The sequence below is a fragment of the Calonectris borealis genome, chromosome 2 (assembly GCF_964195595.1).
Source record: "Calonectris borealis chromosome 2, bCalBor7.hap1.2, whole genome shotgun sequence".
Taxonomy (NCBI): Eukaryota; Metazoa; Chordata; class Aves; order Procellariiformes; family Procellariidae; genus Calonectris; species Calonectris borealis.
The window spans coordinates 112,769,581-113,057,938 of NC_134313.1; the positions used below are offsets into that span (position 1 = coordinate 112,769,581).

Here is a 288,358-nt window from a genome sequence, read left to right on the forward strand (position 1 = left end):
CTGTTGGTCTGCATTTGACTGAAAGTGTTTAATCTTGACTGGGAAGCCCTATTAATATTGCTATGGAGACAGGGCAAATAATTATTATTTCAACAGAAATTAAACAAATCTCCAGTCAAAGTCATCCTTCTGGAATTCCATGGACTGTCACAGGATTAATAGCAAAGGATGAGTTTAAGTCATCCTTCGTGCGTGTGTATTTTAGCTTATTTCTTACTCGATTTTCATGTCCAAATTCAGTATCCTACTGTTTTCAACTAGAGGTATATCAACTATTTGTTACAGTGAAACTAGAACAACAAAACACAAACCCAACAAACACCCCCCCATCCCACAGGCTGTCTCTCAGGCTAGGCTACGAACTCAAACCTTAGCTACAGTTCATTGAAAAGTTCACGGGCACTTGAGCAAACAGGGTGAAAAAACTCCTCTGTGTCAGATCTGTACAAAACTCGTAATTTCTCCATTAGATGTTAGATGTAGTTTGGATCTCTCACTTCTTGCCTTGTGATAGCCACGGATCTCCCTAGAATATAAAAGTCAAGTTCTGAATATGCACAGCCACATGACTGAAACCGAACACTCATGTAACTGCAGACTGAAGTGACAGCATTTGTAAGATTTAGACCTGATGAAATTAACAGTAAGGTACGGTTGTTTGTACTGGATCAAATCCTGCATAGTTTACATGGTTAAACAGTCGGTAAGACTACTTCAAGGTGGAAGACCTACTGATGATTTAAAATACCTATTTTCATTCTCATATCTTCAGCTTAACGCTAGTATGGCAACAGGGTTTCATAAACAGAAATATCCCTTTCCCTCCCTCTACCATTAATACCATCACCACAGTTATTTTGAGAAAGGTATGGGCTCTCTGAAACCAAACGTACAAATTACCAATATTCATTGCTCCTATTGAAAACTGCAACTCACAAAAGCTGTCAGATTGCCTATTCCATTTCTCAGTTGCATTTTAAAATCTATTGATGTTGATGTCATATCTTAATCTAGCCACCACCATGTTTAAAGGGAACTGAGGTGAAGGAGCTGAACAGATTGCTTCACTGTAAATCTGCCCTATGGAATATCTTCTAGTCTTTCCTGTGGGAAAACAATGAAACCAGAAATTCTGTAATTAACAGTCAGTGTTTTACAAATGAAAATGCAGACCTGGGGAGAGCACAGATGATTATATGAGTGAGTAACAGCATTTGAATCAAAAGGTGAACAAGGAAGGGTATATTCCTTGCATATGCATAACTACAACAACAAAGTCAATTAATTGCATAATGGGCAGGTTAAATAACAGGGCACAGGAGATGGGTTCCTCCTTCTCTCCTGTTAGCACCATTCACTGCCTCACTTACTCTAGCATTGCGGTGCCACTTAGATGCATGGCTTCCCCTTCACTCCAGACTGGGACCGGATTCAGCCCATGGTATGATGCAATGAATGGAGAAAAGCACCGTGAAGCGTCGATCCAGATATCCTAGAGATGATGTCAGTGTTTGAAAACCTATTGGGGTAGGACATTTGGGAAGAGAGAGGGATAGGACTGGAATGATAGAATGCAAGAAAAGCAGAGTATGGCATTTTCGTTCTCTTTGTTTTATGAAAATAGTCAACTGTCTTCCTCTATTCCTGGCTTTAGATCCAAAAAAACTTGCAAGGAAATCTGCACGACCTTGTTACTTTGATGTCATCACAGCCACCTAAGAAAGCAACCTTTTAAAAATACTAGGCTGTGCGCTTGAAAGACAGCTTGGACCAAGGAGTTTGATGGGAAGTAGCTGGCCATGCTGTATGTTTCCCAGAGCAGGAACACACAAGGTGTTTGAGATAGCATCTGCCAAACATGGAGATGCGTAACACCTGATTAGCTTAGTGTGTGGCGAGTGCCAGAACATGTCGTGAAGAAGAATTTCAGGAAAAAGCCTTCCCTGTTTCAATCAGTGGGGTTTGATGCTGTCTCTGAAATACAAACATCTTTTGCTACAAAAAATAGTTTCACTTTTTCTTAATAAAATATAGTTTTTTAAATACTTTTAAAAAATTAACTATACAGTATTGTAAGGATTGGATTTTTTTTTTTTTTTTTACTTTTTTACTATGTTAATGAGACAGCTCTTGATGCACTATTTTCCTTGGCCAAACATGGACCAACCAGTTGGATACTTCTCTTTCTTTTCTTCTATTGTTAGAAGACATCCAACATTTGACATAGTGCAGGTAACTTTGCAACATCACCAGGAATAAAATAGGAACCATAGAGGAATCACTGGATTTTGAGGCCCAGTGGTGAAGAGGCAGAAATTACATACATTGGAAGATTTCGTTGTTCAGTCTCTCCTGGTGACTCGCTCTGATGTAATTCATGTGCACATGACAGACGTTCTCAGAAAAAAGTGAAGATTTCCGTCTCTATTGTGCAGTGGGGCTGGTCATGTGGAACAGATGCCTGAGCACTCGTTTGTGGAAATACTAAGCATCATTTTCGGTGTCTGGTACAATGAAGCTGGCCTATAGCTGCAGCCTCTGTATGCAACTGTGATATGAGTACTGTACTCATGTATGTACTATAAAATAGATTCTCAGTAAAAGCCATACAGTTAATTACTATAAAAGTGGCTGAAATGTCACAGAAATTGAATGAATGGGGCAATATAAATATCCCAAATATTTTATATATTATTAGCAAAAGCCACTATTTCTACTTAGAAACATGTTTTTGGGTCCATCACCTTTCAAATACCTATTGACCTAAGAATCAAAACAGGAAAATGATCTCTCAGAATGCAGTTTTTCAAGTGTGATGAGTTTCTGTATAGCCACCATAAAAATACGTGGGAAAGCAGGGTCCAATCCTTTTCTCTGGAGAAGAAAATTTACGGGAATTAGATGTGTCAGACATCGAACTGATCTCCTGATTTTCCATTTTTCTGAAGCAAAACTACCAGTAACAAGCCCTCAAGGGGGTGTGGTATTTCATGTGAGCTGCTAGACACTATGATGTTACCTTCTCACTTACCTTCACTCACCCTTCACAAGTCTCTCATTTCGTATTTCATGTATCCTTTAACATATTTAGTGTCAGAAGTAAAGATACTTCGCATTTCCTTTTCCCAGTTAAGACAAACACTTTCAATCTGATCTTGGAAAACAAGGGCAGCGAAGATTAATAAATAGGAAACAATCAGAGCAGTGTGGTTGATTGTAACAGCCTCAGCAAAATCCATCCGAAGACAAGCCTACTGCTGTTTTCCTTTCGTTCCCTGGCTTCAGAGTTGGAATGCAAAGTACACCAAACTGAAGAGGGTTATGTCTGCAGTAACAAGAGCTAGATCTTTAGTTTAGTGGTACCTAACATGATTGGAGGGCCTTCGGGCTTACTCCAAGAGGAAGTACAACAAATTCTTAACCCAAAGAGACTTACAATCCCCTTCATCCCTGACAAGCACCCTCATTCACTGCAGCTTCTCATTTAACAGACCCTAGACTAAAACCTTCTGTCTACAACCACTCTTGAGGTTATGGAGATTTTCACTGAACAAGAAAAGAAAAACGACAGAACTGAAAACCGCCCCCAGCAACCATAGATTAGCCCAGCCTGACAGAAAATAAATGGCTTCTGACACAGGGGATGGGATTGTCTAGACTTCTCATTTGGAATGGAGCATTTTAAACATCAGAAAACAAAGATCTGGTAAACAGAACCCAAGGGTATTCATAAGAGTAGAACATTCTTCTTATTTCCCCTTTTCCTTGTCATTTACAATACTAAGGTAAGGGAGCCTTGTCCTTTATGCTACGTAAGACGGCCTTCTTGAGTGTGCACAACCTTGTGCTTCTTGTGTGGTAAACATTGCAATGGAGATGCCCCTCCCAATATCTCTGAAGTGCAAGTTCTCTCCAGTACTGGCAAGTAACAATCATAACAATCGCTGTTATGCTTTGCATTGCATTACAGGTTGGTTTTTTAGTTTTTGAAGGTCTTATCTGCACCATGTATCTGGGCCAGTTCCAGCTGATGCAACTGATGTGGATCATGAGTTCGTATATAAAAATTTCAGTTTTGCTCATAGGTGTCTCTCAGATGGACAATACATACAGGGAAAGCAAGGATGGATGAAGATATATTTGACCAGCTCCTAGTACTGTATTCAACGGTTAAGGAGTAAGATGGGCTGTGAATTGACTTAGAAGATGTGGGCATATAAAAGCTTGGAATGCTTGATGAGGTTTTTTTATTTTTTAATCAACGTAGGTGGAAGTAAACATTTATTAACATTTGGTCAAGTGTAGTGTAACTTGCATTTGTATTTTCATTGTTATTAATGGAGGTATGTAGAGATATACAGAAACCTTGAGACAGTTGTTTTTCTATTGCATACAGACTAGCAGTCCATTGGAAACAGAGGATGAAAGCATGAAGGTTAGATCTTAGAGGGCGGCAGTTCTTCATGCACAGCTTTTGTCAATCTTGATTTTTTTGTTTGTTTGTTTTGTTTTCAAAAATAAAAATATGGGAAACCAAGATCAAATGATGGTGGACAGGAAAGGTGACATCATCAGCCAAAAAAACACCAGAAGTGCCTGAACCCTCTCATTCAAGTCCAAAGGTGCTAGTTTCTTCAACAGCTGTCAGCAGCTTTTCATACAGCATAGAATATGAGGGGTAAGGTGGAAGATCCAAACGGTTGAAACATGTGTGTGCCCTGCAAAAGGAAAATATGCTACATGTTAAGTTTAATCTAAATAACTTGAGAAAATAAGAATTGAGAAAACAAGTTCCTACTGAGACTCATGATATTCAAGTTCACTCAAAACAAAGAAAAAGAAATTATATTAAAGTAAAACTCTCAAATTCTGCCAAAATCTGAGGTACTGAAATGTATATGCACATACATATGAATATTTCAAATAGAAGACACAAGCTAAGTATCAACATAACATCATTCTCTGCTATCCCTGCATTAGATGTTGCAGGGGTCTTCATGGAGAAGAACGCTGGAGGTCACTGAGGAGCTGGGGTCTAGGCCCTGATAGAGAGAAAAATCCACTACTATAATTTTGGTTGCTTTGAGTTTTTCCAAAAAAATGCAACTCAGCTGTACATCCAACATAAGCAGCTAGTAAGTTTTGCACCAGTGGACAAGCATAATGTGAAGAACTATACTGACAGAATGGGCTTAGCATGCGTTTATAATGAGGCAGGGCTGACTGGTGAAAGACCATTCAGGGATCTGCTAACTGAAGAAGGAAGGTTGCTGAAAATGTTCCTGTATGTCAGCTGTTGGCCATCTGCTGCAAGTCTCGCCTTTAAATGTTATTTATTTGTAGTAGCCAAGGCAAAAGCAAAATATTTTGTGCAGAGCAAGCTGCCAAGTTGATGACCCTCTCTTCCCCCAGTTCTATCATTATATTTACCCCCAGCGGGCAGCATCTTCAAAAGAAGCTGAGGAACGGGTTCCATGCATGCCTCCACCTTGTTGCAGCTTTCCTGGTAGCAGCAATTAGACCCAGATGTGGACTGCACTTCACTGTGTGAGGTGCTATACAAATGTGGAGCGAAGAAACAGTCCCTGCCCCAAGAGTTCATCCATTTCAACTGACTAAAAAATGTAGAGTTCATTCAACAAACAGGGGGGGCACATTTTCATTAAAATGGTTTCATTTTTTTCAGTCAGCTTGGAGTTTTACATGATGCTAGAAATATTTCTGTTTCCTCTTGCTCCCTCCGGTAAATGTGAATTGACAAAACCCTACAGAAGGAAATGTAGCCTCAATGGCTAACAACATCTAAGCTCCTGGCCCCCAGTATTTTTATAAGTCGAGCAGTTGTTTTACTTCTAGCTTTTCTATCTCATACTTTAATTCAATGTTATTTCTTCAAAACTGAAGCAGAAGAGCTATCTTGGAGAAACTATTTGAAACCGTGCTAGTCATCTCTTAGGCCACCCACAAAGTGAGAAAAACATGATACTGGTAGATGGGCTGGCCTGAGACTTGCAGATTCAGAGGGAGAGTTTTATCAAGCAGCAATGGTGAATCATTAAAAGCAATCAGGCAACCGAAATAGCCAGAGGCACGTAATCTTCACTGCATCACACAATTTCAATTAGGAGAGCTTTTACCATCCTTTTTTCCCTTCTGAATGAAGATTTGTTAGCTGGTCACTCTCAGAGAGAGTGCACAATAAACACAGAATTTGCGGAAACGAGCTGGGAACACATGTGAGTTAGTGAAAAAGGAACACTAATAAAGCCATTATTTAATACATCTCTTGAAATTAAACGTGGCAGCTCATGTGTATTATCCATGAGTAGCCCTGCACTGTTTATTGTTATCTCAGCAATCTTTGGCAGCGTAAGTTGTTTCTACTATCTGTTGCCAATACGTATCAACCACTGGAAGTTAATGAACTGAAGGATTCTTGTAGTCCATTCAGAACGTGTTTATCATAGGCAAGAGAGACCATTCAGAGACAGCTGGTCTTGAGAAGCTCGGCTGCCTGGCTCCAGAACTGGAAGCAGCGTAGTCATGGTGGCTCAGCTGTGGATTCTGCTAATATAACTTTGCTGAACCTAAAGTAATATCTCTGTATGGTACTTAACCGTGGCACATTTAACTGTATGAGACCATAGCATCTCAGACATCACTGTCATGCATCCTATTGTGCGATGCAGACGTATCCACAGCCACTGACTCTGTTGTTTACTTTCTTGCAAACGTTCATCTTGACTGATCATCATCCATCTCATTTCATACTGGTTATGAAGCAACCTTGCAATACTGTTGACTTTTAGTCATTCTTGACCTAGCCAAACTCAGAAAAAAGATCCATTCCTTTTCCTATTATGAGGTTTACGGAAGTGGACTCTTCTGTAGAAGGTCTCAAGGAATTTATTGTGGGGAGAAACTAGTACAGGAAGAAAGGAAGAAAAAGATAACATGTCTAGAAACACTGAAGCATTTTGCCAAGCTCTCGTGTTCTCCAGTTCAACAACTTTATAGAAGAAAGATCCTTTCACTCCAAAAACCGCCATCAAATAAAAAATGAAAACTAATTTTCAGGAGTCCTATGCTGGTTAGGTTTACACTTCTACCTACTTAAGGTGCAAAACACAATATATTGCTAAGGGCAAAATCTGAGTTCAACTTCTGGTCTGTGAAACTAATGTGGATCTACTGCAACTTCGATGATGCCAGTGAAGCCCGCTCAATCTTACAACAAAATAATTATGTGCAAAATTGTCTGGCATACATTCAGCAATGGGTCTAATTGGTTCTTTGCTGCAAAGGTCAGACATGATGTCTACTTGTGTAACTGAACAACATACTCTGCCTCACCTGAAATAAGAGGCAGGGTTGATTGGGACTCCTTCTCACTCAGTGTTCCCTCTCTCCTCAGTATTGCTGTGCATAGTGCCTTTGCCTCTTGCAACTGAAAGCTGAAATCTTTATTTTCCAAACCAGACTAAAGACAAATTGCTTAGCCTCTAGTCTGTTACATCATATTGCTGTGTGATACTGCAGTACACAGGGAAATTAAGAGGCAGGGATATTTTCCGTAACAGCCACTGTTGCCTAACTCTGTGCCTTGTCCTCCAAAGGGGTAAGTTCCTCCCGAATGGTGTTGACCTCCTACTACTGATCCCAGTGAGAGTGAGTAAGCATAATCCAGCGGACACTTGCTATTTTGTAGTACTGGGCTTGCTGCACATATTGGGGTGAAAACATTACATCAGCAGCGCAAGTCATTGCAATAAGAAAAGTCGTTCTTCCCTTGATTAAGCCTCCTACCACATAAGCCTGCTGACATTTGAGAGGGTGTTCAGGGAGTGAGAGGTCTGGAATAAGAATTAGATTGGTAAGAGCTTTTATGGAAGAGATTCTGGCTTCTCTAGAAGAAAATGCAAGATAAAGTCGTGTAAACCAACTCTGACCCTCATGTGCCCTCATCCTCCAGTAAGTAAAGCAGTAAACGGACCACTTAAAATTTCATTCTTCTTGGCAGTCTGTCTTTATTGCTCAAAGTAGTTTTGGTGGGTCTGAACCTTTAATCTTGCTCACTGTTCACAGTGCTGTGCTATTTCTTTTCTTTTAAGAATTCTCTCTAAAAATGGTAAGTATAAGCTTTTAAGATTTTTGCATTCTTCTCTTCTTTGTCACTTCCTTTAATCCCCATAACGATGACACTCCAAAGGCAGTAAGTGTGCACAGAACCCCCTCCTATCTTATTTATAGCTTGAACCGATGAACTAAAATAGGACTTGCATTCTAACACAACCATTCCTATCAGGGAGAAACTGGGCATTTCTCCTTTTCAACTTGCTTCCTGTAGATGAACCCACAAACCCCTCTTTGATCAACCTCAGGACACACAGGTATCAACTTTTGTTCCTTTTGTCTGTAAGAAGGACCATTTATATGCTGTCTGGGGACCACTGCTTAATAGATGAATGTAGATTTGTAGATGGTATTTCTGTTGTATGTGAGAAAAGAGGAAAGAGAAGAGGGATGGGAGATAAGGAATGATAAAAGACAGCAAAGCACACACACTCAGTCCACTGGGAAAGAAGGAAATGATGAGAACAAAGTTCTTTGTTGTCATACACAATCTTTTTTTAATTGCTATATGGGATTCTAGGGCGATTAAATACTTGATCATCTAACAGAGAGGGACAGAATTCTCTTACAAAAGATCAGATATTTACTAGCACTGGTAATCTTTATCATACATAAACCACAGACAGTATGGTGGTAATCACAAATACTACTCTGCTGAATGAAAATCTCTTTTGATGAAAGGGTGGTTGCAGCTCAGCACAGATGGGGGAAGTGACCTCATTGCATCAAATGTGATTATTTGAATCACTGGGATACATGCTGAGGTCCTTACTTAATTGATACTCAAACAGAAATAACCTTGGAGCTGACAGGAGTTTTGGCCAGGTGAGGAGCGCAACCAGAAGATGGGGCAGTGGCATTTGTAGGCACTGAACACTTTTGCAGGCTGAGGTTTTAAGAAGCGGGAACTGTTGCCTGCTATGGCTATAGTAGAAAACACTGTTAGTTCTTTGCACAGGTTTGTTTTGGGCCAGGAGTTCTGCACCCACAATATCAGATGAAGCTATGTTATTCCCTCTAGAAAGCCAGTGTCTGTTCATTAACGTTTGGTGGGGAACAAAGAATAAGTTCTTGTGAAACTACTGCTAAAACTGCTTCCGTGTTAAATATCTGCATGACCCAGGAAAGGTGAAGAGAGGCTTCCTGCTTCAGAAGAGGCTATAGCTGGAAGAATTCTCCATCCATTCCTACTCAGGCAACCAGTTACCAGAAGTAAAATATGTAACTCTTTTATTTTGGGAGAAAGTTCTGCATATTAGATAGGGAGAGTAAAACTCAACCTTGATGGAAAAGTGGTTGAACCTATTTAGTGTTATTTCATACAACAAGCTACATCAGTTTGGAAGAAACCATGCTGCAGATTTACACTGATAGATCTGTAAATCTGGCAGTCTCTTTGGAACCTGCTTTAGGGTCATCATCTAGAGATCTGGTATTAAAGCAGCTTCTCCAAGCTGTATAGTATTTTGACTTTCTAATGTGTGTGGACTCAAAGTAAATATAGATAGGAATAATGCGTCTGGTACACACGCACACTCCAGAAATAAACCACTGGTGTAATCTAACTCTTATTTGTCTTACATGAACATATTACACCACCATTACGCTGTTCATGTAGAGGAACTGGTACGGACGAACAAGTGCTCATTCTCAACCTTCCTGAAGAGTCTTGCTTATCCTCAGTGCTTTCAAGCAGCACTCTGGGCATTATGTATTAGTGGTTATTCTTCGAAAAGTATTGCATTTTACAAATTTGCACCATGCTTCTTTTCTGGGGCTGTCGCAAGTGCAAAAGCATGATTGGATTAGGTATTACCACATCTTTGCTCACTATAGGCAAATGGCAGTTGCATGCTCCATTGCCAAAGTGTAAGGACAAGATATAAGGGAGAGTCACCTAACTACCATCTGGAGCAGGAGTGACAGAATACAGAAAGAGTCCTGGACTCTCTTGATAGAGCTAAAAGTTATCTCAATACTTTGTAAAGCAGCTGAAAATCCAAAGGGCAGACTAACCTATCCCCAGTGACCCACCATCTACCTGGTTGTCAGGAAAGCCAAATGCATCAGCTTTATGCAAGCTTCCATAACACCTCTCACAGCATCGTGTTTATTGGGTCAGGGCCTAAGAACTAAGGCCAGTAATTAAGAGGTGCAATCCACACCTAAGCACATAAATGACTAAATCTGATGATTGCTAAGATATAAGAAAGCTGTTGTTTTTTTTTTCCTAGGACTTTGAAAATGTGGAGCAAGGGTAACTCTCACTGTGAAATTGTAGGAATTGTTAGAAGGACAAGGGAATTTGTTGTGGTTTATTTTAAACAGCTAAAGTTAGTTAAACTCGTATTATAACACAGGGGCCAAAAGGCCTACAGGATATGACATATGACTTTTTTTTAGCCTCTTAAGTCTAAGTAAATATGTAAGTAAATCTAAATAAACACAAGCAATCCATAATCAGGCATTTAAAAAAAGTTTAAAACAACATTTATTTAGTTGCTTAACCAAGGACTTAGGGAGCCTCCAGGTTTTGCCTGTGTGTTTTATGTATTTCTTAACACTGTGTATACTTGGCAGCACCCCATAATTTTACAAAAATGCAGGTAATAATTCACGGTGATCAAGCTGTGTTTATTCCCCATGAGCAAGTGTTGTTTCTCTTTCCCCTGGCTAAAATGAATGCAGAGCTCTAAGACTTCTAAAAGGTGCTAACAACTTTCACCTGGAAAAGAGGCCTCTTTCAGGGAGAGCAGCAAGTTAGGTGATCAGCAGACAAACATAAAGTCGTTAATGTGAATATCTCGGGGCTAACTGAATCTAGGTCATAAGTAATGCCTAGGTTCACAAAGAAAGTTAAGCAGAGCAGAAAGAGGCCAATTACTTTTTCAGAACTTGATGGGTCAGCCCAGGGCATTTTCAGTGCACACGCCAAGGTCCACCCTCTGCTCTCGCCCCTTTCCATCCCAGAAGGAGTGCAAAGAGAACTCTGCAGAAATGCTGCACAAGTCTGTGACTTCCATTTGCTGCCTGTCTACAGGCAGGAATGCCTTTGGTCAGCCCTGAAACCCTTACATAGAATCAGACTATATATATGCTGCAAAAGGAGGATCAGGCCTACGCATAGCAAACTGTAGCTCTCAGGCTTTCTTTCCATATTGCTGGCTGAAGCTCAGAAAGCATGAGTCATCTCACTGACCTTACATGTTTTCATCTGTTTTTAAATCTCAGTGCCTACATCTAGCTTTCATGTAGGCTCTAGTTCTCCATATAGTCTCTGTAGAGTCTTTATGGTCGATGGACATAAATCAGAATGTACCAGGTGCGATTCAACTGAGCTATTTTAAAAGTCTGTGTTCAGGTGAGACTAATTGTGCCTTAAAAACACTTCCCTCTTCCTGACTTTAGAGGGAGTCAATGTAAGATGTCAGCTCAGAATGTCTGCTGATACAGTGCCCTGGTCCACCTCCTGTGTCTCCCCACTGCATAAGCATGGATTTGAGCAGGCTAGAGGGTGACCATATTTGGACTTTCCCTCTCCAGAGGACTCTGGAGGTCTGCTCAAGTCCATGTCTTATAGTATGCTTCTGGGTAAACAACATGGATGGCAAGTAACTAGAAAGTTACCCATTGTTAATTGATTGTCTGAATATATCTGCAAGGTCTGCGAGAAGACTTTTTTTCTCTGTGCCATGAAAGTAGCCTCCTTTGGATTGCAGCTGAAAGCAAATGATAAGAGCAGGAAGAAAGCATCCTTTGGAGGGCAAATGTTATGTAAAAGGGTCAAGTAGCAAAAGTATCTCAGAGGTGCCAAGATGTGGGTCCATGAAAAATGTTCTGTAATCTCAATGGGGCAGAGCCTCAGGCAACTGTAAGGACATTCAAGAAAAGGTGACTTACTTCAGTGAGGAAGGATGAGTGCTGGCCATGGATAAAGTGCTGGAGCAGAACTCAAAGCTGAATGTATCACTGGCTGTGCCACGGCTCTCTTGGGTGGCCTTAGGCAAGTCAGACCACCCCTCTGTGCCTCAGTCCCTTTGTTCTGAAAAGGAAGATGACCCCTCCTTTGGGAAGCACTGTAAAGTCTGTTGACTCTGTATGGCATTATGGCTCATTTGCTCCCGGCTGGCTGACTGAACTAGATGTAACAAATTGGGTATTATCACCACATGGTCCGAAGTCCCTTCACCATGCTTCCTCGTGATCAGAGCGAATGAAGGGATTATACACAGGTCTCTGGCCAAAACTCAGAGACAGATTCTGGCTTTTATGGCTCTGTAAACTCACAAGAATTTTTACTAGTATTTTGGAAGTAAAGGGAACAGAATCAACTGACAGGCTCCTGCTGGTCTGGATCTGTTCCAGAATCAAAAGAAGAGAATTAGGTTTGGACCTATGGAAATCCTTATCTTAACCATTTACCAGGATTCAAAGTGGCTTAAATTGAGCCTGCAAATCAAAAAGGCAGCAAAAGAAAACACTTTTCTCTGAATGTAATTACAGAACAAATGATAATTGTTTCTTTGCTGTTTTAAGATGTCCTTACTGTATTCATTATCTTTCCCTGGCAGAGAGATGCAAAAAAGTACCAGGCTCACCTTTCTCACAGCACTTCTGGTTTTGTATCCTAGTTGGGACATACCTTGGGAGGGAGGTTATTTTCCCCCATTTCTCTATACAGAAGCGCCGTAGCCCATTGCTGCCTCGGAGAGCTGCAAAGCCCTCGTATGGCACGCTTGATGTTCCAGTGACGAATTGCAACAACCGGAGTCTCTGCTCGTTGTTAAATCTCTCCACTGCTGCCCAGAACCACCGTATTACTATGTGTCCATCATGGTAACCTAAACCAAGAAGCAAGAGAGAGAAATTAAAATCACCCCCTCTAAGTGGGAAGTGTAACATTGAAATATGTTCCCACTAGCATGGGGCATAGAAAAGATCCTGACCTAACCATATATCTTGTTCTTCATGAGCAGTAGGTTCCAGCCCCCATCTTGTCCTGGCTGTGGATACTATAATATTACTAACTCATTTGAAACCCTGAAACTCAAATATATATATTTGAGGTACATTGGCCTCCCACAAATCCCTTGGCAAGAACTGGGGTTACCTGCATGAGATATAAAAGACCAATTGCGATACGCCACACAGTGCGAGTCCTAATGACTTAACAATTTCTAGTTCCCAAGTAAATTCTCTTTTGGATTGCAATAGTGTTCAACGTATGGAGAGGAGTTTGCTGCCGCAAGCCCTTCCCTGGCAAACTTCCCACCTGAGGGGCTCTGTGCCTTGGTTTGTGCTAGTGAAAGCCAGCATAAACCCAGGCTGAATCTGTTTCAATAGCTAAACAGAAAAAAGGAGAAGAATAACTTGGGGGACCAGCTGTGCTTGTGGTAAGCTGCGTATTTCAAGGTAACACAAAAGCTGGGCAGTAAGCAGCGAAGACTTAAACCTTGTATTTCAGAGGAGGATATGTGAACCTCAGGGACTTTCCTTTTGTAGTGCAGAACTGGTGGATTTCACATTTATCTGTCATCCAAGACAGCCTGGATAAATCATGCTCCGCATTTAAAGCAAAACCAGGCCAAGCATTAGAGGAGAAGGGGAAAAATCCAACTTGACATAGTTTAGGCTGAGGGAATGGTTAAACAAGATCTGTATTTTGTTGAAGTGTAATTGGGAACCATGAAATTCATCTCCCTGCTGAAGCCAAGAGGACTTGTGATATTACTTTCAGTGAGGCCAGGAGTTCATTCACAGTCATCTGAGTAAGTAACTTTTAGATCTAATACTGCAAATCCTTTTCAGTCCTTAATAGTCAAAACTCCCGTTAAGTCGGTAGGAATTGAGTGGGTAGAATCTGAATTGAAGTAGCAGAAGCAATTTCAGTATTATTACATCTATTGATCCAAACCTGAGATCTTACTTATTTTATTTTATGAGTTATTCTTCACAAAAACTTCCTGAACAAAATAGGGCATCTCCCTCAGGAAAGACAGAAGAAAAAGATGGACGAAGTCTTTCATGTTTTAGACTGAAAACAGTCAAGATATTAGTAAGCATCAGCAGGCAGTTTACCTCCACGATATTCTGTGTTGTTACGCCAGTCATTGAGATCTATTTCTGCAGTGCCAGCTATAACCAGCTCCAGTTCTCTGGCATCAAAAACAGAGACAAGCCTGGAGTCTACAACCTGGAACAAAAAACACTTGTAAGCACAGTTTCAGACTGGAAATAAAGCAGATGCAATGTTTCATAAACCTATGGCTCTGATGGCCAGCTCTTTATTCTGACGAAGTCTGCATGCTGACAGCTAACTTCCACTCCTCTGCTGATATATCTGTGCTGTTCTTCAGGGAGTCTGCTGATGTTTTGAGCTGCAAACAGCGATGACACAAGATTTGACCAGAATGAAACAACACAAGTGACATGACATAATCTGTGCAGAACATTCTTCACTGTTACATTCATTCTGACAAGTGATTTTGATACTCAAAGACTGGATTTGTAATATGGACAATTTATTTTATATTTGTTTCGCACTGGAATTTGATTACAATTGTGTAGGAATGCCCTCAGGTCTTCATCCACTGAAGACAGAGCTGAGGTTCACTTTCTTCATTATGTGAAACCAAAAGCTTTAACAGCCTGCAGTATTCATAGGGAGAAAAAGCTAGCAAACCATATGCACACTTTAGTAAACCATATGGAGTCACTTAGCCAACCCTTTTCTACAGGAAAGGGATGACCAAGTCTATTCAGCTACAAAGTCACCCTCAGTGGCTTCCATCCCCAGTAAATGTCAGTGCACGACTGCTTGGAGCCACTAGTTACCAGTACTATTCTGCGTGTCCATTATCTGTTTCATTTTCTAGGGTTGCCATTCTTTCCGTTTATTCCCCTCTGCGAGATAGCCCTCAACTTCTACTTATATTATACAGCTGCCAGGGCAAGATACATGTCTGAAGATGATTAGTAAGGGGGGCAAGAATAAGTGACTACATGGGTTGGTCAGCAAAGCCACAGGTTTTCATCCAGTCTTTGGCAGTTCTTGTAGCAGCTCTGCCAGAAGGATGTTCTCAGATCCAGGACTTCAGCAAAGACAAATTAGCAAAATCCAGGGACAACAGTGGAGCAGCATCCATGAATACCAGTAAGATAATAGCTGACTGCATCCCAGGGCCAACTTTACTGGAATGAGTCCCTAAAGATACAGTGTGTCACACCACTGAAGTGTGCAATTCTTCACAATCTTCCTTTGTATCACAGCAGGGTAAAACAAAATTTGCAAATGCCTACTTCTCTTACTATGTGAATGGAAAGCAGTATCTTTCTTAATTCTTGATCGTTATGCTTTATCATATTCAGAATACATATTTCTTTCCTTTCTCCCTTAATGCTAAACATGCCATATCTAAGGTCCCTGTCTCTACAGATCCAGGCGCTCCAATTCCTTGCCATCTGTGTCTGTTTGGCTATTTCCTAGGGTACCGATGAAGCATGGCTTAACCATGGGGACATCTCATTCAGATGAGGAATGGAAGACTCTGGGAGCATCGTTTTGTTACTTACTTCGTAGAAGCCACGGACCAGGGCCTCCGTCTGCTGAACCACTCCTCGTTCCACTCGCCACTTAACCATTCTCTCAATGTACTCTTTTTTGTTCTTTTCTGTCACTGCTGTATTTGCCCCTCCAGATTTCAACTCTCTCTCTGTCACCTACAGAACAAAGATAAATAGTGCCGTAGCAATGTATGGATCACATTGTGTTTCAAATTTAAGTTGTACTTTGAAAATGTAAGTGAAAAATGTAACAGCCATATTTCTAGTTCTGGACTTTTGGCCTCTTGCCTGTTTGCAGTAGAAACAAAAAGGGTAATGAGGGACACCCCTGCAGCCCTAGCCCTAGCCCCAGATGAAGCTGGACTGACCTTTAGGTTAGTCCAAACTATACCAGCAAAGATTGATTCGGAGAGCACCATCTGTAAGGCATGTACCATGTGCCACTCTGGCCCATCTTTTCATTCTTCTCCTCTCCTTTCCCCCCCTAGGAGAGGGTGACAACCATACCAGCTTGCTACTGGCTGAAGTATCCGAGAAACGGTACGGGAAACAACAGGATGGAGAGGCAATCACAGTATTGGAATAAGCAGACTGTTTCGCCAACTGGAAGGGATCTCTACTTGTCTCTTAGACAACAAGTGTTACCCTTCCCCAAGTGCTAATAAAAGTGTTTACTCAGAAATGCCAATAGCCAAAGAAATTATCACAAAATGAATATTCCCAATACACAACCTAAACAAGACCTGTATAGCACCCTGCACAGATGACAAATATAGTCCCTGTGGGATTCAGAGTTTTGTATCCTCCATCCAAACCTGAGAAGTGTTTGTACTGTAAATAACTTTTTTTTTTTAAACCAAGAGCTACAGCACTTCGTTGCATTTTAATGGTTAATTTAGTTGGCTTGGGTTACTAAGGCTTAAGATTGAGAAGGGATTTAAGGAATCAATCTAGATTCTACTCAGCAAGCACATACTCTTCACATGTGACAGAAAATAATATTTATCTTGCAATTATTTTCACATTCAATGTAGTGGATTTAAAAGGAAGAATGTTTTGCTCTCTTCTTCAGTTTTCTGCTGCTATAACAATGATGTCTAGCACAGATAGTAAATGAGCTGCATGAATACATATTCATTATTTGTATTATTTACATATTATTTATATTATTATCTATTTATTAGCCCAACAACAGCACACAGCATATATAGTATTTAGGTCACTTTGCTTGAGGGACCTGTTGTAACATTATGAATTATGGAAACACTCAATGAGTCATGTAATCTGTAGCTTTGTTGAGAAACAGCAAGAACTAGTAAGGTTGGATGTAATGAGTTAGGAATTCTTAGCTGGTCCAGGTTAAATTCCCAAATGTAAATCACTGTATCACCATTATACAAGCAACGCTGCATCATCCAGAGGGTAAGACCCTGGCCCAGCTGCCATGCTATATTCTTCAAGATTGTGAGGCATTAAGATACATCTGTCAAAACCAACGACTAAACATTGTCTAGCTTTAAGCACGACCGTAAGTCCAGATGTTCTAAATCTCCTGAAAGACTTCCCACTAACACCTAGACATGCTGGCGATTTCTTCAACTTCTCATTATCCATATAATTTCAAATACAATTAGTTATCTAGAATTGGAGGCAGGCAATCAATAACAATGTGTCCCTATTTTTTCTTTCTTGTTCATAAAGACATTAACCACGGCTGTGAGCTAGAATTCAGAATCAGGTTTCAGAGTAGCAAGGAGACATTTTAACCAGTCTAGCCCATTCCTTTTACCTGACTAGAGCAATTGCCAGGGCTCAGGAGATACAGAGCTCGGAGACAGGCCTGGGAGAACACTTTCTACTGGGTAAAAGCATGAGAAAGTATTTAGGGTCACAAGCAACTGACACTTCTCTCAGCCTTGTAAGTGAAATTCTCAAATTGGCATCCAGTCCCCAGCAGTAAAAATGTGTGACACTTGGTTTTACTTAGTATCTTTGCTATTACAGTAGGCTCCAGTATGCAAGAAGGCTAGAGCTCTTCAGTAGTAAATTCTAATAAAAAATGTACCAAGAAAGAGATTTGGCCCGAAAGGTTTAAAAGCTAAATACATGACAGAGAGGAGACAAGAAAGAAAAAATGAAAGTAGTAGTGACTGGTCCATGATAAAGTCATTGTGGAAGCAGGACAAAAAGGCTGTAACCCATCTACCGCACAGCTTCTCAAAAGCCACTATTTCTTGTTTCCCTTACCCAACCCTTGAAATCCAGCTTCCCAAATATTAGCAGAGCTCCCACTGTTATCTACACTTGCACATGTATCCAGCAAAGCAATGTTCAGATGGCATAGAAGTGGTCGGATACTCTTGGCATGCAAGAATTTCCAACTGGGATCCATCTGTGAGCATAAAATGTGATTGCGATTTCTTCGTTACTTTGCTGTCAGCACTTAGCAAATTTCAGAAGGAGGAAAATCTCACTTTCACTTAGGACTCTTGGATTCTGACTCATAATTCACAGTGAGAATCATTTTTTCCCCCCGTCACTAGATCTAGCAAGGTTACATATGAAAAAAGGTACTAGACAACATCTGAACTGGCATAAAAATCTGGCTTTTAGCGTACTTTTGCTTTCATATCACAGTATCTACAACAGATTGTGATTTTTTTCTGTTCTCTTTGGAACCATCTCTTATCTTCCACAACAGACTCCTATGTAATTGTCTAGCTCTTTTCTTTGGCAAGAGCATAACAAGTAATTAGTGTGCCAAACGTTACCTTCAGATGCATCAGGGCAATTCAGGCTGAGATTCTTATTCATCTTTGTAGTTTTCCAATGTAAATACAAACATGTCTCATCTGTCTTTGTGAATACGTCTGTATGTTTCTGTCTGTCTTTGTGTATTAGTCTTATATAGCCATACCTTCCAGAGATGTGTCAATTGAATGTCATGCAAACTCTCAGCTCAAAGCCGTGAAAAGCCCCTGCATTTAAGTCTATGGAAAAACAGTGTTACCTTTCCTACAGAGGCTTCTTACTTCGATTCTTCTGCCTTTTCATTTCGTCCACTCTTGATTCTGCTCATCCATCATGACCTTGTACTATAAGCAGACTAAATTCAGTTTTGAAAATAACCCCTGAAGTCTTGCTTCTTTCTGTTACTTTCAGCTTATAACGGAGCAGCCCTTTTACTCTCGGCCAGAATTCCTCCCCTCAGAAGCTAGTCTAACTCTCCCCTAGCTTGCAGAGCTACCCTAGCTCTGTGCAAACTCCTCCTGTCAACTTTATTTTCAAGGACTCAGCCACTCTCTGTATATTCCACCTGATCTCTCTGCCCCCGTTGACACTGTGTGTCCGCTCCTTACACAAGCTAACTTCCATCCCTTCAGCTTCTGCAGCACTTGGTGAGCTTGGTTCTTCAGTCTCTCTAGTTTTCAGTATCTCCTTGGAGGTCCTTAATCTTGGTCTGAATATTGCTTTGGGTCCCTTCAAGGCTTTCCAGAGACAGTTATAATCTAGCATGGGTTACAACACCAGGGCTTCAGTGCAAGACAAAGAATCCCAACAGGAGACACTTGTTCTGGTTGCCAGTCTGCACTTAAGCCAAGGTTGTACCCTATTTAAGGCTATAGTTATCCAGATCAGCTAGGTTAAAGAGAATTGTCTGACTAAGGTACAGTTGAGTGCTAGAAGGCATAAAAAATGGATGTACACACCATGTTGTTAAGTAGGTGCAAGGTAAATATGAGACACAGAATCTAACAGGGAGATATCAGACAAAATAATGGTGAGAGTTGCCAGGTCTTAAACCACCTGCCAAATGTTTTTATTCCCTCCTAACCCCCAAACCTTTCAGTCACATCAGCTTTAAGTTACATTGCTTGCATTCACTGAATGCCACATCTGTGTGAACTACACCCTGGAGAGAAGAGCTGCACTCCACTTCAGAGAATTCCTCATGCTCATCAGTGTGTGGCTCAATAGGCCTGTAGGGGGGCTGGTATTTTATATGATACACCCTAAGAATAAACATCTGCATTGAAACAGGTGGCTTGAAAGAAACAGAAGGCAGGAGAAGAAAACGCTATTGAAACGCTAAAGGATCTCTTCTGACAGAAAGATGTTCATCATGCTCAACTTTGTCAGCTTCAAATTTGCTTTTCAGATGTTTTGCATAGCTGTGCTCACCTGTCCAAACACCTCCTCGTTCACTGTGAAGGTGAGATCCAGAATATCTGTGATGTTATTATCCTTCATCCACTGCAAGCTCTGATGGAACTCTTCATCCAGATACTCTAAGTCACTTAAATCACATGGCCTGATTGCGAAGCAAGAAAAAAGATGTAGCTGAATATATGACCCCATGACTATTGGCAGGATGACTTACTACTAAGAACGTGAACAAATTTATGCTGAAGGTCCAACATAAAGCTGGTGTTCATTTGGTTTTGTGTGCTGGTTTTGGCTGGGGTAGAGTTAATTTTCTTCACAGTAGCTGGTATGGGGCTGTGTTTTGGATTTGTGCTGGAAACAGTGTTGATAACCCAGGGATGTTTTAGTTACTGCTGAGCAGAGCTTACACAGAGCCAAGGCCTTTGCTGCTTCTCACCCCACCCCACCAGCGAGTGGGCTGGGGGTGCACAAGAAGCTGGGAGGGGACACAGCTGGGACAGCTGACCCCAACTGACCAAAGGGATGTTCCATACCATATGATGTCATGCTCAGCATATAAAGCTGGGGGAAGAAGAAGGAAGGGGGGAACGTTTGAAGTGATGGTGTTTGTCTTCCCAAGTAACCGTTACGCGTGATGGAGCCCTGCTTTCCTGGAGATGGCTGAACACCTGCCTGCCGACGGGAAGTAGTGAATGAATTCCTTGTTTTGCTTTGCTTGCATGTGCGGCTTTTGCTTTCCCTATTAAACTGTCTTTATCTCAATGCACCAGTTTTCTCACTTTTACTCTTCCAATTCTCTCCCCCATCCTGCTGCAGGGGGAGTGAGCGAGCGGCTGTGTGGTGCTTAGTTGCAGGCTGGGGTTAAACCACGACGTTTTGTTAACATCAAAGCCTGTCACACAGACCCTCTTGAAGCAGTTCTGCAACTGTCTGCTTTGCATGGCTGGGCTCAAGGCCAAATCTGTTGGCTGTCTGCACTATCTGCTGTCGGAAGGCACCCCTGGGGCTCCATTTTATGTGAATCTTCAGGATGCCATGCACTTCAGAGCACATGCTTACCTTCAGTCCGGATGGGCCCCACCATGTTGTGCCTGGCTGCTTCCATGTATCTATCATCCTCAAGGTGAGCACATAATACTGACAAAAGGCAGACCAGGTAGCCTAAATTTCTGCTAATAAGGAGTTGGCCTTGTTTGCTGAAAGGGCAGGTGGATGTTACGAGCAGTCTGGTAATCCCCTAAAGGGGCAATAAGGATGCAGGGAGCATTCTAGGTTTCAGGCTATTTCCAGACTAGCTCGGACACAATATAGATATGAGTGCTTAGACCCCAGCAATACTCATTGTTAAAAAATAAAATTAAATATAGTTAAAGAACTCGAAGGACTGTTGAGACAAATATTGTTGCTGATTTGGAATCATCCTAAATGTTAAACTATGTCAGCTAAGCTTTATTCTGCTCTTTGTCATTTAATTGCAGTTTTGACTTACTGCTTATGGCTTTTCTTATTGCTGCAAATTTTATGTACCTTGTCTTATTACAGTCTATTAATTAAAGGGGGACAGATTGTCCATTAAACTTAACCTTATAAACTTGACATTGAAAGTAATATATTACTGGTAGCTTCTGCTTACTAGTGTAAAAAACAGTAGAAGACCAACAAGAAACATTCACTGTTTATATCTACATTAGCATTCCTAATTAACCTGAGTTGTGTTCAAAATGAAAACCTACTCTGCCAGTGAGGCACGAGAAATTATGTATTTTTCTTAATATGACCCTCCTCCTTTTTTGTTCTTGCTTTGTTTTGTTTTGTTCCATCAAAGAGGCTTTTCAGTGTTCCACGTAGTTGAAGTCTGATAACTTTTCATCAGTAGCAAACTCTGGAATTACAGGTCACACACTTTCAAATATGTGTTCCTAAATGTCATACTTATTATGCACTTTTATCAACATAGTCAATATTTATGAAGGGCAAGTTCTTGGAGAAAGTAAAGAAAAATTAAAATGTGTTTCTTTTCTATCATAGACCAACCAACAAACAGTGGAAAAGACTTGAAGGTCAGAGCGCTCGAAGCAACTCTGCAAGGGTCTGTGTCTCTGTAGGACTCACTGCGGGATCACTGTTTCTGCATGGTTGCATGCTTATACTTACAGCCTTAGTAGTGCTTTGTAGAATGGCCTTGTGAAGAAAGCATCAAGAAGGTACTGATGAATGAGAGCAAGGCCAAGAATACGACCACTGAACCTGAACCTGGGATATAAAAACACAGAGTAAATGAAGTGTAACTCAAGACATTCAGCATAGAAACTTACACAGGTAGCAACTGTTACTCATTTCTGACTTAGTTTCTTACATCTATTCATTTATTTCTTTTTTTCTGAGCAGATACCTAACACCACCCCTCACATCTCTGATCAATAATGGATCTCTTCTTGATCCACCTCCTACAGTACACATAGGTGCAGCTGGCATGTTATATACTCTCTTGTGCCAAACCAATGAACGCTCTGAAGACTCACCTTCCGTGATCTTTAGTTGAATGTTCTGATATAGACAGACTCCATCAAACACAATACTTAGCTAGTGACATACTGTAATACTCCACCTTACCTCAGCAGCAAACATACTATCAAAACAGCTGCAAAGGATATTTGATGAATCAGTATATCCAGTTTCTGACTGGTTACAACCCTTTCAAAGGTGGACCTTTAAATTACTTTAAAAGGTTAACGAGTTGACTTCATATGGGGGAAACTGAAGTTTAAGTAAGTTAACTGTTGTGACCAAGGACACAGATTAAAATCAGTATCTAAAGCTCAGGCAAGCTGTCCCCAGACCACTTTCTTAATGGTGATGCTCAGCTGTCTTCATTACTTACATACTCTTGTGTTTGTTTCTGTTTTCTAAGAACAACAACCCCTAGTCCTGCTCCAAGTACGCACAAATAGTGCCCTGCCCATTATAATCTATGACCTGTGATGATAAGCTGTTAAATTTTTCTTTCTATGATTTGTTCTATGATATTAGATATTCTTCCATCAAATATGGTTTTAAATCAGTAATCTCAGACAGAAAAATACAGAACTGGTGTGAGTCCAGGTGAGTTTGTTTTTTGTAAAAACAACCCCCATCACACATCCAAAACTTGCTTATTTGTAAAAAAGGAAAAGAAAAAAACCCAAACATCCCAAGTGTGAGCACTCCAAGCCTGGGCTGACTGACATCATAGTAAAGTTTTATTGCACAAAAGATGAGAAACAGATCAAAAAGCCAAGAAACCATTCCTTCCACTACAGGAACCAGTGCAAAGACCCCTCCTACATAAGAATGAAACACGAGTCCCCTTGTAATAAAAGCGGCACAGAGTATCTGTTCAGTCAACTTTATCCTCATGGGAGAGGGCAACAAGTGCTTAGTATATCAAATGGGGCACAAAATAGCATGCTGTGGGCCCAATTAGCATTTACATCACCACAGGAGCTGCCTCCGGGTCTCCTGCATCCAAGAAAGGTGCTTATGATACGCAGCTGACTGGTAACAGAAGAGTGATTATATTGCCCCCTTACAGCTGTTTCCACAGCAGCAACAAAAGGCAGCTGTTGGGTCTAGTTAGGACCTGCTTCACTTCTCTTGTGCTCCGGTGCAATGTTTCCAGCAATGAAAAGAGAGGGAGCTGACACAATGAAAGCACAGTGGAAGCCAGACAGCTCAAATCCCAGAAATGCTGAGCCTGTAATCCATCAGTTTTATAGCACCTTCAGGATCTATAATCAAGTCCATTTGTCCTAAATAATGCATGTCGGCTTTTTTGGTTTTGTTCTTCACCACCCCGCTCCCCCATCCATCCCTATACATTTTGAAAGCTAACGCTGAATGAAAATACTACGAGCACTGGGTGTTCCTCACCACGACGCTCACCCCATGGCTACTTGACTGTGCAGAGCTGGGCAGGCCATTTGGAATAAAGTAAAGCTGAAAGTAAATTGCCAAGAAAAGTCTCACGGATTTGGGAATGCTGTTTCTGCTAAGAAATTGCTTGAATGTGTGAACAGCATCAGTTTTCTCCTTGCTGCTTGTGTCACTTCTGTACCTCTACATGGCTTTGAAGCCGTTAATGCAAAGCTGACATGAAAGGGTAGTGCACCTAGGTCAAGGTGTTTACAATCACGAGCACACGTTATGGTAGCTGTTAATAGTGAGTTTAATTTGAATCAGTGCCTTATGGCAGAACTGCATCAAACCATCCAAAGGCCATGGGCAGCGCTTCTGTGTGAAAGGACTAAGTCCGGTGGGTCAGCCTAAGCAAACGTGGGCAGAGCAACTCTAGGTTGTGTGGTCTGTCAGTCTGGCCTTGCACTTGCAGCCCTCTGGGACACATCAGGGCTGGCTCAAGCTGGGGGCTTGACTGTGGTTCCACATTCCCAGCCCTTGCAATGGTACTGTGTAGGAAAACAAGTCCAGTACTAACTGGTCTGGATAAAGGAGATGAAATAATTAAGATATTGCCACTCCTGGTGCCTGTCGATACAATGGATAAAAAAGCTGTGTTGCAGACTGTATTTCTTGGCAGCTCTGTATCACCCCAGCAGAAACAGTGCTTCCTGGTGTCTCATTATTTTCATCCTAATCCAAAACACAGCACTATACCAGCTACTAGGAAGAAAATTAACTCTATCCCTGCCGAAACCAGGACACATGGCCAAAGCGTGTGAGCTCTCCAGCCCACAAACCCTTCCTCCCCTGCACCCAGCTTCGGTATCTCTGCAGAGGCTTACAATACCTGACTCTCTGATCTGAAGAGTGCTGTAAGAGAAGGTCCTGTCCATTCTGGACAGGGCCTAGGACCACAGGCGACGCTTCTGTGGTCCAGCAGTGCACTGAGAAACACGGACTGTGGTAAGTCAATGGATACCTATCAAAAGGGAGGTGTTTGCTACTGTCCTCACAGGGCACAAGCTGCCACCATGATCAGCTAAGCTAACAGTCCCACTTAAAATATATCAAAACTTAGAAAAAGCAACAAGAAACAAATTGCCCTCCTTACAAAAGCCAGTTAAAACAAAACCAGACTTTTGTGTTTATTTCTTCCTGAAAGATTTAGAGCGTGGGTGAGACAGTCCCTTCAGAAAAAAACAAGTTTTCTTGACAGAATAAGGAGCACGAAGGTAAATCCTGGCTGGAGGGCACATACCTTCCTTAAACCTGACTTAGATTTATCTTTCCGAGGAAGTGTAAAATGCTTGTTCGATTTCTTTCTGGCAGGAAAGATAGCTTGGGAGAGGTGGGGAATGCGAGGTCTTGCTCTGGCCCTTTCTTTCAACACCCTCCCCTTTCGGAGACAATGATTGAGTCTGAGTAATGTGCTCTGGCAGAGAGGGGAAATGCGGGAGGGAGTTAATGAACAGGAAATGGTGGAATGAGAGACAGAATTAATGAGCAGGAGAGTTGCTCTGGTTTGCCTGCCTATTGACACCGTTCGTCCACTCAAAAAGGACATTGTGTGCACCTGCTTTCTGGCTTTTAAAAACACTACTCTTTGACCCATTTGCAGAAGTTTCCACACTACCCAGCTAACTCCCTTTCCTTCTGGAGGCTGCAGGTGCCCCTGAAAGAGCCTGTTTTCACAACAGCCTGTTGCAAAATAACAGGCTCGTTCTCCTCAGTGGGACTCTCTGCATACTTACTGCATGTCTATGTACACAGGGAGAGACAAATCCATATGCTGTAGCAGCGACTAAGCAATAAATTTTCCTCCAATTGCAGGTGAGTCACAGGAAATTTAATTTACTCTGGTCCTTTATCTGGACCCATAATGACCCTTTGTCACAGGGCTCTCTCTCAACTGGTTGAACTAACGCAGCTCTACTTTATATGACAGTCCTTCCTTGGATTCAGGTGGAGAATGATATACCTCGACAAAATTGTAATCTATGCGTACTGGGGAAGAATGGTTTTTATCATTCTATAGGGGATGCTTTGGTAACCATGCCCTGTGGGCTAAATTGGCTATGATATGAGAAACTTTAAATCCTAAATAGAGGAAGCACCTGATGGGATTAAAAAGATTGAAAATCTTGCAAACCTTATCTCACTCAAACACATCAGCTGGGTTTAAATGTGCCCTTCTTGATGCAGTAGCTTGTGAAAAAATATTCAAAGAAGGGCTCAAGAGAGATTAATATAATATGGTTCACATCAAATTTGAAAATGTCATTTTCCTTTCACGAGGCTACTGAAAACTTGCTTTCATCTGTAAGACAAATTTACACATTCTGTTGCACCAGTTTTAAAGCTTCTGGCTGTTTAATCGTGCAGATGAACTTTTGGCCACCTGAAAGACAAGCTGAACAAATGAGGCTGCACTGCGGTACAGGATTTCTGCCCTTGGCAGCTCTTCTAAGGGAGAATGATATTTGGCAGGTGGATGCAGCTGGAGAGCCTGTTAGTCCTTCCACAGTGGGATAGATTGGACCTAATCTCAACCATTATTAGATACCAGAGAATCTAAAAAGGGGAAGGTATTTAGAAGGGCCCAGTCATGGGAAAGGCTTCACTCTGAACATGCATCTTATTAGAAAACAGAGAATTCAGTTATGAAACCCAAATTTGTAAGAAAGAAACCAAGCATCATGGGTTCCAGAGGTTGTGGTACAGCTTGTTTTAAAGGACAGTTAAAACCTCTCTTGTTATGAAGACACTCATGAGCATCCTGAAAGCCAGAAACTACTGATTAAAGGAACTAAAAATCCATTCTTATAGCCTAAAATATTGTGATTTGCAATCTTGTGATTTGGAGTGGGGGACAACGCGCAGAGGAAAATGTACTGATTCATGATTTCTGAATTTTGGTGTAATCACCAGCCCTAGCACTTTTTAAACAAAGAACAATTTTTTTTTTTTAATGCAAGAAAGTTCTAAGAACGTGTATTTTGCAAAAAAGCTGACCAGATGGTTACAGCAACTCTGCCTGGCCTCATACACTGTGAATTTTAAGCAAAACTGGCAGCGTATCAGGCATATGCACCAGAGGTGTGTGGCTACATGCTAGTAGCACATATCCTTGTGTTGGCTCAGTGCAGGACATGATCAACATGTCCTGTAATGAGCTACATCTACAGAGCAATAACCTAGCAGTAGATCAGATCATCTTCACAAAACCTTGGCAGTGAATCAAATCCACACCTCTATCAGCCTTCATTAACAAATGCCTCTCTTTAGTTTGGTGTGTATATTTAACCCCTACTCACATAAATGACAGAACATTTGAACGGACTAATGTGATGACGTGAAGTGATCTATTGTCAGAAAGGTTAGCCATGCAGGCTGGGGTAGCTAACGCCGTTCTGTTTATCCGACTTGCATCTGCGAACTTTGCAGACCGCCTCTTTGCCACCGTGTCATTTGGTGTTGTGGCAAATTTGCTCTGCATATCTGCAGGCTCAGAGGTGGACGCTGCGGCATTCCAGCACGATGCCTCTTCAGTTCAGGAATCTGATGAGCTCATGTGTCATTAATATGAAAGGAATGGCTCTTACAAAGGCCAGGAGACAAAAGTCCGCAAAGTCTCAGCACATTAAAGAGAAAAGGTAAAATAATTCCTAAATTAGTCCTGGAGGCAAATTCCAATATGAGTAATAAGATTATTGTTGGCTCGTTTTCTTTTCTTATATCCATCTCTAATATGAAGAATTCTCAGAGAGATACAGACACAATATTGGGTCACCTATACATGGCATCCTCCAATGTTGCGCTGAGGACTTATCCCACCTCTTCTGATATCTAACCACACTGGCATCTCACCTGAGAACCTACTCTGGATCCCCACACACTTCTGAAGGAACGGTAATGACCCACCTAACCACATTTTGTTGTTGTTTTCTTTTCTTTTTAATCTCCGTTGAGTTATGTTTAGCCTGGAGAAGAGGAGGCTGAGGGGAGACCTCATCGCGCTCTACAACTACCTGAAAGGAGGTTGTAGCGAGGTGGGTGTTGGTCTCTTCTCCCAAGTAACTAGCGATAGGACAAGAGGAAATGGTCTCAAGTTGCGCCAAGGGAGGTTTAGATTGGACATTAGGAAAAATTTCTTTACTGAAAGAGTGGTCAGGCCTTGGAACAGGCTGCCCAGGGAAGTGGTGGAGTCACCATCCCTGGAGGTATTTAAAAGACGTGTAGATGAGGCGCTTAGGGACATGGTGTAGTGGGCATGGTGGTGTTGGGTTGACGGTTGGACTTGATGATCTTAGAGGTCTTTTCCAACCTGTATGATTCTATGATTCTATGATTCTATGTTCTGCATACTGAAATGCATCCTATCTCATATATGGTGAAAATTCATTCCAGGTTTTCAGACAGTTACTGAGTTTTTAAGGGGAATCTCCATACTTCCTCACTATGAAACCATAGAAAATTCTGTCCGATAAGCTTCATTTTCAGGCCATTTTCCAAATTAAAACTGAAAGAAAACATTTAGAGGGCTGACATGGAGCAACTGTTTGTGCAGATTTCCAGCCTGGAAACTGATGGATGTTAAATAGTTATAGACTACAGGGATTTACCCCTGCAGCCCCTGCAAATGTTACTGGGACTTAAGAGAGGATACATTCTACTCAGAGCCAAGGCATTTCGTTCAGGCATTGAAAGATGAAGGAACATATTCCACGAGTCCCTCTTTGATAATACTCTGCTTACTTTTCCTGTAAAACTTATGAGATTTAATTATATTTTAAAGGAAATTTGTAACACACATTTAAGAAAGCACTGGCCTTTCTTAAGTAGCCCCGATTGTATGGGAAGTGGAACAGTCCAGCAGGCCTACTTGCTGATTGTCGTAAAACACAAAGAGGCTGTTCAGAGATGTGTGAAATATTTGCGCATCACCCAAGAACTGAAATTAAGCAAGGAAAAAAAAAAAAGGATGAAAATTGATTTTCAGAGAGAAAAGCAACCTGGCACAAATAAACTTCCATTAGACTTCAAATCCTGAACTGGTAATTCTCTTCAGGTGAAGATCTACAGGAGTAAGCCTTCTCTTGCCAGCCTGCCTTTAGGTATTTTTACTTTTGCCGGGCACCTGAGTTTCATATGATGAAGGTGTTTATGTGAGTCAACCTCTCAGTTTATTGCTAAATTGTGCATAAATTTTCTGCTGCAAAAGGCCAGTGCAATACTGACACTCCAGTAAGTGCTTCCCCTACTTTTATTTTCTGGATCTATCTGCAAATGGAACACAACATTTCTGTTTCTCAGTACTAAAGAGTAACCAAATGAAAAAGAGCTATTGCTTAGACATGATAGAAACGTGAGCTATCCATGTCCTTCTAAATCTCTGGAGCTCCTGTAACCTGAATTAGCAACTAAACCTCAAACCATTCCTGAAGCTTAATTTACCAGTAACTGAAAAACAATGAGATAATGCAAACCTTATTGCTTCTTTATTTAACCTAATCAAATCCTTCAAGTCTTTTCCCTGTCTCTCTAACCTAGCTATGTTGCATTTTCTCTCAAAATGTCTCTTCATCTTCCTTATATCCTGGCTATACCCACCACAAAAGAACCATCAGGAAAGGTTAAAGGACTAATTGTGCTACAGAGAAAAAAGCATGCTTTTACCAGGAAAGCTGCAGGCTGTTCTGCTTTATCCAGAAAAATGAGGGGCAAAGAGAATGTAGAAAAGGGAAATTCACAGCATCGCCTCAGGTTTCTCTAAACACTATCGAACAGCTACTTTCAGGAGGACTCCTTAGTTTAAGCACACAGTGGCTCCAGGTAGATGCTCACACAGAGAAACAATTGCAGCTGCATTTGCACAGCACTGCATCCAAGTTAATAAGGCCCATGCCGAGGTAGCTGCATTGGCTCCTTGCACATCAGCTGAACTGAACAGAGGTTATTACTGCAGATACAGCACTGAGAAAATCTGGCTCTGGGACTTCCACTGCGTGGAGTCATCGCAAGCAGGCCAGCCTCAGTGTCACGGGTTGTCTAAGCACCAGAGACTTCAGGCATAGGAAATGGTGAATTGATTTCCAGTTCTGTCTTTAAACTATTAAGGATATGAATAAAGTAGATGGTCTCTCTATAACAAGAAATCTGTGCTATGTGTCATTTTACCAATAACAAAGAAGTTCCGTGAATGTAGTGTTTTGGAGGAGGAGAGGAGGAGCGTGGCCGAGTGCTGGAGTGGCCGTTTCTGCTTGCAGAGCTATCAAGCTCATGGACCATAACGTACAATCATCCTCCTCTGGGAGAACCCCTGGCAAAACACGGCAGCACAAACATGACTAATCTTCATCAGAAACCGGGCTGCTTACAGGGTTTAGCTTCTCTTGCTGGTACAATGGATAAAACACACTGGCCTGCAAGACTGTTGGCAAACTCTCCTCCAATTATGCCCAGTAACTACAGAGGTATGAACTACTGGCTAGAAGACTACAGACCTCTACATTTTGTGATTCCCAGATCCTAGGCTGTATTTTTGACCGGCAGATCTCAAAGCAGCTTACAGAGAAGATCAGTGCCAATATTTCATTTGACAAATGAGAAAACTTAAGTACAAAAATAAAATGACTTATCTGATGTTGTCCAGAAAACAAGTAGTAGAGACAGCAATGGAATCACACTCCTCTGAGTCCCAGCTCTATTTTAGTTGTTTAGTATATTTAACATTTTTTACATTCTTACCTTCTATGTAATTTTGTGAATCAGCTCTAGTTTATGATTAGCTCCTTATGGATCAACTCAGTCTGATACATATGGGTTGTTTTTTTTAAGCCAGCAAAAGAGCATTTATCAAGAGATTTTGATTTCTCAGTCAAACCTTTTGGAAAAGTGTGTGTGGGGGGGCACTTTGTAAACCTATGCATTGCTAAAGTTTTATACATTGTATGATTTATGTTTGCTTTCCACAGCTTTGCCATGTGTTGAAACAAACTAGTCAAGCTACAGGGGAAAATCCATAGATTGAGTCATCTGCCAGACAAGCGGGCCATAAAAGCACAAGCCAAATGACTGCACATTTTCCTTCAGTGGCTAACTACAAACACTGAAGCCACAGTAACTGACTTACTCTCAGTCAAAGGAGGCACATTCCTAGGGTTTTGGAGTCGGGGATACAGAAGATCCGAGGCCCGCTACACTCCAACTGAGAAGGAGATATTGGCAGCACATGAAGGGGTTCGAGCTGCTTCGGAAGTGGTTGGCACTGAAGCACAGCTCCTCCTGGCACCCCGACTGCCGGTGCTGGGCTGGATGTTCAAAGGGAGGGTCCCCTCTACACATCATGCAACCGACGCTACGTGGAGTAAATGGGTCGCACTGATCACACAGCGGGCCCGAATAGGAAACCCCAGTCGCCCAGGAATCTTGGAAGTGATCACGAACTGGCCAGAAGGCAAAGATTTCATACAATGGCTAAAATATAAATACGGGGAGGCCTGGCAGATTGATTATAGCACACTCCCACAAACCCACCAAGGCAAGCACCATGTGCTTACAGTGGTGGAAGCAACCACCAGATGGCTGGAAACATACCCTGTGCCCCATGCCACCGCCCGGAACACCATCCTGGGCCTTGAAAAGCAAGTCCTATGGCGACATGGCACCCCAGAAAGAATTGAGTCAGACAACGGGACTCATTTCCGAAACAACCTCATAGACACCTGGGCCAAAGAGCATGGCATTGAGTGGGTCTATCACATCCCCTACCATGCACCAGCCTCCGGGAAAATCAAACGATACAACGGGCTGCTAAATACTACGCTGAGGGCAATGGGTGGTGGGACATTCAAGCATTGGGATACACATTTAGCAAAAGCCACCTGGTTAGTCAACACTAGGAGATCTGCCAATCAAGCTGGTCCTGCCCAATCAAAACCCTTACGTACTGTAGATGGGGATAAAGTCCCTGTCGTGCACATAAAAAAATATGCTGGGGAAGACGGTCTGGGTTACTCCTGCCTCAGGCAAAGGCAAACCCATCTGTGGGATTGCTTTTGCTCAAGGAACCTGGGTGCACTTGGTGGGTAAGGCGGAAGGATGGGGAAGTCCAGTGTGTACCTCAAGAGGATTTGATTTTGCATGAGAATAAGCAATAATTTGAATTCTATGATGTTAATTGCTATATAACACTATATGTCATTACTACTATGGTTGCTATAGTATTGCTTAATTCAGCCCCCAGAGGTGATAAACGGCACAAGAGGGAACATAGACAGCAAGTAAGGTGTTACATAACACAATTCTGAGAACAAGCACAACAACTCTGAGAGCAAATAAATCAACATATTGCAGTAAGAATCACCCAAATTAATGAAGAATGAACTCCGATGAAACTGAGCAAAGTGCAGCAATGACAGAACTGGACAAGCGCAGCAGTGATGGAACCAGAACTGGCTTCAGCATGCAACAGTCCAACACCACACACCATCTCTCCCGCCCCGAAGGACTGTTATGACAGATGGCACCCAAAGTCATGGACTAAATGAACTCAACAGACATTTTAGAGGGATGGCCCATAGACTTAGGGAATGATATCTGTGTGTATATATCAAAAGACAGGAAAGGTGGTGATGATTAATTGGGATGTATTGGAAAGTGTGGGACCTGGGCATGACATAGATGGTATAGAATAAGGGGTGGACATTGTCCTGGTTTCAGCTGAGATAGATGCTTTCTTCCTAGTAGCTGATATAGTGCTGTGTTTTGCATTTAGGATAATAATGTTGGTAACACAGTGATGTTTTAGTTGTTGCTGAGCAGTGCTTACACTAAGTCAAGGACTTTTCAGCTTCTCATACTGCCCTGCCAGCGAGGAGGCTGGAGGTGCACAAGAAGCTGGAAGGGGACACAGCCAGGACAGCTGACCCAAACTGGCCAAAAGGATATTCCATATCGTATGACATCAGGCTGAACAAAAAACTGGGGGGAATTGGCCAGGGGGGTGGGGCCACTGCTCAGGAACTGGCTGGGCATCGGTCAGCAGGTGGTGAGCAATTACATTGTGCCTCACTTGTTTTGCGTATTCTTTTATCATTATTATTATTTTCCCTTCTTTTTCTGCCCTATTAAGTTGTCTTTATCTCAACCCATGAGTTTTACTTTTTTTCTGATTCTCTCCCCCATCCCACTGCGGGGGGCAGAGCAAGCAGCTGTGTGGTGTTTAGCTGCCTGCCGAGTTAAACCACAACAGTCCTTTTTGGCACCCAACGTGGGGCTCAAAGGGCTGAGATAACGACAGATCTGACCAGAGCATGTTAAAACAAATTTATTATAAGCATTCATTATTAGGTTGGTAGTCGCTGGTCACAATGTTGATTTATTTGCTCTCAGAGTTGTTGTGCTTGTTCTCAGAGTTGCGTTATGTAACACCTTACTTGCTGTCTATGTTCCCTGGGGGCTGAATTAATGTTATCATTTTGCTGTACTGTGTAACACTGGCTTATCATATGATAAAATCACTGGTTGTGAGACTAATCTGGTATTTATACTCAGCATCGCCATCATCTCTGTACTTTGGGAACCATCTCTCGGAAACTATTAATAATTACACTCTTTACCTTTTCTCCTCGGATAGCCAATTTATGGGGGAGACAAGGAGGACACACTTTCCCCCGCTCCTTCCCCTTCCCTTTCTCCTCCAGGCTAGTTACAATAGCTCTTGAGAATTTTGAATATCCGTGGGATGTTCAAACCAGCATGTTCCTATTGCTATGCCCCCTGAATGTGTTTCAGGTCTTCTTTAAGGTTAAACAACCATTTAAGAATACCACCCAGAGATCTGCCCCGAGGCTGGATAGTTATGAGTGGCAGTGTGTGTGGGATAGTATGGGCAAGTACCTAGGACACCTTGCCACACCTAGTGGGCACCTTCAATGTTTTGGAACTTCACCTCTGAACAAGTGCAGAATCCTGAAAAACTAGTAAAATATTTGGAAAAAGTATGCTGTCACCCTGGCAATTCGAGAGAGACACAAATCACTGCAACATGCTGGGGCCTGGCCCATGCCAGCCGAGTCCTGTTCAACATTATTCAGTACCCTCAAGGGGAAGGGAAGGTCTCTGAATCTGACAACAAAACAACAGGCATTGTGGCTACTCCAACCCTGGCGACAGGCACTGCCGTTACTCCAACTCCCGCGACAGACACTACAGCTACTCCAACCCCAGAGACAGGCACTGCAGCTGAACCAGAGAACCAACCCGTGCCGATATCAGTGCCCCTATACACAAGAAGAAATATTGGGTGCAAAAGTCAGCTCGTTCAGTAAGGGAAGAAACTCCTACTAAAAAGGGGAAGGAGGAAGAAGTGGACAAGGCAGGCCACTCCAAAGCAGGGCCATCACGAGAAGAAGAGGAGGAAGAGGCAGAACTCATAAACAAGGTGGTAACCACCCGATCCCTATCCCTGAGTGAGCTGCGAGATATGCGAAAAGATTTCAGCCATCATCCAGGTGAGCACATTGTCACCTGGCTGGTCCAATGCTGGGATAACGGGGCCAGTAGCCTGGACTTAGAGGGTAGGGAAGCCAAGCAGCTGGGATCCCTTTCTAGGGAAGGGGGCATTGACAAAGCGATTGGAAAAAGGGCACAAGCCCTCAGCCTCTGGAGGCGACTCCTGTCAGGCATGAAGGAAAGGTATCCCTTCAAGGAAGATGTTATATGCCACCCAGGCAAGTGGACCACCATGGAGAGAGGTATCCAGTACCTGAGGGAATTAGCCGTGCTGGAGGTGATTTATGATGACCTGAACAACAAGCAGTTACCCAAAGATCCAGATGAAGCCAAGTGCACCCAACCCATGTGGCAGAAGTTTGTACTCAGCACACCATCATCACATGGAAACTCATTGGCAGTAGTGACCTGGAAGGACGGAGAGGGACAAACGGTGGATGAATTGGCTGGCCAACTGCGGCAATATGAAGAAAGTCTCTCTTCCTCCCTATGGGCCTGCGTCTCTGCTGTGGAGAAACTGTCTCGGGAGGTCCAGTAACTCAAAGAGGATATGTCCTGCTCCCCGCCTGCATGGGCCAGTGTCTCAGCCATCGGGAGTAAGCATCCCTCTGCTCAAGAGAAAGGATATAGTGTGTACACACCATGGGGCACCCTGTGGTTTTACCTGCATGACCACAGAGAGGACATGAGGAAGTCGGATGGAAAACCTACCTCAACCCTAGAGGCACGGGTATGTGAGTTGCAAGGAAAAACAATCACACAAGGGGGCTCCCCCAGAAAAAATGCTGCTCCAGTCTCCAGTGAGCAGTTCCCCAGACAGAGAAGAAGAGGTGATCTTACTTTCGATTTTAATAAAGGGACTTCTGATTCGTATTTACAAGAAGTGAGTAACAAATACAATGACCAGGACTAGAGGGGCCCTGCCTCCAGCCAGGTGGAGGAAAGGGACAACCGGGTTTACTGGACTGTGTGGATTCGATGGCCTGGCACATCAGACCCACAGGAGTATAAGGCTCTCATAGACACTGGTGCACAGTGCACCCTGATGCCATCAGGCTATAAAGGGGCAGAACCCATTTGTATTTCTGGAGTGACAGGGGGATCCCAAGAGTTAACTGTATTGGAGGCCGAAGTGAGCCTAACCGGGAATGAGTGGCAGAAGCACCCCATTGTGACTGGCCCAGGGGCTCCGTGCATCCTTGGCATAGACTACCTCAGGAGAGGGTATTTTAAGGACCCAAAAGGGTATCGGTGGGCTTTTGGTATAGCTGCCCTGGAGACGGAGGAAATTAAACAGCTGTCCACCTTGCCCGGTCTCTCAGAGGACTCTTCTGTTGTGGGGTTGCTGAGGGTCGAAGAACAACAGGTGCCGATCGCCACCACAACGGTGCACCAGCGGCAATATCGCACCAACTGGGATTCCCATCCATAAGCTGATTTGTCGACTGGAGAGCCAAGGAGTGATCAGCAAGACTCGCTCATCCTTTAACAGCCCCATATGGCCAGTGTGAACATCTAATGGAGAGTGGAGACTAACAGTAGACTATCGTGGCCTGAACGAAGTCACGCCGCCACTGAGTGCTGCCGTGCCGGACATGCTAGAACTACAATACAAACTGGAATCAAAGGCAGCCAAGTGGTACGCCACAATTGATATCGTTAATGCGTTCTTCTCAATCCCTTTGGCAGCAGAGTGCAGGCCACAGTTTGCTTTCACTTGGAGGGGCGTCCAGTACACCTGGAACCGACTGCCCCAGGGGTGGAAACACAGCCCTACCATTTGCCATGGACTGATCCACACCGCACTGGAACAGGGTGAGGCTCTGGAACACCTGCAGTACGTTGATGACATCATTGTGTGGGGCAACACAGCAGAAGAAGTTTTTGAGAAAGGGGAGAGAATAGTCCAAATCCTTCTGAAGGCCGGTTTTGCCATAAAACCCAGTAAGGTCAAGGAACCTTCACAGGAGATCCAGTTTTTAGGAATAAAATGGCAAGATGGATGCCGTCAGATCCCAATGGATGTGATCAACAAAACAACAGCCATGTCTCCACCAACTAGCGAAAAGGAAACACAAGCTTTCTTAGGCATTGTGAGTTTTTGGAGAATGCGTATTTCCAAATTACAGTCTGATCATAAGCCCTCTCTATCAAGTGACCCAGAAGAAGAACGATTTCAAATGGGGCCCTGAGCAATGACAAGCCTTTGAGCAAATTAAACGGGAGATAGTTCATGCAGTAGCCCTTGGGCAGTCCGGGCAGGACAAGATGTAAAATACGTGCTCCACGCTGCAGCTGGGGAGAATGGCCCTTTCTGGCAGAAAGCACCAGGGGAGACTTGAGGTCTGGGGTATTTAAGCACGAGAGAGACTGCTCATCATAAACTCACTGGTAAGCACCCAGGAATGTTTACACCATGTGATGAACTATGATGCAGATATCCTTGAGCTAACTGCAAACAGGTTGTCTGCAGTGCAGAGCCATGTGGACTTACCACCCCCGGTCCAGAAGCCATACACTTGGGTTTGCACTGTGCTGCAATTCAGCTAACGATCCTTGCCTCTCGGGATGAGGTTCCTCAACTGAGTAAACTCAGAAATCTGTGTGCTAAAATTCAGGCATGCTATTAATTGTTTGACAGTCTATTTTAGGTCTTGTTTTGCAAACCACTGAACACCTCCAACTTTTATTATTATCACTGCAAACTGACAGCTCTGCTTCTCTCCTGGGAACATGCAGAATGCAGCAGATCTGGACCTTCGCGTTGCTGTTCTGAAGTCCAAGAAAATTTTTGACTTTTCGTTTACAAATCTTTCCAACACAATTAAATAATTCCAGTTTATAGTCCATCTTTTCCAGAATGAAAGTCCTAAGTCACAATGTAAAACGCTTTCTTCAATCAGACACAAGATACTGAACATACAGTTCAGTATTCCTGTTATTAAATACAATTTTTTTCATAGAGGGTGGACAGGTCAGGATTTTTCTCATCCTCCTTAATTTTACTGAGATTTTGAAAAATATTCCTGACCCAAGTTAGGGCAAACTGACAAACCTGACATTGCCTTTTTCACTTTAAATACATTCAGATCAGATCAATTTAAATCTTTAATGTTCCCTTTTTCTGCATTTTAATATAATACTAAGGTAACATACCGAAATGAAGAATAATTTTCAATGGACAAATGAAACTTCTAACTTTCAAAATATCCCAGGGAGAGACCTACACAAAGAGAAATGCCTTTTCTACTCAAAAATACCCAAAAGGAATTTGGGTGATTTACTGAAAACAATTCTGCTCTGCAAGCAGTCTTTCTTTTGATGTATGAATTGCATTTACTAATAAAAAAGGTTAACTTGGGAATTTCTGCACCTGCTCTAATTGACTTTTCTTTACCTTACTAAAGTGTGAATAAAATGTAGTGAGAAATAAGGAGGGGCAAAGACGACGAGCAATACTTCATAGTGACAGCTCAGCCTTGCCATTCCAGTGTGACTGGAACAAGAGATATGAGGACATTCATCACTCCCTGGGAGTTTTTCGCCACTACAAATAAACACACAATCACTGCCCACCCTGATGCTTCCCTGCAGGCTCACATGCTCAGAGACAGTGTGGATTTTACCCTTTTCTCCTCTACCACATGCAAGGTGGAGGCACTATAGAGATTTTCATGTGAAGCCTCCCATCTCTGGGCAAATTTAATCCGCAATGTTGCAAAAGACTAAATGGCCTTAAGCAAGGGAAATAAAATATAGATGACTTTTGTAAAAACACAAAAAACCAGAACACCCGCCTTTCCCTCAAACCAAACTCTAATTATGGAAGCAGTGCTAGACAATATGAGATTCAGAGAAGGGAAAAGGAGGAGAGACTGAGAGACATCTCTTCTTTCAACCTGTGTTATATCGCCATTCAGATCCTCAAAAGAACTTGAAAAAAATCCTCCAGTAAGAGGCAGAAAGTCAAAGATAAGGTTAATATAAAGCAGAAACTTTTTTTTTAAAAAATGGTTGCTGTAGAAGCTCTGTTAGGGATAATGTTTTTTTTCTCATTCACTTTGGTTTGCCTTTAATCTTCCAATTCCTCCTGACCCTTAATAAATAATTAACCAGCTGTTGAGGCAGGCTCTATGTGATATAGTCATACCTCAAACTTCATAGGAAAACCAAAGTTTACTTAAGTACAGAAGGCATTGAGAGAGATCACAGTGCAGCAGCAAGAAGGCATTTCAGTAACATACCCATTTCACATAGTGAAAAGGTCTTATAAAATTATTTCAGCTGCATATTTATTTTAATATCATACTTGTCCAGAAGATTTACAATAGTGCTTAAAAATTTCTCATGCAAACATAATTTATTTAAAATAAGATATTGCTAGTAATTAAAATTTATAGTGTAATGTAACATTAAATGCTTTGGTTTTCTATGGTGCCTTTCATCTGAGAATTTCAAAGCAGTTCAGAGCATTAGTGCACATCAAATGGATTTCAAGTTGATTACATACTAGGAAATCTCTTCAGATGGAAACTAAGGCAAAGAGGTAATCATCTAATTTCAAGAACAACTGGATGTTGCTGGATGTCCACTCTGGGGTGCTATATCTGATCTGATTTTCAAGAGGATGATTTTTCAGCATTTAGCATAAACAGGCCCCTTCAAGATGGCTGCAAAATTGGTCTTCTAAATTCATTCCTCTCCCAAATGCAGACCCACACAACTGGCCCATTGGAGCCCAAAACCAAACTCAGTGTTTCTGTCTCCCTTAATAAAACAGGTATTGGGCCATACGTAGGTTGCCTGCCACAACAGTTGAAACATGAAAGTTAAAGAGATAAATGAGTAATTTGGGCCACATATTCCCCAGAGCTGCTTTCAGTCAGTGGAGAGGAGTAATGGCTGTTTACAGACCTCCTGCTTAGACGCTGTGACTACATTTCTCCACTGTTTCTATAAAGAGCCACGGAATGTGCCTAAATCCATCCTATGAGCTGGTCAGCACCGGAATACAACCCATTAGGTCATGAGGCAATTTGTCACTTTCTTTAAAAAGACTTTAACTGAAATAAGTCATTCCCCATGTACCAGGATTAATGGAGCTTTGTTTCCTATAGATCTGTCTCTGATGGCCCTACATTACCACACTGCTTCAGTTCCTCCTACACATCTCTGCTAGCACTTCCCACACTTTGGAGTGCCTCCAGTTCCTCCCTTTTGCCTCTCCTGAGCTTTCACAGCTCTCCCTCACATCCTCAAGCTACTGAGCAAGATGATATAGCTGGTTCGCAGCCTGCGCATGTGATGGACCCGTCAGCTTGCTCGTGCTAACTGGCCAGTCAAGAGGCCAAACAGAACAGATAACTGTTGAGCTCACCAGCCTGCCCTCACTGAGGCACTCTTCTGCATATCTATCCTTTACCCAGCCACAAGTTTCGCAAAGCTTTTAGGAAATTAGTATCTTCGAGATGTTTACCTTCCTGTCAGATAGGTCTCAAACTGATTAGGAAGCTGTCTGACAGAAAGGCGGGGCAATTGCACAAGGCACAACTCCTAAGGAAATCGGGTTAATAAAACCAACCAAGCTCTCTAAGGAGAAAGGACAGCTGAGGTTGCAACATTCCTGGTTCTTCTTGGGTTTATTAAAACAAAAAAATGGGAAAAACAACACCCTGCATTCTTTGGCATGCCTGAGATGGATAGTGATGGCTATGTGGTTTCTCATTTACACGAAATAAATAAAAGGGAAGGTCAGGGTTTGGCTGGGGGTATACCCACACAGCATTGTGCAGGCAAAGGGAGTTTGCTTTACCCATTTGCCAAGCTTGCCAGAGCACGTAAAAGCAATCAAGGCAGTGCCAAGCCTGAAGTAATCAGTCCTGATGGGAGGCAGCATAGATTTTCTCCGCTCAGTGTTGCAGTAACCACGTCAGTTGGCTTGGAGCACAGGGAAAGCAAGTTCATGTCTGCATGGAGAGTGGGCGCAACAGGCTTGCATCTGCCTGCAGAATACGATGTAGAAATACATGAAAGTTTTCTGGCTGACTCCGTTCAGCAGCACAGACAAGAATACAAGGGGTATTGGAGGGGAGAAAGAAAGGTTAACTATGGGAACTGAATGAAGAAACTCCTGCCCCAAAGCAGTTCTAAATGAGCATTAAGTTAATGAAGTTCATTAGAACGTTGCAGCCAGGAACCAATCTATGGCTTCTGGGGACCTTGGCCATTGGGTCTGACTACATCATCATCTTTGTGGTCTTCAGCAGGGTTCTGCACAAAAACATTTTACTCAGAAATCTTCAAATTTGTAATAAGGTTCGGCTGAATAAATGCATTAAATTTCACTTAAAGGAAAACAAACAAACAAAACACAACAGGACTTTTCTGAGATGGATACAGAATGCTAAGTCTGATTAGCAAGCTGTAAATACCTCTAAGATAACTGTAACACTGGGGTACTGCTCTCTGGCTGCGTAAATGTCACAGCAAGGTCCACAAATGCCTAATTGTTAAAAAAAACATGTTGTCATTAATTCGCTATGAAAACACAGGAAAAGATGTTTCAAGTTAGCATCCCTCAGATCTCCAAATGAATGTCTGTGAATGATTTTATCTGTCTAGGCCATCTGGTCTTCTATGCAGAGACTGGGCTTCTTTTCACATTTCTGGCTGTGATTCTACATTTACAAACATGCAATGAACGAAAAATTCAAAAGTAGATGATGTGAAAAGGATTGCTGGGGTGAGTCAGATAAAAGACCAGGCAAGTGATCTGGGGACAAAAAGCCTGGTGTAGATGACCGTGCCATGAGTACAGTGCTGCCTCTCGAAGAAGGGTGCATTACATTATCTTACTGGATTACTCCTGGGGGCAGGACTGCTGTGAGGGAAAACTCTGGCCCACTCAGAAGACGTGAAGAAGAAAGACTGCATTTCCACCTGACAGCGGTTCATGAACACAGTGTTTTGTGAACTGAAAAGGCAACAGTACTTTTGTTGTCACTGTCAGATGAAGTACTCGCAGCAGGGAGGGAAAATTCACAAAAAGCCACTGAGAATTGCTTTATTCTAAGAAGTAGGACTTCTCACGTGATATTACGATGACAGCCAAATCACAAACATCTGAAATTGGTAGCCACATGAACAATGAAACAGCACAGAGATAATACTCTTCAGGTTTGGTAAAAATGATACAGAAATCATCACAGAAACAAACATTCAGTTTACCATTTTGCTCAGCGAGAGCTCAGTAGAGAAATACTATGGAAAATGATAGACAAAATAAAGACCTGAGGAAACCCACAGTGTATCACAGCATGATTAGACAAATCATTTTGTTACAATACAGAGTGAATGAGATGCAGTGAAAAGATGCCAGCCTTTTCTAGACTTCTTGAAAGTGCACCGTGAAGAAGACAGGGAGAGTCAACCAGTGACCCACACGAGGATTTGAGACTATGCAAACTCTGGAACGAGATATTTTGTTGCCAGAATTTAGAAACACATTTCCTCCATCTATTACGCGTCAGGATTTTTTTCTCTCAGGGTTGATTTACCCATCCAACCTTTTATTATTTACTTATTTTTGGTGAAAAGGAAAACTACAATATTCAATCAAACCTTAGTCATTCAAATCAGAGACAGAAACCCCAGTGAAAAATTATATTTGTATACCCTCTAATATTGGGCATCCTGGACCCCAGTTCTTCAATGCTGCAAGGAACTGAAAGTCAGTCTAAAATCTTTCGAAGGACTGTTAGCAGGGAGGAAAGTGAGAAGCTAATATGGCAAGCTATTGGGAGCCATTTATTAGCACGTAAGAACTCAGCATTATGGAGCTGTACTGAATATTACACCTCTAACTTTGTGCAAGGTTGTGATAGAAACATTTAATATTTCCCCCTACTCTGTCTCCCAGCATATTGAGCAAAACCTGAGGAGGATTCTTCAGTGACTCACCCTACTTCAGTTGCCCAAAACACCTGACCAAGAGCAAAGACAAGAATATTCTTTCTGGGCTAAACCATATTCTTTCCACTGAAATAATACATAGCAGCTGCCACCACGTTTTGCCCACTTATTTGGAGAAGGGCGAACTACTTTAAGTGGGGATGTAAACAGTATTTTAGAAGATGTTTTCAAATATCCAGGCAAAGGGCTAGACATATTACCTAGATCAGATAGAATGGCTCATTACTGGCACGGATTAAAAGCAGCTCCTTCTGGCTATGAGCTTCAGGTACATCCTGTAGCATGCAGATAAAAATGTGTATCATCGAACTTCTTAGGTCTAGAGAGATATAACTGCGTCCTTTCAGATACAGGGGGATTTAAAATAATTTTTTTAAGTTTAAAAATGTGTGGTATCTTGTATTTTGTGTGTTCAGCAGGCACATATGTTAACTGAAGGAAAAAGTCTTATTCAATGGAAGCTTGCAGGAAAGGTGTTAAATCTCAGTTTCTCCATAAATGAGAAATATTTTCCAGTCATTATGTCTCTTTCTTAACTTGGCATACATACAACTACTCTGTGCTTTGATGTGCTCATTTTGGACTCAGAATGCTGTTTATACAAAGAGCAAGGCATGAAATAAGCCATTAACAGGGGCAGAACTGTAACTTTTAGGCCAGGGGAAAAAGAGCAGTGTATTTCTCAATTCTGCCAATATGAACAAAACTTCACATCTTTGCATTTTGTCGTATTTATCTCAAACTCGCCACTGTTCACTTAAGGAAGAGAAAATGTAAAGTAATTTTGAGGGAATTTTTTTGCTAGCCCTGTTTCTTAATATAGCCATATCTGGATAGGTCTTGCAGAATTACTATACAGAAAAACATGTCAAGGGTAGATTCCACATAAATGATAAGCCCCACAGCACCAAAAGGCATACAGTTCAAGAAATCTCAAATCTAAACCAATTGTGGTTGTGTGGTTTTCATGACTGACATCAAACTTCGAGCTTTGAAAAGACTATGAATATTAATTATCTGTGACCCTGGGACTCTCAAAACTGATTCATCCATCTATGCTAACTGATGTCTCACAACAGATTTGGGAACAGGAAAATAATCTTTATTTCTGGCATGTTAGAGGGAGGAGTTGGAATCATGTTGGAATCATATCAACAAGTAAATCTGAGAAACAGAAGTTTTAGCACTGACTTTGTTGAGAACAAAGTTGGAGAAAGATTGAGAACTTCAGAAAACCCCATTCCTCATGAACAAATAAGGACAAGCAAGTTAGTACAGTGCCCTCAGAGAAGTTAGCCTATAAAGCCTTTATGGGAGAATCGTACTCTCTGAGTTTTAAAAAGCCTAGTCCAAATCCTATCTTAGCTGGCTGCACAGACTTCTGAATACAGTACTCTGTAACCCTGTAACAGTACAGGGTCACACATGAATAGCTGAGATCAGTCAACACAGACAGCATAAAAACATTTAGAATGCCTAGATATCTACAAGCCAATCATGAAACCTATCAGACTAATTATAAACTGCTGGTCGCAGCCAGTTATTTCCATAACAGGTTCAAGAAGTATTTCCAAGCACCTACTGGATTGCTTATCTTTCCCTTGGGTTCTGCAATCTTGCCCTATTTACACCACTTTATGTACAAACCTCTTCGTTCATAGCATTTATTTCCTTCTGCAGGCCGAGAGACTTCATTTCTCTTTCCTAAAAACAGAAAATCAAAAATGCCCAAAGCCCAAATAACATTTTGTACACAAGAAGCCTGTATAGATACATGTAGTTGGAGAAATATATCCTAAGTGTCTAACTGCTACTGATTTCTGAGTTAAATGCTAACTGCTATAGAAAATCCTATCAGATGTCTTTCTGCTGTTCTATATGCCCAGGATACTTTTAAAAATCTGTCTCTTCCATGCTGAAATCTCTCAATGAACAGAAGAACAAAATGAGGGGATCAAACAAAGTATATACTTTTTGCAGCAGAATTTATTACTTAAGAAAACTGCAGCTGAACTCTTTGCAACGACAGTATTTATAACAGATAAGAGTTAGGGCTTATTTCAAATACTACTGAGATAATATGGCAACGCCATTCCTGGAGAAGAGGCCTGTGTCCAGTTTGCTCACAGTGTGAGCAGAATGATCTTGGGTTTGCACCTGCCTAAGTAGTCCTGTGCCCTGAAATCAAAATGCATCTTCACAAAGACAGCCTCCTAAATCAAGTTTATCCATGCTGCCTGTTAAGCCGAACAAAGGACAGACTGTATTTCTTCTTGAAAACTAGGAAGCCATTCCATAATGTCTAATGAACAGGATTGCAGTGGGAGACGGACAAGCTGTAAGAACGAAGCTGCTCTTTTCCTGCTAACGTTAGCAGAGAAACAGTCTAATGCAAAGATCATTGTTAGCATAATGCTCCACTGCTGGAAGTGATAATGGGAAGGGGAAAAAAAAAAAAATCAGACACCATGCTAGGTTGCAGCAACATCCCTTTTTTTCCACTGCAACCTTAACAGAGGTACAACCATTTAGTTGTTCTTGATCTCCTGCCCACAGTAAGCCAAAGCAAAGGAGGACCTGCTTACAAGAATAGAAGGGCATGTTCTATTTGCAATTTAAAAGGAGCGTGAACTGCCTATCATTTTTAAAAAGGACCTCTGAGAGGAGCCAGTGATATTGGTTAGGCAAAGAAAAATGTCATAGGAACAAACCCATGTGGCAGTATTTCTTCGACACAATGAAATCCTACAAGGGATCAAACGATGCCCAGGGCTGGCAGCCCATGCTCCACTGAACCACATCTGAAACCATCAAAGGGAAAACAACTCCCAAAGACAGACAGATCTGGAGGCAGATAGAAGAATAAGGAGATCACAATAAGCATTCAGAATTTTTGATAAAGAAACAAGATCAGCAATTTGTCTGTTTGCACACATACTTGGTAAGGTGAAGTACCTTCTCGCTCTGCTGGCCTTGCCACACACAAGCGGGGACACTCTGTCAGTGGAGAAAAGGGAAACTGCTTTCACTGGGCCTTTTTTAAGGCCTGTAGTAGCTACAGAGCAGCAATGTGGCTCTTGGAGAATGCTGTATAGCTTCCACGCACAATGCTGCTTGATGTACAGAAAGACCACACTCGCTATTCTTAGAAAGGGACCAAGGAGAGGAGGCCTGGATTAAGCAGAGCTCTTCTCCCTGTCCCTTTCCCATTCACACAGAAGTACACAAACATCAAGTCCCAAGTAATGCGAGCAGGACATTTTAATAGTAGTACCTCATCACAAGTCCTTTTTCAGAGCCTGCAGTTGTACCTACAACTTAACTCCCTCTCTTCCTTCTCCCAAGCTACTTCCCACTTCTTCCCAGCAGAAGCAACGATATTTGTATGTAGTCTAGTCTAAACTGGCAGCTTTTGTGTTTTGCATTTCCATTTCTATACTGCTCTAAAAGGATTGTTCAATTCTGCATAAAATGTCCTTACCATTCTAGGTGATTTTCAACAAAGGCAGACATGGGGCTGATCTGTACGGTGTAAGTGTCATTGGCTGAATACTCAAACAGCCCATAATAGGGATTGAAGAGCTCCTGAGAGAGAAGGAAGAAGAATTCTCGGGAGGGGCCACTGTAGTCCAACCTGGAAAGGAAAATGTAAAAAAGATAAAATGAGGCTCATTCCCATTTGAGTGAATTTCCTGGGTTTTGCCTACATTGGCTGCTGTCTAACACCAAGCCCTGTGCAATCAAGCATTTCTAACATGGTGTATCTCCCCTCTCAAAACTTGATTCTGAGCCCTGAACAAGTCACGATGGTGAAACTTCACCAGCATCCAGGCTGATCTGGGAGGAATCATAACTCGGACGCATCCCTTACGTAGTTTCTTTTCCTTTGTTCCAAATGCTTAGTAAACCAGAGATACAAAGCTCAGCCTTTCCTTAGCTGCTGGCTAACAGAGGGCTAGCTTTTTAGTAAGTGGGTTTGAACTGCCTACAAACACCTGGGTTCACAGCCCAGACTGAAGTAGAAATTGCTCTTACACTGTCCTACACTGAGATGTAACCAAAGATACAATCTGGCCCCAAGGATGCTTTCTTAGCTATAGGTATAACCTAAAGGTCAATGCTGAACAAGACCAAGTCCCAACAGAACAGTGTCTCTTAAGATAGAATGGTGATCCATCAGTTGTTCCACGCAAGCTCTTCTACTTTTCTGATTGTTCCAAATACATGTGGTACACCTTAAGCCGTGCTTTGCTGTTGCATGATTTTGCTCTGTAGAGAGTCACCTCTTTTCCTTGTTGTTTTTTTTTTTTTAAACTCAACTTTTAAATCAAGCTGTTTCCAATTATCTCAACTTGAGGAGGGGGGAAGCTTTATGAATACATTAAACCCAACTGTGATGGATTTATTAAAAACAGATCATCCTCTAATAATGGTAGGTAGTTTTTTTTTCAATCTAAAATAAATCTACACATAGCAATATGAACAAATGATTTGTAGCCATATATCATGTGTGCCGAAAGATTTTCTGAGGTGGGCACTATTCCTTCTACTTAACAAATGCAAAGTAAGTGGAAAACTCTGCAGCCGGATCAGAATGCTCTGTATTATGTTTGAAGTTACGGAAACATAACCACAAGGGGTTGAATGATTGATTTGTGCAACCAGAAAGATGATAAAGGGAGGCTGGCCCATCCTCCTCTGTTTTACATCCGGAGATTCAGTACTTTTCTCTTTGAGCAGCTTTAGCTCTAGGATCATATGGTGAGACTAAAGCCACAACAGCAAAAGGAGATGGTAATAAGGCCACATGAACGACTAGTGCTAACCATTTAACAGATCTGGTTCAATGGACATTAAAGTACTGGGCTAAGCCTGATGATGGCTGGAGTAAAGAACTACAAACAATACCTCTCTATATTTAAAAACCTCCAAGGAGAGCCTAGGTATTGCATTTCTAGGCAACACATTAACTCATCATAAAGCCTTCATAGTTCATTTTCAATGTCATTTTAGCTTTGAAACACATGGGAAGCTGTGCCCATACAGCATCACATGGCCATACAGCATCAACTCTTCTTTTCAGTAGGGAATTGGAATCTTGGAGTCCCTCCAGCAGAACCTTTATTAGCATTAAACAGCAGAAACCCTGGGGGAATGTATCTTCAGATGTAAATGAGCCAGTGAAGAATGAATGAATTTGCAAATCAAATTGGTTTGTAATTTCTCCTGAGGATACCGTGCCACACACAGTAAAAGTTACTAGAGATGTGGGGAAAACAACTTGACTTTGGCCAGTGTTAGCATACTAGAACACTACTCCAAAAATGCAAACTGAGGTATGCTGCATGTTTATGCTTTACTTGCAAGCCAGAGGCAAAACCAGCTGTGAAAGACGACCTCTGTTAAATAATACTGAATCCTTGGAGTATAAAAAGTAAGAGTTAAGAAAACCCCTGATACTGAGGTCACTGAGTGACTCTCTTCGAGATGGGTGACTTCTGTTTTCCACTGGACCTAACATGTCCCAGACAAGCTCAGCTCAGCAGAAGCTCTTCACTTGACATGCCACCTCAGAGATGACAGTGTCAGCAGTTGCTGGACATGCCGAGAGCTGCCCCAGAGCCTTACTGTTCTGGTACCTTTGGAGCTGAAATCCTATCCATGTGGTTTTTTTTTTAAAAGAAGCTTTATATACAAAGCTATTGAAATATGATTTCAAGCCTTTGTTATATGGAACACTGGAAATACGCACAATGGTCTTTCCATTATAAAAGCATGTGGATTAAACCTCAATTACAACATAGCTCTTGAGGTGGGCCAGGGTGGCTTTGAAAGGTTCTGTTTAGATTTGGAAACAAAAGTTCAGGGGCTGGCTTTAATCGTACAAGAATGGCTCATGCATTTGTAAGGCTGGCAGAAAGTCTCCTGAGAAAAGGCCTTCTCAAGAGACTTCTATTACTTTCAGCTTCCAACTGCGTGAATTAAACTGTAAGGACTGAACAGCATTCATGTTTCTCACTTCAGCCAGAAACAAGAAGTCCACATATGGATAACAAATGATCATTAGATGGCACGCAAAGCAAAAATTTTTGAAGCAAAACCAGATCCATTTTAAAGAGTTAGAGTAACAAAAGGGATAAAGGTCTGGAGTCTAATTATAGCCCTGAGACTGATTCAGTGTGTAAACATGGGCCTGTAGTTCAGTTTTGCCTTCCAGCCAGTCAAAATACCTATGGCAACAAGATGACATTAGATTTAACCACTTAAATTGTCACTTTGAGGCATCTAGATGGAAGGTGCTACACGAAAATGAAGCATTATTGCTATTGTTATTTTTAACAAATGTTTGAGCTGATTAAGATGAATCACTTACTCAGAGGTAAAACAAAACCAAACATTATATTACAAGAGAGGCTCAGCCTTACTCAATTCTGTAAGTGTTTTGCAACATAACAGCTACTTCAAAACTGATAGCATTTAGTGGTTCCCTACCCTTCCTCGCCAACAAACGTGACGTAGAGTTTGTTCCGCTGGAGCTCCTTGCGTGAATATGCCATTACCTGGTTGAACGTGCCTTCCAGCAAGTGGTCACGTCGTATAATTAACCTGCAAAGGGAGGCAGAAATAGAGATCTAATGATTGAGTCTTGTGTGAGCCTGTGAGGCTGAAGGTAAACAAGAGCTGGTAAAGAGAGACATTCATTCTCAGATAAGTTAATAAAGTTGCATCCACTGGTGCACGTGCTACTTGACCATTATGGGTTTTGAGTGAGTTGTTTCAATTAGGCTTTTCTATAGGCCTCAAAGATTAATTTCTTCACAATGCTGTGATTAGGTTCAAAGTGTTGCTCTCCTTAAGACTCTCTGTAACACCCTCTATGTACAAATTTGTATGGTAGAGCGGGCTGTGAGTTTCCTGCGTACATGAAGTCACAGCCTTCTGGGATTGGCCCCAAACTCTTCCTGGATTTAATCCAGTGAACGTCCATGGAATTACTGCTTCTGTAGCAGGGTAAGCAAAGGGAGTATCAGCCTCTGTTTATGTAACACACCTCTCACTCCCCTGCCAACCTCTAAAACAACTTAATGGATAGTACATTTCAACACCATCTGTGCAAGAAATCGTTCTTGTTCATATGTTCATGCACATTTTAAGACAGACCTTCTAAAATGTATTTCGTGTCTGCCTTGGACCCACTTAGCAGGACACCAAAAGGGATAACCAACTGCTAGGACTTCCCAGCTCTGTAAGAATATTTTGATGATGACGTTTGCCTGGAATAAATTGCTTGGCTTCATACTTTTTTTTTTTCCCCACAACAGATGTGATTTGGTAGGAAGCCAACCTGATGCATAAATTCAACCAGATGCCCAGGAAATACCTTAGAAACATACAGTCCTTTGGCCAAGTTGGATAACTAGATCGAGCACAAGTAGGTACAGACTCAAAAGCCAAATAAAAAGACGTCTGGAAAGCAAACTCTACAACCAAGTGACAGAGATCACCAAAATACATGAAGGGAGGCAGAAATCTCTCTAGTTCAAATCTAGGAGGGCTATCAACACAAAGAACTACTGAAAGTTAAACCTGCACGTACAGGCTAACTTATGTCGGGTCATACTCTGGTCCTGAGTTATACTGATATGTAGATGCAAAGGATTTGGAGTCACTCCATCATTACAATGACACAGCTGTTAATAATCTCTGGTGGACGTTTGCGTGAACGGATGATTTTCTGACTAGCAAATTATAGGTAGGAATACCAACATCTCTGTTAAATAGGTAGGGAATGGGAGTGTAAGAGAATATGAATCTATAAGAAATAAAACTTGCACACAAAAGCCTCTTGAAGGTCACTCTTTTGCAGGATATACTATGATCTTATCTCGCCCTGATGGTTCATGTACAAAATGCAATCTCTGGTGTGTTTCCCACTCCCTATCAAGTGTCTTCATTCATGGATAATGATAAAAGACAAAGCTACACCATGTTAGACTATTTGAGTGACTTGTCATAATACTCACTTAATTTTACCTGGACCTTGCCCATACCCTTTGGCTTCAAGTTTTCGATAGAAATTGCGCAGTTTGGCTTCAAAGTCCCTCCTGTATGGAGAAGGTGCTCTTGCACTTGCTCGCTGCAGTCCTGGTGGGAAAATGAACAGCATCCTAAAGTGTAAGGGGCTTTAAATTTTTCCAAATCATGCAGCTGATGTTTCCAGACAGAACTAGCTAACAAATGTGTTAGGAACTTTTTACAGGTATACAGTGCACTCAGTATTATTTTTGTTCTACCTGGCATTAATGGAGTTGTAAGTTCCTATAATTCAGTGATTGCAATATCTTCTTCACTAAAAGAATTGTTAAACTCGCCTTGTGTGTGCCTTTGTGTTGTCTTAGCCTTTAACTTGATTGATTTGAATGGAAATTCAAGGATCAGAAAGGCATGAGAAAGACTGACGTGCATAACTCCCACTCACGGTCACTGATATTTAGGTTTTCTTTTCCTTTTGCACTTTTAAGAGATCTTTCTCCTCTGCATTGTATGGGAGATCTCCTTACTTGGCAGGATTAAACCTCTGGAGCTCAAAGCAATGCTTCTCACTGGAGCCTAGCACCCTAGCCAAGCTGGGAATCAGGTTTCCCTGCGTTAATCTGACTGTATATTAAACACTTCCAGCTATCAACACAAAACCCCTTTGTGGCATCAAGAGGGATTTCTGTCAGCAAGAAATGCTAAATTTTCCTATTATGATTCACACATACAGCAGATTTTTAGCAATTTGGGACCTGCTTTGTTTTGAAGTCTGCATTCCCAAAGTAGCTGATTAGTCCTTTTGTATAAACAAGTGCCATGCCATAAAGGGTCAAAGAATGGATCTGTGAAATCCCATTTCCCTATATCATTACAGAAGACAATAAAAACAAGCCCTTCTATGAGAAATCTGGCAGAAAATCCTCCACAGGGAGGCAAAAAAAAAAAAAATCATATTTAGTGGGAGCACAAAGTATCGTGGTTGCCAGGAAGGAAGGACGTTACTAATTGTCTCTGCTGATAAAACAGAAAGGCATATTTAGACGCAGGGCAAAGAGAATCCCTTGCAACGCTTTTCTTCTGTTAGACTTTTTTTCCCCCAGGACATAAAAGAATGGGTGTTCTCATGGGCTATGTAACCAGTGGGAGAAATAAGCAAGCAGACAGTATGTTGCTGGAAATGAGCGTTTGCCTTTTTTGTGTTTTCACCAGAATAGGTAACGACCAGTGCAGTTCTTCTAACATTCTCCTAAGTCATGTTCTCGCCAAATACTTAGATTTTTGTCTTGCAGGAGACTTGTTTATGACCTGTCCTGATGTAGAGGAGGTGAACTGTATTAACAATGGTGTTAAAACTCATTAATGAAAATAGGACATTCTGACAAAACACTGTCCTCCTATAGACAAGGGTTCAGCATTTAACTTCTTCACAGCAAAAAACCTTCATTTTCCACAGCCATCTCTGAGATTTGAACGTCTCTTGTCCATTAATTTTGTTTGAAACCAGATAATTTAAATGAATGTTTAAAAAGCTCAGCCAAAAATGGATTTCTTCAGATCACATTTCTGTCGATTCTTTCAAAATGGCCACTGGACACAGCCATGCAGTGAGACTGAGGTGGAGGTTGTATATCTTGGCAAAAGGGAGACATTAGCTCCTCAAATTTCTATAGCATAAACAATAACTACAGAGACATACCACAGCTGGAAAGAACCTTCTCAGACAGCATGTCTTTCTGGAAAATATGTTTCCTGTCAAACCTAAGTTAATGGGCTCAACACGGGAGGTCAGACTAGATGATCAAGATGATCCCCTCAGGTCTTAAAATAGACGAGTCTTGGGAAGAAGAGAACTCTTTGGAACACCGAGTGGAGAAGACTGAACTTTACAGGAGTACTGGAAGTATTGCAACGCAGCTTTGATTTGTAAGTGGCTCTTTGCTCCCATCACATAACATGAATGTACTTCCATGTCAGTGAGTTATGTTTGGAGTGCACCATTCTCTTATTCTAATCCTTTCCAACTATATAAAAAGCAGGAATACCTTCTTCCATATGGGCAATTTCTGATCTCTGTGCTTCATTTACTGTTAACGTTTCAACGGATACATAATAGCAATGGCAACTGAGCCAGCAAAAAAAGCAGCTGGGGTCAGATTGGGAGTGGGCACTGGAATTAGCAGGCTGACAACTGATGCTGGCTCTGAATCTGCCCCTTTGTATTTATTAGGAGAATACCACAAATGGAAGATTTTTTATTTTTTTCTCCATCCCCTTACCTGGAGAATTTTGGGGTGATGAACAGGGTGAGCAGCGAGGAGAGAAACTGTAACCAGGATGGAAGGCAGCCTGCAGTGGTATGTAGGACATAATATCCTCTTCAAAAAGGCTGCATGGAAAAAGTGATAGGGAGAGGTGTGGTTCACATTAATCACATGAAGGAATGTAAATACGCAGTATGGTGCAAGTCTGCTGTGGTCACAAGTTTGGGTACATCTCTGAACTCATGGATTCACAAAATCTACAAGTTTCCCAACTCAGGCATGGTCGCCAGTAACAAAGAAGAACAAAATGAATTTTATTAGACATTTCATGCTAACACAGTGCCTCAATCTACTGATGGAGACTAAAGATCTGAGGCTATGTAGTAAACAGGGACAACTTCAACACGTTAGAAGTGAGAAGCAAAGATACACACATCAGTCTCCCAGGTTGTTTTTCTTCGGTCATACATTTTCGTATAGCTCAGCTCTTTGACCATTTGGATTAAGTTGATAGGAATAAATTGTAAACTTCTTGCATTAGGCAGTGCTATATACCATACCAAAACCACCTGGGTAATGCAACGTTTTCCGTGTAAGACCAAGACAATAAAATAAGTCCTTATCTGCGCTAAACAAAAGTAGCTAGGACCTAAAGACCAAGCTCCCTGGTCCCAGTAAAAATCAAAGCCTTATCTACATTTAAAAAAAAAAAAAGGAAATAAGAATTTTTCCATTAAAAGGAAGCATTTTGACCTGATTCTTTTTTATCTGCTACTTAATGGTAACAGCTGCAGGGGGATGGAGCTTACTGCGCTGATGGAGGCTGCCTTCCAGGAAGTAAGAGTTGACAGATATACTCTGTCTGAGTTATTTTGGGTGACTATCAGTAACAATGAATCCTATTCTAATTACAAATGACCTGGAAGATTTAACAAAATCTTTTCAATTATGCTGAGAAAGAGCCAGCCAGCTTCTCTGGTACCATAAGTAATGACATTATGCTTCTGATCAAATTGATTACCTCAGCAGAATTACTAAATCTGCATCACAGGACAACTTTTCAAGCCCATGTGTACCCTCTGTCCGAATGTAATGGATCTTCTCCCTAAAACATAAATGATGTTATTGAGAAGAGAAGAAAGAAAAAGAAGAAGAAAACATGCCGTTATCAAGGCATGAACTATGCATAGAGTTGTTATTCTTTGGTATTTTGCCAGTTCCTGTTTCTCTCCTTACAAAAATGGCAAACACCTTAACTTCCTGATTCATTTTCTAATCTCACTAACAAACTTGCAAAAAAGAATCTATTTCTGATGCAAAAGCAAGAGATTTTATACCGTATTTTAGAACACAGAATGATTCTTAGTCCTCCAAGCTCATGTGCAGCGCTATAGGTAAGGTCACTGACAGACAGATTTTTTTGCTCAAGGCTACAACTAATATACCACCTTTCGTTAACAGAATTTCACATAATACCACTTCCTTTACCTCTGTCAATTCCATCTGGCAAATAACACTCTAACATATACTTGATATTAATTGATCACACAGAGGTTATACAGTACATGTGTAAAATCATGCATTTTGTTGTTTAAATGAATGCTAATAAGGAGTGGGAAACATAGGATAGGATCCTGTCAGCAGATTAGGACCATGGAAGATAGAAATCTACACCCCAATCTGTCAGTGTGTTTCTAAAGCATTGCAGTGTCCACGAATATTTACTCTAGTATCAAGTCAAAGGATTTTGCCTCAAGTCAAGGATATGCTTTAGTACCTTGCTGGGTGGGACTGCAATGTATTGCAGAATCAAGCCCTGGAAAAGATGGACATTTGTCTCCTAGGAGTTTGCTTAATACCTGCTGTATGAGCATTAGACAGTAGCTTGGGATCACTCCTGACCTAAGGTATAATCAAAGCAATGATCTGGAGGCGAAGGGCTCAATATCCTGTTACAAATCCCATTACGCACTGGCTAAGCTGTCTAGTCCCTATCACTAGTCAATTTTGTTCTCTGCTCAAGAGGAGATAAAAGCATCATCTGTTCTCTGAGAAATGAGAATTCAAATTACAGCTGAGAAAAAAAAATAGTCTGGAATAATTTGATAGTGAAGATAAAAATTTCTCAGTTACAGAAATGTACATCTTGAATACTGGGAGCATTTTTCAGTCTGTCTCCCTCATTTTATTTGAATGTATTAATTCCTCCAGGAAGGAAGTCTAATCCTTACACCCAAAGAACTCTTTGTCTGGGCCTCACAGGTAAACAACGAGTCAGTAAGGCTATCAGCAGAAACTGCACTGCAGGAACTTGAAGGTCTTTCCCTTCTTTCCCTTGCTCTTCCTTCCCTCCTTTGCCAGTCCTGCAGACACACTTTTTACTGCACAGTACAAACTAAATTCTTGGTTAAACTCTTAGCTGGTGCACACTGGCATTGCTGAGACAGACTATTGCCAGCTTAGGTTCTTGGCCAAAACAATTAATTTAACCTTTGGAATTAAAATGAGTTAAAATTGTACTGGCTTTTGGTTCTGTTTTTTTCCTTTTTTTTTTTTTTTTTTTTTTTTAAACCTAATAGGAAAGGAATGGCATAAGAAAAAAAGATACAATTTAATTACTTTGGAAAGGACTACCATTAAGTCATAAGTGAGAAAGATTAAAGACAGGAGTACAATCTACTTCATAATGTTCCTATTTCTTTATAAAATCTAGGGTGACTATGTCCATGGCATGGGTGTAAATCCAACCATGAGGTAAAATACTGGTTCTGCCGAAGTTTCTGAGGTTTTGCTGCTGACTTCCATCCAAACACAACTTTAACCCTATCTTCTGAAAAGCAAAGTGATAATTGTAGGTGAAGACAGAGTTTCTGCTATTCAGTATTAACTAACTCTAATACTTAGAATGGAAATTAAATATGTCACTATTTGCCCATAGTTATTTTGGCTCTTCTTACTTCTTGGGTGTCTGTGGAAAATAACTATAGTAACTACATAGATTCTGGTGGTCCACACCTACTCTTTAATGGTGACAGTTCCATATAGGGCCCAAGTTAATCTTTTGTACTACAGTTACTAGAATTTGTTTTCCCCAACTACAAGAAGCTCTTCCTGGAACTTTGTTTCAGCAGTCTGGAAAGAAGCGGTACCTGAGTGCATGGTTTCTGGCCAAGCTGGGCTGACGCTCCTGCAGCATCTCAAAAATGTTGGGTTGGCGTAGAAATGCGACAATCTTGTCATTGTAAGCTGGGAAAGGAAAAAAAAAATACAGAGGCTTTATTTACCATTGAGGGGGCCTGGTCACGTCACCGTGACTGTGCAGGGGCACACTGACTGCACACTGCTAGTGGGACACAGGGCAATATCGATGCAGTGCATGCGGTTGATGAGAAGTGCTAAAAAGCATCTTTGTGAGCACTGCTTTGAAAAGAAAAGAGAAACTTGGCTTACCCAGAGGTAACGTCTCGTGATGGTGCTGGTTTCGAATAGCCGTTACGAGACTATTGCCTGGTCTGGTCAACAGAGTAACTCCTCTGTTTCGAGAGACTTCAGAGGCCTACAACATCAGAGGAAAGGGAAAGAATGATCAAAACTGACCATCAGTACCATATCAGTCAGTAAAAAGGTTTCTCATCTTTACTTCTCTGACCTTTAGAAGAGTCTATGACACTGACTGAAGGACAGAAAGCCTGCATGAAAATTATAGCTTTATACTTCAGCCAACTTAAAAAAGGCAGGTAATTCTGTGCTTCCAAATGGAGGGACACCATTATCCACAGCTATCTCACCTCTTCGATGCTGCAGTGAAGGCACCAGAACCCAGAAGTAAATGCAAATTAATAAAGGTATTGCAGTGATGGAGTTCTCTGGTTCAATGAAAATAAAATCCCTGTAATATCATAGTCTCTTGTACTAGCATAACTGCATTTATTTCAAGTTTTTTACAGCAACGTTAATTTGAAAAAAGAAAAAAGCCCACAACGCTGCAACATGTTCACTCAGCGTTGCTGAAGCAAAATTTAATATTGGAAATAACATGAGGAAGGTATATCTATGTAGATGACAGGACAGAAAAGGGTTACATCATCGCAAAAGGGGGTTGCCTAACTTGCATAACCAGAAATAGAAGTTGAATTGTATACATTGAAAAAAGAACATAATGCAAATAGCTGATAAAAAGAGTAGTAAGATGGAAATTTATCACTACTACTTAACTGAGGCACTTAAAGAATACCACTGTCCTAAACGCAGTATCTAGTGAAGGGAATCATGTCAGGAAGGCAGATACATTAAAAGGTGGGAAAACACTTAGGTATGAGGATATTAAAGGCCATACAATGAGGTCTGGCAATCTGTCTTCAGTAAGACATTACTTGCTGGGTAACTTTTTGGGGACTTGTGCAAGCTGAGGGGAATCCGTCTCTCTCACATGTGTTCCTCCAGAATATGGCCACAGTGAAGCCAACAGAGGACCACTGCTACAAAATCAGTGTGAGGACACCCTGTATCAGGACAAGATGCATTAGGAATTCCAATTGCCATTCTACTGGGCTAGTAACTGCCCCTTTCTCACTGCACAAATTGTAGTACTTGGCAACTACTTCAGGAAGAATTTGCCCCTACTCCAAAATTTTAAATGCTTAGCTCTGCATCTAAGCAAATGGTGCCAACCCATTTTCAGTGGTACGGCCAAATGCCAGGTCTTCCAACTGGATATAAATGAAAACCGAGAAGCTAAATGTGACTGGCAAGTTGCCTTTGGAGTACATAAAGCATAAAACATTTATATGTAACAAGATACCAGGCAATGCACTTGATACGTGTCAATATATAGGTTAACCAATGAAAAATCTTAATGAGTCTAGTTAAACATACTGTAACTGAAAACACAAAACTGCTATGAAAGTGCACAGTGAACGTTTTGCTCCATCATTCAGTTATGATTTCACTTGCACCCATTTTATATTGGTATGCATCTGCTGATTACAAGAGACTTATCCCAGTGTCAGGGAGAACAGTCAAGCCCACAGTATTTAATGGACTGATGTGCTAACCTTGGTCCAACCCTTCTCACCTTTAAAGACAGGAAGAACTTTCAAGCAGATAATACACAATTCACTAAGTCCCTCTGTGCTGTGCTAAATCTTCTGCCTTTGTCTCCTTCTCCCACACCCCTGGGCCAACTGACACTGCAAGTTTAGCTCAGGCTCAGGCAGCTTTCGCCCTGTGACCCAGGCATCCACCATGTGGCCTTTATGGCATTCGCTCTATGCTATGGAAGAAGGAGGAAGCTTAGGTGCAAGAGGTGCCCTATAATTCATTGGTACAGTGGGCATGAAGCCTTTCTGGGAACAGCCGTATCTTGGGCTGTCTGTGGGCAGCACAGTCAAGATGACACACTGGCCTGCGATCGGCTGCATCAGCGAGGGTGTGTGGGACGGTGCTAAGGCATTGTGTTGTGCTCAGCTTCTCCACTTCCAGGGAGCTCTGGATATCAGGTGAGGATGCCTCTTCCCCAGCTCCTTGTAGAACGGACTTGCATGGGAGCGCGGATGGTGAGTGAGCCTGTTTTTAAGGGTGGTCTCTGACTCATCCTTGACAAAGACAAATCCTACACCCTTGTTGCTACACACAGATTTACTGACCAGAAGACAGGAAGGGGGAAAGGGAGGAGTAATAGAGAAATTAAACACCCGTTTAACTCCCACAAAAATTAGCACCAGTTGGTATTTGCTCTTCGCTTGGGAACTGCATGGTACTTCTGCCCAGCCTTCTCCCCTTGCTTATGTCACCTGATTTTTTTTTTTTCTTTTGGCTAGCTTTCCAGTGCTGCTGAGTTGTGTGCCTGAACATATTTCTCCTGAAGCAAGAATTCTGAAAGGAAATGTGTCTAGAGCCTGTGAAGAGAAACCTTCACTCCCTCCTTCCCTTCTTCCCAATTCTGGTTTAACAGCTAAAGCCATCTAGATTGTAAGAATCCAGTTCTGTACACACCTTAACATAATAAATTGCACACACTGTGGTGCTGTACCTATCTTCATCACCATCATTAGGCATCACTAATGCTGTGTTTGGACCACGGTCTTTACATGTTTACACCTCTACACAATTTTTCTCTGGCAACACAACAGCAAAATTCCCAGCCGTATAATTAACTTCCATTTTGCTAACCCTCCTCTTTCCAATCTTTTAGCTAATATAGTACAATTGATTGCTCCAATTCAGTGTCTAATCACAATCGCCTTATCTACTTTAACTTTCTAATTGAATAATTTAATTTAGATTAGCACATTATTCTCTAATTAAAAAAACAAGAGTGACCCCTCTAATGATTTAGTGACCTGGTTCATCTAGTGCAGGGTAATCTGACAGATCTATGGCAGGGTTTAACTGCTTTGCAATTGATACTGGGATGTTGCAACCAGAGTACAGAGTCCAAACTATCAAGGAGCCTTTCAATGATATAATACCCTTTTCCTGGGTTTTATATCACTGCTGGATTTGAGAGGCTCCTGCCTGTTTGAATCCTGCTACTCGCTTGTTGCGGTTTGGGTCAGTAAGGAGATTTATATACTGCTATATTCCAGTACCTCCTCTGCTTTTCTTGCTAACCAGAAACTCTTGCCTCTCCATTATGGATGCCTGCTTCTTTCTTCTTTGTCTGTAAAATGTCTACCCTATAATCATACATGTTGATTTCCACTGCAGACGGAAAGCCCCTTAGAGGGAATGGAAAGTGCTTCTAACCTGTTCTGTTTATAGCAGTGGCAGAAGTAAATGAAGCACTTAGTGACCTATGTTCTTTTAGTTACTGATGGCCAGTACAGCCACCTGAACTTTTCTTTCAAAAATCAGGTAACCCAGAGTAGCATCAACCACCTTTTTCCTGTAAAAGATTGATATCCTTAAAGAAGTGCATACTAAAGAATCTGTAGCATTTTTGTCAAATTTACATATAATACCATTTAATACCAAGAATCTACTCAGGTGGACGTCAAAAGTTTTTACAGAGGTCCTTCATTTAGGAGAATGCTTCAACATGAAGAAAAGCATAAGTATTACAGATTAATTTATGAAATGGATGCTTTCTTTCTTGGAAGAGGGAAATGGAGTACTATTATATGCACAGGTAATTTTTTTTAAAAACACAGCCCACCATATAGAAATTAAGGGAAAAAGGGCAGTTTTAATCTCCGTTTGGCCTGTTAATAGTTGGGGTAAGCCTTGAATAAAAGTTCTTGGAAGCAACAGCCAGCCTTCTATAGAAACTGTGCAATTGCTATTTCTATTCTCTACTGAGAATGAATTTTAAATGTCATAAAGCAAAGAAAACTGCCATACTTGAGAAAGCGTATTTTTATGTTCTAATTTCATGAGGGAGTTTTAAAAGTATATTTGAAATACTAAAAATCAATTCTTTGTTAGTATTGCAAGGTATTCTGTTCAACACCACAGATTATTAGGCAGGAATCAAGGCCACATTTTGATGAGCCAAAAGGAGTTAGAAGATTCATGGATCTTATGGAAGGGAGGGCAGGAGATCACCGTTTTTACTTCAACACCATAGGCTATTCATTGCACTGCCCTGGCCAGGGAGCTCGGAAACTTGTTGGTGACTAAGACAAAACTGGCTTTTGCACTACGTTTTGGCCTGAAAGTAAGAAGAAATGGAGACCCAATGCCCACGTAATCATTAGTTCCTCTGGTTAACTATTCTCACTGAATTTCAACCCTGCCTTATTTTGATTGAATTGGTTTGGCTTTTACTACCAAAACTACCAAAATTCCATTAATTCTCTAACAATTCCAGACATTACATTTGCTTTTTTGTCTGCTGTTGAGTACTGAGATCACAATTTCTTAGAACCATAATCATTTCTTTATGGTGACTCAGCTAAGAGCCATCGCTGAGTGTGTGAAGATGGGGTACTACTTTTTTCCCCACTTTGGGCTCATCTGTCTCTGATTTTTGTCTGCTCTTTCCTCAACTGATCACTCAGTGTCACAAAGTCCCTGGGAAGTCCACATGACCCTCCGGCAACTCGTTTTGGCACTTGGGCAGGATGTCAGGTGTGTGCGCCAAGGCAGGGGGTAGTTTTTCCTCTCATTACCCTGGCTCTTTTCTATACCCTCTCTGGCACCCACAAGCAATCATGATTGAAGCTGCACTGTTCTGCTCTCCTTCAGGCTTGTTTGACATCTGTACGTAATGTTCAAAACTGGTGGTTGTCTTTCTTGGTCCTTCATACTGTCCTGGTGACAGATTCCAGAGGCCACACCACCTGCTCAGCAAAGAAACCAACCAGACCGCAGACAGCTGACACACGGCCAGGACAAAGCCTCAAGTGTGTCCCTACAGACATGATTTATAGGACAAAACCACATCGAAATATACTTGGAAGAAATGGCATGGAACATGCGGCTCTTAATAAATGGGCTGAATCTTTTCTTGTAAATGGTGGGCTTTTAGGCAGCGATCCAAAATCCTTGGAAATCAATGGGAGTCCTTCCAGTGGAACAGCAGATACTTCCAGAGGGGAAGCTACTGACTGCGACAAGGGTCCAAGAAGCACTGTGGGACCCGGGCCACCAAGACTGTGAGATGAAGGTGCCAGCACTGATGGCTCCCAAGACAGAACGCCCCATTTCATTAGCTGATCATGCCAAATCAGTGGCCTTAATGAACAGTTTACAATTTCCCCAGAGAATCATTACTCAAAAGTATTCAGTGCTTTTCACTCCCTTCCCTGTACTTGATATTTTGTGTTTATCGCAAATTGTTCTTTGACAGCCTTGCCAGCACTTGCAAAACGAAATGTATTTTTGGGCTAGGTCAGTGGTGTTTCTGTCCCTGAGCTGGTGAATTTGTAAGCAAGCCCCAGGCATGCATGGGCCCAAATGTGAATCATCATGCAGGTGACTTTCAGATTCACGTCAATAATTCAGTCACAATAGCAACACTAAACTGCAGGCTGCTGGCAGAGGGATGTTGCTAAGTTGGTGGGAAAATATGATTGAAACAGATGCATAGATACACTTCTGTCTTCAGAAAATACATTGCCGTATTCACCCAAGATGGGGAAAACCTACCCAAGCTACTCATGCCCGGTCTGCCTTTGGTCCTGAAGTACTGACCTCACACCCTAGTCAGCTCCTGATCCCAACCCCATTTGGCAGTGGGAGGTGTTCAGACTGGTCCTGCTGCAATACATTTTAATGTTAATTTCACAAGCATTTTTCCGGATGTTTTTCTGGAAGAGGAAGATCCTTTGGCCATAATTCACCTCTACTCCTTCAATCTTTACAAATCTTCACCTTCAATCTTTACAAATCTTCAACTGTATGGATTTGCTATATGAAGAATGTGATTGCTGGTACTTTTTCCTCCTTAAATCCACAATACAAACCCAGGATTCATGCTTCTATCAATCCTACCCATGGCCCTCAGCGATAAAAATCATCCCCATGAAACTTAGGAAAGATGTTTAACGTGATTGAAAGCTAGGGAAGCAAACCTCAACACACATCACTACACTACTGCTAGGGAGTATATCTTTTCAGTGGAGTGTCACAGTGGGGAATGAAGAAACACGTGAGGCTGCTGAAGTATCAGGTTATAAAAATAATGAATGACTTGACTTTACTAAAGCAAGACTAGGATGTCAAATATGGATTCTTCTTTGAAAATCTATTTTGCCATCATTTCACTTTGGTTAGTTTTACTTGTTTATTACTTTATTCTGAAAACTGTCAAAATATAAACCTTTATTACCAGCAAGCTCTGAGACAAACCCTTCAGAAAGAAGAAAAAACCCTTATTTCCTTTGGAAGATATAAATCCACAACACAGTCTGTTTAAATGCATTGCAAAGATAAGAAGCAGTTTTAATTCTACAGAAGATTGCTGTCAAAAGTAACTATTGATACTAGCACAGTTACCTCTCCAGCACTGTAGCTACGAAGTCGCTGAAGATGTTGCCTGTGAGTCAGGTGATTAGGCAGACGACCATTCTGCAGTGGGATCCTGGGATCTATGAAAGTGGTAGCACGGCTATTGTGGTCAACGAAGAAAGACTAAAACAAAAAGGAACAATGTTTTTTTTGTAAGAAGACTGCCGACACTGTGATGGTATTGTGGGATCATAAAGTGAAAACCACTGGCAATTATGTGTCAGAAATACCCTGTTTAGGTACAGTCCATGGAAGATATCTGCAAACGACAGGACTTTCTTAGTTGAAGCTAGAATAGCTCTTAGAAAATACCTGAAACTATGTAGGTCAAAATCATGTGTAATGGCCATGAAGTAAAAAAGATAGAAGAGAATAAAATTACTGGGGAACACTGCTTTAGCGTATTTGGTGGTTCGAGAAGTCACCCAGCAAAGCTTCACTGGAGACAGAGACACTAAGCCAAATTTTGCAGTCATGACAGATCCAAACTCTGGCTTAAACTTTTTTGTTAGTCCAATGTTGCCTTGGCTATGGTGTGATATTCCACAGAAAGCTAGAGGGTCACCACTATGCTTCAAAACATTTGTTCTTGAAGCTCTTTTCTGCTTCTAAAATAACTCTGCTTGCTGCTTGTGTTGTTTAAACCAAACCTTCACCAATTTTGAGTCAAGAAGGAAGGAACCTTTAGTAATCGTGTAGCCTGATGTGCTGCGTTAAACAACTGATTAGTTTTGTTGGCACTCTTACCTTGCCCTGCTGGTCAGTTTTTATCTCCCAGCCACGAGGAAGCTCCAGACGGGTATCAGCAAACATGTTGATAAAATTTACCAGGTCTCTGTTGTGCTGATAGCGCTCAAAATTACGAGCATCTCTACGGATCTTCAGAATCATATGCTTCAAGCAGGTACTGTTAGTGAAGACTCGATAGGCACTCTATGAGATGGAAAACAGAAATGAGGAAAACCAGTTCTGATGTCAAAAGAAGGTATCTGGGTTATTTCATGGGACATATGCCCAAAGGACTGAAATAAATCCTGTTAGAGTCAAGAATCATTTCCATCTCGTTGTTTTGATTTGAATGACTACTTTACATGAACACCTAGAATTAAGAAATACAATCTGGAAAGTGAAACATCCCACACATTATGCACAATTAGCTTGTGCATAAACTGCCTTTCTAATGCACTTCAAAAAGCTAAAATACCACACACTCAAGATGCATGTAGTTGTGCCTATTTCATTGCTTTCGTTGGTCAACAGAAACACTACTTGTGTGACTGGATGATGTCAGAGAGATGCAAAGACAGCTGTGAACATGTATTTATGCTATAATTCAAATTAAGATGGATGTGATAGGATTCACGAACTTAAGAGGCCTGTAGTGCAGATGTCTACATTTAAGCTTGCTACCTTATTTAGGGTCACTTTATAGCCAGAGGACAGCAACAGACACTTTCAATTGCCTATTTTTGGAAGATATGAATTGTTTCCTGGAACTGAATATGTGTTTCTGCAATGACTACAAAGATGTCAGATGGAGACACTTTCATGAGTCAGATGAACGCCACCCCTCAGGCAGCTAGTTGTATCTCACAATGGGCATTAAATACACCTCTTAGAGGAATATGCCGTGATGCAGTTCTGAGTGAGTTAGTGCTGACCTGTTTGCAGAATCGGCCAAAGTGAACTGTATTTGTTGCCACAGGATATTCAATGATAGAGCACCACAAAATACACTTGTGGTGACAACACTTTTTCTCATCCACAGGCTACTCTTGGGATCTTTTACTTCAGGGAAAAAGCTTCTCAGGACAGGGTAGGAAACTTTACAAAAAAGTCTGCAACCCTTCTGAGCATTTCACTAGAGAGAAAATGAGTGCATTAGTTCTGCTGGTCAGCCCAAAGGATTTAATTACTCACTAGAGTAATAAAGGATCACTGGAGGACTTGCGTCTCTAGTGAAGTGAGCCCTAGTGTGCGCACCTGTAATCTGTCCGGAGAATCTGACCCAACAGCTTTGAATTCTCAATTTCTGTGTACTTTTAATGCATTTTAACCACTATAATGCAATAAAACACTTAAAAGTATTATCTTTTTTATGTAAGGATTTATCGTGGTGGTAGCTCTGAGAAAAGAATACTCCCTGCAGCACAGGGTCCCTAATTATGGCAAGGGTTGGTAAATGTTATGAAATCACAGAGATATGATCTCTGCCCTGAAGATATGACCTGGTTATAACCCAGAAAAGCTTCATGGTCACAAATTGCTAAGATCCCAGCCTACTCCATGACAGATGTTGCATTCTGATCTAATGTGTGATCAATGATTGTCTGAGTATCTCTCAGATGCACTAGGGAAACAAAAAATGTAATGTAGTTTTATCCCTGCATGGAAATAAAATATCTGAAAAATGAGAACCTTTCCCTTTTAATTCTAACTCCTGGATAATATTTTCCAATCGCAACTTCATTGGCATAATTAATAGCTTGAAATTTTAATAGGGGCTTGTGGTTACAATATTACAACCGTGTTAAGCCAAAAGTTATGTGGGCCATTATTTCCGTACAAGTGGAATCTGTATGACCATTTGACAGATGTTTCAATAGATTATTCTGCCTCTCATATCAGAAACAACTTTATAAACTCAAACTGAAGGCCTCTCTTGGCTTTTTTTATTTCAGTGAGAAATAAAACTGGGATTCAGTTTCTTGTGAGCTGTTCCTTACACCACTATGCAATCGGTTGCTCATTTTGCAAACAACTATGCCGAATGAAAACGATATTGCTCCAAGCTATAAATTGTCATATATCACCCTGACAATGGAAGAAGTTATGTGCACTCCATAACCTACTTCAGGTAATGTCAGATGAGTTAATATATCTCTTCCTCTGCAGAATTTCATGGGCAATAATCTCTGGCAGATGCTTGGAGATGGACAGCTGGCTTCAACCCGCAAAGCGCCACAGCCAAAACTTGATGTCTCTAGTTAGCTAAAGACCTGTGCTGAGGCAGCTCCTGAAGTGTTTTAATTTCTTTTCCTTTCAAAAAGGAACGTCATCCCTACCCAGAAATGGATGACTTTCCAGATATTCAGAAGTCATGTGCAGATGCCTAGCTGAACTACATTCAAGATACGGAAAACCAGGACTGCATCTCCTTGTGAGGTTTCCCTATCTGCTTCCTCCTGGTTGACATATCATTAACTTTTTTCCACTCTACACCAGGTTTGCAAGAAAACATGCAGATTTATTGCACTAATGGAAAAAAAAAAGTTATCTGAATTTTGAATATTCATTTTCATTCTTGTTTTTTTCCAAAATAGCTACACTGACTCAAGTAAGTATTTCTTTCACTACATTATGCCTCCCTGCTTCTTGGGAGTGCAAACCGCATGAGTTAATAATTTTTTCCCTCTATTTCCCTGAGACTTGGTGGTATCTAAGTAAGATTTCTCAGGAACATGGCTTGAAAGGCAACAAAGTCACTCCCTGCAGCAACAGACAACAGAATCAACCAAGCCGAAACCAAGGGTTCCTGCTTATTCTGGAAGGGTAACATTAATGAGCTTCTCTGCACCAGGGAGTTCCTCATGTAAGGCGAAATCCCAGCAAGAGTCTCCTTGGAGCAGCCTGCCTGTACTGTCCCCAACCTGGTCTGCTGCTCAGAAAGACAACTGAGCCACGAGTCATGCAATTCAAATTCACTATGCATTCTCCTCGAAGGCCTGGAGTGCAGCATTTAGATTCAGAAATCAGTAGAGTGAAAGCGCAAATCATAATTACTCACATAGTTTGCATGCAGCACAGTGAAGAACTCGGGATTGGTGATGAACTTCACAGCTGGAGACTGCAGCAACAAGGTGATTTTTTGAGAATTCACAGGAGAAAGGGAACCTTCCCTTCTAATCTCTGGACAAAAAAAAGGCAGCAAAATCTTATTAATGTAGTGGCAAGCGCAGTCTATTATTTAACCTTTAATGCAAAAGTGACAGTATAAAAAAGTCACCATCCTGCCCAATGCACCTATCTTCTTTGCGTTTCCAAGACAAGCCTGCTAGCAAACTGGTAGATGTTCTCCTTACTGTTAGTGGTGCAGTGCTTACAGTAGCAGGGCAGGAGCTGGATGGTTTTCTGTACTGTATATTATAAAACTCTGTGTCATATCTACTGCTGTCTCTAAATATCAATGTGACTGCAACAGTCTTTACCAGCTGATGGTTTGGTTCAATACTGTCACCCAGGTCCTGACTGGTTCCCCCCACTGCTGATTTTAGGGAGATCTGATTTCCCAATCCGGCCCGAGGGGTTCACCAGCAGAAAGCATTTGGTAGCAAGACTGGGTTAAGGAAGCCCCCTGCTCAGCCACTCACATCCATGTTGGTGCTGCAAAGTATCGTCCTTTACTTATAATTGCATTATTTTTGGTAAGTCCATGGTTTTGGGGACTTGCATGGTAAAGAAAACAAAAACAGACACAAAGGGCTTATTTTCAATCTGTATCAACTCATGAAGCACAGGAGCAGAACCAAGCATTTAAGAATGTAAACTCTGTAGAGGTGGGGAACTCCTTGACCTTCTACAGCCACCAGAAAAGTGCTTCCTACCATGGAATTATGGTTTGAGTGTGCTGTTCTGGCGTTTTCAAATACAAGCCAACTTCTATTTGCAGTCCAAGGAAATTGGATGCAGACATCATCAGAATAAATATAGATTCCCATTTTTTTCTTATCAACTATCACTTTTTTTTTTCTTCCTGCTAGACACATCATATTATTCTATCCACTTAAAACTGTAGACTGGATCCATTGCTGGAGCTAAATTGATTTATACTGGCTTAGAATCTGGATTAATGTGCCTAAATTGTATTCCTTCTGACATTTTTAATTTAAATTAAATGGCAAAATAGAAAATGTATCATACTGCAGCTTTCTCTTATTCTGGTGCAGTTTACATCACCTTTGATCTTTTAATTCTTGGCATTTTATACAATATTGACTTTTTCTCCTAAAAGCAAAGCAATTATCTATAGCAGAAACCATTTCCTAATCACTTAAGACGACATATATTATACTCACTAGCTCTTCGGGGTTAAAACAAAAAAGTAAATGTTACATAATAAACTGACCTAAATACTTACTGGTAGCAATTCCTATTAAATTACTATTTTATTACGTAGGCTATGATAGTAAATGATTATACATATTACAAGTAATGACTACATTACTTATAATTTAAATACTAATAATACAATGTGTACCTCATTTCCATTTCAGCTGCTAACAGAGAGGACTGGGTTCTCCCTATAACATCCAGTGTAGGTAAAAGGATCCCATAAATTGCAATACAAAGGATTGCAAAGAAGCTTTGAATATCAAACATTAAACATTCTTGGTCAAAATTGATTTTCAAGCTAAACACACCTAATGGATCAGGAAAAGAGACAGGCAAAATTGAGTATTTTTCTAAACTTAAAAAAAAAAAAATTAAGTTCACTGTTTCTCTGTGTAATTTTTCCTATTCAACATGGAACATCAAGAAAATTCAAGCAGGCATTCTGTTGGCAGCAGGGTTCTTCCCCTTTGCCAATGCTATTTACAGAGGCATGGCAAAAGGATGGCAAGAAGTCAGATTTACTTCCAGTAGACAGCACAGAACATAACGTTAGGTGGAGGTGAGAATGATCCAAAGAAAGAGAACTGGCTGTTCATTTTGGTGGTGCAAGTTCTCAAACAAAGCAGATAGCTATTTTTTGCGCAGTGGGCACAAGCCTGATTACTGGTGTTTCTTACCTGAAAAAAACACTTAGGCTATGGTTTCAGAAATGTTTTAAGAAAATATGACTATGACTACCACCAAAAAGAGCAGAACAGCTCCCTGCCCATCCCATCCTGCCCTGGGTACACATTCTCCTCCTCTTTGTATTCACACTCATTCTTGTCATCTAATGAGCCAGATGAAAGAACCAATCTGGCTGTAAACAACATTAAGTACAAGAAACAAGGTTATTTTTCAGACAGATGAGTTCTCTGCTCTGGTGTGGGGTGCTGTCACATGAGTTAGTAATGAGCAAAAAGACAGCTGTGCCTCCTTCAGCGCAGCCCACACTTAGATCAGCTCATAGCTATCTGCAGCTTTAAAAACAGAAGTATTTCATACTTGATGCCAGGGCCACTGCAGGTGTGACCACACAGGCAAATGTGGCAGCACAGAAGCCATGCCCAGAGAGAATAAACTGCAATGCCCCAAGATCAAAAACACACTGCAGCAAAAATAAGACAGCGTCATTTTTGCAACTACTGAGCTGAATAAAAACCAGATGCCTTTTCCATTTTAAATTTCAAATAGCCTTTTACCAAAGTAAAAATGCTTTGTCTGTCTTAGTAGTTGTTAAAAAAGAACTGAGGCCCTTTTTATCTAGCTTTGTACCTGTAACTTCAAGTCTAAACCTCTTTTCTTTTAATTAGTTTTTGCACCCTGGTATAATGAAGTTCCAGTCCCCCATGAAAATGTAGATTTCCCCAGAACTGAATGCCATCAGTGAGTGGCACGTTCAGTGCCACTCAGTAGCTTTTTTCCCCATACCTGAGCTTGGCTGGGAAGGCTCTGGCTCAGAGTCACTTCCTCCTCCAGTAGGAACTCTCTCCACCCTGTTGTTTACGACAGCATCGTCTTCAGTCCGCTCTGTTGCAATAGTTCGCTGGATATTTTGGTATCTACATACATTCAGAGAAAGGAACAACATGCTTTAGTTAACAGAAGAGCTTTCTGGTGCTTTCTACCTTAACAATCAGTACTGGTTTTGAATTATTCCAATACTCCTATCTTCAGCATATGACAGAGTAAGAGCACACCCGACTCTTCTCCTTCAACTGATGCAGCTACTCACACTTGGGCCAACCACTACTCTGCAAATATGGCATTTTGCACTGACTAACAAATAGCTACAGAGGGTGCAAAGCAAGGAAGACTCAAAGGTCAAATTTAGACAGGTATTTAGGCTACAGGTTGCTACTAGGCTTCCCTTTAAAATATCTGGACATCTGGAACCTAAAACTACTGGTGGATCATGGTTCCCCCTCTCACTTAGTTTTATGGTAGCATAACCAACAAAGTAAGGATCAATCCTGTGATGCACTAAGTAGCCTTCAGTCTTTCTTATTACAATATTGGATGCACATGCTCAACTCTAAAAAGGTAAAGGCTATCAAGAGTGTTCACAAAATGTTTATTACGATACTGCATGGCCAGCAGTTCAGAACACTTCCATTTTGTTAGGCAGTATGGAATGTAAACTAGTAGGTAGTGTGACCTCAAAGGGCTACAATCTAATTGATATGACAGAAAAATAGAACAGGATGTAACACATGAGCTGAGTGAACAGTGTGAGGACACAAGCGTTACATCCATTTTTGGAAATCAGTGGGATTGGGCATTTAGCTTGGGTGGTGACTACTTGTAGAACAAGGAAAAGGAAACAATATAGAGATAAGCAAACAACAGTGAGGAGGATGACAGAAGAAAATTCTGAATAAAAACCTGAAAATGCCTTAAAAAAACCTATAATGTCATTTCTGTACTAATCATGGAACTAATTGCCGCATTAGTTGATGTCGATGGGACTGATCTCGGTCTTAGGGCTGAGCCCAATCCTAAATACTTTACCATGTCAGGAACAAAGTATATACCTGGCTGTGGGAATAACCTGGAGTGTTTTGAATTCGCACTACACAAACCAAATTCTAGTTAAGTTGTTCACTCACATAGATGAATAAGATGAGAGATCAAGATGTCTTTGATTCTTCTGGCAAGCTATGAACATGTCATATATTGAATAAGAAAATATATTTTATATACAGAGAGAGAAAGAAAAGAAAAAGAAAGCATAAGGAGAAAGAGAAAGAAGGAAGCAGAAAGAGAAAGAAAAAGAAAGAAAACAGGCTCTCTTAATTATTTTAATTCACTTTTACTCCACCCCAATATTTTTAATCCTTATTTCTGGATTGCATTTCCATATGTATATAAAACAGGATGGCTTTACTGCCTGCATTTAATCTGATCCAGCATTGTTTGTCTCTCATTTTCCTGACTTACACTCTTTTTTCTTTCCTCAGCTCAAGTTCTGACTTACAAATTTTACTTACTTTCTCTCTCTTTATTTGTTAATGCACACTTTATTCCAAATTAGAATTTAGTCAGGAGTTAGTTCTTCAAAGTGACATAGGATCATTAAAGACACGCAGTTAGGATTTGGCTTTTACATCTCTCAACAGACATCACCTTCAGTAGCTCACTGCAACTCAATCTTGGGCAGAAGGGCTGGAGATAATTAAGAAAAATAATTGAAGTTTTAATAGATTTATGCTAAACGTTCACAGTACTATGTGTGTCCCCCAGTACTCAAAGTCATTTCAAGCTACATTAAGTGTATATTTTGACAGCTCAATAAATAGCATCTCCAGAAGTTTTTTAAAAAATTGGGGATTCTATGTTTAAGTAAACATCCATCGTTAAAAGGAAACTCTGATAGCAGGTTTCGCAACAGCACGAATTTACTGCAGTTTGAAACCTTCTATTTTAGACCCACATTTTACATTTTTATTCACTTGACTGCAGGCAATTGAATGAACTTTCCATTCCAGTACAGAAAGAGTTTTACAACACCCACATGCAACAGAAAGGGGAAAAAAAGAGAAGTTGTTCATATAATCAAGGGATATAAGCACACATATAAAAAAACCTTGTAGCTTCAATTTAATTAGATGGTAGAAAATCCCTGTTGGCAAACCTTAAAGAGTAACACTAGCTGTATGCCAACAAAAGGCTACGCTTTTCTTTTGGGTTTCAATACTATAAAATCATCTTATATAAATACCAGAAAATGCCAAAGTAATTGGAGAAAACATTGAAAGTGCAAAAGTTATGGGAATGCCTCTGGAAATTTCAGTCTTCTTTCAAAGTGATTTGTAAAAGAAACGGAGGTTTAGAAATACCACACTGTGGCTGTCTTAACTATTACGGTTATAATTTCTTATGTTACTTACTATCTTTTAAACTGGTGCAAAGACAAGTCTAGATATACATATGCTGCAAAGCACCTTTCCAACAGAGCTTGAAAAACAAGGGCTGTTATTGGCTTTGCTAACAAAGCAGGTCAGGTAGTGTTGTAGAAAATGAGCTTTAAAATAAGAAGTATGGATGTGTCTGTGGAGTTTGCCCAGCACCTGGATTCCAGTTTTGCATTCCCTGTATCCTCAAGTGGCTAGTACAGCTAATGGGAAGCTTGGAGCACAGAAGGAAAGCAGGACTAGGCTCAATCACAACTAAGGGGTTTTTTTCAAGCTGAATTTCCAAAGCTTTGTGGTTTTGGCTGGGCTGGAAATACCAAGCTTCCTTGTAATATTTTGGTCTTTCCATTCCCTTTCACAAATGAAACCAGGAAGCTGAAAAGTGAGTAGATTGGTTTAAAAAGAAAAGTCGCCAAGTTTTTTCAAACTGCTAAGTGATTTTGAGTCCAAATTTTGTTTGAGGTTAGAGCAAAAGTTCAGGCTGCTGCTAATTCTATCAGCAAGGTCTATATTTGCTGATGCCTCACCTAAAATGATTCTCAGGTGTGTTTGCTGAAGAACATTTCAAATAATGAAGTTTGAAATACAACAAAACAGTATTTCTAAAACGAGTGCTTAAAACAAAGCCCGATCCTCCACAGTGCTGATAATAACCATTTAATGAAAAGTGGTTTTCCTCACTAACCTGAAATCTGGAGACATGAAATATTTGAAATTAGCTTTAGGACAACAATAATTTTAAAAATTGTAACAGCCAGGTTGAAAATACAGAAATGACTTGCCACTGGACAAACGCTCAGAGATTCAGTATGAATCTCTTTTACTGGAATCTTAGGAAATGTTCCCAAACATTCAACTTCTCAAATCAACAGAGATCTTTGGCAGAGAGTAGAGAATCATCAGCTTTTTTCCTCTGTCCCAAGAAGCCATGACAGTTCATGTTTAATAAGTTGCAAAGTGCTTAGTCTCCAGTGGGACTCAGGTAAGGAGAGATATGCCACTGCTGAAAACCCTCTATACTTCTCACTTTGTAATTGGATATGTGAATACTAAAAATAGAGAGATTCAAAGAATGTCAGTCCTATTGACTGTCAATTCCCAACCCAAACCAGTGATAATCAAGTCATAACCAAGAAAGCCAGGCAGCCTACATGAAAACATGGAATAATAAATTTTGAAGCAAGGAGGTCACAAAGACAATGCCTACCCTTCAGTTTCTACTGAGATAGCTGGTTTAATGATTAACCTGAATTAACTAACAGAATGGTAAATTCCTACGCAGACTTTCACAAGCACTTACTCCTTTCCTGCTTGTGCTGCACCTCCATGAGTTCAACCTCAAAAAAACCAAACCAAAACAAAACTGATGTATGTCCACAATAGATAACTTGCTTAAGTGGCAGCCAAATAGTCTGAGCTTTGACATGGCCCAAATCCCTCTTAAAGACAAACGCTAAATGGCAGAGAAGTCATGTAAATCCCTTGAAAGAATCTATATTAAATATTCACTTTCTTTAGGGTTTTTTTTTAATATTAACATGGTAGCCCCACACATTCTGAGGAAAGCTATAATGAAACCTAAAAATACTGAGCAGGTTTTTTCACCTCTGCAAGATATAACACATGTTGTGAAGTGCCATCCAACAATGAATTTTGGTGAAAAAAAGGAGAAATTCTTCACGAGTGTGTTGATGGTGTCAACTTACGTTGCAAAACAACCACTTTAAGAAGGCTAGTTTTCTCTTCATAAGTGACATTAACTTTCTAGTTGTCATTCAGGGCTCAGTTCTCTTTACACACAGTAACTTCCAAACTATCCTGCACTCTGAAAAGAGTACTTTGAAACTCTGCATCCTTCTCTCAGCTGCAGATCTTTCTCTTAGCACAGAAAAAACCCAAAAAACTTTTGTGGCATTTTGCATGCTATGATTAGAATATAATTTCAGTTTTGCTTGTCTTTTTCTAGAAACCATACCATTACAGTAAGCAGGGAATTAAAAAAAACACTTTTCTGAAGTAAAAGGGGAGGATTTTTGACCAACTGTATATTTTTTCTCTTAAATTCAGTCCGAAAAGCAAGCATGAGAAGGAAATGATACACAAATATATGTGCGGACTAGTCAAACAAAGGGAAAATGTGCACCATGTTAGGAGATATCTCAGCCAGCTCAGAATGAGCTGACAGATTTACAGGGCCCAATGCAAAACTAAACAGATCTGTCTACGTCTAGAAACGTGTACAGTCCTATTAGAGCAGTGCTCTGTCCTGGAAAAGGAGACAGACCTTTCAGCAGGCCTAATTAGCTTGAGCAGAAATGCCACACTGATATGGCATCACTATTTCAATAACAGTCAGCTCAGAAACCTCTGCAGCGTAGCACTAGATGCTGACCCATCGATACCACTCTTACAGTTAAACAGCAAAAGTGACTCCATCTTTTGGAAGAACACTCCCTTCTCTTCTGGCAGTCATTTCAAAGAAGTTTTCCAAAAGCCTCTTCTTGCTGTTTGAAACGTTTTGCAACATCTTTCACTCAACAGCACGTCTCATGTGGGCCAGTTTGGGTACCCAACACCCACAGCAGGCACACCAGCAGGCTGAAAGACATCAGCAGCAGGGACAGGAACGTGTACATTGGACTTGGACAAGGAGGAAAGAGAAATCCTTAGGGAGCCAATGCGATGCACTGGGGAAGGAAGGAAGCCACTGGAGCAGTGTGGAAAAAAGGGAGTGCAGACCTCAAGGGAATATAGGTGCAAGTGCTCACCTCCGGTTCAGCTGCTCCATTTGCTGGATGGAGCCAGACCTGTGGATCCCATCTGGTGTTGCTGCGGCTGTGGGGCGCTGCCACGTAGTGGTTCGGTTGACATGATCAACGTAGAATACCCTCCCGTGGCTGTCTATCCGAGCTTCCCAATCTAGGGTTGGAAAAAAAGGAAGGGGTGATGCTGTCAGTGTGATGCCTTCCAGAAAACCTAAATGCAGGAAATAGATATACACACACACATATACACAGACAGGGTATGTACACACAAGAGATACTATATATATCCTACATTCGTGCAATATATATTATGTGGATATATTCAAAGTATACATTCAAAATGTGTATATATACTATGTGCTTGTCTATATATATGTATATGCAGTATATGCATAGACATAAACATTTCACACAGAGCACATAAGTAGCCTATGGAACTCACTACCATAGCTTATGAAAAACAAGTGACATACTGGCTACATTTTTTAAAGGGCTGGATAATTTTACTATTAGTAATATTAATTGGCTGGATTCATTGCAGGTCAGAATAGCCACATAGAACCGACCCTTAGTAGAAAAGGATTACATCTGAAATAATATCCCATGTTTTCTTTTTTGTTATGTTTCAGAACAAACATGTTTCATTTCTCTCTTTTTTATAAAGTGGCTTTGAAGGATACCATACAGCAATTAAAAGCTCCCCTGAAAACCGATCACAGCCTGGTTGGACAAATCCTTAGAAATCTCTGTAAACAGATGAGTATCATAAATCTATTGCTCTGATGAATGCTAAGTAGATGGAAAGTTTGCAGCATAATATCGAGCCTTCCATCACTACTGTTTCCTACTAATGTTTAAGTTGTCCCATGATTGAAAACTAAAAGTTATTTGGTATATGATGGCTTGTGGAAAATGGTAATGTTGATAAAAAAAGTGTTTGGAACAGGAGAAACACAGAAGTGAGTTAGCTAGCAAAGCCACATATCAAATTGGTTGGAATGTATGGAGTGGTCGATATAAATTAGACTTGCTAGCTTCATAGTTCTACATGATCCATCAGCTGATGACATATCTATGTAAATATATGCACATACTTTCTAAACGTGTTTATATACAAACCACTCACATTCACACACAAATCCACATACGGTGATTAACTTGGGGGGCAAACACTTCCTCTTATTCCCATACTCTTACTATGATACCCTCCTCCCTGATGAGTCCACTCCTTCTTCTATGGTTTTCTATGATCAAATTCAGGATCAGATGGGTTTCATACTTTATGTATTTTATCTCCTACTCTTTAAGAGTAGGACTGAAATTGTACCTCTTCCTGCTGTGTCTGGAAACCTATCCTTCATGACCAGTTCCCATCCCCTGAATGCTAGCCCTGGCTAAACTCAGTTTCCCATACCTGGGCTGGTCCCAGACAAGTGTAGGCTGTCTTAAGTCTACGGCTGGCTGCCCCTGACATGTTAATCCCACAAAACTTAAAAGATGGGCACTGGGAGTCCTTGGAGGAATCTTCTATAAGACTCCAAAACAACAAGAGCCATATGCACATGCATTATCTCTTTCAAAGCTGACTGTAAGTACCTCAGTCCTTATTAACACAAAACCTATAGTCACACTACAGGTACACACACAGTGTCTCACTGTGAACACCACTATATATTTTTAAGGAGAGAACTCTCTCTTCCTCCGACCAGGTAAAGTTTCCCAAGGATATTGTAGCTGTTTCAAGAACAAGATCACAGCTTTGTGAAAACAATGTCTAAAACATAAGACAGTGAAAAACAGCATATCAAGTACAACAGATGCACATTGAAGGAAATCAGACTGACACATACGGCAGGCCGAAGGCCAGAGCCTTGCTGAGCGTGCTGTTACTGGTGGCAGGTGTACCACCGTGGGTGGGGAATGGTCCTTCTGGAGCTATGCATTATCTGCAATATCCTCAAGGAAATAATCTTGGCCAGATCAAAGGTGACATGATGTACCTTAACATCATGAAGATCTTCGTTTTCCTTGCTGTTGTCTGGCAAAGGACAAATCCTGGCCCTCACCCCACACTATTCTAGTATACATGTAACGTGTTGAGAATAATAAAGGTCAATGGATAATTAGAAGCTTGTAGGCAATGCTGTAGATCCATGCTCTAGACAGCCTACAGAAGACACCAACTGGTCATATTGGTCTGAAGCCTGCTGATGGACACTTAGTAAGAATAATACTACCCAGTTACGCAGTCAAATAAGGGTTTCTCATAATCTCATAACCCCTGTGCACTACCGGCTCTAGAGGCTACGTTGCAGTGTCTCTCTAATTAAATGCAGCTCAGAGTTCCTAAGCTCCTAAGCGTAATACTTAGAAATCTAGGACCAACAAAACTTGTCCAGAGCTTGGAGGTCACAGTGAAAACACCAGGTCAGGATCATGCAGACTGGATTACAACTTCAGGAAGGCTCTCTCTCTTGGATGTATCAGACATCCAGCAGCAGTATGTACAGATATGAACTACACCTGTATTCATTGCTTTATGGGTTTATATACCTGAAACCATACGCTGATACTTGCATTGGCATGCTAAAATATTAGGAACTGTGTGTCCCATGGCTTTTGAGAAACCTGTAGCAGTACTGTTCCTTGCAACAGCATTTCTAATCAGCTGAATAACTCTTCTTTTCGTCACCCAGGAAGGCTGTCAGAGGGTGGCAGGTGCTGATACTTTTGTTGTACACAGCTGGCAGGTGCACTTTCTACCTTCCCACAAGACAACGTGTAAGTCACACAAGTCACTGAAGCTGCATATGATACCAGATTTATGGACAGATGGACGGATACCTGCACAGAGAGACGAACAGGCTGACAGGTGAACCGACAGACAGAACTCTGCTTATGAGCTATGCTCAAGTCCCTTCATGCTACTTCAGGGGCACAGGTAATCTAGAAAGCAGCCAAATCTCCTAAGGGTCTTCTGTTAGTTTTTCAGGCAAAATAAGAGTGTGACTACAACAGAGAATAACCTCCATCTAACCTTCACAGTAAGAGCATGCTGGAGCACAGGCTGGGGACGGGACAGTACTGGTTCTGTTCTAGAGCGATCCCCCTCCATCAGGCGAGTCATATTTCACAGCAGCCTCTGAAACTGCTTTGATTTATACCAGAAGACGCAACTTTTTCTGGCAGGACCATAATCCTGGCGGGGCAAAGTAAATATGCTGTCTTTTTCTTTCCGAGCCCAGCCACACCTTCAGCAAAGAGCAGCTCTGAACTGGGCACATATATTTTTCTTGGCTTCAGTTCTGTGGGGTTTCCAGCAGTACTAGCAAACACTCGCATAATAAGGGGTGACTATTAACGCCGTCATGAGGCCGTACAAACTCTGCAAATCTTCTGTCAATCTTGTATAAGCCTTAACATTCAGACGGGTCATTATGACATTCCTACATAAATAATGAATCTGTTCTACCTTACTTTCCTAAATAAAACTGCCTGAAATTAAATTTCCTCTTTGAGACCAACTGTTGTGGGGATATGATGAAACAAAGTTATTCAGAAAACTATTCAAAAGAGAAAGAAGATGTCCAGAAGATTCTCCATGACCGAAGTAAAACCAGTCAATGCTGAACTTGCAGCATTGGCAAATTATCTTCAACTCTACTTATGGAGAGAAGCTAATGCTGCATGGGAGAAGTAAGCCAGGTTTGATCATATAACTCAGGTTTAAAATATAAAGTTTCTTCCTTTCACGTGATTGCAGAACTATTTATCTAGGATTAAGAGGCATTAAAGGCACTGAGATAGTGATACTGAAAGCTAGAAGAAGAAACATTTCTAGATTAAGGCTATAGTTTTCATTTTGCAATTATCTTAAAATTTCATGGAGAGTTTTTGGAAACAGGCTTCCTAGGTGATGTTATCCAATTCAACTTTTTTCCCCCCCAAAATTAACTTAGTACAGTCTGTTCCTATTAAGATCAAGTCCACAGTGTCAGCCTTCATTGTAAAAATGATGTTATATGAAAATGCTAAAATAAAATCCTACAAAGGGTTATCACTTCTGTACTGTATCGTCACACATTGCATCTCATGTCCTTAAACTCTGTTGTGAAAGCACTTGTGAAAACCAGTGGTAGAAATACTTGCCTTTTGAGGATAATTATGAGAAAGAGGAAAAATGTATTAAATTGGTGACGGAAGAATATGGAACAGATTCATAGTATGTTTTGTTTACCTGAGCTGGTGTCAGTGTCCTATCATTAAGTCATCTAATGGGGAATGTGCTCTATTCACAAAGTGTTGAGGTAAGAGTGGGAGGAAGAGAAATATTTGCCTGTTACAGAGGTAACCGTTCCCATTTCATCATTCACTGGCAAGCCACAGTGGGACTCTAATAAGACTTCATTGGGCTAAAGGCATTTGAATCATTCATGCTACTGTGCAGCTGACGCCAGCATCGGGGCTATTTTCAGCTTAGGGAATACTGACAGCATGGTTGGTAAATGATGAATTATTTGACAAGGGCACCATAGGCCAAATAAGTGTGTTCCCTACTTGGGCTTTGAAAAAAGAGAGTGCTTTGTTCATACGCCTGGTTGTTTTTCTGAGGCACTACACGTTGCAGGTGGTTAAATCATGTGCTGAAGTTGAAAGGTGATCAGCAGCACGTTGCAGGGCATAGAGTGCGCTCTGCTGGGCACTTAAAGCCAATGCAAAGAGCGGGGTAATCCTCCAGGAATACACAGGGGAAAGGCTACAGAGACAAGTGAAAACATCTCCAGCAGTTGATTCGGTGGTAAAAAAATCCCGTATTATCAGCATGCTAATCAATCACGCTACTTAAGACCCTCTCATTTTTATCCAGTGCAACTGCAGACATCATTACAGTCCATAATGAACATAAAATTCACCAATTATCAAATCCAAAGACGGTACAACAAGACCACTCTACGTGAGCTGCCTTTTCGCAGCTTCTGCTGGTTTTGCTGAGATTTGGACCTGTCTGTCCCAGGAGCATCCTAACTGTGAAAAGGTTCCTGCTGGACCTCCAAGCAGAGCTGACAAACCACACGGACTGCCATCCCAAACCATCTTTGAAGTTGGTTATGGAAAACCTGAAGACAAATGTTCTAGAAAAATCAGAGTACTTTGCTGATACACCACCCAGAAAGCTTTACAGTAAAGCTCTGGAACACCTGACAGATACCCACTCATTCTAGTTTAAACACACTGATGGGAAACAGGGAAATATTATTATTTTCCTTTCACAGTAGCTAAGGAAGAAGACGGACCAAGGCAGAGGGAGGTTATGGAGCTTGTCCAAAATAACATGACAACACTTGAAGTCAAGATCAAATAAGGGAAACAAAAGGGCATATTGCTTGGGTTCTGAGAATGTATATACAGAACAGATGGGGTTATTTAGAAAGACATACTGACCTCTACACTGTTTGAGTTAACAGGAAAAGCTGAAAAATGCAATAAATTAAAAAACTAAAGCTTACTTGGTGGAAGAGGCTCATCGATAGTTGGGTAGTGATGATGGTCAGGCCTCAGAGAAGGAAGCTGGCTGACTGGCTGAGAATTATGGAGTAAAGGACAATCACCTACGGACAAGATATTCAAGACATTGACAGTCATACACTGTTTTCACAATGTGGTTCAAAAAATGTGCTACTGTAAAACAAGTGATTATTTTTTAAATAGGTTAGCCTGGTGTACTAGCAGCTCTGGTTATTCCTATTTTCAGGCACTATTTTAAAAACAACTCATATGCCAAAGAATTATTAAAATAATGCAGTCAAGGCTCTGATCTCAGGTTTGAGTCAATGCTAAACTATTATGGGCCAGATTCTGGACTCATAGACACACAAGTGTAAGCGAGAGAAGAATCAGGCTTGATCTCTGAGAAATACTGTGCATGTACAACCAAACTCAAGCTTCTGCAGAAATTGGCAGGAACATGCAAAATCCTGGTTCCAACTTTTAATTCATCCCATCAGTGGAATAAGAGGCTAAAAGCTGCCTTGGATCTTTCTCTGCTTTTCCAAAAGATCAATGGCTGTGTATAAGTGGATCAGAATGTCAGGATTTTGCAGTCCCCACAAAGCAGAAGATCATCCCCTTCTATAGGTATTTTTCAAAATTCAAAGAGTCCATCTTGGGTGGAAGGAGGGAGAATGAGCAGAAACAGGTAGGAGACAGGTGGTAGAAGAGGAGGACAAAAGATAGTGAGACACAGTCAGGATCCGAGATAAAGAAGGAAGACCTGAGATAAAGAAGAGGGAAAGAAGAAGAAGAAGAGAGAGACACAGTAAACAGTGCGGAGGAAGTTTTTAAACACTAACATTGTATATATGTCTATATATCCAAATATGAAATAAATGAAACCTAAGCAAAAGTCCAAACTCATGTTCTGTTGAAAGGAACAAGTAACTTAAGATCTAGTCAATGTTTATAGAATCCTTTAAGAAACCAAGAAGTTATAGTAGGGATGAAAAAGCATTCCTAATCTTAGACTTAACTGTGAGAACAAGGAACCTGTACGTTAAAACTTCACAGGTTCCAGAAATACGATTCCTTCTTGGTCTATCCTTAAAACCTTAGAAAGCAGGACTATTTATCCTACTAACGGACACATTTTCATATTGCGTGATAACAGTTTTTCACTATAACCTCCAGCTCCAGGTGGGCCTGGTAATACAGATACAATCTGAATTGCATAAATATAACATTTACATGCATCAGAAAGATGCAGCTTAGGGAAAAAAAATATTCAGCATTTCCAACATCACCATAAAATTACACAAAGATACTTTAAAATTAAAAACCAGACCATTCAGCTAAGCTAAACTCACTGTGTGGTGGCTGATTTAGTTGTCTTTAATGTCAGAATTTTAATAGCCTAAGAATGAACATTTTGTAAAAAACCCAAACATATAGGTATCAAATATAAAAAAACATTTACCAACAAATATGTTTTTTCTTTAAACAACCAACAGCTAGAAGGCAGAAGCCAATTTTGTATGAAACTGTAAAAAAATCTCACACCATCCAGAAGTGAGAAAAATCACTTAGACAAAAATACTCCCTCTTCTAGGTGCTCTCATGATAGCGTATGGCCTGTTAAATGTCTTCATTAAACCACTTGTGTATAGGCGTATCTCACAGTTGCATCTGCTGCATGTTTTGAACAGACAGCAGAGTTATGTAAGTTATTACTCAGTGCTAAAACTCCATCTCTCATAGCATTAAAAACTGTGCTGTTACTACAGGTGTTGTAGCACCTACTACCAGATCATCCATCTTTTTTTCTTTACTTACCTCACCATAATTGATTCTCCCCTAGTCAAGATAGTTAGGCCAAGCCAGCGGAAGCATGGTAGTATCAGTCACCAGGAGTGGATGGAGGTGACCACATCTACTGTATTTGTAACAGCTGCCAAGTCATGAAACAACGTGCACATTTACTGAAGCGCCCCCGGTGATATCAAGAGTGCTAAGAAGGGGGTGCCCTTCAGACACACTCACTCTCAGCTAATCAAAGCAAAGCCACCGTGAACACTGCAGCGCCCTTTATACAGGCTCAAGGGGCACAATCTTGGAGCTGTACTGAATCCATATGCAGAAGACACCCTCTCCCCGCACATCCCCTCTTCAAAAGTACACACAGTCCAAAATAACCATCAAATCTGTAAGCATGGTCTCACACACACATGCTCGTGCCCCCTTAGGTATACTTGCACATAAATGCTGTCCACACGCAAAGACCCTTGCCTACAAGGAAGGAAACTGTGGGTTTCTATACCTCTGTGTACTTCTGAGAATTTAATTCTTTGGGCTAGATTCTGCTCTGCAGAGTGAATACTTGCCTAGGCCCAGCTGTCTAGAAAGTCTTTACACAGTCCAGCATGTAAGGTCACCCTTACACCTTTCTTTCTGCTGGCACAGGGTCTGTGGCAGTGGGAAGGTGGGGGTAAATAAATTGGGAATAGAGACGGAAAAGATAGAAGGATGCTTTGTTTGGGGTTTCTCAGTGATCCCCAAATAGGTTATCCTTTTGGTGCCATTGTAATTTCGTGTCACTTACAGTAGGAGACAGATGACTCAGGATTTGGGAATGCAAAGACTACTTCTTGACCTTGCTGCATACTCCTTAACTGATGCTGAGGCCTTTACTTCTTCAGCTGGAGAAAAATGATACACTAGCTGAAGAAAAGATGAGTGATAAATCCACCCTTCCTATAACTCCATATGACAAAAAATGAGTTACCAAAGGGAGGAATTTAATGTAACGGTTTGGAAGGATTGGTAAAAACAGTACCTAAATTACAAAGACAAAAAGTTACCTTCTTAAGTATGTTTTATCTCTAGAGAAGGATAAGGAGATGAGAATTTTGTTCAATATAATTCGATTTTCAAAGCATCTAAGAAAAAAAAAAATCTCTGTTGAGTTGCCCTATGGTCTGTGAAATCAGGGCTAGAAAATTGGGTTCTTAAGAGAGAAATATTTGCATTTCTCCATGCTTATGACTGTGCATGGCTACCAATCATATACAGACACTGGCCCCGATCTTTAACTGGTGTAAATCTGCGTATCCGCCCCTTGACAAGCACAAGCTAGTCCTCTCACTGACTATCAGAGACATGGCAGCACATCAGATATGTGATATGGAACAATCCCAGGAAATAAGGAATGAGTTGGTGGATATGATAATGCTGATCTGCCATATAACTACAGTAGCTAATCTTGATTTTACAATGATGCACGTATATCTACAGGAATCCATATATACAGATCCCCATCTGATTTATTTGGTTTTGCTGGGATTTTTAAGGACAGGCTCAATTATCCAACCCTCCCTGATATCTGGCCCAGCTCACAGCCCCCAAATTTGTATGAAATAAACCATGAGCTATCTGAAACCTCGATTATCTGATGCCTACTGTGACATCCAGATAATCAGGGTTGCTCAGCGCATCGATTCTCAGGATCTAACCTTCTCTTCTGCTGCTTGGACCTGCTATTGGGGTGTCTAGACTCTCTGTGGCTCTTTGTGGATTCCCACCATGAGCTACTAGTTCATCTGGCCACTGGGAGGAGCCATCCACTTGCTCCCTGTCCAGCTCAGGGCTCTGTACTGAATCTGGCACTGACTCAAAAGCACTGTTCTCCTCCTCCTCCTCATCCTGTGAGGAAAAGACCGTGCTCTCAGAAATCTTCGCACTGTCGACAGAGGAGAAGCGCGTATGGCTGGAGAAGCGATTGTTACTGTCGTAACAGGAGGTGCTGTAGCAAGAAGTGCTGTAGCAGGAGGTACTGTAGCAGGAAGTACTGTAGCAAGAGGGGCTGTAGCAAGAGGTGTCGCACGCCTCGCATTCGTTGTCACCATTGGGCCTTGAGCTCGACTCGCTCTCACTTCCTGTCCTGGGGGGTTCCCCATCCAATAGCCCATCATTTAGGTCAGAGAGTTGCTCATCCAAGGTCCCAGGAGGCACAGTTATCTGGCTGAAGTTCTCTTCAGCCTCATTTTCCAGAGGAGGCTCTGCTGCCACTGTCTCACTCTCACTGACCACCTCCTTCTCCAGTGCCTCCCTGACTGTAGACTCCTCATCGTTCTCCCCACCGTTGCCACCATCTTGCTCTTCTTCCCCATCGCTGCTCATCTGTGCCGAGGGCAGGCTGTGGAGCAGGTTGTGGATCCGTATGTAGTGCGTGCGAGGGGTCTCTGGCTCACCGCAAGCTGAAGCTATGACTGTCTCAAGTTCAGACACAGGCAGGGAGCACGGCCTGTTTTTCCTCTTTGCTGTGGTCCTCAGTTGTAGCTTGTTGTCTCCTTCCTCCTGGGCTGAAGCCCCTTCTTCTTCCTGACTCTTCTCTAGGTTCTTGCCAGCATGCACATCTGCACTCACCTCATCAATATCTAATGTTTCTACGCTGGTCAAGACTCCACCATCTCCCTGAGCACCAGAATTGACTTTGTTATTTTCCCTAACTTCAGTCTCAGGAGGAGACATGCAAGCCAGCAGAGCCAGCTGCTCCGTGAGGTCCGTAGCACTTAAAGAAGGCAGCACTTCTCCTGGGATGGATTCCGAGGGCTCAGGAAATGGCACCGCATCAACCTCCCCATCTCCTGCTAGCTCTTCATTTAAGCTGTTCTGGTTGACTTCCCCAGGAGGTTTGACAGCCCCTGGGCTATCGACACTGTTCACACTGTATCCATTTAGCTGTTCTGGAGCTGTACTTTCTGAGGTCACTGTGTTGATGCATGGAGGCTCACCGAGGCTTTCCTCTGTGGGGTTGTTCACAGGGCTTTCCTGGAGGTCAGCTGGCTCAGGATCTGCACTAATGGAGACCTCTTCATCATCTGTATGAGACAGGAAAAGAAAATGCTCCTTTAACAAGAAGTGTTGACTGAACCAGAAGCTTGGCTGTGGGGGCACAGGCATCCACATTAACCTGAGAAAATTAAAAGCATAAGTTACATTGTGAAATGAGTGGGCAACTGAGCAACTATCAAGAAATGCTGATTTTTTTTTTGCTAGGCAGTCTTTGTACAGTGGATTTAACAATCACGGGGCTTACTCATGGTTGTAATCTGTATGCAGCACCCTACCTCCTAGCAACATAACTTGAAGGTACACCTTCTTGAAACTCCTTTTTGAGCCAACTGGCATTGGAGGGAATATCATGGGAATGACAAGGAAGCCTTCCCTCAGGTTTTAATGACGTTTTTCTTGTCATGCTGAAGCTGACAGGACTCCACAACAGAGAACTTAAAAACTTGTTTTTCACACCCCTGAAAGGTGGTTACTTTCCCCAAAACATCCTTTGATGTGATCCTCATCTGTACCACCTCCTCCCAGATGTCAGACAACCCAGGTTCTTTCACACCATCCAAATAGTCGAAAGACAGAAGTCAGGGTTTTCCAGCAAGGGGCAGGTCACGATTTCCAACCACTAATGTAGCTGCTGTTGGCTTGACAAAGCGTACCTGAGAGGGCACTACCACAGAGAGGCAAAAAGTCCCTGAGCAATGCTATTGAGACTTTGACATTAAAACCAAGGTTCAAACTTACACCATCATGACAGTGACTTCCTAATAACAAGAGAATGTGAACCAAAACCAAACAAAAAGGGAGGGAGGGAGGAAGGGAGAGAGAGAGGAACATCTTTTGTTTTACTTTTTTCATTAAAAATAATCAAAATGAGAAAGTTTCTAATAATCTCTACTATTACATTCTCAATTTTTACTTATAAAGTGCTCAAATGCAGATGACTTTACAGATAACTTTACAGATTTGAGAAGTTGTGGCAGTATGGTGAAATTCTTGCTGACTGGAAAAGGGGAAACATAACACCCCATTTTTAAAAAGGGAAAAAAGGAAGACCCAGGGAACTACAGGCTGGTCAGTCTCACCTCTGTGCCCGGCAAGATCATGGAGCAGATCCTCCTGGAAACTATGCTAAAGCACATGGAAAATAAGGAGGTGATTGGTGACAGCCAACATGGCTTCACTGAGGGCAAATCGTGCCTGACAAATTTGGTGGCCTTCTACGATGGGGTTACAGTGTTGGTGGATAAGGGAAGAGCAACTGACATCATCTACCTGGCCTTGTGCAAAGCATCTGACACTGTCCTGCATGACATCCTTGTCTCTAAATTGGAGAGACATGGATTTGACAGATGGACCACTCGGTGGATAAGGAATTGGCTGGATGGTCACACTCAAACAGTTGCGGTCAACAGCTCGATGTCCAAGTGGAAACCAGTGACGAGTGGCGTTCCTCAGGGGTCAGTATGGCGCTGTTTAACATCTTTGTTGGGGACATGGACAGTGGGATTGAGTGCACCCTCAGCAAGTTTGCAGACGACACCAAGCTGTGTGGTGCAGTCGACACACTGGAGGGAAGGGATACCATCAGAGGGATCTTGACAGGCTTGAGAGGTGGGTCCATGCGAACCTCATGAAGTTCAACAAGGCCAAGGGCAAGGTCCTGCACATGGGTCGGGGCACTCCCAAGCATAAATACAGGCTGGATGGAGAACGGATTGAGAGCAGTCCTGAGGAGAAGGACTTGGGGGTGTTGATTGATGAGAAGCTCAACACAACGTGGCAATGTGCGCTTGCAGCCCAGAAAGCCAACCCCACCCAGAGTACTGTGTTCAGCTCTGGGGCCCCCAACATATGAAGGACATGGACCTGTTGCAGTGAGAGCCCAGAGGAGGGCCATGAAGATGATCAGAGGGCCGGAGCACCTCTCCTAAGACGGCAGGCTGAGAGAGTTGGGATTGTTCACCCTGTAGAAGAGAAGGCTCCGGGGAGACGTTACAGCAGCCTTCCAATACCTAAAGGGAGCCTACAAGAAAGCTAGAGGGAGACTTTTTACAAGGGCATGTAGTGATAGGACAAGGGGTAATGGCTTTAAACTGAAAGAGGGTAGATTTAGATTAGATACAAGGAAGAAATTCTTCACTATGAAGGTGGTGAGGCACTGGAACATGTTGCCCAGAAAAGTTGTGGATGCCCCATCCCTGGAAGTGTTCAAGGCCAGGTTGGATGGGGCTTTGAGCAACCTGGTCTAGTGGAAGGTGTCCCTGACCATGGCAGGGTGGTTGGAACTAGATCACTTTTAAGGTCCCTTCCAACCCAGCTGACTCTATGATTCAATAACAGCCCATCTAGCACTTCCCCAGGACAGGTGATAGAGAATCAGATAAGCCTTTCGTTTTCTACCCTCTTCTCTCCCAGTGATGTGGCAAAATAGTTGAAGCAGCCAAGAACAGGGGGATATGAGACACCAGTAGCTCTAAGCTAAGGGCAAACAGGGAAGAAGTTGTGACTCACGATGCAAAAAAAGTCCCTGTGACGGGGGACTTCATGCACTTTCCTTTGCTCATGACTGTACCTAAAGTCCCAGAGCAGCCAGGAATGAATTCAGATTTCTGAGGAGAAAGAATGCAAAGCAAAAAAAAAAAAAAAAGATCTAGATAAATGATGGGTTAAGACTGAGAATTACCTGGATGGATGGAAGAAGTTATCTCAAATCGGAACTGCAGCTGGCCACTGACATGATCTGTAGGAAGCCTGCGACCCAGAGTGTAGCTTACAACCCTGTCCCTGAAAGAAAACAAATATTGTCACTATAGACTATAACCTACCCAATGTCTACCGTGCATAGATAAAGCTGCTGTGTCCTACAAAAATACATAATGGTTTTCAAAGGCTATTCAACCCAGCCATGAGGGCATGTTGACTTGCATACGAGAGAACGAATGGCAGAGAAGGAGAGGACAATGTCTTCAATTACAATGGAACAGCTGAGTCAGTGAATAAGACAGGCTTCTGGGGTACAAAAGCACGTATGTATATAGAGAGAGAACGGTGGGAATGGAACTTCTGCAGTATGAGTATGAAAATATCGACATGGGAAGCAAACAACTCCCACTTCAGCTATTGTAACAAGACTTCACTTCCCTGCTGATCTGACCATATCTACCCTTCTGTAGAACCTTGCATTTCTCTATTTCCTTCCCTTCACCACCTGCATAAAATTCAGCTTTCCTGTCCTTTCTTTAAAAATCCTTTACAGGCCAGTCCCCGCTTACCACCTTTCTCTTTTCAAACTGGCTGAATGACTGCTCTTCATCTCTTTCCACCCCTCTTACCTCTATGAAGCTGAAATATCAGGAGAACACCTTCCTGACAAGGTTGATCAATGACTCCATTCTGTCCTTGTGCAGGTCCCTCCCTTTGCCACACTCCATCCACCCCTCAGAACAGAATGAAACTATAGAAGAGATTAACTTCCCAGCTGCCCAAAATGAGGTTGAATCAATGTTTGCAAAGCATTTTTTGAGTGTAAAGGGTTCACTAAATAGCAATATTTATACATCTTTTGAAGAAACATAGTTCACTTCCAGTTGGGCCCAATATATTTGCTAGGATAGTTTCACATGCATCAGAAACTCATATAAATGAGACGATCTCAAGATTTTTGTATGATCTTTCTGATCTTGTTTGTATACTTCTCATTGAGCTTGTCTGAGATTTAAAAGCCACTATGGTATTAAAACTAAGGCAGATCTAGGTGCAGGTTGGAGGCACTGCTCTTGGCAAAGTATATCCTTAGATAGACAGTGTTTACAATAAGGAAGTAAAATAGGAAGATACAATCAGAAGATGGTGAGAAATCTTCTCATACAGAGGGAAGCCAATGATATCAGTTATAGGGCTCTACCTTCCCCAAGCTGTTCTCTTCCATCTGGTGTCTAAAAAGCTACTCAATCTTCCCTACTTGAGAAACAAGGAGGTAGCTTAGTCCCTTCTGGTAGATTCAGCTGTCAATATCACAGCCAGTTTCTGAACCAGCTGTTCAAAACCACTTCCAACAACCTCAGCTTCCTGCTGTTCTGCTGAATTGAGATCCAATTTTCAGAAATGCCTTCTTCGAAACTGCATTGCATATGCTCTCCTCAGGAGATAACTCTTTCTCTCCCTGCTCCTCAATGTCTGAACCTTAAAGTTTAGAGCCAACTTTTTGGCTTTGTCTCAGTACTATCAATCTTCCTCAAATTGTGTTCCTTTGGCAGCATACACCTTCCCAGGATTTTCATGCAAAGGGGAAGCAGGGCAGGGCTGGTGAGCTCAAGTGAACTGGTTATTCCTTGGCAGCAGGGTAGGGTCAGAAAGATTTAGTTACAACATGTGACATATTTTTTTTTATAATATTTCCACTGTCCAGGAATTAAAGGGAGGAGGAACAGATCATAGGTAATTCCCTGAAACATGAAAACAGCCTGTTGATAACAATAAAAGAATATTCAAATTGAAAATATTGCACTCTCCAGATTTGCAGCCATGATACACAAAACAGTTTTCTTTCCTAAATGCCAGCTCTCACTTTTCAAAATGCAATGGATAGGGTTATAGAGGGAATTCTTTGTCTGGCCCGTAGTCCTATAAATTCTAATTAAGACCAACATCATTCGTCAGACAACTGTCAGTTTAGTAACTCCCCCTCAACATCATTATATCACTATAATGATAATATCACCAGGGACTTCAAAACAGCAACACACTCGTTAAACAACGGGAAGTAGCATAAGCAGCAAATTTACCCTATGGCATGTCTTTCCAATAGGCGTTGAACGGGCATAGAGAGTTTTCCCAGGAAACGCTTGATGATCGGTCGGCTCTTTGCAAATTTGTCTTTAACTTCTATTTCCAGGACATCCGTGGGCAGGGAGACAAAGCTGAATTGCTGCAATAAAGGAAGAGCACAGAACATGAAGCTGGTGGCCGGGCCACAACAACACACAGCTGCTAGCAGCTTATCGACTTCTGTAAGTCTCTGGATTGTTCACAGCACAGAAGCAGTCCTTGGACTCCAAGGCACAGGCCTGCAAAATAAAAAGAGCTTGGCCTCAAAGCAGGCAGGTGAAAGCACCCTACAGGTATTGTGCAGTGCTGCAGAATCAGGCTTGGGGAATGCAGGAATTTCATTTATTCAAGTCATGGTAGCATCCAAACACTCTAAACATGGCTTGCTGATGGTAAGGACAATACACCTGCATAAATGTAACGAACTCTGCCCTAGCAATGATTATGGATCTAAATGTAATTGCACAGATTATGGTTTTTTTCTTTCCCCCCCACCCCCAAGTTCTAAAAAATTTAAATAGCTGCTTGTAAGTACAACTGAACTAGCAGCCTGGAGAGATGTTGAGTCAGCATTTCCCTCCAAGTGAAATTAGTCCTCTCTGCATTTGACTGGCTATTTGTGGTACTTCAGCTGTGAGGCACACCTCAGCTATTAAGAAGTGAGGATCTAATGAGGTGAAGGACACATGATCAGAGTTTTCAGATACATCTTGAAATCTCTCCCTCTCTTGCTCACCCCTGCCACACCTTAAAAAGGAAAAAGTCTGAATAGATTGTTTATTTGGATCAATCTCCTAACCTGGTTCACAGCACGATCTCACAGAGAGCTAAGCCAGAAGGTAAGCCACGGCACAGGCTACCGGAACAAATGATACTGGGGAAGATAGGAATGGCACCATCTAAAACCGTTGTTGTCACCAAGTGCTTTGAAACATGTGACTGCCACCTCAGCTGATCTGGTTTTAAGAACATCTATTTTTATTTGTAAGTAATGTTTCAATAAGCTTTTAGAGACTGTGTGCATGCAAACCCGAGGTAGGAACAAGGAGGGTGATATTTTAGGTTGCAGGAGCAAGGAAGTCCATGTGTACAGCTTCCAAGCATGGGAGCATTAGGGCACCTGGAGATGTCAGGATCTCCCCATAGGGAAAGAAAAGCTCTGTTTAGGAATAATAGTGAAAAGCAAATGTATTAGATAACTTGGCCTTGCTTGCTCCTAGATTGGCTAAATTCAGTGCAGACTGGGAGCTGCTGACACAGGTCACTGAATCCTTTTTCCAAACAGATCTGCTACTGTATCACCAATCAAAAAAAGCACATCTCTGCTGTGGTGCGCCATAGTAGAAAAACTGTTAAGACTGCTGTTCACCTAACTGAAAGGTCAGTATTGAACTGGAAGACAACTTCTGTAGGAAGTCAATACTGAGATGGATGAAAGGATTTTCTAGCTTTCCTGCCGCCAGAAACAATCTTCACAACAGAATCATGCTCTGGGTTATCGAGGCCTGGAGTTAAGCCCTAAATTGCTTGCTCTATTGAATCATGATTTAATTTTCAGAAATACTTAGTTCAAACAGCTTCAAGTGAAACCAATGACAGTGGGATATTTGTTAATCAGGCCCTGCAAAAATGCAAATAATCAGAGAAATACAATTCAAATAACAGCTAAAGTGTTATTTTCTTTTCATTTTCTTCTACATCTCTGCAACAAGTTACCAAAGAGGCTAAACTTAACAAAGGGGAGAATATTAATTCCACATGTATATTGAAAGTTGCCTTATAAAAATAAGTTGTATTACCATTACTGTTTCACCTGCGAAAAACCTTGAGTAACTGCCACTTCATGACACTTACAAGGAAAGCAGAAGAAGGGAATTAACTTTTAACTGAGTGAGGTTATTGTAAAGTACAGCAATTTGCCATTTAATGAATCCTCCATTATTATGCTGTTGACACCTATATTGTAAAAAAAGTCTCCGTGAGGTAGAGCATGCACACACACAGGTAAAGACTGAACTGTTCATAAGTGGAAAGTAAAACTAGGTTAATGATCTGCACCTTCCTAATGTTATTAATATTTTGTCTTATGGTACAACTCTGAAGCAAATCAGAATCCGCATGGACATTTGCTTCCATAATATCAGGTGGAACCAAGCCTGACAGTTCCTTTTCTTGCACAAGAACACATTGACGTTTTCCAGAGCAATTATCAGCACCTGAGCAGAGAGTATGGATGGAGCAAGGTGTGTTGGAAACAACCAAAGGAAAAGTCCTTTTTCCCTTGAACAGCAGTGCCTCTCAGATATGCAAATGCAGGGATAATGATGTAAAATCAAATTGTGTTCTGATTTCATCACCTGCCAACCACATTACATCTGGGGATACACAAGACTGCCCTGGGACCAGCCCCTGGTCTATGGTCACAGTTGCCAAATGCTTCTGCTAGAATGTTCTGACATGTAAAAACAGCAGCCTCTTGGAAATGCAATTAAGCCTTTAAGACCAGAAGAGTCCTGTGGCAGAGCTCAAAGGTTTTGCCATTTGGCAACAACTGCAGTTTGAGATCAAAAGTGAACTCAGTGAAATGGGTTTGGAGACAGCTTGTAAAATAGCGATAATTTTACATAATTCAGTTTTCCATTATCCAAGCACTTGTTCCTGCTGTTGCTCTCATCTAGTTTAATCCTTAATGGGCAAGATTTTTCTAAGGCAATCCCTGACTGTGGAAGCCTCAGGCTCAGGCCATCCACACGAAAAGCCCAAAGGAATCCTTGTTTGCGGAACACACGGGCCTCTGGCCCTTTGAAAAATGGATCCCAGCAAAACACCTAGGTTTGAGAACTCAAAAACTTATAAACTCATTTTCAAAAATCACCAAGCACTTTTGAAAACATGTAGGTTCTTGTGATATTTAAAGATGGGACTGTCGTCTTTGGATGTGGAAGCAAATCACCATCAAATCCTAGTTTCTCTCTCTTCCTTCACCTTCTTTCCTGACAAGTGCCAACCCCTGTACCTTAGCCGCAAAACATCGGCTGCATTTACACTGTTCAAAGCTTTGGCCTTTACTATCTTATCTATCTGGAAGAGAAAGGACCCTGTGTTTCATGGTCTTCTCCAATATAACTAATATAACACAGTAGTAATATATTACTACTAGAATAAATTACATCCTTTCCTTGCCTGATACTTGCTAATTGTCACACAGCAATGGCCAGTTTGTGAAAATGACAGCGTAAGCTTCATATCTAACTAAAAAAAACACCCAAAAAACCAAAAAACCCCCCAAAAACCACCGATTATAAATTCTGCAGTACCCCTGGGTTCGTGCTCAGTGATGTTGTGATTAATAATTCATCCAAAGGAGAGGTGAGAAAAGGAGGCTATAAGATCACAACAGAGAAAAAAATCAACTCTTTCCAGGATGAGGGAAGTTTGATGTGGCTTCTTACACGTGCCCACAAACTACACCATTGATAACCAAAAGTGCTGCATTTTAAGAGTAAGTCTGCTGCCATTTTTTCATGTTACTATTAAAATTTTTACTCTAAGTCTTCCGTTATTTGGAACTTTTCTTATTATCACAACTCTTACTGTTATAGAATGAACTCAGAAATTAAGCTTTCACATTAAAAAGAAGTATAACATTCATGGTTGCAGAAAAAAACAACAATACAAAAACTTTAGTACAATAAGCCTAAATATATTACTTTAAAAAGACTTCTGATTTTTCTGATCGTCACTACTGGAAGCCAGATTCTTTCATGTTTTGCAGCTGGCATTGGCTACTATGCACTTTCTTCCACAATCTAAGACAGCAATCTTTAAGCCGTATATTTTCATTGGGGCCACAGCTCATTTTGTGGGCTTATTTATTGGTTGGGTTTTTCCCCACAAAAATTTAAGTTCCTTGAATCTCAACCGTCAGTGCAAACTCTGCAAGACTGGTCAAGAACTTCATAGAACCTGCTGGAATCCTAGACACTAAAGTTTACACTCTGACTAACTGTAGAAGGGTATACTGGAGTTTACAGAAATGGGCTTTTTTCACTGTCAAAGAACAAAGTGAAAATATAATTTCTGGCAGTTTTGAAATTCTGATGTTCTGACTTAACTTTTTCAAAAGGTTTAGCCTCTCCAGCTGTCCAGAGGTCCACCAAACTTGACAATGGCTGCAAGGATGTGGTTTGTGACTTCATCTGAGGCTTTGTTTGTACTTGAATACAAAACCTCTCAAAGGAAGTCATGGATTTCAACACAGGTGCAAACTCATCTACCAAAACAGCTATAGTTCAAGGCTAAAGCCCCACCCAAGGAAAAGACTTTGTCTAATAACTGATCATATATTTATTTGGATAACAGCAGAAAACAGGACACTTGGGAAGAACAATCCACAAAAATGGTAAGTGATGGCTAGAACTTGATGTTTTTACTTGATCCCTGACTAAAATTCAAGTAAAATGCATTATATAAAATGTGGGGGAAAAAACTCTTACAAGGTATCACTGGACCCAAAATTTGTAGTTGATCTACAGCAGTCCGTGGATGAATGGATAACAAACAAGAAGTTAAATCTCTATTCTCTGATTAGCCCAAACCCGTAATTACCTATAAAGTTGCATTAGTCACAGCGCATTACCCTGCATATCACATCAACTGTTGCTTCGTACAAAATGACTCTTAGAACTTGAGATGATACGTGACACAGTACGCTCCACAGAGGATATGGCAGATTGCCTCAACAAAACTGCCAAGAAATTACCATTAGGAACAACCTGTTTCTCACAGGGTGCCTGGCCCTAGAAACAGTCTCAGACCCCATCTCATCCATGTAGTGTATCAGCTCTCCCCTTGCCTGATCCTTACCAGCTAGGGATGAGAGTGCTCCTGTTTATAGGTTATCTGTCAGGTGTATTCCTAAAAGGAAGCTACGCGCAGAAAGTCTGAACACAAGGCATGATTGAAGATCCCTGGCATACAGAGGAAAAAATGGCACCTGTCATGAGCAGTGGTAAGGAGGCCTTGTGGAGACTGATGTTTCCTGATCCCTGGAATACACTGGCCATGTCTGCATTAGGAAGACATGTGGTACAATAAGAGCGGATCTGGAGAGCAAAGCAGCTGGTGTTGTGCACCTGATGATCAAATCCAGACATGTTGCAAGGGTTTTACCATGAAGAAACTCCAGGCTGGTGCCCTGGATTGAACTCCCTTTATCATCTGAAAAGTGTTAGGTGCACTCCTGAAGCACATCTCTTGGCTTACTTTATGCTGAGAGTAATTCAGTTCATGCACTTTAAGACTGTCAAGCAGTGTCTTTAGTGCGGATATCAGGAGATTTGCTTTGAAACTGCTCTTTTGAACAGAACGAAAATACTACTGTAGATGGACCCATTGAATCATTAAGAACCATGATCTATAGAACAAGTTAGTAATTGTATTATTTTCTCAGTGTCTTCTTCAATTATTTCCTTTTTAGGATGTTCTTGCATCCCTCTGGAATTATGATGGCTAGGAGGAAACAGGCTTGCTCTAGAAACAAAGCCATTGCATCTCTACTTTCCACACTTCTTTAGCCATTTGTCAATGCTTGTCCCACTTGTTAGAGTGGCAGGAGATCCAATGATTGCTTTGTTCCTACATGTTTAATGAAAAGAGGCAGTAGGATAGGAGAAAGAGACCCTATTACTTCCTCACTAAGAGAAAAGCTGCAGCATTATAGCACATCTTACTAGACACTAGAGAATCTCTACCAGGCACAGCCTTAAAATGCCCCGGCCAAAGGAAAAGCTTTAGTTGATATTTTCACAGGCACCAAATATCAACAAGCCATAATTATTTCCATAGAAATACAGAGAAGGGAGGGAAAGGGAAGAGCAAAAGGGACATGATGGAGAGAACCACATCAAAATATTAAGTCTTTTTGGGCTAAGCAGTGTATCATCAGTTTTGGCTCTGGTCAGTAGTAAGTCATTAGGATTCTCCTCTCATTTACATGGATTTTACACAGCCGCCTCCTGCAGATTCACAAATCACAATCAAAGCTACCTAGGATCAGCTGACACACTCATACTCTGACACCATCTCAATGACCTAAATATAAATCTAATTTTACATTATTGCTGCCATCTTCAAGCAAGATCTGAAAACACTGTAGTAAACACCATTGAAGGAGTTTCAGACAGTAATCTACTTTTCAGTGCCTATTTGCTTCCAGACCCAACAATGGTTTTACATACACAGATGATTAATTTTCTTAATGTGAACAGATCTTGTGGGGGTTTAATGCATGACTTACATATAGTAAAGAATGAAGGTACATGCTAATGCTGACCTGGCAGAATACATCTGTATCCATTTATAAGATAACAGAACCATTTCCAGAGCTTGAGAAGAGTTTTCATAGAAAGCCAACTAAAGATGATGATTAATTCCCATGTTTTATTTTTACCAATATTATTTGCATCCCTGAATATAGAAAGATCACAGTGATCAGCTCTCAATAATGCTATCAAGGAAGTTGTTGAAATGAACAGAATATGTCCATTAGTACCAATTAGACAAGTTAAGTGCAAGTCAAGTTCTTTAAAAACAGTCAGTATAATAACTGGTGAAAGATAGGTAAATTAATGCATTGGTGACAGGAAGAATTAGGCTCTTGATTTGGAGTTGAATAAGAAATATAATTAAAAAGAAAATGTATTTGCGATATCCATCATTCCACAGGGACGATACAAGCAGAAGTAAATCTTAAAAGGTTGTAAATTACATTTGATGGATGAAGACAGATTCAGTCTTTCAGCTGAATATTTCATTAGTGGCTTTTTCATTTCAAATACTCCAGTGAAACAATTACACTCTTAATGCACTCGCCACTCTCCATCTGTATTATTCTGCTCCCCATTCAAAAACTTCCTCTATGTATCACTACTGTCCCATACAACACTACTCATACGAACAACTGAATAAGCTCGTGGGGAATTCCGGTTTCTTAAACTTACTACAGTACTCCTCAATGACAATATAAAATATTGCAGAGTCAGTAGTGTCAAGCACAGAGCTCCGCTGCTGCCAAAGGCTGGGACGTGCCCACACGTACTCCGAGAGAGTCCTGGAATTCAGCAGTGACCGCAAGGTGCCAGATCCAATGCGGTACCTTATTCTGGCATGGCACGATGTTTTTTTTTTCCTACAGTAAAAAGAGTGCACATAAAAATGTGTTGCTGTTCTAAGGTCTGATTCAATCCTTTCTACTGAACTCCTTCAAAGTTAGATAGGGCCTTCAGCAAATTGGCTTCCTAGATTCCTCCCTCAGATTCACTCCCTCTCTGTACTGGAAACAAGGAATTAAAAAAAAGTCCTTCCTGTCTATTTCAAGTATTCTACAACATTCAGAGTTACTACTTAATAGGCTCATCATGAATTCTCTCTGATGGCTTAGATCGTTTTGCAAGATATCTCTTACTTTATTAATGGTAAATTTCAGCCCTAAGACACTAGAAATTTAAAAGAACTTCTGGATAAATCAAGTGCAAACACTGCTTAAAGAGTCAGGGTTTTTCTTCATCCCTCACACAGTGTCTACAAATTTCTTAGCACAGCATAGACTGAAAATATTTGAGGACTCTCACGAGCACTAATATGCAAGATTAGAAAGACTGATAGTCTTCTAGATGCAGAAGTTGCAATTAAAATGCATTTCTAGAAGAATAACATATTAAAAAAAAAAATCTAGACAATTTTTTCACACCGTAACCCATTCGTGAAGAAACTGAAGTTGTCTTAGGTTTTCACATTTCAGTCATCAGCAGATATTCAAAAAACTGCAGCTGTAAAATCACAGCTTTTCTCTGCAGTCAAACTATGTTTTACACTTTACCTGGCCATGTGTGCAAAAATGTTATACAGTGAAGCTACCACCCACAAGGCTTTACTCAGTCCCAATGACACCTTTGGCAAAACTCATACTGAATTCAGGATTTGGATTTCACCGCACCTATATTGGATTTACGCTTAGGTGTAAAGGCCTCCAAGTTTCTGCAGCAGATTCTTTTGTATTTGCCAGTAAAAGGGGGGAAAAAAGTTATCTAAGTGAAACAATAAATAAGTAGTTAAATCAGTGTGATGTTCCTGTTGCTTTTTTTTATTTTGGACTTCTGGTGAAATCATGCAATGATTCTGTGAGGCCATGGTAGGACTATCAGCATCTAGCACTCTAAATACTAGATCAAAATCAGATCAAATGTAACCTGCTTTAATTTAAATTCATACTGTTCATTCAAATATATTACAGCATCTTTAATGGTTTAACTTTGTTCTGGAAAGATTCACTTTTGATCAAGTATGCCCTGCTTGCATCACTCTAGGTTTGTGCTACATCAGGTAGCGCCCATCATATCAGCCAGCATAAAGCCTCAAGAGAAAAGCAGAGCGCTAACATCAACCCCGTATTGCACGATCTTGCTACTTTGACAAAGCATCTTTCAGTCCCAGTACTGCTGGGTGGTTCATCCTACACCAGTCCAGCATTCACGACCACAGAATCAGTGCCCGAGTTATAAATCTGCACCATAAAAAAAAGCAGTTACAAACCAGCACTCAGACAGTCAGTTGCATTCGTGTCATCTCAGCATTCTTGCAGGCAGCATCCAAACCCAATGTTTCTATCACTGATGACGGTCTGCACTACAGAAGCCCTCTCTCCCCAAACCACATCCCTCTGGCATTTGAACCCCTGACTCTTTCCTTCTTCTGATTTTGTGTTAGTAATCTGAAGAGACAGGTTACGTGAGAGTTTATTCAAGCGCAGTATTTTTGAAAGGTTGTGGGCTGAGGTGCAGAGTACAAGCTACACATGTGAAAATAGTGTAATTCTGTTTATCAGATCTGACACATTAACTACTATTTGTTAAGTGCTCTTGCAACAGAGTACTGAACACCTCTTCATACATATCAATTAATTCACCAGTAAAGTGCAGCTATCTTCAGAGTGATAAAGCAGCCACCCAAAACACTATTTTCTGCCTCAGCTATAATTTAACAATATTTGTAACGGCTGAGGCAAAGAAACAAACAGCGAAGCTGCAGGGAGTTGAGAGAGTTTTCATCCTAGTACGAGGCTCCCACTTTAAGACAATCTATTCTTCCAGAGCTAGAATTATCAGACTTGAAATTCAATGTGTCATTTAACAGATGACACTTCCTACTACTTTAAATATGCTGGATGGTTGCAACAGCCAATTTTTATAGTCATCTCGCTGCCCATTCCTTGAGGCTCTCCAACCACTCATTAATAAATGAACAACTGAAGAAGCAGTTAGCTCAAACTGCCACAGTTAAGAAAGAAATACCATAAATATGTCTAAGGGAAAGTCCAGCGGTCTGAAGTACTTTGTCTGCAAAACCATTGAGAAGATCTGCTAACCAGCTGGAGGTATGTGAACTACTTTTTTAACCACTTTGCTTTGTTGCTTATGAGCCCAAATGATCTCTATTGCTTGTCTGAATTATCTATCACTTTACTGCTTGCTGACAAATTAAATCTTCTTAAAGGAGCTTTTTCCAAAGAATGTGGCAGCAGACACATTGTCTCCATATGAAACTATGGGAATAGTGTCATTATTTTTATAATGTCAATATTAGAAGAGATACGATCAACATTCACCCTTCTCAATTCTACTAGATGTACAGAAGATCTGGGAAGTGGGCACTTCCTTCTGAGATTTCCTTTGCATTTTACCTCAAATCAGCATGGTACGACAACTCACCCACTATGCTCTTGCAACTGTGTGGACTTCCAGCACAATGTCTGCTTAACCTAGGAGTTTAGAGTCAAGCTGCCTAGTGGCATGTGGTTCCCAGGAACTCATTTATTTCATTTAACAGTACAGATGTTGCTGAAGAATGCACCAGTTTGAAAGTAAAGCCACGAGTAAGAAAATAAGCAGGACCATTAACCCTGATTCAATAACAAGTTCCTTGTCTGAAGACACTTGTTATTGTTTTTATTTTCTGCAGCTGCCTACTTCTCTTCATTGACCTTGTAGAGGCCTAGGCACCATCAGTAGCTCGTTTAGATCTTCCTGAAGTATTTATCATTTGTCATTATTACACACGGCAATATTCAGCACTTTGGCTTAGCAGAATCCGATCTTATGCATGCAAAAACATATAGAAACATCACAAAATGATCCCTCTCTACCAGCAGAGGATACCACCTGGGCTTTAACCTGTCTCAGTGAACAATTCTCAGTGTGAGGGCTCTTTCACCTCACACAGAGCCCTGCTGCAAGTGTCAAAATGTCACATGCTACTCTTCTCTCTTAGTAAGACATTTCCATTTCCTTATGTTCTCTTGTACAAAGTACTGCAAAACAGAGCAATAGAGGAATACCTTTAAGTCAGGATAACTTGTGCTGAACATTATTTGAACAGTCTGTGAAATTAAGATGATCATCAATATGATGAGATATAGGACCCGCGGGTCCTGAAGGAACTGGCGGATGAAGTTGCTAAGCCACTAACCATCATATTCGGGAAGTCGTGGCAGTCCGGTGAAGTTCCCGCTGACTGGAAAAGGGGAAACATAACACCCATTTTCAAAAAGGGAAAAAAGGAAGACCCGGGGAACTACAGGCCAGTCAGTCTCACCTCTGTGCCTGGGAAGATCATGGAACAGATCCTCCTGGAAGCTATCCTAAGGCACATAAGAGGACAGGGAGGTGATTTGAGAGAGCCAGCATGGCTTCACCAAGGGCAAGTCCTGCCTGACCAACCTAGTGGCCTTCTATGACGGAGTGACTACATCAGTGGACATGGGAAGGGTTACCGATGTCGATGTCGTCTATCTGGACCTCTGTAAGGCCTTCGACACGGTCCCCACAACATCCTTCTCTCTAAACTGAAGAGGTATGGATTTGATGGGTGGACTGCCTGGTGCGTGAGGAATTGGTTGGATGGTCGCATCCAGAAGGTAGTGTTCAATGGCTCAATGTCCAGATGGAGATCGGTGATGAGTGGTGTCCCACAGGGGTCCATATTGGGACCAGTACTGTTTAATGTCCTCATCAATGACATAGACAGTGGGATTGAGTGCACCCTCAGCAAGTTTGCAGACAACACCAAGCTGAGTGGTGCAGTTGACACACCTGAAGGACGGGATGCCATTCAGAGGGACCTGGACAAGCTTGAGAAGTGGGCCTGTGTGAACCTCATGAGGTCCAACAAGGCCAAGTGGAAGGTCCTGCACCTGGGTCCGGGCAACCCCCAGTATCAATACAGGCTGGGGGAGGAAGGGATTGAGAGCAGCCCTGCCGAGAAGGACTTGGGGGTACTGGTGGATGAAAAGCTGCACATGAGCCAACAATGTGTGCTCACAGCCCAGAAGGCCAACCGTATCCTGGGCTGCATCAAAAGAAGCATGGCCAGCAGGTCAAGGGAGGTGATTCTGCCCCTCTGCTCTGCTCTGGTGAGACTCCACCTGGAGTACTGCGTCCAGCTCTGGAGCCCTCAGCACAAGACAGACATGGACCTGTTGGAGCGGGTCCAGAGCAGGGCCACAAAAATGATCAGGGGGATGGAACGCCTCTCCTATGAAGAAAGGCTGAGAGAGTTGGGGTTATTCAGCCTGGAGAAGAGAAGGTTTTGGGGACACCTTATTGTGGCCTATCAGTACTTAAAGGGGGCTTATAAAAAAGATGGCGGCAAACTTTTTAGCAGGGCCTGTTGCAACAGGACAAGGGGGAATGGTTTTAAACTAAAAGAGGATAGATTTAGACTAGATGTAAGGAAGAAATTTTTCACAGTGAGGGCGGTGAAACACTGGAACAGGTTGCCCAGAGAGGTGGTAGATGCCCCATCCCTGGGAATATTCAAGGTCAGGTTGGACGGGGCTCTGAGCAACCTGATCTAGTTGAAGATGTCCCTGCTCACTGCACAGGGGGTTGGACTAGAGGACCTTTAAAAGTCTGTTCCAACCCAAACTATTCTATGATTCTACAAATATTACATAACACAGATGAAAAACTGCCTGAGGTATCATGGTGCTCCCAGACTGTTCTTATAATGCAAGTGGGTACTATGCAAATAGAACCACCTGTTAAGTATATGAGGGGAATACCAGAATGAATTAATATAAGTAAATGAATCATCTCTCAGTCTGTAGGACTTTATTTTAGTGTTGAGGCCCTACAAAACTGAGTCAACTCTTTCACTTCTGAATTTGCTCAAGAGTAATCAATATATAAAGATCCCAGTCTGCAGCTATTTCCATATTCCAGATTTTTTCAAGTTCAGCAGCCAAGACAAATTAGATATGTCATTCAACTGGGGAAGAAAAAAAGAAAAAAAAAAGAACATTTGGCTTCTGTAGTGACATGTAGTGACAGAGAACCTTAGGAAAGAATCACCCTTCTGAAATAATATATTGCCTCAAGTATTTTTTTGGGAAAACAACTAGTAACTGATCCATTTAATGAAATGGCTATGATTCCTCAATATTTTTCATTTCATATATTCACATCCATGAATGAAAAGGGTGAACAGAAGAATGGCTACCACTATGATTCAGCAACGGTTTGCAGTCTTCCTTCTCCCCTTGTCCCATAAAGGGAAAAAGTTGAAGAAAATCAGGCCTAGGGTCTTCTGTGCAATAGAAGCCAACACGGGTTTTCAGTACCAAAACGAAGACTTCAGACCAGCTGATGTGCATAGACTGCCACACAAATGCATGCAGTTAAACATCTCAATATCAGCTGAAGAGAATGCAGAAGGAGAACATGTTGAATGACAGCTCTGCTGTTTTAGACTCCTTAGCCACTAACAAGCTAACAACAGAAAGGGAAAAGTAGTGTGCTTGCATGCAATCAAGAAAACCAGGGAGCTGAACAGAGAAGTTGGAAGCCAGCTGTGCTCTTTTGCTTTCCGATGTCCATAATTAGGCCATTTCATTGTTTCTCCTTTTCTCACTGCCGAACTCCACTGGAAAAGAAATGTCAGCCCACAAACTCAGCTATCCCACATGGCCTGAGAAGACACCCTTGACATTTTATCAGGGCCACATTCTTACTCTTTGGTTATTTTATCCTCCAGCAGTGCAAAAGAATCTTGAAGTGAGAACAAATTACACTGGCTGGGGGTTGCCTTTGTTGAGAGAAGACTTCTGACCGGTATTGAGTGCTTCTAAAAAGCCTATTTTCAGCCTCCATCAGCACAGCTGCTACATCCTCTTTGGATAAGGACAGCCTGTGTGCGACCTCAGCAGATAACTGGCTGATACAGAATGGTGGGACCACATTCATATCCCATCTCCTCCTTTGAGTGTCAGCTCCTGGCATCCACACTTGCTGCCAGCTCCCACAATCACACATACTGTGCCACACATACAGCAAGTTTCCCCTTCATGCCTGCCTGCCTCTAGGCCTATGTGTTATGCGCTTTACTGAAAGATCTCTGCCAACTCCCTGATCCTCCATGTCAGGTTCCAGTTCCTCAGCTTGACCTGGGACCCCTCAGCCAGCTACATCTGATGCTTGGAGCCACAGAGAAGTTACGGCTTGGCGGATGCCTCATGACAGGGCCTTCCACTTAATTAAATCCTATTAGAAGGCATTTTTCTCAGACTAGTTTCGAGATCGTCCCCCCTGCCCCTGCCACATAATCTCCCCCACGTAGGCTGACCTGTCGCATAATCTGATGTGGTACCTAGTTTCTTGACTATCCCGCTCCAGGTAGGAGTATTCAGTGACATTTCTGCTGCCTTTTTACCCCACCCACACTTTCACATCTATAGAGTTTGACCTAATTATCCCTAAACTACTTTACAATTTGCATTTTAATTTGAATAAATCTATTTAGTCTATTTACTTCTACTCTTTCCTGTAGTGGAGATATTGGTCTGACAGGGAACACCAGTAAATCACACCCATTATGTTAGATTGCTTTAAATCCAAAGAGATCCCTTATTCTTTGCTGTCTGTTGCCACTTCAGGCGTACTTTAAAAACAGCAGGCACCAACTGAACTCTTAGATCTCATTAATACTTACTAAGCCCTTCCAACAAGAAGCAGCAGACTAGAGTTTTTCTTCAAGGTGATGGGCAAATGTGCCAAAATTGCCTTTTATTTATATTGCCATTGACACTTTTCAATCACATAGACTCTTTTTATTTGCATGCTATACTTGTTCTGCTTTATATAATGTCTCCTCTTTATGTAAGAACACTATGACAATTTAGCAGCAGCCTTTCATGCTATCCAAGTTTATTTTTCAATTCTGGGTTATGCCTGCCTTCAATAATTAACAACTTCATAAATTACATCCACAAAGTACAACCCATACTTTTTTTTTAATGTATCATTCATCTTTGTAGCTAATTAAGCCTTTTGCATTAAGACAAGAAGTCATGAAATACATCAAGCACAGTTAGGTCAACAACTATTCAGCCAAGAAAGGAATTTAAAAAAAAAAAAAAGGAGGGATATTGCTAGAGTTATTTCCATGTTTTAAGAAAAGTGTCAGCTCAACACTCAAACTGCTTACCTCTCCTTGCCAGATTGGGTTAACAGTATTACACATGATCTTGGATCTCTTCTCCTGTCCATGATGAGGAAGCGCTGGGAAGATGCTATGTTTTCCAGGCTGGATGGAAATCTTCAGATAAGGATCTGGATTGAAGAACATTCCTTTCTTCAGACCAAAAGCCTGGAAATCTGGAAGAAGGTAAATAACCTGATTATTTTTCACATTCCAGGTAGCTCTCTGGAATGTTAGGAGAAACATTGAGGAATTAAAGGAAGGAATTTAAAGGAATTAAAATAATATGGCAGGAATATGAAAAAACTCACTATGTTTCTTGTGAGGTAATATAAAGCCAAACCATCATGATCTCATGATTTAGGATTTACAAATGATTATATAATGAAATTACAAATTTTAGAACCTGATTGTGCAGAGTGATCCGGTTTCTAAATCGATATTTAAACAACTTAATTTAAGTGATCTGCTGATTTTTCTAAGGAGCTAAGCACTTCCTCAGCCTGATCCCAGTGGCAGGACTACTCTGAAAAAAAGATCCATTCATTTAATGACATAGACATGGCATTCAGTACCTAACCTATGTCACTTCTCCTAGGTATCAATTTTATCTTTCTATGAATCTTAGCTTTTAGACCACTTTTTTCTACACAAGAAGTCAGTTTACATTTTTTCTACTTTAAAACGTTTCCTTCCCTGCATGGGTTATCTTTACCTGTAGTAACTTAGGAAAACTTGTATATAATGTCCAAACTTTAAGCCAGGCTTTCTAGCTGCAGAACTTGCAGGAAGCGTAATATGAGTCATGCGGACAAAAAATCCTTAGGCACCTCTTTCAAAATTTACTCATAACGTTCTCAAGAAAGACACAAAGTCCATTACAATTTGTCCCTGTGAAGCCAATGAAATGCAAATCAATCTACAGGTATATCATTAATTTTGGCTCAACAGCTACAAACTAAAGCCTCTGGCCTTCTCTTTTTCCAGATGCATTTCTAAGCTTTCTTTGGAATATATAAGCACTTATTCCTATTAGTGAGTTCAGTAGCTAATTTATTTTCCACCACTCTTTGCATGGAGATTCTCCTCCTCTGTTTAAAGCTTTATTTCACATAGGGATATAAGCACTGAACTGCACTCTGGCTACTTTCTCTTGCTGTATTGAAGAGATACAAAGTATTAGTCAAGATAGTTTCCGAAACTGCTTAGATGTATACCTAAACATTTAATTTAAACACATATTTTTTCTTTTAGGCAGGTTTTGAAAACGTTATTTTTCACAGTCTTTTAATTCTCTTCTGATTAAAACCCTAATTATTCTGGCAGGTTGCGGGAGATCATGTAAAACCCTCCAGGCAGATATTTTTGATGAATCTGAAAATCATACACATTCCACACCAACATCAGGATTTTTTCTAGAAAACAGATATATCAAGAACAGGGATAAGATTCACCCAGTTGTATTTTGCTTCCTTAACATATGGTAATAGCCAACACAATAAAATGTGCAAGTCAAAAAGAACCGGTTTTGTTCAGGTTGGTTTTAATCATCTATTCCAGCACACAATTCATATTGCAGATACTCAAAAGCTGTTGGACAGATGGTCCTAAAACAGATTGTATTTTAAGAATCTCATTCTTGTGATGTTCTCTAACAATTAACAGAAAATAGAGGATATCACTGCTAATAGTCTATCTGAAAGTACTTTGCTGGCAGTATGCACTGCCATGGTCCTAGCAACACTATTGTCCAAAGAAAATTATCTGGTTCAAAACTGATAACACTAATTTTTTTCGCGAGTATACAATCTCTGTGTGACCAACACGTATCTCATCTATCAGCCCTGCTGAAATCCTGTATGGCAAACTCTTTTGCTTTGGAAGTTGTACTGTTAGAAATACATTCCAGAAATAGAGACCAAGATTGCAAAAGCACTATGAATGACAACACCCAGCAGTGTAATAGTGTCAGGCTACTAACATATGAGAGGAGAGAAAGACCTCTGGGATCTTATTTTCTTTCTCTCTGATGTTTCCTCAAAAGATTCTGAAATGGAAATATTTATTGCTGTATATGTTTCTGATTTTTTTTTCCTTCAAAGAGAGACCGCAGTATCTTTGGATATCACTGTGCAAAGGAAATGGTCTATTGATAGACAGAAAAGAAAATAACTAGCCATCAATTATATATACTTATATATTATGTATCATAAAGAACATACATATTATGATGACCTACTAGCCTCTTTCCAGTTATGGGAATTAAGCAGAGTCATGAAGGTGAAGGTACTCCTAACCTTAGATAGTAGTCTAATTATTGTATTTGGATGAGAAAAAATAATTTAGCTAAGCACACAATATTGTGTTATTTTCTTGCTTAAATTGCATAATACGAGTTTTGTAAAAATGTTAGTTAGAAACTTCAATTTTTAATGTCCAAAGCACACATATGGATAGCAGAAATAGATTTCTCAAGGACAGATATCCCAGTTATACTTAAATATCTCACCACAAATTCTCAGCACCGTGAAAAACAGAGCATCAAAAATAAAAAATACAAAAGCTCTGAATAAAGCTACATGGGCATCTGTAGATATCCGGAAGAAGTCCATTTAATTTGAAGTGGAACCTATGGATGCTGTAACTTGTTGTAACCAAAGGCTCAGGTACTCTTACGACTGCTGTGTAACATCCCAACAGAAGAATCCCAGCTATTCTGCTTCCCCAAACGAAAGTATTTCTCTCTTATCTGTATTGTCTTCAGAAAAAGGTTCTGAAGATACTAAATATTTAAGTGATGGTTTAAGGTTAACTGAATTTAAATCTTTGGTGAAACCAATGAATTCCAGAAGGCTTGGACATGTACACTGTAGTTTTATAGTGTATTTCTTGGAGGCATACGAGGAAATTCTACCAAGATAACTCATCTATGCTTTGCAAAGGTGTATTTTCATCCAGTCTCTTTAAAAAAGTTATTAATATACCATATGTCACAACAATCCCATGCAACACTACAGGCTTGGGGAAGAGTGGCTGGAAAGCTGCCTGGTAGAAAAGGACCTGGGGTGCTGATTGACAGCCGGCTGAACATGAGCCAGCAGTGTGCCCAGGTGGCCAAGAAGGCCAACGGCATCCTGGCCTGTATCAGAAATAGTGTGGCCAGCAGGAGTAGGGAGGTGATCGTGCCCCTGTACTCGGCACTGGTGAGGCTGCACCTGGAATACTGTGTTCAGTTTTGGGCCCCTCACTACAAGAAGGACATGGAGGTGCTGGAGCGTGTCCAGAGAAGGGCAGCGAAGCTGGTGAAGGGCCTGGAGCACAAGTCTTATGAGGAGCGGCTGAGGGAACTGGGACTGTTTAGCCTGGAGAAGAGGAGGCTCAGGGGAGACCTCATCGCACTCTACAACTACCTGAAAGGAGGTTGTAGCGAGGTGGATGTTGGTCTCTTCTCCCAAGTAACCAGCGATAGGACAAGAGGAAATGGCCTCAAGTTGCACCAAGGGAGGCTGAGATTGGACATCAGGAAAAATTTCTTTACTGAAGGAGTGGTCAGGCCTTGGAACAGGCTGCCCAGGGAAGTGGTTGAGTCACCATCCCTGGAAGTAGTTAAAAGACGTGTAGACGAGGCGCTTAGCGACATGGTTTAGTGGGCATGGTGGTGTTGGGTTGACGATGATCTTAGAGGTCTTTTCCAACCTTAATGATTCTATGATTCTATGTCAGTTTCCCATTTGCTCATAAATCACACTTTAGCATGAAACCAGTTATATACATCTATCAGTTTAATAATGTCAGGCCATCTCTCATGAAAGATGACAGAAGGAAGGAATCCAGGTGGAGACACAGCAACCACAGATTCTTTCACTGCTGCAGACTTTCAGTAATTGCAAGTACATGCATCCCAGTCCAGCTAGGCTCACTTCGTTGTACAAAAATGGCTTATACTAACTGCTGCCTGCTGCTGCCCCGACGTGAATTATGAATTTTTTCCAACTTCAGAGCTTCCCTCCATATATGCTGGGTGTCTGGATGAGACCTAAGGAAGTTTTGCTCTAGGTCACTTGCGTGCATGTAGCCTCTGTCCCTAAGGTGGGCCATAGAATTCCCTTTCTGCCTAGGAAAGGATCATTCCGCAAATCCATTTTCCATGCAGCATCACAAATTTTGGGGCACTGATGACTGGATAGTGATGGAGACTCTATTTTTGTGGCAATTTGGAAACTAGCATGTATTATTTATTGGCAAAACGTGGAACCAGGCGGGGATATCAATTCTGACTGACACAGCTCGAATACATCTGTGTTTTACCGTGTTTGATTTTGCCTCAATACAAGTAACTAAGCTTTCAAAAGGTCAGGGGAGAGGTATGATTTGGGTTTGTGAGTCACATTTTGTCATGTTCAGCAAGGAGATTCTCTGACGGTAATGATCAGCAAAACTATTGTGAAGATGGTATTTCAGTTTCCTGAAGACATAGTGAGGTACTAGTCCAGACCCATGCTTGCAGAAGCATGACAGAAAAGGATGGAGAATCAGAGTGAGAACCAGAGTCTGGAGCAGTCTGGTTTCTAAATTAGTTACTTTTAGTCTGGTCATCAATCTATCAGTTCTAAATTAAAGATTTTAAAAGCTGTTCTCCCCAAGGGATGAGAAGCTTTCACCAACAGCTTTGGAAGAACTTTCCTACAAATAACACACAAGCATATTCTGTGCAGTTTATAAATGTGTCCCAAAAAGACTGAGTCCACCTAGTCTCTTCATGGTGCATAGTTTACTTCACTGAAGTAGACAGTCTACCAACCAGCAGAAGGGTCAAAGACCAATGAGTAGCGGATCTACTAGTTTTGAGAAACTGATATTGATATTCTAATACAGTTGGCAAATTCCTTCCAACAAAGGACAAAGAGTACTTAACATCCATGTTTCCAAGCACCATCCAACAGATTTCAATAGATGACTTGCAGCTAGCTATATTGACACTTGTGGGAGAGATCATTAAGCCCCAGCAATTCTATGGTCAACTCAATGAATTCACATTTTTCCTATTTAGTGTACTAGCCATGTGTTTTCAGAACCAGGAAATGATAAATATTCCTCATGAGTCATCCGACCCTCTGAGAAGATGAAGACATCTTGAGTTAGGCCTAACTTACCCAGAACATATCTAAAAGCATAATCAATGAGGGGTAACAGTTTTAAACTGAGAGAGGGTTGATTTAGATTAGATACTAGGAAAAAATTCTTTACTGTGAGGGTGGTGAGACACTGGAACAGGTTGCCCAGAGAAGCCGCGGATGCTCCCTCCCTGGACATGTTCAAGGCCAGGTTGGATGAGGCTTTCAGCAACCTGATCTAGTGGAAGGTGTCCCTGCCCATGGGAGGGGGGCTGGAACAAGATGATCTTTAAGGTCCCTTCCAACCCAAACCATTCTGTGGGTCTATGATTCTCTTGCAAATTACCAGGACACTGGAAAGACCAAAGGGTCACTGGAAAGACCACAGTGAATTTAGATCGTGATTTAGCTTGATGAATACCAAAATGGAATATATTCTCTCTATGATCTGCTTATTAATGGCAGAAAGTAAAGATACTGTCATCTTACTGAGATCTTGATAGCTCACATATCAAGGCACAATAAACCATCTTCATGATCCATCACCACAAGAGAGTTGCTAATTAGGATGTCAGTGGACAACTCGAACATTTCCCTTCAGTTTTGCTTTTCAAATTCCCAAAGAGCTGTCAACTCGAGCTCTGACACTGAATAAATGTTCTTTGACAGGATTGGTATCTGGGTTGACTACCAACAAGGTAAGGTAATTGCCAGGGTGCTAATACGTCAGCGTTTCTTTTGTAGAGTGCACTTTGCAGACCGTAACCAGAACAAGTAGGACCTATCTTAGAGGGCAGCAGTTGATATACTGAGCTGAGTTACCTAAGACATAGTGGTGGCTTCAAAAGAAGGAACAATAAAATGCTATGCTTGCTCAAGATTCAACAGGAGGCACACAGGAGCTGCCTCTCAGCTATGTGCTTTTAAAGCAATAGAAATTATTTTAGCTACTAGTAGTGTAATAACCTTTCAACAGTAAGAGCATAGCAATATTGCATTGGCTTGGAAATGCCTATTTGATTCATGCAGCAGTACGTGATACTAAAATTTATCCTAAGGAAAGTGAGCACAGATTCACAGAAGTATTGCATCTGGTGTTAGATTTCAAGAACCAAATATTAAGGAATTTTAGAAATCAAACAGTAATGTGCAGTGATAGGAAGTCTTAAAATCCAACACAGCAAAATAATGCAGGGGAAGCAAGAAAGATACTACATAATGTACAATAGATTACTGACTTGATCAGCTACTAAATGGGGTTCTGCAACTGGTGATATGCAAGAGGTTAAATCAGATAATTAAAGTGGTTCCTTCTGCTCTCAGAAATCTACAGATCTATAGACAGACTCCATTTTCCTTTTAAAAAAGAATGTAAGAAAAAGAATTGGCTGGTGTAGTTGCACAAAGAGGTGTTTAAAGCTCTGAGATTTTAAAAAAACATCTAGGTGGAGCAGATAAGCCAAAACATTTCTGTCACATGAGGCTCCCAGGCAAAATATTAAAGACAGTGGAAAAGAGGAGAAAAGCATTTTTCTAGCTGGAAATGCTACAAGGGAAAATGAAAGGGATTCTCATTTCTGTAAGGAAGGGGCAGCAGAAATGTCAGGAATAAAATAGGTCTTTTAATAAATGAAAAGGAGTGGAGAAATTAATTACTAAAAAATGGCTGAAAGACAGGCTACTTTTTTAATTGTCTTCATCAAGAAGGAAAACACAGAAAAAGTCTGAACAGCTAATGTGAACAGCTTGACACAGCCAGGGGGAGTTTTTATCACTGCAAGCAATTAAACACTGGAGCAAAGTACCATCTCTTGGTATCCTCAGATCCAGACTACGCGTCTGTCTGTAAGATACGTCCGAGCCAAACTCACACAAAGCTCCACACCATGGAGCAAAGTGGCCTGTGTTATATAAGATAATGGAGTAGTTGAATTCAAAGTCTTCTGAAGGCTTTAAATCTGTTAGTCTAGAGCACCGCAGTACTTCATAGGCACAGGTGTACCGGAGTGGGGTAAAAAGTCACCTCACCTTCGCACAAGCTCTGACAGGTAAGAAAAAGTCGAGTGATTAGTAACTCAGTTTTATAAAGAATACATCTGGGCAAGTTAGCTTGAGTTGGGGAGGGCAGAAGAAGAGGCAGGTTAAAGCAATATTAAATAAACAAAATTTAGTGGCTAGAACTCCTGTTATAAAGTCAGTCACTAGGACTTCAAAAAATGGTTGGAAATAAAGTGTATTATATATCTGTGTTCTGATCAAGCATTTCATGGTAACTACTATTGTCAAAATGACCCATAGCAGACCTAATACTATTTTCAATTGTGATTTATACTCTCACTTTCATAAACTGATAACTGATGTTACCTTAATGTCTGGTCTGAAAGCCACACAAAAATAACTAACAACGTTTCTCAGAGAGGTGTGATGAGGATAAACGCCTGAATTTTTGGGAAGCATTTAGGTCTCCTGGTCATTTGTTCCACAAGAACACTTGTAAATAAAGAGTGTGCAAACACATGAGATACGTGAAATATTAAAGCTTGAAAAAAGTTATTTGATGCAACATATAGCTAGGAGACATACCATGCAAACCTCATGGTAACACTTTCTAAATATACCAGCCAAAAGAATGGTTTCAAGGGCTTTCAGCGAATGTGTTATACTGCTGCTAAACCATGAACCTTCAGTGAAGTGACTGGTACATCTTGGGAGGCTTAGCACATTTCTTCTTTCTGTACTTCATGCGAGAGAGCCCTGATGCTTTCAGCTGCCTTATCAGAAGTGTGACATTCACTGGTAACAGCAGAAAAGTCATATCAGAAAGTAAATGCAAAGTGGCTGTATAGCTTTCCTTAAAGACTGAATTTAATCTAGCTAAATTAGGCTTACAATATTTCTTTTAGTATTTTAAATAATGAAAGCCATAATAATATAGTCATCATATAAACGATTAAGAAGCTTAATCTCAGGAAATTATCTTCGAGATCAGTGTTGCTAATGAATCTATTAATCTGAACTAACTTTTCACAGGACCAACTTCCAGTCTCCGAAGAAGCAAACACAAAGAAAAAAAACCTCCTACTGACGTAATGCAAACTCTCAGCTATTTCTATTCTCAAGAAGCTAGTGATCTCCTTTTGACCTGAAGCATCAGTTTATACTTTTTTCTTTGTTTGACATTTTTATTCAATCCAGAAATCTTTTCTCAGGCAAAACTTCCAGTGAAACCAGTTGGATTTTGCCCAAACAAATATTCAATAAAACTACAGAAATAAAGCACTTTGTCACCAAGTTTTAGAAAGAAACTCTTTCTGCACAGTTCATTTTAACATAGGGTCTCACTGGAGTGTCGAGGCAGTACAGCAAGCAATACAAGTCAGCTGAAATGGACTAATGTTGTTCAGCATTTCTAGGGATTTGGCCTACTTTGAGATTTTTCTCTCTCATTCTAATAATTTTTTCTTTTTAAAAATTGATATGGTAGAAAGCATAGCTCTTCTCGCATTCTTTAGATGATAAACTGCTTAGGGCTCAATGGCTCTGTTGGTGCAGCGCCTAACACAATGGTCCCCAGTCAGACTAATGGTCTTTTTTTTTTTTTTTTTAATTGCAACTAAATCAACCATAATTTGGAAACCTAACTTTTAAGTAATGACACTGAAGGTGACAGTATATCAAAATACAGATATTGAAAAGGAGACGTCTATATGAGCTGAAAGGGCTCGTGACAATAGAGAAGTTATTGCTGCAATAGTAGTGCAAACAGAAAGGAATCCCAGTTCCTTCCGATGCCTCTGGAAGGCCTGGCTTGATTTGCATTTTATCAGCTAGCATAACATATATAGGAATAGCAATAATTTTACTTTGAGAGACAACAACATTTTTTTGTTATTCTTGACTAAATAACTAGGTAATAAATAAATCCTTGTGATGTGTTAATCTGTTAATTTCAGAATGACTGAAATTGAGCTATTTTGATACCAAAGATTTTTGATAAAATAATTGTGAGCTCAAAGCCTTTCAAATACCTGGCTGTGATGATGCTGTTAATATGGATGTGATATAAATGTAAATGAATTGTTTGTGAACCACTAGAATAAGATATCCCAAATGTATTAGATGGTATGGTCTTTGTATACTTTGAATAAAGCTGTAAATTAGATAGTTTAGTTCATAAAAGGGCCCACTGAGACAACATTATTTAGCAGTCTCACAAATTATTACTCTTGACATCTCTTGGTCTACTAGGCCAAAGAATCTGAGAGAATGAAAAAATGTTACTAATTCTGGGCAACATTTTCTGTGTAAGATTATTTAAGAGCATTAAAAAATATTAACTCTACTTCTTTATTTCAGTTGAGCTAAACCCGTGATTTTATCAAATTAATGTGACTGCGTGGGTGCCCGGTGTCCAGCCCGGCAAAAATAAGTGATGTGTTAAAAGAGCCCCATCTAATGTCAGTCTAACCTGCCATATAGCATATATAACCTGTCAAGAACCACACTGGCCACCTAACTTGGAAAAGCACTGACTTGCATGCTTACTATTAAAGAGATATGGCAGTCCTAGCTGACTTTAACATGACTTAGAGGGAAGCTTGAAATAAATCATACAGCCAAAGCAATCATGTAATACGATGCTTGTCCAATTATAGCACTTTATACAGAAAGGCTTACGCTTGTAAAAATTTTGAACTAGGGTAACTCTTTTTTCTCTGTACTACTTCCTCAAAGAATTTCCAAGTCAAGTTCAGCACCTTTCTCTTTGTCTTCCAAAGAGCTAAAAACCATGGAAACCAAGTAGCAAGCTTAAAAGTCCAAAATGACAACCTTGCTCACAACTACTCTCTTTTGACAAACTGATTTTTTTCTACAGGAGTGATTTACAGATTGTTTTTACCAAAGCCAGATCAAATGGTCCGTAGCTGCTTCATGGAACCATATTAAGCCCTTAAAACCTGCAGAGACATGTCAAGTAACGAGGCTGAACATTCTTCAGAAAATTTAGAGGAGTGAGAGCAGTCTTCTGGCTCAAGAAGTCCGAGAGTCACTGTTAAGCAACACAGACAAGCTTGTGCACCATGCACATGGATCTGCCTCAGGTGCAGACCAAAACTGTGGAGTGTGCTCTCCAAGAAACAGAGAACTACCACAAATCATATTTTGCTCTGTAAGTAAAGTGCATACCTTTGATCTTGCTTTCCCTGACCTACATATTTAGCACCACATTTAATCGTGAACAGAAAAACCTAATGTGGCCCCAAAACTCTACTTGAACAAGACACTTCAGCACATAACTCTCACTGAAGGAAGAGAGTGTGGCAATAACCTTAGACACTAATTCTCTGTCTCAGCGTCACTTCTAGAGCAACAGGCAAAAAAACATGCGTAAATATATACATGTGTACATATACATACATACACATGTACATGAAAGGTTTTAGTAAATTCAGTTTCTCACTCTCTGGGCTTAACACTTTCCCATCAGCAGTGACTTACCTGACAATGAAAAACTTATCAGTCTCCGACTTCCTTGTCCCTGGATTGAATCTTCATTGGTGATGCTTTTAAAAATCTGCTGGAAGAAAAATAATGGTGAGAAAGAGTAGTATCCAATAACTCTTGAACAGACAGATTGCTTAGTAACTGTCTTTTTTACACATTCTTAGTTTTACAACTAAGAATCAATTAGATGACCATTAATCAAAACAATGTTTTTATCCACGTAATAATTTAACCACTAGCGGCCCAAGTGATCCCTTCCCAGAAGGTTTTCCTTAAGAAAACAGAATGATACAAAAATACTACTGTAATTTTAATATAGCAGTTCCTCACCCAAAAAGGAACTGCTTATTAAACAGGAGATAAAAGTAGCACATAAAGATGGGGATGCGGTCTCACTTCTAAAAACAACTTCTGTCTTTATAACATCTTATTACTAGCGTAGAAAATCTTGTTCCAGAAAGTTTATTGCATACACATGAAAAAGACTTCCGAGAGCTTACTAATATCCTGTGTAAAAACCAACTGTGAATTAATATAACAATAAGCATTGAGGGTGATCTGGAAAAAAAAAATTAAAACAAACAAACAATAAATGACCCTTTGTACTCCACAGTTTAGGTTTTAATGTCAGCCTTTGGTTCAGCAAGTTTATTGGTGGGCTGCTGTTACGCAAATTACAGCCGGATCGGAACTAGGAAGCAAGAACACCTTCGAGCCAGTGTCTGGGGCATCAACAGGAACCCACCATCAGCAGTTTTCACCGCTGTTTCCCTGAACAGAGCAGAGGAGATGCCATCAGGAGTCAGGCTCCGAGTTCAGCAGGGAGGTGGTGCTACTATTACTACCTCCCACCGACCTTGGAGTCAAACCAAGTGCTGGTCTGCGCCCGGGAAGCCGCAGCTCCTCACCACTCTTGCCATTCGGCTTTCAGGCAAAAAAGAAAAAGAGCATTTATGCAATAAAGTTCCAATTTCTGCCAGGAAACAGTAACTGAAGTCCTACTCAGCTGTGACTCATTGCTCAGTATATTAAATATTGTGTATTCAAGCTTAACTTAGAAAACAAGCTGCTCTTTGCCCCCAGAGAGTTCAAAACCTGGGCAAGAGGGCACTGCAGCCCAGCTAGCAGGGATTAAACAACAAGCACAGCCGGCAGGTCAAGACACAGATGAGACCTAGATCATAAATATACAGTTGAATTTAGACACTATTATAAAAAAAAAAGGGCTCTGTCGGACTTGACTTTTTGTCATAATCATTTTGTTTCTTACAGACTATTTAAATGGGAAAAAGGGTACTGAGTAGAGCTGGACTACGAGCAAATTCCAGTAGAAATATCCCTGTTGGAACACAGCTAAGCAGTTACAATTGCACTTTTGGACTTCTCAGCTAAGCAGGTTTCAATTTATTTATTAAAGCCACCGCTGATTTCTGGATAGACACATGTTTATATCAGAGTATTTTATGTAACTATGAGAACTTTATGACAAGAACTCAGAAACCTCTACCAGCCAAAGTTGTGATCCCACCAAGAAACAACGACATTTCCTTGTCGAGATGTATTTTTCATACGACTTCACTGCCTGGCATTTATTACACATTATCCTTTAATGCTTACTACTTATGGTCTTGTTCGTGATTTTGTCCAGGATAGTAACTGGGCCAACTGACCTAGATATGTGCACATTTGCAAAACACGTGCTTTTTTCCAGTACTTAAAACATTTCTCTGGGGTTTTTAGATCTGCCGTGAATCAGTATGAATAGTTTAACAGTCTATGCTTTGAACAGACTGGGGTGGATCTGCTGGGGTCCTGCAAATACCGGCCTGTTCAAAACTTAAAAATACATTGCTATTAAATGACTCTTTTGGGGCCATGTCTACATTAGTGAAATTGTATCAAGACAGTTATATTAGAGTATTACACTGGCAAAGCATCCTCACCATGGCCAAACCTGCATTGGCAAAGCTTCACATTATATGAAGAGAGTAATAATATATCCAGCCCCATAAGTAAAACAACAACAAAAACAATTTATTTGCTCCTAAAGGATCCATCTATTCTGGGAAGCAGGTGTACCCCACGCTGTATTGTCGAGTGCTCACCCCTCAGTCATGCAATCATGGGGCTGCTCCCCCAATTTCTATTTGCCCCATGCTTTCCCATGGAAATCAAGGCAGAGGGAGGCTGGAGTGGGGTGAAAAAGCAGAGTACATCCCAGATCTCAGCCCAGCGATAAACTGAGAGGAGGTTGTCTGATTTTCTGAACATTGTCTGATTTTCTGAAAAGAAAAAAAGCTATTTGCTGCAGGTTGGATTCACCATTTTTTATGCAATACCAGACCGTCCCCAGTAGTGAGGACAAGGCCAAGAGCCTTGTGCAGGGCAGGACAAAGGAGGGCGCATGGTCACCAACGCTCACCAGCCACCACGCTGACTGGGGTTCACTGTGTCTTGAGGCCTGGGATGGGGAAGTGCACGAGTCATACTATTCCTGCTTGCCATTTATCATGAAAGAAATCCAGACTGATTTTAGTGGCTACAACGTAATTATGTTGGGAGTTTTATCACTGTAAGTAAACCTTGAATTTAGTCATTGGGACGTAAAAAGCCCTCTATCTTCTCAAATGCCACTTAAAACATAGTTAGTTGGCAGAAAGATAACATTCATCTCGTCACTTGACATCCTATGGACTTGAAGTTCTTGCTATGAAAAGGAACAAATGTGATTTTCCCTCAATAACTTCGGTGCTCTTTTATGCCCTTGAAGTGAGAGCTCAGTCTGAATTAGTTTAATATTTTTAGTTTATAATGTCGTGTTTGCACATTGTGAAGCCCAGCCTAATTATTTTACAAGTCCTACTGATACAAAAGAGGATGAATATGCTTTTATTACATGCTTCTGTCATATCTTGACATGAAGAGGTGGGACATGAGCTGCAACCTGAAGCCTAGCTGAATCTCTCAGAAAACCGAAGGCTTCCTGAACCAGATTCAAATCTCCTTTCGCTTTCCTTTCACTTGTCTACCTACATACATGGAAGAGTAACAAGGACAACACTTTTGCTCCTAAAAGTAAAGTGGCCTACAGGGCACACCTCGGGTGCCCCTATTCAATTCAGCCTCCCTGTACCTCTAGGTTACGATGAGGCAAATACTTTTGGACACATGTACAGCGTGAACACAGGCCTGGAAGAAGCTGTAACCATGTTTGCCTAGTGCTGCACTAGAAAATCTGCTTTTGCACACCACAATGACCAATAATAGTGGAGCGTGCTGGTAAAGTGTACTTTGCATCACTAAGTCACTTTTATAGAATCCCAGAATCATTAAGGTTGGAAAAGACCTCTAAGATCATCGAGTCCAACCGTCAACCCAACACCACCATGCCCACTAAATCATGCCCCTAAGCGCCACATCTACACGTCTTTTAAATACTTCCAGGGATGGTGACTCAACCACTTCCCTGGGCAGCCTGTTCCAAGGCCTGACCACTCTTTCAGAAAAGAAATTTTTCCTGATGTCCAATCTAAACCTCCCTTGGTGCAACTTGAGGCCATTTCCTCTCGTCCTATCGCTGGTTACTTGGGAGAAGAGACCAACACCCACCTCGCTACAACCTCCTTTCAGGTAGTTGTAGAGCGCGATGAGGTCTCCCCTCAGCCTCCTCTTCTCCAGGCTAAACAGTCCCAGTTCCCTCAGCCGCTCCTCATAAGACTTGTGCTCCAGGCCCTTCATCAGCTTCATTGCCTTTCCCTCATCCACTTCTGCTCATAGAAGGAGATCAGATTGGTCAAGCAGGACCTGCCTTCCATGAACCCCTGCTGGCTGGGCCTGATCCCCTGGTTGTCCCGCACATGGTTCGTGAGCACCCTCAAAGCAAATCGCTCCATAATCTTCCCTGGCACCGAGGTCAGGCTGACTGGCCTGTAGTTCCCCGGATCCTTCTTCCGGCCCTTCTTGTAGATGGGCGTCACATTGGCAAGCCTCCAGTCATCCAGGACCTCCCCTGTTAACCAGGACTGCTGGTAAATGATGGAGAGTGGCTTGGCAAGCTCCTCTGCCAGCTCCCTCGGGTGGATCCCGTCCAGCCCCATAGACTTGTGAGCGTCCAGGTGGCATAGCAGGTCGTTACCTGCTTCCTCTTGGATTATGGGGGGTTTATCCTGCTCGCCGTCCCTATCTTCCTGCTCAGGGGGCTGAATACCCTGAGGATAACTGGTCTGGCTATTAAAGACTGAGGCAAAGAAGGCATTAAGTACCTCAGCCTTATCCTCATCCTTGGTGGCAATGTTCGCCCCTCCGCATCCAATAAAGGATGGAGATTCTCCTTGGCTCTCTTTTTGTCATTAATATATTCGTAAAAACATTTTTTGTTGTCTCTCTACGACAGTGGCCAGATTGCGTTCTAGCTGGGCTTTTGCCTTTCGAATTTTCTCTCTGCATGACCTAACAAGATCCCTGTGCTCTTCTTGAGTTGCCTGCCCCTTCTTCCAAAACTGGTAAATTCTCCTTTTTTCTCCTGAGTCCCAGCCAGAGCTCCCTGTTCAGCCAGGCCGGTCATCTTCCCCGCCCGTTCTTCTTACAGCACGTGGGGACAGCCTGCTCCTGCGCCTTTAAGACTTCCTTCTTGAAGAACATTCCACCTTCTAGGACCCCTTTGCCCTTCAGGACTGTCTCCCAAGGGACTCTCTCGACCAGTGTCCTGAACAGGCCAAAGTCCGCCCTCCAGAAGTCCATGGTTGCGGTTTTGCTGGCCCCCCTCCTTACTTCACCAAGAATTGAGAATTCTATCATTTCATGGTCACTAAGCCCAAGACGGCCTCCGACCACCACATCTCCCACCAGTCCTTCTCTGTTTGTAAACAGCAGGTCAAGCGAGGCACCTCCCCTGGTAGGCTCACTTACCAGCTGCGTCAGGAAGTTATCTTCCACGCACTCCAGGAACCTCCTTGACTGTTTCCTCTCTGCCGTGTTGTATTTCCAGCAGACATCCGGAAAATTGAAGTCCCCCACGAGAACAAGGGCTAGCGATTGTGAGACTTCTGCCAGCCACTTGTAGAATGCTTCATCTGCCTCTTCATCCTTCTTGGGTGGTCTATAACAGACTCCCAGCAGGATATCTGGCCTTCTCCCTCATCCTTACCCATAAGCACTCGACCTTATCATCACAATTGTTGAGCTCTAGACAATTGAAATGCTCCCTAACATACAGGGCTACCCCACTGCCTCTCTCCTTCCTTGCCTGTCCCTTCTGAAGAGCTTATAGCCATCCATTGCAGCACTCCAATCGTGGGAGTCATCCCACCATGTTTCCATGATGGCGACTAAGTCATAGCTATCCTGCTGCACAATGGCTTCCAGTTCCTCTTGTTTGCCGCCCACGCTGTGTGCATTGGTGTAGATGCACTTGAGCTGGGCTACCGATTCCACCCCCAACACTGGTGTGCCACCCCTAGGCTCATCTCTAGTGAGCCTGGTTTTATCCCCTTCCCCCCTTCAAACCTAGTTTAAAGTCCTCTCGATGAGCCCCACCAACTCATGAGCGAGAATCCTTTTCCCCGTGTGAGACAGCTGAACTCCATCTGTCGCCAGCAGGCCCCCTGCCGTGTAAACCTCCCCATGATCAAAAAAGCCAAAATTCTGCCAATGGCACCAGCCGCTGAGCCACGTGTTGATCCGGTGTGTTTTCCTGCTCCTTTTAGTACTCTTCCCTGCCACTGAAGGGATTGAGGAAAAGACTACCTGTGCTTCTGATCCTTCCACCAGTCGCCCCAGTGCCCTGAAGTCCCTTTTGATCCCTTTGGGACTTCTCTCTGCAACCTCCTCACTGCCAGCCTGTATAACCAGTAGCGGGCAGTAATTGGAGGGCCGCAGCAGATCAGGGAGTTTCCTAGTAATGTCTCTAACCCGGGCCCCAGGGAGGCAGCAGACTTCCCTGTGGGACGGGTCTGGCCGGCATATTGGGCCCTCTGTCCCCCTCAGAAGGGAATCGCCTACGACAGTTACCTCCTTTTTTTCTTAGCGGGGGCAGTCGTAATAGGTGGGGCTGACTGACTTGCCCTGGGCAACCCCCTGGACAGACCTTCATCTACATCCTCATTTGCCTGGCCCTCAAGTGCCAGGGCCCCATATCTGTTGCGTAAGGGCAACTGGGAAGGTGAGGGAGGCTGGGAGGGGATTCGCCTGGCACTCCGTGCAGGGACCTGTTTCCATTCCCCCCCTGTCTCTTAGGTCCCCTCCTTCTGCCTGGTGGCAAGAGGGTAAGGGATCCTCTGCTTCTTGTGCATCTCTGCTTCTTTAGCATGTTTGTATATTGTGCAGCCTAACTTAATTATTTTAAAAGTCCTGCTGATATAAAACAGGATTAATATGATTTTATTACATGCTTCTACCACAGCTAGACATGCCCAGCTGACAAATACAAGCACATACCCCTTTTCCCACACACAGCACAGAAAAACACTGTAATGCCTTAGACTTATCATTCTGTGGCACACTTTCCCTTCCAGAAGGGCATTTTTGGCCCCTGCGGCCACATGAAGAGATTCAACAAAGCTAAGCAAATTTCCTTTTCGCATAAGTAGAAGAACATCCGCTTTAAGAAACCTTACTCTTCACTGACAGCCAAAGCACTTCTGTAACAGTAGCTTCTGCTGCAAAAGAATGGTAACATTTAATGATCATAACTGACAAATTATCTCACATAGGCCAGTATTTCTTACATTTAAAACAGAGGAAACTGCAGTGACATTAGAAACAATGCTGCACTAGCTGTTTGTATTTGTTGACTTTTTATATGGTGAACATTATGGACATGACCTAATACTCAATCCAATCAAGTTCCAATTTTAAAAGGTGCTAATTAAAACCTAGAATATTTTACACTGACAGCACAGATTGTAACTACAGTAAAATTTAATGCAGATTAATAGTCAGGTACGGTAAACTGGCGAAGCTCTAGCCTGGACCAAACTATCTATTCACAACAGCTTCTCTTTAAAAAAGCAGATCTAAGAACTTATCAAAGTATTCAGAGAGGCTCATTCTTCCAAGCAGTACTAAACCTGTATGGAAGATGGAAGTCTACAACGAAAGAAAACTAGAAATTACAAAAGTAAAGCAGCAAAGTATTTTCTGTTTGTATACACCGGCTCTGAGGATGAAAAGCAGTAGACGAGACATTGCAAAAAGGGAAGGCTGTAACCTGTGCTTTATTCAAATCATAAGTGAAAGATAGCCTCAACTCAGTACCAAATTGTGCATCAGCAAACAGAGAAAATATTGCTAGATGTGTCAGAGCTAAAGACATACTGTTGCAGAGCTGGGAGAAAAGACAGGCTGTCCAGTAACTGCCTGCACTATGCTTGCTTCAAGCTCCAATTCTCTGTTCTCTGCTTTTTGAGAGCACTAAACTTGCCTGCAGACTTAAAGCAAAATAAATAAGATTAATAGTCTGAATTCAACAGTCAGGAGCAAAAGAAGCAGCTGATGCTTTGTCCCCTGTCCCCTTCCATTTGTTTGTATCCCTTAGTTCATCTGAGATGTAAGATGGGTTCAAATCTCCCCAGTCCAGTACAGGGGGCAGAGTACGTTTCCACTCTGCACAGCTTTGCTGATGTCAGTTTAAATCAGCTTGGAGCTATTGTTTTAACGGACTTGTGTGTACACGGCACAGGTGTCAAGAAGAGTTCCTCAAAAAATTATTCTCCCCTAACCTAGTTCTGTTGGCTTTTACTGCTGCCCTCCTGATTTCACTGAACTCTTAATATTAGAACAGCTCAGCAGGGAAGGGTCTTTCCCCAGTAAAAGAACATAAGATATCATCCCAAGTTCATGCTTCATATTCTACCATCCTCTTTAGAGAGGAGATCTGCAAATGGGTGAATACTCCCATTTTCTCCCAAGTCTGAATTTAAAAATAAATCATTTGGGGAAAAAAATTTACTAAATAAACACAGACTGAATAAATGCCTCCTTTCTCCCCATCACTTGACTTCTTACACATCTTGGGAACACAGAGCGCACGGGGACATAAAGGGCGAATTGTGAAAGGAGCAAATGGAGACCTGAGCTCCATGACTGTCACTGACAGAATTACAGCTATAATCCCAGGCATTTTGAAAAATCTAGCCCTAATTAGTGGCAGTGCTTCTGTTAACAGAATTATCCAGCTCTTGAATGCAATATATTCCACCTATCCTGTTAGCTAGTTAAGCCACTGTGCTGCCATTATAGTCTTTTTCTATCAGGTGCTTCCAAACAGCAGCCAGTTTCTCCGGCAGCAGCCAGTTTCTCCGGCAGCAGCCAGTTTCTCCGGCAGCAGCCTAACTCCCTGCTGGGCTCTCTCAAGCCAGCTTGCATCCCTGAAGGACTGTGACCACACACATGCAGAGTCTTCCCCATGTGTCACCGTCAGTGCCATTCTAGCCTTGTAATACACCACCTTCTCAATGCCATTCCCTAATTCAGGGGAGAATTTGCCTTTTGCGGGCATATGGCAATTGCCTTCTGTCTGCAGAAAGCTCCTTTTGCCTCATTTTGCAGCAGTGTTTATCGATTACTTAATTTATTCCCAGGAGACAGAAGTTTTTCATTCCAAAAACTTCTCATCTAGAAACACTCTAAAAAGGTAGCAAGGAAGCAAGTAAACATTTTTTTTTCCATTGAAAATGTTACAAATTCTTTCAGCAGATTCTACGTAATGAACCCTGGAAGCCAAACTAAATTACCTGAAAAAATTACTGCTTAGTATCATCAGTAAAGTCCTCTAGAAGGCAACTATCAACAGGGTTATGACAAAAGGACATTCAATGACAGCACGTACCAAGTGTATGAGGTCTCCACATTGGCATGAAGATATTTCGTATTCCCCAATCTACACTATGTGGGTAGAATGCTGTTTCAGCATAACCAGCAGCTAGAATAGGGATGTTAAGAGCAACCATTTTCAATTAAAACAAAATCAAGGATTGAGGCAACAAATCAGTGCCTCCCACAGAGTCCAGTATCTTTTTCTTCCAAAATTTTATTAGATTCAGCTTTTTCATTGTTTCAACAGTTCTGCCTAATAAACTTCAGCTATCCTTTTGCAGCAGAGGAAAAGCTTTGATTAGAGATTCTGATCTGATCTTCCTTCACTCTTTGAAACTTCATTTAAATAAACTCTTAGATTTTCAGATACTTGAACATAATCATGCATGCATGTGGATAGTGCTTTGGGTTGTGCTTTCTGGGTCGATGGCTGGACTACATCTAAGCAGCAGCCGTTTTTGCTTTATACGTAGCAAACTTCTGGGAGGACTGCTTTCTGCAGCGTCTCTCACCAGCCGCTCACGCATTGGCTCTGAGGCTGCATGCTGTTTGATGCCAGTGAGCCCTTGAGCGCTAAGAAGCCCTCAGCAAATTTAAAGTGGTCCAAAGGATGACAGTAGTCTACAACTCCAAAGTGCAAAACAAACTCTGGTCGAGTTAGCAGGGAAGAAGGCTCCTTGCAGCTGCTAAACAGCTTCGTGCTTCCCAGAGCTACCATCATCCAGAAAAAAGCCTCTAAGAAAATCTGGGTTTATGATCAGATTTACATCACGCAGCTGCCTAATGCTGGACAGGATCAGCCCTGTAAACCTGACAGGTCCATACACAGAGTATTAATGTGCTTAAGCACTCTGACAGCAAGAACTGCTTGTAAATATTATCCTCTCAGGAACAGCTAAGCAAGACCCTAAAACCCACTGAATTTACTGGGAGGTTCGCCAGTGACAGGTGGGATAGGCCCATTGGGCACTGTTTGGATCCTGTAATTCTGCATAAAATATACCCCTGTAGACTCCAAATTAAAACTTTTCAAGAAAATGCTTTGTTTGTATGGAAAACTAAAAAATTGCTGCTAACATCTTTTCTCTTTGCACTATGAAATGATGAGAGTGATCAAAACATAGGGCATATACAGTGGAAATACTCTAAACTCTGGCACATCCACGATGTCTTTGGAAGGCAGGAAATCGTGTTAGACAGCAGTTTGTGCTACCAGGCAGCCTTTGTTAGAGCTTCAGAAACTCCTCACTCTTCTAATGTAGTTTGGTTGGGACAAGTACATAGATGAGTAATGCTCACATGTGTGAGAGACAACCATATCCTTCAGCTAAGCTGTATTTGAAGAACGGCTCAATGCATTAGTCTTGCTGTCAGAGTCTGGACAAGGGAATTGAGTCAATGACCCTTTACGCCATAAAAGCAGCAGCAAGGCAGTGAACAATGCCCATTCTTCTAGATGAATGCCCCAAATATCAATTCACTATGAATACCATTATTTCCAGAAGTGAGTTACAGACCCTTTATTTTCAACCTTGGATCCTACTTTAAGCAGAAATGAGGCGACTGCAGAGATTTATAGTCTGATTTAAAAAATAGAGAAATATCTCTGCTACTTCCAATGACCCTCAATCTTGCTGAATTACTAATGAAACATTTGCACTCCACAGAGCATTTTTCTAGTTATGATGGCACAGAAAGGGTCAAGCTGAGAAAAAAACCCAAAACCTTTCTCCTTTTACAGTATCTACAGTCACTTAGTTAATGCAGCCTCATTCATATTCACTGTTTTTCCTGTGTATCTTTTGGGAGATCCATCAGACCCAGCAGAAACTGCTTATCCTACCTCAGTAAACCCATGAGGGTTTTTTTGTTTGCTTGTGTGGTTGGGTTTTTTTGATTTTTCTTTTTTAGAATTGCCTTCATCTTCGTATTTGGCTACTGCTGGCTACAGCATTGACAGTTTTGTTTTTCTTAGTTTGCTGCTTTCTAGAGCAGCAGGCTTTAAAAAGTCAACAACCTCCTCCAATGAAGTGGGCTTGTGGGAATACTGATTGTAATCAAACTGAATAGAATAATCAAACATAGAATAACCAGCGTTGGAAGAGATCTCCTGAAGTCATCTGACCCTTCAGCCAAAGCAGGATCAACATAAAGCAGGCTACTCAGGGCACTGTCCAGTTGAGCTCTGAGTATCTCCAAGGATGGAGATCCCACAAGCTCTCTGGGCAACCTGTTCTAATGTTTGACTACTGCCTCAAGAAAAAAAAAATATTCCTGAGGTCTAATCAGAATGTCCCTCGTTGCAACTTGTGTCTATGGCCTGCTGTCATTTCACCATGCACTGTGAGAAGAGTCTGCCTCCTTCTTCCCTACAACCTCTTATTAGGTAAAAGCAACAGTAACATCCCACCTAAGACTCCTCTTAAGACTGAAGAAATCTGCTACTCCTCATACATAACGTCAACGACCGATCTGAAGGATGAAGAAAACAGGGGCCAGACTCATCCTGAAAATGACAGTGGTGGAGTGTTACAGCAAACTTGAGGTATGGCAAAAACTTCTGGGGGGAAGCAGCGTCTATGAAATCTGTACAATAACAGCTGAATTCGCTACAGCAATTTGGTCATCACAGAAAGCCTCGTGAAGAATTTGGCCTGCTGCATATTGGATGCAAAAGACTCCTGAACATCAAGTCATTAAATACGACAGGAGGGGAAAGTGATGTCAACTAAATGCAGGAGTGCTGTCACTGCAGAGAAATCATTAACTACAGTGTGTATAATGATATAATTCTTGTAGATTTTACTAAATAAATCACATCTTATCAGCAACAGAGGTGTTTTCTGTTGCATGTGTCAGTTGTGATGGAAATCAGTGCAGAATTCATCTCAAACTCTTCAGTCAACCCTGGGAAACCGTTCTGTGGAACAGAGCAAGGCAATGCAGAGGTTCATGCCCCACGCTACACACACCACTCACGTTGTCCTCATCCAGTACTCACACAGAAAAGAAGTGGCTCCCATCCCCATGCAAACTCTGTGTCCCCAGATTCCCAGAACCCTCCCCTTGTCAAACATGCTCGTGTGAAAGCAGGCGTCCTCTGCACAAAACGTCTCCCCCTCGTCCCCACCAGGAACATTTCTGCCCTCTGCCAGGCAAACAGCACATCCCTTCCCTTCCTTCCCTGCACAGGCAGCCCCCATGCTCACTTGTCTGCAGCTGTGTGAGCGGTGATGGGCAAGGAGAGGAGAGCAGGGCAGAGCTGGGCTGTTACTGCTGCCATCGCTGGAGCTGGAAGTCATGGTGAGCAGAGGCTGGTGCTCCACCGCGAGGCTGCCCTTCCAGCAGCAGCTCTCACTCTGCTCTTCTCTTTCCTGCAGTAGCAGGAACAAAACTTTCTTGGTCAGCATCCAAAACTTTGGGCTACATGGAAGCAGGTCTGATCTAAGCCACTTCCTTGGACCATGCCCCCTTAACCAGTTGGAAAGAGAAGAACAAGAGACACAACTTTCCCCCTCCCATCTTGGGGCAGGCTGTGCTGCCAGCTTACAGTGACACACAAAGGATGACTGCTGAATCTGGAAGTCAATTTTGACCCCTCTGAAAGTGGTATGAGTTTGGCCCTGACTTCATGGCATAATATTTTATCCTCTTCTGCCACAGCAGCGTTATATATCCCTGAACTGCAGGACACTGAAGCAGCCTGTGCTGACCCTCATCCGTGATGCATCACTCACAATAGAAAGGGAGGACATCATGAGACAGACTTGGCAGTTTCCCCCTCCGTTCCTCACCCTCAAAGGCACAACTAAAAAATAACTGTGCAAACCCTGAGCATCCTCTCAGTGGCAGCAGCTCCAAAGAGCATGAAGACTCACGGGGTGCTGCTGCACAGCGTAGGGAGGGAGCTGCAAAACCAGCGGGCCTGTAAGCTGAGCCTCAGGCGTAGCCATGGCTCGCCCTCGCAGCAAAGCAGGAGGTCTCACATGCCTGGGTGCGCCTGGCAGCTTTGTCCACCCCACTCTGAAGCTCACGCAGTGACTGCTACCGGCCACCTGTGGCAGCCAAGTGGTCCTAAAGGCTGGTCAGGGCCAGAGCCCAGCATGCTTTTCAGGCAGCCTGGACCTCTTCATCAAGAAGCTTTTCAAAACTGTGAAAGGAAGCAGCCAATAAAAATGTGAAAGGAATGAACTAGAAAAGGAAAGAAAACGTGTAAAAAGAAAAGAGGAAAAGAGAAAAGCCAAGGCTCTATAGAAGAAGAGTGGAAAACAAACAAAACGGTAGTGGAGGATGCTATGAGGAAAGAAAGCAATTAATTTCTAAAATGCCAGGTCTTCCACATCCTAAAAAATTCCCTTCCTCCCTTTCAGACAATCTCAAAAAAACCAAACCAAACAACAACAACAACCACCACCACCGCAACAGTGATCAGTACAGCTTTGTTAGACTTCAAACCTGCCGACAGCAACTTTCAAACTTGCCTGCTGGCGAGGCTAAGTTAGATCCTTCCGGGAACAAGAGAAATAAATAGGCTGCTAATAAAACCAGGGTTTCCTAACAACTAGTGGCACCTCCAGACTTTTCCAATATTAGGCTTAACTATTCCCATATAGCTCAATCAGCTTCATGGTAACAGATATTGGTTGCCCTCAAATACTTCAGTTCTGAAATCACGGTCCTAGTCTGCTAGATAAAAGGTCATAAATGTGTTGGTACCTGAAATAATGTAGTCCGTTACTCATTTTGTGAATTCAATTTTAACAATTGCCCAGAGTTAGTTAGGTAGTATGAGTGATGCTGGTGGTCCTTTGCTAAGAATATCAACATGTGGTCTAATTAATGTGGTTCATACTTAGGTTCACCACGAAGTCCTACTGCATTGCCATAAGAGCAAAAAGGCTCCTAGTGTAAATAAAAATCAGACCCTTTGAGTTAAAAAGGGAGCTGCGTAAGAACAATTTAGTTGCTTTCCATCAGACTTTACAGATGTAAGAATTTAAGCCTGCTTTTAAACTGGAGATATTGAGTGGGGAGGGGCTGCATGCTTTCAGTATGGATAGAAACTTGTCTGAGAACTCAGCTAGTTAGGCTGGGGAAAAAAACCTGATGTTTAATGGAAGTGGAAAATGTTTCTCAAGAAAGTCAAGGATTAAACCCAAACAAAGGGTTCAAAATCCTATTAAAAAAAATTCTTACGCACATCTGCTGATAGATAACATACTGACCTACATCAATTTCCCCACTTGAACATCTTTTGTTCTTCCTCTGTCGTACAAGTAATAATTATAGCAAAAATGGTTAGGAAAGTATGCAATATTATATAACTGTATTCCATGAGCAAAACTACATTAAGGGGACATGATTATCCTGTCTTAGAAACCAGGAAATATAAACCTAAAAGATAAATGGGAAGCATTAAGTCTGCCTCTTGATGAATATAAATTGTAATGCTGCTTTCTTTTTTTAGCTGTCTCTGATCATAACCTTTTCCCAATATAACATTATAGATATATTTTTGCATCACCTGGGTTTTGTGAGAAGTTAAGTACAGGCAATCCGAGCTATACTCAAGATTCAGATAAAACATAAACCTAAAAGCTGAATCATTGGCAGAAAAAATGGGAAATACACAACTGAAAAGTAATAGTAGAAAACATGAGAAGCAAAAAAAAAAAAGCAGGTAAGTGGAAAGGATGACATGATCACGACAGGGCTTGCATGCATGCACAAACATTCACACACAAGCACATACATGCACACAACACTCAAAGGGAAGATATCTGCAGGCACTGATGTGTGCTGGGTTGTTGAAAAGCTTTTCAGTTTTCAGCCACCACCTGCTCTTCTCTTTCACCTACTTCAGGTATTTCTACTGAAATAACCTGCGAGTTATGCCGCAAACATTCAAAATGACCTACGAATCCACAACTTATAAACGTGTGCAAGTTCACCTCAGAGTCATCTCCGCAGTCATGTCTGCTGATTTTATACAGGTTATCTGAGGGTATGGGTTCAGACAGATTTTAAGTACCGGTTACTTTTATAAAGGGTCATGCATTGTGAAATTACAATAATGTTCTTCTTTCCCCAAATCTTCCTACCATCCTCCCTTCTTCCCAGGACTAAGGAAAGCAGACAAGAAAACAAAAGGAAGATATTTCAAGAATTTTTTCTCTTTTCTTTCTCAATTTCTTTTTCTCTTTTACACTGGCTGCTGGAAAATCCTTGGTTACTGAAAATCCAATCAGGACTAAAGTCGATGGCATCTCTCAGCTCCAGTAGAGATGAAACTTCATTGCAGGATTGCGCACAGAGAGGTTCAGTGCAGGCTCCAGATCTGGCTCTGGCAAGTTTTACCACCTCTTTCTTTCCCTCTGTGTGTCTGGCTGTTTGTCTGGCTGCTGCTCTGAGGTAAAGAAATACTCCCAGTGCTTGAGACAGCCACATTAGGGAATACTAGCTGCTGAAATTTGCTGAAAGATGCTGAGTGAGAGACTTAAGTTCATACCTCGGCTTGTATTCAGATACAAGCGATATGGATATGCGGATACGAGAAGAGGACTTGTAGTTATTTCCCTGTTTTCCTCCCACTATGTCAGCTTTCCAGCTGGCCACAGGGAATGCAGCACCCTTTAGCTTAGGAATACACGATTCCAATAAAACTTGTGCTTCATTTGTTTAAGACCCACTGAATAGACAGGAAGATCTCTATTACTTCAGTGGATCTTGCTTTCAGATTACCATGATCTACACCAATAGACTTAAAAACTGTAGCCACACCTTTTTAAGCATCTCTCCCTGCAGATTAAGCTTCCTTTTCCCTTTTCATCTGGCAGCATGTCTGACACCCAGCAGCAAATACTGTTACACAAAACACCATCTTCAAGAAATAAGATGAGCCTCTGACATCCTAATGTTGTTTTAGAAATCACTGATCTCTTACAAACATCAGAGATATTTTAAAGATAAACCCATAAGCTGGTAATTCTGCTGTATTTACCAAGTTTTCCGGGTGTCCTATTTTCATATCATCACAGAGCTACCACAAGAGTTTTACAAAACAAGTTACTTCACTGTCCCAGCTCCATCTGCTTATTTTGCCTTGTTCATTGTAAGCTCTTGAAGAGTCATTTGGGATTTTATTCATTGCTTTGAATAGGCAGTGAGTTAATGTTTTTCCCTGCACACCTTTTAAAATTCATTCAGCTTCTTTGGAAGGCTTATCCACACAAGCAGTTGTCTCTCAGCTAATACTTGCATTCCTTCCTCAACATGAACCATTTCTTCTTTATTCTAATCTAATGACCATGGCTTAGTATGCTAATTTTCCTGGATGGACAGGTCAGTCAGAAACCTGGCCACTGCGCTCCTCAGCATGGCTAATAGTTGCTCATAAATCCTCTGCTTTGTCTCATCAGCCAATAGGAATTAATAGCAGATTAAAGACTATGACAACAACTTTCATTTGGAATTTCTAACCCTTTCAGAAAACATTAATTCTTAGCATATACCTGAGAGGTAACACATTGCCACCCACATCTGAGATGAAACATAAAGATGTCCAACAGCGGTGCTATATAAAAAAGCTGGACAAGACATGAAAAAAAGCTAAACTAATTTGAAATTACAGGTACTAAATGGATCATAATTACCCAAATTAGAATCTGAACAAGTAGAATTCAAGCATTAACTCAGCTAGTCTTGAAAAAGCATCAGTATGATTTTAATAACCACCAGAACACAGGCTTCTTATCTTGATGAAAATGCAATGACCTCCCAGCCACACTGGACGGGAAATTACTTCCTGGTTCATGGAGCCCAACAGATACAGCAATTGGTACATCTCATCCCCACTGATTCAGATTTCTTAGCTAATTAACACCATTGCTGCTTCAAAAGTCTTCTACCTCAGTTGCAATTCTACACAAAACCATGTGGCTGTCATCCACACTCAAAATATCCTCTCTCTTCCTATATTGTTGTATAAACACACAAAGAACTTCCTCAACTCATGAGCACCGGAGGATATCAAAGGTCCTGAAAATGTTTGCTTATACCTTCAACAATAATCTCAATTTGTATTAAAAATTGTGTGAGAGAAGATGCAGATCAGAATCATGCATCACCTGATATACATGCTTTTAAAGCACCTTAGAAGAACTTGAGTAAAAGGAAACATGGTGAAGCTATAAGCAATACTAACTGGTACACAGATGGGAAATCAAGAGCTTCTTATCTCCACCTCCACTAATCCTGCAACATGGGAGAAGACAACAAAATTGAACAACAGTAAATTCAAATTGAGGAAAGCAAGGATTTTTTTCTTGCAAGGCCTAATTAAAGGGAAAAATTTGTTACCGTGGGGACACAGAAAACGTACAATCGATAAGCACAAAATTATTTCCCTGCTGCAATGACTTGCAGTCATCAAGGACCCCACTTGCAACAGGGACACAAGTTTTTCCAACAGCTAGCCCCCTATGCCTATCCAGTGCACACCGAGAAAGGGCAACTGGTGAAAACGTTCTGGCTAGTAAAAAGTCATGATGTGGATAAGCAGTCCTGGAAACATATTGGAGCACAGAGAACCTAACCCTGGCCCTTTCCTCTTTATGCCTCATCAGGCAGTACTGCAGACATACCCAATTTGACCTAGAGGATTTCATACCCATGCACTGCAGGATTCTTGTAGCTTCCACGGTCCTGGGTGTTGGACTAGCTGGATATTGAAGAGGATTCACCCTGGCAGCACTCCTGTTCCTTTTTTTCCTTATTGAAAAGTGTATTTTTTTTTAAATCAAGATTGTGCCAAGCATAAACGGTGCTTTAACTAAATAATAGTCAAGCACACACAAAAAATGGCTAGAACACAACATTCTCTTTTTTTAATCCATTAGCAGGCCTCTAGAGCACCCAGAGAGACTTAGGTCAGTGTACAAAATTGGCAATAACAAATCAAACTGATAAATGCAGGGGGGAAGGGCAGAAATAATCTGTTTTGTAAAGCAACATCAAAGCAAATCTTTTTGCAACTTCTGAACTGATGCATGCTGGAAAGGTGTGTCATGTAGCCTAAACCACCTCTAGTAATTTATCTGGTGTTCACCCACAATTAGATTCATGCCCTATCGCAGCAGGTAACCCCTAGAAGGGAGGAAGCAGGAGGTGCTTTATTCAGAAGTCTATCACCTTCACCTCCGAAGTGCACTCCACAGGTCTAAATCCTTTCTTCCTCCTACAACAAAACTAAAGTATCTACCCTTAGACCCACTGTATAATTTCAGGAACTGCACTGTTTTTCAGGAATCTGACCAGATGCAGGAGGGAATATGTAAGAACGTAAAAGGCCAAAGCATAGACGATTATACTAGTGCAATGTGCTGAACAGTCGCTGATCTTTCCATAATTTACTAAACTACAGAAGGGAGTAATATGATGTGCAGACTATTAGTATGGCTATTATGTGACCGTAACAAGAGACATTCAGAAAGCAAGTGGCTGGGAAACACCAGACATGTATTGAACCCATTAACAAATAAATGGCTTGTGTAATGATCTTCTTGGTGTTGCTGAAATAAAATCACTCCAGTTCCCATCTGTCATGCTTTTTATTTCTTCGCTTCAACTCTGCTGCACTGCAAGTCTGCTAATTAAACCACTCTAAATCTACATTTAGAAGTTCATATAGGATCAGATGCCCAAATTTGACCCAAGTGTTTTCTTTGAAACAACGTGTGCAAAGAAACTAGGGCACCTAGGGCAAAATTGGTGCAACTGATCTGCAAAGTGAAGAGTAAGCTGTGGCCAACAATACCTAGGGGTGGCTCAGCAGCTCCAGAATTAGCATTGCTTAATTGGAGTCCATGAGAGGGCAAGAAGTTGACAACATTTTAATAGGACACGTGCAAATGGTAGCCTTAACCCCGCTTTTTGTTCCGTCCCTACTCTGCTTTTCTGACTGCACAAGTGCACATTCAGGCTAGCACAGTAGGAAAAAGTCTGATGGATGAACACTTAAAGAATTATTTTGCTTAATAATTTAACAGATGCCAGCTTTTTCTTATGTCATCTCTTCCCTGTTTAAATCCATTGCAGCTATGCCTACAGCAGCGCATTGTGTGTGAAGCTACCAGGCGCTTAAGCATGCCTGCACCGGTAAAAGAGGACTAAAGACAACAATGTCAGGACCTCCACAACTTCCACTTCAGATCACTCGCGTTCCACTCTTCAGCGCACTGAACAGGACACGCGCCCCAGTCATCCTGCCTGTATAGGCACACAGCCTTTCTCTGCCTCAAGTGTCTGGTACTCTTCCAGGGATACATTTGATATATAGGACTAGTTCTTTCATGCTCTGGTGTATTACCTGGATTCACCACAGGATGCAAAAGGGCTTTCAATGCATCAGCAATACGTGCAGAGTCGCTGCTTGACACAGCGCTCTGTGTCGATCGTTTCAAAGTGGCATGGCCAGCATGCTGAACATCCTCCTCGGTGACATGTACCACGTTGGAAAGAAGTGCTGTGCTGAGCTGTGGTGACCTGCTGCCCTGCATCGCACTCGCACCACACAGGTAGCTCTTCTCCCTTCTCTCCTAGATGTGCAGTCCTTGAAGATGTGTGTAAAATATGCAGGCGATTTAGTGCAGAAAAAGAGTATTTTGGGTGCATTTCTTGCGTAAAGTCTTTTCCAATCTGTTCTGATTTTTGGCACCAATTTTAGGTGCTTGTATTCGAAATTCCTTATGATGACCAAATACATTACACCTCTGTCTTTCATACAGACGGATCAGGAAATTATGAAGACTGCAAAATTAAGTAACATTTATATATGCAAACAGCTGTGTGTTAGAAAGCAGAGACATTCCTCCTGGGTTGGAACAATAAAAAAGAACATACCATGTTGAGAGTTATGGGCTGCTGCTCAGAAAATCAATGCTGATGTTCACAAAGAAAATTGTTTGCACCTCTCCTGCTCAATTTGTGCTTGTTAGATAATAAATTCTGAGCACTTACCTCTCGTAAGTGGTGTAAATCTATGAACGGGTGGTGATAGGAGTTTGAACCACACCAAGCTGAAAAAGTCAATATCAAGATAGGGAAAAAAGCCACCAGGCGCACAGAACTGGATCATTTGTCACTTCAGCTATTGACATATCTGAAATCTGTCATAATGAAAATGCTGCTTGAAGTGACTCTACATGCTAGTTCTATTCTGTTTTGAAAGATTCTGCCAATTTGGAAGAAAATCATTAAGTGTTTCCAGTAAAGTCAGCAGGGGGATTCAGCACAAGCTCCGCACCTTTACTGAATCAGGCCTGTAAAGGCCAGTGTTATTGGACTGCACTCAGAAGAGGCCTTTCTGCAAATGAGTTTTCTTAATATTTAAAGAAAATCTCTTGCCAACCATCCCGATTTAAAATGTGAGTAGAGGAAATAAAAGGAAGGAAAAGGTTATTATTTATAACACAGTGACTATAGTTATGCTGCAGTCAGAGACCAATTACACCCTGGTTGCGCCTTCCGACTCTACTAATTCATATAAATGGAGTGCTTGTTACATGACAGGGTAATTGCAGTGTAAATACAATAGTCTTTATGTATCTGGATACTGAAAAAAGCGCCTGTGTTACTGAGGTGGCAATAAGAAATAATTTGGACATGTCATTAACCTTCAAATTCTTTGAATCAGTGCTAATTAGGATATAGAAAAGCATAACCAAAAATGTAATTACACTGAACTAAGTGCTCAACTGTGCAACTATTAGAAGGCTGCTCATGTGAGTAAGTATGCTTGAACATAACTGAGTATCGCCAAATCAGGCTGTAAAACACTACCATGCTTTTATAATGAAGCAAAACAGAAGTGAAAAAATGAATTAATGGCATTTTTCACCTGTAACAAATGTGCTGAGGGTTGTTCTCACACTAAAAATAATATCCTTGTATTTTGTAGCTAGGGGGGGTCAAATTCTGCCAGAAAACCCACCCTTCCCTCCGAATGTGTGTTAGCTGTAGCTCGTGTAATGGCTAGTGTATCCGTTCAGCGCAGGAGCCCAATCTTAGATTAAGGTTTTAGGTAATACTACAATATAAAGCGTTGAAAACAACAGACTATTAATGAAAACCTTTCTGTATTACTCCTAATCCTTTCCTTGCTCTCTTTTTTAACTTCACCTCTTTAGAACGTTTCAAAACAAGCGTACAATGAGTACACACAAGACTTCGTAACATGAAAGTGCTAATGTTTCCTATGCACATAGTAAAATCTTTGCCAATTCCCTACTAAGAGGTACTACTACACTTCTTTCTTCCACCTCTGATGAGCTTACTGTCAAGCCATTACACCACCTTAACTCCAGACATCATAACGTTCTTTTGTACACAAGAGACCAAACTGCTCCTTGCATGCTTACAGAAAACCAATGACATACAGAACTTTCTGTTAAAATGCTGAAGCAACTCCCCAGTCAATGTAATAGTTTCTTTAAATTCAAAGACTTAAGTTCTCATGTTATACCACTTCATGATGCTAGCCTGCACCGGTGGCAACGTATGAGCACATAAGGCAGGCAGGATGGGGGCAGCATTGCTGCTACTGTGAAAGAAATAACGCATCAGGAGAAAACAAAAAATGGGCAGATATTTCCGATAGATCAGGAGCCTACACAGATCACCCTCCTCCCACAGTTTATGGATCAGCTACTTTTTTTCAGAATTATTCACCTCAAATGGTTAATCAGCGGAATCCACTGTCTTTCAGGAATTGTTTCTTAGAGTATACATTTTCTGTTAGATACCCTTTTACATTGGAAAGGGACTGTACCCTGGCAGAGAGCACTTTGTATTTGACTGCTGGAGCCTACACTTTCTTCCAGCTGAGTGAATATTTCCAGTCATTTCCCCTGCTCATTTTGCCTCTACTTTTTCATTCCTGAATGACTCCATCTCCTTTGCAGGTAATAGGAGGAGACATATACAGGGATGGGTAGAATAGTAGAATATAGGTGGTACTAACAATGCTACTCCTTACCTTGCATTCAATGGCATCTGCAAGTGGGGGGAGCTCTGGCTACTTCTCATCTCAAGATAAGGAAAGGGGATTCTCTTGCTTACTCCTGACAAATACCCAGTCACCTAAGCACACCCGTAGCTTTCAGAGAAGGGCTGCTTCCCTCCCTGGAAGTGCTGAGCCTTTCAAGGTACATCACTTACACTTGTTAAAGATGTACCTGGCTTGCATTCTTTACCATGATTAATTGCAGCAGCCTGATACTATCTCTTCTATAAACTTTTTTTTTTTTAACCTCAATTGCTAACAGTGCAGAAGCCACTAGAAATTTCTGCTCCCTCTTTATCCTCTGTTTCTTGAAGTATAATTATTCTTACACTCTCAAAATCAGACTGTTAGATTTATTACATAGCGATGCCCCAGAAACACAGACAATTTTAAAACTCACCTATCACAGAATAAGACATGAAGTGAAAAAGAACACACAGCTGAGATTTTTAAATCCAGCCTTCGGAAAGAATGAGATACAGCTGCTTGTACATGCAGGCTCTCATAAAATTCCGGCTTGCAGCACATACATGGAAATGAAGCAGAATGCTTCCTTATCAAAAACTCCTCGGCAGCCCACGCTCTGACGTGACAACACGTAATGCAAATATTTACAGCAGGAAGTCCTCAGGAATGATCAGTCACCAACAAATGGCAGCAGCTTATCAAGCAGTAATTCCTGCTGTGGGAAACCCAGCTGAGGCAGCATTTCCACATAAACAGAACGCAGAGAAGATCTCTTTCAATAATTAGCTCCAATTTACATAGCTTTCCCCACGATGCTAAGTGTATTTGACAAGTGCCATTATGATCTATGAGACAGGAACTGTGGCATGAAAGCTCCAGAGGTTCAATCAGCTGTGGTTCTTTGCATCTAATACACAGTGAGTGAATGCTCCCAATTTAGTGAAGACATTTGTCCTGAGGCTAAAACATTGATTCTCCACTTACTGTCTTTTAATTGTGATGTATCCAATTTATCTTTTTAGGCTATAAACTCTTAGGGGAAACGGTTCTTCCATTCTGTATGCTGTTCTCATGCCAGCTTTATTTTACTGCAAAAGAGCCACGCTCAGGTTAAATCATTCTCACACCAGCAAGATAACACTTTCCTAATGCTAGAATTAATTGGTGTAACTTGTATTGTTTTTCTACAACAATGTCTGATGTAAAGATGAATTAGTGCTGACAACATTATGAATAAATGAGGAGTAACAAATAGAGGAACATTCCAGATGTTGTAAAAATGTTCTTTTCTACTGAGAAAACTGTTTGCTCATCCATACCATGGTAATGCTTATGCTTTAGTAGTATAAACTACTGTGCATAAGCAACGCTGCTTTCAGGATGCCACTAGTCCAGAAAAAAGAAAAGCCAGCCAGGATGTTCTTTTTTTCCAGAATTGCAGGTGCTTCATTTTACTGCTGTTACCCCCAGGCCTATCCACTGCCTCAAATTCACATTTTTGCTCCTGCCATACATGAATTGGCCAAAGTGCACAGCCCTTCGTTCCCAGATATTCAAGCTTGACAATTCATAGGCAATAAAATGTGACAGGAATTTTCACTGACAAACGAACTGCAGGGCAACCTAATCAGCAGGCCAGGCAGCTCTAATAACTGGGTTACAGCGTAAGAAGATAAACTCAAATGGAGCAGAACATTCATAATACAAGAAACACGAGATGCTACTCAGCCTAAAGCACCACTGGTGCTATACAAAGACATCCAACTAACACAGCAACTTTTTCCCCCTTTGGAAGCAGGATTCCTTTTAACTGCCAGTTAAAGACGGTCTCAGCAGCGCATGAACAAGAATGACAACCGCTTACAGCCCCCAGCATGACTACTTCCAGCTTCTTTTCCCTTTTCAATTGCAGCAAACTGCAGTCAGACAGACAATGAAGGGGTTTTTTTTGTTGTTGTTTTTTTAAACTGTGGTGTTAGGATACTGCTGGTTATCGGTGTTTGCAGGTCTCGTTGACAGACAGGATGGGACACGCACCGAGCAGCCAATATGCCAGCTGCTGCCCCTGCCACGGGAGGTGCCACACGCCCAGAGGCTCAGGAAGAATCCGCTTGGGTGGCTCTGGCATCAGCTGCAGATGAGTATGCGCTAACAGTGAAAACACTGTCCCCAGAAGGTCACCTGTCCCCAAAGGACACCTGCTCCTGATCTTTTTCCCAAGCTGTGCCAAATGAAAAGGTTTGCTTGTGTCAAATACACAAAGCCTCATACCCTCCGTCTCCCTACTGATAACCTAACTTCAGGGTGAATTTGTGATGCCGTAACTACAATGGTAAAATTCCTTTTGGTTCAAGGCAACCAGTCATTTTCAAAAAATTTCAGTCCCTATACCCATAGCAGTTCCCCTATTGAGATTTCCTCCCTGCAAAGCTATTATTTTTAACACACTAAGATCCTACAGCTGCTGCTAAAACTCCTACTGACTGCAAAAGAGGGTAAATTTCCAAGCACAGACCACAGGATTCCCTCCTCCAGCAGAAAGGACGTGCAAGAACCTCAGGATCTGAAGAAGGTTCCTTCTAAGCAGAGCTCCTCTCTCCACCCAGGCCACAGCGGTCGGAGGACTATTGCGTTCGCTGGTACTGTGAGAAATGGCATGCCTGGGACCCTGGGGCAATGCTCTGAATCACTGGAGCAATGAAAACAACCGAGGAGTTCGATGCATCCAATTCAATCACGGAGGGCCCTGTGTGTCAGAGTCTAGGACAAGAAGTCTCAGGGCCCTCAGATGAGCTATAGGCATGGCGCTAGACTGTCATGGCCCTTAACTGATCACACAGAGGAATAAGAGAAAATAAAACAATCTATTGCTTCCCTGCTCAGCCGTGCTCAGATTACAATTCAAGACAGAAAAAAGAGATGGGGCTGCCCACTCAGGATACTTCACTCTGGAGCCGCTGCAAAGGGATGGGGAGGGACCTGGCAAGATGGATAAGTAAAGCCGTGCATTTACTCTCTGGCTGATGATGGATGAGCACAGCAAAGTACAAACCAGAATATCTGCTGCTTCTTTTCGACAAGAATTTTCTGATCATTGTTCCAAGCCATTATTTCGAAAAAAATATGTTTTAAAATAGATATAGCAGTTTATTTTGGGATTTCTTTAACACTTTTTCCCTCTCTCCTTCCACTTAAAAAAGAAAAAGCCTGGAATTCACCATTAGTGAAATTAGTCAAATCGTAGTCAAAAGGTGAGTACCTATATGTGTTTGCAGTTCTAAGGAGAATGTCTAAACTTTGCATGGCATTACCCGTGCCCCAGCAGGAGCCAGAGCAGAGGCACACAGGAAAAGGCTAGACCTGGGAAAATCCCTTGTTATCCCCTTTCCCATCTGTGCAGTGAGGGTAACACCACTTTCCAACAGTGCAGGATGCTGTGAAACATTCAACAACTTCAGTAGTAAAGGTTGGACATGTACTGCAGAGAGGAGATGGAAAAAGCCATCCGATGGTTTCAGCTAGGACTGGAGTTTGGAGGATCATACTTAGCTGAAAGCCTTCACATAGGCAAGAACCAGCCCATTATTTTTCTCTAAACTCTGAAGGATTTTTCACATCTTAACCATTTTTTTCCTCTTGCACTCATACAGGGGTGTCCATCCAGGTTCATATTGCATAAATTTCGTTGCTATTCCTTTGCTTTTGTTGTGTTCACTGCTTAGGATTTGCCTTACAATGCACCAAATATTTATGTCATGCAGCAAACAATGAAGAGAAGACAACAGAAAAACCAATGCTGCACCTACAACACTGCTGGCCTCTCTGGTCTGCAAAAGAAACTTGCAAGACCACACAGACTACTCCGTAACCTAGAAAGGCCAGAAAAATCACATGATGTGAAGAGAATGCTATTTCCAAGAACACTGGTTTGGCCCTCAAACTGAAAACTGTTATCTGATACCACTTTTTATCATATTTTATTTTTCAGTTATGTACAGTATATTCAGCTGAAGGTCATAATAGGTGTTTCTTTTTCTCATCTGATCTCTACGAAGACTATGAGTACTGCACAAAGAGGACCTTCTTTTAAACATGAGTCCTGCTCAGCTGAAAGTGAATGGCTGCTTATATATATAAAGGCCTCAACTAAAGGACTTGGAGAGATTACATATTTGCATATTACAAAGGCACAGGTCTTCATACATTCTTCTATTAACTTAAAAAATACTACTGCTACTTAATAATGATAGAGTAGACCTCCACCCTAGACCTGAAAAATTTGCTTAATTGGTTCAAACGCAGGTCTAAGACCTGGATGTGAATTGTGAAAAAAAAAATTATTCTAATCTCTCAGCCTACTGGTATTTATTGCCTTGGTTGGCTGGCTTACCTTTCAGAGGAGACTGGGACTAAATCAATGACAGATTGTCCCCCCCAAATTGATGATAACTAGGAAATGAACAGCAAGTCCTGAGTCAACAAGACACCACTCACTACAGGCTAAAAAGAACTTTTCAGCATCCCACAAAATGAAGATATCCAAGGCCACATCATAATGTTCCTCTGGAGACAACTGAAGGAAACTCTCCAGGCTTCACTGTGAGCATGTGAGAAAGGCCTATTAAGACATGAATGCTGTTTATTCCTAAAAGACACAACATCACCCCCTACTCAACATCCAGTTTGCAGCTATTATGTGCATCAAAACAAAGCAAAGAAAAACCACCAAAAGTCTCTACATGCATTAAGGGTGGGGGAAAAAAAAAATCCTTCCTGGTGCAATCAGACACAATCAACACACAGCATGTGAGACTTTTCAGTGTTTTTAGAAGTATCAACTTGGGACTGTTAAAAAACAAAACAGAACAAAAACAAACAAAAACCCTCCAACCCCCAAACTTTCAAAATTTAAGCTTCAGTGATGTCCACTGAAACCTACATACACCCACAGGTAAGACAGACCTTTCCTGAACCCATCTTCCAGATTAAACAACATCTGAGCTAGTCTTTTTCTAACGCTGGTTGGACTAAAGCTCCTCAACTCATGCAACCTCTGCCAAAATGAGCCTGGCAGGCAATGAAACTGCCAGCAAGGCCAGACAAGCTCTGGAGGTCAGCAAGTCTCCCTGCAGGCTTCTAAAAAATATTTCACTCTCAAGGTGACCAAATTTTCCAAAAGCATACAAGATATTTAGCTTTTCAGAGCCATCTGAGCCACCAAGCTTGCTAAGCTGCAGCAAATCAAAATTGCTGTCAATGAAGCCTCAATCTATCAAAAATGATCCTTGGTATTTTGCTGGATTGGGACCTGAATGCCCAATTCTTACCACTAATGGGAGTGTGTCACAGTTCCTGGAACTCGGAGGCACTGTCATGAAAATGCTCATGCCTTGATTTTGAAAAAAGCACCTTAAAATAGGAAAATTGTCCTTTATTGTATTTACAGCCCAAGAATCCCAAATCCTCTAGAGGTATCACCCAAGTCTCGCAACACCCAGCAGAGAGAAGATAACTTTACAGAACGGGATACAGCTAGGAGATGGGACTTACCCCAGATCAGAGAAGTTATTTGTGACAGACTGAAAGCTGAATTTACATTCCCTTGGTGTACAAACCCACATCTTCACTGAAAGACTACCCATTTCTCTGTACCACAGTGCACTGAAGAGCAAATATTATGTTCAGTTTTCATATAAAAGTATATAAAGCCATCAGGGAAAGCAAGGCATAGCACAGTGACAGCAGGGAACAAACATATAAAAAAATAAAACGCCAGCGTAACTTACGGGAGCCGCATTGTTTTTCACTGTGACACTCGGAGTTGTGGCTCGTAGTGCCCCGCTCACACCATGGTAGTATTTGAAGCAGATCTTTGTTTCAGCTAAAAAAAGAGAATTATTTTAGATTAGAAGAACTGCCAGGGAGAAGCTGCACGATTGGTTGCAGCTCACAGGCACAAGGCTGGCAAGCCGTTAAACTGTGAGTGGTTTGTCCCAGGTTGGGTGGCACCTCAGGATACCTCCTGCCTCTGATCTTCCCCTTTGCCAGAGTGAAATTTAGAGTTTGGTTCCTGCAACTTAAAACAGTTAAAACCCCAACTTCTTCTGAGCAGCAGTTACGACAGACAGACCTTAGAGTACCTGATCAGCGTCCTTTAGCTACATTAGGAAGAAGAAAAGTAGGGACAGAGAAACCCTCCCTGTTCAGACATACCAAACACTGATGTGCAGAGAAAGTGAGAAACTTCCTTAGGACAACAAGATTGCATAGTTGCTCACTGACAGGTTTCACTGAACCGATTTTTTCTGGCCTTGGTCAGGGCAAGGACGTAGATCTATACAGATTAACTGCTCTGGCAGTTACTACATTAAAACATTTTTCAGAAAGAGCATGCTACCATGAGACCCCATCTTAGTGTATTTTCACTGGCTTCCAAAGATTTGGATTAGGTGAGGAACACAAGTAAGACCATGATTTTGGATTCATAGCGCTGCTTTTTGCCACATGCATTGATATTCAGATAAATACATTAAGTGAGGGAAACCCATGTCAATAACTGTACCAAGGCATAGAAGAAGTGAAATCAGCTTCTTGTTCAATCATCCTCTTATGACCCACCTTCTTGTCTCCTGCAAGAAGGAAAGATACTTTCAGCCAGCTTCTCTGTTGGTCTGTAACTACAGATATGAATTGCTAGTATGCATCATAATCCCACTCACTCACTTGCCTGGACCTGGTGACTTGCTGGAGCACATGCTGCAGGCAGGAGTTTTCTTCCATAGTAAACTAGGATGTGAACTGGGTTGGTATGTGCCTACATACAGCCAGGACACAGCAGGTATGCACTGTATGTAACAGGTATGTTTGTGGGATCTGAAAAATGCATGTTTAAATAAAAGCAGCATTCATATGTTGCAGTTTTAACTGGATAATGCCATGGAAATTTTCAGTTGCTCCATAACATACTTGAAGGTGCTTCTCATAATCAAATTTTTCCTTAACACCTTGCTTTGCAGCTGCTGCTGAAGCCCAGGGAAAACACCAACCTTTGCCTGCAGAGCCACAACAACGCTCACTGTAACTATAGTGCCTACGTAAGAAAATAATAAAGGAATGCCAACGTTTTAACATACAAATTGCATTGCTGTTTTAACACCAGTAACAAAATAAGCGAAAGCAGTGCAGCTGTGACAAAACATTATGCAATGCTAAGAGCTGGGACCTTGGCCACAGATTATGGTGCTGTGATCTGTCATTTGGTAGATCCAAAAAACAACTGTGCCGCACCCCAGGTGGAACCAAAACGTGAGGACATGAAAAGCAGCGGAGAGCCTCAAAAACACAGTCCTGAATTGCTTACCCTGACGCCTACACGAACACAGGAGGAGAAATAAATCCTGATTTGTTTTTTGAAAGACAAAATAGTTTTAGGAGTGTAAAGCCTTCCCAACTTTCAAATGTGACTTGGGAAATGAAAACCAAAGAGCCTATGTTCCCCAAGTAGTTCAAGCACTTCTCATTTCCAGGTGGCTTCTCAGCCCTCCTCCCTAAGGAGGCATCAGGGACACGCAGTCCATCGACAAGAAGCACAGCGCCAGCGCAGTTCATCTGCCACCATATTTTCCAGCCCCACAGCTTGTTCTTCATCAGATGACCAGGTGCACATTTCTGCCTACCCAGTGAAAATACACGCCTCTCCCACTATACGCATAGACGCATACGTGTGTCCCTTTTACTTCACAGCGGTCCACAAGAAGTGGAATAGGCTACAGAGTCCTTCAGCACCTCCACGAGGGGCTTTGTTGCCCATCCTAGGGTTTAATTCACAACTATGCCCCAAACGAACTTCTGCAAATTCAAGAGATTTAACTTGAGGTGTCAGTGCGGCTGAGCAAGCGACTCCCTTGTTGCACCTGGGAGCAGCAGTTGTTTCCCTTCGGCAGCAAAAAAGCTGAATGAGCTTGTGGGACTGAAAAACTGCAAGTCCAGATTGAATTTTCACATAATTTTCTCTACAGGACTTTTAACAGCTCAGCAGCCCACTCATTTACTCACTGAGCAGACAGCAAAAGCTGAGGATATCACAATAGCTAAAACACACAGTTTTCACCAATTATTCAAATCTTAATTTTCCTCTCCCCTGGAGATTTTTAGCTACAGTTTGCATGGAACACTGAGAGCTAGAATAAAGAGAAGGGTTTTCTTAAATTTTTATTAACTGGTGTAGTTAATAAAATATAACTTCAGGTAGTAGCCTGTATGAACCTCACAGCAGGAAATCTCGCCATAGGTTGACAAGTAGGAAATCAGTTACCATGTACATTGGGAAACTACAGTTTAAAAGAATCTATTTAATTAAACTAAAAGTATTACAAATAGAGAACAGGAGGAGGAAAGAAATTATACTTATATAGGTATTCTAGATATTAGTATTACTTTCAAGGACAAAGGATTACTAAGATGATTTAATATATATTTGGAAAGAACCACGTGAGTATTGAAGATCTCTCTCTCTCCCCTCAGTTTCACACAAGTGCTCTTTCTAATTTAATTTGCAATCAAACTGCCCACATACAGATGTAAACCAGCAAAAAGGCAACCCAGAGAGATGCAGGTGTCACACCCAATCCCAAACAGTGGCAGAGGTGAAGCCATTGATCAGGCAGTATTTGAGGCAGTGATTAATGAATGTCAAAGGTTTCATTCAGAGAGCAGATCTGATAGCAAAAAGTCTTATGGGGGCCTTCACAGCTTGAGAAGTTGCTCTAGAAACATCAGGTGAACAGCATTTTCTTTTTTTTTTTTTTGATTCTCCCCTCCCCCCTTTCCCCAGATCTTTTTCAGATTGAAAATATTAGGAAAATGGATAGATAAAGCTTTAACAAGTATAAAGCTTGCAAAATTACATACGGTATCTTTATGTGCAAAAATGCCACTTAGTTGGGCTTTTTTTGGCTGAGAGCCATTCTTTCCAAATAACATTATCAGTGCCATGTTTTTCACTTCAGCAGAGTCCTAATATTTTAATCCATCTGAAGATTGCTCTTGTATTCCTGAATCATCTCTGAAAGAGACGTTTCCAAAACAGATGCAGACATTCACTGGCTTGGTACCACTGCCTTTGCAGATGAACAGAAAGCACTCTAAGTATAGGCAAGGCAGTGATATAAATTAATCTGAATGTTATCCAGCTGGCATTCGTATGTAATATGTAGTTATAAGGGCTGTTTGCATTGTAGTCTTGTAGATTAGCTTGTTGTGGAATAAAGGAGACCATTAAACTCTGTCCTGCTGCCCTAGCTGCATGGCACAGTGCACAGGTCAGGAGCAGATGTTGTCCAGTTAATCCCCAGTTATAAATAAATACGTGCCATTGTTATTTTCATCTCAGTAATTACGAGTAGCAGCTCACTGGATCAGGTAATGAAGTTAGGATGTTAAAGTCAGGAAGTAATGAGGTTAAATTCTCCTTTCAATTAGCATAAATGGCAGCTAGACTGGTAAATCTTCCACGAGATGAGATATCTAAAGATGCTCAGAAATACTCGTGCCTATGACAATTACGAAACTACTCAGCAATTTTCACAGATCGAGAACAAAACAGCATTGTGTTCCCTTTACACCAGGCTTGGTATCTCCGTTACCAAGCTGTATTACAGCTTTCCACTGCATTGATATAAATAAGAAAGTCCCCAGTTGCCTGCTCAGATCCATCGCTACAACTTATCACCTGTGCAGAAAATACAGCTGCCCGAAAGCAAGGCTCTCGAGGCAGGGTAATCAGAGCCAGGCAACAGGAGAAACAGTTTTGTTTTGCTCCTTGCACCACAGCCCGCAAGCACCTCTGTGGGCCACGCAGGAGGGACGCTCCCGGGGAAGGGAAAGGAGCCAGGACGTAGCCCACCCCCAGACACCACAGAGACCACTCCTCATTCAGAGGAAAACTTCGCGAAGTCTGAGTTTTGCCAGAGAACAACTCTGCCATGGAGCTTCACCCCTCCCACAGGAAAAAACATCCAAGCCATGGAAAATGATTTCTTTATCAAAGCCCTGAGTTATCTCAGTTAGCAAATCAGTTTTGCAAATTAACTGGAAAATGAATTTACCAGCTGAACATTATGCTTCTTGGCAATATTCTTTACTGCCTCCGCAATCACCCAGCCCTTGAAAACACCCTACTCCTTACTAACCTGAAGTGAGAGGAGATAAATCTAATAGGGTCTGCTGATGAATTGCAGCTGAGGGTATCAAAGGTTGAAAGCCTCTAAGAGGTGTCCTAGTTCCTGTCATCCACCCATTCTTCTTTCCTGTTAGTTATTGCTCCTGTTGGTTTGATACCCTTTCGCTTTAAAATATTTCCATTCCTACTTGTCTTCCTTTATTCCTTCAGAGTTGTCAAAATTGCCCTAAATCTCTTCTCAAAAGTTCACTTGCTCTTATAATCCTCTGCTCCTCACTTACTAAGGCTAGTCTAGTCTCAGAGGCTTAGCTTTCACTAAAAGGTGGATCTATTCTCTCAAATATAAAAAGAAGCACTGCCAGGATTAAGCAGTTACCCTTGTTTAACTAAAAAAAACCCCACATCCTAATGGCTATTTCAAGGAAAGGCTAAGTGATAGTCTTTGGAGGAGGCAAGAAGCATCAGCTGGTGTTTGATAGGCGTGTGTGATACACCTGAGGCACTTCCACAATCTGGTTGTGATCTACTCCCATGACACTTTTTGTTTCATTTAAATAACTGAGGTGACTAGGCATTAGCTAAACATTTCTTAGCACTGAATAACCTGTCAGGGAAGCAATGCCAGTCTTCAAAATTGAGTCATTTGTGATCAATTCAATCTATTACTAAAGAGCTGTTGTTGCTCTTTTGGGCAAACGTTGTGCATAAAAAACGAGGTGTGTCAAAAACCAGTAATGAAAAGGTAGCTGTCTTTGGTAAGTGGGTGGGAACCAAGTGACCCAAATCAGAGAGGGAAGCAATTAAGTTATGAGTCATAAATTTTCCCTGGAGAGGACCCAGAAGTGAAATAAACAAACATATGATACTGTGCTATAATCAGATCGCTATGGGACCATCTTGAATTAAAGTAGCCATGGTGATCTCTGGAAGCAGAGACAGAAGTTGTCAAAGTGGAGATAGGGAGTCAGTGGAGGGGAGAACTGATTGAATACAATGGGGAAACTGGGAGAGCCATATGAAAAAAATAGGACAAGGAATTACAATGAGAAGCCAAAACAGAGAGAGAGTAAAGTCAGTTTAAAGGAGGTGTTGCAGTACTGGAACTAGTAAGCAACGGCACCGATGTGGAAGTTGAGAGAAGAAGAGGACTGAGATTAGAAGAGCATCACTGCGCAGAGCCAGTGGGACAGGGGAGAGGGGAGAACAGTTAGGACTGTCTAAATGAGACTACATGAGAAGAAAGCAGGGAAAAAGAAACAAGACAAGGAAAGGCAGAGAGGGAAAGAGTAAGCAAGTCAAACCTGAAGAAAAAAGGAAAAAAGCATCCTCTCACCAAGAGCTTTGTGAAGCATGGAGCACAATGTACGAGCTGTATCAGCAGCTACATGTGAAACCCAGTGCGCAAGAGTATGTCCTGTCCACCTCATGCCTGACCACCCCTTCTCCACCCGCTGCTGCTTCCAGCGCCCATCACCTGCTTTTGAATACTGCTGGCAGTGTAGAGAGAGCAGGTAAACTATGCAACCCAAAGAGTCAAAACCCAGTGCTCCCGCATGAGTGTGAGCCTTTCCCTAAGCATCAACAGCTTTTAGATAAATTTAGGTTGTTTCTCCCAATACTATACCTGCCTTGTCAGCAAAGAATTAAGACACGTAACAAAGATAAAAGGTAAGGTTATTAATGCCAGATCTAATTTTTACTTACAGCATTGATACACAGTACCATTTGCTTTCCATCATGTATGCCTGCTGCTGCTCCATGCAAACAACGGCTCTTATTTCTTGTGCTGTATCAGAAAAATCTGCCTGTTCCAGGAATTGCCCGTCCAATATGCCACGGTGACACTATAGCCGTCAAGCTGGTCTGCTACTCAGCCACCTATGGACTGTGTATTTCCTTAAGCTGTAAACCGCATCTGCTCACAATATTTGTTTAGTATCACAACCACCTACAGTTTTCCGTAAGGTGCCTCAGTTTTTAGACAACTAACAGTTTAAAACCCAACGAGGCCTAAACAGATGTGTTTCTTTAATACCAGTTGCAGAATTTCTTCCAATTTTCTGACGACTTTTTCCCTGCCCTGCTCTAAAACGTGCACAAACACATGTGAACAGACTGTTAAAAGACTTCTTTTGAGAAACTGCGAGATATGAGATTTTAAAATCTCACCTTTCAGATTATAATGGTTCCAGGCAAGAAAGAAAAAAGTACCTGGAGACAGATTAAGGCTGATCAGTACATATCAACAATTTCAGGCACAAACTTTTGCAAGGAAACTGTAATAGCTCAGAACCAAGCAGTACAACACCCAGCAAACTTCTAATCAAGATTAAATTTAAGCCAAAAACCCAAACTTGTCAAGGTGCAGAAATGCAGTTAGAACATTCAAATAACCTTAACTCTGCAACAATAACTAATGTATTTCAGTATTTATAGTTGTAACTGATCTTTAAAGAACAGATTACATGATCTTAGTAATTTTATTTCATCTTCCGATGGTGGTGTCACAGACTGCTATTGCTTCGCAACAGTTGCACATTCAGGGCTGGAGTTACCTCCTTTATAACAGGAGAGCTGATTATCCTCATTTATTATATCATTGATTCTTTGCTCTGTTGTTATTTGTGATCTGCAGATACTCTCTACTATTGACTATCACTTTTATTTCCTTTGCTTGATAATTTGATTCAGCAGCTACCTGCCTCCAACCACCACCAGAGTAATATAGTAAATTAGTACGCTAATAACTAACAGGTAGTAACAAATCCTCATAGTCAGTGGGCCAGTCTCCTCTGTCCTTGCTTTATTTGTTTGAGTCCTCAGTGTTGCATGCTCCAAACTACATTGATTTTGGGTCTAGCTTTGTATAATCCACCTCTATTACTATGCTGTTCATATGAAGTGACATGCACCTGCTTACCCATGACTGCGCTGTGATTAATTACCACTTTTCAGAAATTCTTCAGGTGTAGACGCCTGAGTATAAGACAGACAAAAATCAAACCATTTTTGCCTTATGAAAATAAAGGTATCCAGGAGTTTCTATTATAGGAGAGATACAACAAAGCGGCTCTGTAAACTACTATTCAGGAAGAACATACAGATCTAACTTCAATAGGCTGTTGCTTATGTGCTACCCTCATAAAAACTGTCCTATTGGCAAGACTCATTACTAAAGAATGCTAGCAGCTGGAATGGATGTGTGCTTATACATTAATTTCCAGCACTTGTATATATTTCTCTATACAGGCAGGACATCTAGCATTGCTGATTACTAAAGTTGCTTGACATTTTTCATCATAAACCTTGTTTTCAGTTGCTTATACATTTTCAAAGGTACACACATTTGGAATAAAATTTTGCATGCTGATGTCCTCCTCAGATCTACAGAGATGCACAGTAAGAAAATTTCTTCCAGAAATTTGTAGCTATGAGGGTAAGGGAAAACCATGTTTTTTAACCTATTAAAGATTTCTGAAAACTTTTCCTTTTACCCCCCATGTTAATATGGCGCAGAAGTCACTATACTAAGCATATACCTTTTGCTGTTCCTGTAAAAGTACATTAAAATTCAGCTGACTTATAAGTCTCTCCAAAAAATTCTGTTTGATATGCTCATTTAAGACATCTTTGATTTTACCATCTAAATGCACACCAAATCCTATCTATGCTGAGCATGTTCCAGGCTGATGCTAAGACAGCCTTTTTCTGCAATACCGATCTAAGCTCTTCCTGGCTGTGCCACATCTGGGTGCCTCTCCTGGGAGCAGGAGGACTGTATCTCTGGGTATCTCCCCACTGTGCCAAGTAGCATGGAAGAGGAGAATATGAATCCACTGCCGATTTGCTCCTGTTGAAGGAAGAGATGAAGGCAGCTAGGGGGATTAGGAGCATGGGGTGGGGAAACAGAAGCCAGGACAAAACTAGGTAAGATGGTGAAGAAAAAAAACCTGTGATTTGTGGTCATAGGCTTGAGTAGAGAAGAATTTTGGGACAGCAGGTAGCAGAGCACCTGTTTCAGTCTTGCTAGGGCAGATGAGCACTTGCAGCTGCCTTCACGGTGGGAACACTATGCATGTACTGGGGGACTTGTATTCAAGCTCCCAATTAGGCAACCACAGGGAGATGGCAATGGGATTTATGGTCGGTCTACTGGCTCAAATTGTGTCCAGACAGGCAGGAGCTGGAACACATTACGGTCTACAGCCATCCAGTGGCCCTTGTGAACGTCCAGTTCATCATAGGCGAGGGTCTGTACCATCAAAGTGCCCAGTAAGCCTGGCATTTAGATTGTCAACTAGAGTCAAGGCAGAGTAGAGCAAGGCAAAGCTGCTGCAGATACCCACCATAGGAAAGGTCAGTGGAGGGATCCCACTGCCCAGCCAGTAGCTAAAATGCTAAATGTCTTTAATAAAAAGGTGTTTTAGCCCTTATGCAGCTAGGAACAGAACCTGCAGTTTGCACTGGGGCATATTCTCCGACTATTACCCACTTCTTAAGTTTTATTGTGTAACATGAGTAATGGAATTGAAATTTGGTTTGCTCAGACAGCTCACAACCTTGAAAATAATTATTTCATCCTAAAATTATCTTCAGAAACCTGAGATGGGGGAAAAAAAGAAAGAAAAGGACTCCTCCTTACCATTCCTGGCACTGAGTCATCTCTCATCCCATTGAAACCAACAGAACTATTTGCTCCATATTCATAAAGGCAGCCAGGATCCAGCCCAGAACAGGCAAGAACTTTATCTATTTACTTACAGTCAAACCCAGCAGTGCTATCTATCTGCTCTGCCTTTATGGACTGCAGTAAAGAAAGGACTGATAGGCAGCAATCCGAGCGAATGAGAGTTGGGGATGGGGGGTGTTTGTAACAACTTACCTATCTTTCATCAGGAGAAGGAAAAGCTGTTTGAGAGAGAGACGTTTTAGTCATGCAAAAAGCAAATTATAAGGGCTGCACTAAGATTGAGACTTTAATGAAATTCCAGAGCCTACAGGCATATAATGTTTTTATGTAAATCAGCTTAACAAGGCATTTTTCACCATAAGCATTAGCAAGTGAGCAATTTATTTGAGAAAAACTTGTAACCATCAAAGCATTTTTAACTGTGTGACAGTTGAGTCCATAATAACTGGAAAGCATGCCTAAGGTTTGCTCTCTGATCCTAAGCACTCATGCACATTGCATGAAAAACAACATTGCAGGCAAAATCAAACACATGGTTCACCTATTTATGAGGGAGATGATCTAAAATATCTTCTGAAATGCAACAATTACATCAGACTAAGTTTTTAAATAACACTTCTGTTTTAAAACTGCTCATCATCTTGGTTACAATGGATTCGACAGTTCTGTATCAAAATTGAATAGTAGAGAAAAAAATCTCTACGCTTCCAGTACACTGGAAATGACTTGCCTCACATGCAGAAAGCCATCTGTTTCACTGTATTAGTGTCCCCTTAGCTACATTAGAGTCACTGACAATATTCAGGAAAAGAATTTGAACTGGAGATGCAGTGTCTAACTGTGTTCTCAGTTACACCAATATATATTAAAAAAAGAACATAAGCAGATAGAAAATAAATATACAGAAACACTGACATCCCTGAGCTTTGTTCTGAGCGTCAGCAGAGGCACTGTGAAGGTGACTCAGAGACAACAGAGAAAGGTATAAACTCAAAACTATACAACAGCTAACAGCTCCACAAAACAGGAGGGGACAGGTAGAGCCGGGGACCACTTTCCTCTCTTTACTGCGATGTACAGCCACTGGATTGTCCCAGATGAAGCAAGCTCTTCTCGACTGCCCCTGTCGCAATATATCCTTTAGGCTTCTGGATATCAGGCCTGCTTCAAGGTAATTGTCTCCTAGAGCAGATGCTTGTGAACCATCAGCTCCTTGCTTTTATCAGGGCAACTGTAGTTTAAAGCCTTAATTAAATACATATGACTGGATTATGCCTTCAGGCACAGCCTTAAACAAGAGATAATGCATGAACTTCAGAAGCCAAGTGCCTCAAACACAGCCCTCTACATCACAACATGTTTTTATTCCCCTTGATCTCAAAATATGGGTGGACCAGGCATTGTTTTGGATTTATAGAAGCAGAAAATGACATCAGCCTTAGGATCAATGATTAGTATTTAGGAAGGTGCAAGCCATGGTAGCAGTTTAATTCAAGACACCTGCTACAGCACTTCTTAAGCCAGTCTTTAACCATGTCTGATAAGCAAAACTGAATTTCACATTAGAAACAGAACATTCCCGTGAGTCAGTCTTTCATTTTTTTTCCACAAAAAAGTTACCTTTGAAGACGTTAGTACCAAAACCAGCCATCACGGACCTCACCCTTCCCCCAGGTCCTCTTACACGTTACATCCTTTCATGGAATCATAGAATCATTAAGGTTGGAAAAGACCTCTAAGATCATCGAGTCCAACCGTCAACCCAACACCACCATGCCCACTAAACCATGTCCCTAAGCGCCTCATCTACACGTCTTTTAAATACTTCCAGGGATGGGGACTCAACCACTTCCCTGGGCAGCCTGTTCCAAGGCCTGACCACTCTTTCAGTAAAGAAATTTCTCCTAATGTCCAGTCTAAACCTCCCTTGGTGCAACTTGAGGCCGTTTCCTCTCGTCCTATCACTGGTTACTTGGGAGAAGAGACCAACACCCACCCTCCTTTCAGGGAGTTGTAGAGCACGATGAGGTCTCCCCTCAGCCTCCTCTTCTCCAGACTAAACAGTCCCAGTTCCCTCAGCCGCTCCTCATAAGACTTGTGCTCCAGGCCCTTCACCAGCTTCATTGCCCTTCTCTGGACACGCTCCAGCACCTCCATGTCCTTCTTGTAGTGAGGGGCCCAAAACTGAACACAGTATTCGAGGTGCGGCCTCACCAGTGCCGAGTACAGGGGCACGATCACTTCCCTACTCCTGCTGGCCACACTATTTCTGATACAGGCCAGGATGCTGTTGGCCGCCTTGGCCACCTGGGCACACTGCTGGCTCATGTTCAGCCGGCTGTCAACCAGCACCCTCAGGTCCTTTTCCTCCAGGTAGCTTTCCAGCCACTCTTCCCCAAGCCTGTAGCGTTGCCTGGGGTTGTTGTGACTGAAGTGCAGGACCCAGCACTTGGCCTTGTTGAATCTCATACAGTTGGCCTCAGCCCATCGATCCAGCCTGTCCAGGTCCCTCTGCAGAGCCTTCCTACCCTCGAGCAGATCAACACTCCCGCCCAACTTGGTGTCGTCTGCAAACTTACTGAGGGAGCACTCGATCCCCTCGTCCAGATCGTTGATAAAGATATTGAACAGGACCCGCCCCAGAACTGAGCCCTGGGGAACACCGCTCGTGACCGGCCACCAACTGGATTTAACTCCATTCACCACAACTCTTTGGGCTCGGCTGTCCAACCAGTTTTTTACCCAGCGAAGAGTGCACCTGTCTAGGCCGTGAGCCGCCAGCTTCTCTAGGAGAATGCTGTGGGAGACAGTGTCAAAGGCTTTACTGAAGTCCAGGCAGACCACATCCACAGCCTTTCCCTCATCCACTAGGCAGGTCACCTGCTCATAGAAGGAGATCAGGTTGGTCAAGCAGGACCTGCCTTCCATGAACCCCTGCTGGCTGGGCCTGATCCCCTGGTTGTCCCGCACATGGCTTGTGAGCACCCTCAAGACGAACCGCTCCATAATCTTCCCCGGCACCAAGGTCAGGCTGACCGGCCTGTAGTTCCCCGGATCCTCCTTCCGGCCCTTCTTGTAGATGGGCGTCACATTGGCAAGCCTCCAGTCATCCAGGACCTCCCCTGTTAACCAGGACTGCTGGTAAATGATGGAGAGTGGCTTGGCAAGCTCCTCCGCCAGCTCCCTTGGGTGGATCCCGTCCAGCCCCATAGACTTGTGAGCGTCCAGGTGGCATAGCAGGTCGTTACCTGCTTCCTCTTGGATTATGGGGGGTTTATCCTGCTCGCCGTCCCTATCTTCCTGCTCAGGGGGCTGAATACCCTGAGGATAACTGGTCTGGCTATTAAAGACTGAGGCAAAGAAGGCATTAAGTACCTCAGCCTTATCCTCATCCTGGTGGCAATGTTCCCCCCCACATCCAATAAAGGATGAAGATTCTCCTTGGCTCTCTTTTTGTCATTAATATATTCGTAAAAACATTTTTTGTTGTCTCTCTATGACAGTGGCCAGATTGCGTTCTAGCTGGGCTTTTGCCTTTCGAATTTTCTCTCTGCATGACCTAACAAGATCCCTGTACTCTTCTTGAGTTGCCTGCCTCTTCTTCCACAAGTGATAAACTCTCCTTTTCTTCCTGAGTCCCAGCCAGAGCTCCCTGTTCAGCCAGGCCGGTCATCTTCCCTGCCCGTTCTTCTTACAGCACATGGGGACAGCCTGCTCCTGCGCCTTTAAGACTTCCTTCTTGAAGAACATCCAGCCTTCCTGGACCCCTTTGCCCTTCAGGACTGTCTCCCAAGGGACTCTCTCGACCAGTGTCCTGAACAGGCCAAAGTCCGCCCTCCAGAAGTCCATGGTTGCGGTTTTGCTGGCCCCCCTCCTTACTTCACCAAGAATCAAGACTTCTATCATTTCATGGTCGCTAAGCCCAAGACGGCCTCCGACCACCACATCTCCCACCAGTCCTTCTCTGTTTGTAAACAGCAGGTCAAGCGAGGCACCTCCCCTGGTAGGCTCACTTACCAGCTGCATCAGAAAGTTATCTTCCAGGAACCTTCTCGACTGTTTCCTCTCTGCCGTGTTGCATTTCCAGCAGACATCTGGTAAGTTGAAATCCCCAAGAGAACAAGGGCTAGTGATTGTGAGACTTCTGCCAACCGCTTGTAGAATGCTTCATCTCTTGTTACTCTGCAAACTCTCCCAGTCAGAAGCCCTATCTATTCACATTTTCAAGTGCTAAGCTCTCTTCAGTCACTATAAGAATGCTTTACAACAGTTTCTTTGTGTTTAGCAACCAGACCATGCAATATTAAAACACACAGTATTCACTCTGATTGGGAGCTATTACAGTCAGTCAAGCATGTGCCATGGAGCATACAAAGAGAGTGTTGCAATTAAGTCTTTGGGCAACAAGATGTGAATATTACCAAGAAAAAATCCTTTGCACTTGAATGTAGAAGAGAAGCCAAGAGCTTAGCACTATTAATCACAATACTATAATAAGGGCTGCTTTTCTTTTTTAATACATTTATCACACTTCAGAATCAGTATGCACACATTTCTTGTCTCTACTGCATATCTAAAGATATTTTTAGCCTAATATTTCCATGACAACACAGCAAGAAATGGTCAATTTGATAAGATGGCTGAATAAAAATTCAAAATGTTTGTAGAAGCAGCTTCCTGGTGCTCAAATTGTTTCAGTTACCCACTATACTAAGCACATTATTGTTTGTTGCTCCTATTTCTAATCATCAAATTAAAAAACTAATTTTGAGTGATTAAGAGAATTACGCATCATGTTATCATACAACTAAGACTGTTCATTGCTGTCATAGTACGAACACCCTAGTACAAGTAAAAGACGACAGCAAAACGCTACTTTAGATTGAAGTAAGAGCTCCCAGCAAAGAGTAAGAAGAGATGTTGTGGTACTCGCTTAGGCAACTGGTAATAGGTTACATGTACCAAGAATGCGATGACAAGTATGACAATTTAAACTCTTGGCTTTCGTGATTCTACCACAGAGCAAAACTATTTGCAGACAATTTTGGAAAAGAATCACTTGCAAAGTCTGGAAGACCAAAATGAAGGCCAGTATTCCAGGCAATGGCATTAAAGGCAAGGAAAACGTACAAGGGAGCAACCCAAGGAAAAGCATGCACCTCTCCCTTCATCTCAGGATTATTTGGCCTTATTTGCAAAGCACCTAACAGGTCTACACAGCGGGAGGAGAAAATGAGGACACTTGCACCTGTGTTTTGGCACTGTAACTCTACTGAAGGCAAAAGACAGACACAGCACGATAACGGCGCAATGGAGATTGGGATCTTTGGCACATTGGTTCCTGGATTCACATAGCCATCTTGCAAATATTTTATTCCTTTCCACATTCCTTCTTTGAGGAAAGGAAATGAACAGCAGCAAATGATATGTAATTCTATCACTAAATACTTGTTACATTATTAAATACAAGTATGAGATGAACAGCCTTGCACTGTAATTACCCAATGACCAAAATCCCCCAAAGTTCAGTTGTTCTGAAAAACAGCGTTCTTTGAGGTCTTTTCTCAGGTCACCAAAGACTTACCTGGGTAGGTCTTGTAAGCATTAATTAAACAGAGGAAAAGAGACTTCTGTGTCTTCACAACGCAGAACCGTTCTCTTGTTTACACATCCAAAGCATTTATAATTAATTGGGTTCGCCCACTCAGAACCATGAGTCTTGAATAAAAGCTGCATGCCAGCTATGCTGCCGAGGTATGGGTTTTTTCCTCTCCTCTCCTTTTAGTCTTACGAACGCTTTGCTTTACAACAGCAGGGCCTATCTTCCTTCCATTTGCTGAGAAACCACAGGCAGAGAAAGTGCGCTCACATCCTTTGGTTCTCACAGAGGCTTGTGAGCCACACCGCTGGCTGGCAAAACCCTGTTAGTGTGATGCCTTTGCAAACACAGTGCTGCATCTGGGTATAATGGATAAAAACTTGGCCTTATTCTTTTAAAACAATGCTGCCAGAGTTCATCTCCTGTGTACCGCTGCTAAGCTCAACAGGGATGGGAGTGTGTTTACTTTTTCCAGTGAGGACTGGTAAAAGAAAAATAAACTAAAAGCCCAGGTTAGCTGGGACAAACAGCCCCTTTTTTAGGTCTTCTCTTTCTCTGCGACCATGCAATCTCAGCAGATCAGAGGATCATGGATGCTGATCACCAACATACGACATATTGTGAAGAGAAAAGCCCTTGGCATTCCAGCTTCACGCACTCTGATGAGCCCTATTATCATGGTTTCTACTCCAGTACCAGCTCACATACGGCCTGACTGTGGGCCACACGCTGCAAGTTTCAAAATCACTGCTGCTTTACATGGTGCTGTGCACATATGCCATCACCTCCGCTTTGAGGGACAAAAAACGGGAGGAGGAACTGCAGCTGGCTGCAGGGATGGAGATGCCTGCAGCAGTGGGCACCTCCTTTCACACATGGCATGGACCGTTCCTTCCTCAGAGCTGCTCAGGCCTCTGTTTGACAGTGAAGGGAAAGCAGCGCATCCAACTCCTTTTTTAGGAACTGTGACTGTGCTTTAAGTATGTTTTCATGTATTTGTGTACTGTTAATAACACCAATACCTGTCTATTGCTGCTGATAGTATATGGACTGTGCACAGTAACAGGCTATGTATAAGCTGTGAGCTTGGTCCTACCAAGACTCAGCAAGTGAAGCTCCTTTTCTGGAAAGCAATTCACAGGCAATTCTTCCTAGAGAGATGATGTCAAGTTGTGTCCAAGATCTCAAAGGGACAGAAAGAAGCTGCCCACATCTCATGAGGAAGGCTCTGGAGGGCTCAGGATCAGAATCAACTGAGGAAGATTTACATCAGAATGAGAATTAAGGCTAGAGTTCAGATTTAGATCTACAATTCTATACGATGCTTTCTGAAGATCAGTAAGAAGGAAAAACGTACTCATTAGAAAAATTACATTTTTAGCAGGAACCATTCTGCTTTTGACTGTAGTTGGATTCACAACCGTATGGGATGTTGGAACACAGCACTGAGCCTCTCTGCTCTCTTTTACAAAGATGAGGACAGACCCAGCAAACACTGCTGCTCTTCTGAAGCTTGCCCACAAAGTCATCTTCTACAGGAAGCACACTATGGGACTTTTGTGATTCACTTTTCAATTTCGACTGTAGAAGCAGAAAGCAGGTAATTTTGCTGCATTTGGTTCAGCCACTCGACAGTGAAGGATTTCTTACATTTTGCCTTGAGATGGCCTGTATGTAGCTACTCACCCATTCAGAAAACTCCTATTCACAAGGGCATTTTGAATAGGTGCCACTGCTACAGTGCCTATTGTTAATTTCCCTGGGAATTTATAAGACAAAGCACAAGCTATCAAGAAGAAAAAGATCAAAAAGCTGCTAAGAAAGAGGTATTATACCTGTTATTACTTCTCACCTTAGAGTTCCCTCTGCAATCTCCTATTACGACAACTTATTTTTTCTTTTCTAAAATACCAACTTCTGTTCACCATTTATTTGCAATCTAATAATTAGGGGGGCAAACTGCTGTAATCGCAAAATGAAACATGACTTTTTAAAACCCAGCAATTCCAAAAGTATCCTACTTGATACTGGTAGAAAGAAGAGGCAACAAATGGGTTACATTAAGTTGAAAGGCAAAATAAAATATCCTGACTGTAAAAAGACCAGTGAATCTAATGATGAAAGCACTGGATGAGTGTATTTGTTTTCAAGTGCAATAAAAACATGGAACTGTGGGGAAAAAATTACTATGAATCTCCATTTGTGCAGCTTAAAAATTACTATCTTGTAACATATACTAGAATAGCAAGGAACAGAAATAACTGCATTTAAACAAGCAAGAGGACAAAGAATCATAGGCAGCCTGGACAAGATACTGCAAGAGTGAGGAAGGTTTACTCTCTCACAAAATATATCAAGATGTACATGGGGAGATTGTAAAAAATGGTCTTAAAATAATTTTTATTCCTATTGATTATAAAACCGTACACAGATGCCAGTATGTTCGTCATCTGAAGGTGTCTGCCAGGTGGCTGGCACATTCTCTCTGGCTTTGAACTTCACTGCTGGGACCCATGGTGCAAGCCGCAGATGTTCATTTTGTTGGCTGGGGCTGACATTTGCAAGCCTTCAGCGCTGCCATCCCGACAGCAGTAACTCCTGGCTTGCTCAAGCCCACCCAAGCTGAAATTGCTGCAGTCACACACACAGGTGACAGACAGGAAACTTTTTTTTTTTCTTAATAGTAAAGGCTAAGGTCTCCAACCACAGCATGCTCAATCCCACGGCATTTGCTGCACTGTGAAAAGGAAACCCTAACGCAAATCATCAATAGCCTGAGCAAGATCTAACAGCTGTTATGTGACAACACACAGCGGGATGACTATACAGTCCAGACTGCAGATAACCTAGACTATTTTTAAAACACTGTTTTTCAGAAATAAGCTAGCAGAGAACCTAGACAAAATCAAAAGCGGAGGTAAAGGGCATCTGAAAAAAGGAAGTAGTAGTGGAGAAAAGATTATTCCAGAGTAAATTCCCTTCAAATCACCTGCACATTTATAATAAGTATAAATTAGCAATAGTACTTAAGTGTGTATTATATATGTTTTTTTCCCCCTAATTTGCCAGTTATATACATAAAAATATGACATTTAATCCTAATCTTGGCACTCACATTCATGCCTCCTATAGCCCCATGCAAGAGATTCTCAACCTTTTAGTAGTGAGTGCCCTATATGTGGCAACATTGAAAAAAGGAAAATGCTGTGTCTCTTCCTTGCAGTCTGGAAGACAGATGTCAGCTTCCTGCGCCTGCGGTAAGGCTGAAGACTTCAAGTGTCCTGCAGAACCTGGGCCACCACTTTGCTGTCTCTGGCAGGAACATGCTGGGCATTCAGATGAAATGCTTCGACGCCAGGAAACCTGGGTGCTGTTCGAACCTCTGCCACTGACTTACTGTAGTAGTTCCACTCTTTCTGACTTACTTTCCTCCTCTATAAGATGAAGAAAATCATAATTCTGGCAATCCAACCCAAAGGAGAAAGGAATATGAGTGTTTGCTAGTCCTTCCATAAGCCAGTTTTCGTAATAACAGGGCTGCTCTTTAGTCATAGGAGAAAAGTATTCCCTTCTGCAAAGCAATGCTTATGACGACATTCAGTAGGGGCCCTAACAAAGTGTATTAGCATCTGGGAGCGTAGCAGCTCAGTAACAGTTAAATTCCCAGCAGGTATATGGTGCAGCTGGTCAATGTGCCTCTGTAGAGGTGAGGCACTACATGCACACTTCTCTACTGACCTGAAGGGATTAGATTGAGCAGGTCATCACAGGATTTAGCTCTACTTATTAATTAAGCTGCAATCAGTCAGGTAACGCTAAAATTGAAAAGTACATTTCAAATTTCTTTTAAAGTATTTATTTGTTCAGATCTACCCTACACCTATTTTCCCTTAAATCACAGACAGTTTTATACTTTAAAAAACTCCTGGGCTGTACCCTGTCACTCCCAGTATTATAAATCCCACTGAGAGAGCATGGCATTCAGACAAGCCCTGTATTTGGCACCTTGCCCAGCAATCACAAATGAAGAAGGAAGGAATGGAAAGTGAGACTGAAAGTTACTGGCCTAACTGGCTGGTTGTAGGTGCCTATAGCCAACACAAAGAGGGAAAAGACCATCTACTATGGAAGGAAAGCTCTTTTGGGATGCAGTCACGTACAACTAATGCAATAACAATAACAGGCGTACCCCCACACAAACTCTTTCTGCCCTTTCCACATAATGTACTGCAGATGCATTAACCAAACAGTTCCTTTACATCTTCTGGTGGGGTTTCACCAACATCAGGGGAATTGTCCCCCTTTTACACAAGCTGTAATAGCCTCTTGAAACCAATCTCATTTGTTGAGATGCTCAAAAACACATGCGGGCCACCCCCCATCCGATCTTCACAATTCTGTAGCTTATATGTTTTAAAACACAACTCGCCAAGAAGGTCATACAAAAGTATTTGCAGGTCAAAAAAGAATCTATAAAAAAAAATACTGTAAATGTGTGTGGGGGGTTGCGAGTATCCTTCTTATTAACTATCACCAGTAAACATGTCTTTTTTGGCAGCGTTGAGAGCTGACAAAGAAAGGGCATCGAACAGAGCCATGAATGAAGTTTTGAGACCACAGGAGAGCAACAAGCTGTCATACTGATTTGAGTTTTTCAATTCTAAGAGGAGAGATAATGATTCCAGGATGGGTTTGCAATAGATTGGTTTGTAGGGTTTTTTTTAACTCTGCTACCTCTGGGAATTTCTAGTCTGAAAACCAAATACTTGAACACTCACCTGCTGTGAACTGGCATCACCTCACATAAACTAATGGATCCATCCTAGTTCATGCACACAAAATACCCAGCCTCTTGTTTTTCAAATAGAGATCCTTTACTAGCACACGTATATTCCAGATCTGAAGTTTCAAATAGGCTCTGAGGATACACAAATTTACCTCCTAGCAAAAGGCCAGCATAAGATGTGCATTTTTACCATGTCAGTTTGGTCTGTCAAAGAAAGTATATGTGCATGTCCATTGTCCACCTGTATAATGCTGTCGAGGACATCCAACTACCGAGACTCCAAAAGAGGTAAATGTATTTCCAGTATTGTCTTATAGTTTTGATGGTTCATTTTTCCACCTCCTTGATGGCTTGGAGAATATACCTACCATAAAGTGACTGTCATGACCTCAGAGAGGGCTGGCAGATACTACTTTGAGTCAGCTGCCAGCGTGCAGGAACCTTTATGTTAGCCTTGACAAGCCATGGCTCCTAAAATGAAAGTGTTTTGAAGGACTAAGTAACTTTTAGTCCATAGCACAACAAAAAATGCTTACAAATTTTTTGTTTAATTTATCTTTTTAAATATTTTCCAACATCTAGACTATATGGCTCTTCCACACTAGCTGTGAAAAGTCTAATTCATCTCGTTAAAGCCAACAGAAAAACTCCCACTGATTTCAGTAGATGGAGACCACACCTACCTCTTCTCATTTTCCTTCCAAAAGAAATAGTCTCCTCAGCTGTAATCTGATCTTTTCACATGCACATGTCACTCAGTCCTGCTGCCCTTCTCCAAAATATTTCTAAAGCTCCTGCCATCTTTCTGTTTGAAAATAGCCAGGTAAAGAAAAAAAATCTGCTAAATGCACTACCAACTGGGTTTATATTCCACAGCACATTACATGCATAGGTTAGCTAAATCATTTATGCATGTTACAGAAGTATTGCTTAGCATTTCACTGCATCTCAAATGCAACAAATTTATGAAATTTAGAAAAAGAAATAGATCTGCTAAACCAAAACCAGATTCTATTCTCCAAACTGCACAAAACCTAAATCGGCTAGTTCAGAGGCAGAAACTTTATCTTTGCATGTATTACATATATTTAAAAGGTTTCCACTGAGTCATTTTCTAACAGAAGAAAGCACAATATGAGATTTTTAATCCATCATAGAAGCTCAGCGCACTTCATAGAGAAGCAGTAATTACAGAGGTGCCTGCTAGCAGTGCTACTGTTAAGGCTGTATCGGGGGGTTCATTATTAACTCAGTTTTTATGATTTCACAGTTCAGTCACAAAACACCCATGTACTGGCCTTAAACCACCATAGAAAATTTCATCCCAGAAGCAATTTATTTAGTTACTTTTTTTCCTTGTAAAAGTGCAAAGAGAAGAAGGGAATTATATCAAATTTTCCTACTTTTCTATGAATATATACCAGGGAGAGCGTTAATAATCTTAAAACAGCAAATTCTGACACTCTTGGGTGAAATCCTTATCCTGTTTAAATTAACAGCTAGTTCTCTCAACTGCAGCAGGGACAGGATTTCAATCTCTGAGTTCTGGAGAAGTTCAGATCCTGCTGTCCACGGAGCTGCTCTGCAAGAGCAAGTGCCTCCTCCTATTTTATTTATGGCCTTCTTAAGCCTATTCCAGTTGCAACACAACTCAAATTAGCTCAAACCCCACTGAAAGACATCGGTGTAGATTATTACACTCATGTAAAGTCACACATCTCCCTTTTTTGAGCATTGCTAAGTGTTTCTGATACAACTAGAGATGGGATCTTTTGAAAGAGATGTTCTAGAGAACAACTGGAAGCCCCCTCCAGACGGCTGCTCACAGCTCGCAAAAGACAATTCATACAAATCAACACTGGCTTAATCTCCGTGCTTTCCCCAGACACAACCACCACTGACAGTGTAGTATAACATGCACAGCGCAGGCTACTAGAGTTGTAAGAGCTCTGCTCTCCTATTGACTGAGTATAACGGGGGATTTACAAACAGTACTGAGACTTTTGTAAATCTTTTTGAAGAAGGACCATCTTTTGCAACAAGGTTGAAAGCTGGCATGAGTTTCCAGGATAAGACTTTAAACTAAGCTTTTTGTTTGAATTGATTCTGCCTATGAATCCTCTGCCTTTGTAAGGTAGAAATCATGGGAAACTTGGTTATCTGCTCAATTGCCACCTACTCTTCAGTCAGGGAAAGCAACATAGCTGCAGCTGAGATTTCTCCTGGCTAAGTTTCATTTTCTTTCCCTCAAAAGTCAGAGAGAAATTCGAATGGAAAAGCAGCATGAACCCACATGAAAATTCCCTCTGCACCAGAACGTGATCAACAAAAAACACAGGTCAGAGGCTTTCTGTTAAGGTCCCACAACTGAGCCCCACACATCTGAAGTCTCTAGGTAACATGGGCTGATTCAGCCCCAAATGCTTGCTTACATTAGCTAGCCTAGTAAGACACTGAGGCCTTTAGCAATAGCACCTGGAGATGATCTAAATGACCAGGATTGGAGCAAGCAATACAGTAATTACAAGTGATTACAAGGCCAGTAATCAAACAGTCATTCCAAAAATGGTGTGGTGGTGAGAGGACTTCTGTCAGAGAGCCAACACGGACAACTAACTGAGGTAGCATTGTCTTAAACAGCACAGATGACTCTGCTGTGGTTGTCTCTGAACTGAGCCCCTACAATCCAGAATGTCACTATATGCCTTTTCTTTTACATTTTCACCTTAATACAAAAAAGGTACATGATGGGTTCTCCAAAAAATCTGAGGAGGAGTCAGAGAAAAGAAGAAAAGAAAGGATAAAGTAAGTTTACTTTCTCATTTTTGTGACATGCCATGCATAGACTCCATGCAGTTCACAAAGGGAAAGGAAAATGGTGAATCTATTAGCTATGTAGATTTAATATTCCTCACAGGCAGCTCCTAAAGCTTACCATAATATCCTGTAAACAGGAAAACATTTGAAAGCCTGAATCTAGAAGCCTGCTAATTACAGAACATCACTTACATGTAAATCAAGAAATCCTAAGCAAGCAGAGGGAAGGAAGTAGTTCCATCTCTCCCCACGACTACAAGATGCCACAGTGACAAACCAAAAAAAAAAAGTAATTAGTGTTTTGTAAGTGAGCTGGCTGGCTCGTTCCACCTCAGGCAAACACCTTTATCAATAGGAACAGGAAAAATGCACCTCTTGGAGGTCTCTAGGCTAACACAGCCTGTAGAGGTTCAAAAGTCAGAAATAAACGTTAGGTACTATACCTGAGAAGCTATGGAGAATTATTCCTTGTTGTAAAGCAAAATCTTAATAATGCACTTGTATTCTGTTTTAAAGAAATATATTTTTTCATCCTTAAATCTCGTCTAGCAATTAAGCAGACAGACTAATCTAATACACTGTAGGCATATTGCTTTTTGGTGTGGTAAATCTGATGTTCAAGTGTTGCCCGACAATCCAGGAAGGTTAATCACATGTCAGTTTGTGTGGGTTCCCAGGTACCTCTGGAGTAACCCAGAGTTGCCAGGTTATAAAGCAATTTTACCCTCAGGAAGTGCTGCTCAGCAGCTTGGATAAACAGCAAGTTAGTAGGAAGACAAACTGAGACTCTGAAATCTCTACAAGCCCCTGGTAGACCTTGATGTGTTCCAACTGTAGGCTTATTTTAATAGAGTAGAAAAGGAGAAGCAGAACTGCAGTCACATACCTGTAACGCCTGTGCTAGACAACGGCAGTGTTAAGAAACTTTTCTGTGTGTAGATTGATTTTTGAAGCCAGAGGCAGGAGAGAGGTGTCCACGAGACATGGGCTGCACCAAAAGCTGCTTCCCTTCCTAGGATCTGCCTGCTGAGCTCAGAGGGACCCTTGAAAGCCAAGAGCCCTTACCCACAAGCTGCCTGGGAAAGCTCCCTGGTGCTCCTCTACCGCAAAAACATTGCATGTTTTTTCTGAGTGCTTTTCCCCCCTTGGGTTTGCACTCTCTACTTCGCTGGTTTTCTACTTCTGCCACTCAGAAGTCTCTGTCTGGGGGAACACTGCTGGCAAGTTACAACCACCACAGCTTAAATTCTGATACACGTGCATCGCCCATCTTATTTCTAACCCCAGCTACACCTCCTGCTTGCAACATAACACCAACACACTTCATAATCAAAATCGATTTTGTTTCTTATGGTGTAAATTATTTTCTTTAAAAAAAAAATCCATTCCTGATATCTTTGTGCGTTTTATTTATAAGATAATTATTTCCCCCCCCCCCCCCCCCGATATTTTTAAAAAAGTTATTTTTAACATTTCGTTTTTGGATCTTCCAATGAATGGAAATCATTATTGAACTTGTAAGGTATCCCAGCCATGCAAAAGAAATGGGTCAGGAAAAAAATAAAACTGAGAGGATAGAGAAAGATCGTCTTTGAAAATGAAGTAAGACTTGTTCCACTTTTGTATTTGAGGTTTAGGTTACATCATTATTATTATTATTTTCTGATTAGGTGTAAGAAAACAAAAATCACAATGAGGGTAGTCAAACACTGGAACAGGTTGCCCAGAAGAAAACTCCATCCTTGAAGACAGTTAAAACTTGACTAGGCAGGGTCTAGAGCAACCTGCTCTAACCGGACCTGCCTTGAACCGGCAGTTGGACCAGACTACCCAAGATCATTGAACGATGGTATTCATACCTTTCTTATAGCGTGAAGGAGCCACTAAGATGAAACAAGATTATCCATATATGCAGTCTAATCATGGCAAGCTGCCTTAAAACAGCCCCGGAGTGAGAAGCAAACAGACCTGTAGCTCTTAATCTCAGGAATGAGTCTAGAGCTAAAAGTGAGCTGTGACAGCTCACCCCAGGTAAGTAAGCCCCTCACCTCCCCACATCTCTGCTTCTGACTGCTTCAGAAGTGAACAAGTACCTGCCAGGCACACAGGCTCTGCTGCCAAGGAAAAGGAAGGGTCTGGAATAAACACTGCTGTCTACTCTTAGAGGTCTCACTGTAGCAGCTGCTTTTGGTAAAGAAGACTTGGAAAAAAATCCACAGGCAGGACAACTTTTAAAGAGAGAATGCATAATGAAATTAGCATAGATAATTTTATGGAAGGGGAAGGACAGAAAGAAGCATCATCATGGAAATTTAATTAACAAACAATTACAGGAATAGTATCTATTTCAAGGTTGTTTTTTTATTTTTTTTTATAAAAAGCTATTAGCACTGAGATATGGGATATATATTATACCTGCTACTAATGGGGTAAAGTGAACATCTAAAGTATTGAAAGGGTTGGAGAATAGCTTGGACGTATAAAACACTATTTGTCTGAGGCTCTCAAGATCCTATTACCAGTATCAAAGACCTTGCAGAAAGATGGTTCTGCTGGGCAAAAGTGTTTGAACCCTGCAGGGAGACAGTAATTCATCCCTGCTGACCTTCTGCTTTCTGAGCAAGTCTATTCTGGATATAAATGGTGTTCTTGACATCTGGCAGTCCTATAGCAGGAAACCCTGGACCAGGAGTAAGATGACAACAGGGCTACATTCAGCAGCTAGTTAGCAAGAAAAGCCAATTATCAAAAGGCTTCCTGCATCATATATGCACTTTTTCAGAAGCAGGGCGAGTTACTACAGCACTACACCACAGATATAACTCTGCCTTCCTCATGGAAGGTCAAGTAAGTTTTTCTGTCTAATAAAATTGTCCAAACACCACTGTATGAGTTGTCCAAACACCAAATGCCATAACCACTTCAAGGCGCCGAAACTGGACAATGACATAGCAGGGTTACAACCACATTTCTGTATTACGTGAAGAGATTTATCCTCCTTTATACTGAGATTTTCCTTTGCCATGATGGACATCTAAGAAGAGCCCTTCAGATGCTTCACTACTGCAGAGAGGTATAAAAGAGCCTTTCTTTTAGATGTGAAGCAAACTCACTGCCTCCATAAACTATGAAAAATGTTATCTTTAATACATACGCTCTGAGTTCTGTTTTAATTAATTACTTTCACAGTATGCTTTAACAGGATTACATAAAAATCCATAAAATTCTCCAAAATTAGAAATGGTAAATTATTGACACTGATCTATGCTTTAGGACCTTTAAACTAGTGATGGGCTTGGTCAATAAACTGCCTGCTGAGTTTGCTCTCTCAGGCAAGCCCTTGAGGCAACTTAGCCTTTGCTCAGAGACCCATGTCCTTGGGGATCTCCTCCATCATCAGAAATGTTCAAGTTTGATGGTGCTGAGATCTGACACCAACAAGACAGCCTCCTTCCTCCTGAATAATTTTGCATCCATGAATTGAACTTATATCCTTAATTATAAAAACCTGAACACAGTACTTTTTTTTTTTTTTAAATTTAATAAGAAAGTAGCTGAAACAAGGCTCAGTACCTTACCACTCTTTTGGAGTAAATATGACCTTTTGATGCACATGCTGATACCCTTCCAATCACAGCTGCTTCCTATTTCCACTGAATTTGTCTCCTGTTTTTCTACAAAGATTAAACCACTTGGGCCGAAGTCTGCACCTAGGCTCTGTGTACATGGTTGTATACGAAAGGTGCTGGGCCTGATGGCACGCAGAGGCTGCATGCAAGCAATTCCTACTGAATTCAGTGGGGACTAACTTCGCTTGCAGCAGCTTCAGAAACATGCCCAATATAAGTATCCAAGGGGAGAGCAGAGGGGCCCCTGTGCAATGGAGCAAAGAGAGGGGATCTGTCTTCCAGGGCAATTCCACCAAATCCCTAGACAGCATCATCCAAAACAAACTTTCCAGAAGCATCTAACAGTGGCAAAGACTAACTGATTTGTGAGTCAAAGATAACACTGTATTCTCTTACTGTCAATAGTAGAAAGATTATCAACCTCAAAACAACATTATCTAAGTTATACTGATCCATTAAAATAAATTATGTGACTTCAGTACCCGTTGTGCAGAATACTAACATCTGAAGTTCAAAGCAGCAAAACAATAGGTATGTGTTCATGCATTTATTAAATGCTAGGTTAGATGAGAAAAATACAGCTACTAGCCACACTACTGGATTTCAGGAATCTCTCCTCATTTCCTCAAGTGCATGATATGCACTATGGTATCCTGAGTGATATCAAAACTAATTACATGCACAGGAGTTCTCAATCTAAAGCAAGTACAATGTATCTGAGGATATTGCTGACATGACTGGAAGAGCAAAATGAACAGGTATGTGAACCTGTATTTTCAAACTTTGGCACCTATAGTTAGACTCCTCCAGACCCAACACGAAGATGTACCATTCCCCATGGCACGCTGCCAAGTACAGAGTGGTCTGATGGCTTCCACTTAAATTACTCTATCCCCGGGAACAACTTCGTGATCAACAAGTGACTCCAGAAGTGCTGAAGGATGTAGGCCCTACCTGGTATCTTCAGTGGGATCTGGAGAAGAGGGCGTGATGCAGACCAGATTGGAAATTATAGCTGCCCACAAATTTTATGCTGGAGCATGGAAGGCGACACATTCCCAGCTCCTGACACATTCAAGCAGGAACTGCTGTAAGGACCACATAGCCTCTTTTCAATCTCCTGGCAGTGGCAGCACTACGGGCTGCTCCCCAGTCCTTACCTGTTTTTTGTAAAAGGTGTTAAGCAACGAGCTCCTGCTTGGAAAGAGCGAACTGCTTGTCAACTTTCCCCTTCCCTTACCATCAAATGAGCCTGAAAGAAGGCCAGTGTCCCCCAAAAAACAGTCACAATTTTCTGTGTCCTCCCAAATCTCCCAAGTTATGAGAGTTAGTCAAATTAGGGACTAAGCAGATGTGTGCAAGAAAAAACGATAATGGGGATGAAGAAAACACAGTGATAAATGAAGGAGAAGAGAACAGGAAAGGGCTGTGATTTTTTTTCCCCCCCCTTGTTGTCAAGCGTCGTCTTCCCAAGATACAAAAATCACAAGGTGTTGCATCTCACAACGGGAAGCACATCTAGTGCCTCAGGTACCACTGGGCACTAGCTTGCACCTGACCTGGGGGCAGCCATCCTCACCAGGCTGCACTCTTCTGCCACTCTGGGACACAGGACGCCAGGCAAAGTTGGGGGTTGACCCTGTGGTCTGTGTGTCTGGAACACGGAGTCACCCAGCAGCACTGGCACAAAAGTGTCCTCCTGCCTCCATACGTGAGACAAGCCTAGCTGCGGGGGAATAACAAGGCTGGAACCAGTTGCATCAGTCTTATGTTCAGCCAGTAAGATAACTCCACAAATCTTTGTCTATCCTAAGTAAAGGATCGGCCAGGCAAGAGTTGGGCTGTTGGACTGTGAGGGAAGTTACTGCCATCCCTTGAACTGACAACGTGTGGGAAGGAAAACAACAAGCAGATCCAGCATGCCCACAGATGCCTTAAAAACAAAAAATGGAAGAGAAAAGAGAATAAAAATCCTGGTTCCTTCAATACCACTTTTTCCCATGCTCATTCTAACTTTGATAAAGCCATAACAGCCCTACACAAACCTCTCCCCTCTTTCCAGCAGAAAAGCTTTCAGAAACTCTGTTCCTTAAAGAAGAAAGGGAAGAGAGTAATCCACCATGCAGCAGGGCACATTTATTTTCAGGGTAAAACTTTTAAGTAATTCCCAATAGTACAAACTGCAAACAGACTAGAGATGGCCTAAAATACCAGATGAGACACTAAGCAGGGAATATGGAAACTGAAGTCTTATCCAGAGTTGTACCCATGCATTGGCAAGTCACTTCACACTCTCTCTGTTTCCATCTCTCACCTTTTAATCTATCTTCCCTATCTCAGCTTTGAAGCCTAGCTCTCAAACATTTGCATTGAACTTCATACTTTCAAAAATCTGGCCTTAGCTCTTTAGGACAGAAAATATCTTAGTATATAAAGAAGATCTACTCTTTGCAGGAAACGCTACATACTATTGTAATTAAAAAAGCAACTAATAAAAATTTGAAAGTTAACAAACAAGAATAGATCTGTGAGTTGAAGTCAAGTCCCAAATGCCCCAAGGCTCAGTGTAATTAGCACTAAAACTTTGGTTAAATGCTACTGCAACTTCTTGACCATTGCCTTGGGAATTAGAAGATGCCCAGCCTCTGATGCAGTGATACAATGTCTATGCTTGTTTAGGGTTAAGTAGTTGAGACAAGAGACCACGTGAGCTGTGGTCTCTGTGACTGGGAACTACGGCTTAGTGAAGAAAGACTTGCTCTGACTTCAGCATGCCTAAGGTGAGTTATTTTTTTCTCATTAAAGCTTTCCAGTTCACCTTAAGAGATGTTTTTGAACCTATCAGAGCTCTTACCTTTTTGCCAACCTATCAGAGCTCTCACTTCAATCTCACCTTTGTGCAAGCAGAGGTTTTGTAGTTTCTTTAAGCACTGCCATGAAAAGCAAAGCGCAGGTAGTGTGGGGACCAGCCAGGCTACCCCAGCGTGGTGTCACCAAGCATGCATGCAGCAACATAAGCATCCACTTCCCTGTGTGGGGAAAAAAAACCAAACAGCCCTGATCTCCACAGTACAAACAAAATATGTCCAAGTGTCGAAACAAGTTGTGGAAAGGGAGAGAAAGAGGGAGAAAAATCTGATTCACAGGCAAGTCTCTCAGTTAAGCTACCACACTGTAACCATGCAGGAAACTGAGAAATAGCTGTCTCATTGTGTGGATTGACGTATGTTTCCATTTATGATAGGTTGCTGCCTACAATCCTGGGACAGAAAGACTTTGTAAGAGAAAAACTAACAGAACATGCAACAATGGCAAAGATCAAAGGGCTGACAAAAGGATCCAAAGCAAAGGGTTCTTGAGGAACCTCAACAGCCCTGAACTGGGAAATGCCTTCATTCAGGCTCAGACTGTGCCCGGCCTGCCAAAGCCAAGCCTGGCTCAAATATGAATATTAAACTACTATAAGGATAACAGGCTGAGGAAAAGAAGGAGGAATTTAAAAATTGTGTGTAGGGTGCAAGATAACCAAAAAGCATCAATAAGACTACTACACGTGCAAGGAGATGAAGAGAAAGAAAACCTCAAAACCATGGTATGTCTTCCTTGGGAGAGAGACAAGCAGTAGATGCACCTTTTGGGGCACAAGTCTCTCTTATTGCTTCCTATCTGGTTTTTCTCTGACACCTTTAACCATTCATAAATAGTCTTCACACTGTTGAAGATGCTTCTGTGTTGCTCCAGTTTTAACCTTCAGATGTCCACAGATGGTAAAAGTCATGCAGCATATTCTAATTTGCTCAAAGGTATAGCAGATGGATTTCAACAACCTTATCTCTATTTCCTCCCCTCATGCACGCTTTCATAAAGTGAAGCGCATGTGATTTGAGAGACATTAGGGTAATAAAAATGGAGGCAGGAAATTATTTTAGTGGGCTGGACTTGTCAACAGCCTGTCCAGAAAAAGGAAACTTTGCAAATACTCCAGCTTCATTAAAGCTTTTGTTGATATGACTGTGCCTCATTTATTTGGAAACATTTGAGGCTACAACTTCCTTCAATTATTTGTACTTTGAAAGTGGCCTTTATATCAGCTTCCTAAAGCAATGCAAAATACACATTTTCTAGAGAGAACCTCAAATAAAAGGGCTGATTGTTTGTCAATTTTAAGGACATTTCTGCACATATTCCATAAACGCATACATATATGGCATATATTGACCATGACCTAGGACATATGCCTTCTACCTGCAGATGAACCAGGATCTCTCAGACCTCTGACTTTAGTTGCATACTTTTTTTACTATTATTTGCCTGTTAGTCAATAGGAATAAATAACTAATTTCTTCTCTTTGCAAGACCTATCATCCATCTTTGCTATTAATAAAAATGCAGCCGCAACAGCAGCAACAAATTTAAACAACTGCTGCATAAACTTCCGCATAGAAGTGCCACACAGATGACTGGTTACACTTGGAAATGGTTTTCTTAGTTGCCAGGTAGTAAAACAATCTAGAGAAAGGCCAGAAGACTAACAGGGGTCCCAGGTATTTGTCTATCTTCAGTGTGATTCTGAATGATGTCAAAACTTTTCTCATTTTAAGGATATGCTAGTTTGATACTGAGCTTACAGAAAGATGCTGCATCGCACCTCAGTGAAATAGTCTCTTACACACTCTCTCTCTGTATTGCTATATAAGCCAAAAAAGCGTGCCAGAAATTGCAATGAAGCAGAGCATGTTTACTTTCCTGGAAAACCCATTATAGACTGGTTCTTTCACTGCAGTGCCCTCCAAGCCTTAACACAAAGTATACATCCCTAGTGGCACATAGCCTCTCTTCCCTCCTTCCTCTCTCCCTAAACCCCAACCATTTCGTGGTTACAGTGGATGGTTATCACTGGCTGTCATAAAAACCCAAATTGCTAGACTTCTGCAGGAATGCAAAACTGGCCGTAGTGCAACATTGCCTCTGCAGCTGTTAAGGCTTTTTGTTTGCTGGATATTAATAGGAGATGAGTTCTGTTCTGCCGGCATTCATGCTGTAATTTGGAAGCAATTCCCTTTCTGGCTCATACCAATTACATATCTGTCTGGCAACATTATATTCCAAGTTTGTGATATGCAAAGTGGAAAGGCATATGCTTCTCTGGGAAAGATATTAGTCCTTTTCAAGGTGAAAAAGTAGATCACTATTAAACAAACACAAACTTTAAATGGCTGTGGTATCTGAAAATGCTGTATGGGTATGTGTAAGAAATTATCTTTGTTTTGAAGAGTAATTTGATCTGCTCGAGGGTAGGAAGGCTCTGCAGAGGGACCTGGACAGGCTAGATCGATGGGCTGAGGCCAACTGTATGAGGTTCAACAAGGCCAAGTGCCGGGTCCTGCACTTCGGCCACAACAACTCCAGGCAACGCTACAGGCTTGGGGAAGAGTGGCTGGAAAGCTGCCCAGAGGAAAAGGACCCGGGGGTGCTGATTGACAGCCGGCTGAACATGAGCCGGCAGTGTGCCCAGGTGGCCAAGGCGGCCAACAGCATCCTGGCCTGTATCAGAAATAGTGTGGCCAGCAGGAGTAGGGAGGTGATCGTGCCCCTGTACTCGGCACTGGTGAGGCCGCACCTCGAATACCGTGTTCAGTTTTGGGCCCCTCACTACAAGAAGGACATGGAGGTGCTGGAGCGCGTCCAGAGGAGGGCAACGAAGCTGGTGAAGGGCCTGGAGCACAAGTCTTATGAGGAGTGGCTGAGGGAACTGGGACTGTTTAGTCTGGAGAAGAGGAGGCTGAGGGGAGACCTTATCGTGCTCTACAACTACCTGAAGGGAGGTTGTAGCGAGGTGGGTGTTGGTCTCTTCTGCCAAGTAACTAGTGAGAGGAAACGGCCTCAAGTTGCACCAAGGGAGGTTTAGACTGGACATTAGGAGAAATTTCTTTACTGAAAGAGTGGTCAGGCCTTGGAACAGGCTGCCCAGGGAAGTGGTTGAGTCCCCATTCCTGGAAGTATTTAAAAGACGTGTAGATGAGGCGCTTAGGGACATGGTGTAGTGGGCATGGTGGTGTTGGGTTGACGGTTGGACTCGATGATCTTGGAGGTCTTCTCCAACCTTAATGATTCTATGATTGGGCTCTCTAGATGGTCTTAAACCAGGCTATCAGCAGATTCAAAACCAACATGTATTTTGCCCAAATACTCCCAAAACACAGAAGCATATTCCAAAAAGCAAAAGCTATTTTGCATTATCATTGACCTACCACACAAGAAGAATTGTCTTAACCTAGTAAGATTTTAAATATATCTGAAAAAGTAACCCTTAACGACTCAGACCAGGCAACCCACAGAGAATACTGTGAAAGTATAGCTTAAACAACTGAGAAGCATCTGAAATTGCAGAATTCCAGTTTCATAGAAGTACAAGAAGTGCAGTTGTCACAAAAGATGGTTTCAATTTCTTGCCATGCTTTCCTTTGCATTCTCCACTCCTGATGCACTTCTACAAATCTCTCACAATGTTGCTAGTTTCTTCTGCCCATAGCAGCATGTGCACAATTACTGTCTAGTGTGGTCCTCCAGGTTGATGGTTTTTGCCAGTAATTATCATTACAACTGCGTCTGATAGAAGATTTCTATTGCGATAATCTGCCACCACAAAAAAAATAACTTTGAGCCACTTTTGCCTTTACTCACTCCTATTCCAGGTCCCAGACCATTGCATGCAAATTACTATCTACAGTGATTAGATGTCAATATTCTGTTAATTACCAAAATAGTGGTTTTATGTATAATGACTACAGGTTACATAGTTATCGAGTGTCATACTTCATTTGCTTGTTAATTTTCAAAAATGCAGGAAAGAAAGGATAACTAATTGGGGAACATTGAGGCTTTTGAACAAAATACTCCCAAACAAATTATATATGCCTCCAGATTCAAAATATAGAAAATGAGTAATAACTCTCTATTTACTTGACCTCATTCCTAATGCTTCTTTTTTCGTATTAATGGGAATTTCACTGTTGCAAATCAGCGAATCTTTAATACCTTTCATTTTTCAAGTTCCCTCATATAGCTCTTTAATAAAAAAAAATTTCAAAAATGTCTTTTTAAGCTCTTTATGTCAAGTGGATGGCTGGTCACAGCATAAGGGTAATTTCCTTAAATGTGGTACAAAAACACCCTCTGTAGGGAGTCCTAAAGTCTAACCGTTGACAAAAGAAAAACTTCGACTTCTGAGGTTGGACAGGATGATCCCCATGGTCCCCCAATAATAAGCCTATTTTACCTTACGCAATAGCATCACCAAAAATGTTAAACCTTTATACATTTCAAGAACAAGAACCAAACCAGTCTGCATGGGGTGCCTTAAGTCCTTGGGAACTTTAAATTCTCTATGTAAGGCTAATTCTTTATTTGGTCATACTGTGACTTTATTGTGGCTCCTGCCAGCTATGACAGGCCAAACACTGCAGTGTATACCATAACGTTTTCTGAAGCACTGCGTGGTTGATAAATTGCCAATATTGACTCATGTAGTGAACAGCTACCAAGGTACAGATAGTTACAGGAAAAGCAAAAGCAGAAATCAAGGGCTGCCTTCACAAGTGAGCTACTCTGTTTTATAGAGAATTAATGCTATAATCAGCAAGACTCCAATCAATAGCAAGTTAAGGGAAGTATAACATAATGCATACGAAACCAATATGGATACCTTGAAAATAAATTACCACATCTTAACTACCTACTATATGCCTTGACAACCACTAAATAAAAATACTACCTACTTCAGGAAGTGCGTGAGCTACAGATTAACAGAAGCTAAGAATACTCCAGCTAGAAGACTCACTAACACTTGCTCACCTTTATACCCTCACGTCTACGTTATTGGCCATTTTTGGAGACAGGACACCAGGTCAGGTTAACTTTGGACCAACACAGCAATTCTTATACCACTTTACCACTGAACGTACCCTTGCCCTGTCCTCCAGGTTCTCTCAGTTCTGTAGTGAATGGCAAGAAAAAGAAAATAGATTTCTTAGGCGAGTTTGATTTTGGCAACCAGTATCTTTCCGATTCCTGCAAGTGTCACCATATTGTGTGCTATGCAACATAAAAGGAAGATATGATCTCTGTCCAAAAAAATAAAAGTCTGAAGGAAGGTGGTTTACACCGTCCTCTTTGGATAGAAAATAGATGAGGTTTTCACACACTGCAGTTTTTAACATAAGATTTAATCAACTGCAAAGCTGTGTACTTTCATATATAAGTCTCAACAATGAGCAGGAACCCTCAAATACACCTTTAGATATATAAAATTCACATATATCAACATTTTTCACTGCTTTAACTTCCCACTTCAATGGTTAAGTGGTCCTAAGAGTATCCGCGTGTGCAGTTATTTACTATTGCCTACTTCATTTTTTCCTATTTTAATTCTGGGCAGGGCAATGATTTGTCCTTTATGAGTGCACTGGTACATAATTTCAGGGCTGAGATTCACAACCTAATGATGGCAGCATAACAAATTACCAAGAGGCAGCAACTCATCAAGTGTAGGCTGCCCAACGACATTGTAGTAGGACCTAGTTTTAAGCATCAGTGAAGGATGGTTATGCTAAGTTGCATTTTCTTACAGTAGGGTAAGTGAGGAATGTATATGCAATCAATTAACAACAGCTACTATGTCTCAGCTAATGGGGGCAACTTATTAAGCTGACATAATTCATTGTGCAGTTGAGCCCTTAATGAAATGTGGCCCACATGAAGAGGCTTTCTCCTAAGCATTTCTCACATTGCCTCTTTCTTTTCTGTTGTGGATTAGGCAGGAAAGCTACTGGCCGCCCAGTCCCACTTCCACCCTTCCTGTATAAACCAAGGTACTAAGGCCTCTTAAAAACCCAGTTCTGGGATTTTATATCTCCGTCCCACACTTCTTTAACAGGTAAAAGAAAGCATGTTCAGTCTTGCGGATTAGTAACCACAGCTCAAGGAAGAGCTGCAAATCAGAGTCTGCTTTAAAGGTTAGAATCTGTAATGTATTTCTGTCCCAAAACCAGGATAACTAAAACCAATGTTCTTATATATTAAACAATTTCCCATAAATGTATTTTTCAAAACACAAGATATAAACATCCTATATGTCCTATAGACATTTCAGCAGTTTCCTTAATTCTTTAGAACAACATTCTCAATTTAACTTGATTTAGGAATTACAGACCATCAGCAATGCTTCATACTGCAAAGAGATAACCTGTTTCTAGTACTGACTGTCTATAAAATGTCTGCATGTAGCATCCTTGCCGATACCAGATACTTAAGGTCCAAGTCAGATTAATCTAACCACATATAATTCATATGCTTTCCAAATCCTTTAGAATTTAGGTTATATCAAAGATTCCCTTGATTGCTCTCAAATTCAGACAGTCTTAAAACAAATATACCTGACTATCATGCAATTCATGTATGGTTTTACAAACTTATGCATTTTGCCCAGCAAGCTAAGGTAGATCATTGGAAAGATTCAGTACCATTGAAAAACTGACATTATTGCATGCTAGGCTTCTTCACGCTTAACTCCTCCTTAAGGATACATGCAGCTCTTTCACCACAGATGTTTTGCTATAGATCCCAGCCTTTTGCGTACCCTATTTCTATTCTCCAAAGATGACCATGAATTCCATTCACACTGGTAACTCTTTGAAAAGAGGAAGGACTCAAATGGTCAGGTTCACTTTGATCAGGTATGTGGGACAGCCAAGCCTGGAAATGTTAACTTGCTGTATAAGGTACATCGTACTTTGCAGAAGCAAATTCAGTATTTCTGTATTTTGATTGCTAAGGGTGTGGAAGAGAGTTACACTGCATTGCATCAGATGCCCTGGGTAATATATGAATATAATGAGGAACAATTAATTTGAAATCAGTGTACCTTGCTGCAACTACATATTGTCATACTTTTATCAGTCTAGATGATGATCAGAACTTGACCCTTCTTACCTCTGAATCCACCTGAATCTGGTGGAAGCCAGATGCGCCATGAAGTTTTCCAATTAAAAGTCAGTATAAATATTCCTGGAGTGAGATTATGCCCCCGAGTTCCTCTTTTCCTTAATACCATATTAAAGTTAATGCAGCACATTACTAATGATATAGTCCAAATAACAGCAAATGGATTAAAATACTTATTCATAACTGTATAAAAAAAAAATATGTAAATAAGTCAATGTCCACAAAATTTTTTTGCTTGCATAAACTGTAGTTTTCTACTCCATAAAATGTTTCAGTTCCTCTCAATACATTCAAAGATTTTGGTAATGTTTTTGGCCTTTCCTAAAGGACATATTGGGCATAAAAACATCATAAGCACAACTTAAGTAGTTCAGTTATCTTTCTGCAGTGACTGAATTATACCATAGCAGGATTGGAAAGATACTTACGCTCCACAAAGTAAGAGCTGGCATCAATCTTCCAGATAATCTGACCACGGTGAGAGCCATTGACGCCACGGTTCTTGTAGTCCAAAAAGTTTTCGGACAAGACCTCATCTATAAACAAAAAAAACAGTCTCATCAAGCGCCTGTTATGACAACATGCATAGCAGAGAGTCAGGCTAAAAATACACCTTTGGCTTGACAGAACATACTAGAGCTGCTAGACAGCTTGGCACCACATGTTGAGAAATCAGCTTTTTCACTCATTTATATTTTTAAAAATAAGTGCAGCTCTTCTTAAAAATCACAACTTTCCCTGCAATGTAATTGTAAAAAATACATCCCTACAAAATTCTCAAAAATGAAAACATCTAGCTTAGCATAAATGAACCTCTACCTAATTAAACATAATTATCTAGCTGTAAGAGAGAATGGTAGCAAAAAATAATCCCCCCTTTGCACCAACTCTTCCCTTAAACACCCACAGAAAATAGTTACAGGCATCTGTACTACACTCACTCATATCACAACAGATGTGGTTATTTCTTGCAGCGTACAGCGAAGGATATTTATTTTTGAAGAATCCCACTCACTGGGTGCCTTCACAGCTCTTGACCTCCAAAACCAAATGACTAACACCAAAATGCTGTCCCCTCGCAGTGTTTCGAGACACCTAGCTGTCAGACTACCAAGCTGATCTTCAGAGAAGTCAAGGAGTAATCTATAAAAATGAATAATCTCTAAAAAGTTGCTGAAAACCAACGCTGAGGAAGGAACTGCCTTGCACGCACAGGGCTGTGTGTAAAAAGGCGGGCGGGTAGTGAGCCTGAGGAGTGGCCTTCTGCTTGTCTACATAAATAAATTTTTAGTCTGCTTCCAAGTTTCATTTCAGACTGCTTCAACGAGCTCTTTTCCGGACCAATCTGCAAGCCCTATGCAGTGTAGATGTCAGCAAACGCATCCCGGCCTCCAGGCAAGGGGCTGGTTCTTGACCCCCTTTTATCCAACAGATAAAAACCAGACAGCGAGACCCTGCTGCAGCCTCAGGGCCACCCTCGCCGACTTACTAGCTTACACCGGGTTTTCAAGCAAACAAAAATGCACATATTGCCACCATACCAGGCCAGCGCTTATGGTTTTGATCGTCACTCCATACAAACAGCGCAGCAAAAATAAAATAGACATATGGAGACATTTACAGCCTGTCAGAGGGGAGCAGGGCTCAGGGGCAATAGCCTGTGGGAGCCCAAAATGGCCGCAAACTCAGGCAGCGGAAGCAGCGACCCAGGATGGGCCCGGCCGTGGCCTCATTGCTCCAGCTTCAGAGGGGCGAAATGGATTTTGCATCTGTGCCTTGCCACAGCAAAAGGCTGCGATCTTTACCTGCGGAGACCAGCCAGCAACCTCCTGGATTTTTCCCCTCACCAATGAGGACAGTTTTAATTTTAACAGAGGTTTGTAGAAAAGCACTTTAACCAACTCAACCTTGCTACGGAAACAATCCTGGGTGGGTGCTGTGACTCGGTTCTGAAGACAATTACATTAATTATTAGTCGCCCCAAAAGCTGAGGAAAAATGTGAACCACTCAATCCGAGATTAAAATACATCTATTGTAAACACTGTGAAGCACTCGCTTCGTTATCACATAGGTCAACAAGTAAACAAAGATGACGCCACGCAACAAGGGACACCGTGCCTGAGGGTGGATTGACAGTGTGACCAACTGCAAAGCAGAAGAGGCAGCCCAATGGACAAAGCCAAGAAACTCAAAGACTAACGTATTATTAAGATATATATATACACGAATGTTAAACAAAGACTTCTAAATCGAAGGAAGCTATGCTTTCACTGAAAGAATAAAGCAGGAAGCAGATGCCAATGTTGTCCTGTTGGTTTTACGTAGCTGTGCTCTCAAAGGAGGAAAGTAAGTGGGCTACCAACATTGACTCTTTGGTGTCACTCTCTTGAGGGATTTACAACAAAAATCCTTTTGAAGACGTCATTAATGATTGCAATGGATAATTGTAAATGGCAATGCTATCTACAATACATTTTCCCTTTGCTGACTTGCTAATTGTCAGTAATTATTTCACTAGCTGTGTTTCATGCTCTGCATTGAAGTGGAAATCTTCCAGCACATTCACATAATACATCTCTGCGGTAACCCTTCAACGATAAAATCCTCTGGTATGATTTCTGTTCTTCCTCTGTACTTTATAGCTGGTTGTGTCTTCTTTTAAATGCCAAATTATATATTAAAAAAAAGGGCAGGTAAGTATACACTGTCACTCTCAGAGCTTTGGCTTACTAATGACTACCTTCAGTAAAGGACCATCCTGAATACAGATTATCCAGAATTACCCACATCATTCTGTGGAAACCAAGAACACTTACATATACACAAGGAGATTTAAACCTATGAACTGTCCCTTTTGCTTTGGCAGGGGAAACACTTTGTACTTAAAAGTGAGCATATACTGAAACATTGCACTGAGCTGGAGCCTGGGAACCCTGCCCGGCCCTCGTCCTGATGGGGCACAGAGAGCATCCCTCAGCTCAGGCACGCTGCTCTCTGGCTTCATATCACTCGTGATGTTTATTTGTCATATTTAGTCTCTGTAAGATGCTGGAGATGCTCCAATGCCTGCCATGTTATTAAGATGTATGGGCAATTACTGTTCCTCAAGATATATTGTTCATAAAATACCATGCTTGCTTAAGGAGGCTTAGCTGAGCTAGACTGGATGGCCTTGCTTAAGAAGTCGCAGACATTTTAGGGCAGAGTTTAGTAGCACAAGGGATCCCAGAATCAGTTTTAAAATGCTGTGTTCATACATAGTATCTGTGGGGGCCAGCTGGCACTTCCACTGCATTGGCTGTTGTCTGCTTCCCACAGCTAGCACAAAGGCAGCGTGAACTCTGCATCACGCAATCTCTCTAATTTGTCAGAGATGTCGACATATGCCCATACCCAAACCAAATCACATCCCTATTGCGAGCTGAGCCAGCGGGGATGACTGCAGAAAGCCCTTTCCTCCTTTTTGTTGGAAACATGCAGGAAGCCTGGAAAACCAGGCTGAGAAAGAGGCCCACTCTCCATCTGCACATCCAAGGTAGAAGACCCCCAAAGGGAAGGGATAAGCAAGCCGGTCTGTGGTTACAGCTGACAGGTGAGACCACGGGAAAGCTGGAACAAGCTGCTCCCAACCGAGTAGCATCTGCACGCTGCCTCCTGCCGCGGAGGCGAGAGACGGGGGTGTGTGGGAAGGACAGCATCCAGAGCAAAAGGTCAGGTCGCAAAGCATATCAAGGAAGGGATAACACACATGGAGTTAGTCATGCACACACAGTTTATGGACAGCGGCCACTGATGAAATACAGGCTCAGGCAGTAGAAAGGGTATTTTAATATGAGTTTATGGAGCTCTGCAATATGCAGGTTATCCCAAGTAGGAGCAGCGGAGCCTTTAAGCATAAAAACATTTTTGTAAATAAAACATTTCCAAATGTCATGATTTAGAAATCCAGTACATAGATCCTTCTCACAGCCAGATGTAAGCCCTGTCTCTTTTGAAAAGCTAGGTACTTCCCTCTTTCTAAAGAAATAAAAAACATTTTTAGTCAAGTAGAAATTTACCTTAGTTTCAATTTTTAAGCCAGACAAATTTTAGCTCTAGAAAAATACATGCAGGTCCAGATACCTCCTTTCTCTTTCAGTTTTTGAAGGTATGTATTTTTGGAAGGTGAAAGATAAGAAAGAAATATCCCCCAGCAAATTAAAAATAGCAGTAGTTGAAACTGGTCAGGAGGTTGGAATGCATGAATATGTCTGATTGACCTGTTTTAGTTGGCAGGTGATACTATTCCAGGCATGCTATTCCCTGAACATGGACATTATGCATGTAGCACATTGACAAAGAAAATTATGCTTGTGAAATACACAGCTGTTTAGTGCACTGCATATATGTGTAGATATATTTATCAACATTCATGCCATATGTAAGTGAACAGATAATATGGTATGTTAAAGAGAAAGAGTATGTGCAAAGGAGAACAAATTTTATTTCATATTGCTACTGAGAATCCCTATAACAAAGGAACTGAACTTAAAAACATGTCGCATCTTAATTCCCGAAGGTAAATGGCAAAATGCTTCGTTTCACCTCCACACAAAATGAAGAGCAGAGTTAATGCTGCTCCCTTTCATATATTTCAGCCAGCAGCTAATGGCTTTTGACATTTTTCCAATGAAGCATTGTAATGCATCTCCTTCCCTCTATTTTTGAAATAAGATTAACCTTTAAACTAGCTCTCTGCTTAGCTGGCAATGCACTGCATAGTCTGGGTTTGGCCCCGCTTGGCCAAAAAGCAAACAATTTGCACTCGCTCTCAGATCTGTGGCTTCATTTCCCTGGATGGTAAACAGCTAAATAATTAAGGAAAGTGTCAAACAAGGGAGTATTCGAGATGTGCTGCCCTCTGAACATCATCAGGTGGTCCTGGAGCTGGAGACGGGGACGGTGAGGGCATCTAGGACGGGGAGCCAGCAGACATTGCTCTCTGCCTCCTCTGCTCTGGGGCACATAGAGGTGCCGGCTGCCTCTTGCTGCAGGCTGCAGACCTGCAAAGCTGCACTGGGACAGGAGCAGCAGCAGTCAGACCTCCCGCATCTCGCACGGTCTCTAGAGGAAATGGAGAAGGTGATGCACGACCAGGTGCCAGGCAGCCGGGGCCTGAGCAGCAGCCAGAGGGACCAAGGCACACTAGAGACAAACATTAGCAAGTGCTTTGGGAACCAGCAGCAATTCTGACGGACTGCGTGTCCTCACTGAACCAGATACCTCCAAGCACAGCCTTTTACTGCTAAAAATACTCTGCGCTGTCACTTCCATGCTGAGCAATCCCAATATACTTCACAAGCACTATATATAGAGAGAGAGATAAAGAACCCTGGCCACCAAAGAAAGCTATCATTCAGATGAAAGACAGTAACCAATTGACAAAAAGCATGCTTCTGAAAGTTCTTCAGAGGAATTAGGGAAAATGTTGATAAAGACCACCCCTCAAAAAGATCTGTAAAAAACATAATGGGGACTTCAAGTGCTGCCAGCAGCCTACACTAAACAGACAGGACCTCAATATTTGAAAGCTTGCCTGAAATTCCCACAGAGAAGCAAACAGGTAGTCAGTACGTCTTCCTCAGAAGGACTGATGGAGTTCAAATTAGAAATAGCTGAGTGACCTTTATGGCCAGTTCGGTTTTACTTCAGAGGCAAAAATGAAAAAACTTACTCCCCTTTCTCAAACAGTATTTTGCTGATATATATGACCAGCCTATCTTTCCACATTCTCCAAGAACAACAACTACAAAACTTAGAATAACCTGGGCTACCTTCAAAGAAGCAAATAATTAACATGAGACAGGAACACAATGTCAGACAGGTGCCTGAATTTGGTACACTATTCCAGTCTCTTATCCATCACTAATTTGATTTAGCACTACATATTACAACGCTTGCTTTCTATAAATTTAATGCAATTATGGCATAAAAATAGAAGCTACACTTCATGTCTTGATCCCTTATGAATAAGAAATGCTGTACTCCTGAAATTACAGAAGGACTTGTAGTCTTTAGCTGAACAGATTTGCTTTAGCTTGAAATTTAAAAATGCAAAAGTGCTTTTGGCCAATATGTATGTCTGTACTATAATGACATATGAAAACAGTTAGCAAAATGCTTTTAAAAAATCATTTTCTGTACAAAGAGGCCAAGCTCTGGCTGATCTGTTTTGAAATTTGCGTGGAAATCTGCAGGAAAGGGATGTTGTAAAGCATAAATAATAAAATTATTTTGCAAGATAATACAAGTGTAAGCCATCGGAAAGCTTCCTATTTCTGATGTTACTTCTCTTACCACCCAATTTATCACTTGAAGAAGAACACAAAGTGATGACAACAGCCTCTACAATTCACAAGTGTAGCTCGTAGTGAGTTGTATCAGGCCATGCCAGTGTTTCCTTCTGCAACCCTTCAGCATTGCAAAAACCTAGCCCTTGGAAACCGTGCTTCCAAAGAATTGTACAATAGTAGTGGTCATGATTTTGCAGGAGAGGAACTATTAATGAGAAATGTATGCAGAAGATGCAAATACCAATTTCTTATTTACAAAGATACCACAGTAAAAAAACAAAAATCACAAGTAATGGCTATGATGATAGGAGTCAATAGGAACGTTTCCACTGACTTCAGCAGCTACAGATGCAGCTCTAACGTGGATGGAAACTTCACTGTTAATTCATTTGCCAATTTCTGCCACAGACAATGAACATACTGCAATTTACAGTTAGCACCCCTCCTTCTATAGCTTCTTAGGGAGGAGAGTTCTGGAAAACAAGGGCCTACTCTTTCATTCGTGCTGAAAGCTCAGTCCTTGGTCTAAGAGCTATGCATGTGCTTTGTTTCAAGTACCTGAATGGTTTCATTTTAATCCCACAAAAATTAACCCCCTACCCAGTTAAAAGTAAATTGGGAGGGAGAAAATGTGAACGAGTGGAGATTAGGAGTGAGAGGAAGACATGGCAAGGGAAAGACCAAAAGAAAGTAGGGAGATAAAAGAGCATAAACTGTAATGAAACAGGGATAGAGCTGGCAAAGCTGCAACAATTCTTGGTCACTGAGGGCAGAAGACGCTGTCCTAAGTAAAACTGCTCCAGGCACGCGGAAAGGCAGGCGTGGCAGATTTAGAACCTGAACCACCTAATTTGAAGCTGAAAAAATTACACATAAAACCCAAAGGACACCTGTTATCCACTCCCAAAATCAAGGAGTTACAACTTTCAGCAAAACACTTTTACCTTTGAACATCCAGCTTACTTTCAAAGCCATATATGACACTATCCTTTACCTCTTCAGCAGCCTCCAAATTACTGCTGGGAGATATCATTCTGATCTTTCATGACACCTGTACCAATAAAAAAAGCAAACAAGACTGCCAATTACAGAGACCCTATTAAATCTTGGGGCCGACATGCCTATGGGTTTTCAGAAGGCTCTGGATGAACTGTGGATCCAGTCCTTCCTCACTGTCCTGTCCTCCTTGCACTTGAGCTAACCGCACTGAGAGTCTGAGCTCTGTCACTTAAGGGACTTCCCTTTCCTTCCCTGCAATAGTGGAGCCTCTGGCTAAAAGCAGAGCTGATGGCAATGGGCCCTATTCTTCCATGGTACCCTTGAGGCATTCCGGATCTGTGCTCCAGCACAACCCATCACTCATCTATTTCTCTCCCGTAACCACAAATCCTCTGCTGAAAAGGTAGACAGAATGAGGAAAACAAAGAACTGAGCTGGGGCTCAGGAATAACAGCTTGTGAGGGCTAAAAAACCCACAGCAGATGTTAGGTTGCAGTGGGATGGGCATCTATCTAGTAATACTGGTGTCATTTGGTTCTGCATACACTTAAAAGTGAGAGTATCCACGTAACTCTCATTGCTACTTCAGCTATGCCTGTCCCAGCTACAGACCTCTGCTTTAAAGCTCCAGCACTTCTACTGCAGCAAGTCCATCCACTACAGCAGATGGACCACATCTGGGTTTTCATACAGCAACAGCTATACTTCAGCTATGCGTTACACAAACTTCACCACAATTAATGACATCCAGCTTGCACACAGAACTGAAGATGAGAGGGAGGAATCCAAAGATGATCATGACTGCCTCAGTGCATACTGAAAAACTGAAAATATGCAATGTGTGGTGAGGTACAACATGGAAGAGTTTTGTTTGCTTGTTTTTAATATAACAACAATTCCAAAGTTTTCGCACTCAGTGGAAGCCTCCCCATTGATTAGCACAATTTAGAGAATGAGGATTAGGAAAAAACAGTGCACCCATGAAATTTGCTAGAAGATATTAAAATAAGAGATGCTGCAGGCCCAAGGCAGTATAAAGACATGATAATAAGGGACATAGGAAGACCTGAAATGTGAACAAGGATGATACTTGTCCAGGTCAACAATGTTGATTAAATAAGGGGGGGGAATAATTTACAGTATTGCGCTTATAGCAATGCTGAAAGACGTAACAGCAGACAGTAAATTAGACAGGCATTTGTGATCTGATACAGCAGCAAAAAAACCCCCAAACACAACTCAGATGGGTGCACTGAAGCACCATGGTCCAAAGAATCTCTTGAGAATCTGGAGTGATTTTATCTGAAAAATGGTATTCAGTTATAAGCTTATTACAAAGTAGAAGATCTTGAGTGAAGAAAAAATGTCTTCAGGGCTGGAGAGATCAATGGATGAGAAAGATTAGAGAAGATAAATGCACACACAGTCGTTATAGTAGTTGTGAAGGGCAGCATGGGAACATTCAAATGTTATGAAGTGTGTTTACCTGTTATAAACACTAAGGAGTGGGAATGATTTAGTTTGGTTTAGAAAACTAAGAGAAGAAAAACATATGCTGAACCTTCAAAATCCACATGGCTAGCTTGACGTCTACAGAACAAGTCTTTCTGCTTTAAGCCTTACCCTGCCAAGAAGTTTATGTTTGTGCTGTCCACTGTTTGTGCCGCGATTGATTCTACCCAGTCAATGATCTGAACGTGCTGCATGGATTATGCTTCTTTTGCAGGATTGAGGCCCAAACCTGGCTTTTGGTGCACCAATATCCCCCACTGACTGATTTCTTCAGAAATGCTTTAGTGGGTGATCGTTACTGGCTTCATTATCAGTCTGGGCTATATAGTGATATAAGTCCTCCTTGCACAGCACAGAGGCAGTTTTATCCATGGGCATAAGGACACTGGAAATCACTGAGAAGGCATGAGGCTGCTGTACTCCCTTGTCTGCATTATTTCCCTCTCCTGATATTCAGGATGACAGTTGAAGTGGAAGATTCTTTTCCACCCGTTCACCTAGAAAGAGGTTCATAATACCATAGCTGTTATTTTGTGGAGAAATACTAAATGAAAATGGGAATCTTTTGGCACACAGTAAACACCTCTACCACATATTCAGGATATTTAAGGAAAAGAACTGGCAACCTACAGGCTTCTCTACCATTACTTCCCTAAAAGACCATACAGCACACTACCACTGCACTAACCCCTCTACAGAAGCTTTTTGGTGCATTGCTTCTAACAACATTAACACCACACAAAAATGACAGAGGTGACCCTTGGAAGCACTGAAAGGGATAATGGATCAGAAGCCATACGTGTTGGGAATATTCAGAGACCCCTGCATTTAAGTGTTGACTGTACCTACTTGTAAAGGGGTGAAACAGAGGCAAAAGCTAACTGCGTTCGTGTCACACTGGGTGGGTCTGGAAACGGCAAATCCTGGTTTCGTCTGGCTGAAGTGGTCCACCAGCTACAGAACTGGGAAAGGCAAAAAGTGACAGCCTGATAAAGAGAAGTCACTCCCACTGGATCCAAGAGCAGCCACATGAAGGGAAGCCAGGCGGGAACAAAGAACTGATACCGCTACACTAATATATCTGCCAAGGCCTATGATACCTAATACCCTCTCTGTTCAGCATTTGTGCAGGCTTTCTATTGTGTTTTTTTTGTGACAGCTTTGCCCCTCTGACACTTTTTGTTCCTGAAATAAATAGTGCTGTGCTTAGTGAAAGCTGTCTGGCCACTGGGCACTTCTGTTGATGTTTTATGGAGAGAGCAGAATTGCAGGTGTCGATCAAAACTTAACTTGCTGAGGCGATCACAGCCAGCCACGGTTGCTCTCCCCAGCCTGGCGAAAGACCCAACTACAAGATGATCTGAGGAGAAACCCCGAAGACCAGAGCAAGGTTCTCTTCCAAAGGCCATAAAAGGACTGGGAAGATGAGTAACCCCAGGACACAACAAATCCAATCATCAACAAAATTCACTCTAAGCAGGCACATTGTGAAGAGTTTTGTTTTAGATGGCTGTATCTGAAGCAGAGAGGTGGAGCAAGTGTCCAAACAGAGAGAGCCCGAATCGGGGATTAGAGCTGTAACGCAGGGACCCGCAACTCCTTGCCTTATATGCACATTACTGTTTCTAACATTTTCTGCTGGCAACGTGTGACACTTTCTGCTTGTATGCATTGGATGTTTGGGAAAATAGCTCTACAAACAAGTTCTGATCCAACTCTGACGGCAGGAAAAATGTAGAACTTTCCACTTTCCTCAGTGGGCAATACAGCAACACAAGGCCCTCTAAGCCTAAAATCAACCTGGAAAGTGTTTAAACGAATGTTTAAATGTCTATTAACCAATCGCTTTCAAAATTAGATTTGTCAGATTATGGTGAATTGCCTTTTTGGGAGAGAAATATCATCAAGGGCTGAAACAGAGTGCTGTTTTAAAGCTAAACTTCAGTCACTAATTAGGTCAAGACATTCCTACTTATATAAATTTGAGAGGAACTACTCCATCAAAAGCCAAATATGGACAGGAAATTGGACCCTACAAGATTTGTGTATGAAGAAATTTTTAATAAATAGCCTTTAATAACATTTTGCTTTCCCATAAGGAAATGCTGAAAGAAAAAAAGCCTACTGCATATAGGTAAGAAGAATATAATGTTAGCCCTGATAAATTCCCAACATCAGCGTGCACAGACACTGGAGCAAACGATTCTTTCAAAAGTCTGGTTTACACATTTCTCATTAGCTACTCCAGGTATGGAGATGATGACACAAGTGATATCTAGTAGCAGCTAAAATGCTACTGCAGTAATTATAAGACAGCTCTTTATCTACAGGCAACTGCCAGTAGTCCATATTAATTTATCTAAGAGGCTTCACACTGTAGCAAATAGTAATAGTAAATGAGGTAACAGAGAAAGAAAACTTTGAAATAATTGCAAATATTCCATCTGTCTCACAGTAGCCACTAAATGAGTTCTTTTTTAAAAAAATATACAAACACGCTATCTTCATTATTCATAACTTTTTTTTGGTTTCTTTTTTTTTCCCAATGTGCATTTTCTTTACACATAGCTTTTCTGCAAAGAAAACTCAAATTCCAGAGATTTTTTTAAATAGCAACAGAGCTGTGTTACGTTCAAATTTCTCAGAGAACTCTTTTTGAGTGTTTATGTGTATTTTTGATTCTGGATATGTTTCTGAAAAACTGCTGATGTTTATAACACTATAATTCTCTTGAGGGAAGGCAAATGCACATCTCAGGTGAGTTGTTACAGAATTTAGAGGTTCCTCTGCATAGCTCAGAGCTGATATATAGTATATACATGGGGAAGTTAGAACATCTCTAGAGTTCAAGCTTAGCAGGAATGAAATGTAATTCCTACACCTGAAGGCACAATGTGTCTTAAACACCCAGAAAGGCTTGTTCTTCCAATTCCCGTATTTTTTGTCATCTTACCACAGCTAATCTTAAAATGCACTGAAGTAATAACATCTGTATTTTAACAGAGTCAACATTTACTATTCTCTTTTCAACTAAGGAGTTTTTCTTTGGCCCTTCATCAAAACCATGTAGGTGTGTATGGATGTTTTCATGCAGCTACAGGGTGGATGTACTCAATACTATTTTTGCCATGAGACACATGACCACCGTTTTTTTACACTGTTTTACAAGAGATTGACTGGCTGCCTAGTCCATTTCTTGAGACCATAAGCAAAAGTTAACTCTAATAACCAATTCTAAATCCAGCTTTTGCCTGCTTCTGCAAAGACTGTTTCCGAGTTAGCCACCCTTAGGAATGTGCACATGGATTGAAGAGGAGAAAAACAGATAAAAGGAGCTGTGGCTCCTTCACGTGAGGAGCAAGCAGCCAGAATTTCCGTGCAGGGAGGACTCCCTTAACTCTTCTTTCAAGCTACTTTAACCTTTGAATAGCATCCCAAAATGCCCTACGGTATCAAAACATATGAGCTACACGATCTTTGCTCTTTTTCTTTTGGAAGCATTTTATAGCATCTATATTTCCCCAGACTTGGAACATCTTCGTTCTGAAGCCTGCAGTTTATTAGGTATCATCAAAATTTTAGTGATGGCAGTGGTGGTGAGAACAGACTAAGTTTTATGCATTTCAAAACCAACACTCATAAAATTATTTGGAGATATTTCCTAAAATACTACAATGGCAATGATTAAACTCCTCTAAGGTGAGAACTGCCTTCTGTTTTGCTTTTGTATAGTCCCTTCCTGGGATACCCAGGAGCGCCCACAACACAAATACCAAACATGAACTCTAATGCTCCCACACCGAGTTTTAAAGAAAATCCACAACACACTGCCTGATACCCCAAGAATGCAAATAATTCCTCATTGTTCTCACGACTCACCACAATATTAAATATTGCTACATTCAAACCTTTCAGCTCAATTTCACCAACCCAAACAATCACAAAAAGGATTGGGCAGTATCCACAAGCTGGCTTGGAGACAAACAGTAGAATGACCAGCAGCAATGCAATAGTTAACAGTGTTGCCATGCATGTGGTAATAATAGGCTTCAACACTAATCCTCTATTGAGCAGACTGGGAAAAGCTCATAGTTTCTTTGCTTCTCTTGTTGCAGTCTGGCTGCTAATTCAAAACATTGTCTTGTATCAGTTTACATTGTGAAGGTCATACCCACAAGGCCAGGAACATTCCCTCTCTAAACAGGAGTGAGGCTCATAAAATCTGTGCAAATGCACACACAAATCTAAGCCATTAGGGATGTATGGATCTCTCACCCCTATGGATTGGATACGAACATTGAATACAGGATGCATCAGCATTTTAGTTGAGGTCAGAAGCGTGCTTTTGTAATGACCCTTCCAATTGTCCCCACTTTGTCACCACCTGAGTGTGTGGTGATCTTCGAGCACACGAACTTGATTCTGTCCTGATGAAGCCAAACTGAAAGACACACTACAGCGACTCAAGGGCATTCAGTCTGCCAGACTGAGACTGTTCTAAAGCCAAGCCCCCGAAATGCATTCAGCAGATGTTTGCTTCTACAGACCCATTCCTACTGGTTCCGCCTACTTTGTTAATGTGGATACAGCCATAGTGGCAGTTACCTTCCCGGATTCCGAGTGTTTTCCATGTCAAACACACACCAAAACCCAAGTGATATTCACAGTCTCCCATGTTCTTTCTTTAAGAGAACTGAAACACCAAAGCTTACCTTACATTAGGTTTTGGGAAAGGAGGAGTGGGAAGAGGGGAAGGGAAGAGAAAAAAGGAATGAGGGGTGCTGCTGCCTACTGTTTCCTCAGTTATTTAGATTGGGAACCTGAGAGGCTGGAGACAAAACACCTTCAAAGACGTGAAGGGTCAACTGTTGGTTTCTTGGGGACTGGACACACTATTCATTTTTCATTTGGCAGCAGTGTTCCTTGGAACGAGCCATTGACTATTGCCATTAACATCAGGCATTCAGCCAGCAGGGGCAAGGCTACACTTCACAATTTGCACTTCTAATTTACTGGGGTGTCTGGAGCAACATCCTGCTTGATACGGTAAATTAAGCAGGAGTAGCAGGGTGGTTTTTTCTTTTGCCCAGTTAGACCTGTATGTATTCAGTTTACCTATCAAAAAAACTTTAGAATGTGTCTTCACAGCCCTTGATACCATGTCTGAGCTATGAAACCTGGCTGGACAAGTTCATTCAACGTGAAACCACTCTACGCACTTTCTGTTGACTCCAGACCACCAGAAGGTACGCTTTGCCTCTTTTTACTGAAGCAATACAGTCCTTCATGAGTTGCCTGCGCTGCTGCAGAATAGGCTTAGAGTATTTCTTAGTGCCTAGTACTGGGAGCTGCTGTGTCTTCTCGTCTGTTCCAGTAAAACACTCAACTGCAAGCTTAACTGTAAACACAAGTAATTCTGTTAAGGCCAACAAACCAGACTGGATTTAAAACAGATGCTCTGAAAGCAGTCTTCTGTTTTTTTTCCTAAAAGACTTTAAATTTCAGAAGCCTACTTTTATTTTCAAAGCAGGGTATTTTATGAGGTTATTCATGGGAACAAGTACTGCAGCCTAGCCTACTGTAACCCCCACTCCTTTCCCTCCACGTCCTAAATAGCCACCCTCACGTTCCCCTTCTCCCAGTCTCTCCAATACCCTAAACTCATTTTCCAATGCCAACACTGTGCTACCACGGTTCCTCTACATGCTCAGACCTCCCATCCAGTACCTTCTCACATTCCCTATGTCGCCAACATCTGTGTTCCCAACATCCTCAGCATGTGATACCAAGCCTTCTGGTTTTATCCACTAAAGCACGTAAGTAACACCGTAGCTCCCTATGATGCCCCCTGTGATTGCTCCAAAAGCCCAACTCACAACATCATATGCTTTACCTGTTCTTGGTTTGCTATAAGATGAAACAGTGCTATTGGAACTAAAATAGCTGCTTAGTGCTAGGCACACTTATGCAAACAGGTAAGGGCCATATTTTACCAATATTTCCCTTTGTGGGGGCACCAATTTGAGTCACTGGTTTTCAGGAAACATTTAAGAATTTCACATTTTTAAGACCTCTAGTCCAGAGAGGAATGTGTCTGAAACTGATCCACCATGTTCAAAACTTACCAGAGGGCAAAGAGTTAACACAGACTTCAATCTAGGCAGCAGGACTATTTCCACAGGAACCAAACCAGGTTAAAAAAATGCTAATTTTATACTGAAGTGAAACAATCAGGTAAAAGTAGATTGAAACCATTTCTTATTACTCTTATGTGGGGCTGGATTTACTAGATGGAGATGCCAAAAATATGCTATGTACATGGATGAATACAGTTTCCAATACACACACACAAAAAAAAAGGAAAAACTTTCTGGGACAACTCCAGACTGCCTCAATCTATAATTATCGTTCGTATCAAAATACCCTTTGGCTATGCAGAAAAAGGCATTCTGTTTCACAAGGTTTTTAAATGATTCATATTCTTGACTTGTAAAACCTCTCATCTGTCACAGATTACTCAAGGACTTGCAAGAGTAAACCCTGAAAATATTATGTTGTCTTTGTACAAGAGGTATTTTCCCCAAATTCAAATGGCTTTGAAATGAAAATACCTTGAAATTTCAAGAATCAGTCAACAGAAAGACTTCTCCTATCTCTGCTGAAGAAAAAGTGAGTGCCAGGACTGCAACCAGCAATTCAGGAGTGGAAAAAAATCGTGTAATATATAAACCCACTTAAACACGCAAGGGAGCTGTATCAGCTCAATATTACCATTAGCCCGTATTACCCCTAAATGCTTACAACTAAAAAAAGCAGCAAGAAACCCAAAGGGCAGGAGGTAAGGGGATTTGGGGACTTACCTATGAGATACATGCCGATCCAGTCCCCTGCATCCACTTCCTCCTTTATATCCCAGTATATCACTAGGTCCTGCGAATGCCCAATGGAGTAGTAGGAGCTGCTGACCGTCAGGGTAGACCGGCTGTCTGAAGTGACAAGGTCCGTGTCACTAGTAGACCTAGGAATGGTGACCGTCTCATGGGAATTGTTCCTGATGTCCATGTTATGGAACTGGTCCGGGTTATAGCTGTATCTGAGAGGCTCTTTGCACCGGCGCCGATTTTGTGAGTTCCTAGATGGAGACGCCATGGCTGCCAGGCCCAGGAACCTGTTTTGGTACAGATTCTGCGGAAAAAAAAAGGAAAGGATAGTATTTACAGTATTATTCATTTTTCAGTAATGTCAAAGCTCAGGAAAAGTAGTACATCAGAATGAGAAAGCAGCAGATCATCTTCCATTTAGCATTGCAAAAAAGAGGCGTGAAAAGGTGTAGAGCAGGAAACATAGTGCTAACTCAACTCCTACTCCATAATTCTTACCATGAAAACAAGTGTAAGAGCAAGCCTTGCACCACCAAGCTCAGCTACAACTGGCAGTATGTGAAGAAATTAAAAGCAGCTGGCTTCCTCCACATTAATGTATATATCCAGACACAAACATCACGACTATCAAACTGCTAGAGAGCCATTCTCTTAACATCAGGAGATGGTCTTCCCATCCGGGAACTTTCGACACCCGGAGTTAAGTCTTCTCCCCAGTAATTCTTGTTACATTTGCAGAGGAATCTTTCTTAAAGCACAGTTGCCCCAGAGACTGTACCCCATCTGGAGAGACTGGTTAGCAATGAGTAAGAGCTCTTCCTTCCTGTTGGAGATCTGAAGAGTGAAAGCCATGAAAGTGGAGTTATCCCTGTTACCAAAATAGAGGTGTCTTCACTGAAGTGTAAACACAAACCAAGTGTTGCAGTGTCTCTCAGTACAGCTGATAGCTTCCAATGCTATTGCTCTGCTCCGTTTTTTGCAGTAGACTGTGAGGTACTATGCACACCCGCTCTGGTAGGAATTTGGGAATGCACCAGACAATTAATGGGAATCGAGAAGGTTACTGCAGAGTAGTCATCGTCCTAGCAGTTGAAAAAACATTTAAATTCCAACCTACCCTGCCCTCCTCAGGGCAAGCTGAGTGACATACAAAATGCGTCATGGTGCATGAGTTAAGAGCTCTTGTGAGCTGGTAGATGGAGAATACTTAAGTTACAACTGGATTAAATTTTGATGTGAAGACATGCTCTGATACTGATCAAAATACTGGTTATTCCTTACTTCTGTGTTGTTTGTTTTTTCCATTTTCCTTCCCAGCTTTACCTCTAGACTCCCTGCAGCTCTGCTATTTCAATCACTCAGCTTTTCATTATTCATTAGCCTTCCATTATCCGTCTGTTGCCAACCATGCTGTCAAGTCCGCTAGATACAAAACCAGACAGCTTTCCAGTATGCTATGAAATGCTTTTCACATGACCAGAAGTCAAATCATCCTTTTGAACTCAAACAAATTAAGCGGAAGAAAAAATCATAGCTCCTTTGTCCAGCCAAGCAGTTATTTAACCCTGGCTTTGTTAAGGCTATGGTAGCACAGAAGAACAGCAAGTCCTGAATAAAGAAAATATTTTGTTTATTAATACCAATTTTTGTGGAATAATTAAAAGACCTATTAGAGTATCTTAGGATTCTGTTGCACAAAAACTGTACAGAGAACAAAAAATTCAACTGGCATATTTGTACCCCTAGAATATGCTGTCAGTTTGCAGACACTGCCCTACAACGCTTACAATCTGTTGACCCAAATCCTCACTTACTGCATTAAACAGGGTTTATAAGCAAAAATAGCTCCAGCGGGAATGCCACACCTTATAGTAAGTGCTGGCAAGATTGAAGCTAATAATGCAAAGGCTACGCTAGAGATACAGGAATAGAACAAGGAAGGAAGCACATGGTGGTGCATTTGCTATGCATCTAATCATGTCTTTGCTGCTTCTTTTCTAACAGTTACATTTATTCCCTGTTTGAAAAGAGAGTTCACTTCATAGTATAAAGACCGATATTCCCTGTAAACAGAAAATGCATCTTTTTTATCAAAAAAACAGGGTCTTGCATGCTGTGAACATTTTCTAAGCTGGGAGGCACTTGCGGACACGCACAACTACCACGCTCTAGTCAGTAATTGAAAATCGATGGGAGTTTCTGTCACTTAGCGAAGAAGGCATCTGCTGTCACAACAGTACCCGAGACAACTACTGTTGGTTTTATAATGGTGCCCACTCTTCTGGATTAGTCTGTATCATTCACATGGGTTCCTTCGCTCATAGCATGCTACCCAAAAGCTACCTCAGTTCAAAGGCAGACATTTTATTTCTGGTGACAAATTACTCCAGGGAGTAGTGGTTCTGCAGATACTTTCATTTTTGAATGTTAATGGAGGTAGAGTATTAATTAACTGCATACTGTCAAATTAAATTAGACTTAAACATTTAATTTTTTTAGCTTCGGCATGCCTTTAAGTAGTTTTAATGAAAATGATAAATCATCACTATGTTCTAATTCTGTAAATTCCCATTTTCCTGTATCTTGATGGCAGTGGAACAAATGGCATAATCTGAAAGCAATCCAGAAGGCCATATTCTTCAGAAATCTGAGTCTTTTATATTTCCAGCATCGATTCTACACAAATACATTAATCTGCAAAAAAGAAAATCCCCAAACTGAAAAAATCGCAAACAAACAGGACAATAATCACACATAATTATCTGGATTAAATAATGGCATCAAAATACAAGCAATAAGTAGAAAAGAGATTAGGAAAAATAGTTACTCCACATTCTATTACCACCTTTGCATGTTTCCCATGCAACTGTCTAAAGCATGCACACAGCCCCCAGCCCTGGTGATAGAGTCCTAGCCATGGTGAGACAGCCTAAAAAAATTGCAAAGACATCCTCTCGATGTCTTGTGGAACCAATCTGATCCATCATTGCTATATAGGATATATATTAAAAAAAAAATCTCTTTTAGGGGCTTGAGAATAATATTTATTCTCTCTATCCCTTCGCAGAGGTGTGTACACTATACACACTAAGCTATACTCTCATTTCTAATATACAGTATATATTATAAAGCAAGAACAATGAACGGCCAAATGTTGACCCAACAGCACAACAGATCAAGCTTGGTTGTCAACAGAAACAAATCCTTCTTCATTCCTGGCTCAAAACAGTCACTCCATAGCTGCTTCTACAGTCAGTCTTTCCAGGGGTGTTTCCATCCATGGACTCTCTGTACCAAATGACCCTCACGCTTCACTTTGCCACCCACTCCCCTCACCACTTGTATGATGGTTAGCGGTGAGGAGAGCCTTTGCTGATCAGCGCGTCTATGCATGTAAGAGGAAAGGTGGTTTTCTCTTTACACCTTTTAATCTTTTTGTCTCAGATTATCAGATTTTGTCCTAAAAGGGCCCGTCTTCCCACACTTAAGTACATCATGCATATAATATGTTCACTTAAGTACGTCATGCATATGATATGTTCAACATGTCGGCTCCAGCTTGTCCTAAGTTAAGGGTGGAATTCTGCATTGGTGACTGATGCACTGCTTGGCTATTTCCTATACTTCCTGAACTTACCTAGGACAGCAGGAATGAGGTGACAAGGATGCACAACATTTCAGTTATTCAGCGATGTCCAGTTACTTTAGTTTTCGACAGCTAACGTACCAGATGTAAAGGTCTTTCCCTTTACATGCCTCATTTGGACATGCATAATATATAATACAGCATACCTAAGTAATTTTCAGTTTACTGTATAGTAGACAACTTCTAAATTAACATCTTGTCAAGAAATGCAAATATCACTACTGGTGGAAAACACATAGGTTTTCTACTGCTATCAGCTACTCTAGCATAAATAAGCATTTACCCCAATAAATTTAGTAATTTTTTTTTTTTTAATTCAGAAACAGCCCTTTTGTGTACAGACAGCTATGGCAACAAGTATTTAGCTATAAAATATTAGCATGCAAAACTAGCCAAAAGGGGCATTTTTCCCCTCTTACTGGCACTCCCTCTGATTTTCACAAAGTTCTGGAAAGCTTTGTCTCTAAAGATCTACCAGCCACATGAAAGTCCTACTCAAAAAGAGATTTTTGGAGGATTATCTGTGGGGAGAACTTGCCTTTTATTTATGTCACTTAGTCAATCTAATGAAAACAAACTCCAGAAAAATTAATTTAGGGTATTTCCCCCTCCCCCCCCCCATATAAATGCAACTGCAATCCCTAACAAGGGAAAGTAGGAAGGAGCGGCCAAAAGGAAATGACAAAGAAGATCTGATTGTAAAGAAAACCGATCTCAAAAATGGACATGGAAAAAACCTGTAATCAATAAACACCAAGAAAAAATACTTCACAAATTTACTTCCCATGTTCTCTCCCTTTCACACTGACACCTCTCTTCTTGCCCGATTGCTGTTTGGCACTGAGACAGCAGAGAGCTGTTGTCACCACCACCTTTTCCTTCACCACCTGAGAAAACTGTACCACCTCCCTCTCTGCGACAAGAAGAATCCTCTGGCTGGAAGGCTTCACACCATTACTGCTAGCTGAATTTCACTAAAGGATTCAGAGCTGCCATGCAGCAACTTCCCCTGGAGAGCTGTAGGGCTTAATAGTAGGCATTTTTTTCTTTATTTGGGATTATTTTAAATCATGCCAGAAAGGTACATGATGCTTTAGCAGTACACAGATAGATCTCAGCTAAGGATCTGCAAGGATCCAGCTCAATTCTCTGTTCAGACAATTAAGAGCTGTCTTTTAGATACTTGGGCTGACACAGCTACTGCTGCTTTGTCAGAGAAGATGTATTTGTGCAGGTCAGGATGGTGGTACGATGGACTTTTACTGTCCATACCAAAGATACTATAGGATTGAAATACAACCCATCACTGGAGCACTGCCAGATGAAGAAATTAAAGGGAACAAGGTGACAATATTAGCCAGCATGACGGTGGGCTCAAAGTAAGACATATGTAGTCATTCAAATGTCTGCAAGCATCATCGCAACCAGAATTTCAAGGGCAAGTATCAAGAAAGACAGTGAGATAGCTTTGTATGACGGGAAGCTTGGGACACAGCACATTTATCCATCTGAAAATTTAATAAGCCAGTACTCAAGTCTGATATCATAGGCAAATCAGATGTGGAGTCAGTCTCTTCATTGCTCCACCAGAGATGAAGGTTCTCCTGATAAGCTTTTAGCCTTCATTTGCAAGGCTTATGTGTTTTGTAAAAGATAAGGACCCAAGACAGATTAAAAAAAAAATTAGGGTAGCCTGGTGAAAGTGATAAGTTATGACAGCCAAAGTCTTCTGACCAGCTTTCAGGAAGGTAAGATCATGTGTATCGACAAAGATATTGTACTAACAGAAATACAAGGTAGTAATAGTCTGTATGAAAGGTTTAATTGGCTGGATGAGTGTGAACACCCAGAGTAAAGTCCTGAGGCTGGACCAGAAAGACAAGCAGGAAAGCAACAGCACCTACAGTCATCGAAAGGTGATGTGATGCAAGCCAGAGCTTTGAGGCAGACCTTTAACTTGAAGGTGAGCCTACCGAAAGGGCTTTCAGTATGTAAACTGTTTTATTAGAGCATAAGTTATAATCGTGTAAGTTCTGAAGACAGGAAACTCAGCTTGGTTGTGTAGGAGAGTAAAAAAGCTGGGTGAAAGCAAAAAGATATGAGAATGAATCTCGCTAATGCTCCTTACAGAGCAGGACTCTCCCGCTCCAGTCTTGCTCTCAACCCAGCAACGTGAAGTCCTTCCTCAGAGCAAACTCCCCTGCTTTTCATAGCCCTAAAGACTTGTTCCAGGATCTGCTCCCTGTTCTTCCCAGCGACCTTCTCATCTCCGCTCCCACCGCGGGCCTGCTGCTCTCGACCTTTTCCCCATCTGCTCCCCCCACCCATAGCCCGGAGGGCCCCTTAAGCCGCCACCACTCAGCAGCTTTCAGGGAAGGTACACTCTCCCTCTGCCAAACTCTCAGCCAGAAAAAGGTAAATAAAGTATACAGATTTCCTCCTTTTTGCCTAGGGACAGCCTATTAACACAGCACGTGGTACCTGTGCAGCAAATTATCAACCAAGAGAATATTTGCATTTTCCATCACCACGGACGCAGTACAAGTGACTTTACAAAATGCAAGGCAATGCAGAGGTAAGAAGAAATACAGTTCAAAAGTAAGCTATCAAAGGCTACAGTTTCAGCTATCATAACTGCGCCCTATCAACCTACTCCCACCTATCACAGTTATTTATTTGTTTATCATCATGTGAGAAAAATCCCTTTGGACATTTGAATTTTGGAAGAATTGTTAGTATAACTCTTAGCACAGAAAGGATTTTAAAGCTATGGCAAATCCAGTAAACAAGGCCTTATAGTGCAAGGAGCTATACTAAATCTTCTCCAAATGGTTCAGCATCTGACTTGCTGAAAACATAAAACCCAACATGAAAATCATCAAGCTTGGGATTGGAGAATGCTACGAAGCCAAAGGATTTGGAGAACATGCAGAACTTTGTAGGACTGGGCCATTTATTTGCGGGGCACAGGAATGGTTTCTCAGAGCTCCAAAGGAATCATTTAATAGCATGAGGGAGTCGCAGGCTTCCATGATCTACTGACACCCTTTTCCCTGCAAGATACTACAGAGCATATAGATGAAACTGCTGCTCTTGGGAAGACTGAAATGAAGGCTGCGAACGTTTCAGAGGGATGCATACCATAATAACCCAAAAAACTTTAAGTGCATTTGTCTCAATATTGCACATCGATGGCACAATATATATATTTATGCCTGTAATAAACACTAATCGGAAATCAAAGCCATTATACATCAGCAATGGGGCAAATGGATGTTATTAGGTAGTTCATTTTTCCATTTCCTGACCTTTGTGCATTTCCAATCCAGCTATACTGCTATGTTAATGTATCCTTTTACATTCCACTTTGCTTCAGTGATGTGCAAATCATTGCACAAATTAAAATCAAAATGAAAGAGTTGGCCTCAAGGTCAACCCGGCAAGGTTCGGTGCCGGTGGGTGGGATTGATTCCCAATGCGGGCCTATTAGTCATCATAAGGCAGCAAAAGCTGGCAGCACAGTAACTAGGGGTACTCTTAGCATCTACAAAGAAAAAGTACGAGTAGGAATAGTCCACATTTTCTGAGAGCACTTAAACAATCTCCTGGGCACAAGCAGATGGAAGCTGGAATATGGGGCAATGATTGGAGGGAAATTCTTGGAGTTCAGAAAAAGAAAGGAAAAGAATTAAACAATGCTTTTTTCCTTCTCTTTCTGGAATAAGTAAAAAAGAGTGCTGTCTAATGAACCCAAGAGAGCATGCTGAAAAATACACACATCACATTTCCAATTAAATGATTCCAAGAATTAAGATTTTTACTCCTCTAAGTACATAAACCAAACAAATTTCTGAAAAAAAAGATTTTACCAGTTTTAGCTGAGATCACTCCAAGCTTCTACACTCTGTAGACTACTTATGTCTAACTAAGAGCAATTAACAACCTTACATTCAACACATTTGTATTGACACAGTGATAATTCACTCACAGTTCACTACATAAAGCACTGGGAAGTTTCTGCAATAGAATGCAGCTAAGGACAAAATTAATTTCTTAATTTCTTTTAAATTAGTAGCAGAAAAACAGTCTTGTCTCAGCAGTTTGGCACAGCAAGGGATGAGAAACAGCCATCAGACTTACCCGTTACAGAAAAAAGGTATGAAAACATTGCCGATATTTTTAAAGGACATATTCAAGCACACAAGAACAGGTAAACATGCAATATGGCCTCAATATAAAATCTCAAAAAGATAACTGTAAGGAAATAATAAAAGGGTCAACATGGTAACGTCTTAAACCAAGATAACACTGCACAGCTTCACTCTGTTCTTTCCACACAACAAGATTAAAGAAATAACCTTAGGATTTGCTCATATGCTACTATCAAATGCTCTGAAGACCACAATGCTCGCCTTTGCTGGTGCTTTACAATGCACATAACAGAAAATTTATATTTTTGACTTGGTTGGTTTTAAACATCGGAAGCAGGCAGAGAAGTGCTGCTGCATACCAGACAGAGGCAGGACAATGACTACCTCTCAAGAGGTGCAAGATGAAGCATTCGTTGGTGGGACAACACACCCTCTCTCAACAAGCATCCTCATGTCCACAAAGGCCAGTGTGGACCACGCCAGCTTCACAGATACACAGTCCTAGTGACTGTGGTGCCAAAGACTAAAAATCTCCATTCCTCATCTTTTCAAGCCCAAGGACAATATTTATGAACAACAATCATTGCAAGAAGAAAAGCAATCATTCTGTATCAGGCACTGGTACTAGCTTAATCCACTATTTAAAGTGGAGAAGCATCACTCTCAGCAGAGAGTTGTCCTAAAAAGCCTGTGTGCCCCACACCGGTCTATTTAAGAATCATCACTGTATTCATTAGGTCCACTGCACAGCTGGACTCTGCTGGTGTCCCAGGAACGCTACTTACTCCAAAGGGGTTTCAGGAGGGAGGAGGTAAGAACAGGGACGCTCTTCTCTGCAGTCTAACAACATTGCTGCTCTTCTGTGATCAACTGATACTCCTACTGAGAAGCCCTGACCATGTCAGATGTCCTGTTTCAGGTTCTGCACAGCACATAATAATAGACATCTCTTACCTGATGGATTTTTATAACCAGTGGCTTCAGTTCTTCAAGTACTTTGTCCATGAAAAAGATCAATGTCTTTAACAGCAGTAACAGGGGCCCAGATTCATCCAATTCAAGCTTTAAGTCCCTGAGTCACCTAATTTAGGAATGCAGGTTCCCAAGACTCCCTGTGTACTCAGGGAGAAAAGACAGGCTCCTCTTGAAAAAGGCTGAGACCCAGGTAAGGCTTTCCCAGAGAGGATCCAGCTCCACCTCTCTTCATCACCTTTTTAAGGAGTCGATGACTATTGGGATCCTAGGTTAGGCATGTTAGGTTAGATAGGAAGGAGCCAGCTATGAACCTCTCAAGCTATAAGATTTTATATTATATAAAGATAAGTGGGCAAAGCACTCCTGAGGGTGGCAGAAAATGTGTATTGTTAAGTACATTCAGGCATGTGAAATAGAAACATAAGGCATATTGAAAAAAAAAACTAAACTACTACCTGATTATTTAAGAATAGTCTGATTTTCTAGGCAACTATAAAATTGCAAACTAGATGGTACATCCAGAGAAAGTCAAAGCAGAGAAAATAAAAGAAAATACTCAGTATACGTCTCCCCCAGAGTCCAAAGACTCCTCTGAAAACTTTTTGCAGAAAAAATTATTAATTCCTTATATGGGAGACTTATAAAAATCCCACCATTCTCTACCATTAAGAATGTATTATACTTTCCACCATGACAACTGTTTTGCTAAAAACCAAAGCTCATGTGATGCCTGTAGTGTATATTGCTACCAGATAGAAGAAAAGAGTTGTCTAATGTATTACCCTAGGTAATACATTATCAGGCATAACTTACAGTATCAGGCATAACTTACTATGTACAAAACACACACACGCACACACCAGGCAACAGAAAGCAACCAAGCACAGATATCAAAAGTAAAGTTTTTAATATTAATCTCCCTTCAGACACAAGTATGAATCTTCACAAACGAAAGGTTCATATTCGTATGTATCAAAGGATTTATCCTGCAGAGCTCAGATCTACCAATGTAGTATTCCCACCACCCACGCTTCCCTCTCTGCCTGGACACTCCTGTGTGCAGCACGAATGGATCCATATACACACACCACAAGGTGTTTAGCATTGCTATGACCTGTAAAATTTCTATCGACACCATGAGCGCCGTTCCCTGCAAGAGCTGTGTACGGTTTCCCTCCTGCCTCCCTCTATTCCAGGCTCTCAGCAAGGTCCCTGTTCCTCTGTGCCACGTCCCTCACATCACAGCCCATGCCATATTCCCAGGTGACCATGCATCTTCCTCTCCTCCCCATCCCTTTTTATTCTCAGGGCATATCTCCTCTTCCTCACTTGTCAATATTACCACCCTCCCCTCACTCGTAGGTAGGAAGGGATGGAGCACAAGGCATCACTTGCTGTACCAGCCCTAGGTCAGGCACTGGATTAACATGTGGGGACACATGTTAATAAACACACAAAACCCAGGAGGGATAGAAGGAGGCTCTTTTCATTCATGGTTCCTTCCAGCTGCCCATGGTGGCTGACCCCCACTCCAGAGCAAAGAGAACATTTTAAACCTCCTATTTCATTCTTTACCCCTACACCCTGTCATGCTTCTTACCCCCCATCTGTATTTCTTTAAAAGAAAAGTGATCTGAACTGTCAGTATCTTAACCTCCTCAGGCAGTGAGGCAGGTAGGCCTTATTAGCAGGCTGCCAAGTATTAATGCCTACATCAACCACTCCTTTGATCTACAAACAACAACAAACCATTGCAATAAACCAGTCTCTCAACCAGACACCAGCTTCGGAGCATGCCCTCAGCTCCATCTTCTACCTTTCAACAAGGCCTAGAACATTCCCTGACATTTTAAATTTAATTGACTACAGAACTCCTGTTATTATCATATAACCTCCAGACAAATACAGAAATGCCATCCAGTTGAGAGTGCTTGATCCTGCTTCCGATAAAACTAAAGGCAAAACTCCCCCTGACTTCCATGTGGAACAAAGTGACTTTGTAAAGCAAAGGAAAACCCATAGAGATGTCAACAGCTGCAGTTAACAAGGGCTAAACCTGGAAAATCAGGAGTTCATATTTTAACTAAAATGCTTCAAACATTTTCATCCATGCTACAACCTATTCTGTTGGAAAACACATTAGACAAACATGCAGAGCAGCAAGTTGTATTTTAGGGGACAGATCACAGCAAATACTCTTAGAATGAGATCTCAAAACCTAGAAACAAATCTGTCATTTGATGGTTAGGATTAATTAAAAATATAATCATATTTTTAGACCATGATATCTGAATGTTTTTTCCTATGCAATTATAATAATAGAATCCAACACATTTTTCATTTTTTCAGAAGAAAAGAAACCCCTCATGGATTTAAACTGGAACATCAGACACTGAAGTGTATTCATTATTACTGCATGGTTTTTTGTCTGCTGTCACTGAAGGGCAGAATGAAAACTGCTTGCAAGTAATAAGAGTTCGACTGCCAGTTTTAAGCATGCTTGTCCTCAACAGACTGACTTCTTACATCTGTATACTCTTAGGGGAGATTATGACAACATCCCCATGTTTTTTGTAATTAAATTTTTTAAAATATAAATATCTGAAGTTCACTATATGCGTTTTGTTTTTCTTTTTAAAGAAAAATCTATTATAACAAAGATTTTGAGGAACAAGAGTTCTTATTTTACACTGAAAAACAGTAAAGTAAAACTGATTTACACTTAGTAATGCCTCAGATCCAATATTTATTCTTGAAAATAATCCTGACACCATTAAAAACTTAATACTACTGATAGAACCCACAAGGCATAATTTAAAGGTGAGATTTCTCTGTTCCTGGGCAAGTAAAACTAGCCTCAGATACGTATCTCCAAACCAGATTGCTACTTACCATTTCATTTAATCTTTATTAAAAGTTGTTTATGTTTTGACTGTATAAATCATAATAAATTGCTATGATAATTGTATTCATGAGAAAGCAAAGAAACTGGGCAAACTGTCCCAAGAGGAAATGAGTAATTCTGGTATTACAGTCTCTAGTTGAGGAACAAGATCCAGATTTTACATCGAGAACATGTGGTGGCTTTATCTAGGGCACAAAAATAATCCTACATAAGAGAACAGAAGCTGCATTCAGGGACTCTTTTTTCCTCTGGATCACCGTAAGACAATTCTGAGCTACATGTCGAAGGTTCTCTGGGGAACTGCTAGCCGAGGTTAGATGAAAGGTAGGCCAGTAGTTTCCCCCTGGAAAACAAGTATGGGCATAAAGCAGGTTTTCAAAAGCAGAAACCGCCCAGAACAACTGGAGGAGAACTAGATCAAGTAGATGAAGAAGAGCAACTGGTGCAGGCTCCTCCAACCAAATATAAACATAGAAGAGAGACAAGCCCCGCTGACTACCATCACCAAGAAAAACTGGACCTGCATATAGAGATGGGCAAGTCCCACTGTGACAATGATTTCCGAACTTCACCCATACTTACTTCGCTGCTAGTACACCTCTAATACAATAATTAGATATTACTATGTTGTATCACACAATCATATGTACAGGCATGTACGTCTGCTCACATTACTGTGTGAGGTTCTAATTTACTTTTTTCTCTTTTACTCCATTTCAGACGGGTTTGTGGTCCTGTGTTCAAAAGGTCTCATGAGAGTTTTCAAAGAGGAAAAACATCTGCAAAGGCGACCGGAAAAGTTGTATTTCACTCACCCACAGACAAAACCACAAGAATGGTTCTGAAGGAAGGTTCAAGCCATAGTTCATTTAATTTCAATGAGGACTGTTAGTTAGACTTAACCCAATGCTTTTTTGCTTTGAATCCTCACAGAAGAGAAGTAATTACAGTTTTTAGCACTGCACTTAAAGTAAGGCCCAAAGGAGAAATTTTTTAGCCTATTTTTCTGGTAACAACCCCTCTGTCAAGGAAGTGTCCTAAATCCATCAAGGATGAGGTTCTAGGGCATTGCAGTGAAAGTCTACAGTTTGATTAATTAGTATTTATAGAAGCCTGCACAAGTAAGCAAGTTGGAAAACTATTCGGTTCTGCAGGCATTAAACCTGAGTTCTGGAAGAAAGACTGAGACACACACATCATCACACAGCAAGGCTGAGGCCACATGAGCAGCCATACCCTGCTTGGATGTCTTGGCGTGGGACTCGATTCTGTTCTCCTAAGGACAATGACAACTACCTACTGTCCACTTCTGTGCACAAATCAATGAAGCATGCATTGGTCCACGGATGCTACTTTTAAACTGATGGTATTACTTGTTGGATAAAATGCTATTCAACATAACCTTAAGCAGTAAAACTGGAATGTCAATGAGGTTAAAACTTGACTTTTGAATAGGTATTTCCATCACGGGTTCTCAAGCTCCGCAAGAATTCATTTGTGTGTAAGACCTGCAAACAGAAAAGACACTAATTTGACAAATTTATCACTTATAACACATTAGCTTAATGGCCACATACTAATGTTTCTGGTACTTTTTCTTTCAACATTAGTGATAAATTAACTTGATTGCTGTGTTTTTCTAACCTTTAACCAGAAGCCGAATATTTGTGTTAAAGACATTCGGGTCTGATTCAGAAAGCATTCCTGGAAACAAACAGCCCTGTTAGCAGTGGAATTAATGAAGCTGTTTTCCTGCAGAGCTCTATCCTTCATCACCACCAAACCTCTACTAAAGTACCAGCTTTTTCCTGTCCATTCCTCAGCAAAAAAACACCCGAAGCAAAGGTACAGACAATCCCAGCGACTGTCCTGGCTGGTGGAGCGGGTGACAGACGGGCTCTACCTGCCTTTCCCCCAGCCCTAACTTGGGTCTCCCTCCTCTCCCCAGCCCCTGAGACCTCTAGAAACTTAATTATCTCAAAGACAACTACTCCTCTCTGTTTCACTTGAAATTAGCCAACGGCTTCAAAAGTAATTAGGTAAGGGAGTGACAGAGAGACAGAAAGTGCAGTCAGAGAAGTCTGATCAGCCCAGGAAGATAGGCTATAAAAAAGATTACGCACAGCCTCACCGATTTAATTGATTACTCACACAAGGGAATTTCCTCATGTGTACGGTCTGCAGAAAGAGGTGTTACGGTATTTCAAAAGCCATTACAAAAACGTAACAGAAATCTAATCAAAGCGACTTTAGCGGGAACAGGACCTGATCTAATATATAACACAACACTATTCCCTTTCCAGCTCCATTCTTCCTAATTAGTATTTTGTCATAGAGAGTCCAGTGTGTTCTCATCCTGGTGGAAAATGTTAGTTACAAATGAAAAAAAAATACATTTATATTTTCTGTATGGATTTTGTGACAGATTGCCAGCTTACTAGTAAATCTGTTGTGAAGTTTTTCTCCCACGTTAAAGGAGGCATTCAAGTGTATAATTTTTCTTCAAGAAGCAAAGAAATTTGTAGAGGTGAAAACTTAGTGTCATGAAGAATGGACTAATTTAAATTGCAAAGTACAAAAAAATCTCATTTATATTTTTCATTTTTAAATTCCCAATGCAATTAAAGCATATATTCACATAAGAGTTAGAGATAACGTATTTGACAGAGCTCTCCCAGTGTATTGTAGAATAATTTTTTCATTATGCAACTAGCTCTGTAAGTGGTTTAATATTAATAAAATTTAAAATCAATGAATGTTTATTAGTCTTTTATCATATAGAATTTCACAAAATAATGGATTTCTTTTCAGCCAGTTTCTCTCTTGGCTTTAAAGAGATGGGCCACATTTTGAGAACAGACTTAAATTTCCCAGTAAAATCAAAATATTTGTGCACAGCAAAACCGAAGTATTTCTGCACGTCATGCAAGGGCAAAGCTGCAAAATACTACAGAAGCAACATAGGTGCCCAGTATGGAAATCCTGAAAGTTAAAAGCATATTTGTATTTTACAAAAATAAATTATAAAGCCTTTTATCTCAGAATTTTTAAAGGCCCATGAGTTTCTAGCTTACAACAGCCAGTACAGCAACAAGAGATTTTAAAGCAGCATCAAAACTTCAAAGGCACACAGTGAAGACATTGTTTCCGATGTCATCAATGTACCGTTCTCCAGTACGGACAACGGCTTGCGCACGTGGGTATGGATCCATGTAAAACTTTTCAGTTCGTCTGAAGTGAATTTAGTCTAGGGCTGATCTCGCATGTCTTGGATGCAATGGAAAGACTCCTGTTGACCTCAACAGACTTTGAAGCAGATCCTGGGGTCAATCTGGGGTTCTTTCAAATTCCTAATACTCAAGGTTAGATGGAAAGCATCATCTTCACAGCCTTCCACTTCCGTGATATAATGGGAAGAACGGCAAACTTGTCACCAAAGTTCTTTCCAAGTGCTCTTTTCCTAATAACTTTAATGATAGCATTATTCAGCTGTGTTTTTTAATGCATGTCTTTGTTTCTGCTGGCACCCTTAAATCCCCTCGTGCTTTCCCAAATGTATAGTTATTCCTTTACAAGGCTGGAAGATAATAAGCAAATACAGAGAACTGTTCCTTCAATTAAACTAGTGCTGGAAATAGGGACTGACGCAAACAGGAAGAGGGAATTGTGCCAGAAATTAATTTATTTCTTAATTTCTCTATTAAGATATAACTATCAACCCAGCCAATATTTATATTACTCTAATTAAAAAGACATTAGGAGAGCAAAGGCTCTGGTTTGCAGCTCCACCTCTCCTCCTACCATCTGCTACCTTTGCCAGGACCACCAGCGCCTAAGCTGAGGGTCTACAGGACAAGTGGGGGGGTTTCTTTCATGCTTGCAGGTTGGCTAGCCACCATCCCTTTTGCACCCGAATGGATTTGGGTGGATCTGTTGGCTTTTCGGCCTATCCCATAAACATATGAGAAGAGTTGTTCGAAACACACTCTTCACATCTTTTTGGTTATCATTAGCAAAAAGAAAGGCAATGCAAGTGCATAAGGTACAGTATAAAACAAAGGAGTGGCAAAATGCTTTATTTTGGATACATGGGAATGCTTTTGGCTGGGAAATAGCTTTCAGTACAGAACCTGTATGTATGTGTGTTGTTTTCTAAAAAAATAATTCCTATAACTGACTTTTTGTTGTTTATTTTTGCTCAAGAACTACACTGGAAAAGAATGTTTGAAAGGTTTCTGTATGTTGAGTCCTAAATAAACCACAGGTAACAACTCTACACTAATAATGTTTGGCATAGGAACACCAATAAATCTTTTTTCCATAAGTAACTTGTGTGATTAAAACGATGAACTCCACATGTGCTAAACTTTAATTAAAGGCTTTTTTTTTAAAAAAAACAACATTGCTGGGTGTCTTAATGTAAACACACAGCATACTACAAAAAGCATGTGTGCTATAGTTGTAGTCTAATCAAATAGTTAGCTTTTAGGTTACACTGACATTGTTTATGTTAGGGATTAGATGCACCAAGGATGGTGAATCCCAGGAAGGCTCTGGTGAGAAATGAAACAAGACATTATTCAACCTCTGTAGGGAGTTAACTGGGCACGGCCTTGGGGAAGAAACATGCTACATCGGCCAAATAAGGGAGTACCAAGATAAGCACTAAGAGAGCAAAAAAAGAAACAACTACTTGAACTACGGGTGAACTATCCTAATTAACACAGTAAAAAACCCACCCACGGGCAGGAAAGCCCCCTACCCAACAAAGCCCCTTCCCCACTGAATATGCGCAGTAAAAAGAAAGGACTTTAAGTGAAGACAAGGCATGCAAGAACCAATAGAAGTAAGGGTGACTAAGTGTAAATGTAAAAAGTACTGATAACCGTTGCTCGGAATGTATGAAATGCTTACCGTGTGCTAGCTTTGTGGAGTTACCACCTAGCACCCATCTCTGCACAGACATGGAATAAACAAATATCTCGGCTCTGCGTGTGAGACTGGGTTATTGCACACCGGGTAGCGGACACCGCTTGAGGAACAACATAATGGCCACAGATAGACCAAATATAACAAAGCTTGCACAGAAGCCGACTTTTATAAGCGATGGATCAATGTAAGCCCTCTTCCCTAATAAAGGACTAAATCCAAAGCAAAAGGTTAACATGCTGTTCTTTGTCTCACCTAGAGAAGACCTTTTAAAAGCCAGAAATTACTTGCAGGAGCCACCACATACTAGAGCACTAACTGCTTTCTAACTGACACCTTATTTCGATTGTGCCATAACATTTTTTTTTTAGCTGCATTTCTACTTTTTCATTCCAGTCTTTCATAGCCTTTGGGCACTTGAATGAGGCTAACTTCTCTATATTGGTTATAGTTACGGGAGAGAAAAGGGTGCTCTGAATTACCACTAGGAGCATGGCTTTACTCTGTTGACTATACAGGGTATATGTAGGGAAACTAATTTAAGAAACTAAATTAGGTACTTAAGCACAAGGCGGTGAATAGTGCTCAGGCCTACCCGAGGATTTGGAAGAGTCCTGCACTCTCTGTGCCCAGCAAGTCTTCACACTGCTAACAAATACCGGCACTTCTTTCAAATGCCTACGTGCAACTCAAAAGGCTTCTCGGCAAGGTCAAGTAAATGCCCTTGCAGCTACACACTGTTCATTGCCATAGACTAAATCATCTGGTTTGCTTTTCCTGAAGTAGTCCATGCTGAGACTGAGAGGGAAACAATTTTTTTTTCTTTCTAATCATGACAATAAAGGAGAAAAAAGTGTCCAATAGCAGCTGGAAATATTGTTATAAACTTGGTTCAACATGTCTTCCATAGGGGATGAGGAGAGGGGAGGTGGGGCAGGGGACTGAGGAATGGCTTTCTTCAATTTAAAAAGTGTTTTAGTTTTTTTCCTCTCAACATAGTGGTAGAAACAGAGCCAAAGCTGCATTTTCAGTTAATGAATTTTGTCAATAAAAAGTAGGTGATATATATCTATAGACAGCACTTTGTGACAAGTACTTATGATTTGCATCACTTTGGTACATCTGAATACAGCTGTCCACGTAGACTGAAGACCAAACTAATCTTAAACAGAAGATTCCCCTGAGGAGACAAAGTATCACAGCCCATTGAGTATGTTGCAGCAGGTAGTTAATTTACTTTCTTCCTGCTATCATGTCAGCTGCCTATTTCTGGCAGGACTCTTGGTGGGAGGTATTTAACACAACCTCCAGGATCTCCTGTGTGTTCTATGTAAGGGCCCAAATTCGTTAAAGACACTTAGAGTAGCAGTGAGAGGTACACTTGTTTAAAACTTGGAAGATTCATCACCACAGATGAACTTGAAAACGCTGCAAAATATATTATGCACTCTGCTTTACTAAAAAAACCCTCTTCTCAACTCTTTTGATATCCCTTCTGCTATTAAACATGCCCTTCCTTTTGAGACTCTTCACTTGAGAAAAAACATGCAATCCTACAGTGACATGCATCATCTTTTTGGGGGGATATTTAATTTAGTTTTTGGACTGTGTCCTAATTGAAATACATTTTTTTCCAGAGTAATAAAAGAAACTGCCAAATACCTCTGCAGATGTACTTACCTGATGCAATAGCTGCAAAATTCAAATTATTGTCATGTGAAGTGTCAGGTGGTGAACAGTTTCCATAAGCTAGAACATTCAAGGATTACTTTTCACCAAAGAATCTTCCCATGACTCTTCACCACATTTTGTGAGACTGTATGTACTGTATATAGCATATACATCTGGGAAAGTTTCACACTGCATTTAGTGTAGAATACCACTACTGAGTTTGCAGCTATGGAAAGGTGGAAGGAGGAGTGCTGTTGGACACGGCCACACAAATTCTCAGTTGTCATCATCAAGAGCCTGCATGTATTTCCTCAGCAATTACAGCACTGCTTAGTTTGCACAGAGGCTCAAAATACCCCCCAGCAAAACTGCAAGGGCCTGAGGCTCTCACTGGCTACTACAAAGTGCAAAACTTAACACAGAAAGGATACGTCCTTATGAAACTGGAAGAGCATAATGACCTATTACATACATGGCTGTTCGCTGAATTCTTACTCTTCGCAGAATTAAAGTTATCTGGATGATTAGTAACAAAGAAAAATGTAGAAGCAAACATACAAACAAAAGCCCCAACCATAACAACATTTCAGTGACAGAAATAACACTAGATAAGCTTTAATGACATTCTGGCTCTCCTTGATAACGCATGGCAATTCAGAAAACTAAGCTGTGCAGGAAGATGCATACAGCAGCAGTGTGTTACGCATGCACATCATCTCACAGGTTCCCCTAGTAAGTGGTTAGTGCCAGTCATACATTCCTGCATCTCTCACATTAGTGTCTACTGCGATGGCTGATTTGTGTGTCACGATGACTCAAATTAATTCACGGTTAGAAGCTGCATGTTTCAGAAAATGCCTTGTGAAGGTGAGCGGTTGATGCATTCTGTGCTTTGCCTACGCATGGATGCGTGCAACTGCCAGGTTACAGTTGCCTGCTGCTCCCAGGACCTCCTTGCTATGATCTTATAATTACCATGTCTTGATTCAATAAGAATTCTTGGGCAGGCCACACAAAACAAAACCAACACTGACATCAGATGGATGCTTAGCACGTTACAAAAAAAAGAAAACAAAACAGAAACAACAAAAGATCACTTCAAATGAAGCTTGATTGGACGTGTTGTTGAAAAGGTGCTCAAATTACCTCAACCGCTTTGTTTGATCTTAAACATGGACCGGGGGCAGCTGCAACGAGCTCCGAGCTTTGGCACATTCCATTATATGAATGGTAGTGAATTTATAATGGAATGGTATGGATGGTTTTTATAATCAGAAAAACACACTGACCTTAACACTACACAGGTGGAGCAGCATAATGACCCGCCAATTGTAAGCGCATCAATTCCTGGGGAAAAGTTCAATGAGGTTAACTCAGCATGTATCCCATAACCAACATAAGCGACATTTTAAAACATTGTTTTTTCCACAAAAACCTGTTTGTCTTTGCCAACATTTAATTGAGTTGCTTCACTGTTCGGCACTGAGTATATATCTTAGCCATGTTCACAGTGTTCACACATGTTCACATTACGCTCCAGTAGACCTGGATGTTGTCATATACTTCAACGCTGAAATACACGTGTTTAAAAAAAAATAAGAACAGTGTTAACTGCAGTAAACTTTTCAGACTGTATAAGATTAAGCATCATATTAATTTAACTTAGAAATGGAAAGAAGACGAGGCCTGGATATATCAAGAGACACCATCAGTGGATCTTCAGCTTCATTGTAAAATCCTCACATTGAGTGAGTTTAGATGGGTAGCAGCCCATCAGCATTTCCACTTCTCATCAATTTACTGATACCCGTGGATACTCACGGGGACCAGAAGCAGAGGAAGTCAATTCCATACTTGAGCTGACTGGGCATCCAACATAATTCTAATAGTCCAAGATCATACCACAAAATACAGTGAACAAACCTAATCAGCCTCAACCAGTATGTCAAAAACCCACACATTACAAAACCATACAGAGAGAAGCAATGAAACAAAGAAAAGCTTCAATCTGTATCTGGGAGAACTAATGAGCAAGGACAGAAGGCTCTCCAAACATGCAATAATAAAACTTTAAATTAAAAAAGTTTACGTCCACAATTCAGCCACAACAGCAACATTTACATCTGTATTTCAGCTTATTCTCCCTCCTCTTCTGTAACTGGGGCACGCCAACACTTTACAGCTTCTCCATGGCACTGGCAGGGAAAGCGCCTCAGCATCAGGACAGTCCAACACTCCCATCTCCACACATCACACGCCTCTGGAGGCTGCTGTCCCACCCTAACATTGCTTCCCGTCATCAGCTTCTGCTGTGTACTCAGCAACAGCTGAGAAGGCAGAAAAAAAAAGTCTTATAACAACATGATTGAAACCACTACTAAAGTTGTCAGTTCAACAAGAGCACAAAAATGAATACGAGAACCAAAAGGGAAGGGCAAGGTAGCAGATTTAGGAAGAAGTTCTACTGTTTAGAAATGTTCAGCTAAAAAATATTTACAAAACAAACCAATGCCATTTGATCATACTCTCCTGAGATTAAAAGACTTTCAAAACACGTAACAGCCATGAGATTAAACAAAATAAAAGTAGACATTGCTTCGTCATCTCACTCTACCTTTCAAAAGCACTAAATCTCATGAATATAAGCCATTTTAGTCCCACATCTAGCAACTCTCTACAGTCTGGTGTCCCTTTGCTTTTATTTAAAAAGTGTATTTACATTGGAAATAAAGCAGGGTGATCCCAAAGTTGGGCAAAGAGCCACATAATCTTTGGAGACCAATCTCAGAGAAGTTAATCCACACATACACACTTTTTTCAGCTGTCCATCAAGAGCACACACAACAAAAACAATTCCAAATAATCAGGACTGTAAAGCCACTTCTCACAACCACAGTCACCATGAATTTTCTTCAGCCACACAGAAGCTGGTTTTAGACCTAATAGCTTCACCCACAGCAAGAATTAATATATGGCAGCATTTTCCTTGACATAGTCCAGGAGTTTTGTTTTCCTGACAAGACACAAAACCCACAGAATGTTACCTGAGGCTGCTCATGCTTCAGTACCAAAAGCAACAGTATGGCAACGTAGCGCAAGGTACATACGGTGCTTTGCTGATCTTTGCCGGGATGTTCACAACCTGACCCACAATGACACTTTTCAGTAAAGGGAAAGTTTCATTCTCCATAGGCAATGTGAAAAACCCACTCCTACCTTCAAAGCCACCCAAGACCGTATCACCAGGCTATGCGGACCAGGGATACTGCACGACCAAAGCTCTGAAGCAAGGAAGAGCTCCTGGACACGGACCCCGCTGCCTTCTGCTGCACTGAGTTTGGCTGCAGCAGACAACACAACCCTGAGGTGTTGCAATGAATTCATTTTTTTCCCCGTTCCTCAAAGCATCTCAGGATTAGAGACCTCAAGTCACTTTCTGAGTGGGAAGCAAGAGTAAATTGATATACGTAAACTGCCTAACTCAACCATCACGCAAAATCTAAACTGAGTCACAGAAAGAGTTTTTTTCTATGGAGATAGGATGTGTTGTGATGCCTTCACACATTTAATCCAGAAAGACCAAGGTCACTCAGGGTTTATAGCAAGCCTGACAGAAGCCCCAGCTGCCATCACCCCGCCTGGCCATGAACGCCCCACGGGGCAGGGGAGCTCCAGTGCCGCGCTGCGGCCAGGGCTCTGGCCACCTGGGGTGTATTTACACCCCTGCTCCAGGACAAGTGGCACAAGTGTGCCTGTATGTGTTCAAACTTAAATAGTGATAGATAGGAAAAGCGCTATCTTACATATGAAAAGATTTACTCAGGGGTACATTTATGTTAAATGAAGCACTTCAGAAATGTAATTATGGTTGAAGTGCACTTCAGGTAAACTGGAGAGCCTGTGATCAGATAGACTATCATCACTCTGATGAACACTGTTTTCTGGATTTCTTTGTTGTCTGTCTCTGCTCACATATGAACTCATGTCTTTACATTTAGATTGCACATTTCCTGGCACTTTTGTTCAGTTTTCATGTGGCACTCATACAGCATCTGCCCTCCTCTTCTCAGACCATGACTGGGTCTGCTAGTTGCAATAAAAGTCTAAAAAGCACTTATTTTCAGTAAATGCGTACACAAACACATCATCGCAAGGGACAGGAAAAGCAGCTGTATCATGTTTTGAGCCTGTATGATAGAGAAGTAAGGAACAGTCTAAAGAATACAGGAGCTGTGCTGTTTGTGTCGAGGCTACTCACAGCCCAAGTACCCATTCATTTTCTGGCTGAAAACAACAGAGGTTTTTATCAACAAAATTAGCCTTGCATCCACAGAAGATGAGTAGTTTCTTCTGAACTCTCAGTACAAGATTAGCATGATTCAGGAGAAAAGTGAAAAGTAAGGAGGAGAGTCTTCTCAGCAGTGGAGTTTTCCTAACCTATTTCTCCTTCTGAAAACACGGGGGAATTCAAGTTGATTCAATTGATGTTTACACTCTCTCCCGATTTCTGTTTTTATCTCTCCCACCTCTTCTAAAACCTTCTCTTTCAGCATCCATCATTAAACATTAAGATTTCTTGTTTGCTATCCAGCTCTGACAAGCCCAGCTGTGCCTCAACACCTCTCCCTTCAGGTTTCTTATCTCCTTCATTTCTGCTAGTATTATTCCACCTCCCCTTCTCCTCCTCCACTTTTCATTTCCTTCTAGTTTGTCTCTCTCCATACAGAAGCCGTTGCTAGTCTCTGCAGCTGATGCTTGAACCCCCATCCTGCCTCTTAAGTAGTGTCTGAGTACCTTCTGGATTTTTCTGCTTATCGTACAAGTGTATTAACATCATCTTTATGCATGCCATGTATGTCCTGCCTGAGGCAATCCTAAGACGCATATCCTGCTGGTACCTGCCATCTTGTTTCAAATCCCTACTTAGAAACACTTTTTGAAGTAGGTGTTTAGGTAATAAAAAATAAAACCCCAATCGTGGTAAAGCTGGCATGCAAACAGCTTAAATCAATACCTGTTTTGCATGTCTACATATATGTGCACACACCTACTTGTACATGATTACATTTCTATGGTATCCTTGCCTTCTGCTGCTGCTCACGCTTTCTATATTGCTTGCTCTTAGCCCGTGAACTGTTCAGTGCCTTGGGGTAGTTTGTATAGTAATTAGTCTAAGAGATCTCCAGGCATGATGTGCAGTACTGGTTAGTAACAACTCAGACTCTGCAAGAAAACCCAACCAAGGCTGAAAAATTATTTCACTCAGTGGTCAACAGTTTGTTTCCACAGCCGCCAGTGAATACTTGCGCTGAGCTCCCTGAAGGCTTGATGCCACTTGTGCAGGGGCTGATCTTGCAGCACAGAGAATGGGCAACTGCCCAAATACTGAGCCACCGCTTCAGACTAAGACAGAGTATCACACCCAGCCATGCTAACAGAAAAGATACACGTTTCTGTCAACAATAAACAATCCGTTAACAATAACAGAAAAGCAGATAAGCTTTTTTCCTACAGATACGCTTTTCTGTTTCCCCGTCTCTCCCTTCATCCTTCTCCCCTGCAAGTATCAGCCCCAACATGCTGTTAATTAACAGTTGCCTGCCTCATGGTTTAAACACCGCCTTTGCATCGAAGGGATCAGAATGATATTGAACAGATCAGAATGACTTTTTCTAACCTCTGCAGATTGATATTTGAAAGGTTTTTCAGTTTTTATAAAGATCAGAGAAAGAAAGGTAGTACTGGTTATTTATGCTAGAGGTGTTTGTTCCTTCTATCTCAACTAACGGAAGTATGTAAAAAACTCCTGTATTTTTCAATTTTGCTAGTTATACCTGCTGGCTAAGGCCACTATTTTAACATACCTACCTACAGTAGGAAATGTAGAAAATCCCTCAGAAGAAACACTCAGTTTTGTGACTGCAAGACAAATCGTAACAAATTCTCATGTGTAAATTAGCTAAATATCTCCCAAACCAGTATACAAATTAGACATTTTCTTTTCCCTTCAGTATACAAAAAGAATGTAATGTCATTAGGAAAAAGAATTAATATGTTAATTGAGGTTTTTAGTTGCACAGAGACAAACCTCAGTTGCCTTGAAATCTGGCTCAAAATCAGAGTTACATCTGCTGTGGAAAGCACTCTAGCTTTTTCAAGTAAAGGCACAAAATCTGTACATATTAATATAAAATTAAACCTCTGATTGTTTTACACCAAAGGCAAATTAAAAAGATAGCAATGTCTTCATGCCGTTTTCAGGTGAGATCTTCCATTTGCTAATCTGCAAATCTACCACATTGTTCTCAATTTGCAGCCCAGTCTTGGAAGGCATCAGGTAGTAATATTAACAACAAATACCTGACATTATTATAAATGCTATTGTATTATAGACTATATTATCTGGGGGTTGGACTAGACGATCTTTAAAGGTCCCTTCCAACCCAAACCATTCTGTGATTAAATGCTGATACATTAAGATGAAGTTCAGAACCGGGGTCCTGAGCCAAGACGCTCCCATGAAGCAAGGAGACATATGAACATAGAACAAAACCCATGATTTCTGCCCCCAACATGGTGACATCTCAAACACACACCCACTGAGACCTTGAGATGAACAGAGACTGAAAAGAAAATAAGATGGTATTTGCTACTGTAGTAAGCTGTGGTCTCAGGACAAACAGACCTCAGCTGTTCATCAAATTTTCTATAGGCGCTGTAGAAAGGAGGAGTTTTAAAAAGAAGGAATGGAAAGAGGATGACACAGTATTTCCTTTGCCTGACAAGCAGGAAGGACAGAAAGGAAAATCCTGTGAAGATTAACTGAAAAGGGGGAACAAGTGTTCAGGGATGTTGGCAACAAAGACTGACCAACAGCGGTGCTGAACTCTTGGTGTGGAAGGAAAGGTGGTAGGAAGGGTGTCCACAGGTCATTCATTCCTCTGAAGATGAAGAGCTGATGTTTGACAAGTTCTGCAGGAACAGGAGCCAATAAAGCAAGCGGGCGGTGGGGGGGACCAGCAGCAGTGGGTAGTCAGCAGAACATGCTCTGTAGGTAGAGGATGCTTCCAGCAGTACTGTGGATAGATACAAAGCGAGGCAGGTCCATTCCTACGAAGGATATTGCAATAACTGAGGCGTCAGGGAAAGAAACACTGGACAACAATGAGCTGGAGAGCTCCAGAAAGCCTCTTCTCCGGCAGAGCCCATTTCAAGCAATCAATTTATTTCCAGCATCATTTCTTATCCTCAACGGAGGGATCAAGTTCTGAAAGAGCACAAAATTATTCTTGCTTTGACGAGCCTCTGGGAAACCAGGCTTCTCAGCAACCTCTCCTTCCTCCTCTGGATTTTGGCAGGCTGTTCAGCAAATTCCTTGGCTGTATATACAACATTACAGCTACTGACAGCACGCAATGAAAACTAAAGCAAGTTGGTATTATTGCACCAATAGGAAAGGTCTTAGTTAGGGTTGATGTTTCTGCATCATCAACATTGGTTATCCCCTTCTCTTAAGTGGTTAAATGATGCATATGTTTGTTTCTACCTAATATTTTGGTTAGCAATGACAGTTTCCAGGAGAAGTAGTCCATAGATATTTTTGATTACTTGTTCCACGTTTTTCTTTTTCTTATGAAGTAAATTTCATGCTGATGACATTTCATGCTGATGACAGGCACCAGCAGTTCAACCACTGGACACAAGACTTCTGCATGTTGTGAGATAGTTGCAGGAACAGCAGCTGCTAAACTCCTCCTAGAGCTCTGCCACTCAGCGCTGGCCTGAGTAGAAAACATTTTGCTTGACGAGGTGGAACTGTGTACACCACCACATCTTTAGATAGAGTAATTTCTCATCGCTCCACTGGCTCCAATATACCATAATTAACAACTGGTTGAAGGGACTGGCTTCAAGTCTTCAGTGTCTCCCTGACAATCGTGATTTTCCTAGTGATGTGGATACTTGGCAGTACACTTACTTAAGTAGAAAAACAGTTTAACACAGTCCATCAGCCACTTGTGAAATGAAGCTGGATCTGAACTGCTGTGCTAAAGGATCTGTGGAATACTAACATCTGCAGATGAGTTAATGCTTACCAAACGGAGTTTACCACCGAACGAGCTGTAAGCGTCAAGCACAAGGAAACCAGACCCATCTCCCAAAGAACCAGGCACGAGCGAAGATTCAGCATTTGCATCCCTTATCCTGTCTGTATAACCCTGTACTCACAAATGCAATTTCAGGGTCTATCTAGAAGCATCCTTTTGCTAGAGCAGAAAGAGACAAGGGAATAGAGCAGACTTGGACAAACAGCACACATGACAATGATGCAGTAAACTATTATGGTATTTTGTATTCGAGCAGGATGTTAAAGCTATTAGACCTACAGTGGGAAAAGGTACAAGTCAGAAAACTTTATTTAGCACTGCCTAAATGCCATTACTCCCCTCTGACTGCAACAAACCATTAAAGCCTGTGTCTGCAAAGTAGCATGTTTCAAGTGTAACAAATTGCTGCTGGACCTTTCTGGAGCTGGCAATCTCCTCAACATACCTGATGAATTGTGACACAGAAACACCCAACTATCTATTAGCAGCACCAGGAGCATCTTCCCCCAATTGCTCAGGGCAATGATCAGTATCTGCAAACTACAGCTTACATTGAATTGGCAAAAAAAGAGGAAAAAAAAAAAAGCAAGCAGCAAGCCCAGCAATAACAGGCGTCTACTGTAAATGATAAATACCAGACCCTTTTACTCCTGTTTCTAAACCACCGCCGGAAATCTTAAGGCTACGCTGCCACAACACTAACCCTCCTAACTGCTATGCATGCAGCAAACGAGGCTCAGCATCCTTATTATTTCAATGGAATTACCCTGCACCCCACTTTCATCGTCTTTTTACTACAGATATAACCACATGCTATAAAACAACAAACTGGCATTATCTATGCCAAAGTCATGAATTTATTACCATGTTAAATGCTGGGTTTGGATAGTTTACTAAACATGGAAGTTATGGTAAAGAGATGTTTGAGAGGTGGATCCACTATATAAAAGGATTTTGCAAGCTCAGGGCCAGGCTGTGATACACTAGACTTTTATTTGCTTTCCCATGAACACACAGGCAAAAGGTTAACACAACAGCATCTCAGCAAGTCATATTTAGAATTGCACCATTCACTTCTTCAAAGCAATATTCACAGAACAAATTGTTAATGGAAAATATAAAAAGGAAAAGGTTGCAATTCTTTTTTTCCTCCTTGGAAAAAAAAAAATTCCCAAACCAGAAGCATTATTTCTGTTAACTGGTTGGCTCCAGCTCACTCTGCATAAAACCTCTCGGGGAGCACCTGCACCAAGTCTGAACAGGCATGTTCTTGGGAACCCGAGAAGTAAATAACCAGTGCCATCTCTGAAGTTACAAGCAAGCTAAATATCTAGACAAGTTGAAATTTTTCTACACAGATAAAATGTAAAGCCACGATGATTACTAGATACTAGTAATCACTAATTATTTATCCAGCAGTCCACTTTCACAGCATTTCAAGCTGGCTACAAGAAAAACAGATTTTTATACTCAGTAAAAGTGATAAATAGGATAATCAATCAGGCATATAAAAGAAGACACTAGGCTTTATAAAAGGCCACTAAAGAAGGCAAGTGCTATTTCTCAAGAAGACAGACTTGAGAAGGACACATTGAGAAGAGCAGGACGCATTCACCAGAGGAAAAAAATAGCTTCATAGAAACCTGCCCACAGGGACAACAGCCCCATATGTCCTACCTTGACCACCAACTTCCCACTACTTGCCATGCACCATCTTCCAAATGGAAAGAGCAAGATTAAACACGTTTTTAAAAATGGGCCACTTCGATAATTCCCATCCAAACAGGGTCACACTAGCAACGTTCCATCTTCTCTTGAAGTACCTCAGTCTTCAATACATGACCTGGATAAAAACAATTACTTGCAATTGATTATGTGCTTTAATTTTTAGTAAGACCCAGGAAATAATAGGGTGAAATTCCTGTACTGCTGAAGTTGTTTATAATTTGCTATTAACTTCTAGGGTGAAACATCAGCCTTGAATTACACCTTGCTTCCCCATTAATTTTACCCTATAAAAAGAGGCAATAGATTAAATTAATTTAAAAAGAAAATCAAAGGAAGGTCTTACTTCGATAAGTGTGACAGCAGTTGATTTTTTTCTTCTTTTAAGAATTGAAATTAAGTGAGTAAAACTCTCTCAGAAAAATAGATGTCGAAGAGATGAATAAGAGAATGTTTCTATCTCTGCCTTCCATACTGTTATTTCCCATACTGGACTAAGAACAAGGGGCTAAGTCAAAATAACTTCCGAGTATTATCTTTTCCAAAACAACAGTTATTTGCCTGACTATATTTCATCAGTTCTATAACCCTGAGAATTTAAAGGACAGTTGTACCCAAAAAGGTAAGCAAATATGTAATGAAATTCCCCCCCTCCAGAGGAACTGATCAATTTCCTCTTCTACTCTCCCTGGACCTGCTTAAGATCACTTCTATATATAAAACACTGCAGTGCCATGAGGAAGCCAGTAAGATTTTCTTATAAACTTACAGTTCATATGACCCCTGTGGACTACAGGTTCTCTGCGAGTTCACCAAGGTCCCTAAACTAACCGCAGCTCAGCTAAGGATTTCAAGAGTATTCATTTCTGTCTCTTCATGGATGACAGTCTTAGAGCAATCTAAAAACTCATGTAAAGCAGGAAAAAATAAAAAAGCATCTTTTCATAGAGGAGAATTCTGTAACCAGTAAGAAAGAGAAGAAATTCTTACCAGCTCCTAAACACCACCACTGTCAAGTGAAACTACCACTCCAGATGAAAAGGTTCCCCTTAAGGATAAAGGAAGATTAAATGTTGAACTTGAAAGTAATTTTGCAAGCATGTGTCCAGTGATTGCTGTCCTAAAGAAATCTCCCTTGTATCATTATATTGGTATTTTCTGTCATTGGTTCTCTGCCTAGTTTGACCTAAAAGGCACATGCACTTACATGTACAACTTCTCTCTGTCATGCCCCTGTTCTCTACACTTGGTGCTTACAAAGGCTCCAAAGGCTCATTTTCCTGGTGCAGTACCTTCTCTCTCTGCTTGCCTCAGCCTGTGACTCTAATTATTCCACCTCAGTTGCATGCACATGATCTCAAAAACACAAGTTTAAAAGCCCTGTTAAATATCCTACTCATTTATAGTATTATTCTATTGCCTTGAAAATGAGATTCTTCCACTACCCACAAAAAAAAAAAAAAAAAAATCAATGGTGGGCAACAAACAGGCCATCATCTGGTATTTGTCTCATCACACAGATTTGATTATGTCTATAGTTTAAACAACATACTACTATTACAATATTTTTACTGGATGCCATAGGCATACCATACTTTGTTTGCCTTATTTGTAATTGAAGACAATATATGAACAACCATCTTATTTAAACAATCTGATTAAAAAACATCTAGTATACTCATTTTTAGGTTACACTAGTGGCTAAGATGAAAGGATCAGTATTCCATCTGACACCAAGATTTCACACCACAGTCATCTGACCAGAAAGAACATTACTTAGTGCATGATAAAAAATAAAAACCAGATTCACAATTCTCATTCCTTTGATTCAAAACAAGGATTTAATCCCCTCTTTCTTAACACAACTCATTACACATGATCATTTCCTTGTTTTGGTGTATTTCTTCTATTCTTTTGGTACTCCTTAGCTGTCCTAAAAAGATGATTTGGTACAGTAAGAGAGCTCTTTCCTCTTCTGACATTAAAAAACAGTTGGAATTGTCTTCCAGTAATAGAGAATTAAATTACACCACTGTCTTGTGTAGGCTAGTCTGAGTCTAATCACCAGATTTGTTAAAACTAAGACTAGCTCCATCTCTAGAGACCGCATCATTGTCTGACCACAATCAGTGGGGCCAGACAGAGGATTCTGCAGATTGTTCCTGTGGCCTGTGAGAGGAGACCACACTGGGAGCTGTAGTAGTCTCAGCCTGGCCTCACTACTTATCAAGACACAGTACGTAATCCTCTAAGAGCGCAGCCGATCGATGCGGATCTGTTAAGGTACGGATAACATTAGTGGGAATAGGGGATGGCAGACGGTACTACACTGGGCTCTCTTATCAGCCTAGCTCCTTAGCAGTCGCTGTGCAGAGAGGGAGCATGGAGGGATGGGGCAGGAGATGAAAAACTCCGTCCAAATCCTTGCCCACTAGACAGTCTGGGGCACCAAGCTGCAGAAGATGCTAAATATGAAAGTGATGCAATATCCATTTTAAATCAGGAGACAGTTTTTTTGCCCCTTCTCCCTCCAGCACTGCACTTCAAGCCCAGCCATTCGACTTGACAGAAGACATCAGGCACGCTTGGTGAATGTCATGCAGCACTTCAAGATCCCATCCCCTGGGGCCCGCAATGGCTGGCAGCTATTATTACTCTTAAAGTGCATGCTATCATCTCAGGGGGTTTGAACTGAAGTGGCTGTCTTCTGGAAATAGTCCATCTCCTCATTTGCACAGCCACTGCTCAAGCAGCATGGAGTGGAGGAGCTCGAAAAAGAAGAGGTACTCAGGGCAGTGCTATCTATTGCCTCTTACACAGCCTAGCCTGTTTCTTCACATTACACATGCACCAAATTTGTGTCGATGACAGTTCTACCTGATGTACCAGCCCCTTATCTCCAATGTGCATGTTTACCTGATGGCATGCGACTGTTGCAGCTACACAGGTTCACAGCTAGAACAGACTCTGCAGAATGCAGCCTGCAGAGGTGGATATTTTTAATGTATATTACATCATTATAAATAGACTTGAGAGCTAAATCCTGGAACTAGCCCATGGTATTAATTCTAATTTAGTTTGGGCCCAATTCCAAATGGGTGACTATGCATGCAAACATTTGTATGAGTGTACAATTGGCTGTTATGAACACAAAATTATTTCTTTTGCTCATGCATGCATAATTTCCATGCACTAATTTAGATACCAAAGTAATTCCCTAGCAGAATCCCAGTGATCAGATTTAACATGAAGACTGCTGTTAAAAAAAAATATAAAGCACAGTAGTATATTCTCTAGCTGCGTAAAAAGGAAGTAACTGAGAAATTAATTGCTGTTTCTATAACTAAAAAAGGCTTCAGTATAAACCTATCATTTTTCAGCTGACTACTGTTTTTTTTTTCCTCCCCCAAATCCCCCAGTTAATTTCCCCTATACAATTTAATTTCTACTAATATGTATTCTAGATTGTGCCATATAAGTATCATGTGCTGGTTTTGGCTGGGGTAGAGTTAATTTTCTTCATAGTAGCTAGTAAGGGGCTATGTTTTGGATTTGTGCTGGAAACAGTGTTGATAACACAGGGATGTTTTAGTTACTGCTGAGCAGAGCTTACACAGAGCCAAGGCCTTTGCTGCTTCTCACCCCACCCCACCAGCGAGTGGGCTGGGGGTGCACAAGAAGCTGGGAGGGGACACAGCCGGGACAGCTGACCCCAACTGGCCAGTGGTGTATTCCATACCATATGACGTCATGCTCAGCATATAAAGCTGGGGGAAGAAGAAGGAAGGGGGGGATGTTTGGAGTGATGGCGTTTGTCTTCCCAAGTAACGGTTACGCGTGATGGAGCCCTGGTTTCCTGGAGATGGCTGAACACCTGCCTGCCCATGGGAAGTAGTGAATGAATTCCTTGTTTTGCTTCGCTTGTGTGCAGCTTTAGCTTTACTTATTAAACTGTCTTTATCTCAACCCACGTGTTTTCTCACTTTTACTCTTCCGATTCTCTCCCCCATCCCACCAGGGGGAATGAGCGAGCAGCTGTGTGGTGCTTAGTTGCCAGCTGGGGTTCAACAATATATAGTCATCCATTAAAAATAATCAGCAGGATGTGAATACTGTTAAGTAGCATGTTTTCTATCAGGTGTATCTGAGTTTCATGCTTATATGCACAAAAAACAAAGCCCCTCTCAGGAACCGATACTTGGCTTCTCAGTTTTGAAGTGAAATACCAAACAAGTGAACCACAAGTGACCTACGAATCATAATCTAAGAAAGATCTAACTTGTATTAAGGAAATCAAGAAAAGAAGGTTAGGCAAATTGTGCTTATGAACATGCAAAGCAGAATTATTTCTCTCCAGGTAATTCTCATGATAAAGTTGTCTGTGTCCTTTCCAAAATAAACTAATAAACATTGATTAAACATATGTCAGATCAGCTGCCTGGAATATTGCATTTTGTAACAAGATCATAGAGAAATCATGCAAAATCATCATCAAGCAGGCAATTAGCCTGCAATTTCCAGAAGTACCCTGGAAACAGGACCTATCTAAACAAAGACAGACTGATTTTTCCATACACTGTTGCCACACTGATTTTCCCTTTTTGCCACCTTTATTTAAAAGGGAAAGGGGGTGTTTTTTAGGCTACAAGAGATTTTTAAGAGAATTCTATACTTCGGAAGGTATGAGGCTTGTTTTCTTAATAACTCACTTTTACCAGTCTGAGCATTTGCTTTCCTAAAAGGTGCTTGCAAAGTTAATAATTTTCCAAGTCACATACTCCAGATGTTCATTTGTAAAGTAGAATCCAAAGACTGGTGTTCATTCAAGTCAAGTAAACGTGTTCTTGACTATAGCTCAAGTAGAAACAGGCCTTGTACATGAGAATAGACATGTATGGGAAATGTTTTCAAAAAGGACCTTTCATGAAATAGGCTTCCCAGAGCTGCTGATTCTGAATACAAGCAGCAAAATATAATCTGGAATTTCCCCTGCCTCTTTCACTGTCCTTCATTACTGTTCACTGTAATCAGAAGACACTTAGAAATGTGCTGACACCCTTTATATTCAATTAGCAGAGGTGGAAATTACCTTACCAAAACCAAAAATGTGGTGATTTCAATTTAGTACATTATGGCTTATTTTTAACTATATGAGTGAAACTATCAAAGCTAGTCAAAGCAATTATACATGCATTTGTAATCAATCTGGCATTTAAGAATACAATCAATATTACCCAATAGAGTTTGTTACTTGTGGGGATTTGGGGAAATCGGTCCTGGAAGATCCATTCTGCATTTCAGCCTTTTTAAGGAAACAGAATCCAGCAGAAATTCATTTTGCAATTTGAACAAATATTTATATTACCATGTTGCATGATCCTTGATTTTTTCTAATACATAAAAACCATGTGTGTACACACAATATATGTATGCATGTATGTATGTATCCTTATTTGTCAGCATAACATACGTGATATCTCTCTACAGATTTTTTTTTTAATTAAAAAGCACTGCATACCATGAGAATAGCTTATTAAAGTGAAATTGTATTTATGGTAACCTAAAAGATAAGGCACTGTTCATTAAATGAATTGAAAGGATGCATTTTTTCATCACAGAACACTTCTGAGCATTTCACCTTGCCTTGATTGGTACGTAACGTCCAGCAGTTTCTCCAGCCAACATGGTGGTTTTCAGTCTAGTGGAAATATGCTCTTTAGGTCTTATTCAGAGGCAACAAAGGAAAAGATCTGAGTTGTGAGCAAGAGTATTGTAAATATTTGGCCAAAAAATGCTGTTATCTATTTTGGAGTGTTCAAGGGATTTTGGGGTGCGGGGATAAATAGCAGAGTTAGTAACCAAGATTTAATTGCCGCTTTCACAATATTTGGTATTCTTAAAAAACCCAACCCTGGAGCTGCATGAACAAGTAAAAATCTTTTCTTTTAGCTTTAATTTTTCAGAGAATCTGGAAAAGGTCAACTCTAAAAACCTAAAAGTCACAAGACAAATTCAAAAGAGGTTTTCCTTCCCACAAACCTCATTTTTTCATAAAACGATTTCTTTGCGTCTCATTCTTGACTCATGTTTTTAAGCACTGGGGATGGGCAGTAAAGAATTAGAGATAAAAGAGACCAAGATGCAAGTGGGGAGCTTGCAGAGGAAGAGATTTGTGCATTGGTTCGTGCGCTGCATGGCTCGATGCAGAGCCACACACCAGCTCACGTGGAGCTGCCTTGGCTGCCCCCCTTCCAGCTCACAGCATAGAGGCACCTGAAAGCCAGGCAGATGAAGAACGTGAGCACATCCAGAAGAGGCTGAACGGGGCAGGCAGGAAGCCGTATGACATTTGTCATTCGTAGAAACGCCCCTTCCCTAACCAATTCCTGTCTTGGAAACAGCAAAAAGGACAGCATAGCATTTCTCATCTAACCTTCAACCATAACTTCAACTGAAAACATGCTGTATATAAGATCAAAAAAACCTGTGAGAAGCCCAGCCAAGAACTTTTTCTTCAGGAGAGAGAGGGTAACACCCACGTTGGAAGAACACACAGCCAAGAAGATGCTCTTGAAGGGTACAGATTTAGGTGATGGCTATTTTTAATATACTTGGGCCTACGGTAATTCTCCTCCCTTTCACTCTGGGATTTTTTGGATTCTCCGGTATCGACAACCCTATTGCAAAAGACTGCATCCCACTGGGACTTCTCAGATGCCCTCAGCCTGGGGATAAATATTAGTCTGGGTCTTGCAAACATCTGTACAGGTGAGTAACTTAGAGCATGCCTGAGCGCAAAGTCATTTACTTGTCAAAATATTTGTAAGAAGGGGCAGTGGGTATTAAAAATATGGGAAGAAACAATTTTAACAGTTTATCACTAAAGCAAACCTTAGTGGACTTTCACATATGGCAAAGACAAGACACTATTACCTCAAGTGCCTTCTTCCCTTCCAAACTAAAAGCGCTCCTTCAGAAAAAGAGAAGTGGTTTCACTGTCTCAGAAAAGGTTTCCAAAACATTCTTACAATGGAAAGTTTTAATAAAGTAATTACAGAGATCACATAGCCAATTCCTTCAATTCTTTCTTCTGCAGTAAATGCGCTACAAAAGCAACATAAATACATTGAAATTTACTGGCCATTTTGTCTACTTTGTCACACTGATTTTACATGTATCTGTAGATTTCCAATCAAAGCAATTACATTGGGTTAGCAGTGATGCAATGAATTAGGGAATTGGACCCTTCACGTTTATATGTATTCCACTCTAGCAGAAAGTATAATGAGCACTACATTTTCCAAAGGCTAAAACGCCATGTTTTCTTCCTAATAACAGTTTTAATTACTGATTAATTTATTATTAATATCTATAAGCAGTGAAATTTTAAGAGATTCATTTGGCATACAGAGATCAAAAGGACTCCTTTTGGCAAAAAGTATCCAAACTTACTCATTATGCAGCTTTTGCCTTTTCCCCACCAGTAGTTGTATTTTAAGAAATGTGTCCATGTATGAACCAGGTTTAAGAATGAAAAGTGTCTGGAGAAAACTGGATTAGCTTCCCATCAGATTTAATCAGACTGTGAAGATCTTGGGCTCCTTAATTCAAAAGCAGAATACTGTAGCAGTACCAGACAATAGTATCAGGACCCCACTGTAGCAGCAGTTCCAAAAACACAGGTGAAGAGAAAATAACTGGTTAAAAAGGCTTAATTTAAAAAGACAGAGAGTGGAAATATGAACTATTTTTACTTTGTAAATGGTGAAGTACAGTGTCCCTTTGCACACCATGTTAATCTGACATTCTGCAAGCACCCAGAAATAGATCCCTTGTCACTTAAGCATCGATCCACTGCCTTTGCTTTAAGGTCATTTTTCATATCTTTTGAAATATTTCTACCTTCTGAATTATAAGCTCTGACCTCTAAAAATAGTAACAGAAAGCCTGTCAAAACCCAACATATATTCAAAAGATAATGTGGTAAAGTGTGATCAAAACAAACAATTCTCCTTGAAAAAAATCATCTGGTCATGTAAGTCATGGAAATTCTTGTTATCCTCTAAGTATTTTTATATTTGGAAACAAAGAAACCACAAAGTGTTTTCAAGACATTTACTCATCTTATTTTGAAAAGGTCATTTACTCATAAGTGTTACAAGCTGATAATGATGAAAAAATGGTTGTTTCCCCATGCTTACTCCAAAATATCTTCTGATCACTTAGTATTCAACCACCACTGATGTATAGCTTCAATTATGCCATTACACAGTTATCACTTCAACATCTCAGCCCCACTTGCTCTTGCTGTGCCAATAAACAAGAGTGGATTCTAGCTCCCAAAATTCCCTATGAAAATCAACTCTGTTTCACAACTGGCTAACTGAGCCATGACAGATCCTTATATGTTACAAGCTATTATGAATTACAGCTAATCAAGATATTCTGAAAAATTACTTACTACTGGTAGACTCCAGCTCAGATATGGAAATCTCTTAATTTTGTCTTGGTGAAATCCAGTAAGTCAGACTCTCCTTGGAAAGTCACCTACAAGTTCCTTGACAGCTACCAGGCATTTACATAGGATTGGGGAAATGGCTTATTTTTTTGATAAACTCTTAACGGTTGCTGCTTCTTGAGGTTAAATGCATCTTACAAGATAACATTACATGTCACAGCCCTTGGCCTACCCTCCAAGTTACTACAATTCAGGTAGCAATGGTTAACACCATACTGAGCCAGAACAAACATGCCCTGCCATGAACTGTCTTCATTCTGTCTACTTATAAAGAGTCAAAGGGATACAGAGAAGCCATATAAATACTGTAGCCCATCTACCACCTTTTTTATGAATTGAGCACAAAGCACGTGGAAAAGGCACAGCTTTCACAGGGACTCTTCAGGACCGAAGGCAGCCTTCTGATCCTCAGCAGCTGGCAGGCCAACATCTCTCCTGTTGTGCACCAACACAAAGGCACTTGACTTTTACATGAAGCTTCCCCTCTTTGCATATGGTGTTGATCTGGGCCTGGTTCTATTTAATTTCATGCTGAATTCTCACTAGGGTTTTTGTTTCCCTGTTTTGGGTGCCAGATCTTTTTTTGCTTCTCAAGCAGATCTGGAGAATGCACTTGGGTTGGCAGCTCCTTTGTCAGAGTTCCTGGCTCAAATGCCTGTCTTGCCTTTGACTAAACCAGTCTCTACCTATGGTGGCCTAAGAGCCACTGTTTGCGAAGGGAAAGAAACCAATTGTCCCATGTAAAATGAAACCAGGATTTCCACATATCTGTTTCCTGAGATAGAGGCTACAGAAAAACTTCCTTTTTCTAGAGAATTACACAAATAGAATATATATTTCTCCTCTACAAACAACACCACAGACAAGTTAAAAACTAAGATACGATCGTCAAAAAGAAAAGAAGTAAGCCAGGGTGTCTCCTGGTAACTACTGCCAGGTTAATAAAGTTGTAGAAATGAATTTGGCCCAAGTTCGCCATGTATTTAAAGCCAATTACAAAAATTAGGCTACCACCAATTTAAATGTCAGCAGTTACAAATACTGAGCTTTCCTTTTTCTTAAAATTACAACTTGCAGACACCACAAAATTACTTTCTCACATACATAAAACACTTAGATTAGCTTCATTGCTATCCTTCTTCCCTTTAAAGCATAAGGCAGCGATTTGCATGTCTCCATGGAAAGGAGCAGCAGCCCAAAAGTGAAAATACAAGCTGGTGATTTTACAGATTTCTCCGATTCAAAGTTCTGCAAAGCAACTCCAAAGCAACAGGACCCCCAAGTTAGAAAGACATGAATAACCAGAAGTGATCAAACCTTCCGACTCATCTTTGGTAGCTACCACAATTGGTAGTGTTGGAGGAAGACAGAAATCGGACGCTTTGCAAGCTGACCCCAACCCAACAATGCAGGCTGGATTAAAAAGCAGCCCCAGGAAACTGCCCAAGAAACAGACCTCAGTATCTCACAATAGATCAATATGTGCTGATTAAGAAACCATCCCTGGTGAAGTTATTAATCTGGCATCCTTACAGAATCACCGAAGCCTGGAGTTGCAGTGTGTAGCATCAAGCACCTTTAGCTTTGCTCCGGACCCAGGCACGCAGCCAAGATTCAGCTTTATGGGGTCATCCAAAGGCAAGGGGCTACACTTCTTCAGGGTTGATTTAAAGCCCACAAAAATAAAACAAGCAAACCAACAAGTTTAGGCCTAAAGAGACATTGCATGCCTTACGACACTGCCCAATTTTTATTGTGCTTCATATCAAAAGGCAGCACAGAGGCTTGGGTTTGGCTTTTTTTCTTTTCTCCTCGCACCACCTGTCAACCTGACCAATGATTTTGCCCACACTATTTTTTTTTTTTTACACAGAAGAGATGGCAATACCTGGCACAGACTGCTCGCCTGGTCCAGATAATGGGAGTAAGGGAATTATTTAATTGGTAGTTGAGCCCTAAAGGATGGATCTGAAAGACGACAGCCTAAGGCTAGGTAAAATCTAATTCAGTCTCTTAACTAGAGAGAACAGGTTCCCTGATTATATTACTCCAGACGCTGAACTCGCCTTCCACAACGATAAAGCATTTTTGTGCAAACCTCACCAAAGTCGTCACTCTGAACGTCACAGACAAGTCATTATTTTGAGGAATTGTCACAACAGGGGGCAAAAAAGTAATACGAGAACACTAATGCAAGCCTTTTTTAAGTGCCTCCTACAAATCATGAAGGTGGCAGAAATAGCAATAGGAAAAGACAAATCCAGGTTTTATTTTAAGTTTGGATTTGAAAGCAAGTCATGTTGAGATCCAGGCAATTATTTTGTAAGTGATATGAGAGAATAGAGCTTTTTTCTCCTCCTGTAGCCATCCTTGTTGTTTTTCTTTCCCCCCTACGCACACAGCTTGTCACCATTCAAGCTATGCCTTTGCTCTGAAAGCCATAACTCCAGCATGATCTCTGATGAACATGCCTAAGAAATGCAGCAGCTCCTAGCACACATGGAGCAGGAACCCCTGTGCCATCTCCCACCATCCCAGAGAGGATCACGTGCTCTGTCCCCCATGGCCAGCCAGATCAGCTGGCTGGTGAGAAAAGATGACAAGAACCTAAGCCTCACGCTGTACCAGCATTTGCCCAGACCTGTTCTCAACTCTAAGAGGCCTCCAGAAGAACAGATAAAACATGCTCTGCCCCTTCTTGTAATCATACCCCTTCTTGCTTTCTTCATCGAAAAAGTTATTTTGAAAGCAACTTTAAAGGATCCGAGGAACAGGCACGATAACGGCAGTCACATCTCCCCTCTGCCCTCCTCACCAACTTAGAGTACATCCTTTGGACATCCACTCGGAAGGTATAGCTTGGACATGATGGAAAACTGCTGAACCGTGGTTCTTCATTAGCTACGTAGGACAGAGTGGCAAAATTTACTGCCCCTGCCCTCTTCTCCTCTCCAAAATTCACACCTTACACTGAGCTGAGAAGAAGATAAATAGGTCTACGCCAAGCCTTATCGCAACATCGAAAAACCACTGGTTAAAATCCTCCAAGCAAATGCAGTAAAGACTAGCTATTCAGACTGTGATGATCTCTTAATTGTAAATGACTATTTCAAAAGATGCTGCACGCCACTTCATCTTACCTCAAAGGTCAGAGTTGTAAAAGTATTGAGCTGGAAGTGCTCATCATCTCTGCCATCGGTACAGCCAGTACAATCACTTAGCCTCCTTTGAGGACTGTTACACAGCGGGGCAGAGGGGGAATAACTGCTTTTTGTGGAGGGTTCTGGAAGTTCCAAAGTTCACAAAAAATAAAAAAGTCCAAGGAGAAAAGATCCAGCGACAACTATTACAGGATCACAAATCACAGGGGAGGAATATCCTATAATACCACAGGGCCATTAACCTCACATTTTAAGTGATAAAGTACTGCTTGCTGTGTGACAGTAGAACAATAACCTGAAGAAAACTGATACTCTTATGTTTTAGAGACCACCCTGAGAATCACAGAAAAGTGTATTCCCCCAGCATTAAATTAAGAGAAGCAGACATGTTTCTACTGTGCAGTGCCTCCAGTGTCATGTAAAATTCATCTTTCTTCTTTTCCCATTTAGGTCATTTCACTGGGTATCTTTTCCGTAAGAAAACTATGAACATTATCTCCATAGCATTCTCTCAGCCTCTAAACCTGTTCAAGGTGGCAGCACGCTAGCTTGCATAATTTACCGTATCTAGTTGTTTCTCACAGATTTTAAGGTTTAATTCCCTTCTGCAGGTGTTGAAACTTTCAGCCACTAGCACAATGGCCTTGAGGCAGATTTATGTGCTGTTGTCCGTGCACGCAGGTAAAACTGTTTGAATTCACAAATCATTGCAGAAGACCTGGCTGCACATGATAACAAGTCAGTACCAGTCAGCATCCAGACAATTGGACCTTCTCTAGGCATTGAATGGATCTTTTGCTCCACCAGGAAACCCAGATAGATGACTCCCGATTGTCAAAGCTCACTACTCCAAACTCTCCCTACAGCTCCCAGCAGAACCCACTGGCTTTTGTGCTAGCTGGTTTGTTCTCATGGTGAAGAGAGGGAGGATGAAGGGCTGGAGGGAGCTCACAGGGACTCAAAGCCAGCCAGTTCAGATTTGGCTCTGCCAAAGAACATCCCGCACAGTCAGTTTAGTGTCTGTGCTGAAAAACTAGGATAATCACAGTGTTTCTGTGATACCACCACTTGTCTGGCATCTCACACATTTCGACAGTAAACTCTCATAGCAAGGGTTGTGCTTTATTTTGTGCAACGAGCACAAAATACAGCGTGATTCTGATCTCTGCCAGGGTCTCTGGAGGCACCTTCCATACCGTTCACACAACTTCCATGCATATTTTCGGAACACAGGTAGTTCACACACAAGTGTTTCTTTAAACAGCAAGGTCCTGCCACTGCTACCATCCTGCATCCAGCTGCTTTCCATAGTTTAGCTGTGTGGACTGCAGCTTCAGCAACTCGTAAGTCTGGTATTCAAAGCACCATATGAAGAGTAACATGAAGTATAACTTACACAGACAAGTAAAAATGATGGAGGGGTCTAAAAACTGGAAGAGATTTTTAAGCTTTCTAAGGTTTCAGAATATGCACTGCCTCTGTAAAAAGCACAGTGTAGCGAGACAGAAATATTTATGCCTAAGCAACCAAGTGTGGATATCAAAATCACTAACCACAAAATCACTACTGGAACTAACATGGACAAACTGCTTCCAAACCAAGTTCATCCACTTACAGGTAACGTATATAGTTTTACACCTACATGCATCATCCAGTTTCCCTATTCAATCCAGTGTGAACCTCCAAGGCCTCATCAGAAATCGAGAAAACCTGACCTGAAGCTGCTTGAACTATTATATGTATGGCTCTGAAATGAGCTGTCCAAGGCAGTAAGCTATCTACATAATTTGAGTAAGAATTAAAACTAAATTAAGCAGTTTAACTGACCTCTTTAGATGAAATAATTTTTATTTTAAAATTTATTTCTTGGCTTCTAAGGGAATTTAGCCTCACTATGATCTGTTAAAAAAAAAAACCACACCAAAACACTAGCAGCTCTCTAAGAACACATTTTTTTTCTGTGAAGAACAGTGAAAGAACTGATGTAGCTGGAGTAAAACTACAAAGTCCATGGTTTGAGCAACAATCAGCATTAAAGGATGAGGTAAAGAAGTTAAAGGGTGAAGACATCAAAAGTGTCTTGTTACGCTGAAACTGAAAATGGTTTAACTAGATCCTTGCTTAAACTAGACAAATAAGTTTGAGAACTAGATCTTAAGCATTTACAAGCCATCCATTATGGGTTCAGTTTCTTCCCCCAGGAACTTGTAGGAACAAAACCCTGGATTCCTCCCTCTGATCCCAAGTAAGAATCAGGCTCATCTTGGTCTCTTTCTTCCAGTACCATAATCTTGGGCTGCACAGTAGCTCCCATCCACTGAGAGGGATTTCTCTTGTCCAAGGGAGTTTTGTTACCCAAACCTATTTCTAATCTAGTGGTTAGAAATTTCTCTGAGGAAATAGGACATTGGATTTAAAAAACACAAAAGGCAGGAAAGCAGGCCTCACCCATAATTAGGCTGCTTCAAAGCACCAACAGACAGACGTGTGGTTTCTTGATCTTTAAGATACAAGGTGCTTTAGTGTTCTGCACAAGGCCGTTCTGAGCAGGGACATAAGCAGAATCGGTGTAATTTCAAGGTCACACCAAACTACTGAGCTTAGAAGCCTCCATGCTTAGGGCAGCAGCCGAAGTCTGTTACTGTGAGCTTGGATATGAGCAACTCAATTCCAGATGGTCTGCTTCAACTAATTGGGTTTAACCTTTTTAGTTTGCAAGCTCAACAAGTTTAACTAGTCTTTGCTGAACTTAGCTCTAAGGCCCTGGTTCTGCATAGCAGCTCATGTTTACCTTCAAACATCCCACAGGCCAATTTAATTCAACTACTCATGCACCATTTATTCCTGGTATGGTTGCAGTTCAAGACTGATCTTATGGGCCACCCACCATGGTCTTCACATGACCGAGAACAAAAACTCCTAACACTCAAAGGAGCCAAGAGACAGCTCTGAGACTGGCTCAGCTCTGGAGTGGGGCGGGGGTGCGAGCAAGCAGGAATTATGCAGAGGTCTCAGCACTTCATTAGAGGATGGAGCTGAGTACCCTCAGCAGTCTCTGAGCCAGGCCACAGCCTCGTGCTGCTGCTGGCTGCATGCATCTCGGGGAGCACCAGCTGGCCACCCTTGCACGAGTCTACCCTTAAAACAGGACATGTGTCCCAACACAACGTGCAAAGGCAGAACAAGAGACCAGTTCCAGTCCCAGCAAGCCTCTGACAAACACAAAGTAGACATGTAGAAACAGACAAAGGAGAACAAAGGGACAGCGAAGCACACACTGACAGTGAGACGAACCATGGCTACTATGGACTAATTGCTGCTTATTTTTGGGTATGCCACATGGCAAGGAGAAACACAGAGCAGGATAAGAGGTGGCTTTGCAGTGCTTTTGCTTTGGCAGGGGGGATTCTCCCAAGCATGAGGGCAGAATATGAGAAAGAATAAAGGTCCTTGCTAAAAATCTGAGGCCACGTAGCACCTTTTGGATCCTCAAAGAAAGGAACAATATAAAGCTAAAGCTTCTCCCATTTGGATTTCATTCTCTACTTTTTCCCTCCTCTCAGGGCAGAGAAAGGGCAGGATATTGACAAACACAGTTACAGGAGCAGTTAGTATCCTAAGAATCATACACCTTGAAGGAGAAATCCCAAGATCATTGGTAATAAAATAAACATGTTTTAAGGGAGACATATGTTTGGATGTTTGGTTTTTTTTTTTTTAAAACATTACTTTATTAATAGTTGGATTCTGTAGAGACACACTGGAACTATGCCCGAAAAGTTCGGGAAACAAAACCTGAGTCCAAATTTAAAATATATGTAAAGTAAGATCTCAGTTGCTGGGACTGGAGTAATCAATCCTGATCCGGAACAAGCCTCATCGCATTTGGGTAAGCCCTTGTAAAAATTTGATTTACTGCTCTAAAAAAAAATCCCTCCCCAACGCCAAACCACATTGGAGCTCTGAACAGTGAAATAACTAAGATTTACTTGGGAGTAAACCCCAAAAGTCAGAGCTTCACAAATGAGACCGCAGGACCCCTGAATAAGAGATCACAATGGATTTCCCCCCCCACTTTCTCTTGCAGAAGTACTGAGGATTGCTGGAGGGTTAACCAATCCCCCAAGAAAAGAATGACAGCAGCCAGTCAACTGGACTGAATCATTTCAGTATATCCTAGTTTCCAAGCGACCTTGGCTGGCTGAGTTGGCCGTCACAGCTCATTTCCGCATTCTGCCTTCATTCATCTCCAAATGCCCCCAAAGTAATCCTCAAGGCCTACCTTCAAGCAATGGCACAAAGAAAATTCCTAAGATGAATGGAAAATAGCTCTCTGCTGTCTGCTCCTGTACCTCACACAACAGATGTTTTCATCATCACCTTACACTATGTAATGGTGCACTGTAAGAAAAAAAATTGTTCTGATGCTCTCCTATGCTCTTCCCATGAATTTGCATGCTAGGATATTTTTGAAAAGGACAAATTGCCTTCATTAATTGAAGCTGTGCATCCTGCATTTTACAGGGAAGATGCCACAGCAAGCATGACCCTACTTCGCAGGGAATTACAAAGTTCCCACAGAAAAGAAATGTAGCAAGGAGAAAATACAGGGACTCAACAAAAAACCCAAGAACTCTACAAAGTTGATTAGAAAAGAACAAACCATTCAGGATGGTTCTAAAGCAGCCGCTGCCATGTGGACACAGTTGTAAGAAAGCGTCCACAGGGATGCCAAAAAGAGGGGTATTCAGTTTTATTTAACGCCCTTATCACGGATCCAGCTGAGGGGCCGCAAAAATACATTTCTTCACTCTGTAATGGAGAGACGCTCTGAGCCTTGGGGTGCTGATGCTGTGAAGTACACAAACCTAGCCTTGATGGTAGGCTCGCTCACGTCGGTGGCAAGCTTCTCAGAAATCCTAAATCCCTGCGCCCTTGTGAGGATCAGAGCTTTGTATCAGTGGAGATACTCAGGTGCTGGGGGTTAACATACACTTAGGTGTTCAACTCAAGAGTCTTAGGGAGCCTGATCTAAAGTCCCTTGAAAGCAACAGGAGTAAAGACTTGATCCATGGTCTTTGGACAGGCCTCCAAGAAAATTCACATGGGAAAGTTAGTACTTCAGATGGAAAATAAACCATACAGCAGAATATCCAACACTTCAGCTCTTTCAAGCTGGATAAAGCACTATAAAATGTGCCAAGGGTAATGGTAGGGAAACATCTTTGACTGGCTTTGAGATGGATGAAATAATCTGTTGGGTCATTTTCATCACCGATTTATTTGATTTTCAGCTTAAAATGAGTAACCCTAGACAACTCATCTTTGTACCTTTAAATAACTTGCCTTAAGAAAAACCTACAGGTAATGCTGCCAAAGCAGCAGCATTTTCTTTATAATAAAAGCATGAATTGTAAAGTACCAGTTACAGCTTGCAAATATGGGAACAATGCTTTTAAGAAGGAATTCCCTCAAAAAACTAAAATTTCTTCAATAGATTCAGCCACACCTGATTTTCTTTTATATGTGTGCTATATATAAATACATGGACGTATAGATGTGGACATACACATGAGAGAAGGAAAGAAAGTATGCTTTAGACAGACAGATACAAGCTTCAAAAATCAAATCCAGTTCAAAACTTTCAAACACTGAGAACATTCAAGCTCTCACCTTTATGAACCATCCACAGGAATGCTGTATCTAAAGCAGAGAAGCCTCACAAGACAAAGTTTAGATTCTAGCTTCACTATTCATTCAATATTAAAATTGTGAGACTCCGCAGGCTGCCTGCCCACCGGAGAGAAGCTGATATTAAGCAATAGGCGAAGAATTGACTAGACATTCTCATATTGCCCCATGTCAAACATACAAAGGGTATCTTGTAAAACCACATAAGCGCAAATGCTAGATATCTGTATTTGCTCGGGCTTCTAACTCCATTTTGAGCCTGAATAGCTGAGATGATTAGAATATTCAAACATCACATTCAGCCACAAGACACAGGTACACTCCTAACCATGCAGGCGTACCAAACTGGGGTGGCACAGAGACTGGCTGCTGACCAACAGAGAAAGGACACGAGTGTGCAGACCTGCTCTGCTTTAGCTATCCCACAGTTTCAACCTGGCAAAAAAGGTAGATCTTCTGCACAGCTGGAAAATCTGCATTTGAATGGGATCTGCTAGAGCAGTAGGTTCACATTTCTTAAAAATTACTACTTTTATGTTAACTGCGGCTGGCCAGGAATTTGGCTGTAATTTCTGGTAATTCTCACACACTCATTGTACAAACATGGTTTATTTTTATAGCAAAACTGACGTTTCCCAGTTGGTCAAAATCCTGTCAACTCACCTGGCTTAAGGCAGGCCTCATCTCATTTGCTGTGTTACAGGATATGCTATAAGTGGCTTCTCTTAGACTGGTATATTCAGAAAATAAGCCACATCCTCAGATGGCACAGACTAATAAAGATCTGCCGAAATGAATGCAGTTATTCCAAACTACACCTGCTTGTGATTTGGCCAATGATACAACAAGCAGACCCATCACTTAGAGATCTCCATAACAAAAATGCTGATGTGTGATCTGGGGAATCAGATATGCTTTTCTCTTCTTAACATCCAAGAAAATTGATGTCCATGATAAAACAGCCCTCTGAACAAAAACAGAGGCCTTCAGTACATATTTAATTCATTTAATTTCTCCCTTATACACCTCACCAAGACAGAAGAATGTAGCAGAACAATTATAAAAAGGAAGGCCTTTGATAGAGTACACTGGCTGGGTAAGAATCAGAATGAATGATTTCTTTCTCCTCTGACCAGTAAGTTTTCCTCTTGAACCTCCAGAACAACACAACTTTTAAATTGTAGTTATGACAGAAACAACAATCAACATGTTTAAAAAATGAACCAACCCAGTTCACAGCAAATGACCAGGCTGGGTAAAGAACAGACTAGAGTAAGCACTGGAGAAGCTATGACTTATATAGGAGGTCAAACTGCATGATCACATAGCACCCCTACTGGTCTTAAAACTTCACATATTGCATTTTGGGAAAACCTCTGCATTAGTTCCTTTCCAACTACCAAAACAGCTAGTTTTACTATAACTTGTATGTCCTCTTAACAGCTCCTACTGCCTGCTGGCTCAACCTGTCTTCTATTAAATGCAACGCTGTAGGAGATCTGAGTAGCAATTAACATCCTTTTTGCGGCAAAAAACGTAACACATTACCAAAGCGACAGATACATTTGCTTAGAAGAGCGAGAAACCCGAGATGGTTTGCTTTGACTCATACAGTAACTTCTCTGAAGAATGCATCCAAAAAGTACATCCCCCAGCACCATGTGAACCTGACCCACGTCGTTTCAGCAGCAGTCTACTGGAATGGAAGAGGAAACCCTGGTTCGCAAAACTGCTGGTGGTGGGTGTCTTCAGTTTGCCCAATCTCTCTCTAGCTCTGGCACTCGGTTATCAGGATTGAGTTCAACTCTCTCCTCTGCTCAAGTGGATAATTCAACCACCAATATCTACACCTCATACTACAGGACAATTAGAGTCTCTCTCAGCCATTCTAGATGAAGCTGTTCCACTGTAGATAAAATACTTAAATATCAACAGAAAGAAAAAGCAAGAGAATGAATCTGGCTCTCAACATCACCGGTAAGGATGCTCACTTGTCAAGCAAGATGCTCATTTTTGGTTTCTGCTCCAACAAAAATTTAATTATTTACATAAAATTGGAACAGAAGGGATTGTGAAGACTCCTCAACTTCAGACTAGCTTTCAGCTTTGTGGTTAAAGTCACTAGTGTGACATGCAAGTTTAAATGATCCCTCAGGAAATACGGGAAGTGAATGCTAATTTTACACATGCTAGGTGACAACACAAAGCAATAAACTCCAAGAAGAAAGAGGGCATGACCATTGGTGATTTTGTGAACATAGGAATTTCATTCCTTTGTTTTCCAACCAGCTGCTGAAAATGGTGCTATACGTTTTATTTTGGACCAAGTGAAAAAACGGTTTTTAGAGAAAAGAGAAAAAACTTTACATTTGGCATAATCTGAACGTTTTTTTTTTTCTTTCCTATTTGATTTTTTTTAAATTTATTATTCAGTTCATTTGCCATACTTTAAAAAAATCAATTGTCTGGACAGGGCAATTACGAACATTTGGCATATTGATACATCTGCCCTCAGTCTTTGCATCAGATATGCACTAACGTCAACAGATATCATGCATGCAGATTAAAGGCAAATATTCATCTCGAGTGTAGCCCTGAAGCAGCTCTGAATCACTGTCTTTGCAAAAAGGCAAGAATCTTCTTTATTTTTGTAAACCCATCTGTCACATCAGAACACCTCAAATCTGCCATAAACATGAATACCACAAGTGAAAACATACATGAAACTGTACTTGAACAGATTATAGACAAAGAGTTGCTTCTCAGTTAGGGGGAAGGCTGCACATGAATGAATAACCCACATTAAAAATTCTCTGATGGATTCACACCAGGAATTATGCCTGTCTCCACTAACACAACCATATTACTTTGTTTTTCACCCAGAAGAGAATTCAATGTGCAAAACATAAGCGCAAGAGGTAAGCCAGCTCCTTTTCAGGTAAGTCTTTGCAATGGCTATACACCCAACTGGCCTTGGTAAATCTGAGGTCACGATCCCAACTCTGACTAGGTTTGCAATATTCCACCCACCCCTCAGTAAGGCCCAAGTGGCACTGAATTATATACAGTGGATAGGTGAGCCCAAACAGCCAACATAGTTTTCTTGAAGCTTACCAACATACTTCCATCCGAGACTGAAATTTTGTATACCAAGCACATTTATGTACCCAAGTTGTGAGACTCGGGTTTTACATATCTGCTACTCATGTTTTCTCACTTAGGAGTACAATCACTGGCTCTCCTGATTGTTTACAAAATGTTTGATGTATTTGTATCTATCATATGACTCATGATTTTCATTGTCTCAGTAATAACAGAGACATTCACTAACATTCAACATTCACTAACAACCTGAATGCAGTGCCTTTTTGTCACACGGCATATACATGTGAGTAGTCAGGAAAACAAGCATAAGGCTTTGATTGCACAACCTTAAATGAATTTGATAATTAATACCTGATTCTTGACAAAATGAATCTGCCATTTGTCTTGTGGTACCGACTCAAATTTCCTCCACATTGCAATCTCTAGATCATTCTGAACTTTACAGCACAATTTTTACCCTTTTTGGTTTGGGTTGTTGTTTCACTTCTTTTAACCCTTGCTTTCCCAGGTACCTGAATTCCATGTTAGCAGAAAAACAGCAGCTAGATCAGGCAAGACAACATCTGCAAACTTCACTTCTCTCAGTGCAGAGAAAAGACTGGAAAGATCTCCAACTTGTATCTTGAACCACCTCCAGGACAGACTTCTCTTGACTGTTGTTTCTTTAAATCTATTTTAAGCATCACTGCATGTTTTGATTTGGAATTTAAAAAGAAAATATTTGTTAAAAAGAAAACAGAACCTTTAAAATATACAGAATAAGCATTTAAATGAACAGTTTGGTTGCCAAATGTTGTGTGGGTAATTACAGGAAAACTAAAAGCCTGGGCAATGCAGTGAACACAGATCTGAAATACAGTACTTCTAAACATTGGCAGCCTCTATTATCACAGCCAGTGTTATTTCTACGACTTGTAGAGGAAGACACCCTTATATTACAGTCTGCTCTTGTCTCACTGCAGTGGACTAACTCAATTTTGATGCTGTGCAAATAACACCGAGTCTTTGTGAACAAGGAACCTCAAGTGGAGTTTCTTTATCAGGAAAAACTTGGTGATGTCCCACAGTGCTTCACAGCCTCCCTTTTACTGTTGGAATGCAGGAAACCCAAATGTCCTTTTGACTTCGAACATCTGAAATCCTTCACTCCCCACTGCAAGGGGAACGGTTATTCTTCTAACTAGAGAAAGCTTTGCTCTATTCTTTAAAATACATCTGAAAAGCCAGGCAGACCTCTCAAGACTATGACAAGGCTGCTACATAAACTCATATGCCCAATTACATTTCTAGCCCTTCAGCTCCTTAAGAGAGTGTATCCCAGGTCACAATACATCACGACAGCCCATGTTTCCGACTATTACCATTTGACAACTGGGCTTAAGGTATACCACATCAGCAGCGTGGGTCCCAATGCAGCTTGCACATGCATTAGGCAAATCTTCCACTGAAAACAAATAGCAGTGACACCTATGGGGAGGTGAATCCTGTGGTCTGCAATTCAGGCAGTTATCTTCTATCAAGCAGGGAGGGAGAAGGGCAGAAATTCAGATTTAATAGAAGACCTTAGGGAAGAGAAATTTGTGGCACAGGGACAACAGAGGGACTGAGTATTATGATATTAATGACTGGTGCACAAAAACTGGGTGCTTAGTCCAGGCGCTATCACAAACAGTATTTCACAGCGTTTATTCCGCTCTGAAGAACAAAACTTCTCTAAATGCTTGGCTTAAGAAATAATTGGACATCCAGATTATGGTTTAACAAGTATTGATGGAACAGTCTTTCCTAAATCTAAAAGTCAGTGGATGAAATTTCGATTCCGACACAATCAGATACTTTCTAGTGATAACCAGGAGAGGCATATGAGTGTCTAACAGCTACATTTGTGACACCTCATAGGCTGAATGTGGCTTTCTTCTTTGCCTCCAGGTAGCAGTCATACATTTACACAGCTATTTCACCTTCCATGGATCTTTGCCAGCCTCTTCCTGAGATACATTTTTCCTACCTTCGTATCAGCTCAATAGATTCTCTCAGGGAGGACAGGAAGAAGTAATCTGGGCACGCCGAGTGTTATCACATTCAAAACGATAAGGCACAAGCACAAATTTGGGTGGAAAGAGCTCTGTGTCAGATTGCTGCAAAACTGAAAGAACAAATTTTATATATATATATATATATATATATAAAAAATATATATGCCTGTCTGTTATCAGTTACCAGACTCTCTACGTGACATTTACACTTGGTGAGAGTCTGAGACTCATGCTCAGGGCAAGATGTTTCAGGTTGATTACTTACTCAATTAGACTGTACTGTAACAAGATGAAGGCGATTGCTGTATCCTTGATTACTTAGTATGGTTTTGTTCATACCATTTATAAAGATTTGGGCAACTCGGGTAAGAGTTTTAAGTTTTCTGTTACTGTTTTTTTTTCTTCCAAAGAAATATCCCAAACTAATTGAAATCACTTTTTTTTCAAAAACAGCAAATCATAGCTGTTTGAATTAGAGCATGCAATAGCAATATCACACCATCACATCTCTCTGGCAGCCAGAAACTGTAGTTTCAGAGTAGACATGCCTCAGGATGGAAACTTCATTTTTGTGAGAAACTTGGTGGTGAGAAGGGGAAAAGAGTTAAGAGGGATAAAGTGGAAAAACGCAACTGTATTTTAATAAATTAATAAAAATCCCTTAAGAGTTATTAGACAATACAGACTTGGAAGTTCCTGAGCCACAGAGTACTGCAATTTGGGAGAGTACTGGCAAAGGACCATTACAAAGCCTGTGATGTTTCTACCTTTCATTAACTAAACATATGTTACTGGCTCATGAGAGAGGAAGTGCACAAGGGGGACCTTTCCTTCTGATCCAATGCAGCTGCTCTCACGCTTTCACAAGGAACTTCATTACTACACACCATGCTGATCACGGTATCTGTTATTAAACTTACTCAAACCGCTTATCACACAGAGGGTTTTCAACTGCTCTAACCTTGAACTTAAGTAGGTGGGACTCACAAAAGCAAGCCCAACTTGATAGTTCTTCCCAACTTTAAGTCCTTGAAGTGTTTGTTTGGCAAATCAAGAAATAAGTTGAAAATGTATTCATTTTGCTTACACAGCTAGGCATCTCTTCGCCTGTAAATAAGACCACAAAATTCTTGTTTTTCAGCAGCTCTAGTATACAGTTATTATGCATAAATACGTTATATGACTACATATACAAATATGTATTTTTTGTCCCGTTAAAACACAACGTTTTTCAAAAAGCACTCTGCATTTTCCCAAAATCTCCTCCCAGAGAAGTCAATGTATAAGATTTCTCTGACCTCAGTGACACTGCTGTTAAGCCAGTCATTCAAAAAAACCCTACTCTGAAAAGCATACTTTGTACTGGATACTTAAAAACTCAGCAGAACTCTATTTTTGCAGTTTTCCCCTCTCAAATATCTGCACACATAGACATCTGTTCTGCATTCTTGACGGGACCATGAAAACATCAATTATTTTTGCCCAAACAAAAACACTGCATTCAGGAAAATAAGTTCATTGGCAAATTAATATCATGCTCCATTAATTGGGACAATCACTGGGGAACAAGTGGAAGGGATGTTTAAGAAACCTTTAAAAATTTACCTACATAACATAAAGCCAGTGAAGCTCGGTTCCTATCAAACAGATTTGAGGTACTGGACCCTGCCAGCCAACTGCCACATGACACAGTCCTCTTGGTTAACTTGCCAAAGAAATTGGAGTACTGTAGAGGAGATATGGGAGAGCAAGGGTATTTCAGAGGTGGAAAAGGTAGAGTCATGTGGGTGGAGAGACATTGGGAATAAAAGAAAAACCTAGAAGGAACAGCGGGTGGGTTAAAAAACAGGGCATTGCAATCAGATTTTTATATTACAGTGTCAACAAAATAGCTACCCATTTACTCGAGTTATGTACTCTGCCTTAATACATGTCACATCCTTGCCTCTAAATGGCACATTTTGCAAGTCAAGAGGAACTTCACAGTTATTAACAGCAGAATTCATATACTTCTCTGTGTACCCTTCTGCCTACTATTCATTACTTTGCTGTGACACTGCCCATCTGCGTAATACACTGCCACGCTTGTCCATCACCCCTTATCTGTCGTCTTTCACATCTTACAAGCCTTCCTGGCTTAAATGATTACAGCTTTTACCTTCTGGTACAGGCTGGGGATAGAGTTGCCAGAGTTCAGGGCAGGCTGGCACTCAGGACAAAGGAAGGTGTGCATCTTTTGCTGCATGAATGCAGGGGAGCAGGAGGGCAAAGGCGATTCCTGGCCAGAAGCACACAGAAGTATTCATCCTTACAAGAAACCTACTACGCACACTGCTGCCAGTCAGAATCAGACCTCACATCACTGTAGCAAACCCATTTAAGAGCCACTGGTTATCAATGGATTATTAGCTCCATCTTTTGTGGACACAAAGCAATGTCTTCACCCCTCGCGGCTGCCTTCACCAGCTAGCACCACAGTGAAAAGTTGCTGTGTGGGCACAGCCTTTTAATTAAAAGCCTTGTTATGCTCTGCACAATGCTTATTTTTAAAGCAGTGCATGAAATGAAAAAGGAATATCTCCCAGCACAATGTATTCCTAGGAGCCTCTGATAATTAGGGCAGTCACTTAATTTTCACATTTTGGTTTCTACTGGGGTATGTGCCAATTAGGAAGCTTCTGTGACGTTCCTGCCTCCCAAACTTTTTTCCTCCCCTCTTAAAAATTCATGCAGCTAATGTACAGCTGCCTGCAAGCTCCATTTATGCTATAGCAAGCATTAAATAATGAAGTGCCCATGAAGAAGTATTATGTAAGCTATCACCAATTCACCGGCACTAACCGGTGCCTTTTTAACCCACTGATCCTGGTGCATTATACCTCCCCATTTGGTGCCCAGTTCACATAAGATACAGGTTTAGGACAACACCCCAGGGAGCTCAGACACGCAACCCAGGCTGCAGATTCGAGGACACCTTCAGCTGCACCCCTAGCATCAGCCCTGGGCACTGCACCCAACAGCCTCTGGGCAGCACAGGCAGAGCATCTCCCTGGTTCCCCCTAGGAACAGCCATGACTCTCTCAACCTTAGACAGCTGAAGAGATGCAGAAGGACCATCTCAGCCTCCTGAGCTACTCACCCACTTCGTACCCTTCTACCTTCAGTGGTGAACAAGTCTAATGCCTTCAGTGTTACCTCACACTCATTGGGACTTCACTGTCCTACATATGCTGTGCTCTCTTCTCAACATGCCATTGCCTCACCTGTCCTCTCAGTCTTCTCGCACATAGAATCATTTAGGTTGGAAAAAAAACCTCTAAGACCATGGAGTCCAACCATAAACCTAACACTGCCAAGTCCACCACTACACCATGTCCCTAAGGGCCTCATCTACACGTCTTTTAAATACTTCCAGGGATGGGGACTCCACCACTTCCCTGGGCAGCCTGTTCCAAGGCCTGACCACTCTTTCAGTAAAGAAATTTCTCCTGATGTCCAGTCTAAACCTCCCTTGGCGCAACTTGAGGCCATTTCCTCTTGTCCTATCACTGGTTACTTGGGAGAGAGACCAACACCCACCTCACTACAACCTCCTTTCAGGTAGTTGTAGAGCGCGATGAGGTCTCCCCTGAGCCTCCTCTTCTCCAGGCTAAACAACCCCAGCTCCCTCAGCCGCTCCTCATAAGACTCGCATGCACACAAATAGGGCAGCAGCTCATTTTCTGAAATCAAGCCCGGTTCAACACTGTGTTGAAGTATATTAATTTTAAGTACCCCAACTGAAGTCTAGTTTAAAGACAGGTAGAAGCTCAACTGTCTTGATAAGGATTTTTCCCGGACAACTGGAGGCTCGCCAATGTGACTCCCATCTACAAGAAGGGACGGAGGGAGGATCCGGGGAACTACAGACCGGTCAGCCTGACCTCGGTGCCGGGGAAGATCATGGAGCGGTTGGTTTTGAGGGTGCTCACAAGCCATGTCCGGGACAACCAGGGGATCAGGCCCAGCCAGCATGGGTTCATGGAAGGCAGGTCCTGCTTGACCAACCTGATCTCCTTTTATGACCAGGTGACCCGCCTAGTGGATGAGGGAAAGGCAGTGGATGTGGTCTACTTGGACTTCAGTAAGGCCTTTGACACTGTCTCCCACAGCATTCTCCTGGAGAAGCTGGCGGCTTACGGCCTAGACAGGTGCACTCTTCGCTGGGTAGAAAACTGGCTGGACAGCAGAGCCCAGAGAGTTGTGGTCAACGGAGTTAAATCCAGTTGGCGGCCGGTCACGAGCGGTGTTCCCCAGGGCTCAGTACTGGGGCCGGTCTTGTTCAATATCTTTATCAACGATCTGGACGAGGGGATCGAGTGCTCCCTCAGTAAGTTTGCAGACGACACCAAGTTGGGCGGGAGTGTTGATCTGCTCGAGGGTAGGAAGGCTCTGCAGAGGGACCTGGACAGGCTGGATTGATGGGCCGAGGCCAACTGTATGAGGTTCAACAAGGCCAAGTGCCAGGTCCTGCACTTGGATCACAACAACCCCAGGCAACGCTACAGGCTTGGGGAAGAGTGGCTGGAAAGCTGCCCAGAGGAAAAGGACCTGGGGGTGCTGATTGACAACCAGCTGAACATGAGCCGGCAGCGTGCTCAGGTGGCCAAGAAGGCCAACGGCATCCTGGCCTGTATCAGGAATAGTGTGGCCAGCAGGAGCAGGGAGGTGATCATGCCCCTGTACTCGGCCCTGGTGAGGCCGCACCTCGAATACTGTGTTCAGTTTTGGGCCCCTCACTACAAGAAGGACATGGAGGTGCTGGAGCGTGTCCAGAGAAGGGCAATGAAGCTGGTGAAGGGCCTGGAGCACAAGTCTTATGAGGAGCGGCTGAGGGAACTGGGACTGTTTAGCCTGGAGAAGAGGAGGCTGAGGGGAGACCTCATCGCGCTCTACAACTACCTGAAAGGAGGTTGTAGCGAGGTGGGTGTTGGTCTCTTCTGCCAAGTAACCAGCGATAGGACAAAAGGAAATGGCCTCAAGTTGCACCAAGGGAGGTTTAGATTGAACGTTAGGAGAAATTTCTTTACTGAAAGAGTGGTCAGGCCTTGGAACAGGCTGCCCAGGGAAGTGGTGGAGTCACCATCCCTGGAAGTATTTAAAAGACGTGTAGACGAGGCCCTTAGGGACATGGTGTAGAGGGCATGGTGGTGTTGGGTTGACGGTTGGACACGATGATCTTAGAGGTCTTTTCCAACCTGTATGATTCTATGATTCTATAAAAGAGTGACTCTAGCTGTTAAGGTGAGCTTTTCTGTAAAAATGAATAACACACAGAAGTACCACTCCTCAGAACATCCCAGTTTTGACATTTGATTTCATCTCTAATTAGGGCAAAAATTCAAAATATCAGCATTTTCGACAGAATAAAGCATTTAGAAAGCACTAGTTTCAGATATTAAATATTTCACTATTTCCCAGCTGAATGCGTTAGCATCTTGGACTAAATAGAGAAGTCTTAATTTAAACTGGTTTGACATTAAATTGAATTGGGTCTAAACTGGCCCGAGGCCACATACAATGCCGCAGAGCCTCCTAATAGCATCTCCTGACCTTATTCTCCCCCAAAGGGCTGATCTTCCCAGCCGCATTACACCTCACTGCACACAGCGTACAGGGAGAACGGGTGGTCTAGTGGGAGGCAGTTCAGCCAAGAACCCAGGGCTCACTGGGGGGAACAGGGTTAGCTTCTCTCGCCAAGAGGGATGACAGGTTTTTTTTTTTTTTCAATTAATTCCTGTACTCCTCCCTGAGTGTACATTTTAGAAAAATATACAAAAAGGACTAAGATTTCAAATGTGGCAAAAGCCATGCAAACCTTGAGGAATTATTTAAATTGTTAATTACAGCATAAATGAAAAATACTTGCTACAATCTCAGTCCTCAGGGTGTTATACCTTTGCTTCAGATTTCAAATTTCTATTTCCTCTGTATGTATTTAAGACTATGATCAAGTCACAACTTCAGTTCTCTTTGATAAGATAAACATTATCAAAAGATTAAAGGGGCCCAGGATCTCCAATTCACCACTTCTCCTTGTGGTTCTTCTCCAAATTCCGCTTTCAAAAACTTTCCTGACCTGTGGGCACAAGAAGAGGACGCAGCACAGAAAGGAGTGGTAGCCGCCTTTATGTCAGCAAGGGTTTTTCCTATTTACCATTACATTTGGAGACCTCAGTTACACAGTTTTTATCTATTTAACATGTCACATTGATTCTGCATCTACCTAGTGTCTCAACCAAAATGTTGTACAGCAGCAAGAAAAATGCCTCATAATAGTCTTGGCATATTAAATCAATTGTATAACTTTTCTTAACCAGGCTTAAAATGTCATAAAGAAAAAAAGAAAAAAGGCCAGTTTAACATGATTTTTTTTTTCCTACAAGTCAACACCCACATGGGCTAGCTTTCCTTACACTACCCTTCCTCACAGCTGTATTAATCACATCCCAGGCATTCCATCATTTCTGCTTGGCATAAATAACAGGTAATGGACAAACAAGTAGCTGGGTTGTATCATTCACCCTTCCTAAATACCCAGAAAACAGTTCCTTTTTCTAGTTCTCCTGAAACTCTTCAGGGCTCTGATATATATTAAAACTGACATTAGTGGCCTGCAGAACACCTTGATAAGCTTTTTGAAAGCTATCAAATGCAAATCTTTGGATTTGTTGAGTTCCTTAAATGTAAATGTTTCTATTTTCTGTCCCCCATCCAGTAACATATAAGCAATATGTTTAAGAGACATACACAAGACAGACTCGGCTCAACGCTGAGGTCAAAATGTTTTGATCTGGATAAAGTAAACTAAACTAAAGCAAATTATTTTGCTCTAATTGTGCAGGTCAGAAATCACAGTATTCCCCCCCCCCAATACTGAAATATTCTTGAGGAATATATGTTATAGATACTAAATTTTCTGAAAAATAAACTCAAATGAAAATTCCAGATCTCTATTCCTAAATTAATGGTTGCAGGCAGATAATCTATGCAACCTTGCTAATTTCTTCCCTTATTTTGCCTCCCTACCTTTTGTTATCTCTCATCTATATTTAATTTTTAAATGGCCTCTTGCAGGTTTTGTGAGTGGACAGAACAGGAATCTGTATGAGGTCTTTTAGCCATTACAAATCTTTTTTCCCAGATGTCTTCCCTTGACCTTAATGTCATTCTTTTTTCAGTTACAAGAGATATATATATAAAAGGTAGTCATGTCTGGTGCCCTGCAGAAAGGATTATCCTCTTGCTCTGGCATGTCCCAATACATACCAGTGAAAACTCTTTAGGATGTTTTTACTCGTAGAGAAAATCTCCCATTGTGCATTCCTATGGCTAAAAATAAAAATTGCTGTCAAACACTAAAAGGTAGAATCAATACAAATTTTCTTTTCTACCTACTTCTGCATTGCACAAAGATGTGGATGGCCTGAACAAAACAAAACAAGCTGTATGTTCTGGGCTGGTCCAAGGAAAAAGAGCTCAGTTAAGAAGGAAGGTAAAAACACAGTGTAAGTTCCAAAAATGCCTCGCTCTACCAGAATATCAGGAGCAAGTCAAAGATGACAGAACACGGGTCTGAGCTGTACAAACAATAATAAATGCAGTCTCAGTGGTTAATTTTAAACATGTTTTCCATGAAGAATGGGGGGAAGAGTCCAGAGTTCATCTGAGGAAGACAGGAGCAGTGGTCCCAGGCTTCCTGCACAGGACAAGAGTCAGAAGACAACTTAGCTCCTCCTAGTTTTCCTGGCAAATCTGAGCTCGTGATCAAAAATTCTGCCTCAGAACCTGCCCAGAGTCTTACCCAGGGAAACAGAGAAAAGACAAGTGCATGAGTGGAAACCAACCCATTAGTTTAAGAGCATGAGCAGCGGTGTGATTCTTGCACAAAGCTACAGCAAGGTACAGCAGCAGGAGTAATCTCTACCATGCAGATGATTTTTGTTCTCTTTCGGAAGATAGCAGAAAACCCACATTAAGAAGGGCTATCCAGTCCTTGCCCAACTCTTCCCTAGCCTATTCACCCCTTCTTGCCCAAAGAGCTGTACAAAATTCAACCTTTCACAGGACTATATGTTATCAGTTGTGCACAGTGAAAGAGTGGTGCAAGTTTTCTGGACCAGAAGAGGATCAGATTCGCCTCTCCACCCATTAAAGCCTCATTTCTTTTCTACAGTAAAATGGAAACAAGACCCGTAAAGTGAGAAGATAAATTCATCATTCCTTGAGCTCCTCAGATGAAACTAGAATGGAATACACATATACAGCAGCCATACTTACGCAATTCTTCTCATACTGATGTAAAAATGGGGTTTCAACAACTCAAATCCCTGTAACACCCATGCAAGCTGCTGCAGCATTAACTTCTTCTAGACTGATGTACCAGTGTTCACAGTAGGTTGCAGGGATTTAGCTAGTTGGGGTTTTTTTATTTCATCATTTTAGTTAGCCTAGTACAAAAAATCCACCCAAAATCCCACATGGTGGACAAGGGGCAGGAACCAAATACACCACCCCTGCCAGCTACAAGACCGAAGCGCACACTTCTCATCACACCATACCACCATTCTGTATCTGCTGTGGTAGATGGGACTTTGAATAGGTTCGCCACCTGAGCATGTGCCATTTCACCAGTGACTTCTGCAGCACCAACTATGCTACTATGACCACACTGCCAACAGTACCTGGGGAAGTTAGATAAAACCTAACTCTTGTATCTTCACAAACCAGTCCCTGCAGTGACTGGTACGCAACTTTAATCATCAGCTGAACTCCCTTGATGTCGCTTAAACTACGTCTTTCTCTCATCTGACTCTTGACAGTGAATTTTTCCATGCTTTCAAAACCTTCTCTATACAATATCACTGTTCAGAGATCTCATCATTCATTAAAAACAACAATGTCTTTGGGGGTATACTGTTAAAAAATTTGTGAAGTGACAATCACAGTATCTATTTTAGAAACCTTTGGAAAGCAGATAAAGTAAATCCAACATGTTTTGGGACCCACCACTGTTTGTGAATAAAAAAGGAAGTAAACTTTGAAATTCAAGGGATCCCTTTGGTCTGCATCAAAAAAAATTGAAATGTAAAACCACACAGTTCAATTATATATGCACACATGAACTAGACCTGTGACAACTTGATGAGCCATCCACAGAATTCAATTTGGTTCAAATTTTTCAGTAGACATAAATTAAATTGGAAGGTTTATTATTGCCAACATCTGTGTTTAAGATTTTACCAAGACTGAAGTTTCTTTCCCTTAATCTTTTTGAATATAGTGCAGACATTTTGGAAGATGAAGGCGATTAGAATATGCTGCCTAGAGACTTCATGAGAAATGCAAGATAAATAGGTTAGCTATTCCCTTTGGTGTACTACTCATGTTAGCTCGAGAAAGGCAGGAAGGAAAAGCAGAAAAATAAAAGTGTTAAAAAGTGATCTATAAAGTCCAATGATAGCACAAGGAGGTATGCAAACATAGATTACTCAATAACCAGCTATTCTTAATTGCTATTTGACAATCAATGGAAAAACTGTACTGACTCATCACCAATGACCACATCTCTCTTTAATCATGAAACGGCCTTCTGTTTCAAGAGGGCTGGAACCAGTCACAATCAGTTGCTAATTACTCCCTAGGGATAATTTATCTTCTCAACCGAGAATTCAGCTTCACTGTCCACCTATTGGGTAAGTAAAGGACTCCAACTCTGGGAAGTTTTCTTAGTACCTGACCACCCTCATATATTCTGACACACATCTAAGTTATCCTCCCTACAACACATGCAAAACAATGGGGTCTAAGGCCCATACTTGAGAAGGTGCGCAGAACGAGCATCAGATGAGTCTTGGGACAATGACTTCCCATTCTGCAGTGACTTGATTGTATAGGTCTTTGAAGGAGGAGTAATTCAGCTGCCTTTTCAGCATCAGACATTTCTGTTCTACTTGCTAAATCTTTAAGACTTAGACAGGAAAAAAAATCCATTGGAACAGGAAAGCCAACCCAGAGGCCTTTTATTTTGTAGTTCATTCAAGACAGAGATGACATTCTGCTAGGGGTTCCCAAACTACGTTTCTCCAATGACTGGCATGGGGTGGATGAGACTGGCTTCAATTCACTCAGTCTAATGGGGTTTTCTCTTAAAAATTCGAGAAGAATCCAAGATGGCCCATGAGAAATTGAGACTTGAGAGTCATCAATTTCCAAGAGGTTTCAGAATCACTGCTACAGACTATGAGCAATACTAAGCATAATTACAGCCTCATGACTCTTGCTCACAGGTTCAGGACAAACTCATTCAGTATACTAGCAGAAAGAAACCATTCCCTCCAAGTAATAGCCACATGTTGCTGCTGAATAGGAATCTAGCAGCAGCAGTACTAGCACTTATTAGAAACAAAGATGTGCCTTTAATGACCATTTTGCCTCACAAACAAATCTCATTCTCAAACTGCTTTGTATTATAAAGTGACTCTAATTTGATTTTGGCATATATAGTCCATGCTGTTCGTATTTCCTGACATTGCCCTTGCTGCACCCACCCTATCCCTTTGACATTCCTTCTCTACAGAGGCCAACAGAAAAAGCTCAAGAGCAGCATACTCTGGGGCTAAAATTTTACACACACATATTTATCTACTTGTGCAAGGGAAAGCAAATTCTGCAGGTTTACAGATGTGGTACATGCATCACATGCAGTACCCCAGAACTCAGGACAAATACATTTCAAAGTGGCACGTAGCAAAAGAGAAAGTCCTAGTCAAAGTGACAAAGTAAAATAAAAATGCCTTCATAAATCACCTTGTTGAATTCTACTGGAGTCAGAGGCAAAACACACTTGTAAAACGTTAACTCCTTTCCCTGTTAAACTTATACCACAGGAGGTGTATGGAGCAGAGTAATTTATTGTGGTTTGTTAATAAGGAAGCTTCCCGGTAAAACTGTAAATGATTCTTTTTTGTTTAATAACAGCAAATGGAGCATCACAGAAATACACGTCCTTTATGTGTCTATTGTAAGGTAGACAAGGAAGCCTGGCGGTTGCTCATTATTATTCCTCAGGCTGCTTCTAATGAACAGATCTATGCTCTCACTTTTCATTGGCTTAATCAAGGATTCTCTATGATATGCAATTAATCTTTAATATGAAAGCGATTAGGGAAAAGACAGAAAATGCAGCTGAACATCCTGACCACTGAAAACCAGATTAAGGAATTACTCAAAATCCATTTCCTTTATATTGCATTTTTACATTTGCAAATCTCTTGATACATGAAAGCTCAATGAAACAAGTTTATTTTTACAACCCATGGAACAGATTCACAGTTTTCATTCAAATCGATATGTTGGTAGCTCTTCAGCAGTGAGCCCACATTGCAATTTTAGCACTCTGAAGCAAAGCAGAAGAAAGCAAGATATTACTACAGTTCACAGAAAGGTATTGGGAATATATACTGAAATCACAATACTAGCAAACCATCCACATCAATCCTGTCCTGGTCAAACATACAAAAAAAACCCCACCCAGATGTGAGTCTAGTTTACCCTGCCTTGCTAAACCTTGCCTGGATCACAGGTCTTTGAATACAAGCTTAAAAACATGGAAGACAGTAGCTGGAGAAGCTGCTCTTGATTGGGACAGGAAACCAGCTAAGACTCTTTAGACAGATAGATGGGCTCGACCACCACTGCAGATCTAATTCAAGCTTAAGAATCATGATTGGGTTTGGGAAGTCTTAAGGGCAGGAAGGAGGCTGAAAGTTAAGCATGAATCAACCAAAGTCGGGTTCTGTGGGTTGTCAGTCTGGAAGGGACTAAGCCCCCTGAGATGCCAAGGCAGGGCACAACATAACCACCATGAATTTCCACATCAAGCCTCCAAGTGTTTTGAGATGGCACCTCAGCTACAGAAAAATTTCAATATTGGTATTTTGAAAGCTTAGTAGTTTATCACAGGTATTACTTGTTTTTTTTAAAAATCAATAAACAGAAGCATAGCATAGGCTGGTTATACAGTTAACACTGCTATAGGCAAGCCTTTTAATATGGGTAGTGTTTGCATGCATCTTTGTTTCACCAGAAACTTCAAAGGACTTATTTTTCAGAACTAGCTTCTGAGGAGATTTAGGGAAACCAAGATCCTTAAAAAAAAATCACTAGTCACTTTTGAAAACAACAGTAATCAGGTAAAACGGAAAGGTAGGCAATAAATCATGACCATGTACATCTTAGACCATTTCATTTAACTCTGTTCAACAAACCATTTCCACCGAGATAATTTCCAAGAGACAGAAGAACAAAACAATTCTGCAAGACAATTGTTTTCTTTTCCTTCTGAGTATCTTGCCACTTTAATACTTTGTATGGTAAGCAGAGGTCTGCAGAGGGTACGCCACCTCTGAACAGTAATGTATTAAAAGACCCAGCCCTCTAGGACCCACTGGAGCTGGATCACACTCCCCAAGCAGGGCAATGCCCTCAGCCTCAAGCCACATCTCCAGAACCTGCCTCTACCCCTGGCAGCTCCCCAGCCTAACACTGCCTTCCATTTGCCACACCATCACCTGCAGAAATAGTAGTGTGCGTTATCTGTATTTCTTTCAATCAAAAGATATTTGATACTTATGAGTTCCCTCCTGCATTTAACCCTGTACAGTCACCTCTATAATGTAGCCTAATATTTTTAAATAAAAAAGAAAACTAGAAAATAAAAAACCCTCCCATCTTCCCATAAGAGCTCACATGCAAGATAGTATGTCATACTAAGTTTGATGGGAATCACTTTGAAGTGACAAGAGTAATGTGGTAGCCTTGCACTTCTAAAACAGGGTCAATATAAATCTTTAAGCTACTTTTGCATTCTTTCCTTTTTTTAACACCATCCCCAATGCAGCTGAGAAACAGATTCTACCAAAACACCACCACCTTTCCAGTGACAAGTGCAATCATGCAGTCTTTCCCATGCATGTGGAACTGCATCTTCCAGAGACAGGGGAGGTGTGCACAGCCCGAATAACAGAGCAGACCACTGAATACACCAATTTATCCTTGCCCACACTCCCAAGCCTTCTCATTGCAAGTCCTCTGTACCCCAGCTCCACCTTGTATTTTCACATTTGGTTGCCAGTAGTAGCCTGACAAGCACATGGGGGCGGGGGGCAGGAACAACTGCATTTTAGCTTCCTGACCAGACAACACAAGCACAATGCAACAAGCCTACTGCCTGCAATCTTTGCATTGTACAAACCTGAAGTATGGATTATATTCAGTCTGTAACTGAAAGCCTCTTCACACCTTGCAGGTCTTACATGTTTTCCCTCGTGCCTTCCTAGTACCATTATCTTGAAAGAGAAGTAACCATAACTGTTTCCAAGAGTATCAGCCTCTCATAGTTCCCTTACTTTGTGGTTTAGAAAAGCACCTCATGAGAAAGAGAGACACTAAACACGTGCTTAAACATTTTCCTGAATTCAGACCACCAAAGGAACAAGGCTTTATACATTGCTTATTATACCCATCTAGCTTAGATGCCTGTAATTCTCTGTGCCCACAGCCTCCTTCCAGGGACTGAACAGGGAGCCAGAACCCAGGTTTTCGCAACATCTAGAGGAACTTAATTACCTCCTCAACTTTGGCCCCTCTGTCAAATTCAAATAATCTGATCAATGGGGTCAAAAGCTACAGGGGGGAGGTACAGTAAGAGAGACAAAGAAACAACCAGAACAGAGGATTGTTATTCCGTAAGCCTCATTTCCTTCCGAAACCAGGCTAAAGAAGTATCTTGGGACAGACAGTATCTTGGACAAAAGACTTGTGACAGCACATCACTTACCTACTAATGTGCAGGAATGCAGCTGGGTAGCACATTAATTACGGACTGGAGAATTTAGGGGGGTTTTTTTAAATGATGTGCTTACCCTGGAGCAAAAGCTTTAAGAGGACAAATTGCAAGAAGTCATTATCTCACCCAACCTCTTTCCATGTTTCCTCCCTTCCCCCTCTTTTTAATTTTAACCTTGATCAGAGCCTGCTCCAACAGTCGGGCTTCTCCTTTTGTTTGACACTGTAGTAAAGTTGTAGGGTTGTTTGTGAAATATGTTGCCATGGAAACTAATGTGTGCTGCCATGGAGATCATGTCAGATCCAGCCTCACATCTCCACTGCAGACTCAAGAAAGGAGGAAGAGAAGCCGGGGAGGAGAAATTCCTCCTTGAAAAACCAAATGTTTTGAAATATTAGCAAATCTAACAAGAGAAGTGACAAAAATTGAGGTCACTCTTAAACCATCAACATTGACTAACAATTCACACAATGCTTTCCGAGGTGTCACTTGTTTTAACAATGTTCTCAGAACCAGTGTAGTTAAGGGCTTCAAAGTCTTGAACAACCTATGTGAAAAATCCAAGATTCATTTTTAGACTACCTAGATACCAAAAAACCTGGCTCAACAATTTTTCAAAGTCAAATAATTTCAAAAAGCACAGAAGGAAGGAAAAAACCATTAACTGTAAAAGCTGCATAAAATGCATGTGGTTTAATAAGATAAATGAATTAAACAATGATCCATGACATACATATATGGTCAGATTAAGACCTTGATTAAAGAGACTAAGGAACTGAAGTTCATTCTAAAGAGAATAACTAAAAAACATCTAGGCATATTTTTAAAGTGAATGGTGGATACAGCAAACTTGCATTTGTTTCCCTGCATTTTAAAACTCCAATATTTAATTTTCCCACATTCTTTAAATGAAAAGAAGCAGCTATAACTAAAAGCCAACACTAAATTACTTTAAGGACTTACGAGGTATCTTAAATCCTCCCAGTAGCCAAATCCTAAGCATTCACGCTCCCTGAGCGAAACCTGATAGACACAAACTCTGCTTTAGCCCATTCAAATTAATTTTAAACAGAGTCTCTCTAATCAGCGTGCATAGTCTTCTTGCTTCAAAATTAAGGATATGTCTGTCTAAATCTTTGCCAGATCAGGGACAAAGTAAGTTCATCGGTTCATGAAACAACTTGAATCACTGATAATAAAATCTCTGAATGAGGAAACTTACAAATGAATGTTTAAAGACCCATGATTAAGAGCAATCCCTTCCTGAATTAATGCTAAATCCTGTCAAATAAAATATCTATTATGTTTTATGCAAGATATATTGCATCTCCTAATCATATCTGTTTTCCACATGTGATGGCTCTGCACCCAGCACTGACAATTTGCAGCCTTTTGTAACTCACAACCACAAAGATTTTTGTATTTTATAAACGCATTTGAGTGAAGACTAAGACTAGAGATTTAAAATTCAACCAGTTAATTTTCTGTGAAAGACGTGGAAACAAACACTAAAAATAGGAAGAACCATCTCTTCTTCCTCAGGCTGATAGACTTCAGGAAAAAAAAATGAAGAGCTAAACTCTTGACAAAAAATTTACAGCAGGGAAAACTTTGCTGATCCATTGTCCAAAGGCATTTTCAGAAAAAAACAGTACAGATATCCTGAAACCCATCCTGCTATAACTCCACACAGGCTGCAGAGACCCTCCCTCTGAAGTCTTAAGAGGTCTACATGTTTTCTTATATACAAAGGGTATTCCAATGTGCTTTTCACAAAACTAGATATATAATCAACACTTCTATACTTACAGTGTTAACACACAGAAAACCTGCCTGACATCCGATAAATCAAGTTGTGAGACATGTAACACTATTTTCAGAGTTCCAGCAAGAAACAAACTAAGGCAGCTAAGCTGCACTGTACAAAATGAGGAGGACCAATAGAAGCTTTCCACAACTACACAGTGATAAAGTAACTTTCAGTAAATGAAGTATATTTTAGATGAGAATAAATTTTAGGATTCATAGATTCAGCTCACAAAAAAAGTCTTTAAAAAATACAGCTTAAAATTGGATTAATATCCTTCAGTGCTCCTGCTCTCTGAAAACAGCTGGGATCTAACATCCACCTTGATGGGGACAGGCTGAAGCCCTGCAAAACACCCATACTAAGATGACCTGATTCACTGAGATGCTACAACTTTAATTCTGCTTCTTTTTCACATGTCTATTTTCTCACTATAAACAGGTATCTAGAAAACACTGAGATGTCTCATCCATAAAGATTTTTTTCCCCACACACAGTAGGGGAAAAAACAGATCATAAAACTACAGTAATTTCGTTTTAACCATATCGTGAATAAAATAAAGTTTATGCTATATATTGGATCCCACTTTCTTCCTATATCATTCATTTGATTACAAATGCATGAGGTATGGGGGGAGAAGAGATTCTATTTATCTGCAGTAGCAGTGTTTCTTCTACTTGGGTGCAATCTAAATAATATAGAAAATATTCCAGGTAATAGTACCAAATACTCTTTTTCTAGCTGGCAACTGCTGCACAGATCATAGGACCAGCTGACACACTATGCACCTGGCCAGTTTATTAACTTTCTAGATCTTGCAATAGTCCCCAAGGAGAGAAAAAAAAAAAAAATCTGATTTTTTGTTCCCTTGATAGTGAATTTGTACAAGCTTACTATTTAGACTTCAGGAGGGCTCAAGATTCACCAGATACTTTTCCAGAACATGGAGGTAAACCCAGAGCCTGCCTCAGAGACTGCAAAGTCTAGACAAAGAAAAATAAGCCTGGACTATAATCCCTCTGGCAGGTATTTAGTCTGATGAGAGATCCCAAGAGCTCTTTGAGTGGGCCAAATCCAAAAAGAGCATCAGGAGACTGGGGATGGGAAGTAACAAGAAAGATTCATCAAGAACAAATCACCTCAAACCAATTTAATTTCCTTCTGCAGCAAAGTAACAGTTTTCCTGGCTCAGGAAAAAGCACAAATACTTTATACCTTGACTTTAAACACGGTTTTTGATATAGTCTCACGCAACATTCTCTTAAGAAAGTTTGGAAAACATGATCTAGGTGAAGCTAATTCAGGCTGGATGGAAAACTGGAGAGCTGTATCCAGCAGTTATTACTGGCTCTACGTGAGCATTCTACATCCACATACCTGGATGAATTCTGTGGGCTAGTCCTGTTCCATCTTTAACCAGATGACAGGAAAGAGTCGACTTACTAAATCTGTAGACCAAATGGAACCAAGAAAGACCGCAAATGTAAAGGATGGGATTCAAATCCAATATTAGTGACAAACTGGAGAAATTAGAAAAAACAGGAAAGAAACGCAAAACTGTACACACAGGCAGAAATAACTGCATAAATACGGTAAGGAGAACTTCTAGCCAGGTAAGAGTCCTCAGAGAGGATCCATTGGTAGGAGTGGATGACAATCTGAGCATGAGTCAACAGAGTCAAGCTATTGAGCACAAGACAAACAAGCAGGCTGGAATAGATAAACAGGACTGTGGACCGCATAACACATGGAGTTATCTTTCCACTCTACTGAGCATCAGCAAAGCTTCAGCTGCAGTACAACATCCTCGCCCGGGCACTGCATTTGAAGAAAAAGATGAGCCAACTGGAGCAAGTCCAGAGAAGAGCCACAGGAAAGAGCAAAACTCAGGAAAACACAACCCACATAAATATACATATAACTGGGACCGGTTAGCTAAAATGTGGAAAAAAGACGGGAGATGGAGTGGGAAGAACAGTGCAAGTGACACCGTTTAGTATTTAAGATACTACTGTGAAGAAGAAGGAATATTTTCTCTTGTGCCCTGTCCTGGTTCCAGCTGGGACAGAGTTAACGTTCTTCCCAGTAGCTTGGGGGTGTGCTGTGTTTTGGGTTTGGTGTGAAAGGAGCATTGATGGCCGATTGATGCTTTGGCTGTTGCTGGGTGATGCTTGCACCGGGGAGGGGGAGCACAGCCGGGGTGGTGGACCCAGCTGGCCAATGGGGTATTCTATACCATGGGACATCATGCTCAGTATAAAAACCGGGGGGGGAGGGGGAACTCACCCCTGTTCGTGGCACACAGTCGGTGAGCAGTTACATTGTGCATCGCCTGCTTTGTATATTCTGTTATTGTTGTTGTTCTCATTGTTATTATTACTGTTCTACTTAGTTTTATTTCAATTATTAAACTGTTTTTATCTCAACCCGGGAGCTTTCCTACTTTTCCCGATTCTCTCCCCCATCCCACCGGAGGGGGGGGAGGGGCGGTGAGCAAGCGGCTGCGTGGGGTTTATTTGCTGGCTGGGGTTAAACCACAACATGCCCACAGTGGATGGGACTGATTACATCACAGCAAGAGTCAGCTTAGACATTACAAAAAACTTCGTAACAATAAAGAGAGCAGCACAGGTACATTCTTCAAGTCTGCGGACCCCCCCATCCTGAGCAGCCTTTGAGAGCAGCTACACAAGCTCCTGGCGAGTGCTGCAGGTATCGTTGCTCCTGCCTCCATACAGGTCACTTCCAGCTCTGTATTTCTATGCCCTCCCGGAACAGACATAGCAAGTAGTCATTTGTGCTCTATAAAAGTTATTCCCCAAGAACAGGACTGGTAAGGACTTATCTACAGGCACTACATTTCAAAAAAAGATGGCCAACAGAAGAGCATAATAGGATTCACCAAGGGGAAAAAAAAAAAACCAACACAAGATGCTTATTTCTTGGAATGATGTTTTAAACCCAGAGAAGATGAACCAGGTCTGTAAAATCACTGTTACTGAACCAGGTCTGTAAAAATCACTGTGCCAAAAGAGACAGTGGGAGAGGTACTGTATCTGTAAGCAAAATTTTTCTTCCTCTTTCATAATGGTCACTACTCCATTTTATCAAGTAGCTACTTTAAATATCACTTTTAAGTGAAAGATAAATAAATAAAACGCCAGGTAAAGTGACTGCTTGTGATCAGAATCTGCCTGCTTGCAACTGAGGAATTATACATGGCAACAAAGTAATTGAATGTGGGGGTGTTTTTCTTTTTTCAGCTGGCATTTTCTATTATTTGCATACTTTTACTAAGATTTGAAGAAGATTGTGGGACACAACAAGATATGACAGTTGCTCTGATTTCTTGTCAAATTCTCTTTCTATTTTCATCTGCAATAAAAAACAAATGGGACAAAAGCAATGACAGCTACCCTCCTCACGTGGTGAGGAGGGGGAGAAAAATTGCATACACAAGTCAGCCATTAGTTTAATGCAAAAGAGATTATGGAAGCAGTAGTCACTCAAGAGCAAAGGGATAAGCGATGTTCTTGCTAGCCATTACGCTAATGGTCAGAGCGAGGGAATGCCTGCGTAATTGCCAGAGAGCAGGCTGAAAGACACCTCTGGGGATCCAGGCAGTGCACAGGGCACAAGAGAAACTGCTCAGCCCTAGCACAGGGATGACTGCTGACTTACAAAATCACACGTGTTATTACAGACATCGCACCCATCCTTGCAGTCTTTATCTGTTAAGTGTCATTCCCTGGTTTGTTCAAGACACCATGAGTCAAATGTATTTCAAAAGCATTGCCTAGGGGACTAAGGGGTCAAGTGGTTGGTTCCCCACACCCCGTCCTCCTCAGTTCGTATGCTCTTTCCACAGTTTCCCAATTCAACCTTCAGCTGCAAATCAGGAAACTATCCTCACCTGTAGAGGCAAGAGCAGAACCTGGATGTACAGCTCTGAGCTTTGCACATGAAGAAGAGGTGAGCTGCTTCCTTTCATGCCTCCAGTAGACCTGGGGCAACAAGAGCCCATCTAAGAGAAGTAGCTACTAAGAAAGCAGCAAAGGCTGTTATCACATGTAGGTCTCCACTCCTCAGCCAATCTTCTGCCAGGCAGTTAAGTGCCCTTGCACCTCCGAGGTTCAGTCAGTACAAAACTGCTTCTGGCCAACATGCACAAGAAATTAACCCCATCGATTTAAAGCAACACAAACCTGCTGGAATCTTGGCGAACTCCACCCCAGGTACAGCTACACATGAGGTTTGCATGGCTATTGAATAGTACTCTTCAACAGATGCCATGCACCAGACGGCAGCTCCTTTTTAGCCAGTGAAGGTTGGAATCAGTTGGCATCTCTGAACTGCAGGCGACTTATTAGCATGAAGCCTAAGCGAGGCGTGAGCAGAGACCCACACACAGCCACATGCCATAACCAGCCCTGATCCCCAGAACTTGCAAGCCAGTTCACAGACTAGATGTGCTCCCTGCAGTACTGAATTTAAAAAGACGACCTTAATCAATCAGGTAATTAAACATCGCTTTAAGCCACTCTGTTGAGCATCGTATCTCACAGGCTTCGTACACTGTGCAAGCACTGCTAACAAATTTCTCTCTTATCTGTTGGTTTTTTGGCAGTCCACAATGGGTCACTCTTAATGCAATTTCATTTTCTTAATTAAATCTTGCCTGAGGTATCATCACATGGTATTATTTCCCTTTGATTCCTTTATTTAATATTTCAGAGTAGGAACAGTCTCACCCTGCTTTCACGGATTAGAAAGTTTCTCCCTTACTTAACCTTCAGAGAAGATGAGAGGAATTTTCTTTAAAGTGAACATTCATGTTTGTAAATTAAGAACATACAAAAGGCCATATAACATGGCTTAGGAGACTGTAAAGAAAAAAGTGAAGCATAGCCAAGTTTAAAAAAAAAACACAATAAAAAGAAAAGCTTGTTTCTTGCTATCTCAAACTTTACAGAGCAGAGTTTGTTTGCAAAAAGGGGAGAAAGACCCCAAATCTAACTGCCTTCCTGTGGGAGCAGCACTTTTGTGAGTTTAATAAAAACTAATGCTTTTCCTAATCTACGTAATACCTGTAGTCACAGGGTCAAGGAAAAAAAAAATTAGCTTTCCTTTCCAGAAACAAGTCTCCAACCAGCATATACTGAAAGTCTTCAAATCGTGAACTCTGTAAGCAGCCTGATCCCATAAGAGAAAGTCTCCAAACCAGAAGCCTTGAAAATTCCTACATTGGCAGGGAGTCCAACTCCTGATTTTTCAATACTTACGGACAGAAATATTGGCTGGATACACGATTACCCTTTGTATTTTCCAAAAAGTACATTGCTCTACATAGTTATGTGCTGGTGATTATGAATCAACCATTGCTGCTTGTGACACCTTCCACTGAATGTAATGATATGCAGCCCCTCTGTTACAGCAAAACTAAACTCTCTGAACAATGTTAGCTACACACACTTCAAGAAAATGCTAATACAAATCAGCGCAGAAATATTGACCAGTAATTCCAGTCCTCTGTTGCCACGGACAACCCTGTAGTAGATATAAGGGGATATTTACATTACCCTGGTCTAGCTGTTTTGCTTAAGTTTGCATCAAGGCTCTCTCTTGAGAGACCAGTATCGCCTCAGGAATATTCAACTTACCTTAAATTACAGAATGGTTCATCCCAAGCCCCTCCCCTCGCTTCAGAGAGTCCACTTATTCCACTGACACAACAGGGATCAATTCTAGACAGCTAAAGTGAGGCGAGATATATGTAATACAACAGGGGGAGAAAGATCCTCAGAACATCCACCAAAAAGGACAGGACCCCTCAGCAGCCTCTAACAGCCATAACAATCCCAGTCAGTCCCAGTTTTTGTGCGTGAAAATCCCAAGCCAAACTCATTGAAGTCTTCTGCATTTCGGAAGATTTAAATATCTTATCACCTATAATAAAGCAAAGTCGAAAATGTCCAAAACATCAAGAACAATTGTCTCACAAATGGCTAACATCAGACACAATTCTGTGAAATGCAAGGTATAGCACCGAGCTGCAAATCATCCAGTCCATGTCTGTACACCAACAACCTGATAACCTTATATAGACAAGATAAATACATAACAGCAGTTTACAGATATTTTGCTATAGCCATTTTGTATTACTAAATATTTGGGAAGGATCTGAAGGAAGAAAGTAATAAACTACTCAGGCAGTCTCTTATTACTGGCTCAGTGAGTAGAGAAAGTAGCATGAAGAAAGTTGCCATACCAATGGCAGAAACGAAGTACTTCAGATATGTTAATTATCTAGCAAAAGAAAGGACAGAAGGCATGAGAACATGTATTTAAGCATCAGCAGTGTTCAGCAGATCCATGAAGATAAAAATAAGATAAATAGACAAAAAATTGACCTAGGATTCAAACAAAATGGAACAGAGGAGAAAGGCCCTCACGGCAAAATTTTAACTTGCAGAAAGCTGATGAGATTAAGACTACAATAGAAAAGGATAAAAATTACCAAGTCATGGGCAAAGATTTTTGGCAATAGAGATGAACAGAAAATTACATTCAACAATAACATGAGAACAGAGCTGAATTTGGTCTAATAAAAAAAAAATCAAATACTAAGACTAAGTCCAGGACCAAAATACGGGTGGCAGGAGAAAAAGTAGAGAAAGCAGTCACATACAAGAAACCGTGCTGGATCCAGATGAGACAGCAGTGAAACAGGACCACACGGGATGCACAGAGCTACAACAAGAGATGCAAAATTGCACTTTAGGGTATTGGAGTTAGAAGAGAATTAGTTTGGGATTTAATGCAAAAGGAGTATCTGAAAAATAGGAGTGCATAGTATAATGGTAACAAATCGAGAGAGGAAGGGTACGCAGGTACCAAAGATGAAGGAAGGCAGGGGAGAAGATTAAGAGAAGATTCAGGGAAAGATAAAGGACAACTAAAGGAAGATATTGCAGGAGTTCACAGAATCAGGAGTGGAAAAGAGAACAGAGGATCATTCACTTTCTCTTCCAATACAAGAAGGGGGGCACCAAAAGAAGACAGTAGGAGTCAGGCTCACAACATACTAAAGGAGGTGGTTCTTAATGTGACAGGTAGTTGAGCTGTGAAATTCATTTTCAAATTACAATAGATAGGTTCAAAGGAAAGCTGGGGAGGTTTCATGGAGCAGGTCTCTGTTGAAGGGTACTGAATCCACAGAAACACAATCAGTTAAGAAAGTTCCTAAGTACAAAATGGTTGGGGAGGGGGTAAAGAGATAATATAGAAAAGTGATTTTTTCATGGCAGACAAAAACCCCTGCCAAAATGCCATCTCTGTTGCCTTGGTTTCTTGGTAAGTCTAGACCAAACATTTTTACCCTTAGGTGTTCAGATCTGTTCACAGTCCACACAGGTGACTACTGTCACAAACACTTTAAGCCAGCATAAACCGACAGTTGCAGAAGGAGAAACACCTTGCCTTCCTCCCACTCCTCATTCCCAGCCTTTGCTGGGTGTTTGCTTGCATTGCCATAAGCATTCACAAAACAGTCAAGTGGACCTCATCTGGGTTAAAACCACATGGAATAACATAACAGGTTACTTCTAACCTGGGTCACTTCCCTGATGCAGCTCTCCATGCAGCCACACAAATGCATGTCCTGACCCAAGGAAATGACTAACATGCAGGAAAGAGTGGCCAAAAAAGCAGAAGGAAGCACAGGGATTATTTAGCCCGGGGAAGAAAAGGCTCAGGGGGAATCTTATCAATGTGCATAAATAGCTGGTGGGATGGAGTGAGGCAGACTGAGCGAGGCTCTTCTCAGTGGTGTCCAGTGACAGGACCAGAGGCAATGGGCACAGACTGAAATACAGAAAATTCCCTTTAAACATAAGAAAACCTTTTTTTTTTTAAAACTGCGAGGCCTGAAGAATGCAGGTTACATAGGTAACTGAATGGCAGATATGACATGACATTTCTACGAGGGGGTTCACATCGCTGTTAGAAGAGCATTTAAGGTCTGAAGAATTAGGGTCCACAAATTGAAAATGGCTAAGCATTCCTGGCAGAGCATGACAAGGATCTCTGAAAGATTCCCATTTTCATCCATGGACAGCAGCACACCTTAAAGGAAAAGGGAAAGAACTTTTCAAAATAAAATTGTTTTTCATGTATAATACTTGGCTATCTGCACTTAACCTGTAAAAACATTAAGCACAGTGATAAAGTTTCTGCTATTCCTCTTTTGCTTCGTCCATGGGCCGACAAAAAGTTTGACAGCTCTAAGCTTTACCCTGACGACAGAGCACTTCCAGACTAGTTCTGCCTCTGGCTATGTGGATACCTGGAGCCAGGGACATGGCAGGGACCCCCTCCAGCCTGTCATCCAGCAGAGGGGTGCAGGGCCAAGGAAAGACCAAAGGGTATCTGTACACACAGGATGCAAGGCAAGTGCTAGCAAATAAGCACAAGGAATTGGTGAACTAAACAGAATGAGAAATAGTCTCAGGATAATAAAAAAAAACATTAACCTTTTCTTTCTTCATCTTACTTAGGAGATGACAAAGCTGCTATGTTATTGCTGCGCAGCATGCTCTGAACAAGGAAGCACTCAGTTGTCGAACAAATGCACTGTTGAGTGTTCACACTAAGAAAAAATGCATTTTCCACATTCACGTTTTGACAGACTAAGCAACTGGAGGATGGTCTTCAACACACCAGAACAACCCCCAGGGCAAAGGGTGAAAAAAGGTCTTTGCAGGAACAAGACAAATCACACCAAAAGGGGAGAAAGAAAAAGCTCTTGAAACCGTAAGACTTTAACTGAAGCCATCATTTTTCTGTCCATTGCACTGGCGCCCGGTTTGACTGCCACAGGAGAAGCGGAGCCAAACTGGGACATTTCTTTCCTTGAAGGCCAGTAACAGTAACACTTTTCTGCTGCAGAAAGTTTGCCTTTGCTGTACCCTAAGTAAGAGAGCCCAGCTGTGTCAAAGCACAGGCCTTTTTGCAACCAAAAATAAGGTCCCAACACTGCTGAAACCAGAAGGGCCTGAACACTAGCACTATGCTTGGTTTGCACCAGCTTAGATTGGAAGCCCAAACATCTTACAGGCTTGCTACTGAGAGAACAGACATATTAGCCTCCAATGGCTATAAAAAAGGTGTTTGTGAGGTGGAGGGAAGTGGAGATGAGAGGGGAAAAAAATTGCTCCCAGCACTGTCAGGAAAGGGGGCAGGGGAAAGGAGAACCTTGCTAAAATAACATTAGTATCTAAACTGGAAAAATTGAATTAAAAAAGGGAGCCAGGACCCCATTCAAGGTGATCTTTTAAAGCCAAAAAGCAAGCAGGGGAGGGGGGGGTTCCCTCACTGACATGCTTTTGTTTTCCAGTGCACAAGTGTTACCAAACTGCAAGCTGAAAAGTCTGTGTGGTCTCTGTCCCACATAAATATGCAGCAAATCTTCCCACAGTTATTTTAAGACCTCACAGGCCAAATGCATCCCTAGTGCAAGACCAGTGATTTAAACGAACCCAGCATAGCAATGAGATCAGCCCCAGGCTTCCACGAAGTAAATACAATAGTACAACACTATAATGATGATGTGCGCTGGAGACAGTATGATAGTTTTTAAGAAATGGCTGCATGAAGCAGAGTAGGTCAAGTCTCATTTTCTGCACTGTGGGAAGTTGAAGCATTTTGAAGTTTTCCTTAAAGCTGAAGCATAACAACAACAACCACCACTTTGCCACACCTCCATCTCTGATCTCTCCCAACTGGATCTGATCATTAAACATGGCTGCAGGGCTCCAGGTCCTCTGAACAGCTGCCAGCTGCAGTACAAACACGTTCTCATGAGGAACATTTTGATTTTGTTTAAAACAGCATTTTTTTTGACAGAAAACCATTCCACTGGTAAATTTTCATGCAGCTCCACTACTTAATATGCCTCCCTTCCTCCCACACATGCATGCACCAGAGCTACTTCGAGAAGATAATTATGCTGCATGTTTGCAGTGCATTGGATTTGTTCCTGCCAGGTCGCCTGTCTTTGCTGCGGGTGAGACACTCCATGGAAAGGAGTCATCAAAACAAGGGTGATTCAATGTCTGCACATAAATGACACGTATTCCCAAAAAATATATGCAAGGAAAAAATTACATGGATTTTTTTTTTTTAAAGAGGCTTGGTAGCCTCAGGGTGGCTCACATGGCAACAAATTCATCTCTTTACTCAAGCAGCCAGCCATCTGAAAATGAACAATGTAATTATACCACCAAACAATCTCGATCAACAACTGAAGAAGTGCATGTGATTTGCAGGGGTCTCTAGTTTTCAGCAAATAATCTACCAGTCCTGCACAGATCTGAGTAACACTTGTGTCTCCAGCTCTTCCCTGTGACTCAGCATTCAGCAGGGCTGCCAAGGGCTGGTCCAAGCTCCTGAACCACACCTGAAGCTGGACTACGAAGACAAGCCCAGCAGAACAGCACTGCAGGGACACGAAGTGCGCACGGCAAGAGGAGGAACATTGCACTTGCTTAGTGGTCTCTAAGAAAGTCTGCTAAACACCAACCCTCTCTGGCCTAAAATGGGATAATTTTTTTTCCTCCAAAGCAATTACATAAAAATTGTTCTTTATTACACAGAAGACTTGCTACCTCATGATGCAGAATTTGTCTGCTGACTTAAGCACAAAAACTTTTCCCTCCTGCTTCCTTTAAAAACTGGGAAAAAAAAACCCTAAAAGGTCTGAGAGGGAGCTAACTTTTTTTTATTCATTTATCATGAACTGCAATGTTAACTATGTTCCTCCGATGAGAAATCCTCAATTTGCATGAAGTCCATCTGAGACCTCTATGGCTGCAAAGTCTCCCTCCTGCCCTACCCACCTACCAGAGACCATGAACACAGGATCAAGGGAAGTGGTTATGGAAGGACAGTGGTTTTGGCCGAGTGGTGCAGCTGGAAAGCATTTTTCAGTAATCTCTCACCTACATCTTCTCACTCTTAGAGGTGAGCCCAACAACTTTCTGAGCTCTGATCCTAGGTCCTCTGAGGCTTGAAGAACTGGTTACCACATATAATCTGTTGCTTATTAAAGCTCTTACTGAATTACATTGGTATCCTATTGCATGGGAATTTGTATCTGAAAGCTTTCATATTCACCATTAGCTACCAGGATTCAACTCAGAAAACTACTGCATAAATCAAGCCAAACAAACACGCAGATTCCCACTGGGCACATCACTGAGGCATGAATAAAAACAGTTCAGAAGACTAAGACTGAACATAGATATTTTGGTCCAGATCAAAAGAATGGGACTTACACAGAATTTAGGCATTAAAGTTAAAAACGCTTTCAACATAACAGGATTTGGGGACCTAGTTTTCTGCTCCTGTGCATCCCAGAAACACCAGTCTTGACATCCTACTCACTACTCTGCATATAAAACACATGAACCAGCCCTTGGCAAAGGAACCCACAAACTCCCCCTCTACCCATTAAATCAGAGTTATGCTCCCTCTCGCTCTCTGGCTCAATGAATCTTCCAGTCTTCTACGTAGAACATAATGACTTTGGCCAGATGGGTGTAAATCATGTCCCATACTCACACACACTTAGAGGAGCTCCCTGCCTGTTAGGGCACATTCCTGGAAAGTCATAGATCTAGGTCTGATCTAAGTCAGGTGCAAAAGAAATAATAACACCCCTTCCTGGAGAGGGCAGCTCCTCCCTGAGCAACAGGCCCTACTCAACACAAAAGTTTTGGAGTATCTGTTTCTGAGGACCTGCTTCCCTTCGGGCAGTGCAAAGCAGCTTTGCTCCTAACGCGGGGCACAAGCACACCAAGGGGGCAGAGATGCAGCCAGCTGCTTTTGCCTGCATTACACTGGAAATAAAATCCCTGGGGGGCGCAGAGCGGGAACCCTATTGCTGCCTGCACATAAACCAGTCGCATGCAGCCAACTCAAGCTAATCTGTTATGCCTCTCTTTTTGGTGCAGTGCTGCACAAAACATGGCTGTAGCGTCCTGGATATAAGCTAGTAAGCTCACAGTATGCCATGTAGACTTAGCAGCTTAGATCTTCATTTACTTAAGGCCCACTCATCACTTTTCATTTCAGCGTGTGGATGTCCCCTCTCATGGTCCCACAGGGATTATTTGGATTAGCAATACTGCATTTATATCCCTTTTGGTCCAGGTAGCTAAAGGAGATGAGCTGGGTTTATCCAGTGAGTTATTAGAAGACCATCAAGTAGATTGATCTCCTATCCATCTCTCAGAGCTATTACGAAGAGGTCACAAGTCAGCCAAACACATTATTCACGATGACCCTTCCTGAGCTACTAGGTAATAGTGTTACATCAGTAGGCTCCTCCTCAAACATCCTATTCCACGTCTTCCCCTTGCTGAGCTAGCCTGACAGCCCATCTCATACAAACCCTGAGCCTGCTACCACCACTTACCTACCAGCTTTTCTAAGGTGCATTGCCTTTCTAAAGTCAGTGGGACTCCCTAAGCAAGTAACATTATGCATGCACACACAGAGCTGGCAGAATTAGGTTGGGAAAAATAGGTCAAAACAGGCATATATTTAACTTGAGTCCAAACCTCAGAATTGTATTTTACCAACAAATAATTTATACATACAAGCACAAAATCCACATTTGATAACCATTAGAAAGTAATTCTGAAATGAACTGGGCAATGAAGATATTTTACAGAAGCAGAGGCTCTGCCAGAAACATCTCTATTCCCACTCTAAGTAGAGGTTTAAACATACCACCTCTCCCACACAACCCTATATCCATCCTTTTATCTATAATCAAGCAACTTCTTCCTGTACGATCTTTTGGGAAATTGTTTCTTACTCATTTCCAACTAGAGCCTTAGACTTTTTTTTTTAAAAAGACGGTGAGGACAGAGGGTTCATAGACCCCTGCTACAGGGAGCCTGGCCTGGGCCACAACCTCTATTCCAAGCTTCAAAAAGCCACCTTGGCAGGCAGGTCCAGACAGACACACGAAGAAAGGAGAGAGGGCCCAAGGGCAGTCTGCCCCTTTCTAGAAGTTCTGCAGCATCTTCCCTGGGCTTGTGATGATCTTCCAAGCTGGACAAGACATTATGGCTGACACCTTGAAGAAGTTACCATGTGGCTCCAACAAGCAAATCGAGCAGCTGATCCTTAGATCAGATTTCTAGAAGGCACTGCCTGCTTCCACCCTCCTCTAGGATCCACCTCTAGCCAAACCTCAGCAGCACAGTTGGCAAGTTGAACCCACAGAAGCACCAAAAACATTTTATCACACCTTTGCTACAATTTTGCTGAATTGCCTGCAGGATGATTGCTTGTTATTTTGCTCCCATGTCCCAAACTTTTTCATTCCCTCCACAGCAACAGTAAAACCTTTCTAACACCAGGTTTGTAAACCGCCCTAAGCACCCTAGGATAAGCAAGTACCTCTCTGCACCTGTTCCTGCTTTATACCCAGTTGAGTGCAAAAGACAGATATTTAAGAATTCAGACACTTACAATTAGGTGATACATGTTTTTAATTAGAAATGCCCTAATATAATTGCTCAAATACAGACACTGAGGTTTTAGCCTACATCATGCTATTGGGTACAGAGAATTAGTCTGAGTTATTAACCCATGTTTTAATTGTCTGAGACATAAGATTGCTACACAGATAGCTGTTCCTAGGCCATGCAAAGTGCATTGGGAAGAACAACAATACTTTGCAATCACCCAGTTCTTCGGGAGTGGGAAGGTTGAAGGGGAAAAGGAGACTATCAGAGAGAATGCACACTGATGTGCAGAGAGGGAGAGCCTTTGAAAATCTGCAAAGAGGATGCTTTGAGGGTGACAGTTCTAAAGAGCATGAAGGAGTAATACAAAGTCAAATTTCAAGAGCCGGTAATGATTCTACACCAGCATGCAGTTTTTTGACCAACATAAGAAATTCTGCCTTTAGTCAGGTGGAAAATCTTATTCTTTAATGGGAGCTTTGCTGATAAGAAAAAAATGGGTAATTTCCTTTCACACACAAAGCAAAATCCTTGAGGGACATTAAGAAGCAGAAACCAAAAAGAAGGTAAAACAGGTAGCCTAACTCTTATAAGCCACCATAGTGATGGGTCTTGGAAAGGAGTTCTACCAGGACCAGGTGCTTCTACATTAGAATCCTTTTCTAGCCTAAGAAGAAGAGGAAGAGAAAAATATAGTTCAGCTCATTAGCCTTTAATACCTTGTCTGGGTAGTAACTTCTATGGTTGTTTTTGCTTTAGCCTGCTGCTAGAGCAATGAGAAAGAAATGTCAGTGCTTCGTGCTGGCACAGCAAACAGCCAGCTTCCCTGATACCCAGCTCTGTAAAAAAAAAAAAAAATCACAAAAGGCCAGATACCACTGTCCTTCATCAAGGAAAGTTCCCAATAACTTTAGGAAAAGCGTTGTTCATTTTTAGACCAAAGGGTTTGGCTCAATAATGCTTTATCCCAGCATCAGGTCCCTACTATGACTCAGGGTACATATGTAGTATTTCTGAATCATGGTACTGACCTCACATTGACTACCATTTGAGAGCATGGTACAGTCAAATTAAGCAACTTAAAAGTTCATGAAAAGATCTCACTCCAAATCTCTACATAGCTTCCACAGCCCTGTAACCAAGGCAGCAGACAACTTAATGGCTAATGGGCCTTTCATGAACCTTGAACAGCATCATCTTGGAAATGTGTGTTCTGATTCCAAGATTAAACATTTCATCCACTTTTCCCCCCTTTTCACATTAAGTATGTAGCAACTAAACCTTGCTATTTAAATCAAGATGCTGCTTCAGCAGGTAAATCTGTTGTCTTTGTCTTCTTCAGGCAACCATGCAGTCGCACACAAAAAGTATATATATTTTTTATACTAAAAATCCTAAGGCCTCTCCCATAGCTTTTTTTTTGAAACACATCATTAAAAGACACTTGAGAAATAACCCAACACTTGATGGATGTTCTGCATTAGAACGTGAATTCTAAGTTTAAATTTTCCTGAGGCTGCATTAAGATGTAGGCACAAGATTACCTCCTACTTTGACAACACTATCAATCTTGACAGGGCCCAGATTTCAAAGGAAAGCATCTAGCTGCCCAAGGACCAGCTTAGGATATCAGCCGATCCCATCCGTCCCACTAGTTTGTCAAGCACTTGTACACATGCCCACAGATGCCCAGGCAGGTAGCCCCACACACATTCGTTGTGTCCAGCAGGAAGGAGGACTGCAGTTCGAATGGTTCAGGAAGTGCCTTCCAACAGGCATCCAGCTCACACGCAAAGCTGGCTTACCCCCAACTTCATTGCTTCTTACCTAGCTTAAAGTCTGTACAACATACAACACACGTTCTGCCAGAGATAGAGACTTTGGCAGGATAGTTTGTTTCAGGGAGGAAGAGGAGTCACAGCAACACTTATGATCCAGAGCACAGCTCCTTGACCCGTCTGCTCCATGCAACCCGCACTCAGGCGTTTCGCCAGCACACAGTGAAGAACAACTTGTTTGACCATCTCGTCAAGCATTCCCCTTCTCTTGCTCTTCTCTCCCCCTTGGGAAAAGCAGACAATTTCCCGCTCCACCTCTTCTGCTTACACATGTTTGGGAGGGGTATCCATCAGTCTTCCCCTCTGCAAAAAGTATACATACAGTGGGTAGCTCAACAACAGATCTTCCCAAGCTTGCAGGATGCCATCCTAAATTTTACATGGAGACGTATGAAAGCACTTTGTTGGCACCAGAAGAACAGCATGCTCCTCCTTTCTCTAAAAGAATAGGCCTGCTGAACCACACATTTCAGGACCTGAGAAACCTGATTTGGTAATTGAAGGTGCACATGGCACACATTTTCCTATGGTATGGAAAAATTAATTATACCACATGACAGATTTCAGTCCTGGTGTTCAAGAGCTCATTAACAAAACTACTTTAAAAGGTACTAATAGAAACAAATGCCTTTAACATCACAGACTTCCCAGATGACTCCCTGCTATGGAGATGGATGACAAATCACTCTGTCAGTCATCTTTAAATTCCATATTGACTACATTGAAGCAATTACCCATTTATTTTTAGAGCATGTTCCATTTTAAAACACAAGTGATTCAGTCCAAGAGACATTCTATACTGCATCACTATTTCATGGGTTAACAACTCTCAAATTTAAATGGGTTTTAATTCTGGGACAAACACTTGCTTTTTTTTTTTCCCTTTTACCTCTAGACATTGGTTGGGAATTTTAATTCAGGCTTTAAACCAAACAAATGTTGGTGTTCCACAAGCATCTGTAGAGAAATACAAAAATATCTGGAAAGTGAGAAAGAGAGAACCTGTTTTGCTAAATGCATAAAATGAAACCTCAGCGAAGGTCTCAATAATAGCCTTCCTGACTGCTGTGCACACACTCTCTCCCACAAACCTTCTGCTCTGCAGCAAGGGAATGCTGCCTGCGCTGCCACGTCCTCAAATAACTTTGCAATACAATGGAGCACAGTGATTCCCTGGGGAACACGGTACTGATCATTTACTTCGATATTTCAAACAAGAGCACCAGGGTTCCCCCCTTTTTTAAGGTCTAAAAGGAACAGTTTGCATCTCACTCCCTGCCAGCCCCCAAGCCATCTCAAGGTTTATATGCATTGTAGACATTGTTCTGGACAAAAGGATGAAGGGCTGAGATCAAGCTTAGGCTGTTCCTAACTCATGGAAAAAGAGGGCGAGATGACAAAGTGGAGAGTTGGGGAAGAAGAGTCCTGAGGAGCTGAGGTTTCTGTTGCTGCCACCACTGGAGGGAGAAGACAAACAGGAGCTGCAACAGGTACTGCAAGCAGGGGAACCCCGCTTCAGGCTCAGCTGCTGCCCTGCTTCAACCCAACTCCTCCCTCTTTCCAAAGCAAAAGCAGGCTGTGGGGCTACAGCCAGCCTCTTGCCCCCAGCAGTCTGCTGCCCATGACAACAGCCTATTTTGCCTGTAGCTTGGACCAGTCTTACCAGTCCATATTCTGGTAAACCCACACATCTGAGATCTTGCCAAGGGACAGTCTCACCACCTCTTGAGGAGCTCTGCCTGAAGAACCTAAACATCCTACTTCAGAACTGACGATGGGATACCCTAGCCGTGGCATAGCTGATCAAAAGTGCCAAGACTGACTCACAAGCCCATTATACAGCTACCTAACCACCATTCATTAACTGTAATGAAAATGACCCTGGGCTCCCTACGTCAAAGCATCTTGCCATTTCTTCTTAATTAACTCTAAAGCTCTTGCTGGCCTCAAATCTCAGCTGGAAAACATCAACTGGAGTAGGTGGCACCTCAGCCTGCCCTTTGCTACTGGCTGTGCTTTTATTTTTCCTGTGTTGCATGACCCCTACCCTCCTGAGATTATCAGTAGAAACCAAAATATTGCTGTGTTTTAGGACAAATGCGTAAGTATGTAAGATCTAGCCTGTTTTAGGCTTTATTAGAATTCATGTTCATGATACCTAAGACCAATAGAAATGTATGTGTAAGGAATTAAACCAAACCCCTGCAGTGTTTGCCACTGAGCCATGGCAGAATCACAACAGCACATAAAATCTTCCAAGAGAAATGGGTAAAAAAAAAAGCCTTAAACAGAAGCAAAACTGACTCATCTCCTTATTGCCAAAACCGAGAAAGCCGCTGAGCGTAAACAAACAACAGACACCCTGAAAAGGGGGCGTTGCAATTCCTTTTCACGCTAATAGGCAGATACACAAACTGGTATGAGCAGGACCATCCTCCAGCTACTCCTGCAAGCCGATCCGAGGGAAATGGCCGAGGCTGCAGCGACATTCCCAGCAGCACAGGTGCTACTGGAGGCTGGGGAGCATCTGAGGTGCCAGTGGCTCCCAGTGCACTGATAGTTCCTAGTTATATACGCTGGAAAGCTGCAGGTATGATCCGCTCATGGAAGCCACACGTGTATTTGGATACCCAATGAACTGTTTTGGGTGGTATTCATAAAGGCGTACTTTGGCTTAGGCTGGCAAGCATCCCTACAGAACAGGAGGGAGAGCGAGCCAGCGCACTTATATGAGGCTCAAGCTCTCCTCCCCCTCTATAGGGACCCACAAAGACTACAATCTATGCATGCTGAAGCCAGATCTTGCAGGTATCCCTAAGTTTGGAGGAAACTAAGTAGATAACGCTTAGGACCAGAGAGACACTGAAGAAGAACGAAAGGAAAGTCATTGTGAAGACAAGTTACATTGTCCAGCCAAGTCCATCATCACAAACTAAGCTACTTTGGAATAATTGCTTTTTTAAATTACTAAAAGCCCTTCTGTTTCAACTTAGCAACACGCCTAACTGGTGGGGGAATGGGAAGGTTGTCTTGCGGGATTTTTTTTTTTAAAAAGTAGCTTTCAGAGTTGAAACCACAGGGGCAACCTTAATACCTGCGTCCACAAGACAGATTTTCAACAACTTAAAAAAATAGGTAACCCAACTTCTTTGTTAGAGCAGCTCTTGGCCTGACACCAACTCTTCAACACCATCACTCTCCCCACTTGAATCCCCCCCGCCACTATGCCACAACCACATCTTTTGCAGTATTTCAAAAAGCAGCTAATAAACTAAATTCTGCTTACACTATTTATTCAAGTAATTGCATTGTTTAAGACGACTACTCAAAAGGCGCCAAGGAGAAGAATGAATGAACGCTACTTAGCGTCAGACATAGCACGTGTGAAATTCCATGAAGCTTCACAGGGATTATCTCACGATCGCAAAGAACGCTAGATCGTGTGCCACGTACATGAAACGCAAAGCCACAGAAAGATGCACTTTAGTAAAAAGTCTTAGCCAGTTATTTATGGGAATACAATAAATACCACGTTGTTTATTAGAATGCATTTAAAATACCAAGCACATGGATTTTGAATCAGTTCTTTGGGATGTTCTGAGCGCGCACACAGTTTGCTTTCAAATAAATCACTGTCACATTCAGATATTGATAGTTCCTGATAAAGTCACTGAGTGCATCAGTTCATGCTCTGGCCTGCTCTGGTTTCAAACGAGTAAGCTGATGAGAAAGAGTTGATTGATAGTAAAAAGGTTAGGAGTCTAAAGCTCAGGTCACATTAAGTCAGCAACACATTAGCGTATGTATCACACGAGTGATACAACATGCCATCCACCACTGACACGCACACCGCTTGCTCCTCAAGCACTGGCCATCTGACCAACCACCCTTTGTTCTGAGCTAACTCCCCACTCACCCTCCTGAAACAAACAAGTAAATTCACCCAGCATTTCCTCCGTAAGGACAGACATTCTTCCCCCCTCACCCCCATACTACAGTGAGACTGCATTGACAGGATGAGTGTTGTGTGTTGACTAAGCACACACTGCTTTTTACATCTAATTCTGGTTCCAGCATGAAAATCAACATTGCACCTGTGTTGTCCAAACGGGTGTGCATTTCAGAGACAGACAGAAGTAGAGAGAGCAGCCAGGATACATACCGTACTCTACTTCTTCATAAAACACACGTACTACACAGAGAAATGATAATCCCTTCTTAGTGGAAAATCCAAATTTTCAAAATGAATCCCCAAGCTAAAATGAATTACTGTAATAACTGCAATCCTCGTATGAGCACTAATCAGAAAGGCACAGCTGACCACCTGCTATGTGGCACCGCTGGCACAGCAGCACCCTGCCCCTAATTGCTGCCATGCTCAGACAGGGCTAGATACCCCACAAAATGAGACGGTAGTGCTGGTAAATATGTGGACAGGAGCACAGCCTGACTGATTGTTGTACAGTCTCACTACGCACTTCTGCTGAGTGCAGCATAAAAAAAAAAGGCACTACTGCAGCTCCAAACAGCAGGACGCAAAAATCTAAACCCAGGCCAAGTAATTTCTTCTGCAACTACAGAGAAACACACGGGAAACGATGCAAGAGACAACAAAATGAATTGTATGTGCCTGTGTCAGTACAAACCCATTATCTATGCAGGCTGCGAAATGAGAAAAGCAGCATTTGACAATGCTACAGGCTGGGGCAATGTTTTAACGTACTTATAGTAAGTTATTTTATTTAATTGCCAACAAAAAAATGCAGTTACATAATAACACAAGGTAACAACCAAAATATGAAATCACAAGATCAGCTTACAGCAACAGAGCAGGAGGAAAAAAAGGCAGTTTGTGCTTTAAATTTTGCTGCATTGTCAAGGAGCCAAGAACCAAATCTGGGGGCTTCTGCTTTTACAGGGAAGGGATGTAACCACCGAAAATTCAGCGCGGGACTCTTCATCACCACCTGCGCGCGTCCACATCCCCAAATGATGTCAATCCCTGCCAGCACGTCGCTCATCATAATTCTACACTATTTGCTCGCTAGTGAAATGCAGCCGACAGGCCGACGGCTAAGCCCGTAACCCACCAGAGCCCATCCGCTCCACGGAGAGCAAACCCCCCTCGCCGGCCACCCACCACCCGCAGAAGTGCCCACGGACACGGGGCGGGGGGTCCCATTCCCGCTCAGACCGGCCGGCTCCGAAGCACAAAGGCGGGCACCCGCGCAGCCGGGCGCGGATGACAGCGCACACCCACGACCCGCCACCGCATCCCGCCGGCCGGGCGGGGGCTGCCGGCTCCGGGAAGGGCCTTTCCCGGCAGCGAGGCCGCTGACAGCCCCATCCCGCCTCGCACTTCGCCGCCGGGAGGCAACACCGATCCTTCCCCCGTCTCCACCACCCTCACCCGGGGCCGGGCGGCACCAGCCCCTCGTACCTGGACAATGCCGGCCTGGGCACAGCTCATGCTCCCCCGGCGAGGGCAGGTCTCACATCCCACACGTGCGGCTCAGGGCTCGCCGCCTGTCAGCCGACAGGGAGGGAAGGAGGGAGGGCGGACGCGGTGCCGGCGTGTCAGCCCCCGCCGCGCCGCACCATAGTCCAGCACCGGCTGATACGCCCGCAACGCCGCCGCGCTCTCTCCTCCTCCTCCGCCCCGCCAGCCTCCTCCCACCCCGCCGCCTGTCGCTGGGTACCGGCCGCCTGGAGCCACCCACACGCCGCGGCGGGCGCCCGGCAGCGCCGCCCGGCCCGCCCCTCAGCGCACCGCCTCACGCCCGGCTCACGCCCAGCACGGCGGCGCCCCAGGCCGCCTGGGGACGGGGCGGTGACCGCCGCCCGCGGTGGGCCCGGCGGCCCGCCCGGGAGCAGGCCGTGCCTTCGCCGGCTTCCCCGGCCCCTCAGTTCCTGGGCCGCCGCGCCGCCCTCGCCGTGCTCCTGCCGGGCGGGCGCGGACCGAGACGCGACGCTGCCCGGCCAGGGGTCGTCAGCCCCCTCCCGTCAACCCCCCCCCACCCACAGCAGCCCGGCTTTCCTCAGGGGATCTCTCAGGGACGCCACTGTACGCAACCCCGCTCCCCGGCAGGTGCCCCGGCTCACCCCACACCGAGGGAGCTCCCCTGCTGCACATGGGCACGCAGGCAGAAAAAATTAACCTGTTTCCCCTTTTGCCCCTTCACTCAGGCCTGCAGCCCTCCCAGGGACTCTCCACCGGTGCCATAGTCTCTGGGGTGATCATTAACGCCTTTTCCCCACACACTGAGACAACAGCTTGGGGAGCACCGCTGCTCTAGCAGCTGTACCTCCTGCCCTGGGGAACACACGCCCTTCAACCCTTATCTCCAGCTTCTCCTCTCCTGCCTCTTCTCCTGGACAAAGAAAGTCACAGTACCACAGCTAGGAAGAAAGCAAGTTTTAAGATGCAGTTAAGGATCTAGGCAGAGGTGCTATACACTCATTTCTCCCACAGGTCTTGCATTTGTCCTATCCCTGGGCAAATCTGCTCATCAAAACCAGACCAGGAGTGCTGCTGGGGCTGCAGGGAGCAGCAGCTTCCACCAGCAACATGCTGTCTCTGCACCCGCCTGTCAAAAGGGCTGAAGACCAGCTCTTCATGTCAGCTGGAAGAGGGAAAAGACAGAACAACCCTGCAGAGGTCTGCTAGTCCCCTCACCTCATTTTTCTAGAGAGAAAGTGTTTTTAAATAGTAACATCTTTTTTAACCATCCCATTGGAATGGATTTTTCCCCCCATGCTACTAAATACATCAATTTTTCAAGAGCCTTCTAGATCTTAAGTTGTACCCTGAAGCAAAGACATGTTGATAAAAACCGCAAATACGTCCAGTAACATATCACAGTTGAAGCTAAGTTTGCTTCTAAAACCATCATTGCATCCTCCAGTCATGCAAATTTCTTTGGAACCAAAGATTTACTGTGTTTGGTATCAGTGCAAGAAATATTTTTTCTTCTAATTTTCTAATCAATAGAAATATTCGGAGACATTGTGGCCTCTAATTTCCACTTGATCATCTCATTTCCTTTCTTAAAAAGGTGAAACAGGAACCTCATAAGAAAAATTAAATTGAATTTGGGAAGAAGAATGACTTGGTATTTTACCACATCAGTGAAAGAAGAAATACATCTACAATCAGAATTACCGGCACACAAGACCAGTGAGTGGGCTAGTTCCCTGTGCAGAGTGGGAAGAAAGGGGGGCCCATCACAAAGCCACACCAGCTCTTCCCCTGGAGCAAGGTAGACCAAAAGACATACCAGGCCACGAAGGCCACACAAACAAATTAATGTGCACCTCAGGACACGTCTGTGTGCAAACACACACTTCTGCAGGTGTTTGAGAAATTCAGTTGATGTTTGGGCAAGCACACTGTCTCTCCTCATCCAGTGAAGCCATCTACTGATCATAGATTGCAGTAGGCCACGCTAACAGATACCTACAGGAGGCCTCCAGCCAGATATTTGCCTCCTTGTTTTAAAGCTGTATATCAATGCTTACACTGAAACTGCTCATGGTAGGCACGTGCTTTTGCCCTTGCACTTTGAAAGTCTAAATAAGAAGGAATAAAATAAAGATGAGGGAGGGAGTCAGAGGAGTGGAAAAGTGAAGTAGTTTGCCCAAAGGTCACACAGCAAGTTGCTGGAAGAGAACAGAGAACTCACCCAAGCCTCCTCACTCTTGCTTCGTTGTCCCCTCTGTGCTTTTCCCCAACTCTCCCTCTGCTCCTGTGGGTTACTGGTATAATTCTACATCATGTATTAATCTCAGACATGCATCTCATCTTCAAAGGTGGACACATACGTTGATTCTATCAAAGACATTAAGTTAGCTAAAACAGGAAATTTAATAAATGCATATGCTCTAAAAACCAGTCTGAATACAGCAACTCAAACTCCAAGCTTGATTCTGAGTTGTAGAGGCAGCTTAACATCATGGGTGTGCAAGGAGGAGACAAAACCCCCAGCAGCACATTTCAGGACCATGAGATTTGACACACAAGGCCTTGCCATGCTCTGTGGACCTGGGGAGAGGAAGCCCTTTAAGAAGGAACAGGCATGTGCTTTCTTCTTCACTACCACCCCTGCTTTCCTTTCAGACTGAAAACAACATCCTGAATCTCCTATGGGAGAAGGAAGTTGAAAATTGTCCCCTGTTGGAATCTGAGTAAAACCAGGAAGATCAAAATTAAGATCAAGAAGCAAACTGCATACCCACCCCCTATAGATATACATTCAAATATTGAGCAGAAGATGAATGTGGCAAGCGATTCAGAAAATGAACCAGGCTTTGAAGAGGATATTTTGCCCTCCTGTTCCTCAAAAGAAGGAAATTATACATACTGGAAATAAAGTGGTTTCCATTGTAACTTTGCATTTTACTGAAAAGCAGGAGAGTTGCATAATGCATAAGAAGCTTTAAAATTAGACTGCACTTTGGCAGTTCAAATGCTTATCTATATTATAAACAAACCTCTGAATTTTATATGCCTACCTATTATACACTCCGAAACCTCCCACAGACTAAGCAAACCAGCAAGTTTTGCTGTCACACAGGCCTGACAACAACTTCTGGTATCTTTTCAGCCATAAGCTAAGGCGTACACATGCCTCGGGACAGGTCTACAGACAGCATAAGGTGAAGATGATTTGGGCAACCAGTGACCGAGATGCATGTCTGGTTTTGCAGGAAATTTTGCAGAATTTTGGCAGCCAGAGAGTAGTCCTGCAAAAGCAGGATATGGGAGCAAGAAAAATTTGGCCTGGAGAGGGTGGAAAAGGCAAGATGAAGCAACTGTATCTTTCCCTACCAAATATTTCTGAGGGACATAGTCCTACACTCTTGAGATGGTGCAGGATGGATTCCATTGCATTTCCAAAATCTGTCATTTGGTGGCTCATTCATGCTTGATATCAGAGGAACTTCTACTTAGTATAACATGGTATTTTGAACAGTTTGTAGTTATTTTAAAATGCTTTGATCAAATAAGTGAAAAACTGGGAAATTTTAGTTACTCTTAACAAGTGTCAGGTACACCTCAGGTACCATCTGGAAAAACAGACAAATATGGTGGTTGTCATGTTACAGCCAATAAAAAAACCCACTGATGTCCTTCTCTGCAACTCTTGACTTGAGCTGATCTGGGTGTTGATGCAAGTTTACTTCCATCAGAGTTTACGCATATCTTGCATTTGTAGGAGGCCAGGTGCAAACAGACCAAAACTTCCCCCCAAAGAGCTTTGCTGAAAGAAGAAATGGTCAGCCTCTAAATCCTTTACTAAGCATGTTCCTACCTTAAAGCTGTATAAAACCTGTGAGTAACTTCAAGCTGCTTAAGCTTTCTATTGCTCTTTTAATCTGTCAAACACAAGAGCACAGCCATTATCCTGCCACTGGCCCTGGGTCGCCTTTGTATAAGTAAAGACTGGATGACTGATAGATGGAAATCCACCACCTTGGCAGAAGTGGCAGAAGACGCTGTATTGTGAGGGCCATTTAAGAGTTGGGATGTACATTTGGGCATAAGTTTTTATGCTGGATTCATGTCCAGCTGAGCTAGATGTCATGTAAGTCCTTCTCTTTCCTGCAACATAGTATTCACTAAATTTTACCAATAAACACAATTTTTGCCCAATAAAGAGACTGCCACCCAGATGATATAGGACAGCATTTCTAGATGCTAGACTCATTTACGTCCAAGTGATATTCTCATACCTGGCTCATGTGGCTTCTCATTTTGGATTATTCGCTCTGCTGGGACTCAGAACTCCGTTACTGACTTTGACACACACAGACTGTCTTTAAGAAGGCACCTGTCTGATGCTGTCTAATGTCTTTTATCATGTTTTGCCTTACACAGATGGGATTGCTCATATCTCAGCTGAATGCTATGCTTATGCATAGCTGTAGGTACTTGTCTAATGTAGATGCTAGGACTTCAGGCTCCATCAGAGTGCTTTCTTTAAGCAGCTCTTAGGCACAAGCTGCCTTTTTCTTAGACACTATATCCTTCCTTCCTGGCAGTCCAGATCTGAACATTTGGGGAGGTCGTGACAGACACTCTCCTAGAAGAGATGACCAAGGATTATAATTGCTAGGGAATGACATGGCACAGGTCCAAGAGCGATTTCTGCCCTAGCAGAACTACAACCCCTACAGCTACCAACCCTCTTCCTTGCAGGAGCAGGTAGCATGCTATGCAACAACTTGAACTCCATCCCTGTTTCATCCTGGGTATACAGAGGAGTTTCTTTACATAGGTACTGAATTACTGGAGCATTTACCCAACTTGATCAAAAGAATTCCAGCCCTTCAGCTGCAATCATTTGCATGGCCTGATTTTTGCAGTTTCACCTAATTGTTTTATATGTAGATACACACTGGTTTGACATTTGTCCCTGTTAAGTTCATTTTCCTCTACCTTGATTCTCTTTCTGGAGCAAATGCTAACCAGCTTCAGAATAAAAGGACGTTAAATATCAGCATCCCTGGCAGATGAGATACACAGTGATTATGAAACAACCTTAATGATTCTATGATTATTCTACATGGACAAACATACTGCATATTTTTTCCTTCATAAGCTTATGATAATCCTACTAAGAGACCAACTATTTTTACAACTAAGGCTCCACTTAAAGAAAAAAACAATTCATAAAGCATGCTCAATGGTGCAAAGATTGAACCCATATCCCAACAAGTTGTTCTGTTAGCAATAAAATGATTTAGATGAGTGTCCCTGCAGCTCCTTTGATATGTCCAGTGAATTCACATCACAGCTTTTTTCCCACACCAGGAAAGGGGGGGTGGGAATACACATTATCAGGTCTCTTCTCCTCTACCTGGACTGTCACAAAACTTATAAAAGCTTGGTATATTTGGAGACTCCCCCATCTAATGTGCATGAGAGGTCACAGCCAGTTTAAAGATTACATGGATTGCATATAGTCAGACACTCAATTATGCAAGTCTTATTTTCTTAGGAATCCACGCTAAAAGAGGGGCATAATTGTCTCATTGTCTGTGAAAAAAGTCAGGGGTCCACAGCATAACTGCAACAATGAAGCCAGGAGAGAACAGGAGACCCCTGGAAAGTCACAGCACCAGATTAATTTGGCTTAATTAACATATACTAATTTGGCTTAATTAACATATATTTAGTTTTAATCTCAACTGGAGACCTCCTCTTAAGGGGCAAAGTGAGAAAATCTCCAGTTACAGGAATAGGTTTTGAAGGTACTCCCCCAACAGGACTAATTCTGATAAAGACTGATCAAGTTCACCTTTCACACAGGCAGCACTGCTGTATTATTGACCCAACAACTATTCATGTGTTTAGACACATGCTTTAACATTGTGCTAGAGCAGAGCCAGAGAGTTTTTTTTTCTCTTGATGAGAGTGGATATTCAAAAGGGATGAATGAATCCGTACGGAAAGGGGATGCATCTGGTTTTTCTCTGCACCTGATTCCCGATCTGGTGGTCCCACCCCTTCCTGCCGAGGCTTTCACCTGGTCCTTTTGTAGCCACTGTTTTGCTGGGTTAATTTTCTACTAGCTGAACTGGAGTCAGACCAACACCTCACACTGGCACATTGGAGAGAAACGTCAAATCACTTGGACAGCAAGAGGGGAAAAAAACCTGAGATTTCCCCTTTATGGGGCAATTAAGCCTGTTGGATCAGTTCAGACTTCTCATGAGATCTCTCCCAGACTGAACTGGAAAAGGATCAAGCCCAAGGCAAGCAGGGGTATTCCTCTTACCTTTTGAAAGCAGATTAAGCCAAAATCACTGCATACTCAGTAGGGTGGTGAAGATGAGATTGTTGCTGCCTGCATCCAGGCCTTGGAAATTTTTTTGAAGATGCCAAATGCTCAGTTGTTCTGGCCTCCCTCTCAAAGGTTTCCAGACAAATCATTAGTAATTTACATTTTTCTCAACACTGGCCCACCACTGAGTAGCAGGCCTGTTGTAACTAGGTTGGAGGGAATAGAGGAGTTCATCATCCACACTCATTTGGCTGATAAACAATTCAATAGTAACAGAGGGCTGAATTAACAGATGAAGGCAGATGGGTTTAGGGAATAGGGAGGGACTGAGAGAGAGGTTATGTTGAGAGAGCAGAAGGATTGGAAAAAGATCAACCAAAAATGGGCCAGCATGTTAAGCCATATGTCTCTTCTAAACATTTTTTCTGCTCTTGTTGTTTTCATTGTCACAGTGCTTCATAACTATCTGTTGTTTTGTTCTGAGATTTTTCAGGGTTTTTTTTTTCTTGCAGGCCATGCTTCCCAAGAGTCCAAACAAGCAACACCACACACACTCCATTTTGTGTGGGGTGAATACCTTTGTAATTTTTACAAACATGTCTAATCACAATAATATGAATACAGCTATAGTAAGCACAGATCCATAGCCACCCTCCATAGTTCTGCAATGTCATATCCACCTCCCCATGCAAATATAGTGGAGATAAGTCTGGCATGGGTTCAGTTGTCACTGTCTTCCCTCATCTGTCAATCTATCCTACCAATAAAAGGAAAAAAGAAGTGGATATGCACTTAAATAGCATATCCCTTCCAATTGCAGCCAAAAGAACCTGCCATGAAATATCTTAATCGCTCAGGACAGATGTCCTGAGTTTATATGCAGCCCTCTGCATATAAACCCCCAACATTTCTGACAGCCTTTGATTG

General features: G+C 41.6%; 1 protein-coding gene across 1 annotated transcript; it reads right to left on the reverse strand.

The window, feature by feature from the left end:
* Nucleotides 1-3,988: 3,988 nt before the first annotated feature.
* On the reverse strand, nucleotides 3,989-194,253 carry HECW1 (HECT, C2 and WW domain containing E3 ubiquitin protein ligase 1). Its single transcript, XM_075142949.1, has 27 exons — nucleotides 193,932-194,253; nucleotides 178,656-178,763; nucleotides 142,311-142,405; nucleotides 114,678-114,753; nucleotides 104,071-104,240; nucleotides 89,490-89,632; nucleotides 87,389-87,489; nucleotides 83,367-84,734; nucleotides 79,872-79,973; nucleotides 74,368-74,518; nucleotides 69,117-69,247; nucleotides 66,322-66,443; nucleotides 63,282-63,467; nucleotides 62,523-62,657; nucleotides 56,034-56,139; nucleotides 55,733-55,829; nucleotides 53,605-53,688; nucleotides 52,599-52,708; nucleotides 50,310-50,430; nucleotides 48,778-48,891; nucleotides 45,767-45,919; nucleotides 22,018-22,116; nucleotides 19,879-20,008; nucleotides 15,706-15,852; nucleotides 14,212-14,326; nucleotides 12,776-12,974; nucleotides 3,989-4,718 (listed from the first exon to the last, which is right to left on the reverse strand). The coding sequence occupies exons 1-27, from the start codon at nucleotides 194,218-194,220 to the stop codon at nucleotides 4,607-4,609; spliced, it is 4,764 nt and encodes a 1,587-aa protein (XP_074999050.1). The 5' UTR covers nucleotides 194,221-194,253; the 3' UTR covers nucleotides 3,989-4,606.
* Nucleotides 194,254-288,358: the final 94,105 nt, after the last annotated feature.

Bases quoted from the DNA above. Each gene is read 5' to 3' on its own strand.
- HECW1 (XM_075142949.1), bottom strand. From the start codon at position 194,220: ATGGCGTCTCCATCTAGGAACTCACAAAATCGGCGCCGGTGCAAAGAG. The intron at 69,248-74,367 runs GTGAGCACTTGC...GAATGTATGTAG, and splicing joins ATGGAGCAGCTGAACCGGAG to ATACCAAAATATCCAGCGAA. The intron at 66,444-69,116 runs GTATGGGGAAAA...TTTTTTGTCCAG, and splicing joins GCCTTCCCAGCCAAGCTCAG to AGATTAGAAGGGAAGGTTCC.